Source organism: Oryzias latipes, chromosome 11, assembly GCF_053564925.1.
Source record: "Oryzias latipes strain Hd-rR chromosome 11, Olatipes_Hd-rR_3.1".
NCBI classification, from domain to species: domain Eukaryota; kingdom Metazoa; phylum Chordata; class Actinopteri; order Beloniformes; family Adrianichthyidae; genus Oryzias; species Oryzias latipes.
The window spans coordinates 28,609,708-28,893,008 of NC_136247.1; the positions used below are offsets into that span (position 1 = coordinate 28,609,708).

The 283,301-nt window shown below is 43.9% G+C and overlaps 11 protein-coding genes, 6 long non-coding RNA genes and 2 other non-coding genes across 44 annotated transcripts; 10 read left to right on the forward strand and 9 right to left on the reverse strand.

The window, feature by feature from the left end:
* Positions 1-10,473: 10,473 nt before the first annotated feature.
* On the reverse strand, positions 10,474-12,893 carry LOC110013568 (uncharacterized). Of its 2 annotated transcripts, none has more exons than XR_002874097.2 (4): positions 12,805-12,893; positions 11,667-12,099; positions 11,462-11,592; positions 10,474-11,287 (listed from the first exon to the last, which is right to left on the reverse strand). It is a non-coding gene; the product is annotated as an uncharacterized LOC110013568 (long non-coding RNA). The 2 variants fall into 2 exon arrangements; XR_013658969.1 differs by having other exon boundaries at positions 11,667-11,845; positions 12,805-12,889.
* Positions 12,894-13,163: 270 nt separating this feature from the next.
* Positions 13,164-23,148, forward strand: LOC144995435 (uncharacterized). Its single transcript, XR_013658972.1, has 2 exons — positions 13,164-13,288; positions 13,921-23,148. It is a non-coding gene; the product is annotated as an uncharacterized LOC144995435 (long non-coding RNA).
* Positions 23,149-26,111: 2,963 nt separating this feature from the next.
* LOC105354996 (CD209 antigen-like protein A) lies at positions 26,112-71,182 on the reverse strand. 7 transcript variants are annotated; one of them, XM_023959702.2, is made up of 9 exons: positions 70,938-71,181; positions 70,036-70,149; positions 69,819-69,881; positions 33,923-33,976; positions 29,066-29,128; positions 27,700-27,753; positions 27,413-27,564; positions 26,833-26,921; positions 26,112-26,664 (listed from the first exon to the last, which is right to left on the reverse strand). In XM_023959702.2, the coding sequence occupies exons 1-9, from the start codon at positions 71,098-71,100 to the stop codon at positions 26,529-26,531; spliced, it is 888 nt and encodes a 295-aa protein (XP_023815470.1). In that variant the 5' UTR covers positions 71,101-71,181; the 3' UTR covers positions 26,112-26,528. The 7 variants fall into 7 exon arrangements, with proteins under 7 accessions (XP_023815470.1, XP_023815468.1, XP_023815471.1 ...); XM_023959700.2 differs by having other exon boundaries at positions 26,833-26,945; XM_023959703.2 differs by lacking the exon at positions 33,923-33,976 and having other exon boundaries at positions 26,833-26,945.
* On the forward strand, positions 61,282-68,478 carry LOC144995437 (uncharacterized). Its single transcript, XR_013658973.1, has 3 exons — positions 61,282-67,192; positions 67,272-67,401; positions 67,577-68,478. It is a non-coding gene; the product is annotated as an uncharacterized LOC144995437 (long non-coding RNA).
* Positions 71,183-81,789: 10,607 nt separating the features above from the next.
* Positions 81,790-87,293, forward strand: scamp3 (secretory carrier membrane protein 3). Its single transcript, XM_004073705.5, has 9 exons — positions 81,790-82,139; positions 82,238-82,321; positions 82,701-82,796; positions 82,880-83,000; positions 83,574-83,702; positions 83,910-84,072; positions 84,148-84,249; positions 85,516-85,633; positions 86,652-87,293. The coding sequence occupies exons 1-9, from the start codon at positions 82,086-82,088 to the stop codon at positions 86,787-86,789; spliced, it is 1,005 nt and encodes a 334-aa protein (XP_004073753.1). The 5' UTR covers positions 81,790-82,085; the 3' UTR covers positions 86,790-87,293.
* Positions 87,294-90,434: 3,141 nt separating this feature from the next.
* On the forward strand, positions 90,435-122,764 carry ash1l (ash1 (absent, small, or homeotic)-like (Drosophila)). Of its 4 annotated transcripts, none has more exons than XM_020706877.3 (27): positions 90,435-90,777; positions 91,598-91,680; positions 96,461-97,233; positions 99,427-103,726; positions 105,677-106,328; positions 106,418-106,591; positions 106,668-106,762; positions 107,586-107,659; positions 107,794-107,839; positions 108,030-108,138; positions 108,990-109,196; positions 109,314-109,460; positions 110,339-110,447; positions 110,776-110,925; positions 111,147-111,214; positions 111,867-112,027; positions 112,102-112,254; positions 112,331-112,385; positions 112,630-112,762; positions 113,661-113,927; positions 114,101-114,187; positions 114,289-114,379; positions 115,451-115,589; positions 115,665-115,837; positions 115,910-116,076; positions 116,295-116,787; positions 120,625-122,764. In XM_020706877.3, the coding sequence occupies exons 3-27, from the start codon at positions 96,631-96,633 to the stop codon at positions 120,714-120,716; spliced, it is 8,745 nt and encodes a 2,914-aa protein (XP_020562536.1). In that variant the 5' UTR covers positions 90,435-90,777; positions 91,598-91,680; positions 96,461-96,630; the 3' UTR covers positions 120,717-122,764. The 4 variants fall into 4 exon arrangements, with proteins under 4 accessions (XP_020562536.1, XP_020562535.1, XP_011478936.1 ...); XM_020706876.3 differs by having other exon boundaries at positions 90,500-90,678; XM_011480634.4 differs by having other exon boundaries at positions 90,500-90,678; positions 116,295-116,760.
* A 1,761-nt stretch (positions 122,765-124,525) lies between these two features.
* On the forward strand, positions 124,526-126,654 carry rps27.1 (ribosomal protein S27, isoform 1). The gene is made up of 4 exons (XM_004073704.5): positions 124,526-124,929; positions 125,916-126,024; positions 126,098-126,208; positions 126,477-126,654. Exons 1-4 carry the CDS (start codon positions 124,924-124,926, stop codon positions 126,503-126,505), a joined length of 255 nt encoding a protein of 84 aa, XP_004073752.1. The 5' UTR covers positions 124,526-124,923; the 3' UTR covers positions 126,506-126,654.
* LOC101161168 (small conductance calcium-activated potassium channel protein 1) lies at positions 125,571-136,514 on the reverse strand. Of its 5 annotated transcripts, none has more exons than XM_023959688.2 (10): positions 136,246-136,514; positions 135,269-136,088; positions 135,076-135,171; positions 134,707-134,994; positions 132,777-132,898; positions 131,241-131,382; positions 131,046-131,156; positions 127,351-127,478; positions 127,145-127,214; positions 125,571-127,041 (listed from the first exon to the last, which is right to left on the reverse strand). In XM_023959688.2, the coding sequence occupies exons 2-10, from the start codon at positions 136,052-136,054 to the stop codon at positions 126,817-126,819; spliced, it is 1,968 nt and encodes a 655-aa protein (XP_023815456.1). In that variant the 5' UTR covers positions 136,055-136,088; positions 136,246-136,514; the 3' UTR covers positions 125,571-126,816. The 5 variants fall into 5 exon arrangements, with proteins under 5 accessions (XP_023815456.1, XP_078811263.1, XP_023815455.1 ...); XM_078955137.1 differs by having other exon boundaries at positions 127,136-127,214; XM_023959687.2 differs by having other exon boundaries at positions 125,571-127,214.
* Positions 126,281-126,409, forward strand: LOC111948276 (small nucleolar RNA SNORA35). The gene has a single exon (XR_002874232.1). It is a non-coding gene; the product is annotated as a small nucleolar RNA SNORA35 (small nucleolar RNA).
* Positions 136,515-136,593: 79 nt separating the features above from the next.
* On the reverse strand, positions 136,594-149,646 carry LOC144995439 (uncharacterized). The gene is made up of 3 exons (XR_013658974.1): positions 149,507-149,646; positions 147,485-147,589; positions 136,594-136,730 (listed from the first exon to the last, which is right to left on the reverse strand). It is a non-coding gene; the product is annotated as an uncharacterized LOC144995439 (long non-coding RNA).
* On the forward strand, positions 139,425-156,729 carry chrna11 (cholinergic receptor, nicotinic, alpha 11). The gene is made up of 10 exons (XM_023959690.2): positions 139,425-139,858; positions 141,061-141,200; positions 141,328-141,372; positions 141,445-141,554; positions 141,633-141,712; positions 144,731-144,898; positions 144,983-145,177; positions 147,478-147,564; positions 149,529-149,638; positions 152,356-156,729. The coding sequence occupies exons 1-10, from the start codon at positions 139,807-139,809 to the stop codon at positions 153,079-153,081; spliced, it is 1,713 nt and encodes a 570-aa protein (XP_023815458.1). The 5' UTR covers positions 139,425-139,806; the 3' UTR covers positions 153,082-156,729.
* A 4,948-nt stretch (positions 156,730-161,677) lies between these two features.
* snx27a (sorting nexin 27a) lies at positions 161,678-175,618 on the reverse strand. Of its 2 annotated transcripts, none has more exons than XM_004073703.5 (13): positions 175,132-175,618; positions 172,821-173,046; positions 172,542-172,734; positions 172,257-172,321; positions 171,277-171,381; positions 170,182-170,260; positions 168,969-169,132; positions 167,583-167,672; positions 166,686-166,835; positions 166,308-166,436; positions 165,851-165,910; positions 164,975-165,023; positions 161,678-164,305 (listed from the first exon to the last, which is right to left on the reverse strand). In XM_004073703.5, the coding sequence occupies exons 1-13, from the start codon at positions 175,443-175,445 to the stop codon at positions 164,235-164,237; spliced, it is 1,695 nt and encodes a 564-aa protein (XP_004073751.1). In that variant the 5' UTR covers positions 175,446-175,618; the 3' UTR covers positions 161,678-164,234. The 2 variants fall into 2 exon arrangements, with proteins under 2 accessions (XP_004073751.1, XP_078811264.1); XM_078955138.1 differs by having other exon boundaries at positions 161,678-161,926; positions 175,132-175,578.
* A 2,246-nt stretch (positions 175,619-177,864) lies between these two features.
* LOC101155941 (ictacalcin) lies at positions 177,865-180,167 on the reverse strand. Of its 4 annotated transcripts, none has more exons than XM_078955139.1 (4): positions 180,070-180,167; positions 178,445-178,511; positions 178,183-178,334; positions 177,865-178,107 (listed from the first exon to the last, which is right to left on the reverse strand). In XM_078955139.1, exons 2-4 carry the CDS (start codon positions 178,494-178,496, stop codon positions 177,964-177,966), a joined length of 348 nt encoding a protein of 115 aa, XP_078811265.1. In that variant the 5' UTR covers positions 178,497-178,511; positions 180,070-180,167; the 3' UTR covers positions 177,865-177,963. The 4 variants fall into 4 exon arrangements, with proteins under 4 accessions (XP_078811265.1, XP_020562589.1, XP_004073748.1 ...); XM_020706930.3 differs by lacking the exon at positions 180,070-180,167 and adding an exon at positions 179,262-179,400 and having other exon boundaries at positions 178,189-178,334; XM_004073700.5 differs by lacking the exon at positions 180,070-180,167 and adding an exon at positions 179,262-179,400.
* A 2,032-nt stretch (positions 180,168-182,199) lies between these two features.
* Positions 182,200-183,433, reverse strand: s100a10a (S100 calcium binding protein A10a). Its single transcript, XM_004073699.5, has 3 exons — positions 183,276-183,433; positions 182,515-182,663; positions 182,200-182,441 (listed from the first exon to the last, which is right to left on the reverse strand). The coding sequence occupies exons 2-3, from the start codon at positions 182,641-182,643 to the stop codon at positions 182,280-182,282; spliced, it is 291 nt and encodes a 96-aa protein (XP_004073747.1). The 5' UTR covers positions 182,644-182,663; positions 183,276-183,433; the 3' UTR covers positions 182,200-182,279.
* Positions 183,434-217,738: 34,305 nt separating this feature from the next.
* On the forward strand, positions 217,739-228,290 carry LOC111948170 (uncharacterized). The gene is made up of 5 exons (XR_013658977.1): positions 217,739-217,800; positions 226,649-226,702; positions 226,838-226,989; positions 227,458-227,570; positions 227,740-228,290. It is a non-coding gene; the product is annotated as an uncharacterized LOC111948170 (long non-coding RNA).
* An 80-nt stretch (positions 228,291-228,370) lies between these two features.
* LOC144995443 (uncharacterized) lies at positions 228,371-230,700 on the reverse strand. The gene is made up of 3 exons (XR_013658978.1): positions 230,269-230,700; positions 229,174-229,236; positions 228,371-228,773 (listed from the first exon to the last, which is right to left on the reverse strand). It is a non-coding gene; the product is annotated as an uncharacterized LOC144995443 (long non-coding RNA).
* Positions 230,701-232,519: 1,819 nt separating this feature from the next.
* LOC144995442 (uncharacterized) lies at positions 232,520-269,085 on the reverse strand. The gene is made up of 3 exons (XM_078955142.1): positions 268,950-269,085; positions 259,748-259,826; positions 232,520-241,983 (listed from the first exon to the last, which is right to left on the reverse strand). Exon 3 carries the CDS (start codon positions 234,068-234,070, stop codon positions 233,078-233,080), a length of 993 nt encoding a protein of 330 aa, XP_078811268.1. The 5' UTR covers positions 234,071-241,983; positions 259,748-259,826; positions 268,950-269,085; the 3' UTR covers positions 232,520-233,077.
* On the forward strand, positions 254,008-258,416 carry LOC105355001 (uncharacterized). 2 transcript variants are annotated; one of them, XR_013658976.1, is made up of 7 exons: positions 254,009-254,921; positions 255,207-255,317; positions 255,536-255,604; positions 256,782-256,835; positions 256,971-257,122; positions 257,590-257,702; positions 257,871-258,416. It is a non-coding gene; the product is annotated as an uncharacterized LOC105355001 (transcript). The 2 variants fall into 2 exon arrangements; XR_013658975.1 differs by having other exon boundaries at positions 254,008-254,921; positions 256,971-257,702.
* On the forward strand, positions 262,073-275,975 carry trim46b (tripartite motif containing 46b). 7 transcript variants are annotated; one of them, XM_011480628.3, is made up of 12 exons: positions 262,077-262,428; positions 263,891-264,155; positions 264,228-264,411; positions 264,971-265,169; positions 265,315-265,461; positions 266,188-266,283; positions 266,506-266,759; positions 269,024-269,145; positions 269,243-269,581; positions 272,906-273,135; positions 274,079-274,146; positions 274,804-275,975. In XM_011480628.3, the coding sequence occupies exons 1-12, from the start codon at positions 262,342-262,344 to the stop codon at positions 275,240-275,242; spliced, it is 2,430 nt and encodes an 809-aa protein (XP_011478930.1). In that variant the 5' UTR covers positions 262,077-262,341; the 3' UTR covers positions 275,243-275,975. The 7 variants fall into 7 exon arrangements, with proteins under 7 accessions (XP_078811267.1, XP_078811266.1, XP_011478930.1 ...); XM_020706885.2 differs by having other exon boundaries at positions 263,894-264,155; XM_020706886.3 differs by lacking the exon at positions 262,077-262,428 and adding an exon at positions 262,442-263,114.
* Positions 275,976-283,301: the final 7,326 nt, after the last annotated feature.

Genomic DNA, 283,301 nt, shown 5'->3' on the forward strand with positions numbered 1-283,301 from the left:
ATCACTTCCCCGTTCAGACCTCAGAGCGGATTAAATTAAAGATTCAGTCTCTATACTTTGGATATACTTTTATTATTACTTCTCCGGCGAACTGAACAACAGACCCTTAACTTGCGCTCACACACACACACACACTTTTGCGCTGGGCTCTCTGATTTACACGTAATTTAAGACGAAGTTTGACTGCAGGACCTGAAGCAAAGACTCTCTGGGATGATCTCATGAACTCATACATGGAAACATTGTTATCATGTAGAACTATTCAAAATAAATAAACTGATCTTTAACACTCCGTGTGCATTGTGCATCCATGCATTTTAAATGAGATTAACACAGCTACAGCTCCAAGTGGCTATCAGGCTAAAAACATTAGCTGCTAGCTCCTCCCACACGCGGCATGTTGTGTTTATTGAACTCCAGTTCATAGAAGTTTTGTGGAACTCCAACAGCCACCCAGCCTAACTTAGACCACTACTATATGTTCATGAGAAGATGAAAATTGCAACATGAAATAAAAACAAAGCTACTTTGGAAAATATTGATTTTGAAATCCAAAGTTTTGAAAAAAGACGTATAATTTTAATAATATTCAACATGATTAAAAATGAATATTTTAAAATGCTGTTATAAATAATGAACAGGTTTTCATTATTATTTTCATTACGGGGCAGGGGGGGTTGACGGGGCAGGGGGGGTTGACGGGTCGGGGTCTCCGCTGAGGCCATCGGCGGTTTCCCCGGCCTCGGTCCCGTCGAGGCCTGACCAGAGCTCTTCTAGGGCCGGCGTTTAGGGGTGGGGGCGTGGGCTTGCTCCGGGGGGGACGACGCTTTCTGGCTCCTCTCTCTCTGTGTGGGGTGGGTGGTGCTGGGCCGGGGGTGTCGGCGCCTCCGGGGGTGGGGCCCTGGGTTGGGTGGGCCTGGCCCCCTTGCTGGGGGGGGGGTGGCGGGGGACAGCTGTTTGACCACCGGGGGACAGTCTACCAGCTGTCCCAAACTTACCCCCTTCCTCATATACCGTAAATTCCGGACCTGCACCTGCCAAATCACGTACTGACTCCCAGCATAGGTAAGGTTCAATACCACACTGTGGGGGGAATCTAATTTGCCTCAGGCTCATGCAAGTGAATACGACCACATCTGACAAAAAGCATGGACCTCTATTCTGTTCACAAGTTTCTTGGTTATGGTTTATTTATTTATTTTTTTTTAGTTTTTTTTACTTATTGACAATCTAGGTATCACACATAAAATTACAAACAGTAACCATATAATCAACATTACATCCCTCAGTTATGATGAGGAAATTTACATCCGCGATTCCACATTTCCCATGAGTCTTAGGGGCTAAAGGCGGGGCCAACGCCCGGCTCGTCACACTGTTGTACGTGTTTAAAAATGAGCAAGTAGCAGCAGTGGATGGAGGGGTGAAAAGGAACAGCTCTCCTTCCGCTTGTGTCGCGGCAGCATTATGGTACTAACAGGGCTGGTTAAAAAAAAAAAATAAAGCAGCGGCGACTGAAAAGCGCGCGCCTCAGCGCGATACCAGCGCCTCAGCGCGGCGCGTGCATCAGAAGTTCCGCGGACGCCTCTGAGCTCCGCGCTCGCCCCGCGCGCTCCCCCCGCGCGCTCCCCTTCCTATCCTCTCCGACACCTCTGGCCAGGGCGGCTACAGGGAGGAGGAAATCGTGTCTGTGCAGAGCAATCGGACTTAATACTGTACGTTTTGTGGATGAGGGCGGATGCGTTGTTACGTGTGGGAGCCTTCAGCCTGCCATCGGCCCCGCAGCTCTATGTGAACGAGCAGCAGCCAGGAGAACATGTCTCCAGCTCACACGGAGGCTGTGAGCTTTTCAATGCAAAATTCCGGTCAGTCCTCAGAAACCGTTAAAACGACCACGTGGATTTGTGTTTCCAGTCGTGTCCCGACAAAATAAAGGCTGATGTTATTCCCACATGCACTGTTCTCTCCGTCACGCAGCTGACCGGCTTTTCCAATCCCGTTGGTGATGGTGGATTTTTTTCACGCTGCTTTTAACTTGAAAGCTTCATCATATTGTAGCGGCGATCACGTGCACGCTGGGTCTAATGGCACCAAAGGATTCTGGGATGCGGCCGGGCATGCGTGTTTCGTTTTTTGAACCATGACTGAAGTGCCTAAGACCTGAAGTGACATCCATGCTGTTTGGCTGCTTAGTTTAATGAAAAATAAATGACTTGTGCTTGGTGTTAGACAAAGAAGTCAAACCAGTCACTGAGTCCGAAAGTCCGTACATGGCGGCCACCAACTAATTCCATAAATTAGCCGCGTCACTGAATAAGCCGCAGGGCTGTGAGCGCAGGAAAAAAGTAGCGGCTTATAGTCCGGGAATTACGGTAACCTCATATTAGGGTGAGGGGGTGGGGGGCTTAGCCTGCGATGGGCCTTGGGGGGGGGTTACTAGGCAGTGGCCCCCCTTCATATGGTTGCCGTATGGAGTGGGCCCCCCCTCTTTCGGTTTTATTTGCACCTTAGACATGTAGGGCCCTTGGTAGGGGGGGGTGCTTGGACATCACTGCCAGCAAGCAGCAGATGTCCTCCTGGCACCCTACCCGCCAATTTTAACCGCACCTTAGACATTTAGGGCCCCTTGGTGGGGAGGGTGAGGGGACGTCACTGTGAGTAATCAGGAGATGTCCCCTTAGTGCCCTACCCGCCAATTTTAACTGCACCGCCCTTAGTACACACACCCCTCCCCCCTCAATATATACATCCCAAAATAAACACACACACATGCACACACACACCCTCTCAAACACACATACACGCACACACATTTTGCAAGGAAGGTGGGACCTAGGACCATCTGTCCCCTACCTCTTCCCTGGTGGGGGGTACGGGCCCCTTTGCAACGGCGGCCGTGTCCCCGGGGTGCCGGCTTCCTGGGCCCGGCGGTGCTCTCTCTGCGCGGTGGGGGGGTTCACATTACATCTGAGCCGGGGGTGTTCGTGTCCCTGGGGGGTGGGTTCTGGTCCCTGCTCCTGAGCGCTGGGCCCCGCCAAATTTCCAACTGTGGCCGAGCCTGGTCGGGCCATATTTACAACACCACTTGTGGGCCCTCTTTTTTCCCCGGGGTTCCCCCTCCTGGGCGGGGGCGGCGGGCCCCTGCCTTGCTCCTCCCTGGACCAACCGTGGGCCGGGCGGATGGCTGCCTGGAGTGCGGAGCGGGTCTCCCTTGGGGGGTCCTGGCTCGTACCTGGTTGGGGCGGGGGGATGCCCGGAACTCCTGGGTGGTGGTGGGGTGCTCGTCTGGGGCTGTGGGCGTCCTTCTCCGGTGGGGCCCTGCGTTGGGCGCTCCCGGCGCGGCGGGGGGGCTGCTCTCCTGGTTGGGCTGGGGCGGCGCTCTCTTTCCCTCCGTGCCTCCCTGCTCTCTGGCTCTGGGGGCCTTGCGGCGGTCCTGCGGGCCCTGGCCTGGGTGGCGGGCTTGGTCGCCAGGGCGGCGGTTGTTCCCTGCCGGTTCCCGTGTGGCGTAGGGGGGATTCCGGCTGCCGCTGCTGCTGCGGTGGGGGTCTTGGGGTGGGGATGGCTGGGCACTCTCCCTCCTTCTTTTCACGTTCCACCATCCATTTTAGAAGAACATAAACACTCACCTGAGCACAGGTGTTAGCTCACCCTTACACTAACAGTTTGCATGATTGAATGAATAAAAGATTTCACACTAGTTGGTTTTAAGGCATAAGTATGCGTGTAACCACTATCTGTTTTGTGTACATGTCGACAGGTGGACATTTTTGCAGCTAGCAGGTGTGTTTATAACATTTGAGTGTGTGTGTGGACAGGCCCCGCCCTTTTTGTACTACATTTGCACCTTACCATAATGATTAACAACCAGTAAACCTGTTGCTTTATGCTGCTTCATGGTCTTACCCCCCTTCCCCTCCTATTATCACCCTCCTACCCCCCCCCCTCTCTAACATCCCTCTCTTCTTCCCTCCTTTCCTTTTCCGTCCGGTCCAACACCAAAGATTTTCAAACATGATTGAAATTAATAAAGTTTGGCCTCAATTACAAAAGGGGTTTATTCAGACATACCTTTGGTTTGTCTGAAGATTCATAACTCCTGTTGTTAAAGTAAAATATGTCCAACACAAGAGGCCCTCAGCTCTCATCTGTCTGCCTAGCTGCTGGACAGGACAAGTTAAAAAAAAAAATAATGAACAGGTTTTTAAAGCAAAATGAAATACATTGAAAAATATGATGGCTAATTTAAAATCTGTGTGCAGGTTTTTCACCATTTCATGATCTTTTTATATATTTATAAGAGATTTATTGGTTGATTGTGTATTTGCATGAGGTGATATTTATTTATTTAATTAAATATTTATTTATTTAATTATGAAAAGTATAGGACTCCATAAGCTGCCACTGGTGGAGGATGAATTTCATTTCCTATTTTACTGTCCTTTGTACGGAAAACAGAGACTTTGTTTATGAGGTCATAGAAAAGAAATGTCCTGATTTATTTTGGTTATCTGAAGATGTAACTTTATGTTGGCTTTTTGAAAATGACATTTTTTGTTTGGCAAATGTTGTGTCAAAGGCATGGACAATAAGAATGGACACTGTATTCTGTTAGACTCTGACTAGGGGGGTAAGTGGATTTTTGTAAGGGGCTTGTTTCTATATGTCTTATGTATTTTGTCTTTCAGAGTCATATTAAACCCATTGTTGTCAATTAAAATATAACACTAAATTTTGAAAATGAATGAAATTCTAAAATGAGAATAAAAATCAACACATTCACGGTTCTGACGTCACTTTTTCTCACACCGGTTAAAGTCTGAACACGAGCTGAACATTGTTGCCCCCTGCTGGTGGAAAGAGCACATTACAGCCGAGGAGACTTCGGCTGTGTCCGAATTACCGCCCTAACCCCTAACTACTAAAACCCTATATAGTGCGGCACTATATAGTTCTCTATATAGTTCTCTGAATTTTCAAAGCAATTCGGACACCCGTTGTTGTGATATGTCTCACATACTATGAATATAGTTCCCTACGCGGAGTGATACAGAGTTTGCCTTTTCACCTGAGCCTTAGTTCTTCATGTATGGTTAAGAAGTTGGAAGTGAATAAAGTGCGAGGTCCCTCTATAAGTTATTGTTGGTCTTCATTGATACAATAACACTTCATGGTGGCAGCGGAAAACAGAGATTGAAAAAAAAAAAGACGAGAGAGGAGAAGAATTTCCCCGAACCGAAGCGACAACTTGTCCGTGGATAAGTGATGTGCTGCTGCTAGCTAACTGCACGTGTAGCCTGTTGGTTCGAGATGGCGTCGCATCTTCCTACTATGAACTGGTCCGACCCGGATCTGGGTGAGGCAATTTCATTGTTCAAGCAAAAAATGTGCCTGTACCTAGAGGATGAGGAGATCTCAGATGAAGTAAAACAAGCCAGGAAAATATGCCGAGGCATCGGAGATGAGGGGCTAAGGAGGCTAAATGCTAGCGGCCTAAGTCCGGCTGAAAAAAAAGTCCCGGCAAATCTGTGGAAGTTTTTTGAAGGACAATTAAAGTTGGATGTCAACTTCAGAATTCACAGACTACATCTTATGCAATATAGACAGAAAGCAGGCGAGAGTATTGATGATTTTATAAACAGAGCAAGAACTCTTGCACTAAAATGTCAATTCACAGATGAAGAACTCCATGAACGCCTGATTGAGCTGATCATAGCCAGCACGCCGCATGAAGCTTTCAGAAATGAGCTCTACAGCAAGCCTCAAGGGTGTTCTCTGGCCGAAGTTCTGACTGAAGGACGAAAACATGAAGCTCTCACAGCAGGAAATCTCCAACTTCACCAACTTGAGGTATGCAAAACAGAGCAAAAGGAAAGAGTGGATGCTATTATCAAAGGAAGGGGAAGGCTGTGCCAAAGATGTGGATCAGATCATAAGCCACGACAATGTCCTGCTTTTAATGATATATGTCACCTATGTGGATACACAGGACACTGGGCTAAATGCTGCAGAAACAGAAAGCAACAGAAAAAAACAGAATATACCAACCAACACTGGCGAGATAAATCTCAGCCACAGTCAATGGGCAGATACCACAAAAAAAATTATCAGAGCCAGTCATACAAAAATGACCGTAAAAAGCCAAACAAGGGAAAAATAGATGCCATACAAACCACAGACTCAAGTGAAGATGACCCATATCAAAGAGAGTTTCACTCTGTCACGGTCAGCGAAAAATGTATGCACAGCATTGATGCAAAAATGCCAAGAGAAGAGGCTTATACAATCCTAAATATAAAACCACCTGACGTACCTGGCCAGAAACACACACTTCGTTTAAAAATTGACACAGGTGCATCAGGGAATACCTTGCCACTACGTACATACAGACAAATGTACGGCAGAAACAGACAGGCGATGAACAGACTCCAAAAGAGCCATGCAAAACTGTCAGCCTACAGCGGACACAGGATCCGATGCTATGGGAAAATAAACATCCCATGTCAATGGAAGCACTCAGAGTGGATTAACGCCATGTTTTATGTTGTGGATGTACCAGGTCCAGCAATAGTTGGACTGCCCACATGCGAAGCACTCAACCTGGTAACTGTGAACGTGGACTCTATTGCTAATGTCAGCAAAGCAGCTAACAAAGAAAACAAGAGCCAGACCACAACAAAACCTAAAAAAGCCAATCCATTGCTCCACATAAACACCATAGAAGATTTAAAGAAGGCTTATGCAAACCAGTTTGATAAGCTTGGTAACTTCAGTGGGACTGCAAAACTCCTGCTAAAAGAGGGTGCTGAACCATTTCAAGACCCACCACGCAAATGCAGTATTCACATAAAAGACAAGCTCAAAAAAGAACTTGATAATCTTGTGGAACAGGATGTGATCTGCAAAGTGGAAGTGCACACAGATTGGTGCTCCAGTCTAGCATACAGTACCAAGAAAGATGGTAGTCTACGGATATGTCTAGACCCTAAAAAACTAAACGACAGTTTAAAAAGATGCCCGCACAGGATTCCAACAGTTGAGGAATTAAATCCAAAATTTGCAAACGCAAAAGTATTTAGCAAGCTTGACGCTAAGGCAGGATACTGGTCTATACATTTGGATGAAGATTCACAACTGTTAACAACATTTCGCACTCCATTTGGCAGGTACTGCTGGAAGCGTCTACCATTTGGACTCAGTGTGTCTCAGGATATCTTTCAGGCAAAGATGGACCAGATCCTGGAAGGATTGCAAGGTGTGGTCAGCATCGCAGATGACATTGCAGTATATGGAAAAAATGAAGAGGAACATGATAGGAACCTAATCAACCTGATGGAGCGTGCTGCAAACACAGGTTTGGTGTTCAACAGTGAAAAATGTAACATTAAACAGAACCAAATCTCATTTTTTGGTAACCAGTACACCGCCAATGGTATTCGACCTGACCCAGCCAAAGTCAGAGACATCCAAAAGATGCCAACACCACAAAACAAAGATGAGTTACACAGATTCATTGGGATGCTATCCTACCTGTCCCCCTACATACCAAGGTTCGCAGACAAAGCTCACACCCTGAGAGGACTACTGAAGAACGACACACCATGGGTATGGGACACAAACTACCAAAATTGCTTTGATGACCTTAAAACAATGATCACTGAGGACGCATGTTTGAAATACTACGATCCCAGCTTGACTATAACACTTGAAGTGGATGCATCTCAGAAAGGCTTAGGTGTTGCCCTTGTGCAAAATAACCAACCTATAGCTTTTGGATCCAAAACACTAACAGATACTCAGTCCAGATATAGCAACATTGAGCGAGAAATGCTTGCTATTGTCTATGGAATACAACGATACCACACATATCTGTACGGAAAAGGATTCATAGTGATCACAGATCACAAGCCACTTGTAACCATATGCAGAAAACCACTACACGCGGCTCCACCAAGGTTACAACGAATGCTAGTCCAAGTTCAGGGGTACAATTTCGAGGTCATGTACCGTCCTGGACCACAGATGGTCCTCGCAGACACCCTAAGTCGATTACCCAACCCAGAGAACAGCAGTGAAATAGAGCTGGATGAACGTATAGACGGACTGATTTTTGAACCGGAAGACCCTGAAATGTACACCATAGCACTAATTAACTTCTCACCTGACAAACAGAACACCCTTCGAGCAGAAACAAGCAAAGATCTCAAACTCAGTGCACTAAAGGAGGTGATTCTTCAAGGATGGCCAGAAAAAATACAGGACTTACCAAAACATCTTCGTGCCTTCTGGGCCTTCAGAGATGAACTTGGCATAGAAACAGGAGTCATATTCAAAGGCAGACAAGTGCTGATTCCCGACTCTATGACGGAGAGCATTCTAAAACAACTGCATTCCAGTCATCAAGGAATTGAGAAAACACGTCGCCTCGCAAGAGAAAGCGTATACTGGATCAAAATGAACGACGACATTGAGAAGATGTGCAGATCCTGCTCAGTGTGTATTGAATACCAGGATGCAAACCCAAAGGAACCTCTTCAACCACATAAGGTACCAACAAAGCCGTGGCAATCACTCGCATCAGATCTATTTGAGGTGAATGGTCGCCACTACTTATTAACTGTGGACAGATACTCCAAGTTCCCTATGGTGGATGAGATGCACACAACATCAAGTCATGCAGTTGCACAAAAAATACAAGCGTATGTGTCATTATTTGGACGTCCAGATGAAATGCTGACGGACAACGGGACACAATACACAGGAGAAGCTTTCAAACGGTTCACAAAGGAGTGGGGAGTCAAACACATCACCAGCTCTCCTCACTACCCGAAAAGTAACGGATTCATCGAGAGACATGTACGACACATCAAATCCATCGTCAAGAAGTCACTGAAATATGGTGGAAATCTACAAATGGCACTATTACAGATCAGAGCTACACCAATCGACAGTAAACTACCATCACCTGCAGAACTGATTTTTGGGAGACCTGTCACCACCCTGCTACCAAGTCGAACAGATCCTGGCAAAGAAGAACACAGACTGCACCTAGAACAACGAACTGCAAATATGAAAGAACACCACGACAGAAACAGTCGTAAGGAGCTACCACCTCTCCAACCAGGACAACATGTGACTGTGTTAAATAAAGAAAGGGGAACGTGGCACCCAGCAACTGTAGTGGAAAAGAGCACCGAGCCAAGAAGCTACATTGTCCAAACACCCAACGGAAATCAAATCAGACGCTGCAGGAGTCACCTAAGAGAACTCTTTAAAGCACATATACAGATCAACGAAAGGAGGAACCAAATTGCAGAGGCACCACAACAAACCCAGCATCAAGAGGATTGCAATGACTCTGCAGAGACCATCACTGAAACCCCATGCACAACAACCACAAACTATGAAAGACAGAACAGTCCACCACCAACCTGCACACGATCTGGTAGAGTTATAAACAAACCATCTCGGTACAAGGACTTTGATCTATAAACAAGAGGAAAAATCAAAACTGTTGATTCTTTACTTCGTATTGTTATTATGCTGTTTTCCAGACCCTAACGGATGTAAAAAAAAAAAAAAAAAAAAAAAAAAAAAATGAATCTCAAGACAAATGGGAATGTATGTTTCTAATTTCTATTAACATGACACAGAATGTGCTATTGTTATTGTTACAGTGATCTGAGGGTTAGCATATTCACTTTATTTTGTTTGTGATATAGATTTGAGCTAAACAGAGGGGATGTTGTGATATGTCTCACATACTATGAATATAGTTCCCTACGCGGAGTGATACAGAGTTTGCCTTTTCACCTGAGCCTTAGTTCTTCATGTATGGTTAAGAAGTTGGAAGTGAATAAAGTGCGAGGTCCCTCTATAAGTTATTGTTGGTCTTCATTGATACAATAACACTTCACCCGTGCTCACTAGTTTTCTCTTTCGGGTGTTTTCAAATGGCGCTTGGCACGGACACAAAGTGGCGCATTACCGCCACCACCTGGTCTGGAGGGGAACTACTTCTATTTAACGCGGAGAATGACACCCATTTGTCAAATTAAAAATATAATAAATATGAACATTTTATGAAGAGTATTTATGAATCTGCTGTGTTCTGATCATGGAAAATGTGGCTGATTTATAAATAATAAAATTACAAACACATTGGTGTAGATTTTATGTATTTGTTGATAAATAAACCCCCATGTTATTACTCCATGGCAATATTTATTTTTGTGCCGCTGAACGATTTACGGGCTCTTGCGAGGAGGCATTTTTTTCTGTAGTTTTCTCTTCTACCTTACTGAAAATAGCTTTATATATGTATCTGTCCGTGTTCCTGGGAATAATTCAACCGTTTTTCATGGGATCAAACCAAAAACGAGCAGATATGCAGCATCACAGGACAGCAAGGAGGAGGAACAGACGTCTCAGAAGATTTCCTCTGGATGCCCTGGCCAGACATGAACAACTTGTGAGTTAAACTTAAAGTTTTTTTTATTAGTTCAATTTAAGCATTTGTCACTAATTGTGCTCAAGGTTACACAGTCTGCGTAAGAGTTTAAAATTCTTTTTCAACACTGGACTATGAACTGTATAGTCTAACTACATGAAACACTTGTGAGATCAAAGTTTAGTATTTTTTATTCAGAGTCAAACCATATCACTTGTTTTAAACAAAAATACTTTAATTTTTAAATATTTATATAAAAATCCAAAAACCCAGCCAAAAAAAAACCATGAGATTTTCCAGCATTTATAAATATGTCATAAACTAAAATGTAAGACATCAGAATAAAATGAAACATTCAAAAAAATCAGATTTAATTTTCTCAATGAAATAATTATTTTTCTATTTTACAGGGTCTTCCACGTCTCTACTGCTTTGCCAACATAAAGGTGTCTGTCGTGGCCCTTCACGCTGACGCTCAGTCCGACACAAAACCAGACCGGCAGACCTGCAGATCGGTTGACCCGCAGGACCATTGAGCATCTGGTGGAGCAGCTTCGGGTTCCTCACACTCTGGGGGGGGGGCACAGGAGACTGAGGTCCTGGTGTTTCTTTTCTGGCTGGCATGTGGCACATCATACAGTGTGGTAGCCAGGGCCTTTGACATGCCACGGTCCACTGTGAGCGGCAGACCGCATCCTCCAGCTGATGAGCAGGGTCACCTAGCATCCAGTGGGAATGAACTGCCATTAGTCACCTCTGGATTTATAGCAGCTCGCTTGGTCTTCCACCTTCCAAAAGGTCGTGGGGAACATCGATGGCTGCCACTGAAGAATAAAGGCCCTAAAAGAAAATGCAGCTTGTTATTTTAACAGGAAGCTTTTTTATTCCATTCAACTGCAGGCTGTATGTGACTAATACCAAATTTAGAGATATTTTTGTTGGGAATCAAGTATAAGTCCACAGTTCACAGGTTATACGTAAAAGCCCAATTTATGTAAATCAAACATTACCCACCTGAAGGATCCTTTTGGGTGATGGTGGGTATCCCTGCATTGCTCATCCCATCACGCTGCTGACACCCTACAGGGAACCCATGAGGAATGCGGTTCAGGCCCGTTACAACCAGAACCACGCCAAGGCACGCTCTGTGGTGGAGAGAGAGTATTTGGCAAATGAGGAGGAGAGCAATATTTCTGGGGGCACTGGAAGTAAAACCAACCTTTGCAATGAAAGTCATTGCCTGCAGTTCAGTTCTGCACAATCTGTGCATCAGAGAAGTGGACTGCTGGGAGCAACAGATGTTGAGCCACAGCAGGAACCAGTAGGACGGGTAAAGAGGCGTCCGTCTGCGAGGACAGATCTCTGCTTTCCTTTCAGCTCCAACTGTGACACACATGACTCCAGAAGACCAGGATTATTGTTATGATGTATAAAAATAAATGTTAACATATAAAACGTATGGGAGCCAGTTTAGCTCGTGCTGGTTTGCGGCGCCTTCCGTCCGTGAAACCCGGGTTCGACTCCGGGCTGCTCCCTGTTCCCTTCTCTACCTCTGCCGGTTCCAAGCCCGGTTTGAGAAGGTTGCGTCAGGAAGGGCATCCGGCGTAAAACATTGCCAAATTTACCATGCGACTCGTTCGCTGTGGCGACCCCTGATGGGAAAAGCCGAAAGTGGAAGAACATATAAAACGTAAATGTAAATATGTACATTTGATATTTATATGAAAATCCTTTTGAGATTGTTAAAATGGCTCAAATTTAAATAATACATGTAAATTATTCATTTTTGTTCCTGCATTTATTAAACAAATGGCAAAAACAACGACGATGTTACATTTTGTGAACAATATTTTAGACTCAGGTAAGCTTAACAGACTCTCCTGTCACTCTTTGTCCCTTCGTGCTCTTTCCTCCTCTGGCTCTTTCAACAACAACCTTTACCCCAAAATGACAACGATTACAGTTTAATGATAAATAAATACAAATCTGATCAAGTGTCTCTTACTCCCATCCGGCACGAGCTTGCCTGATAACAAACAGAATATCTTTCTCCATCCACAGATGGATCAGATTTTCCTCATCCTCGTCTGTCCCTACATATATAAACACATTTTAAAAATGTGTTAATAACTTATGACTACGGTTAGAACTCACTGTTTTTTGATGTACTATCAACAGCGTTTGTTTTTAGCCTTCAATGCTAATTCGCGCTAGCGTTAGCTTTAGCATTACCAAAATTAATGAGCTTCAAAACAATGTAGATAGTCGATTGAGGAATAAAACATATTAAACACATCATCTTACGTATTTACAAATATATTTTACAACATATACAAGATACTTTTAAATATACTTACATTTTTAAGTCCTCTTTCTAGCGCAACCGTCCGCCATCTTTGAATAATTCAAACGCAGTGTATTGTGGGTCCCACGCAATGCATTCTGGTATGAACGCAGTGCATTCTGGGCAATATTCGCCGATCGAGTGAGCATCGATCCACACTGGTTTTTCGTAGAGAATTCTGGGAAATTTCTAGTGCACATGATTTTTGAACTGTAGATTCGGACAGCACTACAAAATGGCGACTGCACTATATAGTGCACTATATAGTGGTTAGGGCGGTAATTCGGACACAGCCTTCATCTTTATATTTTTCATACAGTGGGGCTTTATTTGCCGCCTCTACTGCGTCACTGCGTAAACGTCAAAGGGATAGGTCGTTATCCCGGAAGAGCGGCGGGTCACGTGCTCCACACACCTGCCGCTGAGGCTTCATTAACGCTAATGAGGTCCAGCTGTTGGAGTTCGGCTCAGTTCTCCGGGATGCAGCGGAGCTCCAGGTCAGTGGTTCTTCGTTGTGCTCGGGTTGTTGGTTCAATTCTGCTGTTGAACCTGAACTTTGGAGGCAGATGTGATGTTTTATTATGAAGCTGTTCTCCTGCTGGGAGAACTTTAGGTTCCTTCATGGAGAAAGTTTACAGCCTGAGACTTTCTGTGGAGGCAAATATTTTCCTTGTTTAAATTTACGTTATTTTGTTATTATCTATACTTAACGATTTCATGAATTAACCCTAAAACTGCATACATAGTAACTTAACTTAATAAACTCTGCTCTTCATAGATTTTTAAATATATTCCAGAATGTTCTTTTTCTGTGTATTTGAGTCCCTGCCTCCTGTTCATTCTGCTGGATTATTGATTTGTTTTGAAGTTATTCAGGTTAACCGGTTTTAATTTAAATTGATTCTGTGTAGAAATACAATTTATCTTAAATAATAAACTAGACTAGACTGTAAATCTTTATTTTTGGAATTATGATTGACAGTTACTGGTAATTTAAAGGATGAGTTTTTGCTGTTTTTAAAGGACAGGTTTGTTTGTTTTTTCTTTAAATGCTGAAGTGTGGTTTAGAAACAAACTCCTGTAGTGAAATTGAAGCCGAGTATTTATGGCTGGACTCTTTCTTTCCCAGGATTCCTTGCTGGAAAATGAGAAGTGGAGCTGAAGCCCCCAGAGAACAGAACAGAGGAAACTATTGAACCGCTGTGTTCAGTTAAGATGGCCGACCAGAGCGGCTGTAGAAAGTACAGCTCTATTAGTTTGAAGTCTTTGCTCCCAAAGGCCTCATGTGAAGCTGTTCTGCTACCAGCAGGATGGTGGCGCCATAGACGCTCTGATGTCTTTAGCCTCTAACATTAAAGACAGAAACTCTTAGAGAATCACATTTCTGTTGTCATTCAAAAAAGAGTCGACTTCTAAAGAACTTTCTTCCTTTTTCTCCTCAGGAAGATCTTCAACCTGTGAGTCCTTTTCTTCCTGGTTTGGCCGTGTTGCTGATCTTTTTCTTTTCCTTTCTCTAAGCTTGCATTGAAGGTGACTTCCTTTACGTTTATTAGCTGTTTGGTGCAGCGGTGAACGTCCTGCTTGGTTTTTATTGGTCACAGTGAGGATTGAACTTCCGGCTCTTTTCAGCTGAAATGTCTTTTGGTGAACTAACTTTTCCTCCTGCAGCTCTTCCAGACCGGTAGGAGCTGCTTGAACTTGTGGTTCTTCTTCCTCTGACCTCCTTTCATGCAGTTCCTCAATAAAAACTGTGTTTTGTGGGTCCGGTAATGTAGAATTCATCTGTCTCTTCCAGGATTCATCAGAACCGTCTGTAGTTGGTAGATTTGATGGATTTAGCATTTTCAGGTTCCAACATTTTCCTCCAGACTGGACCAACCTCAGAATTTGTTTCCTTTAGAATTTTCTAGCATGTTGTAAATTCATTTACATGACAGTTTTTAACGCACACACCCACATTTCCTTGGCGGGGCGTGGCGTTGTATTGAGCTCCTCTTTCCTGCATTTTCTCTAAAGGCCGCCGCGCCACAACTTTAGCTTTTGTTTCTGGCCGCTGTGCCCCTCTTTACCTGCTTTCATTCATCTGACTTCAGTCTTTTTGTCTTCATGCAGGGCTCGACATAGCCATTTGTCCGCTGGCCCGGTCCTGTTTTTCGAGCAGTGCGGACCACAAGACTTTACTTTTCACTTGTCCGCTCGGGCCACTAAAATATCTAACGGTTTATATATTCTTCACCTTTTTCAATTTTCAATAAAGTAAATTTTGCGAAAACGTGTAGATTTACCTCGTCTTCATAATTTAGTTTTTCTGCTAGTCCTGTGTTCAGACTTCAAGGGTTTCTATGGGAAACCTTTGATCACTTCTCCTTCTCTCCCGCCTGCGCGCTCGGCTTTCACTGCCGAGCCCCACGCGGCACGCGCTCACTACTTTTTTTTTCAAACTTTATTGAATGTAACAATTCAATACAAAACAATGTTAAACAGCAACAACGAAGGCACAAGCCAGTGGGTTATTATTACATTTGATTATAAATCCGTCACTGAAGAGAGACTGAAGCATGTCAGAGATGTGGAAGACATGGCAGGAATAGATAGGAATATGTTGGATGGAGTAGTGGGTATAATTAGTAGTATGGACAGCAAGATATTTAATGAATGCATTGAAGATGAAACTGTATGCACTAAGCTTTAAGCTGAATGTCAAAGAATCAAAGGCAACTCCAAATACCTGAATCTCAGACTCAAATGCAGTAGAATGTTAAACCACTTAATTTTGTTTTTCTTTACAACACTGTAAGCAGTAAGTATTTCTAGTTAGCTGAATGATCTCAGTTAGACCTGCACAATATGAGGAAAACTCGCGATATGCGATATCAGAGATTGAAATTGCGATAACGATATAATTTGCGGTATATAAACAAACAGCAAAATAACCAAATAACCATTCCCAGTTTAAAAATTATACTCCAAATGACCCACGTTGACATAGGTTACAAACATCTAACATAACAGGGCTCCATCTGATTGGTCAACAATGTGAAGGCGTCCATCCGATTGGTCAAATGCATTAAGGGATTTATTTGATTCGTTAAATGGTTCAAGCTGCCATTAGATTGTTTTAACACATTTAAGGTTTATGATTTATTGCGATATTTGCCGTTAGAAGCACCATGAAAACTTCTGAACTAGTGTTACCTACTACACTGCAGTGCTCTCTTCAAAACATCTGAAACAGACTAGAGCAGATTTAAATTTGATATGGTCTATTTTCAGTCATTGAAAAGTGTAGAAATAAGTGATGTCACCAGAATGCACCAAATTGCACCATATTAAAAGTTTCCGGGGGGGCATGCCCACAGACCCCCCTAAAGTTGCAAGCACCTGCGGAGCGGCGGGTCCCGCTATGCGCGGTGTCGGGCCAGTAAGTTTCAAAAACTACTGGCCCTGTGGGCCAGTGCAAATTTCTGGCCTATGTCAACCCCTGTCATGTAGGTGATGTTCTGATCCTTCAGGGGTTTTTGAAATGATCTGGTTTGTTTGGATCCTGTTCTCATAAGCTCCTCCTCCTCTGTGGTGACGTCACCTTCAAGGCGGTTTCCTCCGTCAGCTTCAAGTTGAGCTTCAGCATCAGACTTCAGTGTTTGCTCTCATAGTTCTGGGAGCTTCTGGGTGTAGAAGAGTCCAGTCTGGTCAGGATTGGATCTTCAGGAAAGTGTTGCTCCTGAATTCTCCTGAGGAATTCCTGCAGGTCTGTAGTTTGAAGGCTGTTCTCTGACCAGCAGCTGCTCTCAGGTTTCTACAGGTTGTGGTTGTTGGACTGGAGCTGAATCAGTGAAGGATTATTGGTTTGGGACTCTGTGCTTTGGAGGTTTAAACCAGGAGAAAATCTGTCCTTTTCTTCATCTTAGTCTTCCTCTTCCACTGTGATTGGATCAGTTTGTGGAGGTTTTTTTTTTCAGGTAGAGCTACGACAGGTAAGACCTCCTTTTTTTATTTCCTTATGTGCGCTCAGGCCTCCTGCTGTGGTTGTTTCTGCTTTTATCTGTTTAGTTCAAGAATTAAAATAATGAAATAATAGAAAAAAAGACAAAACTCAGATATTTCAAAGTAAAACATTAGAAAATAAGACAGATGATGCCATCTTCTTGATAATTATTGATCATAAATATTTGAAAACAGTCCACACACATGATCTATTCTTACATCACTTCAGCAAACATTTAACATGAATTACTCACCATGTCAATTAAATGAAATGAAATTAAAGATCTTCTCGTATATTTAAGGTCTGTTTTTGTTAAGCTTTAGAATGTTAGAAGTTCAAGGTTGATAACAAAGTTTATGATACAAAAATAGAAAATAAAACTAATAACTACTGTTGTGGGGAAAGTTGGTCCAGTTATGTTTTGTGGTTTTGGACAGACATTCTGCTCATTCCTGCATCTGCAGGAAATCTCAGCGTTTATTTAGACACCAAGTATTCAGTGTTCAGGTTTATTTTATTTGTTTCTTTAAATACCAGAGGTTTGACAAATATTACAAAACACAAGGCAGTCTTTTATTTTGTAAAGAACTGAAGGCAAATCTAATTTTACTGCAGGAAACCCACTCAGGTCCAGCAGATGAAGGATTCTGGAAACAACAATGGGGAGATCCGGTCCTTTCCTCACACGGCACGAGCCGCTCAGCAGGAGTCATGATTCTGTTGAACAGGGAAGTTCATGAGGCATCTTGGAGATGGAGAAGGCCTCTGGTTGTTAGCAGCTATTGAAATGAATGAGCAAGTCATTATTGCTGACTTTATATGGGGACAATAACAAATGACAAAAGAAGATGATGTTGGAAAAACTTGCTAAGATTTTGGTGGAATGGAAAATTTCTCATGCAACAAATGATTGGAGGAGACTTTAACATAGCTTCAAACTCCTGGCTTGATGCCGTTAAAGGACCAGAACCAGAACACGATGATGTCATCAGAAACAGACATTTGATTACTGCAGATTAAAGAAACTATAAACTATACATGGATTAGTGCTTCAAACAATAACCAGCGATCAAGAACAGATTATTGGATTATTTCTCAACCTTTATCTGCAGATGTAGAAAACTGTAAAATAGAACCGTCTCCACTTACTGACCATTGTTTAATCAGCCTTTCCCTAAAACTGTGCAAAAATACACACCCATCTCACAACATGTGGAAATTTAACAATAAACTTTTACTAAATGATATATTTACTAAGGAGATCAAATCTCTGTTTGAAAGTCAAGGGAATGGAAATGACACAAAGGGAAGTGGGAGTGGTTTAAATTTGAAAGCAAACGTTTAGCAGGTGAAATTGGCAAAAATGTTGTAAAAGATGGAAAAATAAAGCAAATGGAAATTGTCAGAAATATGAATATTTTATGCATCAAGGCTGATCCTTCAGAGCCAAACACGCTCCAGAAACAACTTGATGAGATTTATTCAGAAAAAGCAGACGGTGCGTTTCTACGATCCAGAGCTAAAGGGAAAAAAAACACAACATACTTTATGGATTAGAAAAATGTAGACAAACAAAAAACAATTAGGTACAATAAACAAAAATGGAAGGTTAATTGAAGTCCAAGAGCAAATAAAATCTGAAACATTTTCATTTTACTTAACTTTATATAGCTCAGATTTTTGTCAAGAAAATTGTGACACATTTTTTAACCAAATTAAAGAAAACATCCACAAGATAGAAGACGATGATAGAATTAGTTCAGAAGATGTAACTATCAGAAACTGAAATTGCATTGAAAAATATGAGTAATGGTAAATCACCAGGAATAGATGGACTGACTGCAGAATTTTTAAAGTTTTTCTGGCAGAACATTAAAGATTTAATGATGAATGTTTTCAATGATTGTATCCAGGAAGGTTTTCTAACTCAATCTATGAAAACAGAACTGATAACCGGACTCCCTAAACCAAATAAGGACTTGACAGAATGAGAGAACTGGAGGCATCACTGCTGTGTAATGATTAGAAACTATTGGCTCTGGTTTATGCAAACAGGATTAAACTGGTTCCAGACAAAGTAGTGGATAGTTTTCAATCTGCCTTTATAAAAGGAAGAAACATACATAATAATGTGAGATTAATTCTGGACATGATGGATTATCAATCTATGCTAGAAACAGAAAGTCTCATTTTATTTATTGACTATTTCAAAGCCTTTGATTCTGTAGAAAATAACTTTATTTCAAACGCTGGAACATTTTGGATTTGGAAGTAAATTTATCTTTATAATAAAAATGTTCTAGACTGAAATTTACAGTTACACCACTGTTTACTCAGCATTAACACCCAGAATAAATGTAACATGTGGAATAAGGCAAGGATGTCCAAGATCACCAAAAATGTTCATTCTATGTACTCAACTCCTAGCATATCTATTCTAAACAACTGTAGTAGGTTTAGGGGATGTCATCTGGACTTGATTTTAAAGTTAGAAGACGTTTCGCCTCTTATCCAAGAGGCTTTGTCAATTCTGAATTAGCTGGTAAAAGAGCTGGTATATATGCGCTCATGGGGGAGGAGTCAGACCTGAAACTGGAGGTATTGTCCACTTAGCCTACATGGTTTCGGGTCGTTAATAGTCCTTTGTCCTCAGCTGGGGGTTGGGGAGTCAGTGACTCACTCTCCAAATTGGTCATCTCTTTCAGCGGTTAACGACTCAGGTGGAACTGGTTTGGTTTGTTTAGGTTTCAGAACACTGCCGTAGATGGATGGAAGAATAAACCTGAGACCACCATTCTTATTAAGAGAAGGTTTCTCCTTCTTGACAAAGATGGCTTCTTTCACTCCTCGCTCAAACCATCCTTTCTCTCTGGCTAGAATTCGGACTTCACTGTCCTCGAAAGAGTGCTTTGTGGCCTTCAGGTGGAGATGTACTGCAGACTCAGGTCCACTTGGGTTGGCTCTGCGATGTTGGTAAAGCCGCTTGTGTAGAGGTTGTTTGGTTTCTCCTATATACTGTTCATTGCAGTTCTCTTTGCAGTGGATAGAGTACACAACATTACTCTGTTTGTAGCTGGGAGTTTTGTCCTTTGGATGAACCAGTTTCCGTCTGAGGGTATTGACTGGTTTGAGATGAACTGGGATGTTATGCTGTTTGAAAATCCTTTTAAGTTTTTCAGACAGGCCTGAGATATATGGAATTGAAATACTGTTCCGTTTCGGCTCTTGTTACTTCTTGTCTTGTTTTCCTGTATGTTGGGATCTGGTGAATGCCCACTTGGGATATCCACAGGTTCGGAGGGCTTGGTGGATATGTTGCTCTTCCTTCTTCTTTCCGTCAGAGCTTGTGGGGACCTCCTGGGCTCTGTGTTGTAATGTCCTGATGACGCCTAGTTTGTGCTGTAAAGGGTGGTTTGAGTCAAATAACAGGTACTGATCTGTGTGAGTAGGCTTTCTGTACACTTCAACCTGGAGCTGTCTGTCCTCTCCAATGATCACAGCACAGTCTAGAAAGGCTAGGGTGTTGTCCTTTGTGTCTTCCCTGGTGAACTTGATGTTCTTGTCGACTGCATTGATATGATCTGTGAAAGTCTCCACTTCCTGGCTTTTGATCTTGACCCAAGTGTCGTCCACATATCTGAACCAGTGGCATGGAGTAGCACCTGGGAAAGAGTCCAGGGCTCTTCTCTCGACTTCTTCCATGTGACCAAATTGTACATGGAAGAAGTCGAGAGAAGAGCCCTGATATGAGCCCTGTTCAGCTCTTAGACCAGCTAATTCAGAATTGACAAAGCATCTTGGATAAGAGGTGAAACGTCTTCTAACTTTAAAAATCAAGTCCAGATGACATCCCCTAAACCTGCTACAATGGAACTAACCTGGATGAATGAGAGTCTTCATAGACATATTCTAAACAACCCTAATTTTCGAGGCATTAAAGTTTTTGGTTTTGAGTTTCGTCTTAGCCAGTTTGTAGATGACAGTCTTTTTTCTAAAAGACAAAAACATAACGAAAGCTCTGCAAATTATTTCCATTTTCTCAAAAGCTTCTGGTCTTTGACTAAACTTATAAAAATGTGAATTACTCCCCCTGAACTCTTGTCTGGAAAAAGAAACGTTTTCAATCCCAATAAAACCCAAAGTGAAATAATTAGGAATTAAATCAATTACAGATGAAAAAGAGAGAGAAGAAAAAAACATGATGGAAAAATTAACCAAATACAGAAATCATTAAATCATTTGTTAATCAGAGATTTTACTATTTTTGGAAGAAATTGTTGTCCAAATCAGAAGGAATTTCAAAATTAATATATCCATGCTAATCTCTCTACATTAACTCAAAGAATGTCAAAAAATTAACTCAATAATTTATAATTTATTTGGAGAAATAAGAGCAATTACATCAGAAAATCTCAACTAATTAAGGAATATAATTTGGGAGGAATAAAGACGACTGATTTTGAATCAATGGTTGGAACCTTTAGAATAAAATGGTTAAAAGACTTTATAGCTAATCCTGACTCAATCTGGTTTTATGTTCCCAAAAACATCTTCAAAAAAGTCGGTGGATTAGATTTTTTGCTGAGATGTGACTTTGAAATTTCCAAACTTCCTATAAAGATTTCAGAATTTCACCAACAAGAACGTTTCCTCTGGAAAATGATATTTAGTCATAATTAAACCCCTCACTGCGCCCCCCTGTGGAACAACAGAGTAATTTGATTTGAATTTTTGATTTGAAATGGTTTATTTCAAGCAATTATTTAGAAATAATACACAAAAGCAATGCAATGATCAGTTATACATTCATACAGTAACTAATCAAACTTAGGATAATTAGACATATTAATAAATATTCCTTGAAAGGGAGTGGAAGGAAGTCAATTTATATAATCCCACCCCGTTATACTGTAACCATTTTATTACATGATTTATCAATATCCGGTTCCTAGCTTTTATCAGACAGAATTAAGAATCTTGAAATATCAATAAAAGCACATGACAAAGATGCATAATTTCATCAAGTATTAAAAGTTAAAAACGTGCAAAATTGTTACATTAGGAAAGATTTTTGAGTCAATTTATTAATTTTTGGAGCAAGTGAAGTAATATTCATTAAACGTCGATCAATTTAACCATTTTCAATGCATTCACTTGTTCCATAAAGGGATACAGCGTAGCATTGATATCAAGAATCTTTTTAAGGTCTTTGTATTCTTGGGTTTTCTTGGGGGTCATGGTCAGCTCTCTTTTTGAAATCAACGTTTTAGTCATTTGAAGATAGTTGTATAGCCGCAGAGAGACACACACGTCCGTGTTGTAACCCGGAACCGGATGACCACAAACAGGAAGACAATGTTTCAGCAGAATAGGTTTGACCACCAGATTCTTTTTGTGATATTCTTGATTCAAATGGAGAAATTCTTCAGTTAAGAGACTTCAAAAGTAAATATGATATTGAATGTTCAACCAAGGAATTTCAGAATAGCTGCAGAGCAATTCCAATTACTTTAATATATTTAATAAAAAATACAATATTGTCTTCCAATGTTCAAATTAAACTACCATATTTAGTGAAAGGAGAAATAAAACTTAGTGAAAAAAAATGTGATAATAAATTATTTAAACAAATCCTTTAAAGGTAAATTATACCATGACTTTAATAGAAAAGTGAAACATAAATTAACAGAGACACCTGTCAGTCACATCAGGTGCTCCACTGTGGAAATTCATCAAATGGTCCCCAAAATGAAAGAAATGCAGTTCAGAATTATAAACAATAACTACCCATCAGCAGAGACATTGAGGAGTAGATTTGGCTTTGAGGTTGATCCGTGTGATTTCTGTCATACAGCCCTAGAAACAACCAGACAGCTGTTTTTTTTTCATGTGATCCAAAGATTCTGGTCAGATTTTCATAACTGGCTTAGTCAAAGAATGAACCTCATACAATTCACAGAAAAATATGTTTTTTTTAGAACAGGAAGTTGCCAAAAGAGACGACAAAATTAGTGAACATCCTCCTCATTTTAGGAAAATATCATATTCATAAGAAAAAGTGGAAACAAGATCGGCTGAATATCCTGTTTTAAAATGAAGTCAGACTGTATTTATCCTCATTAAATGTATTCACAACTCAAGTCCTTTGATGACATTTGTAATTCTGCTACAGAATAGTTACTGATCTAGAGTCCAGATTGTTGATTGTCTTGTATTTTAATTTATGCTGAAGGTTTTCTATATTTTTATATATGTATACATTCTTGGTTTTGTGTTATCTTTGTTTTTGTGAAGAGCTGTGCCTTGCATCATTGTGTGGTTGTCTGTGAGTTTTGTAATGAATATATTTCAATAAAAAAATAGTTTTAGCCACATTAGCATGTTTTTTTTAATAATTTTTATATTAATTTTAATGCCAGATTTGAAATAGTTTCTATAAACACGGTCATTGAACTGACAGAGACAGAAAGGAAAGAAAAACTTCATCAAATCTGCTTCTGTGTTTCCGGCCGGACGCTCAACAAACATGTAGGACATATTCATCACCACCAGAGGGCGCCATCAACCAATTAAGACAATTCAGTGGAAATTAGACTTTCCTTCCGGTTGTAGTTCAAGGTGTTTGGATTCAGATCAGGATCAGTTTAAACTGAATTGATTCTGGACTTTTTCATTGAACATTTGCAGAATACAACACAAAAATACAATATTTATAAAAATGTAACAATAGAATAAAACAACTCTGAATACAAAACGTTGTTTTGAAAATCTATTAAGAGCAAAATTACAAGTAATATAATTTTGTAAACCAACTGGTGTTCAGTTACACCCAAATAAAGGAATCAAAGAAGGAAAAACATTTAAAGAGAAGAGAAAAAATAGAAATGTGAGAGTAACTTTAAGTCACTAATCCAAAAGATTTACAGATGTTCATCGTTTTTTGAGCCTTTGTATTTCTTCAAGCAGAAAGTATTTTAAATATTGCTGCAGTTCAATTTCAGTAAAGAATTCATGTTTTTTATTAGCAAATTTATTTTAAATATGGAATTTATCCATGAATAAGATCATATTTATAATAAAGAAAGCATCACGATCTTTCTGTTCAAAACTATGAAAACCAAATATTATGTTTTCATAATAAAGTATAAACAATCATCAAAAATAGAGTCAGTGATGAATTTCTGGATGTTTTTCCGTAATTTGTAAGTGAATTCACAGACCAGAATAAATGAGAGCATGTTTGAAAAAGTCCAACTGCTGTTGAAGTCAACTTTAAATGTAGATCAGTGATGCTTTGCTGGATCAAATCTGAGTCTTAGTTGGAATCAGATTTCTTTGACTTTGTTTAGAAGAAAGTTTGTGGTAAAGACCAGACTTTTCTCCATTCAATGTTAGATGTTAAATGAGGCCAATAAAGAGCAGCTGATGGAACAGAAAGCAGATGATCTTGGAACAAAGCTCTGATTTTTGACTTCAACTGTTTAGCAGAAGTGAAGCAGAAACTCCCCAGAGGAGATTTGAAGCCATCAGGAGGATGAAGAGTCAAAGGAGGAGCTCTGCAGAAAGCCCTGAATCACATGCAAAGACACGTTAAATGTTTGCTTCTTTTTCACTCTTTCAAAAAAAACAGCATGCCTCAATTAAAAATAAACCAGTTATCTGTTAGTAGAGGCAGTTTGATCAAATGTAAAGGACTCAAAGAACCAATCAGGCTGAAAAGTGTCTAGAATTAAACAAAAACATCATAAAGAACATTTTTAATTCAAGACTTTAGGGCTTGTAGAAATGTTTTCAATGTAAAACTAGTTTGTCATCAGTGAATAAACTCACTTATGCTAAATAAACTAAAGTAAACCTTTTTTTCTTTCTTCCAAATAGGATTTTTTCCCATAAAGCTGAACCAGAATGGAGAATCCTGGATGGGTCCGTCTGCTGGATGGTCTCCACAAACATGTAAAAACAATACAAATAGCAATAGACTAAAAAGATTAATAGATTAAAAAAAAGATAAAAAGAATCATTTAAAATCAGTGGGTAAAACAAAAATAAATTAAAAATGAAATAAATAAATAAAATAAAAAATTACATACAATTACTTTTAAGATGCCCTGCCAGAGAATTGTATTGCCTGATGGCACCAGGAACAAAATATTTCTTCAGTCTTTCTGTGGAGCAGCGCTTCATAGAAAGACTGAAGAAATCTTTTATAATTTTTTATTTTCACCCACTGATTTTAAATTATTCTCTTTTATTTTTATCTATTAATCTTTTAAGTCTATTGCTATTTTTACTATTTTTGGTGTTTTTACATGTTTGTAAGATCTATTCTATTCTCAACACAACTACAGTTGTAGACCAGACAGTGATGATGATGATCCTCCAGCATCTAGTTGTAACAGTAGAATCTGTCCAACTCCAGAGGCTTCAGCTCTCATCTGTCTGCTCAGCTGTTGGACACGTTAAAAAAAAGAACTGGAACAAATAAAAGCTGCTTGGAGTTTAGTCTGTTGGAGTTTAGCAACACACACAACCCACTACTGGTTCAGATCTGTGAAGGTGGGTTGATCTTTGAGGAGTTGGACCAAGATGACATTTATGGCAACGTGGGAAAACATTCCCTATAAGTCACCACCAGGTGGGGGTAGAGAGCTTTATTATTATTATTATTATTATTATTATTATTATTATTATTATTATTATTATTATACTAGACCACTAAAGCAACATAAGATATCAAATTTAGGCTTTTTAGCACCAGATGAGACAGCATTTCTGAAAAACCAGCAGGAGTTCCGTTGCCGTACCTCCAGGCCTGGAGTTTGACCCCCCCTGCTGTACCCCCCCCCCCCCCCCCCCCCCCCCTACACATTCATATTCCCTCCAGGCTGTTTGGGTCCACTGGACCAGAGGTTGAAACAGTCTGGACAGTGAATGTCCTGTGTGTCTTCACTCTGTCTTCCTCCTTTCTGAGGCTAAAGATTTCTGAAGATAAATGTGAATTGTGTGAGGATGCACTTGGGTGTTTTAATACGTTTAGTTTAGGACATTTTTTGTTTATTTATTTCTTGTCAGTCCAGAAAAGGCAGTGCTAGGAACAGCTAAGATGCTGTGCAGGACCCTCAAGCTCCCAGGCCTCTGGGAGAGAACCCCAGCTTGAAAATAGAAACTTTAACTTGGATTGGACATGCATGCAACCTCTGATATATGTAGTTTTACAAATATTAATAATTAAAAATAAGCAGCTGTGTCAAAGACAAATCAGTAATTAAATACATTTTTCAAAAATAATACAGAGACCCAAAACAGAACCAGGAATATATTCCGACAAAAGACACTTTTCCATCATAAATTCTTTTAATATTCCATCAAAATCATGAGAAAATACAGAAAAATGTTCCAAACATTGACTTCCCTTTCTAGATGTAACTTTTCAGTTGACTTTGTGGAAGCTGTTTGTTATTTGCTACAGACCAAACCTGAGTCTGAACTGCTGCTCTAAGTTAGCTCGTTTTCATGTCATTTATTACAGTTTCCTGTTTATCTGAGTCATTTTTAACTGATATTTAAATGTGATGAAGTTGTTGATAGATGACACCTTCATTTCTCTGAACAATTCACCAGAAACTAAAATACAACCTTCCTTTAATCACTATTTTGGAGAAGTAAACACAAAGAAATAAAAAAAAATAAAACATTTTTGTAGTTACATTACTAAACAGTTAAATCAATGCACAGATCAGAAACAGAAAGATTCAGAATTTTAGGTTTTTCTCACAGATCCAGTTTTTGTAGTTGTTCCATTGGTCCTGTCGTGTCCATTTCCCGTCAGCACTTAAGGACACTGCATTGTTGTAGTCCGGATCTTTTGAAATCCTCTCATCCCAGAACCTGTGATAAAACATTCTGTTTACCTCTGGTCTAAATTCAGTTCATAAACTGGTCTGAATTATGATGTTACAAACATTTTCTGTATTTTTAAAGGATTTCACACATTTACAATCAGGCTCAGTCAGAAAGAATGAATTTAGTAACGTTGGAAAAGAAACAAAGTCTTACGTTTCTGTCAGTGGTGATCCATCAACCCATTTCCATTCATATTTCTGGACTGACCATCCAGCAAACAGACCGATCCAGGATTCTTCTTTCTGATTCAATGTAGAAACAAACTCCTATAAACCAAAGAAAATGTTCTTTCTTAATACATTCTCTCCATCTTGGTTTCCTTTCACACTAAATGTCCAGTAAAAAAATGTCTGGTCTTTAGGATTCTTCTGTTCTGGATAATTGTCCTAAAAACTGAGAGAAAGTTCATCTGAGGAACAAAATCTGACTTTCTTTGATGCAGATTTCTGTTCATTTAGTTTTTGCTTCTTGTTTTGTCTTCAGGGCCAACAGTCCATTTCTACTGAATCCCAGTTTAGCCTATTTGGAATTGAAGACATTAGAAGTGGGAAAAAGAGTTTCTGTGTTCCATCACAACGTTTCTTTGAAATGTTGCTGAAAGACAAACATGAAATCTGAGTTGTTGAGGAGAATTTCAGCTGGAATCCATCAGCATCCAGACAACAGCAGCACACATACAGGTGGAGAATCCAAGACACAAGAAGCTGGAAGGAACTAGTGTGAACACACCCACCTGTTCCTCTTTGCTGTTCACCACCACCAGATCAGATCCTACAAACTGACAGAAATCCCTGCTGTCAAACCAATTTCTCTCCTCAGTAGATTTATAGTAGCAGCTCCTTCCAAATCTCTTCCATCCTTCAGGACACCATTGACCTTCAAAGACTGAGATACAAAAATCCTGCAGGGTTTACTTTCTGGTTTCATCTGTATTTTCTACTAAAACTTTCCAGTTCAGTTCAAAGGTAAACATGATCCAAACAAACTGATATCATCCATTAGTTTTCAGTCTTTTCTCACCTTCAATCTGATTTTTCAGCTGTTTTATTTCATCCAAAAGAGTTTTGTTGATGCCTGAAAGACAGTAGAAGTCCATTTCTTATTGATTTGTACTTAAATGAACAATCACATGGCCTTCAACAGATACCAAGCAATCTTCACTTTAGTGGGGGGGTTGGTCATGATGCAGAGGGGGAGCAGTTTAGGCAGGTTTGATTCCCAATCTGCCTGCACATGTGTTCAAGTGTCCTTTGGCAAAACACTGAGCCTCATGTTTTGCTGTCATGGATATCAACCTTAAGTAGTCTGGATAAATTCCACCACATGCTGGAAATCAGCTAACTTTAACTGTAGTCCATTCAGGAGGATCTATGCAGGGAAAAAGGTTCAAAACAAGAGTTGAAATGAAGGAAAAGGGTTCAGTATTGTGGTGTTGATGGTTCTCTAAGATTCTCATCTTAGTTTGTTCTTCAGCTCCTTTAAAAACAAAAATCTGATATTTTTCCAGTTGTGCTTTGACTACAGACAGAAAGTCTAAAGTAAATATTGGAATGATAATATTCTTTCTGATCAAATAGTAAAGTAGATAATAAATGTGAAACCAGCATTATTTTGACAGAAAGGTTAGTCAGGGCTCTAAAAAACATCTATGGTGGCATCGATGCTCCCAGACGTTCTCTGAAAAAAAGATACTACAAAAAACTCAGTTATACTGTTATTAATAAGTTTCCTTTGAGTTTCCTTTACTCTGTTCACCAGTTTGTAAGTTAATCATTTTCAGGTCATTGATGCTGATTTTTACAGCAAATAAAAGTAAATAGACCAAATCAAACTGCTGATCTAAATCCAATGTGGTCAAAAAGGTAGATGCTACAGACTTTTATCTTGGTGCATCTAAGAGGAGCATCAGTTCAACCAGTGAGAAACTGAATCTAGAGCCTGCTGGAGATAAATAAGTCCAGTTGCTACGACTCAACTTCTAGACAATGGATGAATGAGAACCTTCACCCACATATGCAGACAAAGAATCAAAAAGAATGGTTCCATTTGGTGATGACCACTTTCTAGAACTGTTACTGTTGGAGCAGATATGGAGAAACAGATTTTCAAAGCATCAATGCAATTAATGCAAGAATACAGTCAAAGACTTTGTTCAGACACAAAGACAAACAGTGACAGGAAAATGATAATTAATATTAAAAAAGTTAGTCTGCTTTTCATAGACGGATTATCCAGAGGACAGTGAGTAAATGGATCCCTTTAAGATGAACTAACTCTATATTTCCTCATAGACATGTTTAACCCAGTTTGTGTGAAATAAAAAAAGATTAATAAATGTTCTGTAGAGAAAAATAAAGATGGTTTAGGTGTTTTTAATGTTTCTCACCTTCAAAGTGATTCTTTAGCTTCTTAACTTCCATCTGCAGATTGTTAATGTAGACCACCATGTCTGGAAAATTGCATTATTTGGTGAAATAAATGTACAAAAGTGAATTAAATTCAAGTTTACATTGTGCTTTGAGGATAAACATCAAGAAATTAGAAAATAAAGGTCTGAGCTGCTAGATTGAAGTTTTTCAATAAACTATGATGTTAAGGTGTTAGATTTCATCTCACATCAGATGACTAAATAAAATGATGATTAAATCTGTTATCAGAACTGTTTATTATTAGGTTTCAAAGGCGTTCTCATCTTCTCCTGCACAGCAGTACAGAACAATTCCTGTTCAGAAGCAAAGTTCTTCATTTTCAGAACTGCATTATAATGATGACTGCAAGTAAATCTGCTGCATCAGGAGGCTGTTTATGAACAGACTTTTATTTTGGAGGAAACTTCAATGTTCTGCTGTCAGAGTAAAAAATATAGAAGTCCGTTTTTGTTTTTTATTAGATAAATTTCTTTTGATCGCATTATAAAACAGAGCAGACAAAAAACTTTTTAAAAATACAGTTTTACATTATTTGCTTGATGCAGTATCCTAAAAATACGGTGGCCAACAGGACTCACACTTCATACAAAAGAAACAACGCAATGGCATTCCCCGAAGCACAACAACATTACCGCAACAAGATGACATAACCGCAGCATTAGCATTAGCGTTAGCCGCAGCAAATGAGGACTTTTTTTTTCCTACCAGCGGAAAAAAAGAATCCAGTTTCAAACTATTCGGTACGACGGAGTTTTAGGGCCACCAAAAAAAAGAAAAATTACGAAATTTTAAACCGTAAATTTACGAGAAAAAAACGTGTCATTATACTAGATTAAAGTGGAAGTGAGCATACAGAGCAGCAGGTGAACGCCACACAGCAGCAGAGCAGACGACTAAACTGAATGGAACAGGTGAGCTGAACGTTTATTGATATGTTCCAAATGTCTGGAAGCTCATTTGTTTTATGATTTATTAATTGGTTTGCAGGATCTCTGCAGCCCGATATTGTGTGTGTGTGTGTGGGGGAGGGGGGGGGAGAAAAAAGTGCGTACTCCACTCTGCAGTGTTTTCTTCTTTTGAAGCCCGCGGTGCAGCTGTGTTTGTTCAGGAGAAGAACATAGTGATTGGCAGTTGTTGTGGCTCTTTTTTCTATGGGTTTTAGAGAAACTCCAAATTGCAAGATGATTTGCACGTACGTGTTGTAAATGTGGCGAGCTGTTTTACGTACGTGTACATATTAAACTGCAACGTTATTGACGCACAGGTAGAGAAGAAGGGGAGTGACTTTTAGCCAATCAGAATGCAGAACACAATGCAGGATGCAAATCCGTGAAGTAGCGTAACCGTGAAAAGTAAACCGCGTTATAGCGAGGGATCACTGTACAGACCAGGGGCCTCATTTATAAATGTTGCGTACGCACAAAAGAAGGCGTACGCCACTCTCTACGCAGTAGTTGAGATTTATAAAAAGCAAACTTGACGGGAAAATGTGCGGTCCTTCACGCAAGCTCTGACCCAGGCGTACGCACAAAAACGGGTGAAATGAGAAACGGCGACACCGTCGGCAGATGGAAGAAACACGTGAAAGTGAAAATGACAATACTGCCTCTCAGAAATAACATGAAGACTTCACAAAGCAAGTCTGACAATTAACAGCCTACACGAACACCCGTTTGATCGATCAGCAGTGAAACAAACAAAACAAAAAAATCTAATGAAAATGACAACAGATTTCAAATGAACACTTATTTGCAAAAAGAAAAGTGAAATATGTTCTACAATATTGGCATGTTGTGCAATTCATCCTCATAAATAATATAGTTAACAGAACGAAATAATGTACAAAACTGATTAGCCGCGTTTATAATGTGTCCGTCTGGCGGAGCAGATATATGTGCAATTAGATACATAGATGGATAGATAGAGAGAGATGCATTAATTGTCCACTGGGGAAAGTTGTTTTCATATTAAAACATGTCTTCATAAGCTACAGAATTATGGTATTCATGCATATGCCTTTAGTTTGTTTTATTCTTGATAAAACAATGTATGGCGTATGTCTCAACCATTCAGAAAGCAACAAGAAATGACATTTGCGCGGAACAATTTCCCATTTCCACGTGGATTATTACCGACATCTGTAGCTTGTCAGATGTAACTAAATGGATGGAAATAAAATGCCCCATCACAATGCGTAATGACGCACAATGGCTGATCTTGCGCTCTTAAAAGATGCGGCAAATGGAAGAATTCGGAGTGAACGTATCTTTAGACAGCAAGGAGACTTGCTGGCAAACGAGGACGAGTGGCTTATGAGCCGGTTCCGACTTCCTCGAGCCGTCCTGTTGGAGCTTTTGGGGGTGTGTCATCCGGTGCATCTGGCGCGTCTGTGTCCCCCTCCGCCTCAGTCACCACTCCACTAAGGGATTCCCCAATTCTTGCCGCTTGTCTGTCATCAAGAGGGCTCAGCTCCGGTGTCCCCCCCACCCGTGGCAGACACACTCTGGCGATGCAGCGCTAGACGTTTTTTTGCCTCGACTTTGATGTCCGACCATTTCTTTTTTATTTCGGCCACGGTCTGAGGTTGTGAGGCTACAGCATTTTCGGCGTCTGCCACCGTTTGCCGCTCACGTGCCTTTTTGGCATTAGTAATGCCCACACTGTGCCCTCCAAACAACACTTTTCTCCTCTTTTCCACCTCGCCAACGATAAATTCTACTTCACATTGAGTGAAGTTACGTTTTTTTTCATTTCCTCTCGGTGTTTGCCATGGTTTCGCAATCAATGAATATTCATTTGTGGGCGTTTCACGGACTATTTATGGGCAACTATGGGCGTGTCATGAAGCCGCAAAAGCTGCGCTGCATTTAGAATTGGTTGTGATTTATTAAGGGAAAGATGCGTATGATGTGCGTGCGCACGGTTTTATAAATCCGAATATTTCTGTGCGTACGCACGTCCTATGTTTCATCCGTACGCCACTTCTGACGCAAATCCTATGCAAAGTTTTATAAATGAGGCCCCTGGTCTCTACGTTTGCGTGACGCTTCCATCTGAGGAAGACGAACACTTTTTGGCATTTTCAACGTTCTAATGCTAATATAACAGACTATTTTCATTCCTCTTTATTGTTTTATGCTGACACGGGACGTATTATCTGGAGGAAGAGGCGTATGTAACACTGTTTACTTCCGCATTGCTGTCAGAATGACAGGTTCATGATAAAAGGTGACAAATGAACTTCAGGGTTTGTGAATGAAAAGGAGAATAACGGCTGCAGCGATCCTCTACATCCAAACGTGTCTCTGAGCTCCTTATTTTACAGATGACACTCCGCTTTACTGACACCGAACCCCGGAAAGACGGCTCCACTAAAAACAATCTGAGTCGCCAAAAGGTTCAGAATCTCTTTGTTTATTAAACCTATCTGGAAGTAAAGCTTCACAAACGGCTCCACGTATTTCATCTTCTAGCTTGGCTCCAATAAACGGAAAACTTTGGTGTGTTTTCCTCGTTAATCTATGACTTTTTTCTTGTAAATGTACGAGATTTTAAATCGTGAATTTATGACATAAAAACTTGTAAATTTACGAGTTTTTGCCACAAGTTTTGCCATATTTCATAGCTGCAACATCCTTGGAGTGCCCAAAAGCACAAGGTGTGCAATACTCAGAGACATGGCCAAAGTAAGAAAGGCTGAAAAACGACCCCCACTGAACAAGACACACAGGCAGAAACGTCAGGACTGGGCAAAGAAATATCTCAAGACTGAATTTTTTTAAGGTTTTCTGGACTGATGTAATGAGAGTGAGTCTTGATGGGGCCGATGGATGGGCCCGTGGCTGGACCGGTAAAGGGCAGAGAGCTCCAGTCCGACTCAGACGCCAGCAAGGTGGAGGTGGAATACTGGTTTGGGCTGGTATCATCAAAGATGAGCTTGTGGGGCCTTTTTGGGTTGAGGATGGAGTCAAGCTCAACTCCCAGTCCTACTGCCAGTTTCTGGAAGACACCTTCTTCAAGCAGTGGTACAGGAAGAAGTCTGCATCCTTCAAGAAAAACATGATTTTCATGCAGGACAATGCTCCATCACACGCGTCCAAGTACTCCACAGCATGGCTGCCAAGAAGGGGTCTAAAAGAAGAAAAACTAATGACTTGGCCTCCTTGTTCACCTGATCTGAACCCCATAGAGAACCTGTGGTCCATCATGAAATGTGAGATTTACAAGGAGGGAAAACAGTCCACCTCTCTGAACAGTGTCTGGGAGGCTGTGGTTGCTGCTGCACGCAATGTTGATGGTGAACAGATCTAAACACTGACAGAATCCGTGGATGGCAGGCTTTGGAGTGTCCTTGCAAAGAAAGGTGGCTATATTGGTCACTGATTTGTTTTTGTTTGAATGTCAGAAATGTATATTTTATTGTGAATGTTAAGATTTTATATTGGTTTCACTGGTGAAATAAACAATTGAAATGGGTATATATTTGTTTTTTGTTAAGTTGCCTAATAATTATGCAGTGATAGTCACCTGCACACACAGATATCCTGCTAAAATAGCTAAAACTAAAAACTACTTCCAACACTTTTCAGCTTTGATATTAATGAGTTTTTGGATTCATTGAAAACATGGTTGTTGTTCAATAATAAAATTAATCCTCAAAAATACAACTTGCCTAACAGTTCTGCACTCCCTGTACTGCAGGGTTTACTTTCTGGTTTCATCTGTATTTTCTCCTAAAACTTTCCAGTTCAGTTCAAAGGTAAACATGATCCAAATAAACTGATATCATCCATTAGTTTTCAGTCTTTTCTCACCTTCAATCTGATTTTTCAGCTGTTTTATTTCATCCAAAAGAGTTTTGTTGATGCCTGAAAGACAGTAGAAGTCCATTCATTATTGATTTGTCCTTAAATGAACAATCGCATGGCCTTCAACAGATACCAAGCAATCTTCACTTTAGTGGGGGGGTTGGTCATGATGCAGAGGTGGAGCAGTTTAGGCAGGTTTGATTCCCAATCTGCCTAAACTGAAGTTCCCAAGAGTGGAACTTCAGGGACTTTCTGTGACGTCATTTCCGGGTGAGCTATTCCCAGTTCTAGTCGTGTGTGACTGCTGTCCTCTTGTTTGGCATTAGCCTTACTACTATTGCTTACTCTAAGGGTTATCTGGGTTAATATTCACATCTAGTACCTTTTATTAGCGAATTCACCACTGTTAAACCGTTTGCTGTTCACTTTTCTCATTTTGCTAAATAAACCACTTCTCTTTACCTAAACACCGCTAGCCTTAGCTTAAAACCTAGCATGGCCACCACCACTCCTTCCGCCTCTCCTCCTCTCTCCTGCCCCATGTGCCATATGTTTAGTGATGACCCTGCCTCCTTTAGTGAAGATAGCGGTAGGTGTGTTAAGTGTAGTCTTGTGTTAGACTTGGAGGCCAGGCTGGAGCAGTTAGAAGCGCGGCTCCGCACAGTGGAAGCTAAGCCGGCTAGCCAGGTCGTTACTCGTAGCGCGGGCCGCGCTACCAGGGCTACCTTAGTTAGCACCCCAGCGCCCTCCCAACAGCCGGGAGACAGACAGGGGTTTGTACCGGTTGGGAGGAAACATAGTGCTAAACGCAAAAACTTAGAGCACCCGAGACTCCACGTTAGTAATAGGTTCTCCCCCCTCAGCGACACACCCGCTGAACACTCAACTCTGGTTATAGGCTCTTCTGAAGTTAGAAACGTGGAGCTCCCAGCGGCTACAGTCAGGTGTTATCCGGGGGCCAGAGTTGGTGACATCGAGGGGAACCTTAGGATGTTAGCTCAGAGTAAGTCCAGGTTCCGTCGAGTCGTGATTCACGCAGGCGGTAATGATGCCCGACGGAGACAGTCAGAGGTGGTTAAGTTAAACGTAACTTCGGTGTGTAAACTGGCTAAGACGATGTCCGACACTGTAATTTTCTCTGGTCCCCTGCCGAACTTAGTCAATGATGAAATGTACAGCCGCTTTTCATCATTTAACCGCTGGCTTTCTAGATGGTGCCCAGAAAACGGCGTTGGTTTTGTGGATAACTGGAGCGCGTTTTGGGGGAAGCCCGGTCTCATGCGGAGAGACGGCGTCCATCCCACTCGGGACGGTGCCGCTCTTCTTTCTAGAAACATTTCTGCTAGCCTTAGTCTGTTAACCTGACAATCCAGAGACGAGACCCGGGCGCAGAGCAGCAGTGTAAAACGCTCCTCTGAGCCTCCCTTAGGGTTAGTGCCGGTGCAAAACCCATGCAGGGAAAGTCAAGCAGGTCCGAGCTTTAGCTTATGTGCTGAAAGACAAATGAAAGGAGCGTGTCATAGAAACCTTTAAGTGACAGACAGCAGTTCTCACAAGCAGAATTATGATGTCATTAAATGCGGTTTATTAAACATTCGATCCATTTCCTCCAAGTCCCTCTTAGTCAACGAGTTAATTACTGATAACAACCTCAGTCTTTTAGCATTAACAGAAACTTATGTTAGATTGAATGAAGCAACCCCCCCCACTTATGCTAACTATCAGAAATCCAGGATTTCAGGAAAAGGAGGTGGTTTGGCAGTAATATCACAGTCTAGCTTACTTCTCAGCCCTAAAGTTAAAAATGCTTATAATTCATTTGAAAGCATCATATTGTCTTTAAGTCACCCTAACAGGAAAACTCCAAAACCTGTTTTACTCATAATTATTTATCGCCCCCCCGGCCCATATTCAGAATTTTTAACTGAGTTTTCCAACTTCCTATCGACTATTGTCTTAGATTCTGATCAAATTATAATATTAGGGGATTTTAATATTCATGTTGATGACCCTAGTGACTGTCTAGGAAAGGCTTTTGCAGCTTTATTAGATGATGTTGGTTTCACCCAAAGTGTGAATGAACCCACTCACTGTCATAAGCACACCCTGGATCTTGTTCTAACCCATGGTATAGAGATCAGCCAGCTGAGTGTCCTTCCTCTTAACCCCATCATTTCTGATCACTTTATGATTACCTTCCAGTTTACACTGGAACATCCTTCTGCCCCAGTGAATAAGAAACAGCTTAGAAGAACCTTAACTGACCGTTCTGTGTCTGAGTTTAAACACACAGTTCAGCCAGTACTTAGTGATATTCTGAGAAAATACTCTGAGTCCAGCTCCCATAGCATCAGTCCTAGTATAAATGACCACTTTGTTAATGATGCCTTACAAGCCCTCAGGAGTACACTCGATGTTGTTGCCCCCTTGAAACCTAAGTTCGTCAGACAAAACCGAGTAGCACCGTGGTTTAACGCTGAAACTCGTTCTCTTAAACGAGAAACCCGTAAGTTGGAAAGAGAATGGCGCCGCTCCGGTTCAGAGCAGTCTCTGGATATCTGGAAACATAGCCTATTAAATTATAAAAAAGCTCTGCGTAGAGCTAGAAGCCAGTACTATTCAACCTTAATATCAGAGAATGGAAACAATCCAAGATTTCTTTTTAGCACTATTGCTAGATTAACTCGCAGTCAGAGCTCAGTGGAACCACATGTTCCTGTTTCTCTCAGCTCTGATGATTTTCTTACATTTTTCGATAGTAAAATCTCAAATAATAGACATAAGTTAAATCAAGTTATTCCTACTATCAGCCCAGAACAGGCTGAAGTGGTAGAAATGGAGGCATCCATAGAAACCTCTGTAACATTAGACTGCTTCACTGCTGTGGATCAAGCGGAAATAACATCAATTATTACGTCCTCCAAATCCTCAACGTGTCTGTTAGACCCAATTCCCACTAGACTTTTTAAAGAAACTTTTCCCCTAATTAATGATTCCATATTAACAATGATAAATGCCTCTCTGGAAACGGGTTACGTGCCACAGTCTTTTAAATATGCAGTTGTTAAACCTCTTCTGAAAAAGCCCAGTTTGGATCCTAGCATCTTGGCCAACTATAGACCGATATCAAACCTGCCCTTTATTTCTAAAGTCCTAGAAAGAGTTGTAGTTAAGCAGCTTTACTGCCACCTACAGGACAACAGCCACTTTGAAGACTTTCAGTCGGGGTTTAGACCTCACCACAGTACGGAAACTGCACTAGTTAGAGTCTCTAATGACTTGTTATTGGCCTCAGAAAAGGGACTACTTTCTATTCTGGTCCTGTTGGACCTCAGTGCTGCCTTTGACACTATCGACCACGGTATTTTACTCCATAGATTAGAGCAGGACATAGGGATCAGAGGATCTGCTCTCCAGTGGTTTAAATCCTATCTGTCCGATAGGTATCAGTTCGTTAATGTAAATGGCCATTCCTCTCAGTGCACTCGAGTCAACTATGGAGTCCCACAGGGCTCAGTCTTGGGACCGATCCTGTTTACGCTTTATATGCTACCCCTAGGAAACATAATCAGGAAATACAGCATTAATTTTCATTGTTATGCCGATGATACGCAGTTGTATTTATCCATGAAGCCTGACCAGAATGACCAGATAGAGAAACTGAACGCCTGCATCAGTGACATCAAGACCTGGATGACAATTAATTACCTCCTCTTGAACCCAGAAAAAACTGAGGTCATTATACTTGGTCCTAAAAACCTCAGAGGTGCTCTGTCTGCTCAGATAGTCTCCCTGGATGGCATAAGTATAGCCCCCAATTCCACAGTTAGAAACCTTGGGGTTTTATTTGACCAGGATTTATCATTTAAGGCTGACATATCTCAGGCGTGTAGAACTGCCTTTTTTCACCTGCGGAATATTGCTAAGATCAGAAATATACTTTCTAAGAGTGATGCTGAAAAACTCATCCATGCATTTGTTACGTCGAGGCTGGATTACTGTAACTCCTTGTTAGCAGCGTGTCCTAAGAGTTCCTTAAGAAGTCTCCAGCTTGTTCAGAACGCAGCAGCTAGATTGTTAGCTGGAACCAGCAGAAGAGATCACATCACTCCTGTGTTAGTTTCGCTCCATTGGCTCCCAGTTGATTCTAGAATTAAGTTCAAGATCCTCCTGTTAACCTATAAGGCCTTACATGGAATGGCCCCGTCCTATATTAAGGACCTCATAGTCCCTTACCATCCAATCAGAACACTTCACTCACTAAATGCAGGACTGCTTGTGGTTCCTAGAATTAGTAAAAGTACGGTTGGAGGTAGAGCGTTTAGCCACCAAGCCCCTGTCTTATGGAATAAACTCCCAGCTCATGGAAGAGAGGCCGACTCAGTTTCAACATTCAAAGTTAGACTGAAAACATTCCTCTGTGGACAGGATTATTGTCAGACTAGTTAGTATTCAGAGATTATTTAAATTAATGTTAGTTTGTTTAAATTAAACTTAATAATAACTATTTCTTTTAAAAGGCTGCTAGAAGTTGAAGCTGGGGTAACTATGGTGCACTGGGGTTCTGTCCTCTTTCCTTTTTTACTTCTACCCTGCCTCTACTCTATTCTTGATCATAATTCATCATTTAGTTCTCCATGCCTCTGTTTGGTGCAGTGCGATTCATGTATTGTCCCTCTTTTCCTCTCCCCTCCTGGGGAGTGGGAGTGCTTCCAGACTCCAGTTGGCTCATCCGTGCTCCAGTTCCTGACCGAGTACCTCGTCTCTGCTCCTGCTCCTACACCTGGCTGTGGTTCCTGTCTCCGGCTCGACTCGCGCCTTTGACTGTCCCCACAACCACGGCTGGATGAAGCTCGTCTGCTGGACTTTTATATATGTAGTTGTAGATTTAGATAAGTTAATTCTTCTCTAAGAGTTCTGGTAAATCGCCTGTCCGTCCTGGGGGAGGATCCCTCCTTCATGTGGGCACCCCTGAGGTTTCTTCGTTTTTTCCGGAATCCGGTTTTTTTGGGAGTTTTTCCTTACCGCGAAGGGGGGTCTAAGGGCAGGGATGCCAGTATAGCTTAGTCAGTTTGTTAGTTCATTTTAGTATTTTTCTATTGAACTCTTTGTATTCATGATCCTTTTGATTTCATGTTTTACTTCGAAGCCCATCGAGACGACTGTTGTTGTGATTTTGGGCTATACAAATAAAATTGAATTGAAACACATGTTTTTAAGTGTCCTTTGGTAAAACACTGAGCCTCATGTTTTGCTGTCATGGTGAATATGACCTGGCTGCAGACATCAACGTCCAGAACCAGAAGTCCTGGACCAGAACTGGAATTACCCCCACATCACTCAAAACAACTTTAGTGATGCCCAGCGCAGAGCCCACACAGACCACCGCCTTGTGCGCTGCAAACTCAATCTCCACTTCAAGCCGAAACCCAAGAAAGGTGGAGCGCCAAAGAAGAAATTGAACATCAGCGGCTTACAGTCAGCTGAAACCAAGGCAAAATTCCAAGCAAGTCTACAGTCTATTCTTGAAGACACCAGCTGTCCAAGTGATCAATCCCCTGAACCACTCTGGGAGCAACTCAAATCTGTTATTCTGCAGACCTCTGAGGAAGTACTTGGATTCTCCAGCAGAAAGAACAAAGACTGGTTTGATGAAAATGATCTGGTAATCCAGGAATTGCTTGCAAACAAGAGCAACTCATCAGGCTCATATAGCCCAGCCGTCTTGTCCTGTGAAGAAGGCTGCCTTTCGTCATGCGTGCAGCAACACCCAACGCAAACTCAGAGAAATCAAGAACGAGTGGTGGACCATCCTTGCAGATAGAACTGTGCAGACACTGGCGACTTCAGGGGGTTCTACGAAGCACTTAAGGCAGTGTAAGGACCCACGCACCAAATCCAGAGTCCCTTGCGCAGCTCAGACGAACGGAAGCTTCTAGCAGACAAGACTTCCATCTTGGACCGCTGGACTGAACACTTTCAAGCTTTCTACAGTGCTGATCGCGTCGTCGGCGCATCAGCAATTCTCCGTATTCCCCAGCAACCACTTAAGGAGGAACTGGATGAGGCGCCTTCTATGGAAGAGACCTTAAAAGCCATTAAGCAACTGAAAAGTGGCAAAGCAGCAGGAGTTGACGGCATTCCACCGGAGTTATGGAAGCATGGTGGCCCAGCGCTACACTCCAAACTTCATGAACTGTTTATCTGCTGTTGGGAGCAGGGAAAATTACCACAAGATCTCCGTGATGCAGTCATCATCACCCTCTACAAGCACAAGGGAGTAAAGTCTGATTGCTCTAACTACAGAGGGATTACCCTACTCTCCATCGCAGGGAAAATTTTTGCAAGAATCCTGCTCAACAGACTTGTGCCCACCATCGCCAAAGACCATCTTCCAGAATCCCAGTGTGGCTTCAGAAGCAACAGGAGCACAACTGACGTGGTTTTTGTCCTCCGACAGCTTCAAAAAAAGTGTCGTGAGCAGAACAAGGCACTCTATGTAACCTTTGTCGACCTGACCAAGGCGTTTGACATCGTGAGCCGAAAAGGCCTGTGGCACATCATGGAACGTCTTGGCTGCCCACCCAAATTCCTCAACATGGTTGTTCAGCTGCACGAAGATCAGAACGGCCAGATCAGATCTTTTAGTCCAGTGTCCAACAAGTTCACCCTTTTTGGGTGCTTCAGAATGAGTCTTTGAAGTCAGATGAATTAGCTCCAAAGATTGGTTCTTGAGTAATGCTGGTAAAGTTATTGTTGGAAGGTTCATGTAATTGTATTGTACCGCGTTAGTAGGAACAGTTGGCTTTTGGTCCAGGTGGGCTCTGTTAGCTCGCCATCAGCAGATGGGAGGAGGATTCCTCCCGATGGAAAAACCTGGCCAGTTGCAGCGTGAGAAAACGAAAGTTGAAAGTCGAATTATAAGGCTCGTCTAACGCAGGGCGTTGTTTAGCAAGGATATTGCTGATAACTCCCGAATGTATGCCTCCTGTCAACCATCCCCGCCACTTATTTATAACTAAATGAACACGGAAGTTGCGTGTGACGTCACGTTCGGAAGTCTCGCGAGAGTTCCCGAAATCGCGTGTGCTTTAAAGGGACAGTGCCAGGAAAACATGTTGGTTACACCAGCAAGCAGGGCGTTACAATAATCAATTTTACTGATGATAAAAGCATGCATTAGCATCTCTATATTAGCAAGAGAGAGTAGTGGGCGGACCCTGGCCAGATTTTTAAGATGATAGAAAACAGTTTCAATCACCTGTTTTATATGTGGGATAAAAGTTAGCTTAGAGTCAAAAATAACGCCCAGGTTTCTGACGGTTTCTGAATTACTTAATGAAAGTTCTTTCAACTTCAGAAACTGTTTTTCTCTCTTAGCTTCAGGAGCTTTCCTGGTTGAGCTGCAGAAAATTATTTGTCATCCAAAATCATATCTAAAATACAGTTAAAAAGTGCTTTTATTGGTCTTGTGTCATCAGGTGACATAGCTATGTACAGCTGGGTATCATCAGCATAGCTATGAAAACTGATGTTGTGGCTCCTGATGACATTCCCCAGAGGAAGCATGTAAATGTTAAAAAGCAAGGGGCCAAGGATGGAACCTTGAGGCACACCACATTTAATTTCATGAACCAGAAAAGTGTGTGTCCATGCTAACCATAAAGTTTCTTTCCATGAGATACGATTCGAACCACTTGAGAACAGTCCCTGAAAGGCCAAGACTTTTAGGTTTACAAGGATCAGGTGATCAATAGTATCAAAAGCTGCGCTTAGATCTATAAGAACTAGTACTGAGATCTGACTTGAATTCAAGGCACACCTGACATCATTAACGATTGTTAACAAGGCTGTCTCAGTACTGTGGCTCGTTATAAAACCAGACTGGTTTATCTCAAAAATGTTGTCTTGTAAGAGAAACTCGTTTAGCTGAATAAAAACAATTTTTTTTTAAATCTTGCAAAAAATGGCAAGTTGGACACAGGTCTGTGGTTATTAAAAACTGAAGGGTCTGAATTGTTTTTTCTTTAGTAGCGGTTTATCCACTGCAGTTTTAAAGGCAGCAGGAAAAATACCCGTCTGTAGAGAGGAGTTCATGATATTTAAAATCTCACTCTCAAAAGACCCGTGAAAGGATTTAAAAAGTGACGTAGGGATGGGGTCTAAAAAACAGGTCGTTGGATTAACTTGGGAGAAAACTCGACCAAGTGTTGCAGCTTCAACCGGGTCAAAACTGTCCAGTTCTTCCTCAGGTAAAATCAAGCCATCATTACCAATAAAAAGGCTTTTCTGTTCATTTATGATGTTTGATCTGACAGAATCAATCTGGTTCCTGAAGTGGTCTGCAAAGTCCTCACACAATGAGACTGGCATTGTGTTTTTGTTCACATTAGAGTTGATCAAAGACTCAATTGTGGTGAAGAGGACTCTGGGGTTATTTTTATTGACATAAATGATGTAGTATGATTTTCTGGTCTTTTGTACTGTTTGATTATATAGTTTTAGTTGGTTCTGGTATAGTTGATAGTTTATTTCAAGTTTGTGTTTTCTCCAAAGTCTTTCAGCAGATCTACAACGTCTTTTCAATCGGGGGGCTTTGGTTCTTATCTTTTTAGATTTTAGTGGAGCAACTGGATCAAGACTGGATTTGAATTTACAATTAAAACTTTCAACAAGTAGATCACACGAGGCTGGTTAGACAGGTGGAGAGTTGGAGCGAACAGATGTAATAAATGTTTCCACCACTTCAGGAGTCAAGTAGCGTTTCTTCACCGTTCATACAGAGGTCTCCTGTTTTATAAAACCAGTGATGTTAAAAAGCACACAGTAATGGTCAGAGACAGCCAGGTCCACAACAGTCGACACACTGGCTGGTAAACCATGACTGATGACGAGGTCAAGAGTGCGCCCCCTGTGGTGAGTCGCTGCATGACATGTTTAAAATCAAGAGAAGCGAGCAAGTCCAAGAACTGAGAGGTGCAATAGTCTGACTTCCCGTCTATATGCAGGTTAAAATCAGCAGTTATTAGAATCATGTTAAAGGAAGTGTGGACAGATGCTAGAAACTCAGAAAAGTCCTCAATAAAAACAGAGCTTGGTTTGGGTGGTCTGTATACTGTGATGCAGAAAACTGGAGGGCTGTTAAAAACAAGGGCATGGTGTTCAAAGCTGGGGTACTCATCTAATGAGATCTAATGTGATCTGCTTTACTGCAAAGGAGTTGGACATTATAGATGCAGTACCCCCACCCTTTTTGCCCCCCCTGGTTGAAAAAACAAAACTAAAATTGGGTGGAGAGGCCTCTGTGAGAACAGTAGATGCATCCGTGCTCAGTTAAAAAGAGACCATCAATATTATAGTCTTGGATAAAATCATAATAAATGTTTTGCTGGACAAAGATCAAATGTTAAAAAGTGCCATGTTAAAGGGGGGGGGGGTTGGATGTTGAAGCTGCTTCCTCAGGTTTAGGAGCTTCCCTTAGTGGATGAAGGGAGTGGATGCTGGCTTTTCTCCCAGCACATCCCTCATAGTAGACCTGACTGTGATAATGGTCTTTATTGGATAGACTGGGGGGGCAGCAGGTCTTGGAAAGGAAGCAGTGTTGATGGTTGAAGTAGTTTGTTCTTTTGCTCCTTTGACAGGATGAATCTGATATTTTTCCAGCTGTGATTTGACTACAGACAGTTTAAAGTCTAAAATAAATATTGAAATGATAATATTGTTTCTGATCAATTAAAAAAATAGATGATAAAAGTGAAACCAGCATTATTTTGACAGAAAGGATCCAGACACCTGCTGGGAAGGTTCTAGAGGGACTTTTGGTCACATATGAGGCTGGATTATTCAACATTCAGTCTAAAAAAATGCAAAAAAGCTGTAGACTCTAGAAAGACTCAGTTAATAAAGTTTTAAATAAGTTTCCTTTGAGTTTCCTTTACTTTGTTCACCAGTTTGTAAGTTAATCATTTTCAGGTCATTGATGCTGATTTTTACAGCGACTAAAATTAAATAGACCAAATCAAACTGCTGATCTAAATCCAATGTGGTCAAAAAGGTAGATGCTACAGACTTTTATGTTGGTGCATCTAAGAGGAGCATCAGTTCAACCAGTGAGAAACTGAATCTAGAGCCTGCTGGAGATAAATAAGTCCAGTTGCTACGACTCAACTTCTAGACAATGGATGAATGAGAACCTTCACCCACATATGCAGACAAAGAATCCCAAAGAATGGTTCCATTTGGTGATGACCACTTTCTAGAACTGTTACTGTTGGAGCAGATATGGAGAAACAGATTTTCAAAGCATCAATGCAATTAATGCAAGAATACAGTCAAACACTTTGTTCAGACACAAAGACAAACAGTGACAGGAAACTGATAATTAATATTAAAAAAGTTAGTCTGCTTTTCATAAACGGATTATCCAGAGGACAGTGAGTAAATGGATCCCTTTAAGATGAACTAACTCTATATTTCCTCAGAAAAATTTTAACCCAGTTTGTGTGAAATAAAAAAAGATTAATAAATGTGTTATAATAAAAATAAAGATGTCTATGAAGACTCCCATTCATCCAGGTTGGTTCCATTGTAGTAGGTTTAGGGGATGTCATCTGGACTTGGTTTTTAAAGTTAGAAGACGTTTCGCCTCTTATCCAAGAGGCTTTGTCAATTCTGAATTAGCTGGTCTAAGAGCTGGTATATATGCGCTCATGGGGAGGAGTCAGACCTGAAACTGGAGGTGTTGTCCACTTAGCCTACGTGGTTTCGGGTCGTTAATAGTCCTTTGTCCTCGGCTGGGGGTTGGGGAGTCAGTGACTCCCTCTCCAAATTGGTCGTCTCTTTCAGCGGTTAATGACTCAGGTGGAACTGGTGTGGTTTGTTTGGGTTTCAAAACACTGCCGTAGATGTTTTGAAACCTGACTTCTAACTTTAAAAACCAAGTCCAGATGACATCCCCTAAACCTACTACAATGGAACCAACCTGGATGAATGAGAGTCTTCATAGAGATGTTTTTTCTAACTTTGGGAAGGATACCCTCCAGCTGGTACGTGAATTGGAGAAGACAGCTAGGAAATTGGCGGACTACAAGAACCACCTCAGGTTCAACATGAGATGCAGACAAAGCAACGTGATTCCCAAGAGCCTACAGATGGGCAAAGGGGTTAAAGGATACAGAGCCGAGAACATCATGCACAGAGCCAGAACCCAACTTTTAAAGGACAGAATCAGACAGACGTATTTCATCATTAACAACCTGGAAGGTAAAATGAATAATCTACAGGACAACTTGGCCACAGCTGTTACTGAAGAAGTTCTTGAGAAGATTGTCGGCTTCAGCCGGACAGCACAACTGGCACAACACCACAAAAGCAAGCAACGGCAAATCAAGAAATTTCAGATTCTCACTAACCAACAACAGATCCTTAAGGACAGGCTCAACAGGGAGAATAGAGGAAACCACACTAAGGCAGGGAATGATAGAGAGAGGTGGATTAAGAATATTTCCAACCGTGAGCTGACCCAAACCGAGAAAGAGGTATTATCCAAGGGGCTGAATTTCTCGGTTACACCAAATCATATCCCCGTGGTAGACCTCATCACAGCTACAGAAACGGCCATAAAGAGGAACAATCTGACTGGATCTCAAGCTGAAGAATTCCATCCATCCATCCATCTTCCTCCGCTTATCCGGGACCGGGTCGCGGGGGCAGCAGACTGAGCAGAGATGCCCAGACTTCCCTCACCCCAGCCACTTCCTCCAGCTCCTCTGGGGGGACCCCGAGACGTTCCCTGGCCAGCCGAGAGACGTAGTCTCTCCAGCGTGTCCTGGGTCTTCCCCGGGGCCTCCGCCCAGTGGGACATGCCCGGAACACCTCTCCAGGGAGGCGTCCAGGGGGCATCCGGACTAGATGCCCGAGCCACCTCAGCTGGCTCCTTTCGATGTGGAGGAGAAGCGGTTCTACTCCGAGCTCCCCGCGGGTGGCCGAGCTTCTCACCCTATCTCTAAGGGAGCGCCCAGCCACCCTACGGAGGAAGCTCATTTCAGCCGCTTGTATTCGGGACCTCGTTCTTTCGGTCATGACCCATAGCTCATGACCATAGGTGAGTACTGGAACGTAGATCGACCGGTAAATTGAGAGCTTTGCTTTTCGGCTCAGCTCTCTCTTCACCACGACGGACCGATAGAGCGACCGCATAACTACGGACGCTGCTCCGATCCGCCTGTCAATCTCACGCTCCGATCTTCCCTCACTCGTGAACAAGACCCCAAGGTATTTAAACTCCTCCACCTGGGGCAGGGACACTCCACCGACCGAGAGATGGCAAACTACCTTTCTCCGGTCAAGGCTGAAGAATTACGACTCAAAATTTCGGCGGCACTGTCCAGTGCCAAACCACCACCTTCCAATCTTTCCTGAGATGAAAGAAAGGCCTTGACAGCCCTGGAGAAGGACCACAGCATCAACATTTTACCAGCGGATAAGGGGAGATGTACTGTGATCCTGAATGCGGCGGACTATGAAGCCAAAGTTACCAACCGACTTAGCGACACCACCACATATGAGGCACTTAGAAGAGACCCAACCAGCGGCTACAAGAAAAAGGTTATAGACTGCCTACAAAGACTGGAGAGAGATCAAGTCATCGACAAGCCTCTTTATTACAGACTGTACCCGGGTAATACCACTCCATGCATTTATGGCCTCCCAAAAATCCACAAGGAAGGAATACCACTGAGACCCATTGTCAGCAGCATTGACTCAATAACTTACAACATGGCTAAACACCTGGCTACTATTTTGGCCCCTCTAGTTGGCAACACAGAGCATCATGTTAGGAATTCACAAGATTTTGCAAACAAAGTCAAACATCTTCAGCTGGATTCTGACGAGACGATGGTGTCTTACGACGTAACTTCCCTCTTCACCTGCATTCCCACCATGGAGGCAGTGATTTCAGTGAGGAAGAGATTACTACAGGATTCTCAGCTACAAGACAGAACAAATCTGACACCAGACCACATCTGCGAACTGCTGGAAGTGTGCCTCAACTCCACATATTTCCAATTGGCGTATACTTATATAGCGCCTTTCTTCCTACAAGGACAAAGCGCTTTACAGTCACAGACCCATTCACCCAGTCACACACACATTCACACACACAGTCACACACTGGTGGTCGCTCCGCTGCCAAACACAGGCGCCCGCCTACCACCAGAGGCAAGGTGGGGTTCAGTGTCTTGCCCAAGGACACTTCGACTCATGGGCGTGCAAGGCGGGAATCGAACCTGCAACCTTACGATCATGGGACGACCGCCCTACCGCTGCACCACGGCCGCCACCACTCCACCACACCACACAATTCAGGGGAAACTTCTACAGGCAGAGGCACGGCTGTGCTATGGGCTCTCCAATCTCACCCATTGTGGCCAATTTGTACATGGAAGAAGTTGAGAGAAGAGCCCTGGACTCCTTCCCAGGTACAACTCCAAGCCTTTGGTTCAGATATGTGGACGACACTTGGGTCAAGATCAAAAGCCAGGAAGTGGAGACTTTCACAGATCATATCAATGCAGTCGACAAGAACATCAAGTTCACCAGGGAAGACACAAAGGACAACACCCTAGCCTTTCTAGACTGTGCTGTGATCATTGGAGAGGACAGACAGCTCCAGGTTGAAGTGTACAGAAAGCCTACTCACACAGATCAGTACCTGTTATTTGACTCAAACCACCCTTTACAGCACAAACTAGGCGGCATCAGGACATTACAACACAGAGCCCAGGAGGTCCCCACAAGCTCTGACGGAAAGAAGAAGGAAGAGCAACATATCCACCAAGCCCTCCGAACCTGTGGATATCCCAAGTGGGCATTCACCAGATCCCAACATACAGGAAAACAAGACAAGAAGTAACAAGAGCCGAAACGGAACATTATTTCAATTCCATATATCTCAGGCCTGTCTGAAAAACTTAAAAGGATTTTCAAACAACATAACATCCCAGTTCATCTCAAACCAGTCAATACCCTCAGACGGAAACTGGTTCATCCAAAGGACAAAATTCCCAGCTACAAACAGAGTAATGTTGTGTACTGAACAGTATATAGGAGAAACCAAACAACCTCTACACAAGCGGCTTTACCAACATCGCAGAGCCAACCCAAGTGGACCTGAGTCTGCAGTACATCTCCACCTGAAGGCCACAAAGCACTCTTTCGAGGACAGTGAAGTCCGAATTCTAGCCAGAGAGAAAGGATGGTTTGAGTGAGGAGTAAAAGAAGCCATCTTTGTCAAGAAGGATAAACCTTCTCTTAATAAGAATGCTGGTCTCAGGTTTATTCTTCCATCCATCTACGGCAGTGTTCTGAAACCCAAACAAACCAAACCAGTTCCACCTGAGTCGTTAACCGCTGAAAGAGAGGACCAATTTGGAGAAGGAGTCACTGACTCCCCAACCCCCAGCTGAGGACAAAGGACTATTAACGACCCGAAACCACGTAGGCTAAGTGGACAACACCTCCAGTTTCAGGTCTGACTCCTCCCCCATGAGCGTATATATACCAGCTCTTAGACCAGCTATTTCAGAATTGACAAAGCCTCTTGGATAAGAGGCGAAACGTCTTCTAACTTTAAAAACCAAGTCCAGATGACATCCCCTAAACCTACTACAAAAATAAAGATGGTTTAGGTGTTTTATTGTTTATCACCTTCAGAGTGATTCTTTAGCTCCTTCACTTCTGTCTGCAGATTGTTAATGTAGAGCACCATGACTGGAAAATTGTATTATTTGGTGAAATAAATGTACAAAAGTTCATTAAAATCAGGTTTAATTTGTGCTTTGAGGATAAACATCCATAAAACAATTGAAAAAATAAGTCTGAGCTGCTAGTTTGACATTTTTACATAAACTATGATGTTGAGGTGTTAGATTTCTGACATGACAAAAACAAATATTTTAAAAAACCCAAAAGAATGACCTTAAAAACTGAATATTAGATGTTAGAAATAAAATGTTCAATTCTTACAGCGAGTCATGAGTCCAGCCAGAATCAGGAAACAGAAAACTCCCAGAGAAAACTTGAAAACTCTGAAACAGTTTCTTCTCTCAGCTTGAAGATTCTTCTGCTTCTGATTTCCTAAAAAGCAGATTTCGTTTATTTCTAGAATTCTATTCAAACCGTTGTCATGTATGCTACAATTTCTTCCTGACTGAACAGTATTGCAGCAATGTCTCTTTCTAGAAGGACAAAAAGTGAAGTTCTTTATGTGAACATGATGATTATTTAGAATCTACATTTCCAAATGTCATTGTTTCACTAAATAATCCAAATATCAGAGAAATAACAGTGATTTGGTCCAAATGATTTGAGGTTGGTATGAAATAATATTGTAGTATTTAGTCTGAAGTTTTTCTGCTCACCGGTTTGTTGTAATCCATGATCAGAGTGCTGCTCTTCATCATCTAACATCTCCACCTCACTTTGTTCTCTTCCATCTGGATGAAGATTTCTGCTAAATTTCCCTCTCCAATCTGCTGCAGCTTCAGTTTGTGTGGACATCTTTAGAGATCAAACTAACTGAGCAGACTTCACTGTTTCCTGATGAAAGCAGTCAGCTCTGAACTGCAAACATTCAGGAAGTAGTAGCAGAACAAACTCCACTCATGTCATTCACTCTTTCATGCACTGATGCTGCAGAGAGACTCCCATTCAATTCAATCCAACCACTGGAAGAACTTCAACACAAACATTCAGTTATTATCAACTTCTTTATTAAATTAATATATTTTATTTTATTTGTTTTATTTCTTCGTTTCTGACTCTACATGAGTTTCCTGTTCTCACCCAAAGACTAAAAACAGAAAAAGTGTTGCATCTGTCAGAGGTGTTAACTCTTTCAGGACCAGAGGTGTTAGATTTCTGACGTGACAAAAACAAACACATTTGAAAATTAAAAAAAGAATTAGCTAAGTTAATCATTGATAACAACCTTAGTCTTCTAGCCTTAACAGAAACTTGGCTCCAACAGGATGACTATGTTAGATTGAATGAAGCAGCCCCCCCCCCCCCCCCCCCCCCCCCCACACACACTTATGGTAACTATCAGAAATCCAGGATTTCAGGGAAAGGAGGTGGTTTGGCAGTAATATCACAGTCTAGCTTACTTCTCAGCCCTAAAGTTAAAAATGCTTATAATTCATTTGAAAGCATCATATTGTCTTTAAGTCACCCTAACAGGAAAACTCCAAAACCTGTTTTATTCATAATTATTTATCGCCCCCCCGGCCCATATTCAGAATTTTTAACTGAGTTTTCCAACTTCCTATCGACTATTGTCTTAGATTCTGATCAAATTATAATATTAGGGGATTTTAATATTCATGTTGATGACCCTAGTGACTGTCTAGGAAAGGCTTTTGCAGCTTTATTAGATGATGTTGGTTTCACCCAAAGTGTGAATGAACCCACTCACTGTCATAAGCACACCCTGGACCTTGTTCTAACCCATGGGATAGAGATCAGCCAGCTGAGTGTCCTTCCTCTTAACCCCATCATTTCTGATCACTTTATGATTACCTTCCAGTTTACACTGGAACATCCTTCTGCACCAGTGAATAAGAAACAGCTTAGAAGAACCTTAACTGACCGTTCTGTGTTCTGAGTCCAGCTCCCATAGTATCAGTCCTAGTATAAATGACCACTTTGTTGATGATGTCTTACAAGCCCTCAGGAGTACACTCGATGTTGTTGCCCCCTTGAAACCTAAGTTCGTCAGACAAAACCGAGTAGCACCGTGGTTTGACGCTGAAACTCGTTCTCTTAAACAAGAAACCCGTAAGTTGGAAAGAGAATGGCGCCGCTCCGGTTCAGAGCAGTCTCTGGATACCTGGAAACATAGCCTATTAAATTATAAAAAAGCTCTGCGTAGAGCTAGAAGCCAGTACTATTCAACCTTAATATCAGAGAATGGAAACAATCCAAGATTTCTTTTTAGCACTATTGCTAGATTAACTCGCAGTCAGAGCTCAGTAGAACCACATGTTCCTGTTTCTCTCAGCTCTGATGATTTTCTTACATTTTTCGATGGTAAAATCTCAAATATTAGACATAAGTTAAAACAAGTTATTCCTACTATCAGCCCAGATAAATGGAGGCATCCATAGAAACCTCTGTAACATTAGACTGCTTCACTATTGTGGATGAAGCGGAAATAACATCAATTATTACGTCCTCCAAATCCTCAACGTGTCTGTTAGACCCAATTCCCACTAGACTTTTTAAAGAAACTTTTCCCCTAATTAATGATCCCATATTAACAATGATAAATGCCCCTCTGGAAACGGGTTACGTGCCACAGTCTTTTAAATATGCAGTTGTTAAACCTCTTCTGAAAAAGCCCAGTTTGGATCCTAGCATCTTGGCCAACTATAGACCGATATCAAACCTGCCCTTTATTTCTAAAGTCCTAGAAAGAGTTGTAGTTAAGCAGCTTTACTGCCACCTACAGGACAACAGCCACTTTGAAGACTTTCAGTCGGGGTTTAGACCTCACCACAGTACGGAAACTGCACTAGTTAGAGTCTCTAATGACTTGTTATTGGCCTCAGAAAAGGGACTACTTTCTATTCTGGTCCTGTTGGACCTCAGTGCAGCCTTTGACACTATCGACCACGGTATTTTACTCCATAGATTAGAGCAAGACATAGGGATCAGAGGATCTGCTCTCCAGTGGTTTAAATCCTATCTGTCCGATAGGTATCAGTTCGTTAATGTAAATGGCCATTCCTCTCAGTGCACTCGAGTCAACTATGGAGTCCCAGAGACATCAAGACCTGGATGACAATTAATTATCTCCTCTTGAACCCAGAAAAAACTGAGGTCATTATACTTGGTCCTAAAAACCTCAGAGATGCTCTGTCTGCTCAGATAGTCTCCCTGGATGGCATAAGTATAGCCCCCAATTCCACAGTTAGAAACCTTGGGGTTTTATTTGACCAGGATTTATCATTTAAGGCTCACATATCTCAGGCGTGTAGAACTGCCTTTTTTCACCTGCGGAATATTGCTAAGATCAGAAATCTACTTTCTAAGAGTGATGCTGAAAAACTCATCCATGCATTTGTTACGTGGAGGCTGGATTACTGTAACTCTTTGTTAGCAGCGTGTCCTAAGAGTTCCTTAAGAAGTCTCCAGCTTGTTCAGAACGCAGCAGCTAGATTGTTAGCAGGAACTAGCAGAAGAGATCACATCACTCCTGTGTTAGTTTCACTTCACTGGATCCCAGTTGATTCTAGAATCAAGTTCAAGATCCTCCTGTTAACCTATAAGGCCTTACATGGAATGGCCCCGTCCTATATTAAGGACCTCATAGTCCCTTACCAACCAATCAGAACACTTCACTCGCAAAATGCAGGACTGCTTGTGGTTCCTAGAATTAGTAAAAGTACGGTTGGAGGTAGAGCGTTTAGCCACCAAGCCCCTGTCTTATGGAATAAACTCCCAGCTCATATAAGAGAGGCCGACTCAGTTTCTACATTCAAAGTTAGACTGAAAACATTCCTCTGTGGACAGGATTATTGTCAGACTAGTTAGTATTCAGAGATTATTTAACTTAATGTTAATGTGTTTAAATTAAAAATATAATATATTTTACATTTATTTTAATGTTTTGTAATCTATGTAGCCTTTTTTTAATCAATAGGCATTTTAAATTATTTTAATTGATCACTCAACTACAAAAACCATTAGGACACATTTCCCATAATGCAATGTTTTGTAGTCATTGGGTGGCTTGCAGTTAGTGCTGTATTACATTTCCAGCTGCGTTTGCTCAGGTTGGGGCCTTGCTCCGCCCCTTTTTCCTGATATTTTTGTGATGATTGACAGGTGATGTTGGAGCAAAAACATCCGTCCCACACCAGGTGATCTACACAGCGTTGTGTGTACCTGGTGATCTCAAACAGACTTATTGTGCATGTTGGCTGCACACATTTGGTGTCGCCAACATGAATTTCCATCCATTTATGGAGCCTTTCTCTGATCTCAGGTATCTATAAAGATTGTTCTGATCTCCAGTGAACAGCACCCGTTCTTTTATAAACCACAGTTTGAATTCAGTATAACAATTATAGAAGTGGCTGACCGGCTGCTCTAACTTGTGACCGGGATTTAAATGTGCAAAAAGCAGAAGAAAGAAAATCCAAAAATGGTTTCTGAATTTTGTTTCTCCTTTACTGATTTGTGGTTTAAAGAGTAAACTTTAAAAAAAACATTCAACACAGACTCAAAATTGGGAGCACATCCTCTCTGTCTTCTCCACCTTACATTTCAATAAGTCCAGTCCAGATTTACTGTCAATCATCTTCATCCACACTGAGGGTCTCAGTTGTTTGGGAGGAAGTGCTGCCAAGTGTCCAGCAGTAAGAAGACAAGAGAAGAACCATTGATGGATTTACAGAACTGTAGAATTGGAGTCTTCTTTAGTATTTAATGGTTATAATTCAACAATGTTAACTAAACTGAGTTAAGGATGTTTAAATCAGAAAACAGCAGATTTAGAAGACTGAATAAACAGAAATGAATGACTGATTTATTTACTTGTTGATTTTTTTTATTTAGGTATTTTATTTTATTTGAATTAGAGTTTTAGAAGTACATTTTCTACAGAAAACAGTTAATAATACAGTATAGTTAATAGTATAGTATGTGTTCCATACAAATTTACTGGCTCTCAGACACTCACAAGTTGTGTGTGCGTGTGAAGTTGCGGCCCTCCCTCAGCTAGACCCCGCCTTCAGTGGCCCCCAGGTAAATTGAGTTTGAGACCCCTGATCTAGAGTGACTTAAGGTCACACGTGAGGCTGGATTTTCAACGATGCGTCTAAAAAAAAGAAACAGTCTGGCCGTTCTCTGAAAAAAAAAAAAACTGTAGAAAAGAATCAGTTAATAATATTTTTAATAAGTTGCCTTTGAGTTTCCTTTACTCTGTTCACCAGTTTGTAAGTTAATCATTTTTAGGTTGATGCTGATTTTTACAGCAACTAAAAGTAAATAGACCAAATAAAACTGCTGATCTAAATACAATGTGGTCAAAAAGGTAGATGCTACAGACTTTTATATTGTTGCATCTAAGAGGAGCATCAGTTCAACCAGTGAGAAACTGAATCTAGAGCCTGCTGGAGATAAATAAGTCCAGTTGCTACGACTCAACGTCTAGACAATGGATGCTCACACTTTTTTGGCATGTGAGCTACTTTTGAATCGACAATGTCTTGAAGATCTACCTATAAAATATGTATGTATATGTGTGTGTGTGTGTATATATATATATATATATAAATTTCAAAAACGCCCCTCTCACCCTCCGCGGGTGGTTTTTCCCCCAAGCTGGGGTCCTCTACCAGAGGCCTGGGAGCTTTAGGGTCCTGCAGTATCTTAGCTGTTCCTGTTCTTTTCTGGACTGAGAGGTCTGAGGTCTTTCCAGGTATCTGTTGTAGCCACTCCTCCAGCTTGGGGGTTACTGCCCCGAGTGCTCCAATTACCACAGGCACCACTGTCACCTTCACTTTCCATGCTTTCTCCAGTTCTTCTCTGAGTCTCTGCTATTTCTCCAGTTTCTCATGTTCCTTCTTCCTGATGTTCCCATGGGTTGGCACTGCCACATCCACCACAACGGCTTTCCTCAGTTCTTTATCCACCACTACAATGTCTGGTTGGTTCGCCATTACCATCCTATCAGTCTGGATCTGGAAGTCCCACAGGATCTTTGCCCTCTCATTCTCTACCACCTTCGGAGGTCTTTCCCATTTTGAAAACATGTCAACACATGGATGGGGTTTCCAGTCCATATTCTGCACACATGTTCCTGTATATTATTCCAACCACTTGATTGTGGCGCTCCATGTATGCTTTACCTGCCAGCATCTTACATCCTGCAGTTATGTGCTGGATTGTTTCAGGCGCCTCTTTGCACAGCCTACACCTTGGGTCTTGTCTGGTGTGGTAGATCTACACCTTGGTTCTTGTCTGGTGTGGTAGATCTACACCTTGGGTCTTGTCTGGTGTGGTAGATCTGAGCCTCTATGGCTCTGGTGCTCAGGGCTTGTTCCTGAGCTGCCAGGATGAGTGCTTCAGTGCTGTCCTGTAGGCCAGCCCTTTGTAGCCATTGGTAGGACTTCTTGATATCAGCCACTTCAGTTGTGGTCCGGTGGTACATCCCATGCAGGGGTCTGTCCTCCCATGAGGATCTGTCCTCCAGCACTGTATCCTCTGCTCTCCATTGCCTGAGACATTCACTGAGCACACTGTCAGTTGGGGCCTTGAGCTTGATGTACTCATGCATCTTGGATGTTTCATCCTGGATAGTGGCTTCTACGCTCACAAGTCCTCGGCCTCCTTCCTTGCGGCTAGCATACAGTCTCAGGGTGCTGGATTTGGGATGGAACCCTCCATGCATGGTGTGGAGCTTTTGTGTTTTAACATCTGTGGTCTGTATCTCTTCCTTCGGCCATCTTATTTTTCCTGCAGAGTATCTGATAACTTTCAGTGCGTAGCTGTTTATTGTCCGGGTCTTATTTCTGCCATTGAGCTGGCTTCTCAGGACTTGCCTTACTCGTTGGAGGTATTTAGCTGTTACAGCTTTCCTTGTTTCCTGCTCCAGGTTGCCATTTGCCTGCGGAATTCCAAGGTACTTGTAACTGTCCTCGATGTCTGCTATTGTTCCTTCTGGGAGTAGCCCTGTGTGGACTACCTTGCCTATCTTTGTCACCATCCGGCTGCATTTCTCGAGCCCGAATGACATCCCAATGTCTGTACTGTAGATCCTGGTGGTGTGGATCAGGGAGTCAATGTCACGCTCGCTCTTAGCATATAGCTTGATGTCATCCATGTAGAGGAGGTGACTGATGTTGGCCCCATTTCTGAGTCGGTATCCATAACCAGTCTTTTGATGGACACTTGTGCAAGTGGCTTCACATTGGCTTCAAGGGTGGTTTTCCACAGCTTCATTGAGTTTCCTATGAAGGCTCTTAGAGTCCTGTTGATGTTGTACAGCTCCAAGCATTCAGTGATCCATGTGTGTGGCATTGAGTCATAGGCCTTCTTGTAATCAATCCAGGCTGTGCACAGGTTGGTGTGTCGTGACTTGCAGTCTTGAGCGACTGTTCTGTTGACCAGGAGTTGGTGTTTGGCTCCTCTGGAGTCTCTACCAATGCCCTTCTGTGTGTTACTCATGAATTGATCCATGTGCCTATTTATCTTGGTTGCAATGATGCCTACCATGAGCTTCCATGTTGTGGAGAGACAGGTTATTGGCCGGTAGTTGGATGGGACTGCACCCTTTGAGGGATCCTTCTGGATCAGGATCGTTCGCCCTTCTGTTAGCCATTCGGGGTGAGCCCATCTCTTAACAGCTGGTTCATTTGTGCTGCCAGGCGCTCGTGGAGTGCGGTAAGCTTCTTTAGCCAGTAGGCATGTATCATTTCAGGGACAGGTGTTGTCCAGTTCTTCATACCTGAGACTCTTTCTTGGATGTCTGCTACTGTGATGGTTACTGGATTCTGTTCAGGGAGGTTGCTATGTTCTTTTCTCAGAGAGACCAGCCACTGAGCATTGCTGTTTTGTGCTGTCTCTTTCTCCCATATACTTTTCAGTTTCTAGCCTTGGTGGGTCTGCTCGGCTGTTTTGACCCTGCCACTGAGCGTACACTTTTGCAGGTTGAGTTGCGAAGAGCCTGTTTATTCGTCTGGCTTCATTGTCTCTTGTGTACCTCTTTAGGCGGCTGCTCAAGGCTGGGAGCCTTTGTTTGGCAGTTTCCAGTGCTTCAGGTATGGGCATCTGGCTGTATCTCTTAGGTACTTGCTTTCTCATTGTACCTCTTTGAGCCTCTTTCAGCTTATTCACATCCTTCCGAGTTGCCTTGATTTTGGCCTCTAACCGTTGCTTCCATGGTGGGTACTGTTTTCTTCCATGGTTGCTCTTATAGCCAAGCATCTCAAGGATCACTGCTGCTGAAGTGTAAACCAGTTCATTGGTTTCTGTAATGTTTGTGGTAGGAATTGCCCTCAATGCTTCATTCACAGTTTCCAGTAGACTTTCAGGTACGTCACTTAACCGTTGTAGTTGGTGTCGGGGTAGCCTAGTGTTCATTGTAGACATGATCTTGTCTTTCAGGTCAGTTGCTGCCTCGCTCAGTGTAATTGTGGTTGTTGGGGCAGTGTACCCAATCTCAGGGTGGAAGTGTGGCATATCTCCTCTCTGACCTGTTGTTCTGGCTCTCCCGTGGCATTGTATTGTATCGCTTCAATCTCAAGTTGTGATAGGAGTTGCCGTTTCTGGATGTTAGAGCATTGGGCTACCAGTTGTTTGGCAGTTAGCCTTGATTGTGGGTTTCGAAGCATCCATTCATTCCACATTCTCTGCATGTAACCCCTCTGGGTGGGATTACTTGAGTAGTAGCATTCTAACAGAACCTTGTTCTCACATTTAGTCCATTTCCGTCTTGTTCCAGTAGCCCACTTTCCATCAGGGTGCTCTGGTTCCTCAACACCTGACGCAGACCTTGTTTGGCCGGGCGACGTCTGAGCCGGCATGACATGTGATTCATTGTCTCTCATGTTGTGAGGTAGGCATTAACGTTAAGGGTCTTACCCTACTGAAAATGCTCTCACATACACTACTGAAAATGCTCTCACATACACTATCGAAAACGCTCTCACATACACATGTGAAAATGCTCTCACATACACATGTGAAAATCCTCTCACATACACTACTGAAATTTTCGACAGAAACGGAAGGCATTTCAGTAGAAACGGAAGTTGGCTGATTATCGCGAGATAATCATTCGTCTGAATCATTCGAAAATGGCAGCCGGTTGCACAAGGAAAACCACCGAAACGTGTAAGTATATTAAAAAAATATCCAGTATCTGTTGTAAAATATTTCAATTTCAATTTCAATTTTATTTGTATAGCCCAAAATCACAACAACAGTCGTCTCGATGGGCTTCAAAGTAAAACATGAAATCAAAAGGATCACGAATACAAAGAGTTCAATAGAAAAATACTAAAATGAACTAACAAACTGACTAAGCTATACTGGCATCCCTGCCCTTAGACCCCCCTTCGCGGTAAGGAAAAACTCCCAAAAAAACCGGATTCCGGAAAAAACGAAGAAACCTCAGGGGTGCCCACATGAAGGAGGGATCCTCCCCCAGGACAGACAGGCGATTTACCAGAACTCTTAGAGAAGAATTAACTTATCTAAATCTACAACTACATATATAAAAGTCCAGCAGACGAGCTTCATCCAGCCGTGGCTGTGGGGACAGTCAAAGGCGCGAGTCGAGCCGGAGACAGGAACCACAGCCAGGTGTAGGAGCAGGAGCAGAGACGAGGTACTCGGTCAGGTACAGAGCAGAGACGAGCCAGAGATGAGCCAGAGGCAGGATCCACAGCCAGGTGTAGGAGCAGGAGCAAAGGCGAGGTAAACGGTCAGGAACTGGAGCACGGATGAGCCAACTGGAGTCTGGAAGCACTCCCACTCCCCAGGAGGGGAGAGGAAAAGAGGGACAATACATGAATCGCACTGCACCAAACAGAGGCATGGAGAACTAAATGATAAATTATGATCAAGAATAGAGGAGAGGAAGGGTAGAAGTAAAAAAGGAAAGAGGACAGAACCCCAGTGCACCATAGTTACCCCAGCTTCAACTTCTAGCAGCCTTTTAAAAGAAATAGTTATTATTAAGTTTAATTTAAACAAACTAACATTAAGTTAAATAATCTCTGAATACTAACTAGTCTGACAATAAGCCTGTCCAAAGAGGAATGTTTTCAGTCTAGCTTTGAATGTAGAAACTGAGTCGGCCTCTCTTACATGAGCTGGGAGTTTATTCCATAAGACAGGGGCTTGGTGGCTAAACGCTCTACCTCCAACCGTACTTTTACTAATTCTAGGAACCACAAGCAGTCCTGCATTTTGCGAGTGAAGTGTTCTGATTGGTTGGTAAGGGACTATGAGGTCCTTAATATAGGACGGGGCCATTCCATGTAAGGCCTTATAGGTTAAGAGGAGGATCTTGAACTTGATTCTAGAATCAACTGGGAGCCAATGGAGCGAAACTAACACAGGAGTGATGTGATCTCTTCTGCTGGTTCCAGCTAACAATCTAGCAGCTGCGTTCTGAACAAGCTGGAGACTTCTTAAGGAACTCTTAGGACACGCTGCTAACAAGGAGTTACAGTAATCCAGCCTCGACGTAACAAATGCATGGATGAGTTTTTCAGCATCACTCTTAGAAAGTATATTTCTGATCTTAACAATATTCCGCAGGTGAAAAAAGGCAGTTCTACACGCCTGAGATATGTGAGCCTTAAATGATAAATCCTGGTCAAGTAAAACCCCAAGGTTTCTAACTGTGGAATTGGGGGCTATACTTATACCATCCAGGGAGACTATCTGAGCAGACAGAGCATCTCTGAGGTTTTTAGGACCAAGTATAATGACCTCAGTTTTTTCTGGGTTCAAGAGGAGGTAATTAATTGTCATCCAGGTCTTGATGTCACTGATGCAGGCGTTCAGTTTCTCTATCTGGTCATTCTGGTCAGGCTTCATGGATAAATACAACTGCGTATCGTCGGCATAACAATGAAAATTAATGCTGTGGTTCCTGATTATGTTTCCTAGGGGTAGCATATAAAGCGTAAACAGGATCGGTCCCAAGACTGAGCCCTGTGGGACTCCATAGTTGACTCGAGTGCACTGAGAGGAATGGCCATTTACATTAACGAACTGATACCTATCAGACAGATAGGATTTAAACCACTGGAGAGCAGATCCTCTGATCCCTATGTCCTGCTCTAATCTATGGAGTAAAATACCGTGGTCGATAGTGTCAAAGGCAGCACTGAGGTCCAACAGGACCAGAATAGAAAGTAGTCCCTTTTCTGAGGCCAATAGCAGGTCATTAGAGACTCTAACTAGTGCAGTTTCCGTACTGTGGTGAGGTCTAAACCTCGACTGAAAGTCTTCAAAGTGGCTGTTGTCCTGTAGGTGGCAGTAAAGCTGCTTAACTACAACTCTTTCTAGGATTTTAGAAATAAAGGGCAGGTTTGATATCGGTCTATAGTTGGCCAAGATGCTAGGATCCAAACTGGGCTTTTTCAGAAGAGGTTTAACAACTGCATATTTAAAAGACTGTGGCACGTAACCCGTTTCCAGAGAGGCATTTATCATTGTTAATATGGGATCATTAATTAGGGGAAAAGTTTCTTTAAAAAGTCTAGTGGGAATTGGGTCTAACAGACACGTTGAGGATTTGGAGGACGTAATAATTGATGTTATTTCCGCTTGATCCACAGCAGTGAAGCAGTCTAATGTTACAGAGGTTTCTATGGATGCCTCCATTTCTACCGCTTCAGCCTGTTCTGGGCTGATAGTAGGAATAACTTGATTTAACTTATGTCTAATATTTGAGATTTTACTGTCGAAAAATGTAAGAAAATCATCAGAGCTGAGAGAAACAGGAACATGTGGTTCTACTGAGCTCTGACTGCGAGTTAATTTAGCAATAGTGCTAAAAAGAAATCTTGGATTGTTTCCATTCTCTGATATTAAGGTTGAATAGTACTGGCTTCTAGCTCTACGCAGAGCTTTTTTATCATTTAATAGGCTATGTTTCCAGATATCCAGAGACTGCTCTGAACCGGAGCGGCGCCATTCTCTTTCCAACTTACGGGTTTCTTGTTTAAGAGAACGAGTTTCAGCGTTAAACCACGGTGCTACTCGGTTTTGTCTGACGAACTTAGGTTTCAAGGGGGCAACAACATCGAGTGTACTCCTGAGGGCTTGTAAGGCATCATTAACAAAGTGGTCATTTATACTAGGACTGATGCTATGGGAGCTGGACTCAGAGTATTTTCTCAGAATATCACTAAGTACTGGCTGAACTGTGTGTTTAAACTCAGACACAGAACGGTCAGTTAAGGTTCTTCTAAGCTGTTTCTTATTCACTGGGGCAGAAGGATGTTCTAATCTAAACTGGAAGGTAATCATAAAGTGATCAGAAATGATGGGGTTAAGAGGAAGGACACTCAGCTGGTTGATCTCTATCCCATGGGTTAGAACAAGGTCCAGGGTGTGCTTATGACAGTGAGTGGGTTCATTCACACTTTGGGTGAAACCAACATCATCTAATAAAGCTGCAAAAGCCTTTCCTAGACAGTCACTGGGGTCATCAACATGAATATTAAAATCCCCTAATATTATAATTTGATCAGAATCTAAGACAATAGTCAATAGGAAGTCGGAAAACTCAGTTAAAAATTCTGAATATGGGCCGGGGGGGCGATAAATAATTATGAGTAAAACAGGTTTTCGAGTTTTCCTGTTAGGGTGACTTAAAGACAATATGATGTTTTCAAATGAATTATAAGCATTTTTAACTTTAGGGCTGAGAAGTAAGCTAGACTGTGATATTACTGCCAAACCACCTCCTTTCCCTGAAATCCTGGATTTCTGATAGTTAGCATAAGTGGGGGGGGTTGCTTCATTCAATCTAACATAGTCATCCTGATGGAGCCAAGTTTCTGTTAAGGCTAAAAGACTAAGATTGTTATCAGTAATTAACTCATTGACTAAGAGGGACTTGGAGGAAATGGATCGAATGTTTAATAAACCGCATTTAATGACATCATAATTCTGCTTGTGAGAACTGCTGTCTGTCACTTTAAGGTTTCTATGACGCGCTCCTTTCATTTGTCTTTCAGCACATAAGCTAAAGCTAGGACCTGCTTGACTTTCCCTGCATGGGTTTTGCACCGGCACTAACCCTAAGGGAGGCTCAGAGGAGCGTTTTACACTGCTGCTCTGCGCCCGGGTCTCGTCTCTGGATTGTCAGGTTAACAGACTAAGGCTAGCAGAAATGTTTCTAGAAAGAAGAGCGGCACCGTCCCGGGTGGGATGGACGCCGTCTCTCCGCATGAGACCGGGCTTCCCCCAAAACGCGCTCCAGTTATCCACAAAACCAACGCCGTTTTCTGGGCACCATCTAGAAAGCCAGCGGTTAAATGATGAAAAGCGGCTGTACATTTCATCACTGACTAAGTTCGGCAGGGGACCAGAGAAAATTACAGTGTCGGACATCGTCTTAGCCAGTTTACACACCGAAGCTACGTTTAACTTAACCACCTCTGACTGTCTCCGTCGGGCATCATTACCGCCTGCGTGAATCACGACTCGACGGAACCTGGACTTACTCTGAGCTAACATCCTAAGGTTCCCCTCGATGTCACCAACTCTGGCCCCCGGATAACACCTGACTGTAGCCGCTGGGAGCTCCAGGTTTCTAACTTCAGAAGAGCCTATAACCAGAGTTGAGTGTTCAGCGGGTGTGTCGCTGAGGGGGGAGAACCTATTACTAACGTGGAGTCTCGGGTGCTCTAAGTTTTTGCGTTTAGCACTATGTTTCCTCCCAACCGGTACAAACCCCTGACTGTCTCCCGGCTGTTGGGAGGGCGCTGGGGTGCTAACTAAGTTAGCCCTGGTAGCGCGGCCCGCGCTACGAGTAACGACCTGGCTAGCCGGCTTAGCTTCCACTGTGCGGAGCCGCGCTTCTAACTGCTCCAGCCTGGCCTCCAAGTCTAACACAAGACTACACTTAACACACCTACCCCTATCTTCACTAAAGGAGGCAGGGTCATCACTAAACATATGGCACATGGGGCAGGAGAGAGGAGGAGAGGCGGAAGGAGTGGTGGTGGCCATACTAGGTTCTAAGCTAAGGCTAGCGGTGTTTAAGTAAAGAGAAGTGGTTTATTTAGCAAAATGAGAAAAGTGAACAGCAAGCGGTTTAACAGTGGTGGATTCGCTAATAAAAGGTACTAGATGTGAATATTAACCCAGATAACCCTTAGAGTAAGCAATAGTAGTAAGGCTAATGCCAAACAAGAGGACAGCAGTCACACAACTAGCACTGGGAATAGCTCACCCGGAAATGACGTCACATATATATATAAATATATTTGTAAATACTTAAGATGATGTGTTTAATATGTTATATTCCTCAATCAACAACCTAGATTGTTTTGAAGCTCATCAATTTCAGTAATGCTAAAGCTCCTCATCCCCCCTCCTCATCCTTCACCCAAAGTCCCTCCAACACGGCCTTCATCCAAACCCCCTCCAACACGCCCCCTCCGTCGTTCACCCAAATCCCGTCCAGCTCCCACTCCTCCCGGTCCATCACCCAAACTACCCTCAACTCGACCTCTCCTGCGCGCCTCTAGACGTGCTATTCCCCGGAGCTAGGATGAAACGGGCCCCCAGTGTCCTAGGAAAGGTTATGTCAAACTGGGGCCCTGTGATGAACAGCTTCCTTCTGGTGCTATACCTGTAGTTGCACCACGTAGAATGCAAAAAAGGGCAGTTAGACTGTCCAATCAAAGAAATCTAGTTCACATCCCTTGCAAGAAGGTTTTGACCAGTCCCAAGGAAACTAATCTCAAACTTGCTGCACTCAATGTCAGATCTTTATGCAACAAATCATTTTTAATCAATAATCTTATCTCTTCTTTTAATCTTGATTTTATGTTTTTAACTGAAACATGGCTTGACAAAAACACAGGAAACATAGTTCTAGTCGAATCAACTCCCCCCAACTACAAACATGAATCGGAAATACGAGAAAATAAAAAGGGTGGAGGCGTTTCTGCACTGTTTAGAGATAATATTGCAACCCGCAGACTATCATTTGGTGTGTTTTCATCATTTGAGTATGTGTCCTTTAAGATTGAGTTAAAACAAACTCCTCCCTTACTCTGCATAGTTATGTACAAACCTCCTCAGCACAGCCAAAGTTTTATTGATGATTTCACTGAAATGCTCTCAGTTGTGTGCACAGACTTTGATGGTCTAGTCATTACAGGTGATTTTAATGTTCATGTTGACAATGTCAATGACAGAAATGCAAAAGAGCTCAATGCTGTCCTTGAAACCTTTGGTCTAATTCAGCATGTGAGTTGCCCCACCCACAGCAGAGGGCACACTCTGGACCTGCTCATCACAAGGGGGGTTACTATTTACAATGTCAGTGTGGTTGATGTCGCCCTCTCTGATCATTTCTGTGTATTCTTTGACCTGTCTGTTGCTCCCAAACCACCGCCTGGCCCTGCAGTTGTCCAAAGGAGACAAATAAATGAGAGCACTAGGGCACAGTTTGTAGAAATGATAAACCCTGAAAACGTCTCTGGTGCCAATGTTAATGAAATGCTGAATTCTGTTACTTCTAGCATCTTGAATGTTCTGGATGCCATTGCCCCTATGAAAGTTCAATTGAGAAAACATAGACAGAAAGCTCCCTGGAGGAATGATGATCTAGTCAGGGCACAGAAACAACAGTGCCGCAGAGCTGAACGACAGTGGCGCAAGTCAAAACTCGAGGTTCATTATGGAATATATAAGGCGGAGTTGTACGCTTATAACCAGATCTTATGCAGAACAAGGGAAAGGTACTTCTCTGAAATAATTGGAAGTTGCAGCAGCAACTCTCGTATCCTGTTCACAACAGTTAACAGATTAACTAACCCTCCAACCCAGCTACCAATAGAATTGGCTTGTACACCTAAATGTAATGAGTTTGCTGTATTTTTCAATGACAAGGTTCAGGGCATTAAAAAAGCCATCAACTCCACAACACATATAACTATCGAACGGCCACCTACTCACTCTAAGCTGACTCACTTTGTACCTGTCACTGACCAAACTGTCCAAGAGACCATCACCCGTCTGAGCTCGTCTACATGCTGCCTTGATGTGTTACCCACTATATTTCTAAAGTCTGTCTTGAACAGCGTGTTGCCATCAATTACTCAAATAGTTAACATGTCTCTTCAATCTGGAATATTTCCAGAGGCCTTAAAAACTGCAGTCATTAAACCCCTCCTGAAAAAGAGCGGTCTTGATCCCACTGTACTGAATAATTACAGACCTATCTCTAATCTGCCATTTTTAGGAAAAGTCCTTGAAAAAGTTGTCTACCAACAGCTCACTGACTTTCTCTTATTAAACAATTCGTTTGATGTTTTCCAGTCAGGTTTTAGACCCCATCATAGCACAGAAACTGCTCTTATCAAGGTAACCAATGACATCCGCCTGAACACTGATGATGGAAAAGTCTCTGTCTTAATCCTGCTAGACCTGAGCGCTGCCTTTGATACTGTTGATCATGGGATCCTTTTGCACAGACTCCAAGACTGGGTTGGCATCTCTGGATCTGCCCTAAGTTGGCTCAAGTCTTATCTAGAAGACAGGAAATATTTTGTTGAAATTGGGAGTTGTGTCTCAGACTACATGGGCTTGAATTGTGGTGTGCCCCAGGGATCGATCCTGGGACCCCTTCTGTTCAACCTCTACATGCTGCCACTAGGGCAGTTAATACGCAGTAATAACATATCTTATCACAACTATGCAGATGATACTCAGATCTATGTGTCACTGACAACAGGTGAATATGGGCCGGTGGATTCTCTCAACCACTGCCTCCAACAGATCAGCGCGTGGATGCAGAACAACTTTCTCCAGCTAAACTCAGACAAGACCGAAGTTATTGTTTTTGGCCCACAGAAACAAAGAGAAATTGTCAGCAGCTACCTTCATTCTCTGTCTCTTAAACCCTCAAATCAAGTCAGAAATCTAGGGGTAATCATGGACTCTGACCTGAACTTTAACAGCCATATCAAGTCAGTAACATCAGCAGCATTTTACCACCTGAAAAACATTGCCAAAATCAAAAACATAATCTCAAAGCGAGACCTGGAGATACTTATCCATGCATTTGTCTCCAGTAGGTTAGACTACTGTAACGGCCTGCTCACCGGCCTGTCCAAACGAGCTGTAAAACAGCTTCAGTACATCCAGAATGCTGCTGCTCGAGTCCTGACCAAAACCAGGAAGTATGATCACATTAGTCCTGTGCTCAGGTCTTTGCACTGGCTCCCTGTACCTCAAAGAATAGACTTCAAAGCAGCTCTGCTTGTGTACAAGTCTCTCCATGGCCACGCACCAAAGTACATCTCTGACATGTTAGTGCCATATAAACCATCTCGTACTCTGAGGACCTCAGGGACCGGCCTCCTGTTGATTCCCAGAGTCAGAACTAAACAAGGGGAATCAGCGTTTCAATATTCTGCAGCTAAAATCTGGAACAGCCTCCCTGAAGTCGTAAGACAGGCCTCTTCTGTGTTCATGTTCAAATCTAGACTTAAAACATTTCCGTTTAGCCGTGTATATGACTGAAAAGTCCTATCTGTACCTTTCTTTCCTTCCTTTCTTTTTAAATCTTTTTTTTTTTTTCCTTTTCTTTTAAAGTAAATTTTATGTTGATTATTTCTATGATGTATTGTGATTTTAATGCATTTTTCTGTTTTGTGAAGCACCTTGAATTACTTTGTGTACGAATTGTGCTATACAAATAAACTTGCCTTGCCTTGCCTTGCCTAAAGCTAACGCTAACGCGAATTAGCGCCGAAGGCTAAAAACAAACGCTAGATATTACATCAAAAAGCAGTGACTTCTAACCGTAGTCACAAGTTATTAACACATGTTTTAAATGTGTTCATATATGTAGGGACAGACAAGGATGAGGAAAATCCGATCCATTTGCGGATGGAGAAAGATAGCCTGTTTGTTTTCAAGCTAGCTCGTGCCAGATGGGTAGAGACACATGATCAGATTTGACTTCATTTTAATAAACGGTTAATCGTTGTCGTACTGGGTTAAAGGTTTATGTTAAAGACCCAGAAGAGAGGGGAGGAAAGGGCTAGAAGGGAGGAACAGCGACAGGAGAGTTTGTTAAGTTTACTTGAGTTGAAATTATTGTTTAAAATGTAATGCAGCCATTGTTTTTCCAATTTGTTTAATAAATGTATGAACAAAAATGAATAATTTACATGTATTATTTAAATCTGAGCTATTTTTAACAATCTCAAAAGGATTTTCATATAAATATCAGATGTACATATTTAGAATTTCGTTTTATATGTTAATATTTATTTTTATACATGTTAACAATAATCCTGGTCTTTTAGAGTCATGTGTGTCACAGTTGGAGCTGAAAGGAAAGCAAAGATTTGTCCTTGCAGACAGACGTGACTCTGCTCGTCCTGCATGTTCCTGGTGTTGTCCTGCTGTGGCTCAACATCTCTGGCTAAGCAGTCGCCTTTGCTGATGCACAGAATGTGCAGAATTGAACTGCAGGCAATGATTTTCATTGCAAAGGTTGGTTTTACTTCCAGTGCCCCCAGAAATATTGCTCTCCTCCTCATCTTTATCATGCCAAATGCTCTCTTCACAACAGAGCGTGTTCTGGAGTGGTTCTGGTTGTAACTGCCTCAATGGCATTCCTCATGGGTTCCCTGTAGGGTGTCAGCAGCATGATGGAATGTGCAATGCAGGGATACCCACCATCACCCAAAAGGATCCTTCAGGTGGGTTTGTTTGATTTACATAAATTGGGCTTTTACGTAGAACCCGTGAATCATGGATTGATCCTGGATTCCCAACAAAAATATCTATAAATTTGGCATTAGAGTCACATACAGCATGCATTTTAATGGAATAAAAAAGCTTCCTGTTAAAATAACAAGCTGCATTTTCTTTTAGGGCCTTTATTCTTATGTGGCAGCCATCAATGCTCCTTGTGACCCTTTGGAAGGAGAAAGACCAAGCGAGCTGCTAAAATCCAGAGGCGACTTATGGTAGTTCATTCCCACTGGGAAGCTGGGTGACCCTGCTGATCAGCTGGAGGATGCGGTCTGCCGTCCTGTGGACAACATCGCTCACGGTGGACCGTGTCATGTCAAAGACTCTGGCTACCACACTGTAAGATGTGCCACACGCCAGCCAGAAAAGAAACACCAGGACGTCAGTCTCCTGTGACCCCCCAGAGTGTGAGGAACCCGAAGCTGATGCTTCAGGACCATCGACCCAGATGCTCGATGGTCCTGCGGGTCAACCGAAAATCCAGTCTTGTGTCGGACTGACTGTCAGCGTAAAGGGCCAGGACAGACACCTTTGTGTTGGTAAAGCAGTAGAGACGTGGAAGACCCTGGAAAATGCAACATTAATTATTTCATTGAGGAAATTAAATCACATTTTTTTAATGTTTCTATTTATTTTGATGTCTTACATTTTAGATTATGAAGTATTTATTAATTCTGGAAAATCTCGTGATTTTTATTTGGCTGGGTTTTTGGATTTTCATTTAAACTTTTAAAAATGAAAGTTTTTCTTTTGTTTTTGTTTAAAACAAGTGATATGGTTTGACTCTGAATAAAAAATTCTAAACTTTGAACTCACAAGTGTTTCATGTAATTGGACTACACAACTCACTTGAAAAAGAATGTTAAACTCTTACCCAGCAGACTGTGTAACCTTGAGCATGATTAGTAACAAAGTTTAAGTTAAAGTTTAAGTTTAACTAAAAAAAAAGCTTTAAGTTTAACTCACAAGTTATTCTGTCTGGTCAGGGCATCCAGAGGAAATCTTCTGAGATGTCTGCTTGTCCTTGCTTTCCTGTGATGCTGCATATCTGCTCGTTTTCAGTTTGATCTCACGAAAAACGGTTGAATTATTGCCATGAACACGGGCAGATTCATATTCAAAGCCATTTTTAGTAAGGTGTAAGAAAACTACAGAAAAAAATGCCTCCTTGCAAGAGCCCGTTAATCGTTCAGCGGCACAAAAACAAAATAAATATTGGCATGAAAAAATAACTTGGGGGTTTATTTATGAACAAATACATTAAATCAACACCAAAGGGTTTGTAATTTAATTATTTATAAATCAGTCACGTTTTCCATGATCAGAACACAGCAGATTCATAAATAGTCTTTGTAAAATGTTCATATTTATTATGTTTTTACTCTGACAAATAAGTGTCATTCTCCGCGTTAAATAGGAGTAGTCGCCTCCAGACCAGGTGGTGGCGGTAATGCGCCACTTTGTTTCCGTGTCAAGCGCGTTATGAACAACACCCAAAAGAAAAAAGTACTGAGCACGGGTGTCTGAATTGCTTTTAAATTCAGAGAACTATATAGAACTATATAGTTCTGCACTATATAAGGTTTTAGTAGTTAGGGATCAGGGCAGGAATTCGGACACAGGTTCATTTCCACTGAAATGCCTTCAGTCGACCAACTTCGTTTCTAACAATAAAGTAAAAAAAAAAACGTTTCTACTGAAATGCCTTCCGTTTCTATTGAAATTTTCACATGTGTATGTGAGAGCATTTTCAGTAGTGTGTGTGAGAGCATTTCACTAGTGTGTGTGAGAGATTTCACATGTGTTTATGAATGCTAATTCTGAATAATGTCCTACACGGCACCTCATAGCTGATAGCAGGAAGAGACACGCGGGACGGCTTCAATAAACACTCCGGTTGTCCGGAGGGGTCCTCTGCCGTGCCGCGGGGCAGAAAGCGACTTTCTGATGACAGAGTTTGCGCTCAGTGTTTTTAAACACGCGACTGCAATGATGTATGTTTCAGAGGATGTCCGATTGGCCAATCTACATGTCAATCAAGTCCCGTACTTCTCAGTGAGGATTTTGATTGGCTGGTGGATTTTTTTTATATCTTTTCTGGCCCGCGATCTACCCTCTTGTCCTTGAAGATCGACCGGTCGATCAGGATCGACGTAATGAGCACCCCTGGTCTAGACAATGGATGAATGAGAACCTTCACCCACATATGCAGACAAAGAATGGTTAAATTTGGTGATGACCACTTTGTAGAACTATTACTGTTGCAGATATGGAGAAACAGATTTTCAAAGCATCAATGCAATTAATGCAAGAATAGAGTCAAACATAAAGATGGTTTAGGTGTTTTTAATGTTTTTCTCACCTTCAGAGTGTTTCTTTAGCTCCTTCACTTCCATCTGCAGATTGTAATTGTTGACCACCATGTCTGGAAAATTGTATTGTTTGGTTAAATAAACCGTACAAAAGTTAAATAAATTCAAGTGAGGATAACATTCAGTAAATTAGAAAATAATAGTCTGAGCTGCTAGTTTGAAGTTTTTAACTAAACTATGATGTTGAGGTGTTAGATTTCATCTTACATGAGGATAGAATGATGGATCCAGCTGACAGGACAGTACACAGCACCAACAGACGCCATTGTTCACATCTGCAGAACCTTTTCTGGACTTTAGGACACGTCTCTGTTTGTGGAGCTATGAGAGAAAAATAAAGAGGGATCTTGTCTTCCAGAGAAGAATCCATTTTTCTTTGATCAAACACTCCTGATCAAAATCTAAAGACCAGTTAAGAAAATGCAAAAAATGTGCAGCTGGACCTTAACAAGGTTCTAGATCGAGCTTCAAAATGCATAAAAGAAAGAGGAGCTACAGAACACATATTTTAAGATGCTGAATTATTAAAAATAACAATTTAAATGAAATTGACTGTTCATTAGCTGATCAAAAGTTTAAGACCACAGCCTTTAAAAGACAGAATTTACATTGAAATATGCATTCCAAGTTATTTTCCAATAAGAAATCTTCCTGTCAGGATCTCTTGAAGGAAAAAAGCTGAATTTCTTTGATCGTGGCAGGACTGTTGATCTTCATAAAACGATCATTTTGAATTCTTCAAAGGATCCTGATGGTTTCTCAGTTCAATTGTTTTTTTAAATAAAGGCTCCAGCTCAAAATGTTCAGCCTCTTGTTCCCATTGCTTCTTTTTCCATTTTTGAAGCTCTTGGGGTGTCAAACTCCAGGCCTCCTGCTGGTTTTCCAGAAATCCTGCCTTATCTGTTCCTGATGACCTGGATCAGGTGGAGGAGCTTTAATGGTAGGTTGGTTGGAAAACATGTTGGATATCACCCCTCCAGGCCTGGATTCTGACCCCCCTGACTCAGAACCTTGTTCAAATCTAGCCATGCTAAATGCTAATTCTTGCTGAACTGGTACTGAGATTTGGATCAGCATGTCTGGATGCAGAAGATTGAGTTCATTCTTACCTTGTTCTGGTGACTGAACCCCGGTGGTGTCCTCCACAGATTCATATGCATCGTTGTAGATTTCCACCTCACAGTCCTCCCAGTCTGATGTGTCTTCTTGCTGCTTTCTGTTGTATCTGACCTTCTTGGAGAAATCTGGTTTGGCATAAATATCTGAGGCCATCTTAAGGCTGATGCAGTAGAAGAGGTGCTGCAGCTGTGTTATCACTCAGAGGTGGGCTGAAGATGTTGCAGAAAGTGAAACATTTTCTCTATTTGAGCTGGAGACAGGATTTCCTGTTTAACCATAAAAATACTTTGAGGAAGTAGCAGCACTGAAGTGTAAAAACAGTGTTTCCATTTAATTGGATGAAAAATTCCTAAATAAGAATAAATGTGTTTTTACAAAAGCAAAGTATTAAAAATCTCTTCCTATGTTAACAGGAAATGTTACTTTTTCTAAAAGAAACTAAACATACTTGGTAAATGGCGTATTCTTATATAAGGCTTTTCTACCTACAAGGACAAAGTGCTTTACAGTCACACACACATTCACACACTGGTGGCCGCTCTGCTGCCAAACACAGGCGCCTGCCTACCACCAGAGGCAAGGTGGGGTTCAGTGTCTTCCCCAAGGACACTTTGACACATGGGCGTGCAAGGTGGGAATTGAACCTGCAACCTTACGATCATGGGTTGACCGCCCTACCTCTCCACCACGGCCGCCCGAACTTTAGTTCTTCATATTTCACAGTTAGCTGCACTGTGGTGTAGCGGTCAGCACTCTTGCCTCACAGCACGAACACTGTTGATACGTAGCTCACTTATCAAATCCTTTTTCCCACATTCAGACACACAAACACATGGATTGTAGTCTCTCAATGTCTGAAACAGTCAGACTCAAGTGCAGCTGTTTATTCTGTTAAAGCTTCTTTATGCTTCATTTACTTTAAGGATGCTAGCATGAACTACAAAGGAGAGCAGAGATTTTAGTTGTTGCAGATGATTTATATCATGTTGGAGCGACTTCAAGTAAACAGTACTATAAGTTCACTAAATGACTAAATCAACCTCTAAAATGGACAAATCTACACAATCAGCACAGAATCAAATACTTATTTCCTCCACTGTTGGTAAAAAAACATTTCAGCTAAACTGCATGTTGATAGATTGGAAAAATCCACCAAAATATAACCTTGAACAAAAATTATATGATTATATTTGTTACTAGAAGTAATTATGATATAGTTAACGACTGCGATCTATTACTTTAGGGAAGTTGTGTTCAGTTTTTTCCATCTCTTCAGTCTGACTCTAACAGGAAATGGTTTCTAATGAAATGTGCTGTTAACAGTTTGGTCATTTCTAGATCCATTCCTTCTGTTTCTGAGAAAGACGGCTGCAAATAGCAGCAGCAGCTCAGTTCATCTGCAGCTTTCTGCCAACAAGTTTGCTGCTTCAATTCCATTCTGTGACCTGCTTGTGGTGACACTTGCATGCCTCATAGGTCTTTGCTGGACATATGGAGCATATTTGCGTTGGGGGCCACACCAACGTGTTTAGAAAAACACACACCAATCTTTCAAGGTAATAAATGCAACAAAAAATCAGAAAAATCAAGAAGAAGCTGTTTAGTTTGACAGCATTCACAGTGACGATAGATTCAATCAATCCACTGAGCAGTCATTAATGTGTGAAGCTTTGGTTTCAGTGGTTTGAAGTGACACATGTCTCTATAGCAACATCCTTTGAACTGAATGACGTCATTTAGCTTTAGATGCTTAAGAACCTTTCAAATTTAGCAACCTGCTTGTGGTGACACTTGCATGCCTCATAGGTCTTTGCTGGACATATGGAGGGAAGATCTACATTTCTCATGGAGAACATGCAGAACAAAGACTGTTGCATGCTCTGGAACCTTCAGTGCTGCCTGGTCTTTGAGTTGGAAAACCTTCAAGTTGCAGCATTTAAAGCAAGGGGGGTCATAATCCAGGCCTGGGGGGCCGGTGTCCAACATGTTTCCAACCAACCTGCTGTTGAAGCTCCTTATTGGCTAAACACACCTGATCCAGGTCATCAGCAGCAGATGAGGCAGGATTTCTGGAAAACCAGCAGGAGGCCGGCCCCCCAGGCCTGGAGTTTGACCCCCCTGCTGTACACCCCCCCTACACATTCATATTCCATCCAGGCTGTTTGGGTCCACTGGACCAGAGGTTCAAACAGTCTGGACAGTGAATGTCCTGTGTGTCTTCACTCTGTCTTCCTCCTTTCTGAGGAGGAGGAAGACTAGACCAAACGTTTTAATACGTTTAGTTTAGGACATTTCATTTATTTATTTTAAGTCAAAGTAAACTTTATTGTCAATCTCTGCAATGTTTTAACATACATACAAATTGAAATTCCGTTTCTCTTTGAACTCCAGTCTAAACAGGGAATCAACTTCAAATTACAGAATAAAACAAACAGGGTGATTATAAAGTCACTGAAAATAAAGTGACTGTAGTTTACTTCTCTTTATTTTCTCCATGAGTTTCCTGTTCTCACTAAAAGACTAGAAACAGAAAAAGTGTTGCATCTGTCAGAGGTGCTAACTCTTTCAGGACAGAGAAAACATCAGCAAATGTTGCACCCTTGAAGACAGACAGGACTTAGTCTTCTTTTTGGCAACTTTATTCACCCGGACTTTGTATGTTTTATATTTAGTGCTTTCTTCTGAGGCAGCCAGAGCAAGAGAAGAAAAACGTGATGGCATCCACATCAAAGCGCATCTCAATTCTGCACATGCGCACATTGCAAACATGGAGACACTGCTGTCTTTTCAAAATAAAAGAGTATAGGAAATAACTAAAATAAGAAATGTTTTTCACATCTTTCATGCCTTAATTAAAGTAAATGAACATAGAATTTTCTGGCTGCAACACAAAGTTAGTGAGAACAGAGACTGAGACCTTTCTGAACCTCAGTAAACCAGTTTCCAGCTTTCCATTCTACACAACTTCTCTGATATGACTACCAGGTTCAAGAAAAAACAGTTCAGGCTTGAAATGTAAATGATGTGTCAATTTGAAATGAAGTTGAGGAGAAGAGACCTGCCGACGTATTTAAACATCCATTTACTGGATATATATGTCTATCCAGTCTCATGGAAAGATAATGTAAGACTTTATTCATTCCACGATGAGGAAGTTATTTTCTCTGCAGCAGCAAAAAAAAACATCTAAACAGCAGAAGTGACCTTCAGGTTTAACAGAACAACATTATAAAAGAACAGAAGAACATCTGCAACCTGCAGGACTAAGTAAATTAATTAACCTAAATAAATAAATACACACACTAAACAACAATTGAAAGAACAAAAACCACTGAAACAACAACTGCAACAATAAATGAAAAAACACCATGTAGGTCCATAGAGTCCCTGACCAAAGTCTTGTTGCTTATCCATTTGTAGAAACAAAAGCGTATAACCTCACTTTTATTGAATCCATTGGTTTTAGAATTGTCTCATATGAAAGCTAAAACGCTCCCAAATCATGTTCAATATACTAAAATAAAATTGCTTCACTGAAGAAATATTGATCATTTAATGAACACAAAGGTCACATCTTGGCAAGACAAAAGTTTTGTCACCTTGCATATGATGCACCCAATCCTAGATTACAGCCTCACCTGTGATCAATTACTGATCAATCAATTAGTGGGTGTGTCTAAAAAGAACCCCAGCACACTAGGCCTTCACATCAACTGCAACTTGACCTCTGACATCATGCCTAAGAGTCACCCTGAGACCAAAGCGTTGATTAGCAAGAGGCTGAAGACCAGATCCACTGCTGAGGTGGCTGACACCTTCAATGTGTCTCAGCGTCAAGTACAAAGAATAAGAAAAAGATTTGAAGAGACTGGAGATGTTTTTGACAAGCCCAGGTCCGGCAGACCCCCCAAGACAACTGCTCGAGAGGACCTTTTGGTGGTTGGAAAATCCAAGGCCAGCCCCTTTTCCACTGCAGCAGAGCTCCACCAGGCCTGGTCACCTCAAGTCCCCGTGTCAACCAGAACAGTTTTTAGAATTCTGTCTCAAAATGGCCTCCATGGTCGAATCAGTGCCCAGAAACCAGCACCAAACAAAAGGCAATTGAAAAAATGTGTGGCATTTGCCAAGGCCCACAGCCTGCTAAAAGGATGGACGCTGGAAAAGTGGCAGAAGGTGGATTTCTCAGATGAGTCTTCAGTTGAATTACATCACAGCCGCCGCAAATATTGCAGGAGACCAACTGGAGCCCGCATGGACCCAAGATTCACCCAGAAAACAGTTAAGTTTGGAAAAATCTGAAAAATCCTGGTCTGGGGTTCCATCCAGTATGGGGGTGTGCCAAACATTTGCAGGGTGGAAGGCAATATCAATAGCCTAAAATATTGAGAAGTATTAGCTACCTCTTCCATTCCCAACCATAAAAGGGGTCAAATTCTGCAGCAGGATGGTGCTCCATCACATACTTCTATCTCTACATCAAAGTTCCTCAAGGCCAAGATCAAGGTGCTCCAGGACTGGCCAGCCCAGTCAGCAGACATGAACATCATTGAGCGTGTCTGGGGTAGAATGAAAGAGGAAGCATGGAAGACCAAACCAAAGAATCTTGATGAACTCTGGGAGGCATGGAAGACTGCTTTCTTTGCTATTCCTGATGACTAAATCCATATTGTCTGAATCAATGTCAAACCGCGTGGATGCTGTCTTTCAAGCTCATGGAAGTCATACAAGATATTAAATATGGGTCTCACAGTCTGTGGTCCAGGTGAACATCCAGGTGTTGTTGGACCAGTCCAGTCTGTGGTTCAGGTGAACATCCAGGTGTTGTTGGTCCAGTCCAGTCTGTGGTTCAGGTGAAGATCCAGGTGTTTAAATGTTTCCACAGTCTCAATGTCTGACTCCTGGATGTTCACCGGTCAGGGTGGTGGTGAGGACCTCCTGAAGTCCAGGGCTTTGTCTTGCTGGTGTTAAGCAGCAGGTGATTAACTTCAAACCAGCCCACAAAGTCAGTGATGAGCCCCCCCCCCCCCCCCCCCCCCCCCCCCCCCCCAGAAACACAGCCCACAATGGCACTGTCCTCTGAGAACTTCTGCAGGTGGGAGTTGTATTTAAATGTGTACAGGGTGAACAGGAGAGGGGGGAGCACAGTCCCTTGAGGTGCCCCCGTGCTGCAGACCCCCACATCAGACGCACAGTCACGCAGCCTCACAAACTGTGGTCTGTCTGTGAGGGAGTGGGTGATCCAAGCAGCCAGATGTTGGTCCACAGCTGCAACCTCCAGCTTCCTCCTCAGCAGTGATGGTTGGATGGTGTTGAAAGAACTGGAGAATTAAAAAAAACATGACTGTTGGAGTCAGAGGAAAGACAGAGTGGACTGTTTGGTGCTGAACAGCTGCAGCTGGGAGGAGACACCTGAACTGGAAAGGTGTGAAGGGGGGGCCGTGTGGGTGGAAACTGGGGGCTGGGCAGAATCAAATCTGTTAAAGAACAAGTTCAATTCAATTCAATTTTATTTGTACAGCCCAAATTCACAACAATAGTCGTCTTGATGGGCTTTGTATCTGTACTGTAATTGAAAAAGTTAAACATAAAATCAAATGGATTATGAATACATAGAATTCAATAGGAAAATACTAAATTGAACTAATAAACTGACTAAGCTGATGTCTGCAGCAACACCTCCATCACCATCACCATGAACACAGGGGCCCCCCCAAGGATGTGTGCTGAGCCCCCTTCTCTTCACTCTGCTGACTCACAACTGCACCCCAACATCAACCTCCAACCTCTTACTCAAGTTTGAGGATGACAACAGTGGTGGGTCTCATCAACAACAACGATGAGACCCCCTCCAGGAGTGAGGTGAGGCTGCTCTGTGGTGCAAAGACAACAATCTCCACCTGAATGTGGAGAAGACAAAGGAGATGGTTGTGGACTTCCGGAGAACTCCCACCCAGCATCATCCACTGATCATCAATGGTGCTGCTGTGGAAAGGGGGAGCTGCACCAAGTTCCTGGGGGGGCACATCTCCGACGACGAGTCTTGGAACCACAATACTGCATCACTGGCCAAGAAAGCCCAACAACGCCTGTACTTCCTCCATAAACTGAAGAGGGCCAGAGCTCCTCCCCCCATCATGCAGACCTTCTACAGGGGGGGGCCATGGAGAGCATCCTGACCAGCTGCATCACCATGTGGTACGAAGCCTGGACCGCGTCCTGCCGGAAGACTCTGCAGGACATTGGAGAAACAGCTGAGAAGATCGTTGGTGTCCCTCTTACTGGCCTCTGGGACATTTATCGCTCCCGCCTCACCCGCAAAGCCATCAGGATTGCAGGGGACCCCCCCACACCCAACCAGAGACACTTCAACCTGCTGCCATCAGGGAGGAGACTGCAAAGTCTGCAGGCCAGAACCAGCAGACTCAAAGACAGTTTCTTCCATCAGGCGATGACACTCAACTCCCTTCCTGATCCCCCCCCCCCCCCCCCCCCTGGCCCCTCCACTCCATCCTACAAGCTCTCATTGAAAACTTCACACCATTTCAGAATATCATCATCACCAAAGACTGCCATCACTGACTCTTCCACTTCCTGTTCTCAGCACTGACGTCACTTTAAACTGTCACTCTAACCATGCCACTGTTCTTTAGCACTGTTTAGACTACTGTTATTCCTCCTACTATTACTGTCTTTTTATCTATTTTTAAGTCGTTTATTTATTATTTTATATGCTGCTTGCACTGTGGGGTGAGAGGAAAGCAATTTCATCTGTGCTGTATGTCTTATGGATGCAGCATACTTGACAATAAAGCTGACTTTGACTTTGAAGGAGGGATCCTCCCCCAGGACGGACAGGCGATTTACCAGAACTCTTAGAGAAGAATTAACTTATCTAAATCTACAACTACATATATAAAATCCAGCAGACGAGCTTCATCCAGATGGAGTTGGGGGACAGTCGGGGGCGCGAGACGATCCGGAGACAGGAACCACATCCAGGTGTAGGAGCAGGAGCAGAGACGAGGTACTCGGCCGAGTTCAGTTCATGTGTCCATTAGCTTGTAGAAGTTCCAGAGATTTGTATGACAGTTTACATACTGGTAGAAGTTGGACAAGGTGCCAGAGTGCCAGAGTGGTGAGGCACCAGGGCCAGACGGCCCCCCATGGATGGAACTCCATCCAGTTCCAGTGAGTGAACTGGATGTTTTGGTCACACAATTGGAAGGAATGTTCCATTGTGTTCTAGATTCTGTGTGTTAGATAAATATCCTCAACACTGTTGGAACGCAGAAACAATCATTGCTCATCGACTTTTACAAGCTAGAGGAATTATTGGACAGTTGTGGAAGAGTGTGGACACACCCTGGACGGCAATGTGGACGAAAGAATTGATGACATGTCTCACTTTGGAGAGATTGACATTTATTGTTAAAAAAAAAGAACAAACCTTCAAATTCTTGTGGAATCCTCATATATGTTTTTTCCAAAACCTCCCAATCCTCAACAATGACTTAAATGTTTGTGTAAGGACATCACACTGCTGATTTATGTGATGTTGTTTTAATTTATTTTGTTTTGAATCCTCGTGTGTATTTATGTATAGTTTTATATTACTTTTAATGCCAGATTTGAAATAGTTTCTGTAAACACGGTCATTGAGCTGACAGAGACAGAAAGGAAAGAAAAACTTCATTAAATCTGCTTCTGTGTTTCCAGCCGGATGCTCAACAAACATGTAGGACATATTTATCACCACCAGAGGGCGCCATCAATCAATCAAGACAATTCAGTGGAAGTTAGACTTTCCTTCCGGTTGTAGTTCAGTGTTTGGATTCAGATCAGGATCAGTTTAAACTGAATTGATTCTGCACTTTTTTTATTGAACATTTTCAGAATACAACACAAAAATACAATATTTATAAAAATGCAACATAAGAATAAAACAGCTCTGAATACAAAAAGTTGTTTTGACCTTTTGAAAATCAATTAAGAACAAAATTATAACTAATATAATTTTTTAAACCAACTGGTGTTCCATAATTACGACGGAGTTTTAGGGCCACCAAAAGAAAGTAAAATTAAGAGATTGTTTCTCGTATATTTATGAAAAAAAATCTCGTACATTTATGAGATTAAAGTGGAAGTGAGCAGCATTCAGGGCAGCAGGTGAACGCCGTGCAGCAGCAGAACAGACCGACTAAACTTAGTTGAACAGGTTGAGCTGAATGTTTATTGATAACGTTCCAGATGTCTGGAAGCTCATTTGTTTGATTTACAATTTATTAATGTTTCATTTATTGATGGGTGGTTTCCAGGATCTCTGCAGCCCAATGAGGCCATCAGTGTCCCTGCAGATGTTCACTTCAATCCTTTCTTCCTCCACCAAAGACAAGATTTCTGCGTTTGTGTGATGCTTCTGTCTGAGGAGGAGGATCACTTTTTGCCTTTTTCAAAGTTCTAATGCTAATATAACAGACTATTTTCATTCATCTTTATTGTTTTATGTTGAAACGGGACGTTTTATCTGGAGGAGGGGGCGTATACTGTTTACACATTGGTATTCTGCACATGACAGGTTGATGACGTAATGAGACAAATGAACCTCAGGTTATGTGAATGAAAAGGAGAATAAAGGCTGCAGCGATCCTCTGCACCCAAATGTGTCTCTGATCTCCTTATTTTACAGATGAAACTCCGCTTTACTGACACTGAACCCCAGAAAGACGCCAAAAGGTTCAGAATCTTTGTTTTTTAAACCTTTCCTATAAATCTTCACTAAAGGCTCCACATATTTCATCTTCTAACTAGGCTCCGATAAACGGAAAACTTTGGTGTTTCCTCCTTGTTAATCTATGACTTTTTTATCATAAATTTATGAGATAAAACTCGTAATTTAAAAAAAAATTTAAAGACTTGTAAACTGGCCCTAAAACTCCGTCGTATAAATTTATGTCATTAATCCAAAAGATTTACAGATGTTCATCGTTTTTTAAGCCTTTGTATTTGTAGAAGCAGAAATTATTTTATATTATTGCTGCCGTTCAATTTTCAGTAAGAAGAATTCATGTTTTTTATTAGCAAAATACTTATGTAATTTATCCATGAATAACAACATATTTATAATAAAGAAAGCATCACGATCTTTCTGTTCAAAACTATGAAAACCAAATATTATGTTTTCATAATAAAGTTTAAAACAATAATCAAAAATAGAGTCTGTGATGAATTTCTTAACGTTTTTCCATAATTTGTAAGTGAATTCACAGACCAGAATAAATGAGAGCATGTTTGAAAAAGTCCAACTGCTGTTGAAGTCAACTTTAAATGTAGATCAGTGATGCTTTGCTGGATCAAATCTGAGTCTTAGTTGGAATCAGATTTCTTTGACTTTGTTTGTTTGGAAGAAAGTTTGTGGTAAAGACCAGACTTTTCTCCATTCAATGTTAGATGTTAAATGAGGCCAATAAAGAGCAGCTGATGGAACAGAAAGCAGATGATCTTGGAACAAAGCTCTGATTTTTGACTTCAACTGTTTAGCAGAAGTGAAGCAGAAACTCCCCAGAGGAGATTTGAAGCCATCAGGAGGATGAAGAGTCAAAGGAGGAGCTCTGCAGAAAGCCCTGAATCACATGCAAAGCCCAGACGCTACGGCATCAAACCCTACTGTCATTCCACTGAGCATCTGTTCTTTGAATGCCTTCTGGGACGATGTGCATCAGTGGCTCTTCCCCAAGATTCCATGTTTAGCAGACTTTTCTATCAAGGACATCATTTTTGGGGTTTTATTTTAGAAAACAAAAACACAGAAATTATTTTAAATGTCATAATTATCCTGGGTAAATTCTATAGACACACATTCCTGAAAATCAATTATTTTTATTTTTCATCTGTAAACTTCATGGAGAATAAACTTACTGTGAAAGTCTGTAAATGACAACTTTTTGATGAGTTACTGATCATCATAATGCCCATGGATCCCCCTTCTTTTATTTTATTTTAATCTTATTTTATTTAAGTTTATGTTATTGTTTACTCTTTTACTTAATATTATTATTGTTATTTACATTTTTCTATGCCTGTTCTAATTGTAATTCGACAAACACCTTCTAGAACTGCCACAAAGATTGTAAACCTCAAGTTTATCTCTTCAGTAAAAATAAATAAACAAAATAAATTCTGCACTTTATTTTTTTATAATCTTTATTTAAAACATACAGACTCATAATAAAAAAAACAGTAAACTTTAAAATACATTGACAGAGAAATGAGCAACAAAATGTGTCAGGGGAAAAATAAAGAAAAAAAAAACACAAAAAAACTTTTTTTTTTCTTTAAACAAGAGCACTAAAAGCTGTAAGTCTATTCTATACAATTAAAAAACACCAAGGTGTCAAAAGTTCTTACAGGTTTGAGGTTAGGAGAAGATTTTATTATTTTAGTATATATTGGTTTAACTCAGTCATAAAATGTTGATATAAGGCATATTTTTGAAGAGAATTTACACTTATTAATATGAAATTTGCCTGGTTTTATTAAAAGATTAATTAAGTAGTATTCCCTGATTAGTGAATTTTTAACATTATAAAAACCAAATAATATTTCTTTCTAAATTTTAGGTGAAGGCTTTCCAAAACAGAAAGATTTTTTCATTATTTATTCATGGCATCATTTTGTATTGTTACTTTTTTTATTTTATGTCATTAATTTTTTTCCTTCACTTTTGTGTTCTGGTTACTAATTCATGGTAACTGAGGACGATCTGTTTTTCTGTTTTGTCATTCGTTTGCAAATAAAGTTTTGGGAAAAAAAGTTCCCCGTCCAATCCGCAGCCCCCATGTGACTGTCACGTGACGCCTCCAGCAGCTGAAATCACGTGACTTGCCCTTGTTTGTTGTACTTCCTGATCAACGCGAATCAAAAACAAAACGGCAAAATTTTTTGGACCAGATCGATTCTGAAGACGAGAACAGGATTTTTGGGGAGTCCAGCCCCCCCAGTCTGAGGCCTAAAGGCTTTTGTTCTATCGGAGAAGTGAGCGGGAGACTCATTTTAGCGGGAAATCAGCGTCAGTGACTCAGTCAGTCCGGTTTAGTTTGGTGTTTCCGTTAAAGTCAGCAGTAGATCTTTAGCGGACAAAAATGTCCAAATACACGAGCTTCCCGGAGCCGGCGGAAGACCAGAACCCGTTCCAGGTGGGGAGACCTGTTCTGAGTTCTGTGTTAGGGGGGTTCCGGTCCATCTACAGACCCGATGAGCTGAGTGGTGGTTTTGTCTTTTTCTGTGTGATCAGGATCCTGCAGTGACTCAGCACAGCAGCGCTGACCCGGGATATGCCACCCTGGACCTCTACAACCCCTTTGACAGCACAGCAGCGGTGAGCCGGCATCCTTTATGGACTACAAACCCCAGAGGGAGCAGCAGCAGGATGAGGCTGAGGATGCCCATCTTCATCCTGGGTCTGAGGGAAGCTGCTGCAGGGACAGTGGATCCCATTCACGCCATTTAAATGATGAAAACCAGGAATCAATCCGTAGTTTAGCCCTTCAAAAGTCACGTGATCAAACCTGCTTTGTCACGTGGACACGAGCGTTGGGCTGGAAAATGTCAATCATTGTGGGGAAACTGGTCAAATCCTGTAGAATAAATGAGGAACATGCAGGAAAAACAGAATGCTGAGATTTAAAATGACCATCATGAACCATTTGAGCCATTTATGTGACTTAAATCTGTGTTTTTTTCTTGACATCTGACAGCCCCCCCCTCCCTATGAAGCTGCCCCTCCCACTGTTCCACCTGCCCCTGTAAAGACCCCCACCGAGCCGAAAAACTACGGATCCTATAACTCTCAGGTATATAAAGCTAAAGCAAACACACCGATAGCTGAACTGTGTGGTGACGGCTTGGAGAAATGTTTTTGGCGTTTCTGCTTCAGCCTGCGGTCAACGCCGCCACCTCTGACCTCCTGAGGAAGCAGGAGGAGTTGGAGAGGAAGGCCCAGGAGCTGGAGAGGAGAGAGCGGGAGCTGCAGTCGCACAGCCTCGGACCTGGAGCCAGTAAGAGAGCGAAGCACGAGCCAAAAGAACCGTTCAGGCTGAACCTGAGGGGCGGGGCTTCATAAAAGAAAAACAGGCTTTAGCTGTGTACCTGTAGTACCTTAAACAGATGATAACTCCTTCTGGTGGTTTCCATCTATCGCCTCTTAACTCCTCAAGCATCGCTGCAAACCTACTTAGGAAATATTTCTGGTTTTAAAGTTTGTCGTCGATTTTGAACGGCGTTACCGTGGCGAGCTTGTAGAAGTGGCGTTCTCTCTTGTTGCTCGCACATTTTTAAACAGAATATTGTGAAAATGTACTACAAGAATCGTTGGTTCGAGCTGAACAAAACTATATGAACATCTGATATTAGGAATGTGGGCGTGGTTAGCGAAAAACCTTTGTTGCCAAGGAAATCAGAAAATGTACTTAAGCCGATTCTTCTAAAAATGGCATCAACCTGTCCGTCACACCCAGGCGACCAAAATATTAAATGGTTGCTACGGAGATAAAACCAACAGGAAAGACGGCATTTTGGAAAAAGGTGTTTGTCTTTTTTTTTTCTCATGAATTCTGGCGTTTTGTTTCAAGCTCGGCAGAATAACTGGCCCCCGCTGCCGTCCTTCTGCCCCGTGGGACCCTGCTTCTACCAGGACATCGACGTGGAGATCGCCCAGCGCTTCCAGCGGACCGTCAGCACCATGTACTACTTCTGGATGGGTGAGTCTCACCAAGAGATGTGTGTACGTCCGTCCTTCCAAATCAGACTTTTCTGCCTGTATTTGACACTTTTGTCAGTCTGAGCTCTGAAATCCACATTTCTGATCCTCAGTGGAAGAAAATGTTGACCTGTTCAGACTTTTCCTCTTGTCTTTGTTTTCTCCTCTCATCCTCTTCCCGTTTGGTCCTCCCTCCATCAACGTCCAGTCTGCGCCGGCGCGCTCCTCTTCAACCTGATCTCCTCCTTCGCCAACTTCTGCAGCGACCCGTCAGGAGGAGGCGTTGGCTTGGGCCTCTCCATCCTCTGGGCCCTCCTCTTCACCCCGTGCTCCTTCGTGTGTTGGTATCGGCCGGTGTACAAAGCCTTCAGGTTGGTCCTGAATCCTCATTCTTGCCTCTAAATTAGATTTGTTTCTGTTTTTTAATCCTTATTGTTCTCTTGCAGGACTGACAGTTCCTTCAACTTTTTCATCTTCTTCTTCATTTTCTTTGCTCAAGTGTGCGTCTTTGTGATCATGACCATCGGTATCCCTGGATGGGGATTCAGGTACGACTAGAAATACTAAACCCCCACTGTGGGTCTGCTGGCTCCTATTCTACAAGATCTACACGGTTTTATGTTGAAATAATAACTAAGAAAATCTAATATTTGCACAACTAGGTGGAAACTAGGGGGTTCATTTTTGCTCAAAGGCACAGGAAGAAAGAAGAAAACATCTGCAAAAATGTGAACAACCACCACCTCCATTAAAAAAAAAAAAAAAAAAGACATCACAGAGGGAGAAACCATCACAAAAACGAGCAGGGCTCGTTTTTGTGATGGTTTCTCCCGCTGTGATGTCATCTTTTTTATGGGGCTCAAAAAATATAGGTATATATTTCAAAATACACTAACAAAATTAGAACACATGTGGAAGGAAGGTTTAAAATTATTATGGGATGGCAGCAGGACCTACGGCTTGGCGGCTATTTTGTGGCAAAGTGTAAAATTCGGTGATTTTTCTAAATTTTCTACAATGGGGAGAGGAAAACTTTTGCTCAAAAAATCTTCATAAATTTCCAGGTTAAGTCTACGACCACAACCGAAGTTTGTTGACCTTTGACCTATAGGGAACAGGCTGCCATCTTTAATTAAAAACAGTTTGAAACAAATCCCTGTCGCACCTTCAACAAATGTGAACTCCTTCTGGTGGTTTCCATCTATCGCCTCTTAACTCCTCGAGCATCGCTGCAAACCTACTTAGGAAAAATTTCTGGTTTTAAAGTTTGTCGATTTTGAGCGGCGTTACCGTGGCGAGATTGTAACAGTGGCGTTCTCTCTTGTTGCTCGCTCATTTTTTAACTGAATATCGGGAAAACACATTACATGAATCGTTAGTTCAGCTGAACAAAACTATATGAACATCTGATAAGAGCGGATTAGGAATGTGGGCGTGGTTAACGAAAAACATCAGTTGCCAAAGAAATCTAAAAATATCTACTTTAGCCGATTCTTCTAAAAATGACATCGACCTGTCCGTCACACCCAGGCGACCAAAATATTAAATGGTTGCTATGGAGATAAAACCAACAGGAAAGACGCCATTTTGGAAAAAGGTGTTTGTATTTTTTTCTCAAGCATTTGTCCCGACAGAGTCGGAGAGTGGGGGGCATGTAGTCAGTGAGGGTGGGTCGAAGTGGGGCGGCGGGCGCGGGTAGCGGTTGGATCCTTAAAACGCCGCTCACAACTTAAATTCTAATTTAGATTTGAATGGAAATGTATTATTATGATTTTCCATGTTATCATCCTTTGAATGTTTGTGTTTCCCCTCAGTGGTTGGATTGTGAGTCTGGCTGCTCTAAGGACAAGCACAGGCGTGGGCGTGATCATGGTCATGAACGCCATCGTCTTCACTGGACAGGCGGCGATGGGTGTCGTCATGCTGAAGAAGGCGAGTCCATCTGTTTCTGTCACCTCAATATTTGTCAAAGATACTATTAGATTTACAAAGATACGGACATTTTTAGAAGAAAACGTTTACATAAGTGGTTGAATTCCATAAAGTATTCAACCCATTGTTTTCCTGTTTCCTTTTTCTTTATTATAGTATCTTTTGCCATTTTTGCTGCTTAACTCCTGCAATTTTTCAGCTATTTTATTAATGGGTTTCTTATGTTGGCGTTCTGTCAGCTAGAGACGCCATTAAAACGTTAAAATGCTCACGACGCTTTGGGCTAAAACAGATTTTAGTCTTGTGATTATAATTTAGAGATTTCTTTTACAAATTGACTTTGATTACTCTTCAACAATCTGCCCCAGTCTGGCGTCACGTCACACGCTGTGCCGGTCGACGGAGGAAAAAACATTCAACTTTTTCAAACAAAGCTCCCTCACGTCTAGAAAGTCAAATCAATCCCCAATAATATGTATATATAAATGTAGGCGTGTTTGTTGGCTTTTCAAAATGTATTTTGTGTTCAGATGTTAGTTTGACTTTTCTTTTAAATCCTCCCGGATGCCAGAGAGTCGCTGCAGCACTAAATGATCAGAAACAGTCATATGATGTGTTTCCTGTTCCGTGTTGGTGGCGTCATGGCATGACACACGTGATCTGTGGGGCACAACTTTGCTGCTTTCTGGCATTTTTCACAAACACATTTGTTGTTATTCTGCTGTTTTCACTTTAATTATAGGAAACTTTGATCATTTATTTATTTTCCAATTCTTACCCTGTAAGTTTCATTTTCATTCAGCAGCTCCTTCTAGTTAATCCAGACTTTTGTGGAGAGACTTCTGTCCATTGATCAGCTGGTCCACGCTGGCTTCAATCAAACATTCAGTAGACGGCACGGCGCTCTCAGGAAGAACCACCTGGTGTAGCGTTTCCCTCCGTTCGGTCTTTGTGATGCAGGGGGGGCGGCTGCATGTATCCAGTGTCGGTGACGCCGTGTGTTCTTCCCCCGCTGCAGATCCACAGCCTGTACAGGCAAACCGATGCCAGCTTCCAGAAGGCGCAGGCGGAGTTCGCCTCCGGGGTCATGTCCAATCAGGCTGTGCGGCAGGCGGCCGTCTCCGCCGCCCAGGGGGCCTTCACCGCGCCCCGGTAGACGGGAGCGCCGGGGCGGCAGAGCGAGGCTCCGGCGCCCTCTATCCGCTTTGTGAAGTCTACAAGTCGGGGCTCTGGTGTCAGATGGGGGTCTGGTCCCTGGAAGGGTTCAGGACTTGTGTCTGTCAGTGCCAAACAAGTGAAGGAAACCTTCACATAAATGTAAAAACCAAGAAGATGTTTGAATTTTGATGTTTAGAGTCTGTGAATGCATGAACCGAACTGCGTGCCAAGTGGAGAAAGTTAAGACGCTGATCACTTTTCAGCCGGACGCCGCCGGATGTTCCTCTGATCCTCTGAGGAGAGCTTTGGCTGCAGCCGACGCTCTGCCAGAGCGCTTTCGTGTCCGCTAACAACCTGTTCCTGTAGAAAACCAAGCCTGTGATGTTTCTGATATGAATCCTCTGACGTGTTTCCTTCACTGTTCTGTGGGTGCAGCTTCAGATTATTGTTGTTGATCACATCCTGATTTTAATAAATCAACATTGTCTTGCTTTCTCATTGATGAGGTTGCTTCATTTCTATTTATGGTCTTTTTCTTTTAGCTGCAAAGGCTTAAGAAGGTTTAGAAAGGCAGAACGTCATTTAAACCACATGATTCTCTGGCAGCCAAAACATTTTTTAAACATTTATAAAATAGAAAAAAACAACAACTTTGCACTGATTATTATCTTTAGTTTTTAAACTCGTTCATACACTAAATTACCTTTTATAGAGACTTGTGCATAAATGTAGTTTTTTATCCTTTTTTAGGCTGATAGAACAGACGACTGTAATGCAAACTGTAGATAATTATTTTTATTTATTTCCTTTTCTTGTTACAACCTGCAAATTATAACAATAAAGGACATGAAGTCAATTATTTCCATAAATGTTTAAACCAAAATGTTCACATATGTGAAGCTTTAAGGCACGTATCAGATAAGTGCTTCTGCTTTTAGTATGCAAACACAGATGTTGTTTTTAACATCATTTCTTCTTATCTTGGAGGGTAAAACAGCTTAAATCAAAGTGTGAATAAATGCATTTAGTCAAATCTTTAACTCAGTTTTGTTCTGTTTAATGTACAGCAAACTAAACCTGTTGACGCGTGTAAAAGGAATTCCTGAAGTTGTTCGTCTCTGAGGCTCAGACGACACATTTGCTGTCTCATTCAACCCCCCCACCTGAAAACCCCTGACCTGACAAATGACACTTCAACCCCCCCCTTTGTCTGCTGGGTTCTGTTTGACACTTCCACTCGTGGGGTTCTCCCTAAGGAGCGCTTTTCCAGGGTGTGGCATCAATCTTCATCTGAGTCACATGACAGGAAGTAAGCGGGTCACGGCCTCCCTTTCTCTGAGCAGCAGGTCGCTGTTTGGAGACGAGGGGGGGGGGGGGGGGTGATCAGGCTGGAAGGATGATGGGGACCTGAGCGAAGGTCACACCGTTGTTTCTGATGTGCAGATATTTGATCAATAGACTGAGAAATAAAAACATAGATCATGACTTTGGTATGAAAATAACCTTCGCTGCAGGAATGAAGGTGATAAACTCCCAGTGTCCTCAGAACTGGAAACATTAGCATGTTAGCCTTTTGGACAAAGAAAAACAAAACTATTTTTTATGTCAGGCTCTGCTTATGCCCTAAAATACATTTGTCTGAGACCACTTTATTTGCATTTTTGCCTCTAAATGGTTTTGTCTGTTTGTTTTAATGTTTTTTCTCACTCATCTCTAAAAATCTTCCACTGGTGGAGTAAAAAGCTCAGCAGGGATTCATTCAGGGAGATTCCATCACTACATTCTTGATTAGAAATTGGGAGAATAATAATAATAATAATAATAATACATTTTAGTTGTTACGCACCTTTCTAGGAACCCAAGGTCGCCGTACATAACAGTGAAAGTTAATTTCAATAAAATGTACAGTAGAATATGCATTTGAAAGAATGTCAAGTTATGGGGGGAAATGTGCGATTTTTTTGTTTCTTGGTGAATAGTGAGAGAGAGCCGATGTTTGGGAGGTCAGGAGCTGGTAAATTCCAGAGCCGGGGGGGCAGAGTAGCTGAATGCTCCCCATAGTGACGAGGCGATTCATGGGGACTAGGAGGAGGATCTGAGGGTACGGGTGGGTGTGGCGACACGAACAAGAACCGACAGGTAAGAGGGGGCAGTGGAGCTGCTGCAGGACAGGTGTGATGTGTGGGATGGATGCTGAGTTTTCCCATTCATCTGATCTTTGTTATGTCTAATTATCCTAAGTTTGATGCGTCATTGTGAATGTATAACTGATGATTGTAAGTTTTTTTGTGCATTATTCTCATTTGAGTGCATGAAATAAACAATTTCAAATCAAAATCAAGTGTTTGAAATTGTGCAGAATTGTGGACGATTTATATGGGGGGGGGGGGGGGGGTCAGAAGACTTTTGAAGGGTGGGAAATGAGAACAGCAGAGTGGAAAGATCAAAAATGTGTATTTCAGTCAGTTTTATTATTGCTATTAGTAATACTAAAACAGCAGTTATTTTATCTGAGGTGCTATTTCTAAGGCTTGAAGAAGCTTTTATTGTTGATTTCTTAATCTTTGTTAATAATAGTTAAAATATTAACTAAAAAAATGGGGTAGTTGTGTGTCTGATCCTAGATAAAATTAAGAGATAAAGCCCCATAACTTTGACATAGGACTGATCTAGACCAGACTTTGAAGGGTCAGGCTGACCCTAACCCTCCCACTAGCGTACGGCCCCTTAAACCCCAACCTAACATGAACGGCGCAGTAAAAATGGCTGCAATATCAGTTCTGATCCAGATTCCAGCTTAAACCAGGAAAACAAAGACGTTCATGGATCGATTTGTCTGGAGGTGGATGATCAGAATGGGGCGGAGCAGGGAGACTTTGGCTCCGCCCAGCATATTTTCTACATCACAAATACAATCCTTTTCAAATTGCATATTGTGAATTTCTGAAGTCTGTTTCAAGTTCACAATGGTTTGAATAAAGAAATACTCTGCTCAGTTTTTTAGCTTAATTTAATTAATACATGTGTCCTCCATCCACAGAAAAATGCCACAAGAACAAGTTTAGACCACCTGAAAACCCCATTTTCATCAGTGGGTCCTTAAACCAGGGTTTTGTTAATCTGATTTCTGAATTGCATGTAAACGCATCACATCGGATTATCCAGGTATTGGATTAAACCCAATAGTCCGATCTGTGGTCATATAAACAGGTCCATTGTCATCCTAAACACGTTGGTTAATGTTTGCACTGTTTTTGCATTTATGGCTGCAGAGTTAGCGGGCAGGTGATGAGTTCACGGCCCTTCTGAAAACTAGGTCGCTTCAAATGTCAAAGCCCAAAGAGAATAAAGACGGAAACATAAACAGGTATAGTTCCCCTTCGGGAAAAACTGTACCTACAAACATAATAGAGCTCTTTCTGGAATGATTTAAACCCCCAACAAAGGAGACGGTGTGGCTCCATCAGAATAAAGCGGTTCGTTTATGGTAGCTCAGCTCGGCCCAGCGTTGGGTTGTGACCGACACTGCAGCAGAGCCGCGAACACACCCGAACCGCCAAGACTTCTCCCAGCTGCCGCCGAAAATAGCCCGAATAATAAGGCGCGCGCGTTTTTTTTTCAGCGGCCAGGGACCGCAGGAGCCGCGAACAGCCGACATTTCCACTGCTCCCCTCTCCTCCTCCTCCTCCTGCTCCTCCTCCTCCCGCCCTCCGCCTCCCTCCCCTGCCTGAGAATGCTGGACTGACACAGTAGCGATACGAGCGGAGCAGAGACATGGAGGCCCGGTTACCGAGGGAGGCCCGTCCGGACACTTCCGAGCCCAGCGGACGCCGCGGCGGTTTGGATCTCTGAGCTCTTCGGGAAACAGCCCCCGGACCCTGTTTGCTGTAAGGGTTTAAGGATTTCGGAGCCCGGCAGGAGGGAGAAATGCAGGGAGATCCATTTCGGGTCTCTGTTGATTCAACGCCGCCGCCATTTTGTTGACAGTCAGTGTTTTTTTTTTTTTTTTTTAATAACCTCCACGGCGCCGCTGGTATTTTCTCCCACCGCTGGAACATATTTTATTTGTTTTATTCCCGGGCTATTGATCTGGGAGTTTGCCTTTGAACCGGAGCTGGGAGATATATGGGTATGTTTGGGGGGGTTAGCCAACTTGCATGTGCATCGTTAGCCGCCGTAGCTCCGCCTGAGATGTAGTAACATGAGTTCCTACGAGAGAATGTGACTGAGACCCCGAACATCAGTGATCCTGATTCGGGTTCTGTGGGTTCGGATCACACAACCCGTCCAAAAGCAAACGGCGGCGTTTCTCCGCCTGACGTGCGGTGTTCGTTAGGACGGAGGCGGGCGAACGAAGTGATCATATTCAAAGGGCTACTCTGAGTGATGTGATGGCTAGTTAGCTTATTACTAACCCATTAATACGCGGCGCGTGCCGCTGCGAGGGCTGGAAAAGAAAAAGCAAACTTTTGTTTTTATCTTGGAGCGGACGGGCTGCCTGAAGATGACAGGCGCCCATCGGTGCTTCTGAAATTGATCCCACTTTGTGGAGGATGCTGCGTTCGCGCTCCATCGGAACTTTGTGTTTTTATTGGAGGTCAGACCTCAGATTTGGCCGCACGCGGGATGGATTTAGGATGAAAGCTGTGGCGTGACACCCTGTAGCTAAAGCTAAGAGAACTTGTTTTTATTTTTTAATATTATTATTGTTTCTTTTTCTGCACGTGGATTTGTAAAGAAAAAAGAAGGGGAAAAAAAGCCTAATTTCCACGATTGGATGCTGACAGTTTTGTTATGGACTTCCAGCTTGTGGAGATAACATGTGGCCACCTCGCTGACACCCATGAAGGCTGGATAATGTGAGCTCCGTTTGTGGACATTTTAAAAAGGTGAGTAACCACCAGGCGTCTCTGGGCTTCTAAGTTCCTTTTGGTCTATTTGGGTTATTTTGTGTTATTTATTACAATGTTTAACTCTTGAAAATAAGGAGGATTCTGTTCAATAGGGCTGTGTGTTTGCTGTAGAGGAAGCTGGACACAGAGGTGCTCTCTTACCTGTCCAGTGTTTGGATCAGGTGTTGCTTTCCTCAGTGAACTTCCCCTCTCTGCTCTCCGGTGTGTTTGCATGCTGCGATTCTGACACCTGCTCATCACAGATGTGTGTTCCTCCAAAAGCCCTTAAAGTTTTACTTCTGTCTCAGAATCGTACCAAAGATGCTTTTTGGTTGGTTTCTGTGAGACACGACTCTCCGCCGCAAATGGGGCCAGACGCCACCCCTCATGTGAATGATGTTGGGTGGGTGGGTTCTTTCACTGTTGCTGTGGCCAAAGGGAAATCAGCAGTTATGAACAACGTGTGCAAAAGTGAGGAGGGAATGGAAGGAGGGGAGGGTGTGAGTAAGGGGAGGACAGAAATGGGAGGGGGCATGAGAAGTTGTTTACTATGTTCTTCCATGCTCCTCTGTTTCTTTTTTTTAAATTGGAATATTTCTTATGGACTCTCCGGCTCTGGGGTTATTTTTTCTCTTCTAACTGCTTACGTAAGTTTCCACGTGAATTCTTGGTTTATCCCACGAAGGTCAAAGAAATCAGCAGAGAAGCCTAAAACGTGTGTAACTGGATAGTGTATTGATTAACAATATGACTGGAAGTGAAACAGCAGTTGTGTAGTTCCTACTAAAAATAAACCAAAAGAGGGAAAGTGGACGATGTGTTACAGGGAAAACTATGGAGAAATGTTTATATATTTACAGAATTCAATAAAAAAAAACATCAAACGTAATCAACTTTGAATTAAAAAAAAGATACTAGATTGTAAGACACACACTAGGTCTGCACAATATATTGCAAATTTATCATTGTGCAATACACATATTGCAAAAATTGCGATAAATGATAATGTGATAAAACAATCTGATGGCAGTTTGAAGTATTTAATGAATCAAATAAATTCCTTTATGAATTTGACCAATCGGATGGAACCCCTTGCATCAATGACCAATCAGACGGAGCCCTTTTTTGTTAGAAGTTCTGTTAGATGCTCACTGCCCTGTAGACTAGTTTCATTTGGAGTAGAATTTAAGTTATGTTGACTCTTATTTAAAATAAACTGTTGCAGTTAGATGGAAATTATGTCTTTGGTTGTTTGGCTATTTGTTCATGTATCGCAAGTTATATTATCATCGCAATCTTGATCAGTAATATCGCAATTCGCTAGTTTTCCTCATATCCTGCAGCCCTAACATGCACTAAATGAATATTTGGGTGTATTCAGACTGGACACATTTGATTTGCTTAAAGTGAACCAGAGTTTTAAGGTGGTCCTCAAGGTGGAGCTTCGGTTTATTTCTGAGATTCTTTAGTCTGAATTCAATCCGTTCCCGGAGTGGAACAAATGGACCAAAACGGCTGCCGTAGTCGACGTAAACAGAGTAGGAATGTAGCATCAAATGAGCTGCTGACAAATGTAAAGCAAAGATTGTCGTGTTATCAAATAAACAAACAAAAAAGAGTCCTACTGTTTATTTGTTGGAACGTTTATTTCAACACCACTGAAAACGCTTCTTACATGTGTTTCTGTGTCTCATAAAGCGGCACGTGCCCGACAGGCGCCACTGTTACGTCATCCTAATGGCTACCTGTTAGTTCCTTATGAATTCTCCTAAAAAGTGTCATAACTCCCCAACGATGAGACACAGCAACTCATTGAAATGTGATGGGATGAATGCAGACTAAGCCAAAGAACTTTTAACGTGATACAAATTGCTTCTCACTGTTTTCCCGACAATCTACCTGTCATGAACACTCATCAGTACCTTCTTAGCTGTCGTCTTGCCAGTAACCGCCCTGTAGCATGCCTCCACCGGACCAAAAAGCAAGTCAAACGTCATGAGCCTGACGTTGATGCAGACGTTCAAAACATGCGACCGAAATTATAAGTTTGAATGAACTATAATTTCTGCCTCTAGTTGCTTTGTCCCGCCCTTGTAATTCCTGATCAATCAGTGAAGAGATCTCTAGTCACATGGTCTTGTCTACAAGCTTTAGTCCTGAACAGGAAAGTCCCCTTGACTTCAGTCAAATGAAGCAGACTGGGTCTGGACCAATCGGTTTTCCCAGTCTGAATACACCCTCTGAATGCTCTGAGTAGCCCTTTACTTTGAAAATGTATTTACTTCTGGTGACAGTAGAGCCTATGGTTTATTTATTTTATATACTCAAAATCCAACATTATTTTTGTGATTATAGAGTAATAATTACATAATCTGAAGTTTTTTTTTTTACTATACATATTTATAAAAATTGCAAATTGGAGATCTCTGGCGCCATAAATAATCCTCCTCTTCTTTATTTTATTTTTCTGTAGCTACACCCCTAGTAGGGGCCGCTGTTAACAGCATTAAGTCTAGAGACCGGAACTCTGCAAGGCGGGCCGGTCCCCTGAGGCAACACCAGAACAGTCACCCCCACCAAAAGCTGTACTTTGGGGCCAGTCAGACTCGGGAACGGCCCCAATGGAGTGCTGCGAGTCGGCTCCTCTGTCAAATCTAATCCACGTTGGGTCCTTTCTCTGACTTTGCATGTTCTTCTCGTTCGCGTGTGGGTTTCCTCCCACAGTCCAAAAACATGCTTCCTTGGTGAATGTAATTATTCCTGGGTGTTCATGTGTGGCCCTTCAACAAACTGGTGACCTGTTCAGTGTGAACCCCACCTTCACCAGATAGTAGCTGGGATAGGCTCCAGCAACCGCGTGGCCCGGAAATGGACTCTGAAGATGGATGCATTTGCACCACTCATATTTTGAATAGTAACGGGTGGTGTCATTATAACAAAGGGATTTTCTTTTTTTCACTACCATTCACTTTAGGCATAACAGTGTTGAGAATATGGGGTTGATTGGGTCGGAGAAATTGGTTTCTTTCTTGAAAATGTGGTTTCATTGATGTGAGTTTGGATCTACTTCATCACTGACATGGAGGTGCTTGCGGAAACGGTCAACTTTATTCTGGAGCTTTTTATATAGCGACTGAAGCACTGTGTTCTTGGTCTTTGCTTTTAGTTTTTAGTTTTCCTTTTCCTAAGTGAGATGAACTTCTTTTTTGAAAGCTCTATTTTTCTTGTAAGGCATCTGGTTCTGGATCACTTAATGAACCCTCATTGATCCAAATGTTCTGAAAAACTCATCCCTTAAGCAGCGCAGTAGCATAGCTTTATTAATTATCTCCTTCTCGATTGGAAACGTAACTGTAAAAAACGAGACTAGAGTACATATGTCATTGTGGGGGAAGCCGTAGGGGGCTAGGAGTAGACGGGGGGGGGGTGTTATGGGTGAAATGTGTTTTTGATTAAAGTAGGAACGGTGAATTTAGCTGGTGTGTGTGGTGTTATGAATGTTTGATTATCAGAAATGCAGGAGCAGAGGGCGGTGGCAACTTTTTTATTTTGGAGAATTGAAATTCTTAGTGGTATTCAAACATTTAATGCTAAAAACAGCATTTAAAGAAAAGAATGTCAGAAAAAAAATATTGCTGCTTTTCCAGAAGAAAATGCAGGGTTGAATGCTATATCGCTGAATGAAAATGAAACTAAAAGGGTAATAAATGGCACAAAAAAAGATAGAAGTGATCAAAGTTTACCTTAAATAAAGTGAAAACAGCACAATAACAAAAAAGATATGTTTGTGATAAATGCCAGAACCAGCGAGCTTCTGCACCAAGGATTCCCCATGTATTTAAATGGAGCCAAAACTCCTGGAAATCCTGAAGTATCTGGAAAAGTTGTAGGATTTGAAGGACCAAAAGTCATGGCTGGAAAAAACTGAAAGAGTAGAACATTTGAATATTTGAACGGTTAAAATAGCTGAAAAATTGTAGATGAGGTTAAGTGGTATAGAATGGTGGAAGATACTAAAATAAAGAGAGACACGGGTTGAAGCCTTTATAGCATTCCACCAATTATCTTTATTCTCACAGTTTTGGGGATGTGGAAAGTTGCATAATGATCATCCATTATGCAGCTTTAGCTCTTGTTTTCAACTCGTTAAAAAAAGTGGCTGGAAAAAGTCCCGCCCTCTCATGGCTGAAAACGACAGCTGGACAGTTTGTCTGCTCCCTGAGGACTCGCTGTGCGGAGGTCACCGCTCTGAACCGCCTTTAAACCGCTTCGCCAAGGGAAAGCACCTGCTTAGGGGCCAATCCACATTAAATCATTCCATGACAGAGTGAAACTGCTCACAACTTTATTGTTCCGAGTAGTTCTGCATAGTCCACATTCAGGAAGGTTGTGGCTCTCTGCTGCTGTTCTAAACGGGCCTTCTCGAGCGCTCATCTGGTTTCTAACCTGCAACTCTTTCTATGTGGGGGTGATTATTAGGGAAAAGTTCATTCTGAATCACAAGATATTGGTGTGTAATTAACTGGGATTGCTGCAGGCTGACGGGAGCCCAGCACGAAGAGTCACCCTGATAGAAGAAATAAATAGGATAAAGTCAGTGCAGTTGGAAATAGCTGCCCTTCAACTGTTCTGAACCCTAATTTTTTATAGGTCACTTTGAACTTGACATTTATAGGACACTGCGTCTGTTTTTCTGTTGCAGTAACTCGAGCGAGAAATGTTTTCTTCTTTTGTTTCTCGCCGCCTAACCTGTCCCGGTCTCTGTCTTTTCACGCAGCTGAAGGCCGGAGAAAGAGGGCTGGACGGCCACGACGGGAGAGTAGGACTCGACAAAGCCACGAGCTTCACCCTCACCGATCCTCCTTCCCCATTTCCTCCTTCTCCCCCTCTCCCACATCCACATAAAAACTTACTGGAATCTCCCCCGAGATAGTGTTCAAAGTTCAGATGGATCAGAAGATTCAGAGTCGAACTGCGACTCCAACCCCTCTCCTCTCCGATGCCCCCACGGTGGATCGAGAGAAGGAAGGGGGCGGGGGAAAGAAAGAAGAGGAAGATGAGAAAAACCGGGATCGAGAAAAAGAGAGGACAACTGCTGCCCCTGCCGGAGCAGGCGGTGCAGGTGAAGGTGGGTCCGAGGGGGTCAACGGCGACCAATCCCACTTCTCCATCAAAGAGAGCAGCCTGTCTGAGGGCAACGTCAAGCTGAAGATCGGCCTTCAAGCCAAACGCATGAAGAAACCCCCAAAGATCCTGGAGAATTATGTGTGCCGGCCAGCCTTTAGGGCGACCGTGAGGCACACAAACCGCGGGGGAGGTGGTGCCCGCGGTAACCGAGCGGCGGCGGCGGCCGATGGACAGCGTCGTGAGGGCCAGAGTCCTTCACAGGGGCGGGAAAAGGATAAGGAAAAAAGTCCCAGTGTGAGCAAACCACCGTCGTCTTCCTCCACCCTACCCTCTAAAACATCTGCACCTCCTTCTCCTGCTCCTCCGTCTGGCTGCACTAATCCCCCGTCATCCCAAGTGAATGGGAGTGCTCCAGTAAAAAGGGTAAGGAAGAAAAAAACTGTCTGTTTGTGTCTTTGGATTCTGCAGCTGATTTAAGTCTTGGGGAAAATGAAGGATCGTTAACCAGCATTGTGAGCATAGTTTTTACTTTTGGAGAAATCTGTGTTCATTTGCTCCTTTTTTAAAGAATTTTTTTATACATTTGCAAGAAAAAGTAAGTTAGCCCTTTGTGATTTTACGTGGCAGAGATGTTTGTCAAGGCACGGTTCACAAACTACCAGGGAAGAGCAACTCCAGGCCTCCAGGGCCGGTGTGTCTGCATGATTTCCAGATATCCAAGCTTCACTGATTACCTGGTCCAGGTGTGTCCAGCCAATTAAAACATGTATGTTGGAAAACATGCAGGAATGGGGCCTTAGAGGCCTAGAGTTGCCCATCCCTTCTAGACTGTCATATATTTTTTTTTTTTTGGGGGGTGGGCTTTAACCTGCACATCCAATCTCATCACTGCGATTAGACTCCAGGTTTGCACATTTCTGGCTCTAATTAGCTCCTGGAGCAGCCTAGATGTTGACATACTTCCTCCACCTACGCAGTGAATGTTTGGAGGTTTTTAGGTTGACAATTTGACAACTGCTGTTTGGGGATTACAAATGAAAACTAGATGAAACTGCAGGGTTGAATGCTTTATTGCTGAATGAAAATGAAACTTAAAGGGTAATAATAGGCACAAAAAAGAAAAGACATCATCAAAATGACCATAAATAAAGTGAAAACAGCAAAATAACTTAAAAGATACCTTAGTGGTGGGCCTCGAACTGGCAAAGTTGTGCAACTCGGCTCACGTTTCACGCCATTACGCCACCAACCAGGGATAGTGAATACGACATATAATCCATATAATCCTGGAATATCTTGAAAAGTTCAAGGATTTGAAGGACCAAAAGTCATAGCTGGAAAAAAGCTGAAAGAGCTGAACATTTAAATAGTTGAATGGTTAAAATAGCTGAAAAATTGTAGGAGTTAAATGGTGGAAGATACTAGAATGAAGAAAGGGAAACAGGAAAACAATGTGTTTTATAGCATTCAACCAAATAGCATACATAAATAAAAATGTTGACATGTTGTGTTAACTAAGACATGAATCATCATCTTTTGCTTTTTGCTTACAGAGAATTAGTTTTTCTATTGTCAACCAATAAATAAAAGTAATCCAGAGAGGTTCACATACTTTTTCATGCAACTGTAGGTGAGCATTCAAGAACAAAGCTTCTCAGTAATCATTGTGCCATTGCCAGGATAAATAGCAGGGCATAAATTGTTCTTTTAGTTTTCTTTGTATTCTCAGCTGACCTGCTTCCATTCACCATGCGCTGCCCCCCCCCCCCATCTGCCTCCATTTGCCTTGTCTGGAATTTCTCTGCCAGACTCTGTCTGTGGTTGGTTTGGGGGGTGGGGGAATTCCCGCTTGACCCCTCACAGTTGTACTGTGGTGCTGTCCCCAGTCTGACCCCACTAAGTAACTTCCCCTTCTTCCCAGAATGCATTCAGTTACTGCTGCATCCAACCTGCATTGTTCTTCCATCTTCTCTGTTTTTCCTTTTAGGTGTAACTTTCAATCAAGGCCTTATTTTGTCTTTGAGGTTTTTCACTTTCCGTCACTTTACACACAATTTAATTTATGCCCCCTCTTTCCAACACCCAGAACTGAAAGCTCTCTGTTTACACTCTCCCACTAGATTACAGCCCCTCACATCCCTAACCGAATAGTAGTAACCGTGCAACAAAAATGGCAGCAACATCAGAGCTATCCAGTCGTCCAGTTTAGATCCAGATTCCAGCTCAGACGTGGAAAACAAAGACGATCGTGGATCTATTTGGCTGACAGTGGATGTATCAGAATGGAGCTTGTTGCCCCGCCCAGCATTTTTCTATTTCACATAAGTGATCTTTTCAAACAGCATTTTTCTGTCCTCTCCTGATTCAAAACGATTTAAATAAAGAAATACTTTGAATTTTTTTCTATATGTCCTCCATCATCAGAAAATACCACAAGAAGAAGAAAATGTTAAAAACGCCATATTCATCAGAGTGGGTCTTTGAATATTGTCTTTTTATTAAATCCCAATTTAAACTCATAATAATTTCTTGATGCTGTATTTGAATATCAGATGCACTTTGTGTGATTTCATTTAAATTCCTTAAAGTATTGATGGTGTGTCTTTGTCTAAGCAGGTTCCTGGAATGGATGGCAAGACGGAGTCAAAGTCGGATGCAAAAGCAGCAACTGCTCCACCAGAGAGACCCCTAAACTTACATCGCCCCCAACCAGAGAACAAACCCCATTCCTCGGGGAAGAAAACACTGACTCAGCAAACACCTCCACAGACTTCTTCGCCGAGTTCATCACTACCTGCATTGAAGGAACCCACCTTTGAGGGTGTTAAGCCTCCTCAATACACCTACAGTTCAGAGGGCCAGAAAGACAAGGACAAGGGGGGCCAAAGTTGGGGATCCCCCACTGTCACAGAAAAATTAGCCCAGCTTATTGCTACTTGCCCCCCATCTAAAGCTTTAAAGCCAATCAAGCTGTCAAAGACTGATCCAGCTTCCACCACCCTCCCAAGCTCAGGCTTCATGGCTCCTACGGCCAAGCAGCGGGATAGGGCCATGGCCAACAGGAATACATACTCAAGAATGATGCATCTGTCTCCTCCTCCCCCCGTATCGAGACCCCCTGGTCGCCCCTATGGTTCAAGAAGCAAAGACGGCATCCCAGAAAACGTTTCCACAGCACAAAGGAAAGATGACTCGGATGGGTCTGGAAAATCTTGTAGCAGCAACAACAGCGGTAGCGTGCGCAGCAGCAGCCCTGCGTTCACCTATGGCAATAACTGGTTGCCCACCATGACGAAGGATAGCAGCAACGAAAATGGGAAAATTAGCATCTCTGTTCCACAGTCGTGCTTTGCTCATAGTTTTCCACAGACCACATCCTCATCATCGTGCCCTGTTTCCCCCTCTTCTTCAAACTCAGCTGATCCGAGAACATCGAGCTCAGGGAGCTCTTCTGGTCTCTCCCAAGGACAGCATGCACGAGACTTCTCAGCAACGGCGGAGGAAAACGGCGCACATGAGAGGGAGCAGGACAGCGACAACCCCAGGGACTTGACCAAATGCCCCCCTCCAGCAACAACAGGAAGGCCGGAGGTAAAAGAAAAGGGAGCAAATGGTCACGGCGAGCAGGGAAAGAGCTGTAGTCCCAGCAAGCGCAGCCCTAACCGGGATAGTATTCATTCAGGTCGGTACAGCAGTTCTCCTGAGCCTGTGAGGCAAAGAGAATTTTCTCCACCAGAGATGGACGATGAAGAAGGCTCAGAAACGCCTCCTAGAGATGATTCCCTAGATTCCTCTATGGACTCCTCTACCGAGCAGGACAGCAGACCTCTTAAAAAACGCAAAGGGAGAAAACCCCGCTGGAGTTGTGACATGAACAAGACCCACAGCAAGAGCATGAAAGGCCATGATAGTCCCTGCGGCGACAGCAAGAACACCATGCTCTTTTCCTCTGACATGGAAACCCCATCACCTCCAGTCAAAAGGCCTGTGGGGCGGCCTCCCAATCCAAACAAGCTCAGGCAGAATACTATGCCACAAAGTACAGTGTCGCAATTCTTCTCGTCCCAGCCGAAGAAAAGAGGAAGGCCAAAGTCCAAAATGCCGAGGCTTGATGCCCCTGGTCCCGGAAACTCCCCCTGTAAGCTGTCGCACTCAAAGGTTTTCTCGTCTCTGCTGAAGTCCAAAGAAGAGCAGGACCCACCTGTTCTTCACCCGGAGGTGGACTTAAATCCTCCAAAACCTTTGCCCAGAAAGCGTGGGCGTCCTAAACGCCCTCCTACATTACCTCAAGAGGGGCAGCCTCCTACCCTGGCTCCAGAAGAAGACGACGTGGGGGAACAGAGGTTCCACAGCAAAGGAAATGGGCAGCTCATCATGAAAACCATCATTGGCAAAATTAACAAGATGAAAAGTGTGAAGAGGAAACGGATTCTGAGCCAGATTCTTTTGGGTCCGAGAACAGAAGACCCTCCCAAAGGCAACACAAGTGGAATGGTTGGTTCAGTGGAAGCTGCAACCCAGTCATTGTCATCTTTAGCTGCTACTTTTGGGGGAAAGCTTGGGCCGCAAATTAACGTCAGTAAAAAGGGAACAATATACATGGGGAAGAGGAGAGGCCGTAAACCAAAGGCAGCCGGTTCCACATCATCACCAGAACCTTTTCTGTCTCCAAATACCGCTTCCCCTCTTTCTCATCAATCTCAGTCCCACTATTTGTTCTCCTCTGACGTATTTCCTTCTCCCTCCCTCTCACAGTCGAGCGGAGGCCACAGTCCCATCAGTGAAGCCAGCTTTGTGGAGCCCGGCTCGGTGCACTTTGGAGGTCACACTCACTATTCGAGCTCGCATCATAGCCACAACACGTTCTCCTTCCCGACACCAACCTTTTCTGCCCCTAACAAGATGCTGGGGTCTGTGTCATCCTCTGCAGTCACAGCAGCTTCTCAGAAAAAGTCGTCTTACAGAGGATACCCTCTCCACCACCACCATTACCGGCAGCACCACCACTATCATAGGCTTTCTCCTCCCAGGCCAATCCACCCCACCTCCCCTGCTCCCCTCAATGAGCTTAAAGAAGCAACCCCTTCCCCAGTCAGCGAGTCCCACAGTGAGGAGACGGTGCCCAGCGACAGTGGCATCGGGACAGACAACAACAGCACATCTGATCGTGGCGAGAAAGCTGGTGGAATGGGGGGGTTGGGGTTGCCGCCTGGAATGGGAGGTGGATTGTTGATGCCAGGTGTGATGAGTTCAGCTGTGGTTTCCGGGCTGAGCATCAACTCCAGAGGGAGGCGCCGGCACTCTGCCGGGCTAGTAGACCGTCCCTCACCCTCCCCATCGCCACACGGAGTGCGATCGTCCCCCGATCCCAGAAGACCTCACCCTGCGGTGCCCGCCTCCTCATTGTTGGGCCACAAGGACAAACACAAGCACAAATGTAAACGGCGTAGCCATGTGTGTCCCGGGTACGACAAGTTAAAGAGACAGAAGCGGAAACGAAAGAAGAAGTACTTGCAGCTGCGGTCTCGCCGCCTTGACCCAGACTTTCTGGCTGAACTCGACGAGATAATTGTCATGCTGAGCGAAGTACGGATAACCCACCGTACCACGGGACACCGGCTGGGCGGTGGAATAGGCATCGCCGCAGGAGCAAGCAGAATGCCCGGGTTGGGGAGCAGAGGAAGCAGTGGAATGGGAGGACCAGGAGGTCCTCCTCCTCATCCTTATGTGCACAGGGACCTCTTACCAACTATATTCCGGGTTAACTTTGGCAGGTTCTACTCCCATCCTGCCTACTCCTGTGACCCCTTTCACTACATCCGTAAACCCGACATGAAGAAGAAACGTGGGCGACCCCCCAAGTTAAGAGAATCCATGTCTGAAGTCCCGTTTGTACCTGGTCTAGGGTTCCCACTCTCAAGTGGGGGTTTCTACCACCCACCATACGGCGTCCCTTATTCATCTGGACCCCTGGGTTTGGGTTATTACAGAGGTTACCCTTCAACAAGTTCCCTGTATGCTCACCCTCATCACCAGTCTCCTCACACACCACAATCCCACCACTCCCACCATTCACCAACCTTCCCGCCTCCTCCCCCCACCACGTCTTACATGCACCACCACCACCCCTCTCATCTCCTGTTGAACCCCTCCAAATTTCATAAGAAGAAACACAAGCTGCTTCGGCAGGAGTACCTGGGAGGAGGGAGGTCCCCAGTCCTTTTCCCGTCGTTGTCTTCTGAACTTTCCTTTAACTGGCACCATAAACACAAACATAGGCACAAACATCGAGAGCGTTGTTCTGAGGAAGACCGAGAGGAAGCAGCAAGGAGTGGATCAGGTGGCCGATCCGCCGCTGGGATTCCTGACAAAGGAACATCAGGTAAAACGGATCCAGTTGGTGGTTTGGGAATGTCAGAGACTTTACAGAGATGCCGCTTTGGTAGAGACAGCTCCAGCACCCCTGCCAGCAAGCAACCTGTTGCCCGTTCTGCCAATTCCCCTCTGTCATCATCAGCAGAACGCTTCAAGCGTAAGGAGAGCTCCATGTCCTGCCTAGGACCCTCTAGGCTCACGCTGGGGAACAGCTGGTTCAGGATAGGCAGTTCTGAAGCGGACTACTCCAAAATTTCACAGAGCATAGTAGCACCCAGCCAGGGTTCATTCTCAGATGAACGGGGAGGAGATCCGTCAGGATGTTCTGACAGTGAAGACGAGGAACGTCTCACTCCCAGACAAGATGTTGACTCTCATGGTTCTCCAGATCTAACAAATTTGTTTTCCTCGGCTCTAACTCGGGCTTCGTTCAGAGGAAATCGTAGCAGGAATACTGATGTCACAGAGAGCTCAAACTTCTCCCAAGTGGATCGGCTTATGAGGAAGGATCCATCAACGTCATCGGAGAGGAGAGAGTTTGGTAAGTCCAGCTCCATGTTCTGTCCTACGAGGCTTTATAGATAAATGACTGTAATAAAACGAAGCACAAAGTGATGCTCAAGAACCGCGACAAATGTATAAATCACCAAAACTTTAAGCATTTCAGTATTTGACTTATTATTAAATCAGCTTTCTTAATTGGTCGCATAAAACCATATATAGTAAAGCTGTTATAACCACATTTAAAAAACATTTTTTTTAAACTTTATTTTTGAACATTGAGAAAGTTATAAAACAATACATTTAAATTCACTTTGGGCCAATTTTGGACCCAAGACTTTTATCTCCATCTCCATGCATCTCCTGTTCTCCAGGAACAGGAGATGCATTATTACAGAGGAAGGGAAGTAAAATAAAATAAAAGAGGGGGTGGGGGGTCAGGGGGTACCTTTATCTTGATTATAAGTACAAGTCAGACATGTTCATGACTTTTATTTGTAGCAAGTGATTAACAGAGAATATCCATTGTGACTTCAAACATTTGGGTAGCTGTATCTGAAGTGAGTAGGCTAGTCTTTTTCTGACCTAAAATCAGACCAAAAGAATTGAAGGGTGTTGGCGTATTTATTATAGATTCAATGTGTTTCATTTTTAATCTTTTTAAATGAGCTTTGGCTTTTCTTAACACAGCAAATCAATGAACGATTAGGCTGCCTCCTTTACCTGAGCGTTTCACAGGTTAAATTAAACCCAGAAAGCAGGATTTTTAACTAGGAGCTACTCATTACACGACACAATTGTCTTTTTTTATTTTTATGAATCATTTATGAGACTTCATCTTTGAAAATATTAGACCTCACATTGTTTGTTCCTGCGCTGCGCTTGTGCTTCTGCAGTCATCTTACATTTCAAATCAGCACTGATTTTAGTTCATCAGTTTTTCCTATAAAGGTATTGAGAGTTCTGTAAAGAAACATTAGGTCTTTGCTCCTGTTAGTGGGATATTTTAAATGTATTCTCCAAAATGAGTCTGGAAATATCTGCGGTTCAAGTAATCTCATTCACAATAGTTTAATGTCTGGTTTCCGAGGTACAATTAACTGGTGAATCTGGTTCTATGTGTAAAGAAACTTTTTTTTAATAGATTTAACCAATTTGCAGCTATTTGGCACCCAGGTTGCAGCTAATGTCAACATTAATGCATATTTTTTTGTCACCTGAAAGTGAAAGCACCCGTATAAAGTTTAAAACACAACATCTTGCAGGTCTGTGATTGTTCAGCTGTTTGAAACGACAGTAACTATTTATGGAGGCTCTCTGTTGTATTGACTATCCAGGCCTGTTTGCTCAGACATGTGACATTTGCTACTGATGTTGCATTTGTACCGCAGGTTTTCTTCTAATTTAAAACAACCAAACCTTTTACTTTGGTTAAAATGGATATTCATTTTTAAGATGTAGATTTGTACACAGAGGAATGAGGTTTTGAATGCTTATGGATAGAGCTGCACGATCTGAGGAAAACTCACCATTTGCAATATTTTCGCCATCTTTTGCAATATGCGTATTGTACAGCTTGATATTGCGATTACGATAGATTTGTGATTTATTGTGTAGACCTACTTATGGAAATGATAAAGTTTTATTGTCTTGGTATTTATCTTGGCTTACTAATATTATAACCTTGAAATTTTCTTTGACAAAAAGCAAAATTGAGAAAGAAAGTGACAGATGTCCAGAAATCTGACAGTGTAATTTACTTTACTTTTTTCTCTTTGTGCATTTTTTAATGTTACAATTATTATAATGACAGTTAAACAATCAACTATTTTCATTTTCGACTTCTATCTACTATCTGAAACCAGGATTAAACTTATAGAAAGTCTCAGAACGTTTACAAAAATGTCTCAAATTTTGTAAGAAAACTTCTGCGTGCTAGAATATGTGTTCTCTCTGTCACAGTAAAAGCATTCTTTTTCTTTTTTGGTAGGGACTTCAGGAAATCCAACCAGAGGTGTTCCCTTATCCCCCTCTAAAGGGCCAGAAGGAGCTCTGCACCACCGACAGCCGCTCTACCACCATCCCGCTCTGTTCCACTCCCACGGCTCGGCGGCGTCTCAGGACTGTTGCCTGGAAGCCTCCTTGCCCCACCGCTCCTACCGGGTCCAGCCGTCCAAACACAGCCTGCACCACGTCAACAAAATCCTGCGCGCCAAAAAGCTGCAGAGGCAAGCTCGCACGGGAAACAACGTGGTAAAGAAGAGGGGGCCCGGTCGGCCCAGGAAATACCCGCTGCTCTCCCCTCCACCATCCTCGCCGCCGGCGGTGGAGGCGAATGATGCTCGGCCAAGGGACAGAGGCGGGGACAGGCTACCAGAGGGAAGAGGGTGGGAGGGCGATACAGTCACTGACGCTATTGAGTCAGTGGTCCAGGGCCAGAGCAGGAAAACTCCGAAAAGGAAGCACTGGGACAAGGATGACGATGAAGAAGAGGAGGAGGAAGCAGAGAACAAAGACGTAGAAGAAATGGTGGATCTACCACCAATCAGGGAAGAGAATCAAGACGAAAACCTGGCCGCAAGGTCCAGACCCGGGACAGGAAGGAGCTGGCCCGCTCTAGAAGAACATCAGAACTTTCAAAGGTCAGCGGATATTCAGCACCGGGGCTGTTAGATGACGCTGTGGCGAGGAAGGACGTTCATTCAGTTCAAACCCCTTTTTATGCTTTCAGCTCTGCGGAAAGGAAGCCAGAAGGCCATCGGTCCCCGGAGCACGGAGGGGCTGTCCCCAGAGAACAAGCTCCGCCCATGCCTGTTACCAGCCAGCGAGAGAAGAGACCAGCAAGACCTCCAAAGAAGAAGTTCCAAAAAGCCGGCCTGTACTCAGACGTTTACAAAACGGAGGAGTGAGTTCACTTTTTACCAACGTGTATCTGCTTCAAATCACAGGAAATGGTCTGAAATCCCTTTTCCTTCTCGTAGCCCCCGCAGTCAGCTCCTGCAGCTGAAGAAGGAGAAACTTGAATACATACCTGGGGAGCACGAGTACGGACTGTTTCCTGCACCGATACATGTTGGTGAGTTCAAATCTGATGTTTTCAAAGTGTCCTGATCAAAACTGTTGAATCCAATAGGTGGGAATCCATCCATCAGTAAATGTCACTTCCTGTGATTCAGGAAAACCTCTCAAAGGTTGGTTGTTGGGAATGGGGGGTGGGGGGGCCTCCTCCAGGCCTGCTTGTTAACAGATGTGCCCCCACACTGACGGGGATCACCTGATCCAGGTGTGTCCAGCCATTTGGAACATGCCAGAGCAGAGTTTGTTGGAAAACAAGCAGGAATGCGGCCGTTGGACCCCGCCCACCCCGACCCTGAAGGGTATCCGCAGTCAGGCTGGAAACCCGAAGCTGTTGAGAATCTGAAATCCTTAGCTTTAGTGTTTTATTTATCAGAACTGGCACTTTGTAATGAAGTCATAGTGAATCAATCATTTGTCATTTCCATGTGATATTTGGCTGCAGCAGCTCCAGAGACATTTTATTCCTTCATCTGGAGACGTTGACGTCCTGTTTAAGACGTTTCTTCACTCAGATAGAAGATTAAGAACGATGGAAGAGTTCAAGGATTCATTTCTCCTCACACTAATGCTCCCTGATATACAACAACTGTTATTTTCATGTATTTATGTTCATCATTTTAAATGTGCTAAAGTAAATTGACTAAATTATTTGTTTATTTTCTGCAGAAACTAGATCAAACATTGAAATCATTTTCTAAATCACAATAAATAAAATCCCAACCTTTTAAGGAGGATTTCCTGAAACTGCCATGAAGATGAAACACGTTTCAGTGTATTTCTGGACGGATTGACTGAGCGTCTCTTGTTTTGCTGTTTTCCAGGGAAATACCTGAGACAGAAGCGCATCGACTTCCAGCTGCCGTACGATATTTTATGGCTGTGGAAACACGATCAGGTGATTGATCTGCTTTAGACTGTTTGCTTTTTGTCTTCAGGACAGACGATGTTTTAGTTTTGGAAGAAAAAGTTTATTTTGCAGGGATATTTCTTGGTTTCTTAATGTCTTTTTTTTCTGTTGTGGATTTTCAGCTGTCTAAGAGGCCTGATGTTCCTCTTTACAAAAAGATCAGATCAAGTGAGTCACTGCTTTTGCACTTCCTCTGTGTTTCTACCAACCTCTTTATTCTTTGTCCACCATGAGGCTCTTTCCACGGTTTTCTTGGTTACCTTTGACTGGTTTTTCAGTTTACTCCTTTTATTTTGGATGTCAAGTCGTCTGCAGATGCGACTGTTTGGTTGTTTTAAGCCGTGTGTTTGCGCCGCAGACGTCTACGTGGACGTGAAGCCTTTTTCCGGGTATGAAACGACGACCTGCAGCTGCAAACCGCCGGAGAACTCGGACGACAAAGGCTGTTTAGATGATTGCCTGAACAGGTAAAGAACCTTTGGAACAGTTCAAGGTTTCTCCTTCACACATGTTACTGTAATAAAAAGACATCAATTATTAGCCATAAGAGGGTTTTTCCTGGTTTAAATCAAGGTTGTGTAAATGTCACATGATCCAGCTTCCTGAAGCAAAAATGAACTGTTTTATTTTAAGTCTATCTATTTACTATAGTGCTGGGTTGTAAACTGATATTTATTTTATACGTTATGGGAGCTAAACCAGCTATTTAACTGCTCGACAAACCGTCTGTGGAGGAGCGTCTGACCATTTGAGGTTTGGTTTAGTAAAACCAGATTCAAACCTTTTGTTTTGGACCATCGGCTGCCAGTTTACGGCGACGCCGTTGAAGCCAAAACCACCAGTAAAGGTTTTACATCAAGTTGGCATTAATCTCATGGGACATACGTTGACTTTGACTGGTGTGGCAGTTTCCTCCAAACTTTATACTTTACAGATCAGTTTCTATTGTTTATTTTATTCTTATTTTAGAGGGAATCCTTAACTTTTCACATTTACATAGTAATGATCTTGGCTCCTGTGTTTCTTTTAAGTTGTCTTTGCAAAACCTGCCAAAGTACCACAAAGTATTATGTGTTTTCATAGATAATCTAAATAGAACTGCTGGTTATTGTGTTTATTGTGATCTTTAAGCTTTTTTGCCCGTCATTAGATTTCCTAAAACTGTAAAACCAATACATTTACCCGGCTGAAATAAACTAATAAAAAGATCTTTTTGACTAAACTAAAGTCATAATTTTCAATGGAGTTTGTATGAACCTCTCAGCCGTTTTTCCTTCTTGGCGTGTGTTTTTCTAACACGTATGTTGGTTTGTTGCAGGATGAGCTATGCAGAATGTTCTCCGAGCACGTGTCCATGTGGAGAGCAGTGTGACAACCAGCACATTCAGAGACACGAGTGGGTCCAGTGTCTGGAGCGGTTCCGCGCTGAGGGAAAGGGTTGGGGTATTCGCACAAAGGAGCCCCTCCGAGCGGGGCAGTTCATCATCGAATACCTGGGAGAGGTGGTTAGCGAGCAGGAGTTCAGGTGCAGCTTCCTCCTCCAGAAACCATTTCCCCTTTTTTTATTTTCCTGCTTTGTGGCAAATCTTCATGAACCTGAAACGCTCACCCCGGTCTCCAATTGCCCCCCTCTGGGTTGCAGGAGCCGCATGATGGAGCAGTACTTCTCCCACAGTGGCCACTACTGTCTCAACCTGGACAGCGGCATGGTGATTGACAGCTACCGAATGGGCAATGAGGCGCGCTTCATCAACCACAGCTGTGACCCAAACTGTGAAATGCAGAAATGGTGGGTGTCTGTGGAAAGTCTGAGTCTGCCCCTAAGCAGTAGTGATGGGCAGATGAGGCCTCACGAAGCGTTTCGGCACACTGTGTCACTCAATACTGACTCCTGGTGGACTGACAACGTCACTGCAGGCAACCAAGTAAAGAAACTCCACTGATTAAATAAACAAAAGACAATATTTGTCCTCGTAGTTCCTCGTTCCCGTGTCTGGCTCTATAATGCCCCAGCATTGAGGAGGGGCTTTAAAGTTTGACAGTTCTGATGAACAAATGCCACATTTGACCTCCAAAAACATAAAATGATTCATTTTAAAAAAGACTCCGTTTGAAATGGAATTATATTCTGCTGGACCAAACGGAAACCGAGAGGAATGAGGGGGCAAAAAACCAAAAACACTGTTAAAACTACAAAAAAAACCTCATGAAAAAACACCACATTCAACACCTTAAGTTAAGATTTAGTCAAATAAAACGTCAAACACGGGTGGGCGAGGAAGACGGGGGCTTGAGAAGCTGGAAGCTGGTCCGGGGCATCAAAAAAATGTTGTCTTCCTACTCTGCTAAACTCACCGCTGGACTCATTTATTACCAAAGTGACAGAAATGTGACCAAGAAGATCCGGAATCCCAAGATGGTTTTTACAGCCGGGATGGTTGGAAGACCAGTTCCAGAGGAGTTCAGGGTCCACAAGGGTTTACCTGAAAGATCTGATGGATGAGAATGTGCAAGACAATTAAGACATTTAAAAACTGTACCTCACAGTCAGTCCTGATATATTTTGGACTATAGTGTTTGAATAAATCCATGCAGGAAGCCAGGAGAATATTTTAATGTTTTCTAAACATTTTGCCTGTCATAAGCCTCTGTGCGTCTGTTTGTCAGGTCGGTGAACGGAGTTTACCGGATCGGTCTCTTTGCTCTGAAGGACGTCAGCAGCGGCACCGAACTCACCTACGACTACAACTTCCACTCCTTCAACACGGAGGAGCAGGTGAAGCTCCGCCCAGTTCTGTCAGGCTCCACCTTTAGAGGAGGAAGACGCTGCACGTCTGCTCCCAGACTGTTAGTCAGAACAAAGCAGAGGAATCATGAGGAAAAATAAGCTTTGCACAACAACGTGTAATAAATCCTTATTGTTCTTGCAAATCGAGTCTAATAAAATAGTTATGATTCATTTGCACACCTGCTTCAGCTAAAACGTCCTCCTGCTGAACGACATTTGAGGATCTCTTCCGTTCTTTCCTTGTTTCTTTCCTGCTCTTTCATTGGGATCCAGTCGATTCTCTTCCAACCGCCTTTTCCCTTCTGCTCTTTCGCAGCAAGCCTGCAAGTGTGGCTCAGAGAGCTGCCGCGGGATCATCGGCGGGAAGAGTCAGCGGATCAACGGCCTGCCCGGGAAAACGGGAGGCGCTCGGCGTCTGGGGCGACTCAAGGAGAAGAGGAAGTCCAAACACCAGTTCAAAAAACGGGTGAGCGGCTCATGTTCAGACGCTGTCTGGAAACATTTTCAGGTGAATGCTGCCACTGCTGAAGGAGCTTCTAGAAGTCATTCTAGACACTTTGATTTGATCATTTGTCTGAAAACTTTGGCATTTAAAGTTTGACATTTTCAACACACATTAAAAAAGTAAATCAAAAGTTAAGTAGGAAGAAATTTGAGATTTAACGTTTTGTCTTTCTGGACACTTAGGAGGAAGATTCCAGCGACAACAATAAGTTTTACCCTCATCTGATGAAGCCGATGTCCAACAGAGAGAGGTAAACACAGACAGAAAAGTCATTCTGCAGTTCCAACTGTAAAAAACAGAAATTCTCTTTAAGTGTTTAGTGAAACTGGGTGTACTTCATCACAAATACAATTATTGGTGTAAGCACCTTTTTATGAATTTGCAATTTAATTTTGTTATTTTCTTCTCATCCAAATAATCCAATTTGAATATTTATTTTGGAAAAACATTGGATGTTCAAACAGATGTTTTCACATCAAACCCAATACGTTGTCTGACCACTAGAGGGCGCAAACCCGCTGTTCCATGCTGATGCCATTCATAGATGTTTTGTTGTTTTTTTGACCTGTTGTCAATAAAGTTGAACGGAGGAGCAACAAGTTACGGTTATTTTACTTCAATGTGCGTCCATAATTTATGAAGAGGTTAAAACCCAGAAGAGCAAGAAAGAAGATGAAGAAGCAGGTTTGAAGAACAAGACCAAAGAGTGACGTCTACAGTTGACTTTTTGGTTTTGACACAGTGGTCCTCAACCCCCCAGGCTCATGGGTTCATTTCTTCTTGATGTGTTTCTCGGAGGATCAAAACTGTCTTAATAAATGATATTTCTGCTTGTTTTCTTATTGTTTCTTGTTTTGTTTCACTTGCTAAAAAAGATTGTTGTCGTCTCTTTTAATTTGTAGGAACTTTGTCCTGAAGCACCGAGTTTTTCTTCTGAGGAACTGGGAGAAGATGCGGGAAAAGCAGGAGCTGCAGAAGCGAGAAGGCGACAGAGACGCCAGCAGCCTCTCTATTTACACGCGATACGGAGGAGTCACCCGAGACGACGGCAACATCAAATCAGGTGAGCGTCCAGGAAAAATGCCACAGCTGTTCGTCCTTAGCGCGTCCTGTTAAACCCACGCCGTTTTCACGCAGACGTGTTCCAGACGCAGTTCTCGGCTCTGCAGACGCTGCGGTCGGTTCGCACGCGGCGGCTGGCTGCTGCCGAAGAAAACACGGAGGTGACGCGGACCGCACGGCTCGCGCACATCTTCAAGGAGATCTGGGAAATGATCACGGGCTACAAGGGTGAGAAAACCTGCCGTCTGACACAACCTGTAGAGTCCAAGGTCGGAGGACTCAAACGCTGCTTGTTTTTGGTCAGATTCAGCAGGCCAGGCCCTCGCCGCCCCACTGATGAACCTCCCGTCCAGAAAGAGGTGAGTGGGCGGAGCTCCTGGTTTGTTTAGCAGTGTTTTTAATCTCCTCCATCAGTGTGCAGTACCCACACGGTGTAACAGTTTTATCTGCCGCTGTGCTTCTGAGCCGTGACGCCTGCTGCTGTCAAAACAACCGCCTGTCCTTTGAGTAACCTGACTCCGCGGCGCTGGCGCCCGCGCTCAGCTCTTTTGTTTGGCCGCAGCGTGGACTTGGAGATACTGAAGGCGTCTGCTTTCCCTTCAGGAACAGCCAGTACTACGAGAAGGTGTCTGATCCGCTGGACCTGAACACCATCGAGAAGCAGATCGTAACCGGCCATTACAAGACGGTGGAGGCGTTTGACACCGACATGCTGAAGGTTTTCCGCAACGCTGAGGTGAGCAGAGATCACCTTTTTTTCTCATTGATCTGGATGTTTTTCTGCATAGAAACCCATTCCATAATCAATATCTACGTTTTTCTTTTGGGGGTTTTGTATTTTGTTATGTAGACAGTATTTATTACCAATAGTCCAAGCATAAGTCCAGCAGGTAAGGTTGTGGTGGAGTCGTTGACAGCACTTGTCGCGGCGCTGTGACGTAAGCAGCCTTCACATTTCTGAAGCAGGAAAACTGTGGATCCTAAACATGAACATGAAGATGAAACATCCATTCATTTAAGGAGTGATGTTTATGTCACCGCGTTGCACACAAAACTATCGCAAATGAGTTGCAAATGAAAATATTCAATATTTCCTTTTTTTTCTCTTTTCCTTTCAAAAAATGTATTTTGGTTTGCAACACAAATGTTTTCAAGCGTTGTGTCTCATCTCGCTTTTTTCCCATCTTTAAATTTGCTCACAGACGTTACGGTTTAGCGTGACAAAGCTGCCATCAAACAGCTGCTGATTGGTCCAGATTCTAACCTCTGGAAGCAGCTCCGTCACATTGATAGATTTCTCTCTTTCTGTTTTCAGATTCTTTACTTTCTTCTCTTCTGTTTTCCTGCTCCATCATGTCTTCCACACCTCCACCCAAACTTACATTTTTGAGCTTTGAACTCTTACTGTTCTCTTAAAAAACAGTTAGTTTACTCTAACTGTTTTTTTTTTTTAATTTTATGTTTTGTGCCCGAAGTTTGTTACACAAAACCTGTTTTTGATATTCCAAATGGAGGATTTGTGTTGCTTTGTTTCACCTGTTGTGTGACAGAAGATCATTCTTTTCCTGAAAACGCTTCTGTGTGAGAACAGACCAGCAGTTTCATGGACGACCATCTTTTTTTTGTCCCACCAGAAATACTACGGCCGGAAATCCCCGGTGGGCCGGGACGTTTACCGGCTGCGGAAAGCCTACTACAGCGCTCGCCACGAGGCCGCCGTCCAGATCGACGAGATCGTGGGGGAAACGTCGAGCGAGGCCGACAGCTCCGATTCGCTGGAGCGGGACCACGGTCACCACCAGCACGGGGAAGGCCCCCACGATAAGGACGACGACGTCATCCGCTGCATCTGCGGGATGTACAAAGACGAAGGCCTGATGATCCAGTGTGAAAAGTGCATGGTACGGAAGGGGGACATTCTTCCTAGGGGGGCCATCTGACTCGTTCTAGAGGGTTTCAAGAACCTGCAGCAGCTGAGCCGACTCAGACGTGTCCCAGAATCCTCGGCTCAGTCATCTGCTGTAACTGTGATCAACCCAACGGATAACAGAGTGTTGTGTTGGCGGGTTTTCAGGTGTGGCAGCACTTTGACTGCATGCGGTTGGAGACGGAGGTGGAGCACTACCTCTGCGAGCAGTGTGACCCCCGGCCAGTAGAACGGGTACGTCTGTTCCTCAACATACTAAAAAATCTGCTGCTGCTGCTGCTGCTGCTGCTGCTGCTGCTGCTTTTCTGATGAGGCGTTCATGTCCGTCACCTCAGGAGGTTCCCATGTTACCCCAACCCAGCTACGCTCAGGCCGGCTCCATCTACTACATCTGTCTGCTTAGAGACGACCTGCTGCTGCACCAAGGTAGGAAACCTGTTTAATAAAGAAATACACTTTATCTGTACAGCACCTTTCAAGATAAACATGCTTCACAGTAAAACACAGAATATAGAAAAGAATTAAGAAAAAGCTATTGTAAAAAGAAAACACTGAGTCTGCAGATGTGAGTCCAGAGGGATGGAGCCGCTGCTGCAAAGACTCTGTCACCTTTAGTCCTTAACCACCAGCAGACCCTGGTCACATGACCTCAGGGACCTGCGGGGGGTGGACGGCTGCAAAAGGTCTTCTATGTAGACCGGTGCCTGGTTATAAAGAGCTGTGTGTGTTAAAACCAGGATTTAAAATGCACTCTGTAGCGGATGTGGAGCCAGAGCAGCTGATTAACAACGGGGTGACGTGTGAAAACTTAGATGAATTAGGTAAAAACTTGCAGCAGCGTTCTGGACAACCTGGAGCCGTTCTAAAGATTTTTTGCTTAAACGTGAAGATGGAGTTGCAGTAATCAAGATGAGATGATATAAAAGTGTTGATGAGCTTCTCCATCTCAGAACACAATTGGAAAGATCTGCAGGAAACAACAGTTAAAACGAACCTTTTCTAGATCATTTTTCCTGATGATACTTGATTTATTTGCTGTCACTATAGAATAGAAAACAATAGATTTGTTTATTTTACAGAGCACTTTTCCCAGAATGAATCACAAAGTGCTTTACAAAAGGAGCATTAGGAGAAAAAATTAATCTCAAAATTGCTTTGCTGAGTATTTATTTAATCAAGTTGTTGTGAATTAGGAGCTGACAAAAAATGCAGTTTAAAAAAAGTTGTAATTGTGACTTAGAAAATACGCTGGGCGGGGCTAAAGCCTCCATCTGTTTATCTGTAGATAAAATTCAGTGAAGGTGGGGGAGCTTTAAAAATGAGAAAAAACATCTGTTAATATCAGAAATGCAATACGTTGTATTTAAATGATATAAGAGTGATACTGCACCAAATATGGATTATCAGCCCTTTTAAGTGTTATTAAGTATTGGTATCAACACAAACCTAAGGGTCAGTTGTGTGTTATTATAGCTGACGTTGTTGGTTTGTGTGTAGGTGACTGTGTGTATCTGATGAGGGACAGCAGGCGCTCATCTGAAGGGCAGCCGGTCCGCCAGTCCTACCGCCTGCTGTCGCACGTCAACCGGGACAAGCTGGACATCTTCCGGATCGAGAAACTCTGGAAGAATGAGAAGTGAGCGCAGCTGCAGCACGTGAGACACAAACGTTTGGGATCAATGTTGACCTCGGTGGCGTTCTCACCCCAAAGGGGGGAGCGGTTTGCGTTCGGGCATCACTACTTCCGCCCTCATGAGACGCATCACTCCCCATCGCGGCGGTTCTACCAGAACGAGCTGTTCCGGATGCCTCTGTACGAGATCATCCCTCTGGAGGCGGTGGTGGCGACCTGCTGCGTCCTGGACCTCTACACCTACTGCAAGGGTGAGCAGCCGCCGCCCCGCCGGCTCGGGCTCGGACGTGTCCAGCTTCTCTAATGTCCCATCGTCCTCATAGGGAGACCGAAGGGCGTGAAGGAACAGGACGTCTACATCTGTGACTACCGCCTGGACAAGTCGGCGCACCTGTTCTACAAGATCCATCGCAACCGCTACCCGGTGTGCACCAAGCCGTACGCCTTCGTCCACTTCACCAAGAGGCTCGCGCCAAAGAGGGACTTCTCGGTGAGACCGCCTGCCCCCCCCTTTCAAATAATTAGGAACATGACTGACGGCAGATTTAGAAAATAAGGTTTAGGTCAAAGGTCAGCTTTCCAGAAACATCTTAAAGAGGCTTCTAGCTTTTTTTACACGTGAAGCCACATAAATGTGTTTTTACGTCACAGACGGACATTTATTAACATTTACATCCTGCTTCTTTGTCCTGCCATCAATCTCTGCAGCCTCATTATGTTCCGGACAACTATAAGAGGAACGGCGGCCGATCGGCGTGGAAAAGCGAAAGGTCCAAAGAACCGGGACGCTGCGACGATGACGACGCCTCCTGCGACCGGGGGGAGGACTTCCCCGCCGAGGCAGAAGGGGGAAGAGGAGGGGGGGACGACGTGGACACGGCTGCAGAGGACCCCGACTTTGTTCCAACCAAACCCACGCCAGCCGAAACGGGAAGAGGGGAGGAGGAGGAGGACGATGAAGAAGAGGAGGAGGAGGAGGAGGACAGGCAGGAGGCTCGGGTGTGCAAGGAGCTGGAGGAAGGTTCCAACCAGAGGATGGGGGAGATGCTGGAACTCCCAACCCCGTTATCCTCCTCCCCCCCTCAGCACAGAGCTCTCAGCAGGAGGGAGGCCCAGAGGGACCGGCTGAACAAGATCCTGCTGGACCTGCTGCACAGAATCCCCAACAAGAATGGTGAGGGACCGGGAACGAAGCTGGGGGGTAGGTCGACCGATGAACTGGGGCTTTTGTGTTTGTCCCTGCAGATCATTTAACCCCATCAAAGCAGGCGGCTGCTCTCAGCCGGAAACACCACAGAAAGTCCTGACTAGGGTTGTGCCGATGGACGATATCATCGTCCATCGTGATGGGTGACTGACATCCCGATGGAGAGACCACCATCGTGATGCCACGCCCCCGCCACGTTGCGCGTCGACACCATAAACCGCGGTTACATGTACAAAATATCTTGATGGGATCAATGGTCGGATTAGAATCCAACCGTGTAAATGGGCCCAGAAAAATGTTTTCAGAATATAAAAACGTTCACTAAGGTCACACTTTCCGTCGGAATAAATCATTCGCACATGCGCAGTAGGGTTTGAAAACGGAAGGATATAAATTCCGCCAAGCGGCTTTTTTTTTCAAACTTTATTGAATGTAACAATTCAATACAAAACAATGTTAAACAGCGCCGAGCGGCTATATACATTGACATGTCAGCTCGGTAAAATACGAGATGATCTTCTAAACGTGCTTTTAATAATGTTACGGTTATTATGAAACGCCTGTTCGCTCATCATTTGAATTTTAATCCGTGTGGTCAGTGCTTTTTCTGAACGTAGCCAGGATTAGCAGTATGCTAACACGGGCTAACAACATTAGCTTTGGGTGGCGCTGCTTACTGGCTGCACGTAAACATGTAAGAATAACATCAGCCTTTATTTAGTCGGGACACGACTGGAAACACAAATCCGCGTGATTGTTTGAATGTTTTCTAAGGACTGAGCGAAATTTCTGCGTTGAAGCTCAAACCGCTGTGTGTGCTGACGATCCGAGCTGTGCTCAGACACACGTTTAGACCCGGTTCTGAGTTCGGTTGCTTGTACCCCTAGAGCTGCGGGACGGATCGCAGTCTTAAATCTCCCACACATAGCGCTCATGTAACAAAGCACCCCCCCCCCCTTCCCCTCAAACACAAAGCTGGAAGTCCACGCTCCGCCGGTCCACGGGAGCGGACTACTTCTTTTCTATTTTGTTTGTTACTTTTTTTGTTAAAGTCACTTCCCTCAGTTTATACTGGATCATCGCGGATTAGTCATTAGTTGGGAAATAAAATGAAAAAAGCAAAAAAACGAATAGCAGTTATATAAGAACGAAAAATGTAAAAATACCCCCCCCCCCCCCCCGACGATGTCATCGTCCATCCCGATGGTTGACAGCAAACATCGTCAACGGCCAATTTAAGGGACATCGGCCAACCCTAGTCCTGACAGATGATTGGAAGCATTACTGTCAGCCGCAAAAACCATAAATGTTTCAGAAACACGTCCTCCAATCGGGACGGTACCGAAACTCTGTTCCAGGTCGGTATCAACGTAGACGGCGGAACCAGAACCCAGTGTAAACACATTTCATTTCAGACATGTCAATCACTGGTTTTCTATTTAGTTTACCTGTACAGTTCTAGCCAATCGTTTCACCTGTTCAGCGATTGTGGGCCGGCTCATTAGAATGGGTGTGGCCACGAGGATGGGCGGAGCATCAGTCAAATTGCTAAAGGCAAAACCATTGAAAGTCGTGGCGTTCTTCGTTACAAACGATTCTAAATCACCAACCTGACGGCTCGTCCCGATCCGACCGCGTGATCAGAAACCGGGCCTGATGGTGTCGTTTCAGAAATCCGATGTTGAGTCCCAATCAGAGAGGATTTTATTCTGATCAGCGCTAAACATTTAAAGGTATTACAGATAAATAATCTACCAGAAGCCTCGGATCATGAACGCATCACGACGCTTTACTGCTGTAAAACGCAGCAGAACACGGCAGCAGGAGGCGACAGAAACGGGTCAGAACGGTGAAGAAGGTCCACAGATTCAGACTCCAGCATCCAGACGTCTGTGAATAAACGTTTCAAACGGACAGAAAGCATCTCTATCGGTAAATGACAAGCTGCAAAGGATTTTGAACAGGAAAAAACATCAGATTTCTGTTAATGTGTGAGAATTAAACAGAGACGCCTGCCAAGGGACCGTCTACAAAGTGCTAGCTCCAACAGTGATGAAAGTCTTCCGGGAATTCCCGGAAATCCGGGTTTTTGAGCAAACCGAACGTACTTTCCGGGAAATAAAGACCTGATCTCTACGGACAAATCGCTTTCCGGATTAGAAAATGGTCTGAAATCAGCTAATTTTAGCTTTATTTTCTATATTTCTCCGCAGATCGCTTCCTCTATGGTCGTGGCCATCTCTCGTCTTCCCGGCCTAATTGACCAATGACGGGACGTTTTAGTTGCTTTCGGATGCGTCGACGGGTCTGATTGGCTCTGTCTGCACCACGTGGTCAGCGTGACTCGCTTCCCTAGAGACCAAAACTGGCGGACCCACGCTAAACTTTCACAAACACATCTGAAGAGTTTGCGATCAAATTTGTGTTAAAATAATGGCAGGCATCGTCATTATTGAGCGTGGTCACGACCTCAGTTGCGAGAAGACGATAAAAAACAAATTGAAGTGGTCTTGGCTGGAAAAAAAAGATTTTTAAGGTAGTGTAGGTCAAATACTTTTTTGTGTAAAATAATCTCAAAACCACATTTTGAAATAATTTCAATTTTAGTTTTGAGTTTCAGTTTTTATTTTGAATACATTTCTCTATCTAATTTATTTGTATTTCCTAATTACCGTGATTTAGTTCAGTATAGTTAACATTAATTATAAGTATTTGATGGTTTGGACCCGCACTCCCTTAAAAAATAATGTTTACAATGTTTAGCTTAGTTTGTATGTTTGTTTTGATATTTCCCAGATTACTTAGTATTGGTGTTAAAGAATTGATGTATTATGTTATAGAATTATAGTTTAAAGCAGATCCCATATTTTGATGTAATTATAGTTTGAGAAAACAGTGCAAGTGGATGTTGTACATCAGTCATTTCTAAAGCAGAAATAATGTATAAATAACTGAGGTATTTTCATAGAATATCATAGTTACTGGTGTTCTTTTTGCCATTTGGGGCTTTGATGTTACTATATTTTAGCAATTGTATGTTTTGCAGCTTTAAGGAAAAGCGTAGATTGTAGGATTGTGTTACTTTGAGCAATTTTCCAAATTCTTTTTTAGGACCAGCAAGTCCTTAATGGAGAGTCAAACTAGGGGTTTGAATGACAAATCATGATGCTCCAATTAGTCTTAGTTTCTTGATAAAGAAGTGAATAACTAGCTGCCAGAATGCACCAGAATGCATCTAAGACCACGTATTTTTCCAAAATTTCGCTCTGTGCCCGCCATATCGCTCAAAGAATAGTTCAGGGATTTTTTCCTTGCCTGACTTTCATCACTGCTCCAAGAAAAAGTCCTTAAAAAAATGAAAAAGGTTTCCTTTGATCGGTCATAAATATCCAGCATCAGATTTTTGCTACAACAATCAAAAAGTCATTCATTTTTGATGGAGATATGAATCACATGATCAAAAATGTTCAACAGTCATCAAACTTTCCATCATGACTGATTAACACCTTGAAGCAGTTGAAAGATTTTATACTTTTACTTGATTGTTGAAGCGACTTTACCGAAATCCTACAAGAAGCTTCATAAACTAAAAGCCTGGTTCTGTTTATTACATTTGGTCATTTCTGAAAATAAGTTGGAAAAGTATCGGATCGGGTCTCAGTATCTGCAGATACTCAGAACCAAATGACACGGAACCAAAAAAAACCTGATCAGGACCCCTCCCTCCTCTCTGAAGCTGCTTCATGGCACTTCAGACGTCAGGAGGAGGGGAATCAAACCCCCGGACTGTGTCTTTGAGCCCGTTTTCCTCACATGTTCACTTCTTTCCAGCCATCGATGTCACTTATCTGCTGGAGGAGGGAGCGGGACGGCGGCTCCGGCGGCGGACGCTTGGATTCGGAGACTTTGTTTTCAGGAAGTGATGCCTCTCGTGTGCCTGTGGAGCCTTGACTGCAGAGAGCGGCAAACCCGGAGCGCCGGACGGACACGTGCGGACGGCGTCTCCTCGGTCCTGAAACTCAGTCGGTCAGAGCGTGGGGGGGGTTCAGCTCAGAGAGGAGAGCTAATGAAGACTTTTGCTTATTTAAGTCGTATCATGCAAAACCTGTTTGAAAATGCACATAGGAGAAGGAAGCATGCACTTATATCTGCAAACACGGCAGAAGGAATCCACTACCCAGCATCAGGAACGACTGGTACTGAACAAAGGACGGACGGACGGACGGAGGGGGGACGGCTTTTCTTTGACGGACAGCCGGAGTGACGGACGGCTTTTCTTTGACGGACAGCCGGAGGGACGGACGGCTTTTCTTTGACGGACAGCCGGAGTGACGGACGGCTTTTCTTTGACGGACAGCCGGAGGGACGGACGGCTTTTCTTTGAGCTCTGAAGGACCGTAACGGTTCCCCCTGGTGGGATTTAGCTGCAATGACATGAGGACATCTTTGTTGCTGCTCTTTTCGGTGGAGAACTGCACTTTTTGGTACCGTGGACGCGGTGACGCTCCGCGGCGTAACGCGCCGGCCGGCGGGCTCCGCGTTGGAAGACGCAGTCGGAAGGCGGCTTTTCCAGAAGACGCTCCTGGTTGATGCTGGTTTTCTAGCCATGGGGGGGGTGGAGTTTGCGCTTTTGTCAGTGAAAGTGTCTCGTTGTGGTTTTTTTTTTAACTTTTCCCTAAAGCCTTCAGCCCCTCCCCCCCCTCTCCGTTTTGTACAACTCACCAGCTGAACTGAATCAGGCAGGGAGGGGGGCGGCGGCTCTAACTGTAACGCCTTACACAGTCACGGCCTCCCGCCGCCTTGCGTGTGTGCGAGCGCGCACACGCCAGGTTTCATGAAAATATACCTTTTTAAAAAAAATGAAAGAAATAGAAAAAAAAAAAGAGGGCTCAATGGCAATTAAGTTTTGAAAAAACTATGGAAGACGGTTCTTAACATGAAATGTTTGGTTATGTCCTATTTTCTTATGTGGCGGGGGGGGGGGGGGGGTCTGTACTGTATATTTGGAGGGAAGTTCAACCTTTCTTTGGTTCCTAGCTGCCATGGAGAATGTTAAAAATGATATTTTATGCGACCTTTTTGTCCCTCATGGCTTCCGTTGACGAGAAAAACTGACAGGAGCGACTGATGAAGGGCGGGGGGCGGGGGGGCAGGAAGCTGTACAGTGCCATGTTATGTAAATACACACTTTCCATTGAGGAGCGTCTCCAAAAGCAATATCTGAAATATGAACCTTGTTTATTATTGTACTGTACAGAACTCAGCCCATATCGTATTATGATTATTATATAATATTAGAACTTCTTCCATTTGTATTAATATAATGAAACACTTAAGCGCAGAGGACTTTTGTAATGTTCAGAAACCATAACTGTCCTCATGACATAAAACTTTACTGAGTTTATAAATTAATTTACTTCATGAGATCAGAAGAATGTGAGGCAGACAAAGGTTTTTGGGCGCCACGGCGGCGGCGGCGGAGACGCCATCTTTGTCTCTGAACTTTGTTAATAATATTTCTTCTGAGGAGAGTTGAGCTCCTTTCTTTTTGCTGCAAAGTGTTGAACACTAAAAAAACAAACCAACCTAAAAAAATGTCATATTTTTAAATGGTAACAGAAAGGAAAGTAAAGCTGTCGACCCTGTTTTGCTTTTTATTTTGTTTTTTTAATAGGAAACGGTTCTGTTTTTGTGATGAGTCATTGTAAGATGCTTGTACTTGTATTTGTGTGTTTTTGTGTGATTTGTTTAGTTCTTTTTAGACAATCACAAAAAGCAGATGCAAGCATTGTAAATGGCAGACTGGCAGACATTTTGTGACGTGTACAGTTTGTCCAAAAAAAAAACTTCTTCCACTTGTTTGTAATTATGATTCTGAAGTCATAAGAAATGCTGTTGGTTTTTACTTTTTGTTTTCTATTTGTTTTTGTTTGTTTTTTTAAATAAAAAGCACTACATTATTGTGAATTTATTCATTTGTTCTTTATTTATTCATCACCAACAACAACCTGTTATTATGACCTCTTTGGTCAAACCCCCATCATGCCTCGCTGCCCACTGCTGATCTGAGAAATGGGCCTGTGGATGGGAGTCCTACCGTACCAGCAACCCCGGTGAGGAGGGGGATCGAACACCCGAGCCTCACAAGACGGAAGATCACGACCAAGGGATGGCCGTGTCAGCAAAGACGAACCGCCAGGATCGACCGATGTCGGAACGGCCTTTGGACCGGATGAGAGGTGAGACGATCGGAGCGGACTGACGTACCAGAAAGCAACGTGGCAGATGGCGAGGACATCCAGACGTGGGTTGGAATCCCGCTGACGTCCAGGAAGAGGCCACAGCAGCACCTGGACGGCGTCTCTGAGGGGCCAGCTGAAGGTGCACCAGCACATTTACTACAATAAGAATTTAAAAAAGAAAAGTAAATAATTTACTGAGAACTGGAGTAAAATAGGAAAGCAAAGACGATAAAGTGGAAATAAGTAGTTTATTAATTTTAACACATTTAGATAGAAGCTATAAAATTAGAAACCAATGAGAGTCAATGCACCTACATTAGTTTATAAATATGGAATTATTCTTTAAAAAAATGTCAGACTTGTAATTTATGAAATAAAAATAATTGAAAAAAGAGAATTGGTAGGGCTTTTATTTTGAAGGAAAACTTTTTTTTTCTTTTTTCTTCAAGGAACTTTATTTAAAACAGATTACTTAGAACAGCAACATTACATGAAATAACAATCACAAATTCCTAACATAAAATCTAAAGCATATAGAGAACATAACATGTAAAAGACTGAACATAATACAGAAACATGAAAAAAAATCAAAACAACTTAAGTTTTGTTAGGGTTTCTCAATACGTTTATATTTCAAAACCAAGACATTTCAAACCATTTTTCTTTTCAGATAATTGAGTGACTGAAAATAAAGACAGAGCTCTTTATGAAAAGTATTAGAATGTAGTTTGGTCTCCAAACATTTATTTTTGTGATTTAAAAACTGTCCTTGCCATAGCAGGACATTTAGAACTAAATAGTCTTTTAGAAATCACTACCCAGAAGAAAACATTTTTACATCCAAATGAAATGGAGCTGCAATTTTAGAAGAACACCAACAGCAAAACTTCCCAAAATGTATTTGTAATTTCAAAATTAAAGAATCAATGATCCACAGTTTCGATGTCATTTAAACAAAAACTGCAGCTGTTCTCCCCAAAACCAAATTGATGTCTGAAAAAAGTCCTTATTTTTAAAATAAATGTATTTCACCTTAGCTAAAATAGAACATTTAACGAATTTAGATCTTATTTCAATCACCTCTTCTCTAAAAAAAAATGCTTAGAAATGTTTTTCTTGTTTCTTTTCTAATGAGATGTTTGGAAAAGGGTGAGGGCGTAACAGGCTGTCCTTCCAACAGGAAAGAAGGAAGATTTCATTGATCTTGGTTTGACAACAGATTTTCGGATAATTGGACCAACGTCAGAGGAAAAGCAAACGTTTTCAAACAGGACAGACCTTATAGTCTGACCCCAGTTATAGTAAGGATTTGTCTCTTCTTAAAACATAACAGCAGTTCCAGAGAGGCGTGACTGCAGACTAAAATTGTTGCTTATAAATTAGTTTCCAGTCCAATCAAACTTATTGATCAAAGGCAAACAGTTTGATTGGCAGTTTCTTTAGGTCAATTTTCAGCAGGACGTTGATTCCGACGACATCCATGAATATCTAGAAGGAAATTGAAACCACAAACGCCTTTCGTACTTTAAGAACAGCCAGTTGATCTTAATCTAATCGTTCAACATCAATAGCTTTAAGTCACAGTTACGGACATGTAACCAAAGTCACGCAAAAGCTGCGGAAAAACAACAAAAATTGTTTTGTTGTTTCAGGTTCTCTAATCAAACAAATTAGAAAATTTAAATTTATTTGAAAATAAAATTTTAGGAAAAAAATGGAAGAAATTTTCTAAATTTGTTTTATTTCAGTTATTTAACCGTATGGGGGGCGAAGTTTGAACTTGTAAGAAAGAGTCGTCATTTCCGGTTTTTGCTCCGTCAAACCAGCGATATGAAGCCTCCGCTTCCGGTGACGCTTCCTTTTCGGCAGCGGCTATTTCCTCGCCAACATGCCAGTGAGTATCGCTTGTGGGCTTGCACGGGACTTTTGGACGGTTTAACCGGCTCGCAGGGAACCACTGCGGGCCTCTGCGCGTCCATAAGACACGTACGGTTCCTCTGCTGCCGGTTTATGACATTTTTGTCAGACCGTGGCGGAGTTTATCCAACGAAACTACGCATCTTCTTGCGAAAGCATCGTAGCACAAGATGGCCGCGCGCAGACTGCGAACATGGAGCTAGCTCCACGCGCGATGCTAGCAGAAAAGTCGCTGCACGCGGGCATCGATGCCGTTAAAATCCTGGATTTGTAGCGAACTGGTGATTGTTTTGTTAATCGATGCTAAAAACTATTTTAAACCAGATTAATGTGACGTGATTCAGGGAAGGCCAGAAACCGTGAACGTCAACGGCGAAACAAAAGCCACATTAACGGTAATGAGGGTCGTTTAGCTAACACCCCTAAGACAAAATCCAGTGAAGGAGTTTAGAGAAGATAATTGATCACAAATGTCAGGTTTATTTGAGTCTCAGCTCATTTTCAATCCCGTTTGTTAAAATATGTTTAGGCCGAAAAGGAACAAAGTCTGCCGAAAAATTATTGAATTAAAAATACAGAATTCAAATATTTTTTTCTAAAATAAACTGCAAAGATTCAGCCTTCACATATAATAGACAACTTTATTTAAATCAAATCAAAACAATCACAACAAACTTTATTTAAACACACTGGGTAACAGCTAACCAGCATTGTAGCTAACTGCTAAATGTCATCTAGACTTAATGAATAGATGTGGAAGAAGCAAATATCATTTAGTAAAACTGTTAATAACAAATCTAGATGTAATCCTGATCCCTCCCCAAATCAGAATCATTTTAAATCAGATTGTCTGTTAAACTGGACTACAGGATCTGATTGTAGTTTTATGCCGTGTTGTCCTGTTTGAGGAGATTTAATCCTGTTTGACAGACGACCAAATCTTGTGGATTTTATTCCCTTTAGCTTGCAAAAGACTTGTTGCACCCGTCCCCTGAGGAGGAGAAGAGGAGGCACAAGAAGAAGCGCCTGGTCCAGAGTCCCAACTCTTACTTCATGGATGTGAAATGTCCAGGTACGGCGTCTCTGCCGCTCACGCCGTGGCGTTAACCCGCTGTGCACTGACGGCGTTTCCATTTCCTCCATAGGATGCTACAAGATCACCACGGTGTTCAGTCACGCTCAGACGGTGGTTCTGTGTGTGGGATGTTCAACGGTCCTGTGTCAGCCCACCGGAGGCAAAGCCCGTCTCACAGAGGGTGAGTGGCTCGCCGCTGAAGTCGGCTCTGCTGTTGAGGCGTGGCGAGCAGCGTTGAAGGTCTGTCGCCACGCTGCACCGCCAAGTGACCGGGCGACCTCCGTCGTGGTCCTCCGGTCTCATTCCGGTGCCAGATCAACCTCGGTTTGCAGAAGGGTTGGGTCGAACCGTGGCCCCCTCCTTTCGAAAGTCGAGCACAGGTGTACCGGTGCCGCTTAGCTTAGGACGCCGTTCTGATACAGGAAGCTGACGCCTGGTTTTCCCCGCAGGTTGCTCGTTCAGGAGGAAGCAGCATTAGCGGCTCTGAACGGGAGAGGAGGGGCTGGACCGGTCGACGTCAGCGCGTCCCACCCCCCACCATGGAGGCGGACCGGACGGCAGAAGGGTTGCTGCTGTAGCTCCACCTTCCAACCCGCTCTCTCTTAATAAATGTTGTTTTGGCTAAAAGCGGCGTCTGACTTTTCCCTGACGCTGCAGAAACGCCTCCGGAAGAATCTTAACCTTTTGTGACATCAACATGAATATTCTGCTGCAGTCCGGCACAGAACCTCAACTAACCGCTAGTATTTCTGCTGCAGAAATGTCGTTTCTGTGACCCAGCGGTCTGCGTCACTTCTCGGCTCCGCCCCCACACTCGCCCTGCCCCTCCCTCTCCCGCAGCAGGTGGCGGATGGAGCAGTTCTGGGTGGAGAGCGTGCTGGACAGCAGCGGCATGAGGATCCGGAAGCCCTCGCGCAGCTCCTGCACGCGCTTCTCCAGGCCGTGGATGTGCGCGTGCAGCTCGCCCCTGCAGCCCTGCACCTCCGCCAGCACGTCGTACATCAGGCTGTTCATCTGAGCGGGAAGCAGAGGACACGGGGGGTGAGGGGGAGGGGGGACGCACGCACGCCGACAACTGTACCCGGTGGAACGCGGCGCCTTTACTTGCCTCTCTCACCTTGTGGAGGTCCACCAGTGTGCTGCCTTGATCGGCCAGAATCCGCTGCTCCATCTTGACCCGTCGCAGCCTGGAGAAGCAGAGAACAGCGGTTCTGTTAGCACCAAACGGTTCTGATGGGACACTCGTACAGGAAGCTGAGGTGATGGACAGGAAACGGTTGGGGATCAGAGGGGCGTCACATGAGGGTGAGGCGTGGGCCGTACTGTTGGATGGCGAGCAGCAGCTTCCTCTGGTGCGTGCGCACGCGGGTCTCGTCCCGCTCTCTGGACAGCTTGGTGTGTTTGTAGATGAGCCACGTCTCTCTCAGCACGTTGGCTGCAGCGATTTTGATCTGGTGAGAGGAGACAACGGAGAGTTTGACACCGCACGGAGCGGAGGCTTACCGCCACGCGGCGCTCTGGTTGGCGCTTTTCCCGCCTTTTGCATCAAACATTAGTGGAAGGGAAGATTCTGTGCAGCAGCAGAATCCTGGACTGAATGACCAGAATGCTTTTGTGCCTTTGAGCAAAATGTCAACCAAACTAGTGGAGAAAAAAAAAACCTTTGGCACCAAAAAAACTGACGTCACTGAGACAAACTATAAAAAAAAAGGGTTCCTCTTAGAATTCAAAACAAAGCATGTGTGGTGTGTGTTCTTGAATTATGGGATGGCCACACGACTGGCGGCCATTTTTAGCAAAGTTTGGAATTTGACATTTTTACACATGGTGAAAAAACCACAACATTTCACACACGCCACCAGGTTAAATGTATAACCGAAGTTTGGTTGACCTTTGACCTCAGCAAGAGACCAACAGCTTCAATTATTAAAAAGAAAAATCACAGAAAGTGCGCAGTACAAATTTAACCCTTGTGCTATCCTAGGCACTTTAACATTGAGAGGTGGGTCATCTAGACCCACTAGACAGAGCTCTGAACCTTTTTTCTTCAATGATTTGTGATCTTCACTGGTGTCCATGGATTACATGAAATCTTTCCACCTTTATCCACCTTTGTCATGTTAGGGAGAACACCTCAATGGAAGGGGGGGGGGTCATCTAGACCCCAAAGGATAGCACAAGGGATAAACTGCCAGGGATCCGATCTGTCGCCTCCAAACTCCTGGAGCTCCGTTTTCCTTTTCTAACACTTGGCGTGGAAAACTCAGGGACCGGCGTTCGCCTGTCGCTCGCACGTTTCCTCAGAATATTTTGTAATTTTAACACGAGATGTTGGCTCAAATGAGCCCATTAGGAATGTGGGCGTGGCTAACAAAAACCCCAGGTGCCAGGAAAATCAAGAAAGGAACTATTACCGATTCTTCTAAAAACGTGTGGAACCCCCCCCACCAACACACACACACAGAACCAAAAATGTAAATGGTTGCTATGGAGATAAAACCACCAGAAGCGTCGCCGTTTTGGAAAAAGGGTTTTTCCCCAGGAATTTGTCTCCTTTGCGTTACGCCGACACAAATTAAATGTTCAGTCCGAATGTTGACGTCATCTGCCGTCCGTCCACACCGCAACGCCAGATCGACGCGGTTCTGTTCCTCGACTGACGCAGCAAAAAGCCTCAGAACCAGAAACAGAACTTGAATTCCTTCACTTCTCGCTAACAGAGCGTTCGCCATGTAGAGCTGCCAGTATCTACAATTCTAAAATCCAGAGCCCTAAAAATTTCCCAGAAGTCTCTGCGAAAAACCATTGTGCATCAATGCTCACTAGATTGGCGAATATAGACCACAATGCGTTGCGTTAGAACAATTTTTACGAGGAAAAAAAGGTCTTTACCACTATTGTTTTAATGAACTATAAACGTTTTCATCTTCAGAACTCAGCGGACTCAAATGATCGTTACAAAACGCTCAGATCAATTCGATTTTAAATTTGTGAAGTCGGTCACGTCATATCCGCCGTTAAAGAAAAAAGTAGTGAGCGTGGCGTCCGAATTGCTTAAAATCCAGGGCACTACTTAGTTGTTTGGGAATTTGGAAACAGCTTATATTTCATATTCACAGTGACGTGTTCCCGCGATAAAGCACCTTAATGCAGCGGATAACACCGCTGTGGATGTTTAATTGTTGTGGTATAAAAACATATCTGTGACACAAACTTGTGTTTTACTGGAACTCTGACTCAGCTTTATACGACGGAGTAGGCCACCAAAAAAAAAAAAAATTTGAGCCACCAAAAAAAAAAAAAAGTAAAATTACGAGATTTTATCTCGTAAATTTAGGAGATAAAAACTCGTAAATTTAGGAGATAAAAACTCGTAAATTTAGGAGAAAAAAAGTCGTAATTTTAGGAGATTACAGTGGAAGTGAGCATGCAGAGCAGCAGGTGAACGCCGTGCAGCCGCAGAGAAGACCGACTAAACTTTGTTGAACAGGTGAGCTGAATGTTAATTGATAACGTTCCAAATGTCTGGAAGGTCATTTGTTTGATTTCCGATTCATTAAAGTTTTATTTATTGATGGTTGGTTTGCAGGATCTCTGCAGCCCGATGAAGCCGTCGTCGGTGTCCCTGCAGCTGTTCGCTTGAATCCTTTCTTCCTCCACCAAAGACAAGACTCTACGTCTGTGTGACGCTTCCGTCACACAAAAGGAGGAGCACTTTTTTTGGCATTTTCAACGTTCCAAAGCTAATATAAAACACTATTTTCATTCCTCTTTATTGTTTTATGCTGAAACGGGACATTTCATCTGCAGGAGGGGGCGTTTGTAAGACTGTTTACTTCCGCATTGGTGTTGGGATGACAGGTTCATGACGTAATGAGACAAATGAACTTCAGGATATGTGAATGAAAAGGAGAATAAAGGCTGCAGCGATTGTCTACACCCAAACGTGTCTCTGAGCTCCTTATTTTACATATTAAACTCCGCTTTACTGACACTGAACCCCGGAAAGACGGCTACACGGAAAATAATCTGATTTTGAGTCGCCAAAAGGTTCAGAATCTCTTTGTTTTACACCTATAATAATCCGGAAATGAAGCTTCACAAAAGGCTCCACATACTTCATCTTCAAGCTAGGTTCCGATAAACGGACAACTTCGGTGTTTTTTCCTTAATCTACGACTTTTTTCTCGTAAATTTATGAGATTTTAAGTCGTAAATTTATGAGATAAAAAGTCGTAAATTTACTTTTTTTTTTTTGGTGGCTCTAATTTTTTTTTTTTGGTGGCCCTAATACTCCGTCGTAGCTTTAAACTTTTAAAGGTACAGATATAAATTTTAAGAGGATTCTATGGAGTGATATTTATGCCACCAGGTTGCAAACAAAACTTTTCTATATTAAATATTTGCTTTCAAATTCTTTTTTTTTCCAAATTTATTTTGTCACGCTAAACTGAAACTTATGAGAGCAAAATCAAAGATAGGAAAAAAGTGAGATGAGACACGACGCATTTGACGTTTGTGTTGCAAACACCAAAACATTTTTTGAAAGCAAAAATTTGAAAGCAACACAACAAATCCGAAAGAAAAAATAGTGAAAAATAAAGGTTTTTGATTTAAAAATAAATTGAAGGAAAAAAACAAAATTGAAAACAATTTTTGGGGAAAATAAAAAAAAAAATTAAGCAAAAACAAATTGAAGGCAAAATATAAATAAATTTGGAAAATAAAAGTTTTTGATAAAAAAAAAAATGAAAGCAAAAAAAATTGATAAAACATTTTTTTTGAAAAAAAAAATTTTTGACCCCCCCCCCAAAAAAAAAAAAATTCAGAGCAAAAAAAATTTCAAAGCAAAAGAACAAATTTGAAATAAAAAAAAGTTTTAAAAGCAAAGAAAAGGTTTTTTAAAGCAAGTATTTCACATTTTCATTTACGACTTAGAAAGGATTTTATGCTTCATTATGGCATAAATATCACTCCATAGCCTTTGAGCAGCTTCCACGCCGCTGAAACGTCCTCACCCTCTTGGAGATGTGCGAGTCCATCATGAAGTTGTGCACGTGTTTCTCGGCTCTGGAGAGCTCCAGCTTCCTGGCGACCACGGCCACCACCAGCACGGTGCAGCCGGCGCCCTGTGGACCACAGACCGCCGTTACTCACCGCCGTTTCTGCCCGTGGCATCGGCGAATGCCGCAGAGCGGATTTGAACCCCTCACCATGATCCCCGTGAGGAGGCAGATGCTGCGGCCGCAGTAGGTGTGAGGAACCACGTCGCCGTAGCCGATGGACAGGAAGGTGACGGACACCATCCACAGGGCCTCCATGTAGTTGCTGCTCAGGTCTCTGTAGTTGTGATGTCTGCAGGAAGGAACGTTTCCCACATCATGAAACCACCTCCACCCTGTCTCACCACAAAACTCTGCAGAAAACGTCTCAGAGAAAAAGCTTTTATCCAAACACAGAAGATCCACATGTCAAAAATCATTTATAACAAAAGAAACTTTACTAAAGATAAAAATCAAAACCGACAAAATGCTGTTTCTATGAAGAAGTTCTAGATTCATGCATCATATTTCAATACAAATTTCTCATACTAAGGAAAATAATAAAGAAGCAGAGAAATATTCACGTTTTTTTTAAAGTATTTACTTTCCTGTGCTTAACTTTATTTACTTGATTTTATTCTTGAAATTGTGATAAAAAAAGTCTTGTTTTATCAAACAGCAGTTTTAGGTTCCAGTTCTGAGGTTTTATGGACATTTCTAGCAATAAAATGTTTGAAATGTTTTCTCTCTAAATTTCTCTGGTGATAAGAAGTAATTGTGTTTTTTAACTAATAAAGTTTTTAGGAAAAAAAACAATATTTTCCTGTTATTTTTAGTTTTAATTTGCTCTAAAGTTTAATTTTTTCTCTTTTTTATTGGAAAGTACGAGTAAAGCAAAATGAAAAGTGTTGAACATTTATTTTTTAAATATAATTATTATTCATTCATTGGACCTAATAATAATAAAAACATATTAAAAGATATTTTAACCTGGTAAAGTCCACTACATCAAAAATGGACAGAAATTAATTTTCTTTAAAATTATGATGTTTTATGAAATAGAAAAACGAATATTTAACCCTTGTGTTATCTTAGATGACCCCCCCCCTTCCATTGACGTGTTCTCCCTACCATGTCAAAGGTGGATAAAGGTGGAAAGATTTCATGTAATCCATGGACACCAGGGAAGATCACAAATTTGTGTAAAAATCCTGACATCCAGGAAAAAAAGCACCTGGTTTCCCCACAAACTCAAATGATAAAGAACTGTTTTACGTTCATTTTTAAAAATGAACAATAGGTGAGTTATTTTCATCATTAAGTTCAGAAAACTATCAAAACTTTTCCCGCCAAAAGTGTTCTTGAGATTTCACGGAAGCGGCCATTTTGAATTGAGCAGGAAAAGGCACTCTACTGCCCCCTAGTGGAATGACGGTGAACTACAAGAGTTTATTGGTTTGAAGATTTCTCACTCATTTTGTTTTTAACTAAAAAAAGTGTTTTCAAATAATTATACTCTTCCAGAAGAATCTTTTTGTTTCTTAAACTATTTTCTAGCAGAAATGATATAATGTTTTATGTGTCACGTTAATGAGAAGGTTTCTAGAAGACATTTCTTTGTTCAGATGTTTGTCCTCCATCACCTTCCATACTTTGGACCGGCTGCCACATGGCAGAAGGTTCTGGTCTCCATGGAGACCGGCGTACCTCTCGCAGACGTGTAACCCCCACGCAGCCACAATCCAGAGCGACACGCTGAAGATCATCAGCACCGTCCCGGGGTAGGTGGTCATCAGCGTTTTCCCCACGAAGCGGGAGTTGAAGTGGATCTGGAAGTCACAAACACGTTTCATCGGAAAAGCTTCAGGAAGGAGCGGCTCCAACTTTCAATCCAACACACGACGTGTTTCTGACACGGTTGACCTGGAGGTCTGAGGGTCGTCTCAGGTCAACGCCATCAGTTAAAGTTCCTGCACGAATGTCCTTCATCGTCCATTTACCTGCAAGCTATTCTATTCTATTCTATTCTATTCTATTCTATTCTATTCTAGTCTATTCTATTCTATTCTATTCTGTTCTATTCTGTTCTATTCTGTTCTATTCTGTTCTATTCTGTTCTGTTCTATTATATTCTATTCTATTCTATTCTATTACATTACATTTTGTTCTATTCTGTTCTATTCTGTTCTATTCTGTTCTGTTCTATTCTATTCTATTCTATTCTATTCTATTCTATTACATTACATTACATTTTGTTCTATTCTGTTCTATTCAATTTCTATTATATTCAATTTCGCTCAATTTTATTCTACTCTATTTTGTTCTGTTCTATTCTTTTTTTGTTGTAATGTACTCTATTCTATTGTATTTTTTGTTCTACTCTTTTCTATTCTGTTGTGTTTTTGTTCTGTTTTGTTCAGTTCTGTTCTATTTCTTTTTATTATATTTTATACTATTCTATTTTGTTTTACTCTATTCCATTCAGTTGTTCTGTTTTGTTCTATTCTGATCGGTTCTATTCTATTCTATTTTATTCTATTTCTTGCCTAATCGAACACCAGAACTAGAAGCTGCAGCTTCCTGCGTCTTTTCTTCTGGTTTCTTGTTGGCTGCAGTCAGAAACAGAAACTTGCAGGAATCTCTGTGGATCCGATGATTTAAAGACCTTTTTTATTTACTTCACTTGATGTTTTAGTTGTTTTTTTGTGTATTTTTCTGTCATTTGGAGCCTTTGCAGACCAGAACCAGCTTGCAGAGAAGCAGTAAATCTGCAGGTTTCTCCGTTGGGTCAGAGGGAGGCTGGATGAAATCTAACCTCCAGCTCCTGTCAGATTATCCTTACGTAAAGCAGAGATGAGGGATAAGAAACCGTGTTTGCAATCTGGCCGGATAGCCGGACGGACAGCAGGTTTGTTAATGCAGCGGCCCGGAGGTCACTTTTTAAAAAGCCTTTAGGAGGGAGCGGATTAGTTTGGGGGGTAAAAGGAGAACAGATGCTCCGAGGAGGAGAACCGGGAGGGATGGAGGTTCAGAAATGTCCAAAACTCATTTTCTTATAAATATATATATATAAACGCAGATCCAAAAATTCAGAAGCTCAAGCTTGAGGAGCAACAAGGAACGTTTGGATTTTCTCTTATTAACTAACTATATTCTATTCTTTTATATCCATTTCTATTATATTCAATTTTGTTATGTTTTATTCTTTTTTGTTCTATTCTATTAAGTTCTGTTCTACTCTACTTTATTCAGCTGTATTCCATTCTAATGTATTCAGTTCTATTCATTTATCTTCTATTCTATTGTAAGTGACCATGGCGGGTTAATGGCTGATGAAGGTCGTGGCGTGCTGACCTCTGATAAGGGACACTTCCTCGTTAACCCTGACTTAAATCAAAGTAAGGAAGTAGTTCTGGAGTTCTGGAGTCATTTCCGGACCTTCAGTTGGTCGGTACCAAAGTGGATCGGGTCTCCAACAGGAGATGTGAACAGAAACAAAAGTCGTTTCTGTTTCACGTCTCATTTGCTGGACACAGATTTCCTTTTTTCATATTTTAAACGCAGTGAAGTGAATCTGTTTTTTGGTCAGAACTTTTCGTCAGGAGAAACGGATCCTCCGGCTAAAGGCGGCGCCGACCTTGTTGAGCGCCCCGATGCTCCTGGAGGCGGTGTCGGTGAAGAGGCGGCTGTGCAGCATCATGGCCCGCGCCATCAGGTAGAGGCGCAGGAACATGGGCAGGGCCAGGACGATCTCCAGCTCCGTCTCCGACAGCGCCATGCGGGACGCGCTCTGCTGGAAGTACGCCAGCAGCCCCACCGGGTACGGGTGGATGGCCGCCACGGTCAGCTCCAGGGCGATGAAGGCCAGGCGGTCGGTTGTCATGGCGATGCGCCAGTCCTCGGCCCCGATGTCGTGGACGTAGAGCTGCCACAGAGGGAGGGGGGGTCAGAGTTGGACCTGGAAGGAGCAGGTACAGCATTCTGCGGTGGGGGAGGGGGCAGTCACCTGCACCTCGCAGCAGTGGTACGCCACGATCAGCCCCAGCAGGAGGAGGGTGGAGGCGGTGATGACCGACTTGAGTGACAGGGAGTAGACGGAGCTCTGCGGGAGACAAACATCCCATAAATGTCTCAAACATGAGGCGTAATCCCCGGGTTGGTTTGGTGTGAGTGGACGGCCTCCTGCGTGACCTCCTGACCTTGCTGTAGACGCTCCAGGACAGCTCGGTCTCCGTCACCATCATCAGGACGCCGAACAGCCCCACGGCCAGGGCGCAGTCGTTCAGCCTCTGCCGCCGCAGGAACAGCGCCCGCCGGCGGACCAGCCGCCAACCGATGTTGCGGCTCTTCCAGTACGGGTCGTTCTTGGCGTCCTCCTTGCGCTTGGGGCTGTGCTGCGGACTGTGGGCGTGGCTTAAGCCGGGGAACTTGGCCCCAGGCAGGGGGCCCTTGCCCTCCTTCTTCTTCTGGAACCGCGGCGTCTCGCCATGTTGGGGGGGGTGGTCGTCCTTGCTGGTGATGATGATCTCCGGCAGACTCTGGCGGTCCTGCATCTCCAAGGAGACGCTGCGGCGTCCTTGGTGCGCCTTCTTGGTGCCCAAAAAGGGCGAGGCGCAGGGGGACAGGGGCATGTCGGTGACGGAGGTGACCTTCTCCTGGAGTCTGTGGCAGGCGGAGGTCCTGGCCTTGGCCTCCCCGCACCGTTTCTCGGCCCTCCTCTCCTTGCCTTTGGGCTTGTCCTTCCTCCTGCCGGCGCGCGGCGTGGACGTGATGTACAGGTGGCCGTTGTACAGCGGCGTGGTGGCCAGCGCCTGGGTCCGGTCCAGCCACACGGTGTGATCCACGGACGTCTGGACTGTGCGGTGTATCCCACACTGGGGGGAGTAGGTCTGGCATTGGGGCGCCATTCTGGGGGGGAGGAGGGGTCGGTGGTCTTCTGGCTCATCGTCGACCGCCGTGGAGCTCATGGAGAGGGAGTGCTCCATGATGAGGAGGAGGAGGATCTCTGGAAGAGCGGGACTGGAGGAAGAGGAGCATGAAAGCGAACAGATGGCAAAGAAAACCTTTTCATTCAGGAGCAGCTTAGCTGAACAGACGTCCGCATGCTTTTAATCTCTCATTTTTCTCTGAAACCGTCATCAGAAGCTCATCTCTGGATGCTTAAATGAGTTCTTACCGCGTGGCAACCACGCCGCTCCTGGACGCCGCTCCTGAGGGCCTCCGGTCTTCACGCTTCCTCCCCTCCTGGACTCACCGTCCCCGTTGTTCTGGAGGAGGAACCGGCGGGTTTGAGCGCGCTCAACCGTTCGACTCTCTTCAGGAGGGGACCATCTTCTTAGCAGCTTCACGGAGCTCCGCCTACAGGCCCGAGCGTGGCTCCTAAGCCCCTCCTCCACCTGCCGCTAACGCAGGTGCACCCGCTCCCATCTCCAGCTGCTGCCGTGTGACGGCCCCCCGGCCGGGATCCTCCTTAAAGCTGGAAGGGCTTAGCGACTGCGCAGACGCAGCTGCAGATGTTGCAGAGACCGGGTCACGTGTCAGCGGGGATTGGAGGTCCTGGTCTCCGCCCATCGGTGAGTCTCTGTAGGGGGGCCGGGCCGGGCCGGGGGCCAAAGGGTTCTGCTTCTGTTAGTGTGTTTTTTTGTGCAGGTTTTTGATTTCCTAAAGAGAGAATAATAGTTGGACTTCAGCAGATTAATGCGTCAAAGATTAATCAGGTGACAGAGATCCTGGATTTATGAGATTATGGAATATGTCAGCGGGTCGAAGCGCCGGCCAAACGATGACCTTCAGCTTCATGACTTTCCAAATCTGTGTGACAGATGGTTTGGCAGATAATAGAAAACAGACTCAAGAAACACGGGGTGGGCGGAGCCTGTGCGGATGAAAAAGGTCTGATTTGATCTGAAGTGTGTTGAAGGATAGAAGCAGGCGGAGGGGGGGGGCCGCCGCTCGCCACCTGCAGACGTCAGCGTCCGGTCCATGTGGAGGCGCAGCCGTCCAGAACTCAGCACCAAACGGTTCTGCTGGGTCCTGTGACCTCTGACCCCAGAGTAAGGGACGGCTTTGCTTTAGCTGGATGAGACGCTGGAGTCACTTTCCGGTGGTCGGGGGCCACAAATGTCCCCGAATGATCCCCGTCCGCACGGCTGCAGATGACGGCCCGTCAGAACTTTCTCAGTCTCTCTGCTGCAGATTCTCCAGCAGGAAAACACCGGCTGGGAACCGGGAAGCCGCCTCCCAGTCTGAGGCGGACGGCGGGTCGCCCCGTGGTCGGGTTAAATGGGAGGGGCAACGAAAGGATGAACAGGTCAGGACAGACAGTGCTAGAATAGAATGGAACAGAACAAAAATACAATAGAATAGAATAGAACAAAACAAAGAAAAGAACAGAACAAAATGGAGCTAAATAGATTGTAACAGAAATAAAATAAAATAGAATAGAACAAAATGGAATAGAATAGAAAATAGCAGAATAGAAATATATAAATAAATAAGTACTGACTAGAATAGAAATTATTCGAATGTAACAGTATAGAATAACACAGAATAGAATAGAACAAAAATTGACTTAAATGGAATAAAAAAAAAACAACATAATTGACTATTGACAGAAAATTGACTACAAGAGAAAAGAATAGAATAGAGAATAACAAAATAGAATGAAAGACCATAGAATAGAATAGAACAAAACAGAAAAAGTATGGAGTCTTATACTGTTCATAATTAAATAAATAAATATTTAATTATATAAATACATATGACCTCATGCAAATACACAATCAATCGATAAATTTCTCATAAATATATAAAAAGATCTTGAAATTGTGAAAAACATGCAGACTGATTTTAAATTAGCCATTTTATTATTCAATATATTTCATTTTGCTTTAAAAACCTCTTCATTATTTTAAAACAGCATTTTAAAATAATTATTTTAATCATGTTGAATATATTATATTATTATAATTCTGTCTTTTTTCAGAACTACGATTTCCAAATCAATATCTTTCAAAGTAGCTTTGTTTTTATTTCATGTTGCTGTTTTTCACAATGACATATATTTCATGATGAGTTTATAATATATATAATAATACATATGTATATATAATAGAATAAAATAGAACTGTACAAGAGCAGTTATAAATAGAATAAAGTAGACTAGAACAGAAATGAATGGAATATAATACAATAAAATAGAATAGAATACAACTGAATAGAATAAAGTAGAATAGAACAGAACTGAAGGAAGAGGAAGGAGCGTGTCAGCGTAAGAAAGCAGAGTAATTAGAAACATGCAGCAGCAGCAGCTGGAGGTCATCATGGGAGTTCAGAACCGCTGTTACTGCTGCTGCTGCTGCTGCTGCTGCTGCTGCTGCTGCTGCTGCTGCTGCTGCTGCTGCTGCTGCTGCTGCTGCTGCTGCTGCTGCTGCTGCTGCTGCTGCTGCTGCTGCTGCTGCACACAGACTCACAGCACAGCAGCTCAGACACAAGCCGTTAGCCTGGATGGACGTCATTGTTCTCCTGTGACGTTCCTCCTCACTAATGTGGCTTTAATTCACTGCGCTCCTTCCTCTTCCTCCTCTCTAATGGTCCTCCTCCTCCTTCTCCCCGTGGGGGGGCTCTCAGCCTGCTGCTGTGGGCTAATCGAGGCCAGCTCCTCATCACTCCTGCTTCAGCTGAGCAGTCTGGAAGCACACCAGCAGATGTCCCCCTCCCGTCTTCTGATGGATTCCACTTTTGGCTGAGCGCCGTGGTGACGGCCGCACGGCGGCGCAAAACTAACCCCCCCCCCCCAGAGTAAAGGAGAGCCGGCTGGACGGACGCTGTGATTTAAGGCATTCTGCTGGATGCAGCTCTTCCTCCTCATCCATCCTCCTCTGGGGGGCCACTCCGCTTCCTCTGTGCGCATCCGAGCATGAGAGCCCCCCCCCCTGTGATGGGCTTCCTGAGAGGGGGGCAATTCCGAAGGACAGAGGAAGTAATGGGGTAATCTATTATACAGTCCAAGCCTTTCTTTACCCCCCCCCCCCCCCCCGTGCCCTGACATCAGCATTTCACTGGACAAATGAGACGCAGAGTTGAAGTGCGCACATTCCTGTTGTCCTCCTGCACAGACCAGCACTTTCTGTGAGGAGCTGGGATCCATCTGCTTCATGTGGGGGGGGCACACACACATGTGCACACACACACACACACACACATGTGCACACACACCCCAAAGCCAACATTTGGATGAAGACGAGGTTTTTAGAGGAAACTTTGACAGTAAAGAGCACGAGGAGTCGACACAGAACAGGAAGGAGACTTTTTTAGACGGAAAAATCCTTCTTGACTCTTTCTTTCATCTCTTTCTGCTGCCATCTTCTTTCCTCTCACTTTTGTTTTGCTTCAGTGTCGGTTTGAGTGAAAACACACAACAGCTTTGTGTGTTTTTGTCAGCTGGACCTATAAAAAGCTCTCCCTCCTGCATCCCTCCTTCTTTTATCTTAACTCTCCCCCCATTGAGATTTTTGTCTCTGATGCTCTCCATTTTAGGCCCACCTCCCAGAGAGAAAGCTCCCGGCTACGCCTCCTCCTCCTCCTCCTCCTCCCATCCAGCTCACACTCATTTTCTCAGATGCCGACTGGAAGGAGAGCGGAGGATTCCTAGCAGCAGCCGGAGTCTGCTCTCCGTCCCTCTTCCTCGCCTTCTGGAGCGTTTCCTCCTCTCGTCCTCTGGCCGCTCATCACCAGGATGTGGCGCTCGCTGGCTCTGCTGCTCTCTGGATTCTCCGCTTTGATCCACGGTGAGCCCACCTGCATCCCCGTCCTCATCCGTCTTCTGGCCACGGTAGTTTTCCTCCGACAGAAACCCGGGACCAGGATTCGGTCCTGATGCTGGGCTCGTTCGGCAGACGCGCGCTCGAAGTGAGGAAGAGGACTTCCCAAGTGCGATTCTGGCTCACCTGTTTGCTATTCGGGCTCTTCTCGTCTGTGTGGGAACACATGTCTGCGGCTCGGATGCCTCCGCATCCCCGACAGGCAGGAGGAAGTGACAGACGGAGCCGTCACTCTCTGGCTGCATCAGAGGATGTGAAGCGAAAGCAGGTCTGCTCGTCTCAGCTCTTCTGGGGTCCGGCTGCTGTGGTGGACGTGTTGCTGCAGCCGGGCTGCTGGGGCTCCACGGATCAACTTTCCCTTCCAGCACAGGAACGGAGTTCCGGCCGGGTTTGGGGGAAGTTGTAGATCAAGAGCAGAGCCGCGTGAAAGCCGAGAAGGTGGCGGCTGCTGCAGTGACTTCACTCGGGCTTTTCTTGGTTGAGACCTGCTTTGAAGGAAACCGCCGAGAGCGAATTTCTCTCCAACACGGAGCTTTCCTCTGTGTGTGTGAGGCTTCATAGTGTCAAACCCTAAATAAAGACACTTTCATTCTCATTTCTAACAACCGAGCTGGAAACCTCTGGATCCGGAAAACCTGTTTGACATTTTTACCTCTGGAGATTCTCCAAACCTCCTTGATTATAAATGATCGGAGCCACTGATGCTCCGACACGCTTTCCCACTGTTTCCATCTGATTACTCAATGTTCTTCAAGCTCTCTTGGATTTCCTTCTCATGTTTATTGATTTCCCTGCAGGCGTGATATTTCCGTCTACATAAGGAGTCGGACTTTTGCTTCCTTTGGAAAAAAGAATCCTTAAAAAAAAACGAGATAAGGAGGTTTAACCCTTGTGCTATCTTAGATGACCCCCCCTTCCATTGACGTGTTCTCCCTACCATGACAAAGGTGGATAAAGGTGGAAAGATTTCATGTAATCCATGGACACCAGTGAAGATCACAAATCATTGAAGAAAAAAGGTTCAGAACTCTGTCTAGTGGGTCTAGATGACCCCACTCCCAATGTTAACGTGTCTAGGATAGAACAAGGGTTACACGTGATTAACTGTATGCATTTGATCACCAAACCCAGACATTTGTTTTGCGGGTTGACGTTTTCTCCGTCTTCAGTGTCGCTGCAGGGTCCCCACCAGAGAAGCCTGCTGAAGAGCCTCCTGAAGGACTACAACCGCATGGAGCGGCCGGTGGCCAACGACTCCCACACTCTGACTGTCCACTTCACGCTGAGTTTGATTCAGATCATGGACGTGGTAGGTGAACGCCGGCGGGGCAGGATGGGTCTCCATGAATGTCCCCACTGGATTAAACTCCTAGAATGACGCTTAACTGGCTGGTTTCGAGGATTTCTGCTGATTGATGATCTGACTTGGGTTTCAGGATGAGAAGAACCAGGTGTTAACGTCTAACATGTGGTTACAGATGGTGAGGAGCCTTCAGACGTTTTGCTTTCTTGCCGTTTTGGTCAAAAGTGAGTTGAAAGCGGTGTGTTTGCAGACGTGGTACGATCATTACCTCCAGTGGAACCAGAGTGAATATCCTGGAGTGAAGAACCTGCGCTTCACCTCAGACCAGGTCTGGACCCCGGACATCCTCCTCTACAACAGGTAATGCAGACCCAAACGCGCTTCTCCTGCTCGCCCCGGCAGGAAGCATCACTCCTTCCTTCCTCTGCGCCTCCTCAGTGCAGATGACGACTTTGACTCCACCTTTAAGACCAACGTCCTGGTGAACTCCAGCGGCTACGCCAAGTATCTGCCCCCAGGTGAGCCTTCTGCTTTCACTGAGCATCGTTTAAACCTTTCCGTCACCTCCTCATTTGCCCCGAGGGGCAGCAGCGTCTCTCGGCCTCATCAGCTTCATATTTGATCAGAGCAGACAGATTCCTGCAGTGACAGCAGTCACAGGCCGCCGCTCCGTCTCCAGCTTCGTGCAGAATCGCTGGAAGCTCATGAAAAGCGTTTCTCCTGGGTCTGATCGGAGTCTCTGCTCTGTTCTTCCCCAAGATTCAAGGGAGCGAATCCCTGAAATAACCCCCTGCAGTGACTGTGAGACTGAAACCTCACGGACGCATCCATTCATTCACCGGACAGCCTGGTTAATAGGCTGCTGTTGAATGTAAATAGACGGAGGAGGAGCTGAAAGACAGGAGAGGAGGAGGCGCTGGCGTGAATGCATGAACAGACAGATCCTGCAGAGCAGCTCATTCAGAGTAAATAAAGGTCAGCAGGTCAGACGGGGAGCGCCGGAGCTTCAGGTGTTTGTGTAGCCGCTCCAGTCTGGATGGTCGGGGTTTAAAGGCCGCGTCACACAGCCACTACGTACAGTCATGGCCAAAGGTTTAGAGAATGACACAAAGTTTGCTGCTAAAGTGCTCTTAGATCTTTGATTCAGTTGCTTCTGTCATGAACTGAAGTATGATTCCAAGCAAACGTTTATACGTTTAAAAGCTTTTACCAACAATTCCATGACGTTTATGCAAAGAGTCAGTGTTTGCAGTGTCGGCCCTCCGTTTCCAGGACCCCTGCAATCCCACTGGGCGTGCTGTCAATCAACTTCTGACTGACAGCAACCTGTTCTTTCAGAATCACTTCTTGGAGTTTGTCAGAATTAGTGGGTTTTTGTTCGTCCTACCGCCTCTTGAGGATTGACCACAAGTTCTCAATGGGATTCAGATCTGGGGAGTTTCCAGGCCATGGACCCAAAATGTCAACGTTTTGGTCCCCGAGCCTCTTAGTTCTCACTTCAGCCTTAAGGTCCGGTGCTTTATGGTTATGGAAGATGAATTGTTGGTCTCCAAACTGTTGGATTGTTGGAGGGAGTTGCTGTTGGATGGTGTTTTGTGTGTTTTTGGGCTGAATTGTGAGTGAGCCCCCTCCCTTGGATGAGAAGCAGCCCCACCCATAAATGGTCTCAGGATGCTTTACTGTTGGCGAGACACAGGACTGATGGAGGCGCTCACCTTCTCTTCTCCAGACAAGCCTTTTTCCAGATGCCCCAAACAATCAGGAGGCATCATGGGAGATGACTTTGCCCCGGTCCTCAGCGGTCCATTCACCAGACTTTCTGCAGAAGATCCATCTGTCCCTGATGTTTTTTTGGAGAGAAGTGGCTTCTTTGCTGCCCTTCTTGCCCCCAGGCCATCTTCCAATAGCCTCACAGATGCAGATGCGTCACAGCTGCCGTTCCTGAGCAGCTCTGCTCTGGTGGACCTCCCATCCAGAATCCTCTTTAGACCATCCTGGCGTTTGCTGGACTTTCTTGGACGCCCAGAAGCATCTAAACAGGAATTGAACGTCTTTCCTTGAAGTTCTTGATGATCCTGTAAATTGTTGATTTAGGTGCAATCTTCGTTGCCACAACATCATCGCCATCTTTATGCAACGCGATGATGGCTGCACGCGTTTCTTTGCAGGTCACCATGGTTACCAATGGAAGAACAATGATTTCAAGCATCTGGTCTGCCATTGTAACCCCATCAGCCTGACAGAATGATCTCCAGCCTGGAGCTCGTCTACATTCTCACCTGAGTTAAGGAGACGATGACTGAAATGATCAGCAGCTCCTTTAATGACAGCAATGAAATGTCTTTTTTCTGGATTAAGTTCATTTTCATGGCAAAGAAGGAGAATGCAATTCATCTGATCACAGTTCAGAACATTCTGGAGTTTATGCAGATTGCTATTGTATTTCCAATTTCCAATATTTATGTCATTCCCAAAACCTTTGGTCACGACTGTACATTTTGCGGATATTCCACGGATGAAAACTGGTCATACATGTATCCATGTAGAAAAAGTTGTTGTCTTTATGTGAATTTTTCACAGATGTATCACGAATGAACCATAAACCACAGAAGAATTACGAATAGACAAAGAACACGTAAACTAACGGAAAAGCCAAATCTGGCCCAAAACCAGTCCTGTCATTGGAACGTGATCTGTGCGCCGTATACGCGATATAATGGGATACATCGGTGGTTCATGCGTGAAAAGTCTGTTTGACAAACGTGGCACAAATTTGCATCTGCATATCACAAAAATCATGCACAATAATTGCGCATAAACGACGTAAAATACGCATAAAATGTGTGATTCTTGACCGAGCGAGTTTCAAACGGCTCAAAACCGAATTCACGTCGCCCTAAACCCTCAACGGACATCTGTGCACACCGACGAACGCAAGAATCACGCATGAGTGAGGTCTATCACGCATGGATCATGAATGCACGTGGTGACTGTGACGCTGCGTTTGGAAGGTCAGGTGATGTTTCAGCTGCGGTGAGGATTCACTGACATTTCCTGCAAAGAGCCTTGAGTCTGTCTTGTTCAGATTGCATTCTGGGAACTTGAGCGCCGAGGTTCAATGGGATGAATAATCTTTCTGCATTAGGCTTGGTGCATGGAGGATGTGTGAGGATTCTCCTGGAGAACAGGCGCTTTTGTTGTGCAGTGTCCTACCCGTTCTGTTGTTGCCGAGCCGTCTGCTGCATGCGCAGACACGCCGACTGCATGCGCAGACACGCCGACTGCATGCGCAGACACGTCGACATCACTGCTGCCAGCTCACAGACCTGCCTTTAAATGGTGGCTGCTTCATATCGACTCTGAGCTATTTGAATTCCAAAACAACAGAAAGCGGTGGTGAGATCTCTTTTCCCATCACTTCTGTCTGAAATCTCCATCTTGCGGTGACGGACAGACGTGTTTGTGAAGCAGATCTTTGTTTCTCTTGCATCAACCCTGAAAAGCGTCTGTCCTCTGTCTGTCGCTGTTCTTCTCAGGAATCTTTATGAGCACGTGCAACGTGGATGTGCGCTGGTTTCCTTTTGACATCCAGAAATGCAACCTGAAGTTTGGCTCTTGGACCTACGACGGGTGGCTGCTGGACCTCCAGATGATCGAAGCCGACATCTCGTCCTACATGCCCAACGGGGAGTGGGATCTGATCGGTGCGCAGGAGGAAAACCCTTTGCAACCTTTTCCCGCTCGTTCCTGCGGCAGGTGAATCACTTTCCCGCCTGCTTCCCTCGCAGGAGTTCCCGGCAGCAGGAATGAAATCTTCTACGACTGTTGCAAGGAGCCGTACACCGACGTGACCTTCGTCATCACCATACGGAGGCGGACGCTGTACTACGCCCTGAACCTCCTCATCCCGTGCGTGCTGCTGTCCTCCATGACCTTGCTGGTGTTTGTGCTGCCGGCCGACTCCGGAGAGAAGATCTCGCTGGGTGAGAAGAATCGACACTGACAGACACGTCCAGGCAGGGAGCCGGCCGGCAGAGCCTTGGTAAAATGAGATTTGAAGGGAAAAAACGGGATATGTCTGACACGGCCAGGCAAACCTGCACAAAAACAAGCGGCTGTTTTTACTGACCGCTCCAAAATCGTTATCAAAGGTTTTCTGGCGATGCTATCAGGATTCCCAGAACAGAAAGGGATTCAGCTTCGAGCTCTGAAGAAACAGCAGCTGCTGCGTATTTTTTTTAAAATCTTATCGCTTCAACCGGCTTCACATTAAACTACTGCATTCAGAAACAAGCTGAGCCACAAGTCCTGGTCGTATTTGTGACAGGAAACACGCTGGGCGCTGAGCTGGAATGTTTGTTGCACCGCTAATGTTAGCTTGGGGCTGTGAGGGGCTGTAAGCTAGCGGGAGAGATTGTACATAGATGGATGGTGGGAAGTGGGGACGGGCTTACTCCGCGCCAACAGTCCCGCCCACAACTCAGAGGTGAATTTCTAATAGTGCTCTGCAGAAACTAGGTCCTAGAAAATGCCGTTTTTTAAAAATGTAGACTAAAAACAGCATCATCATAATTAAAAGACCTCTGGGAACACTTTGCAAACTGATTAGAAGATGATCAGAGCAGGACTGTATGAATATTTAGGATTACTTTTTTATTTCATTCCAATATGAAGCTTCAACATTTTTATTTTCCAGGTGGAAACTTGTGTTTTTTTCGTATGTCTGTGTGTCAAAGCCCAGAACTTGTGCTCAAAATAGAATAGAAGACAACACGGCATCTCCATATCACTGTATTCTCCCCTCCGTGCTTTACAGTTGGGGTAACAGTGCGGGCAGCAGAATACGTTCAAGTTTTCACAGGAAACCATTGCCAGAGGTTTGCTCTTAACCATGAAGGAAGCGATTTAAAACGCTGTGTTTCATCTGCATGAGAGCCGTTGCTATGGAAACATAGTTCCGTTACCTAGGTTCATGTGAACAAGAGTTTAGAGGGTTCATGTGAGCATGGGTTTAGTCATGATTCAGAAAAATCTTTGTTTTTTGGTCGGAAACAGATCAGACCACAGTTTAGATAACCGCAGTGCAAAAGGAGGAACCAGAAGATATTTGTATGAGCGTTTTCTGCTGACTGTTAGTCCATGAATATAAAAAAAGGTGGTGAAATATTTATGCACGTCGCGCCTTCAGTCACTGGCCCAAAAAAACAAGAAGCAGCTGACAAGAGAGGAAAACATGCAATAACGCCGGGCAGGCTTCAAACGCCACCGGGAAACGTCTCAAGACATTCAAATGTTTGCAACTTTATTGAACACGACTGAACTTTTCCATCAGACAGACACAGAAGGCTTCCATCTGCTCTTTAAAAAAAGGATTTGGACTTTCAAGATGAGGAGGGGGGGGGGGGGGGGGGCTGTTAGGAGCGACAGACTGCTGTGGGGGGGGAGGGGGGGCAGCAGCAGTTTACCACCTTTACTCGTCTGAAGCAATGAAGAAACTAAAGTAATGAGTTATTGTCCTGACATCTTCCATTTAATTTCTCTTTTCTTTTTTTTAAATAGATAGTTAAAGTAATGAACGTGTCATCTTCAAACATCAATACATTTCTGTGTCTGTTTTGGGGGGTGGGGGGGTCTGCTTGGTCAGCTACCACAGCATTATCTAAGCATTTCCTGAGACTCAATGCAGGATGGATTATGCAGCATTTTTCCAAAGATGAAACAAGAAAAACACACACACGACCAATTAAAGCATCGATGTAATTAAGAATATTGAACTGATCAAAGGTGGTGGTGGTGGTGGTGGGGGGGGGGGGTGCATGCTGCCTTCCAGGAAACACTTTTTAATACTAGCTGATGAAGTACAGGCGGGGACAAAGCGGTGGGGTCCTCAGGGCTGGAGGAGGGACACGGGAGGAGCTGCTTTAATTCATCTAAGGTCCTGGGGGGTTCATATTTTATTTCTTAGCTCTCGGGGGTTTAATTGGATGATCTGAGGAAGGAGCGTTCTGCCGGCAAAGCAGGCTCTAAATCCCCCCCTGACAGGATGAGTGGAGGCGGCTCCTCAGCAGGAGGCGGCGGGCCGCGGCTGTGCAGGTGCAGAGCGTCCGCCAGCCTCCTCGTTTGCATAAATCGAAGCAGAGCTCATTGGGAGTGTGAGCATTTGTCAGAATAACAAACACACCGACGGTGCGGCCCCCCCGGCTGCAGACTGAGTGCTCCAGCAAAGGTGTGTGAGGCATTCAGAGCTGTGTGTGTGTGTGTGTGTGTGTGTGTCTGCCTGCAGGCATCACCGTGCTGCTGTCGCTGACCGTGTTCATGCTGCTCGTCGCAGAGATCATGCCCGCCACGTCAGACTCCGTCCCCCTCATAGGTACGTCCCAAAGGAGCTGCAGCCGCTGGAGAATTGATTTGATCTAAACAATTATTTTTGATTTGGCAAAAGTTTTCAGATTATGAAATAAAATTAGAATGACAAAGACGTCCCTTAATGACTAGATAGATAGACGTTTGGGATGCAGAATTTTCTAACTTGATGGGAAAGAAATCATTTAAAACTATCCAATATTTATGTTTTTGATTTATTTGATTAATCCTATACAAACTTTGGTAATTATATTTGATCCATGCGTTTTTGTTGTTGGTTAATTGTTTTGTGTAATTTTCTTTCTATTTTTTTACATTCACATTTTTATTTTTTGGGCTGCTTTTAATCGCTGCTTCCTAAAATGAACAAACAAAAACCAGATTTATTTTATTAACTCTAAAAGCCCTGAAAGGAAACTGTTGTAGGGTTCTCCAGGGTCAAGCCAGGACCCGGCGGCACCAGTGGAACAGAACATGTCCGGAAATGTGTCCACTTGGACTGTGGTTTAGTACACATCATTTTAATTTGAAGGAAAAACGGGTCTGGGTTCTTGATCTTGGTAAAATAAAACAACATTTTTTGGAACTTGGTACATGTTTTATGCCCTGTAGTTCCTCATCTGTCCACTAGGGGCAGTAGAAGCTGCTCATTTCAAAATGGCTGCAAAAAAACCCTTTTGGCGGGAAAGGTTTTCCTAATTTTCTAAACTTTATGGTGAGAAAAACTCGTCTATTGTTATTCATTTATTTAATGGCTACCTGCTGTATTTAAATAATGTAAAAATTGTTGATTATTATTTTTTTATGATCCTGCTAAAGCATGTTCAAAATGTGTGGATGAAAATTGAGACAGTCTATATATTTTTACTTCTCTTACTAATATTGTTGTGAGTAAAAATTAAAGAAAAACAACAAATTATAGTTGATACAATCTATAAAAACATGAGCTTTTTTTCTTTAATCAAAGGGGTTTTAAAAACATCTAAGTTCTTTCTTTACTCGGTTGCTCAGCTTTTAAACAAACGTTTAAACACGTCATTAATCTCTGCTGCTTTAACGAAAACAGGAAGTTTGTTGGAGGCTAAAAAAAACAAGAATACTAAAGAATTCCAAGTATTGTAGCTACTCAAGTAAAAGTACAGTAGAGTACAGTTTTTACTGAACGGACCTCCCCAGCTCTGGCTCCCATCAGAAGAACCGAACACAGAAAAGATCCACTGAAGTCCCACTCAGACATTTTTCAAAATGACAACACTTTGGACATTTAATATGCTGGTTTCTCATTATTCTAATTGAAAACAGGCTTTAGAGGATTTACAGGCTGTTGCATTTCCTTCTGAGCTGCACAATTTCTCTGTTCCAGAGCAAAAAAGAAAGATCGAATGCAGCTTCTGGTCCACTGATTGTTCTGATAGAGAATATTAAAATAGAATAATTCATCAGCAAGAGCCACAAATATGTAAAGTTGGATTACACCGCCGTCCATGCAGCTCCCTGTGAATTCCTCCTAAATCCTTCAAATCTGGACATTCTCATGCGGTTCTGTAAAAACCCCAACATGCAACAAAGCTGCAGAGCCGCAAACATTTATTAGGCTCGATTTATGACGAGAAAAGCTGGGAAAGTATTTTTAGTGAGCGAAGAGCTGAGCTGGGACGCGACGCACAGAGATATATTTTAGCATGAAACACAAACGCTGATCATTAAAAAGCTGGAATCTAAGGATTTGTATTTATTAGAGTGCTGCTTTCAGCAGGTTTTTTTTTTTAAGTCCAGCTACCCTCATCTTAATCTGTTTGATGATGCTGCCAATATTTTATTGGACATAAAGCAGCAGAACGAAATGTTTGCAGTTTGTCATGAAAAATATGCTCAGCCTAAGTAAACAAGGAAAATAAATCTAGAATACAGGAGTGTCTTCCCTCCACCAGCTGCTTCTGTGGACTCACTGTGCTCTGAACTCCTCCTCAGGTCAGTACTTTGCCAGCATCATGATCATCGTGGGGATGTCGGTCATCGCCACCACGGTGGTCCTGCAGTATCATCACCACGACCCAAATGGAGGGAACATGCCCAAATGGGTGAGGCTGCGCCGTCGGTTCCACCTGACCTAAAAAGCTATGCCGCCGCCTGTCAGAGTAGAGCCCCGCCTTCCTGTTTCAGTTACAATAAGCAGGCCTTGTTATTCTGCATCTGCATTAGTACCAGCATCAACATTAGCGTCTGCATAGTTTTTAACATCAGCATCAACACTAGCGTCAGTTTCAGCATCAGCATTAACATTAGTATCAACCTTAGCATCAACATCAGTTTCAGCATCATTTTAGCATCAGCATCAGTTTCAGCATTATTTTTAGTATCAGCATTAGTTTCAGCATCAACATCAGCACATGTGACTCATCCTCTGCTGCTCGTCTGTTCGGCGTGTTCTTCAAACGCCACAGACGTGTTCATAAGTGTGTTTCAAAGCTCAGGTTGAGTGGGTGGAGACACTTTTACTCAGTTTCCCTCCATTTTTACTGCCTTATGTTTACACACAAAACCCACCGGAAAGTTTCCACCAACCTCTGAAGATGCTGAACTAAGATTGTAGTATTTTCTGGGAAGCAGTGACCACGCAAAGGCTGGTAATGAGCTGTAAGCGTGCTGACCTCCAGTAAGGACGCTCTGTCAGCCTGCAGGATGCCTGCTGGCCAGTTCCTGGGCTAATTGATGAGGTTCAGATGAGGGCGTTGAACCAGCACCGTTCATAATTGCAACCTGCACGAGAACGGCAGCAGTGGCCCGGCTCGTAAACAGACTCTGCAGAGACTAATTGAGCCGTCATTTAAACATCAGCTCTCATTAGGCGGGGGTGGGGGTGGGGGGGTGTTTAGAGTTCATCATGGATGAGGACAGGAAGTCAGGAGAATCGTTATCAGACTGAATCTAATCTGCTGCTAATCTCTCCAGTAATTTACACGACTGGAAGCTCATTGCATCTCCATCGTCAGTTAATCTGGTTCTCCTCTGTGCAGAAAACCCTCGTGAGGCCAAAGAGCACCTCGCCCCCAAAGGCGCTGTAACACAGCGCCTTTGGGGGCGGAGTCATCATCAGTCTGATGGTGGTGTGAAGAGGATGATGGGATGGCAACCCTCTTAGGCTGTGAAAAAACAAAAGCAGCAGTGTTTTCAGACCATCCTTATCGTCTGTCACGTTGGTGTTGGGTCAAAAAAGGACAAAAGAAAACTTTCACGATAAACCACTGACTATATCTGAGAACTGGAATGAGTGACTCCTCCCCACCGGCGTTCCGAACAGGAAGAGGCTCCAAGAAGCCAAGTTCTCAAAGACGTCTATGGAGAAATAAACAGCTGTTAGTCAGTCGTTCTATTGGTCAGAAGAACCCGTCTCACTCTGATACCTTTTTTATTTTTAATATTTGTCACTCAATTTATAAACTGTCCAATTAGATCCCTCAATAAAAGAAGGTGGAGCCGGCTGGCCCTCTCGTCCAATGTTGGAAAGGTTTGACAGACCAATCACTGCTTACTAAAGGCCCGTACACACCGGGACGAATATTCGCCAGGCGTTATTCGCCAGCGTTTTTCGCCACGTTTTTTGTGTTCACACCCAGGCGATTTTCGCTGACGGTGAGCCGAGCGAACATGCAATTTCATTCCCTGACATTAGATGGCGCTTAATGTAAACAGAAATACTCCTGTACACAAGGTGGCGCTGCGCAACTTTACCCTTCTTAAAGTCGCTTTTCACTCAGAAGAAGAGAGCAAGTATTTACGCGCTTGTCAGAATAATACAAAGAAAACATGAATATTTCAAGCATCAGTAGCTCCAACTGGTACTTGGTAAGGGGATATTTAAGAATGTCCGTCATTATTTCTTTGCGGCAGTGTTGACGCTACTTGGCGTCTATCTTCTTCGCTGGTATGTGTGCTCAGCAAGGCAGTTTTGTGTTTGAGCGCCCCCAAGTTGTGTTTTACTGTAACTTCAGAAGCTCCAGACACGTGTGCAAAAGCGCCATTCTCATTGGTCGAATAGATTTCGACGCGACGCGTCGAAAAAAAAAAACGAACCCGAGGCGTTTTTTTTTTTTTGACGCTTTGTCGCTTGGCGTTTTTTCGCGTCGGTGTGCACACTCTCATTGGTGCCCTTTGTTTAGTCACGAGGCGTTAAACGTCGGCGAAAATCGCCGGCGAAATTCGTCCCGGTGTGAACAGGCCTTTACACCTTCTGGCTCCAAGATGGCAGCATCCTGTATGAGTAAAAAAATGGCGACTGAACTGACTTCATCTGCTTGGAGCCAGAAGTGAACCATTTTCCATGGATGACGTCACTCTCGCTTGGTTCTTGGTCTCTGGTTTAAACCCGTTTTTGGATGGTTTCAAGTGTCCCTTATCTAAAGGTAGATCTGTCCAAACCTGAGAACCCCCCACCCCCACATGAGCACCAGACCTCCACCGTGCTCTCAATGCAGGACACAGTTTTTGTGTGGTCACACACGTGTTTCTAAGAGTTGAAATCTGACTTTTCCTCATTTTCGGTGCCGTTTCTAGCCGTTCTCTTCTTCCAGCAGCCGTTGGTTCTTTTGGGTCTCCTGTGTCGCCTTGTGACGCAAAATGAAAACACATTTATTATTTGCTCTAATGTGACTTTTGGATTCAATACCTTCTGCGTTTTCTCAGTTTTTCCGTCCATCTGTGGAAAACATAAAGACGTGCCTGAAGATCATATTTGTCACAGTATCTTTTGCCCCCCGACCGCATTTCTCATTGTCTGTGTCCCCCCCTCCCCCCTCAGGTGCAGCTGGTCCTGCTCCAATGGGTGGCGTGGTTCCTGCGGATGAAGCGGCCGGGCGAAAGCGACGACCCGGAGAGGCCGCCCTGCGCCCCCCACCTGCGGCGCTGCTCTTCGGGCTCTCAGAGCGGGAGCATCCCCAACCCCCCGGACCACACCCTCCACCCCCTGCACCCGCAGAGCCTGGCCCCCCTGCAGACGGGGCCCCTCCACGTGGGGCACCCCCACCTGCACACCCAGTCCACCACCAACAACAACGGGAACCTCCTCTACATGGGCTTCCAGAGCATCGAGGACTCGTCCGTGCTGTCGGAGCCGGTCCAGAGGAACGTGTCCGCGGGGCCCCCGCGCGTGGCAGGGAGCCCCCCTCCGCACCTGCCGTCACAGTTCTGCAGCTCCCCGCCGCCTCCCGCTTCCAACATGGACACCGTGGCCTGTCCCAGCACGGTGTCCAGCGGCGGGGGGTTCGGGGGCGGAGTGGGAGGCTGCTCCACAGCCGGCATCGGGGACCCCCAGCTGCAGGCCATCCTGGAGGAGGTCCGGTACATGGCGGACCGCTTCCGAGAGCAGGACGAGGCGGAGAGCGTGGCGAACCAGTGGAAGTTTGCGGGCGCCGTGATCGACCGGCTGTGCCTGGTGGCGTTCAGCGTCTTCAACATCATCTGCACCATCTCCATCCTCATGTCTGCTCCTAACTTCGTGGAGGCGGTCTCCAAGGACTTCGTTTGAAAGCACAGCGAGCAGCAGAGGAGGAGCATGATGGGAACACCACTTCCAGCAGACTTTGGGCTCGGAGAATTCCAGGATCTGTGAAAAAATTATGAGTTCCTTCGCCACACATTCTGTTTGTAGCTGAAATAAAGGGGGGGGACAGATGAGGCGGGGCGAAGAAACCGATTTAAATCAGGGCAAACAGGGTGCTTCATCAAATGCAGACAAGGGGGGTAATTGGTTTCTATGTGGCTATTTCAAAGACTCCCCCCAGAATTACAGCGAGAGATGAATCCGGGATCAGACGGCATTCCAAGCAGAGAGCGACGGCAGCTTGACAGATGAAGAAGACGTGCCCGCCCCTCATCTCACAGCAGTGGAGACAGCCTCCCACTCCCACTCGGGGAGAAAACACTGCATCGTTTAGTTTGATGCGAGGCAAAGAGGAGCGAGGAAGAGTCAACTCCTCGTTCACCGCGGTGCTGCATGGAACAGCTGAGAAATGGAGAACCTCAGAGCAGCAAGGAGCAGGAAAACCCTCCACATCCGTCCTGCTGGTCCAAAGTCTGAAGACCTGGGATTATCTCTGAGAGTAAGAAGCTTTCTAAGGAGGAGTTCTCGCCCCTTTAGGTCGGAACGCCTTATCTTTAGGAGGAGATTGGCAATCAGAGGAGATCAAAGCTCCTCCGTCTCCTCCTGAACGGGGAAGCTGAATTATCCGATCATCAGCACTGCAGCCACATCGGAGACCAATGAAAACTCACCGAGCCGGAGCTTAACTGCACCTGGCAGGTCATAACTAACCGAGGAAACTCTCTGGATTTCACATTAACGGTTTAATCGCTCAGGCGGGGGGGTCAGACGTTTCAGAGAGGAAGCCAATAAAAAAACCAGAGGAACGTGAGGAGGGGCCGGTAACGTTCCACCGGCTCCTATGAGCGGCCTGCAGCTTCACAGGTGACCTGACTCACCTGTACGTTTATGAAAGGAACCAAACACCAATAGATGACGCCGGAGGGTGAGAAGGACTCATCTCCCTCCTGACAGATGGACATGTGCATTGAGTCAGCTTGGCTTAAACCACAGACAGACACAGGCTTGTGTTGTTGTTGTTTTATAAGGAAGGCTGCTTGGAGTTAACACCAAAAAAAAAGTCCAAAACGCCTTTTTTCTCCAAAGCTGATAATTTAGCTTCCAGGAAAAGTGTGAGTGGACAACAACCGACGCATTTCCTCTGCTGGGAATGTAACAGGAACAGAAAAAACACCAAACATCGTCTATTTAGGTGACCACACAGGGCCGGAGGGAAACGGCACCGTTCAATACACATTTGATTCTTTTTCCATAAACTTGAGATATTTTGTTCTTTAATTTGTGGAAGGGAACCAGTGCTGCACAAATTTCTGGAAGAATGATCAATTATTATTTCTATTATGATCGCAGTAAACTGCAGACGTTCATTCCTACATGTACTTCCCCACACCACTGTACTCCCACCTCCCTGCTTTAGAGTCGAGTCTTGTTGTAACCCCTTCATTAGTCTTGAGCAGATCAAGAGAAACTTTTTATGTCATTTTTGTGCTGCCATAAACAGTTCTGTTTGATCTTTTGAGGGATTGGTTCAAATGAACAGAAAAATGATTTGTTTTTACACGTGGATGCTGAAGGATGCTGAGGGATGCTGATGGATGTTGATGGAAGCTGAGGGATGCTGATGGATGTTGATGGATGCTGAGGGATGCTGATGGATGTTGATGGATGTTAATGGATGCTGAGGGATGCTAATGGATGCTGAGGGATGTTAATGGATGCCGAGGGATGCTAATGGATGCTGAGGGATGCTGATGGATGTTGATGGAAGCTGAGGGATGCTGATGGATGTTGATGGATGCTGAGGGATGCTAATGGATGCTGAGGGATGCTGATGGATGTTGATGGATGCTGAGGGATGCTAATGGATGCTGAGGGATGTTAATGGATGCCGAGGGATGCTAATGGATGCTGAGGGATGTTAATGGATGCCGAGGGATGCTAATGGATGCTGAGGGATGCTGATGGATGTTGATGGAAGCTGAGGGATGCTGATGGATGTTGATGGATGCTGAGGGATGCTGAGGGATGCTGATGGATGTTGATGGATGCTGAGGGATGCTAATGGATGCTGAGGGATGCTGATGGATGTTGATGGATGCTAATGGATGCTGAGGGATGCTGATGGATGTTGATGGATGCTGAGGGATGCTAATGGATGCTGAGGGATGCTGATGGATGTTGATGGATGCTGAGGGATGTTAATGGATGCCGAGGGATGCTGATGGATGCTGATGGAAGCTGAGGGATGCTGATGGATGCTGAAGGATGCTGATGGATGCTGATGGAAGCTGAGGGATGCTGATGGATGTTGATGGATGCTGAGGGATGCTGATGGATGTTGATGGATGCTGAGGGATGCTGATGGATGTTGATGGATGCTGAGAGATGCTGAGGGATGCTAATGGATGCTGAGGGATGCTGATGGATGTTGATGGATGCTGAGGGATGCTGATGGATGTTGTGGGATGCTGATGGATGCTGAGAGATGCAGATGGAGGCTGATGGATGCTAATGGATGCTGATGGATGCTGAAGGATGCTGATGGATGCTGAGAGATGCTGATGGATGCTGATGGATGCTGATGGATGCAGATGGATGCAGATGGATGCTGAAAGATGCTGATGGATGCTGAAGGATGCTGATGGATGCTGAGAGATGCTGATGGATGCTGATGGATGCTGAAGGATGCTGAGAGATGCTGAAGGATGCTGATGGATGCTGAAGGATGCTGATGGATGCTGAGAGATGCTGATGGATGCTGATGGATGCAGATGGATGCTGATGGATGCTGAAGGATGCTGATGGATGCTGAAGGATGCTGATGGATGCTGAGAGATGCTGATGGATGCTGATGGATGCTGAAGGATGCTGATGGATGCTGATGGATGCTGAGAGATGCTGATGGATGCTGATGGATGCTGAGAGATGCTGATGGATGCTGAGGGATGCTGATGGATGCTAATGGATGCTGAGGGATGCTGATGGATGTTGATGGATGTTGTGGGATGCTGATGGATGCTGAGAGATGCAGATGGAGGCTGATGGATGCTGATGGATGCAGATGGATGCTGATGGATGCTGAAGGATGCTGATGGATGCTGAAGGATGCTGATGGATGCTGAGAGATGCTGATGGATGCTGATGGATGCTGAAGGATGCTGATGGATGCTGAAGGATGCTGATGGATGCTGAGAGATGCAGATGGATGCTGATGGATGTTGTGGGATGCTGATGGATGCTGAGAGATGCAGATGGATGCTGATGGAGGCTGATGGATGCAGATGGATGCTGAAGGATGCTGATGGATGCTGAGAGATGCTGATGGAGGCTGATGGATGCTGATGGATGCAGATGGATGCAGATGGATGCTGATGGATGCTGATGGATGCAGATGGATGCAGATGGATGCTGATGGATGCTGAAGGATGTTGTTTGCTAACCGTCATGATGTCGACTCTCATCTGTTTTCAACAAGCAGGTTCTGACCAGAAGGCTGTTCTTCTTTGAGCACACGGCACCCCAATGCCTGTACACCCCCCCTCCCTGGAAATAAAGGCCTTTTTTTTTCTACCACCGCTGCTCTGCTTCTTCTGCTGTGGCTCCAAAGACGAGGAGAAAAAAAATGACGGAAGCCAAACTGCTGACGTTGGGGGGGGGGGGGGGGGGGGTGTTTAATGGATGACTTGTTCAGGAAGAGGGTGAGAGTGGAGGGAGGGGGTGGGGGGTAAGGTTAATAGAGGAAAGAGTGGCATTCGTGGTCATTCTTTGAATTTATGAGGAACAGCGGGGAGGAGATGGGACCTCAGACGAGTATAACTCATCAAGCGAAAGGTCACGGCGCTGCTTCCCAGCACGGCGGCGGCGATGGGGGAGGGGCGTATGCGTCAGGAAGCGACAGGAAAGAGGGTTTTCGGGCTGGCGTGAGGGCGTCTGCGTGCGGCCATCAGTCTGTGCGTTGGGATGAGAAAGGGGTTTTTCCAGCGGGGAGACGCTCCCCCCTCGGCTCAGCCACACCGCCCTGCCTGATGAGCTAACTCGACAGCGGGGAAATGTGCAGCGCCAGCAATCTGGCAGCGCCGAGATTTACTGTGTTCACTCAGATGGAATAAACGCCAGCGAGCCAGCAGGCGCTGTGTGTCCGTGGGGAATATGAGCCGAGACTTTCCCTCCTCTTGGAGTCGTTTTTTAAACTCTCATTGAATCAGAAGAAGCTGACATGAAGAGTCTCTCAGGTCTCAGATTTCAGCAAATTGGTCATTGGGCTTAAAGTCTGGCAGCGCATCCGACCTTTGACCTCTTTGCCAGCTCAGATGGTGTCATCGCCACAAAAACCGGCAGCCAATGAGGCTGAACAATATGCATTTGTGCAAACGTGAACACCCGTTCACCTGTACACTTTAAGAGCCCCGGAGCGGCGTGCTGCTGCATGCTCGCAGTCCAACCCTGCGCAGCTGAGGCCGATCAATGCCTTTTAATTACCAGAGGCCCGGAGCGCCGGTCGATAGCGCTGACGAGAAGCACGGAGACGGAGATTCTCCGGACGTTGATGGATGCCCGCTCCTCCCCGTAAGCCCGCCCACAGATGAGTCCTCAGGCCTCGTTATTCCTGCCAGGGCCACTCGCTTTACAGACCGTTTAAGCAGCTCCGGCCGCCACCGCCGCGAGCTTAAGTGGGACAGAGGCGTCCACCCAGAAGGACACGAGAAGCTGCTTAATGCAGTCAGACGGGGTCAGCCGTCATCGACTGGAGGAAGATACTTAAAAAGTATTTCCCTGACAGAGATCAATCTCCAACCAATGGAAACTGAGACGTGTTCATTCATTCTTGTAAACGCCACAAATCTATGAAAATGGAGCGTCGCCATCAGGGGAAGAGTTCCCAGTCGCCTCTTCATTTTGATGAAGGGCGGCGGGACCGTTTAAAGGCTACTGCGATGGCGCTTCACCAACGGCATTGCCTGCTCCTCCTTGGGGAAGCTCACTTCATGATAGATGCATCATTCCTGTGTTTACACTGCACCCCACCAGCGTTTAGTCCCCCCATCATCACAGAAACGGCCAAAGAACATGTTAGAAACACCATTTCTGTGCGTCTTTACAGAAGAAGATGATGAGGAGGAGGAGGAGGAGGAGGAAGAGGCCTCCTGCTGTGTCACATTGTAATTTTTTTAGAGCTGACGTTTACCTTCCTTAGGTCTCAAATGGAAATCATGGGCAGCATCACAACACAGAGATTCAACAGTAAACATTTAACAAATGTAAAACAGAAATTCTCATCTTGGTTTTAGTAACTGCTCCCTCACACGCCTGTGATTTGTCTTGGCTGACATGTATGTAAATGTTCACAGACCCGCTGCTTTATGCCTTCTACTCCGCCTAATGCACCTCCGTAAAAACCCTACAGAGTGCCATAAACTGCTGTTATGGGCTGTAATGTCATGTGACGCCGTTTAAAACGCTTTATCACTCAGCTCGCCGTTTATCAAGGAAGACAAAAAGAAAAACAACGGATTCTGCTGCCAGGTGAGGCGTGTCGCCAAAGTGAAGTTATATGACTAACACGCATGAAATACCATCTAAATCTGAGGACCAGGGCCGGTTCTACACTAACTTACTCCCCGGGCAAGTGAGTAACCCCCCCCCCCCCCCCCCACGCACACAATTTGACAACATTTTTTTTTAATAAAAACTGAACTGCCGCCCCCCCTTTAAATTTGCGCCCCGGGCAATCGCCCGTACGGCCCGTGCCTAAAACGGCTACTGCGATGGCGCTTCACCAACGGCATTGCCTGCTCCTCCTTGGGGAAGCTCACTGCATGATGGATGCAGCTCCTGAAGGAGGAGCAGGATCTTTTAGACATTTGAGGGAGAGCCGGGACTCCTCGTTTGTGTCTTTTTGTGTTTTAATGTTTTGTGTTTAATTGTTCGTGCCGAACTTTCACCTCAGAAAAAAAAGGAGAAAGGAAAGGATTCGTCAAACAAACACCCGAGTTTCTGTGAGCGGAGCTGAGACTGGCAGCTTGGAGAGCTGACCCCACGCCGTTTTCTGCCGAGGCTTCGGCGTGGGGCGCTAAGTGGACCGGACAGGTTTCTCCTCAGGTGTGACGGCTGGATAAGCCGCCTCTCCGCCGCTCTGGGCTCATTATTCTAAGCTGACGGGTTAAAGTGGAGGAGCTGCTCACAGGAAAGCGTTCTCGTCTTCCCTCCATGTTCAAGGTCACTTTCTAAAGCAGGGGTGTCAAACATACGGGGGCCGCATGTTTGACACCCCTGCAGATTCCAGGTTTAGTCATTTATTGATGCAGTTATGTTTTATATTTGGTGTAAATGCTTCAAATATCCTGTTAATATCCTAACCTGTCTTTTAGAGCGAACGGGGAAACCCGTTTCCTTACTGTACACAGGACAACAAACCTCCTTTGAATCCTTTAAATATACAAACAAAACCCAGAATCTATATAAAAAAACAACTATCAACCAATTAACAACATAAATGTTACGCCGTAACATAAACTGTTAAAAAATGAAGAAAATAAGATGTTTTTCTTTGTCAAAAGTTTAAAAATCACCAAGAAAGTTGTGATGTTTGCCCAAATTTAACCCTAGAAATACTCAAAAAAGATCAAAGAATTATTTATCAGAAATAGAATTGTACGTCTTTAATGCAAGTATATTTATCAGGAAAGAAACCGAATCGTCACAAAAAAAGGCTTTTTGCTTAAAATAAGATGTTTTCCAGATGAAATGACTCAAAATATTACAGATTTATTTTCATGAAACAAGTTTTTACGTCTTAATAAAACATTGTTTGTTTAGTCTCTTAAAGAGTCTGATTTAATATTTAAATCATACTGCAAAAACTCTAAATAGCACAAAGTACTAACTTATTCGCTAACTTAACTTACTAACCAATACTAACTTTTTGGTCAGATTAACAATTTGCTTTAAAACAATAAATCTTGAAGTATTTGATCTTGAAAACATCGTATTTGGAGTCATTTCTTTAATGACATTGTTGACTCCTACATATGTAGTTGTAATCTGATTTTAATTGGTCTAGAAATACGGATAGTTGTTCTGTTGCAGTGCTAAAAACAAGAACATACAAGTATTTCAATGTACCTTCTTTTTTCACCATTGTCTTGCATAATTAAGGACATAAAAATTCTAACTATTAGAGCAATAAACTATGAGGCTTAATAGCTCATTAAAAATCTTTCTTAAAAGTTCAGGACTTCTATCAAAACAGATTCCTCTGGTCCTATTGGTGGATTTCTTTCACTTGTAACAAGGAAAAAACATCTTATATATGTTTTGAAACCTGCTTTTAGGACAGCTTGAGCTGAGAATTCTGGGAAATATTCATTTGTCTGCAAGCAAATGTGAGTTCAGTGAATGCAGCTTGAATCAGAGCCCAATGACACAGCAGGTGCTGCTCTTTCAGCTCCTCTACAGCGATGCTGCTAACCTCAACATTTGAGTGAATCCAGATTAGAGAAGAGCCAGAACCGGATTCTAGTCGTGGAGTGTGACAGCTGTGAGGAGTCGCATGTTTGTACCCCGGCAGAGGCGCACGGCGGGATGCAGGCGTGCTTCCATGGGTGCATCCAGAGGCCTGGCTTTAAATAAACCCCCCCTCACCTCAGCGGCTCCTGTTGAGCGCAGCAGACGTTATGATGCAGCATCAGGGACCTGCTGTGCTCAGAGGAACCAGGAACCATCATCCCTCCCTAGAAAGCACAGCCTGCAGCCGGCTGACAGGATTCAGGCATTTTGGAGCAGGAAAAACGGGATTTATTTCTTTTAAGGAGCTGGACAACAGAAACAGAGAAGCTGCGCCCCCCCCCCCCTCCCTGAAATCCTTTCTGCTGCACCGATTCAGCCCAAAACTTAACATGACGCACGAGCCAGAAACTTTAAGCCATTCCATCTGGGGGGGGGTGGGGGTGGGGGGGGGGGTCGTGACAGGCTTCAGAACGGTGTGGAGGTGGAGATGAAGCTGCTCTCCATCCTTTGGTTTGTTTTAAGGCTCAATGTTGTCAGTAGTGAACTTCCTGCTTTTAATGAACCACTTCTTTTTTTTTGGGAGGGGGGGGGGGGGGGGGTTCCTCTCCTGGGATGAGGAGATCCCAGCAGGAGAATCTGAGGACGTTAGAACCCACAGAGACAACAAACATGTTTTCATAATCATCCTTTGATTAAATGAAACCCACAGATTTGCATTTATTCAAATGTGGGTCAATCTCAAACTGAGTTTGTTCAGAAAATCCTGCATTTTGTTTTTTCTGCTAAAAGGATGAAGGCATCATGAAGACTCCTCCTCCTCTTCAGCAGCAGCAGCAGTTCCTGCAGCTTTTTGGATGAGAGCAGCTGCAGGATGAGAGCAGCTGCAGGATGAGAGCAGCTGCAGGCCGGACGGCAGAAGAGCCTCAATGACAAGAAAATCTCAATTTATTCAGTTCAAAAAACAAAAAACGGATTCGTTTACATTCAAAGCAGAGAAAAAGCAGAAATTCAGAGGTTTCTTCTCAATATATAACTTTATTTAAAATATTGTTACATTTTTTTTAACTCTACACAACATCTTGAAAAGTTTGTCTGTTTTTCATTTTACATGAGGTTAGTTAAGCTTGAAGGATGATCTTAGAAAATCCCGTCTTTCTGCTCGGACCTCCTGCTGTGTTCAGGCAGACCGGCGCTTCAGTCGTTTCGCTGCTCGGGATCATTTCCTCCGAATCGTTTTCGCCTCTAAATCATTAAAACTCTCGATCTGGAGAAAACCAAGGAGTGCATTTTCTGTCAGAAGTACAAATTTTAAAAAACCGACGCGGCTGAACGCTCTGCAGCGTCCGTCTTCCTGAGAACGGACCATCAGAGCGCCCGGCGGTCGGTTCCTCGCGGCATCAGGAGCTGCAGAACCCCCCAGAACCCGGAGGTCCACGCCGGAGGGCGACCAGAACCGAGTCGGGGGCCTGCAGGGCGTCCCGCAGGGCGCCGCTCGGGCAGGACGGCTTCCTGTCTGTGCCTTCCTGCCGCCAGACGAAACCTATGTCGCCATAGCAACAGCAAACTTTTACAGCTTCAGGTTTGGATCCACAAACAGAAAACCGCTTTTCGCCCTGATTTCATCGTTACAGTTCAGGGGAGGATTCTGCCGGGTCAGAACCGCCGGGTCGGTCCACTGATGCCCCACAGCTTCAGACATGTGATCAGCTGCTGACGCCGCCTCTGTGTTCATCTGAACGTCTGATGTGACATTTAGTAAAACAAAAACAAAAGCTGAGCATAAGACGCCGCCCGGCGCCGACGAGACGAACCACGAAAAAACAGACGGCGAGCAGAAAGCGGCCTATTCACAGCAGCACGAGCCACGAGAACGAACGGCGGGAAAAAAAAACACACAACTTCCAGTACAGGACTTCAGGGAGTGAGTCAGAAACGGAGCGGCTCTGAGCCGACGTGGTGCTGCCACGGCAACCGTACCCCCCCTCCCAACGACGGGAGACCGCCGTGGAGAGCGGAGGACAGGCGAGGCTGAGCGCACATTCACACGGCCGCCGCTAAATCACAGAGGGGGGGGGGGCCTCATCAAGGTCGAACGGCTCCACTTCTTTAGTCTCTAAATGGACTCTTCCTTCGGCCGTCAAATGGAGACCCAATCAGACAACGCGGTGACGGCGTGTGGCGTGGAACGGATGGAGGACACGCATCACAGCAGCAGACACTGGGGGGCATGTATCTGTCTCAATCTGTCTGCTGTCTTCATTAACAGCACACCTGCGTGCTCAGAAGAAGCCCCGCCCACCACACAACCGTAAGGGGAAACTCCCGCCTGATGGCTGCTGTGAAACCGTGAAGCACAGCAGAGATTCAGAAAATGATAAGAAAAAAGATCAAGCAGCCCCCTTTGTGGAGAAGCCCCCCCCCCCCAGTGGTGAGCGGCCTCGCCACCCGTTAAGGCGTGAAGCTGCTCCCTAACAGCTGCAGAGGAACAAACGAGGAACACAAAAGACCACGACTAACACTGTTTCCATGGATGTGCAATAGGAGGCCTGCGCAGCTGCAGTCGCAGGGCTTGGCTGCTCGTGCAGCAGACGCCCCCCCTCCCCCGGCTTAATGGATAGGCTGCACGGGGGTGATACTTTAGGGTGAATTACAGGCCCCCGATGATCACTAGAAGAAGCAGGGAGAGGATTAGCTCCTCATCTCCCCTCAGTGGGGGCTGCTCCAGCGCTCTGCTGCCCCCTGCTGTCCGCTCTGGGAACTGCAGCTGGAGGCGTGATTCACGGCCGAGCGCAGCGATCTCCATGTAGAAGGAATAATATTAACGCTCGGCCTCGTTAACCTTTTGTCAGGAGGTTATCCGTCAGGAACGGGGACTTCAAAGCTTTGCTAAACTGCCGCCATAAAACATTTGCGGCGGACATAAATATCCCGACGCTCAGATTAATGGCAGACCGCCAACTCCGGTCGGACTCTGGAACCAGGTGACCAATGAAACATTAGTTCAAGCATTTACAATGCAATCCATTTAGTGTTTTGAAGGAGTCAATCTGCTGTAAGCTCTTCTATTAATTTATATCTTTGCAGGAACACGAATGTTAAACACACAAATAATCACAAATTCTTCCTCTGGAACATGGCAGCTTCCTGTGTTTCCTCACAGAAACACCCAGAAGCTCAGAGGCAGGAGACATTTTTTCCTTCTGTCGGTGCAGAAAAGGGCGGGACCTTGCCTCCTCCCTTCATCAGAAAACGCGAGGAATCTTCTGCAGCATCGCTTTCATCTCAGCTCAGTCCCCCGAAGCCCTGCAGCTGCTCCGGGTTTGTCCGCCGCACGTCGCCCTCGCCGTGAGGACGCCTCATGACGGTCGCTCTGACCAGCTCGTCCTGAGGAGCTGCTCAGCCAATCCCAGGACGGGAGCAGGAAGGAGAAGATGTGTGGAAGAATACTGAATGGATGCCGGCGTCCGCCGTTTAGGGGACGGCCTCGGCCTCTGGCTCCTGATGGGCGCTCTCTGGGGTGGCTATGATGATGCGAGTGGGCCGGTTCTAGTTCGTGTGACGGCGAAACGGCATTAGGACGTGGCGATCTCCCCCCCTAGGTGGCGCCATCCTTTCTGCTGCGTCTCCAAAGGAGGCAGATATTCTGAAACACAGGGGCGGTTGGGGGAAACAGAGGTGATCATGCTGCTCCTGGGGCGGCTGCGCGTTCCTGACTGCACAATGGCTCGGCTGCGTCGGTGCCTTTGCTGCGTCTCTGGATGTCAAACTCTCTCTGTCCTCCAGATGCCCCTCACTGCGCCTTCTTCCCCTGCAGCTGCTGCCCCCCATCCTTGTGATGACGGTGGAGGGTTTTGTTTTCGGCGTCTGCGTGTTTTTGCATTCATTCACGCGTTCCTTCAGGCAGAGACAAACCAACGCCTCCGCAGACGGATCTAACCGCCGCCTCTGAGATTTCCCACATCTTTGATTTAACTGTCATCCTGAACGCTCGGACTCCCCAGGTTCATCTGGGACGCATTTCTCAACGTTTTCAGGCTTGAATTAAGCGACTTTGACAGTTTAGGCTGACGCTCCATGAAAGATGCAGCGAATTGTTCTGGAGGAGCTGACAAAGTGACCCAAATGTCTAGTTTCTACCTTCATGCTTTAAGTTGGATTCTCAGATGAGGAAGAGGAGGATGATGCCTCTGTGCTCACAACCATTTCTAAAGCATCTTTAAATCTCTGTCTGTGTTTCTGTAAGGCTCCATTCTGAAATTCTACCCGGGTTCTGCGCTAATGTTCTGTGTTTGGGTGAAGGAAAATGACTCACCAGTGTTGCTGCAGTTTTTGTTGTCTTTGTCAGAAGCTTCGTCTTCAACCTGAAGGAATAGAAATACACCTGAGTGAACAAACGAAGACGCTCCTCTGGCGAAACGCCGCCTGCATCGGCGAGAGTCCCCTTGTTTTCCAAATAACCTGCAATAGGTTCCATCCACCGAGAGATATCCGTCTCAAAGTTTAGAGTCCAGGATTATGGAATGAAAACAAAGATCTGATCGCAAACAGAGACGGAAGTAGATTTGGCACACTTAACACAGAAGATTGATTGACAGGATCTGCAGCCAATCAGGACACAGAACACAAAGAGGTGGTCTTTGTCACAGCGAGGACGCGTCACGTGAGCCACAATATGGCGAGCGACAGCTGAAGAGTAGAGTATGGTCAGCAGTAGAGATGCACGATTTTTGGGTCACGGTTTGATGTTTGCATTCCAAAAAGACAAAGTAAAGGCTGAACATATGTACAGCCCACACGGCGGCGTGGACTTTAAACCACGACTAGATGTTGTTGCTGGCCCGTATTGGTCCAACCTAACCCTTCTTCCAGCTCCGTTCCACCAAGAATAAAGCACAGATCATCTATGTAGTAGCTTCCTTTGTTTACCACGGAACTCGCCGTTTCTTCCTCTACGGTGGTTTCCGGTATTTTAGAGAGTTCTGCGCATGTCAACATGATTTATTCTGACCCAAAGTGTGGCGAATGGAAACGTTTCTCTGTACACAGTTCAGTTCTGATCAGAGATAGAAACTATGTTTGGTGTTTTTGTCCGTTATGATTCTGATCTCCGGTATCGGAGGAAGAATGAGCCAAGTTTAGCCTGGCAGACACGGGCTTGTTGTAAAGCAGGAAAAGGTGCGGCCCTTACCTGCTTCCTCCACTTCCGCTCACAGAAGACGCGCTCAAAGCACTCGTGCATGTAGTTGAACTAGAGGGGAGCAGAGAAAAGCATTCAGGCCTCTTTTGTTCTGGTTAATAAAGCTTTAGTGGGATCTTATGGTTCCCATGACGGCTTTGAGGACTTTCACCCCCACACTTTGAATGACTGCAGCAGCTCTGGAGGAAAAAGCTTCCTTCCTCCTAAAAGAGTGTTAAATGGAGGATAAATCCAGGCACAAAAGTTACATTTGATAAGAATTTTGATGGTTTATCCGTGGAACTATAGGTTCACACCGACACGCATTCATGCAGCTTTTTCCACGCCTGGTTTTGCCCTTTGAGCCTTTCTGGCTGCAGGAAAATGACGGATCCCACACCCACTGGTGACGGACCTTTGGGCTTTGATCACACAGAGAAGGTTTTCCGTGTTGAGGCAGAAGACTCACGTATGGAGTGAAGATCTTCACCCAGCGAGGTTTCTTCTCTCCTCTGGCGTACTCGAAGCAGAACGCCATGCCCTCCTCGTCCGTGTCCCAGCGCTGCATCTCCGCCCACTCAAAGGCGATCACCTGGTTCTGGAAAAGCAAACACAGGTTTTTACCTTTACGTACAAATGATGCTCTGAAAAACGACCAATCGCCTTTTTAAAACCAGTTAAATATCGATTCATCCGTCTGAAACCGAAAACCGAGAGCTGCTTTCTTCTGGATGTCTACGATTGACTTCAAAGGATGTTTTGGATGCCCCGCCCCCCCCCAGCATTTACTGCCTTCGGTTGGCTGGTGTGAACTATTGCAGCATCGATTGCACTGCGGCTCGCTCACCTCCAGAGCGCCGTCCTCCGTGCACGCGTGCAGCTTGAAGTGGTGGATGCCGATGGCGGTGATGACGTGGCCCTTCCTCCGGGAGTCGCAGGCGCAGTGGGGGAAGACCACCTCGTTGTAGCCCTCGCACGTCCGCAGCAGGCTCAGATACTGAGGAGCGCAGAGACGCAGGCATGAACGCCACTGCCAGCCACATGAGCAGGAAACAACCATCAACCCGTAACTGCTGCATTCCTGCACGGTGACCTGTTGAATGTTGACTTAGAGAAGACTGGAAAGGAATATTTGATGTCTGCCTAATGGAATATAGCAAAGAAAGATTATTGTATGTGACACACTGCAGACATAGCGGCCCACATTTCTGATGTCTTTCTGTTCCACTGATGAAACCTTCTGGGTGTAAATGGGTCATTCCTGTCTCTTTTTCTGCACCGGTGTGGAGTCATGATGGACCTGGAAGTGATCAGACTGAAGGAGCCGAGGTTCCTCTTGCTAAAAACTAGGAGGAAAATCCTATTGGAGCTGTCCTGCCTGTGTGCTCCACACATCTGGACGGGACGCCGTACGCCACGCTCGATAAGACGAGACCACGGAGACACACGAGACCGATCCGTGTTGCTCTCGCTGGTTTCCGTCCCGCTGACGGTGGGATGTTTAGTAGCGAGGACAGCTGGAGCCCCAGAGTGCGGCTCGTTCTCGTGGAAAGCCAGGTGCATCGTTTTAAACACCTGAGGCCGTTAAAGCTACGAGTGAATATTAGGCGGCCTCACTTCCACGCATACGAGTGAATGCTGTAAAAAGTCCTGTTTAAATTCACCCGGCGGTCCCGATTGGGATGCATGGAAGGTCTACAGACGTCTCCCGTCTCCTGAACAGAGGCGGGTCTGTTTTACCCACCGTGGCCATCTTGTGCTGCTCTGCCAGTTTCTGCAGCTGGTAGGATTTGTCCTCTGTTTTTATGAATCCCTTCTTCACATCGTCCAGCGCCTGCACAGACAGAGGGTGGGGATGGGGGGGTCGGTTTGGCAGAAAAAAAAGAGACGCACAACAACACATAAAGGCTGAACCCACAGAAGTCGACCCCCCCCCCCCGCTGACAGAAGGAAAACATTTGATATGAAATCTCCAAGCTCCCCTTTTGAACAGAATTCACTATTTTATCAACGAAGATGTTAGCTTCTATTGCTGCAACTTCTGGACAGTCGTGTTTCTCTGCTGAGCATCGATAAAGTTTGATTCCATCTGGTATTTTGGCCCAAAAAAAGATCCAAACATGACATGTTTTCCGGTTCATACCAAAGGTTTGAATAACACTGAAGAATAACTGTATGACCTCTGATTTAGGTCTCTGCTGGGGATCAATAAAGCTTTATTCCATCACCAAATATCAAAGGGTTGACTAATACTGAAGAGGAATGGAATACGTTCAGACTTGAAGCTCAGGAGCTCCTGCTCTCCACTTTCACAGGCTGCTAAACAGCCTGGATGCTCATTTGAGGGAATTTTAATCAGAGCATTTTTCCTTTGTCTCCCTAAAATCATAAATCTGGAAGCTTTCAGCCACTTTTCCTGCAGTCAGCTTTACGTTTGAGGCAGACAGTTTAGCAGATCTGAATGAGTTAGAAGGAAGTGAAGGAGAGTTTCCGTTTCTGTTCAGAGGGCGAAGGGCAGGAAATGTAGGAGTTTCTCTCTACAGGAGGGAATTATAAGAGTCACACAGGAGAAAGAAACTGTTTCATTCGGTTTTTACTTTTTAAGTTATCATCCAGTTCATATTTATTGATGGAAGTTACAAAATACCATTAAAATAATCATCATTATTTAATTTATAATGAAAAAACTGGATAATTATTTGCACGATGCTTAGTAAAATTATGCTTATACTTATACTAACTTATACTTTTTATGATATTTTAAAATATATTTATTTTATTAGACTGTTTACGAGTGTTTTCTCACCCTTGGCTGGGGTGTTTGGGTTTTATCCTGACACCCCTGCCAATAGGAGGACAGGGCAGACGGCGCCTTCTGCTTTCTCTTTATTTTATTTATTTTCCACTGGTGTTTGTCTTAGTGTATTTTATTGCATTTGTTTTTGTTTTTATGTACAGCACCTTGAGCTGTCTTTCTTGTCATGAAAGGTGCTATATAAATAAAATGAATTTGAATTTAAAATGACGTACGCCTCTTTGAATTTACCTATTTATTTAAAAAAATCATTTAAAAAAAAGGTAAATGTGACAGATTGTGTGTGTAAAGAAGCATCAAATCTAAAGTATTTACCTGATGAAAACAATAGTGAAGTGCGAGGGGATTATCTCGGAGAAACTCCTCCTCTTGGACGCTGAACAGCCATTTCCGGAGCGCCAGGCAGGTCCCCGGAACCGCCGAGGTGTAATTCTGCACGTAGAGTTTGTGAGGGAACTCGTTGGGCGCCAGCTTCCTCACTGCCACGCAAAGACAGAAGCAGAATGAGGACGTGAGCCTCCAGAAGACTGACTGTTTAGAGCACTTTAGAGGATTTGACGCTTGATAAAAGCGGGTTTCATGGGCAGATAGAGCTGCGTCTTCCAGATTTACACGCAGAGACGATGCTCTGACCAAAGAAACCAAGAAGGGACTAGAAAGAGCTGCATTTCTAGAAGAAAATGTAGGGGAGGTGCTATGTTGCTGAAAGAAGATGAAACCTAAAGGGTAACAAATGGCAAAAATAAAACATGAAAGAAAGAAATGATCATAATTGACCATAAATAAAGTAGAAACAGCAAAATAACAAAAAATAAATTTTTGTGAAAAATGCCAGCGCCGGGAATCGAACCAGCGAGCTTCTGCACCAAGGATTCCCTATGGATTTAATGGAGGCAGAAATCCTGGAATATCTGGAAAAGTTGAAGGATTTGAAGGAGCAAACGTCAAAGCTGGAAAGAGATGAAAGAGCTGAACGTTTGAATTGTTGAACGGTTAAAATAGATGAAAAATTGTAGGAGTTAAGCGCCCAAACAAATGGTGGAAGATACTAGAATAAAGAAAGAGAAACAGGAAAATGATGGTTGAAGGACTTCTAGTATAACAATGGTTATTCATAGCATTTAACCAATGAGTGTTTTGGGAAAAATTCTAATGATCACTTATTATAACAAAGGTTTCCTCTTGTTGTTTACAGACGTTCAGCTGTGTGTTTTAATGAGGGATTTATCTATTTGAACTGAAGATCGGCCAGTTAACCTGCTAACTTAATAATGATATTTCAGAACGGAGGACGCTGAGAGCAGCGATCAGAGACGTGAAGCCGTCGTCTCCAGAAGAGCTGGAGCGACGCTGGAGACCGTCGGGACAAGAGCAAGAGGAGATTCAGAAGGTCTCCGTCAGTAGAAGGATGCAGTTCCTTTTTCAGTCATGTGATGAGTTAACCTCACAGGGGACTGTAGGGGGAGGAGGCGTCACATGACTCAGGAAATTTCCCTTAGACTTAAAATAGAAAAACAAAATATCCTACCGAAGGAATGGTTGATGACTTCAAAAAGGGCAAAGTAGCTCGCCATGACGCTGTCCATCCCAACCTTCAGCGTTAACGCCTGCAGAGCGACAACAAAGAGTTAGTCACTTCCAGAAACGATAATGATGCGTTCATGGAAACGGTGGCGCCGCAGCCGTGCACGCTCAAGACGACGCCAAAGGTCTCCAAACGGCACTTTCAATGAAGCCTGAAAGACGGACAAACGTCTTTGGGATTCTGCGTTTCTGTCCTTCAGGACAAGACGAAGAACTTCAGAAGCAGCTTTTCTTTTTCCAGGATCTTTACACAAAAACACACAAACTCAGAGGTTGTTGTTCACTGCAGCTCTTCTGACTGATTACAACAAACCTCTGATTCCTAAAAAAGGATCTCAGTTGGTTGATAATCTCTGTAATTATGAAGAAGCTTTTGCTTTTCTATAAATAAATGCTGAAGCTATGAGTTCCTCCTGCTGTTCGTCATGTTTAGATCATTAGATTTAAAAAAACCAAACAAATGTAGAACACAAAAATGATTTATTCGAGAGAGTTAGACTGGAATTTAGAAACCAGATATTTCTAAATTCATTAAACAACTGTCGTAATGGTGAGTTGGAAAAAACTGTGGAAAAATAGGAAACCAATCAGATGTTTAGAGGCTTTTAAAGAAGAATAAATCACAGTTAAAAAATGCCATCAAATATACTGTTGTTCCCTGATATTTTCTAGAGATAAAGAATATTTATTACTAGTAATCGCAAGAAAAATGATTACAATAAATTGGAAGAATCTCAAATCCCTAATAATTAAAGAATAGGAAAAATAATTTATGGAATAGAAAAACTGACTTCAAATGAAGGAAGATGTTTTTACTCAGGGAAGGAAAATGAAAAATATGTTTGCGTTTGTTTAATTTTCTCTCCACATTGTCTATTAAATATAGGTTTGAATAAAAACAAAAAATGAAAATATCAAAAGTTAATAATGAAAAACATAAAAAAGTTATTTAAAAAAACATTTGGTTTTGTTTGTAGCATCAGACTGGAGTCAAATTTCAAACAAAGTTTATGGTCTTCGTCTTTCTGTTCGGTCTCACCTGGTACACCTGGTCGGTCGTGCTGTTTTTACGGACTCGCACAGAAATGGTTGTTTTGTCCGGCAGCAGAATGCGCAGCTCCACGTCCGTCACGCCGTTGTAATTCTGAGCACAGAGGCGAAGCACAATGACAGCGGTTGTTTTTGTTAGGCGTGTTGGTCGTGGCGCCGTTACAGCTGAGCATAAATTAAAAGCAGCTTCTGCAGAAAAAGGCTTTTAAACGGTTGTGAGATGATTGTCGACCACTAAACAAAAGGGATAAATCATTAACACAAACATGGAACGTTCTAAAAAAGCAGGAACAATAAAATATGTTGGTTATTTTGTCTTTATTATATAGTTATGAGTTTGAACTCGTGTTGGTGTTTGCTATCTGTCATATTTTTATTCCTTTTTTCATTGTTTTGAAAGAAAATGGGACAGAAATAAGTTCTTCTTCTTTCTGTTCCACTGTTACAGCCCAAAAAAGTGAAGTTTGCATTATTTGGTTTTGTGGGATAAAAAAAAGCCTCAGAACTTCTGGAGACGCTTTGCTGTCATTTTTAAGGCGATATATAATCAGCTAAGAATAAGGACAGAATTCTTTGGGATTTCTGTAGATGATCAAAGACTTTTATCATTTTAGTTTCTGTTCTTTAACACAAAAAACAGCCTTTAATGTCAGAATGTCAATAAAAATAAATGACTTAAGACTTGAGCATTTTATACCAGTTATCCTAAAACCGATGCTTCTTAAAAAATACTCAACCGCTGCACAACATGCTGAAGAAACAATAACAGCTACACCCATCTAGATTATTTCTGTGTCCGTCCCGTCACGTGACGTGACAGGGTGGGGCCTCCAGCTCCCTCATATCTTTAACAAAGTAAGGTTCTTTAAAAAGAGTAACAATATCAATAACAATATCAACATCTTTTCAAAGGTAAACGCACAAAAACCCCAAAGCTTTAACAGGTCAGGGTGTGAAATCCCAGCGTACCTCGTCGGATTCAGAGAGAAACTCCTGCATGACGTCACTCTCACCGATGACCCGAACAGAACACACTAGAGACAAAGTAGAAGAAACGGCAGATAAATGACAGTAAACACTACGACTGAACTGCAAATCTCACTATCAACAGCATTATTTACATTCAACAGTGAGTAAAACTGTTTACCTTCAATAGACAGATTACAAAGGACAAAAAAACAACTAAAAGCATCAACCTAACTTTGTCTTCTTCTTAGCTAAACCTCAGCAGGTGAGGGATCCACATCAGCGTACCTCGCTCCAGGTATTCTTCCAGGCCTCTGCGGCGAGCATCCAGCTGCTGTTCAGAGAGGGTGAAGGGCCATTTACCAGGAAACTTGGGGAAGTTAAAGTTGGAGAATTCCCTCTTCAGGTTCTGGTGCAGGATGGCAAATTCCCGGTAGCGTTTTGAGCACAGCTGTCTGCCCGACATGTACACGTTGTACACCTGTGAGCACAGACAGAGGGTCCCGATTGCACACAGAGGAGCGTAAGGCGGTACCTGCTTTGGCGTCGAAAGGTCCGGTCACTCACCACAAACCTCTCCGAGTGCTGCTCCACATGCTTGTACGTGGGGATGGAGATGGGCACGGCCTGCTTGTCGCTGTAATCGTAGTTGGGCTGGATGTCCTCTCCGCCTTCCAGCCCCTCCGCCTCCTGAGGCGGGACAGACAGAACGGCCAGAACCAGCTCCTTTTCTCCGGCACGGATCAGGTCCACCACCTGTTTGTGGGTCGCACCTTCCACGCTGACCCCGTTACTGAGCACAGAAACGAAAGACATTTTCAGCAAACACAGCTTTTATACTACAGTGCAGCAAGCAGCGGACATGAAGATTTCCAAAAAGCTCCCATTGCTTTGCTTTAGCTAGATCGCATTCAAAACACTCTTTATTTACAGTCCTACAAATACTGCAGACCTCACAGCTCCAGGAGAATTGGTGAAAACACAGACGCATTAATGCATTTATCATCAAACTGAGATCCATTTCTGAATGTAGGTTTCCTCAGCATCATCTTTGTGTGAAGGGGACATGTTCTTATCTTCAAACACACAGGTGGACCACGTTTGGTCCTGAACGTCACCGGCCACCTTGGCTCTGATGACAGCAGATGGCTCCAGCATCAGGTGTCTGTTAATCCCCCATGAGAAGCAGTGGGACAAACACAGCAAATTCTAACAATATGCTGCCAGAAAACAAAGACAAGGGAGGAGGACTAAAAGAAACCCATGAATGGAGGGAAAACGGTGAAAGAAATACATTTTAAGATGAGATAAGCAGATCTGCAAACCACAAACATCCAGATCTGTCAGGAACCAATCAGCCGTGGAGGGAAAACGGTCACAGAGTGACCCGAGAACCGGAGCAGAGCACGGCTCATTAGAGGCGTTCAGACAAAACCGCCACTCTGAAGGACGTTCACTGTTTGTTGCATGTAAACTATGACTCGACGCGGAACGCTCTCGCCGCGTGGACGGCCTGACGTTCAGCCGGTTTACTAATAAACTGATGCATTCCAGCACAAACGACAAATCTATTTCCATCTTCTTTTGGCTCCTGTGCTTTTCACTTGTAAACACTCAAGTTTCCACAGATTAAGATCTCAGCATTTTAATGACTGTTTACACTAATCCTTAGATGTTCCTGGAAGTACAAAGTACATCAACTAGGTTTAAGAAAAAGAAAAGCATCAACGTCATCCAACATCTCCACGCTCAACTGCAAATGCAGACTTAGCTACTTTTCATATTTTTAAATATTATCCCATGTAAAATCAAAACTAAAATCAGAGTGGATTTCCTCTTTCCTACATTTCCAGGAAACATACCAAAGGAAGGACCTGTTGGATGAAACCAGAGGCTTTAAGTTAAAAATGCTGACAATGCTCCAGCTCAACCTGCTGGTTCCTGAAACATTTAGGAAAACATTCCAACTAGTTAATGAATCACATGATGAACTGGTGCTGTCATGTGACGGAGGACGTCCAAACAGACCGTCTGATGTCTCAGCAAGAGGAAGCAGCACCGAGGTTTCTCCGATTGTCTTCTGCTGAACGCCAAGTTTAGAAAAAGATCCTTTTTCTGTGCTTAAAAAAAAAGAAATGTTCGAATGACTGGTACCTTATGGTGTCAAAATGACAGGGATTTTAAAAAAAAAGGGCTTTAACAAACATTTAGCACTTTTCAACCCTTTTAGAGAGAATTTTGCAGTAATATTGAAGTTAAAAGCTATTTTTAAATCATAAGGATTGTGAACCTAAGGGAAATGTTGTATAAGAATACAATTCTATGATCTCTTGTTGTTTAATTTAGGACAAACAGAACTGATGACTGCAGTTAGAGACCTCAGAGTTTGGATCCAGAACCACAGAACAGCTTTCAGTTCCTGTTCAAAACAAAACCCTTTGACTCCTGCAGAGACAGACCTGATCCGAGGAGCATGGACGCCCCCTGCCCGTCTTCAGAGGGTCTGACCTCCGTGAGGACCGTCGGGTCACCTGAGCTGCTCGGGTCATGGGTTTTTAAAGGCGGTCGCCTGGCAGACAGACAGCAACAACCTGGACTGCTAGCTAGCTACAGCTAATCAACATGCAGAGGCTGTTGTGGAGCTTATGTAAGCTGGTTAGCTTTCTATTTCCCTCCCTCCACGTCAGACGTGACTTGAACCCCACGAGGAAACGCGGGGGGAAGAAAGTGGGTTTTCTTCGGCGAACCGACACATTTGTAGCAGCGAACAAAGCTGACGTTCAGACTGACAGCGGAGGCTAAATAACGAAACTAGGGAGCTAGCTAGCTAGCTTAGACAGCTAACCCTTCGAGTGAAAAAAAACCCGCGGTCTCTCACACTTCAAGGATCCGGTCCCCCTTCACAATCCCGGCTCGGTCCGCGGCGCCTCCCGGTAGCACCGCGCTGACGTGCTGGAGAGGAGCGTACAGCTCCCCGTTGATGCTCCGCAGCTGGCCCCCCTCGCTGACTTGACCGCGAACGTTGAAGCCGTAGCCAGACTCCGACTTGACAATCCTAACCATCCGCGGACCCGACGTTACCGTCGTGGCGGCGATGTGGCCCGCAGCGCGCGCCGACGAGCCGCCAACCGGACCGTTGCGGGACGGCTTTAGGAAAGCCGACCGAGATTCTTCGCCTCCGACGTCCGCCATCTTCTTCTCAGCAGGCGCGAGCCCCCGTCCTCCCGTCGGTGTTTTCGAGCGAAGTCAAAACAACGCTGCAGGTCTGTCCCCCTCCGACTCCGTGGGTGAAAACCTGCCCTCGTGACGTCACAGGAGACGTAAGTCACCGGGGGGCGTCACCGAAAGTCTGCCTCACTTTCTCTTCCGTTCACGCGCCTCCTTCTCAACCAATGGCTGCGCGGGAACTAAAAACACACAAGGAAACGGATTCTTTGTAAATATGGAGAAATGTCTAAAAATTATTAATATTTGAATAATTACCGAAATAAAACTCCTACAGAACCCAGAAATGACTACAGTTTTTATTTTTAATTAACAACCGAAAAGCTTCATTTGTTATTTAAATTCAGTGCAATAGCTAAAAATATAATATTGATGGTTCGTTTATGATTGAAACACAGCGAAGAAAGTTCAACATTAGCTACCAAACATTTGCCTCCTTATTTTATTTTATTTCAATTTTTCCTAAGACGAACAAAGAGAAATAAATTAAACGTAACCTTAAAAATAAGCTGTAAACCTAAAGAATGACAAATACAAATTATTTTCATTTTGTCCACATATCTGCTCCATTTTCTTTTTTATTTAAAACGATTAAGAAAATGGATTGAATTATTGATATAAAAAATTTAAAATGTTTGGCTTCATAAGGAAAAATCAGCTGTGCTTTATAAGAATAAATAGTTGGCTAAAATTAAATATTGAAGCTATAATATTATTTATTTTTTTACCCATTTTAATAGCTTTATGATGTCGTGATAAAGGCATGTTTGGAATTCTGTCAAACATAAAAAAACATTTGAGCAAAAATCAATACAGAGAAACACATGAAAGTTAATGGAAACTAACTCATCAGTCAATAAAATACAAAATCTCAGTGAAAGTATTTTCTCTGCCTTCTCCATAAAGACTTCTATTTTTGTTGCTTATTGTTTTTGTTCTTTTTTCATAGCTACAGTGGCTCAGGTGGTTGAGCGGGTCGTCCAATGACCGAAGGGTTGGCGGTTCGATCCCCGCTCCCACCAGCCAAAATGTCGTTGTATCCTTGGGCCAGACACTCCACCCTCCTTACCTCCAGTGTGGCTCCACTGGTGTGTGAATGTGCATGAATGATCCCGGTGATGGTCAGAGGGGCCGTAGGCGCCAAATGTCAGCCACGCCTCTGTCAGTCTGCCCCAGGGCAGCTGTGGCTACAACCATAGCTACCATCACCAAGTATGAATGAGGAGTGAATGAATAATGGACACACTGTAAGCGCTTTGAGAGTCTTGAAAAGCGCAGATAAATTTAATCCATTATTATTATTATTATTACATCTCTAAATAAGACTTTGCACAACGCAAACATGTTTTTTTTTTAGCTCGTATGTTTGTGAGACGGTGTGAAGCAAGCCACATAAATACATTCAAACTAAAAATGAATGAATTATTTGATATTTCAATGGGCTGTTCAGTGGTGCAGTGGTTAGCCTTACTCGCTGTTTGATTCCCAGCTGGGACCTTTCTGTGTGGAGTGTGCAGGTTCTCCCTGTGGAGGTGTGGATGTTCTCCGGGAACTCTCCGAAAACATGCGTCGCAGGTGAATCAGGAGTGTCCAAAGGTGTGCATGTGGTTGTGTGGCCCTGTGACAGACTGATGACCCATCCAGGGTGTACCCCGCCCTCCCACAACAGCAGCTGGGACAGACCCCCGTGGCCCAGTGACCCCCCCACAGGGATATTTGGTTAAGAAGATTGATTTTCACAAAATATAAATAAACAAAGATTTTGGTGGACATTATCACATTTTCTGTAAGTTTGGACCTAAACATTTCAAAGCTTCACGGTTCATAATAACAGCTCAGCTAAAGGAGGTTGGGGGTGCAATTCTCAGGTTTCACAGTTTTTGTGTGTTAAAAATACTTAACCTCACATTGAGTTTAATTTTGGGAAACCAGTCATTTTATTAAGGATTAAAAAGCTTCTGTGTGCATAAAATTAATGGAACGATTAGTAAAAATGCTTAAAAAAAGCAAAACGTTCTTTTACATGTTTGGAATCACTTTTGATCATTTTTCTGTATGTTTGTTTTAAAAATGTATTTTTTGTGATAACTGCAACAAAAACTCAGTCAAAGTGACTGTGTGCTATTTTTAACCAATACTGCCTTCTGTCATAGAAAGTGATGATGATTCATTAAAGAAATATCAGGAGGCTGCATGAATTATCATCAGAGGAGGGTCTGTGTTGCATTTGCTGACAAAGGAAAATCTGCAGCAGTTTCATAAAATCCCATCTTGATTTAAATATCCTGTCATTTTTTTGTGTGCAGTTGAAGACAACGCTTGCAAGGTTTCGAGCTGTGAACATTAGGAACAGCAGCTGTTGCTATGACAACCACGTCATCACGCCTTTCAGGAACCAAACTTTTATTTTTTGGCTTTGATCACAATGATTTTTTACTAATCTTCCCTCCACAGAGCGGCAGGCAGGCGGCTGTCGGCGCCTCTCCTACTTCCTGCCGGTGAAGAACTCGTGGCACATCTGGGTGAGGCAGCACACCAGCTTGACGAACTCGCTGAAATCCACGCTGTTGCTCTGGTTCGTGTCCAGGTCTCTGAAGATGCGGTCGATGGCTTCCTTGTCGTCGGATTTCTGCGGGGCGAGGGGGAGGGGACGTTCAAACGTTTGACGGTCGGGAACGGGTGGACTTTGGGGGAGGTCACTCACACAAACCATGTCTCCAAACTCCGTCTGCAGAAGCTCCTTCAGCTCCTCCTTACTCAGGGTGTTCTTGTCTCCCTCCCTGCCGGCATATTTGGAGAAGGAGGTGATGAGGAGAGCCATGGCCTTCTGGATGTCAGACATGGTGGAGGACATACCTAACAGAGCAGAAAGACATCAGACAACGCCTCCCCCCCCACCCCAACCCTATGATCCACAGCTGACTATGGATGGAAGAAATGACACCCAGAAAATCGGATTTCCTGACCCCAGGTAAAGGCTGGATTTGGCTCTGCGGATGAGTAATGTGGTGTGGACATCTCTGATTTTTGTTCCTACAATTTAGAGAGAAAAATAAATTGTCATTGTTAAAGTTTTAATTCATGAGTAGCATTTCTTTCTCTTTTGTCTTTGCGCATGTTTTCCTCTCAGTTTTCCACGGAGCTGCATAAAAATAACCCACAGATTTCCACCTGGGTCCTTCGACATGTGTTATTGGTCAGCTGGAAAACACAAGAGACTGTTTTTTAAAAGGGTGACGGGTTTTGGCTGTCGGTTCACTTGGGGAGTTGCTGCTAATTGGGTTTTCTTTGCCCCCACAGACTCCCTATAATATAACAGAGAAGGTAGCTGTGACTCGGTTTGTGTGGTTCCCTCCCCAGAGGATGGTTAGCAGTGGAAACTGTGACATCACAGCGCTGTAAACAAACTGCAGGAAGCAAAAAGACAAAAGCTGAAACCTCAGCGTTCCTGATTTCGCCTTAATCAATATTAGAAAGACATTTAAAGAGAGACCAAAAATAAAAGCATGAAATGAATTTATGTGCACTGAATTGGTGCCATCGGATCAACTTTAAGTATTTCCAAAACTGGACAAAAGTTTAACACACTCAAATTCTTCAATTTTAGTCATTTTAGACATAGTGAACAACTTCTCAGATAATTCAAATTGTTTTAGGACACTTCTCTGTAAAAAAAAAAAGTTTGATCAACAATTAAATATGCAAAGTAGTCAAATTACAGCAAAGTTTCATGCTAAATATAGAAATTCAAATGCACATTAATTTGGTTTTATTTTTACTCACCGATGCTGAGATACAAAGAAGAAAGGAGAGAAAATCAGTCAATGAAGCGCTGAAGTGACGGAGAGGCGGAGGTGTGGGATGCTTTATACATCACCACTCCCCGCATCCCTCCCCCTGACATTCGCCTCTCATCTCTAACCAATCCTCTCTTTGTTTTAGAAAACTCTAAAACCACAGATGGTTGGGCAAAACTTGTTTTACGGTTTGCATGTTTTCTTGTTTTTTTTTTTGTAGTCCACCATTTCATTTTAAAGTAGCATCTTTCTATTTAGGAATCTGCTTTCTAAGTTTATTGTGTGAAATGAATCCCTGTTAGTAGAGATACACAGCTGCTCTGTTTTTCTGAGCCCACTTTTCTTAAAGCCCACAGTTCACTTTAGCAAGAATCTGTGCACAAACAGAGTCTTTTGCTCTGTTTGTGCACAGATTTCTGCTCCCCATTGAAAGAAATGGGGTTTTAAGGACAAGCAAGCCAAAGGAGACCCAGACAAGTCTCCACTGAGCATTTTTGGCTGTAGCTGTAAACACTGAAATGGATTTTTTAAGTTGTTCAGAAAGAAAAGACTGAGCACACTGACTCCCTGTCCCCTCATTGTTCTGCTCTCCAATGGTTCCACTCTTCCTCTCAGTGTGGTTGCAAAGCTGAGACTCAGTCATGACCCAAAAGCTGAAGACCCAGCTGTCAGGAGGCGGAGCTTTGTCTCACTCTCTGGTCACTGGCAGGGACCACCTCCAAAATTCTGGATGGACTACACCTCCCAGCTACCCCAGCGCGCAGTTTCTGGATACTGACTCTCAAATCACTCACAGTCCACCGAAGCACTGCATTGAACCTCACTCAGTGGGAAGTATTGTTGATGTCACTCTGCCTGCATTTCTGAGCGTTGGATAGTGTAGATCTAAATAAATCTAAATTATATCTGCGCTTTAGTCTATGATATCTGTGTTTTTTTTAAACGTTATTATTCGAAACAAATAGAACAAATATGCATGACAACAACAATAGTCATAACAATAAAAATGCCAGGGGATGGTACATGTATTGCAAAATAAATATTACAAAAACAGATTACTATGCTTTGAAAATGTTCAAAGACAGACAGTTTTCATAAATACGTATGTCTTTTTTGTTTAAGCAATTAGAAAGTGTCCAAATAAGATTCCAATTCTTTAATTATTACAGGGAAAATAGTTGTGATGAAGAAAATTTTGATTTGTGAATATGAAACTTACTAAATATTATAATTAGATTAAATGCCAATTTTATGTTTGATTTTATTTATTTTCATGTAGGCCAAATATGATATATTCAAATTTCATCTGAAGTTGTGATGCTAATTTGTGATTTATAAATGATATCTACTGTGTTTAAAATCAAAACAAATACTTCCTGGGCTTCATTTAACGACACTAATTGTGAGAAATCAAACCTGTGTGGGAAATATTTTTGTCATTCATCTCCCATAGTCCTGACTCCTGTCTGTCATCATTTCAGAGGGATTTCTAAGCAAACCTCAGTCTGTATTTCATGCAGCTGCATTTGAATAAAACAAATCTGACATCAAATTCTTCTGCACTCAGTTGCTCTCTTGTGTCATCTAGTGGTAGAAGAGGGTATTACAGAGAAGCACTGACAGATTCAACACATTTAAGGTTTACTGACAAATCCTTTAGTTAAACGTGTTCATATAAAATCAGAAATCGTGAAAAATGTTAGTAATATTGCAAGTTAAATATTGGTCTAGTTTGTTTGAGTGACACCATCATTAATGCTGTATTTGTAAATTCTTGAACGTTTTTTGTAGAATAAAAAATATGTAAATTTGTGTTTATGCTCATAACTATTTCATTGCCCCTGTATTTATTTTTGTGAATGAATTGTTTGTCTTTTTTATAGTAAGACTATAAATGTATAAATGTCTGTTTCACTTCAAAAGTCAAAATGTAAAAAGTTTTGTTGAATTTGTTTAGCAGACTTTTTTTGGGCTTCTTCATTTGGAATAATTGTCTTGATTTGTTGTTGGACTTCTTCAACCAAACATTATTTTACTGTAAAATGTTTTCATTGGTGCAACAAAGTGGGGATGCGTTAAGACCGTATAGTTTGGAGGTTTGTTAGATCAGTTTAATCCCAGGTGTGGCAGGAATGAGTGAATATTTGTGAACTCTGAGCTCACGCCCCCCCACCTCAGCAAAATATATGGTAAAACTGAGTGTAGGATGATGATTTGAGGCAAAAGTCTCAGTTTCTTCATACAATCAAGGATCTCTACGGTGGTGAGTTGTGCGGCTCACTCATCCTAAAACAAACAAACAGCAGGAAAGTTGGAAAAATGAACTCAGCTGTGTGGGATGTGGGTGTGAACCTCTGCAGTCACACACACAGTCAGAGCCCCGTAACCTAGCAACCACAGTGTTTGCCCTGTAACCACGAACAATGATCAACCGAGATCTGGCCCCCGCCCATAAATGTGTGCACAGAGCTCAGCGAGCGTGCAGACGTTAACCCCTGGGTTTAGTTTTTCCGGCATTCGGTGACCCGCCGCGGGTGGCATGAGTTGCTATGGAATAAGCTGAGCTGGTTGTTTCTTCTCCTTTTGCTTGGATTTCACCAAATCCAGCAAATAACGGATGTTGTGAGAAAATGGAAGGGCTGATCTCCATGTGACTCAGGCCCTCCACATTCTTGCAGTGGGCTGCGACACAGAAGCACATTTCACCGCGTTGCCCAATCTCAGTGTTCCTGAACGCTCCACAAAGCTGAGAGTTTCAACATCAGCTGAGTCAGTCAGCAGATTCCTCAGGGAAATGATAAACAGGACTTTATGGAAGGGAGGGGGCAAGGTTTACCTGCCCTGTCCTCTTTAAAGAGACGCAGTCTCCTGGTCTCAGCTGCAGCTTTAACCAACAGCACATACACACAGACACACACAACAGCTGACAGTCCAGTTTCTTTAATGGATAAAACAATCTTTACAACAAAAATTGAAATGCTTTTGGGTTTCTTCCCATTGTTCTTCACTTCTTCCCTCGCTTCTTCATCTCCATCTGGTAACATTGCTCACAGGCGACCGACAGTCCAACAACCAAAGACACAAACTCCTCAAAGTCCACTTGGCCGTCCCCGTTGGCGTCCAGGTCCTTCATGATCTTGTCTACGGCGGCGGGGTCCTTCTGAGCCTGCAAGAGGTAAAGGAGGGTCAGCCCACAATCCAACCCACAGATTCAGCCCTCTCCTCGCCGGTTTCTGCACCTTGAGGAAGTTGGAGAGCTCGTTCTCCATCAGCTCCCGGAGCTCCCGCCGGTTGAGCTGGTTGTCTTTGGCGTAGCGGTGGAAGACCTTGATGAGGGACTCCATGGCGTTCTCCAGTTCTGAAGGCATGATGCTGGAACGTTCTGAGACTTGAAAAGAGCAGCAGGAAGCGTTGAACATTTTCATCATTTGCTGAGCCATCAAAAAAAGGTTTAAGGAAACTTATGGGGTTTTTTAAGGGGAAAATCTGATTCAAATTTGAGAACATTAACAAAAATAGAATGGCATGGATAGCAATAGAAGGGATATAAAGAAGTAAAAAGTCTGTATGCCACTGTAATCACAGTAATCTTTCTGTAAAAGCATCCAGATGCTTGTTTGTCTTTTGAGGACTGTTTGAAGCCCAGAATGAGAGGGGACAGAAGAAAAGCCCAACACATGTGAAAACATGCCCACAGTCCAACCACACCCTTCCTCACACTCCCTATAGAGGAACCACACAGCAAAGATGCAAAATGTCACAGAAATGGGAAAAAGTGCCACATCGTCTGACGGTTTCCCAACGAACTGCTAAAGTCTGCAGAAATCTGCTGTCAAAAAAGGAAAGTTGTGAAAAAGTTGAATCGTTGACAAGGAAGTCTCAACTAGAAAAGCCCACCACAGATCTAGATCACACAGATCCCTCCTCAAGAACATTCAGGCCGATGGAGCGACAGAAAATCATGAACAACTGGAGACGGAGCAGAACCGTTAGATCTTACCTCACAGGGCAGAGCAGAAGCAGAAGTGCACTGAGGAGGAGTTGAGGAGCAGCAGGAGCAGCAGCAGCTTTATAGGGAGGCGCCGCCCTGACCGCCGCACAGTGACTCACTCAGACTCCACAGGATTGGAGGAAAGCCTCTGGTCACAGAGAGGTCTGACAGTCTTCAAAATAAAAGCAGAAAACTGACTTTTTAAGTCAGACTACAGTTTCCCATCTTTTACTAGAAACACACAGGAACTTCATCTGGACATCAATTTAATGTTAATAAACACAGAATAACTATGACTTTAAAAACACGTATGTCAGCTTCACGGCAGTGAATCATAGAATATATGGAATATCTGCTATCAAACCGCAGACCAACAACACACCCTGGACCGTAAGCAGAAGGAAAGTCCAAACTTCCATTGAATTGTCTGCCTAGATTGATGGCGCCCTCTAGTGGAAACACATCTGTCCATCATGTCTGCTGGAGCGTCCGGCAGGGAACACAGACGCAGATTTGATGAAGGTAAATGAACTTCTTCTCTCCTTTCTGCATCTGTCAGGTCAAGTACTGAGTTTATGGAAATATTTCAATGTAAAAACAGGAAATCCACATCGTTTTTCCGTCTGATTCATAAATGTCTGCAGTGTCGGACCGTCAGTCAGTACTTTAATGACTAAATGAGGCAATGACCAAAGGGTACTTTTTAAACATGGTGGCAATGACAAAGAGAGGATCTATCGATCTAAACCCTACATGTAGAAACAGTTCATCAAGGTGTTCTCTTGTGAATAAATGTGTGTTTGAAGAACGTGTATTGTGTGTGTTTGTGAGCTTCAGCAGGTCGTGTCCATGTGACTCCTGCTGCTGTGGAAACCTTTCAGCAAGCAGGACTCTGGGTTTGGTGAACGGTAAAAGGCGTAGACTGATATAGTGCTTTTTTATCTTCCTCGAAGGCCCAAAGCGCTTTACAGTCACACACAAACATTCACAAACTGGTGGCGGCTCCGCTGCCGAAAGTTGGCGCCAACCTTCCACCATGAGGCAAGGTGGGGTTCGGTTTCTTGTCCAAGGACCGCCCTACCCCTGCACCACAGCCGCCCCATTTGGTTTGGTCTGGAACCGTTAAATAAAATATAAAATAAATAAAGCTCAGACACAAAAGGGATTTGTACAAATATACAATCTGTTTGTCTGAAGATCTATAAATCCCTGCAACACGGATATCACAAACCAAAGCAGGTTTCCATGGAGACTGGAAGGACCCAACAGCTGAAGCAAAAGGCTGGAGAGCAGAGTGGATCTAGAAATCTTTATTTAGCTTGTAGGTTGTATGCTGGGATTAGATCCAAAAAATCTAGAGATGCTTTATCTTTTTAGTATTTAGTTATTTGTTAGTTAGTTGATTATTAATGTTTGACATATTTATTTATTTAGACTGTTTTATTTGAATTAGTTTTTGTAATTGTGGTAAGTCTGCGTCTTAAAAAATATATTTTTAAATTTCTGGTTTCTGGTTTCTGGTGCTGGTTCGGTGGATGTGGTCCAAGGAACGTGTCCCGGTCTCTGTTAGGCACAGGAAGTCCAAACACTCCAACGTGAGGGTGTCGTTGGAACCAAACTGAAATGATTGCGTAATTAGCGGCGCAAACCGGAGCGTGCTCAAGCCCCGTGGTTTCCGCCACAGAGGTCGTCGGTTTGGCGTGCTCACCCCTCACAGGCGGGAGTCTTCAGCTCCTCACACCGATGACGGGAGTCCGCCAGCAGATCAGGAAGGACGGAACCGCCTAAAGTCACCGAGCTTAGCCCGGAGGTTCCAGTATAACGACTCGGACGGGCCTTGGGAGCACGGAAAGAGAGAAACTTTTGGAGAAAAGGTGCGTTTCCGACCACCGAGATGTCGTCCGGCAGCCCGGAAGGACCGGTTCAGTTGGGCGGGAAGCTCTCAGTCGGTTTCCTCTGAAGTTCTTTTCAGCCTCATGAGAAGATGATCATGAAGATGAAGATTAAAAAAACACCAATTAGGTCATTCTCACGTGACCACAAGGACTGACGTCACCACACATGTTGTCAGTCACGTGAGGTGAAGGACAGACAAGCAGTGATGTCACCAGAGGGCGTGACAGTCAAATGATGTCATCTCCAGACACCTACAGTAAAATGATGTCATAATGATGTCATAATGATGTCATGATGATGTCATATCAGAGGAATTAAAATGATTAAAATGACATCATTTAGCATCATTTGAAATCATTTAACATCATTTGACATCCAGTTACTTCCTCTCCAAAGTTTCTAAATACTCCATCTTTCTGAGTCTTGCAGCATTTTAAAGATCTAAAGAGAGATTTCCAAGCATTTACAGAAACTCGTGTTTCCAAAAACGTTCAAGCCTTCAGCTCTTTCACAAATTCACTTCAATCCAGAACCAGCCATGTTCCACAACAATGTGTTTAAAGGTCTTGGAGCTACCAGCTCTTCAACTGAATCCCTCTGGGATTCGGACAGCCAGACGCTCGACCACTCCAGAGAGCAGGAGCAGGGATTCAAAGGATTCACTCAGAGAGCAAAGGTAAGTGTTTGGAAATGGTTCAAACGCGGAAATAAAACCCCCAGGGATCAGATAACCTGGGAGGACCTGTACAAGGACAAACAGCAGGAACTGGATTATTTTGTGGAGCAGAACAATTCTCTCCGGACAGCTCTCCAAAACCTGCAGATGCTCCTTAAGGAAGCTGAGAAGCTGAGAAACGATTCCATCTCAGCCGACCTCACTGACAGAGCTCTGAACTTCACGTATCTGACACGTGAGGCTGAAGGAGTTCAGGAAGATCAGCCTGGATTTCAAGCAGAAAGTCAACACCAACACGATCAAACCAGCATCTTGGACTTAGAGCTGCAAAATGAGGAAATGGTCCAGGAACTTGAAAAGCTTCAGGACAAACTTCTTGTTTTGTCGGACAGAAAAGCCAAGTATGACCCTGCAGGAGACCACCTCAAAGCTGCCCAGGACCAGAACTCAGTCCTCAAAGAAAAGCTTCTGCAACTTCAATCAAAGATCCAACAAGAGGAAGCTCTGCTGATGATGACTCCGGACATTTCTCCTGAGGATCTGCAGGAAGAATACCGAGATCAGATCCAGGCCTTAGAGCAGGAAAATGCAGTTCTCCAGAAGGACTTGGAAGATCTCAAGAAGAAACGCAGTAAAGAAGCAGCAATGAGGATTGATTTGATATGCATTGAAGCCCAAAAAAGCCACTTGGAGGACCAATGCCAGCACATCCGGGAGGTCATTCAGATCCACAGTGAACAGCAGGATGGAGAACTCGTCTATCCTGAACAGATCCAGGAGTTGAAATGTCAAATAAATTCCCTTGAAAAAGAAAAGGAAGACCTTCTGGAAGAACAAAGGAAGGTGGAAAATGCAGAATCAGACATTAAAATGCTGCTAAAAGAATTCCATCAGGTGGTAAAAAATGTAGATGAATTGAAAAAGGAAAACTGCCACCTGAAATGGGAATTCATGGAGATGAACGTGGATTTCTTTGAGAGACAACGAATACCGGCCAAGCTTGAAGCTTCTAGAAAAGAACAGGAGTCTTTGAGGAAGGAGAATGCAGTTCTGGCTGAGCAGGTTTCAGAATGCAGATCCAAGATCCACCAGCAGACATCTGTTCAGAACCAGCCTCAGAGTCCTGCTAGAAACCGGCCAAGTCTGATCCCCAGACCCGTGTCTGTGAGAAAACCAGAACCAAAGCAGGTTTCCATGGGTACTGGAAGGACCCAACAGCCTCAGAGTCCTGCTAGAAACCGGCCAAGTCTGAGACCCAGACCCGTGTCTGTGAAGACCCCGGAACCAAAGCAGGTTTCCATGGATACTGGAAGGACCCAACAGCCTCAGAGTCTTGCTAGAAACCGGCAGAGTCTGAGACCCAAACCCGTGACTGTGAGAAACCCAAAAGGAAAGCAGGTTTCCATGGGTACTGGAAGGACCCAACAGCCTCAGAGTTCTGCTAGAAACCAGCCAAGTCTGAGACCCAGACCCGTGTCTGTGAAAAGGTCTGAACTACCAAAAAAGGTTTCCAAGGGTCCTAAAAAGACCCAACCTAAGAAACAACAGAGCCTCAGAGAGCTAGAAAGAGGCTGGAGAACGTAGTGGATCTAGAAATCTTTATTTAGCTTGTAGGATGTTTGCTGGGATTAGATCCAGAAAATCTAGTGATTCTTTGTCTTTTTAGTTTTTAGTTATTTATTTTTTAGTTGATTATTAATGTATTGATAAGTTTATTTATTTAGATTGTTGTGTTTTCATTAGTGTTTGTAATTGTGGTAGGCCTGTATCTTAAAAATTATATTTTTCAATTTCAATCTTAAAGCAATAATAATAGGAAAATAAAAGTCTGGAAATCTGTTCAAATGTGTTCATGTGACTCTTCTAAATCATAACTGGGGTTTTAATGATGTTATATTTTTCATCATAGACTGTAAATGTTTTTAAAAAACTGACTTAAGGTTGTAAAGAAGTTCAGAAAAGATGGGTTTGGAGTTTAGGGTTAGTATAGTTATAGTTCAAATGTCTAGTTTTTGTGTCACATGGGTTCCCAAAATAAGCTAGAAAAATGGGGCGGCACGTTGGTTTGTTGGGTCAGTTCTGGTTCCTGACGGACCCGTGTCTGCGTGGGTTTCCTCCGAGGGCTTCGGTTCCCCCCACCTGTTTAGAAGAACCATTCTGTGGTTCCTGATAGTTTAGGATCTACTAGAAGAGTCACAGACGACGACTTCCAGCTTTTTGTTGTGCAGGACGACTCCCCAAAAATGACAACTAAAACAAAAAAAAGATGAAATTTGGCCCCAAAAAATCAGTCCCACTAAATTCTTAGTTCCAAATGAAAAGAGCGGCCTGTTGGTTTCCTCCCAGGACTCCGGTTTCCCCCCCTAATTGTAAGTGATTGGCTTGTGACTGAAAAATTCCCCCTCCCTGAATCGCCACCTTATCGTGGTGGGGGGATTTGAGTGCCTGAATTTACCCCCAGGAGCAACTTTGTCAAAGGCATCTGCCCTGCTCCTAACAGGGGCGGGGCAGATGCCCCATCAGAAGAAGGACTTCCAGTGGGTCCAAACCTTCCTCTGATGGTGCAGCTCCTGGGGGGGTCAGGCAGGACTAAGGGCGATTCAAAGAAACCTCATGATTACAGAAACAGCAAAGATCCAGTTTCTGGGTCAGAACCAAAATCTGGATGGCTAAAGAAGCTGCTGCTGCATGTTGTCGTGCGCTGCTGTCGCTGCATGGCCATGGATGCCTCTGGTGCTAGGTTATCTATGTTGCTGCTGCATGCTATCGTTGACTCTGCTGCATGCTATTGCGTGTTGCTGGTTCGGTGGATGTGGTCCAAGGAACGTGTCCCGGTCTCTGTTAGGCACAGGAAGTCCAAACACTCCAACGTGACGGTGTCGCTCAAACCAAACTGAAATGATTGCGTATTTAGTGGCGCAAACTGGAGCGTGCTCGAGCCCCGTGGTTTCCGCCACAGAGGTCGTCGGTTTGGCGTGCTCACCCCTCTCAGGCGGGAGTCTTCAGCTCCTCACACCGATGACTGGAGTCCACCAGCAGATCAGGAAGGACGGAACCGCCTAAAGTCACCGAGCTTAGCCCGGAGGTTCCAGTATAACGACCCGGACGGGCCTTGGGAGCACGGAAAGAGGGAAAGTTTTGGAGAAAAGGTGCGTTTCCGACCACCGAGATGTCGTCCGGGAGCCCGGAAGGACCGGTTCAGTTGGGCGGGAGGCTGTCAGTCGGTTTCCTCTGAAGTTCTTTTCAGCCTCATGAGAAGCTGCTCATGAAGACCAAGAAGACCAAGCACAAGTTATATAAAAAAACCCTGACTTGTCCTACTCTGTACAATCACTTAGAATTCAAAAAATATAGAAACGGGTTAAACCATATCATAAGAGGAGCAAAGGTTCACTTTTACAATACAAAATTAGCTCAGCATAAAAACAATGTTGTCTGCCTCTGGAAAACTGTAAACACAATACTGAATAAAAACACTACTAAAAAACAGCTATCCAATGAATTTCAGGTTTATGATCATTTTGTTTCAGACCCTCACCAAATTGCACCAACGTTTAACTCATTTTTTTCTGAGATTGGCCCTACTCTGTCATCAAGGATCCCACCTAGCCAACGGGGACCATTAGAGTATCTAAATTATTCCATTACTAAGAAATTTAACTTGTCACTAACAACACTGATAGATTTTTCCAATCTATCAACATTCAGTTTTGCTGAAATGGTTTTTACCAACAGTGGAGGAAATAAGTATTTGATTCTGTGCTGATTGTGTAGATTTGTCCATTTTAGAGGTTGATTTAGTCATTTAGTGAACTTATAGTACTGTTTACTTGAAGTAACTCCAACATGATATAAATCATCTGCAACAACTAAAATCTCTGCTCTCCTTTGTAGTTCATGCTAGCATCCTTAAAGTAAATGAAGCATAAAGAAGCTTTAACAGAATAAACAGCTGCACTTGAGTCTGAGTGTTTCAGACACTGAGAGACTATGACCTCATTCAGTTCAAAGGATGTTGCTATGGAGACATGTGTCACTTCAAACCACTAAAACCAAAGCTTCATACATTAATGACTGCTCAGTGGATTGATTGAATCCATAGTCACTGTGAATGCTGTCAAACTAAACAGCTTTTTCTTATTTTTTGTTTTGTTTTTATAACCCTGAAACTTTGGTGTGTTTCTGTCAAAACCTTTGTGTTAGGGGGGTGTAGCGCCCCTCCGCTCCTTTGCTTGTTTTTCCTCCCAAAAAGTCATGGCTGGCGAGGGACGTTTTACTTCTGCGAGCGTGACCCAAAGCCTCTGGCTCATCTGATGCGTGCGCAATCGCATGATCTGTGTGAGCTCGTGCACGCACTGCATTTTCTCACGTGCGCTGCCATGTTCAGTCTTTGTTTCTGATCCTAAACTCTGCTGGACGATTAAACTTGTTGGCAGAAAGCTGCAGATGAACTGAGCTGCCGCTGCTATTTGCAGCCGTCTTTCTCAGAAACAGAAGGAATGGATCTAGAAATGACCAAACTGTTAACAGCACATTTCATTAGAAACCATTTCCTGTTAGAGTCCAACTGAAGAGATGGAAAAAACTGAACACAACTTCTAACTTCTCAATTATTCAACCATGAGCTTTGCTTTAAAACATTAAATCTCACTTGTAAATTTTATAATATCCTTCCATCCATCCATCCATCCATCCATCCATCCAGTTTCCTCCGCTTATCCGGGACCGGGTCGCAGGGACAGCAGTCTAAGCAGAGACTTCCCTCACCCCAGCCACTTCCTCCAGCTCCTCTGGGGGTACCCCGAGGCGTTCCCAGGCCAGTCGATAGATGTAGTCTCTCCAACATGTCCTGGGTCTTCCCCGGGGCCTCCGCCCAGTGGGAAATGCCCGGAACACCTCTCCAGGGAGGCGTCAAGGAGGCATCCGGACTAGATGCCCGTGCCACCTCAACTGGCAACTGGCACATCAACTGACTCCGAGCTCTCCGCGGGTGACAGAGCTTCTCCCCCTATCTCTAAAGGAGCGCCCAGCCACCTTATGGTGGAAGCTCATTTTTGCCGCTTGTATTCAGAACCTCGTTCTTTCGGTCATGACCCAGAGCTCATGACCATAGGTGAGTATTTGAACGAAGATCGACTGGTAAATTGAGAGCTTTGCTTTTCGGCTCAGTTCTCTTTTTACCACAACGGACCGATACAGCGACCGCATAACTACGGACGCCGCTCCGGTCAGCCCGTCAATCTCACGCTCTAATGTTCCCTCACTCGTGAACAAGATCCCAAGATATTTAAACTCGTCCACCTGGGGCAGGGACACTCCACCCACAGAGAGATGGCAAACTACCTTTCTTTTTAGCAGTGCTGACCACCACCTCAGCCGCTTCACACTCGGCCGCACACCACCCCAATGCAAGCTGGAGGTCCTGGCTCGATGAAGCCAACACGACAACATCATCTCCAAAGAGCAGAGAGGAAATCCTGTGGTCCCCAAACCAGACCCCCTCCTGCCCCTGTCTGCACCGAAAAATTCTGTCCAATAAACAATGAAAAGAACTGGTGATACAAGGCAGCCCTGCTAGAGTCCAACATGCACCGAGAACAGGTCTGAATCCACAAAACACGTATGGACTGGATAAGCGACTCAGATGAACCCTCCAGCCCCCTAAAGAGTGTGTATAGCTGGTCTACTTTTCCATGACCAGGGCAGAAACCGCACTGTTGTTCCCTGATCTGAGGTTCGACTATCGGACAGACTCTCTTCTCCACAGTCCTTCTGCATAGCCTCACCGAACTCCTCCCAGGACCGAGTTTTTGCCTTCGCAACAGTCTGGGCCGCAGTTCGCCTAAACCAGGGGTCGGCAACCGACGGCTCCGGAGCCGCATGCGGCTCTTTCATCCGTGCGCTGCGGCTCTCTGTGGTTTTCTAAAATAACTATCATGTTCTAAGATTGTCGTGGCGCCTTTTAACACCGTCGGGTAGCGCGAGCGGGCAGGAGGAATACAGCATTGTGAGCACGCGGAGGGGGCGTGTCTACAGCTGTGAGCGCGGACCAGAGTCTGTTATGGGATGGAAAGTTCTTCTAAAAAGACAGTCAGTGGTGATCTTGTGGGGACACATGAATGCCCCAAAACAGCCAGTTTTTTTTCCCTAGACTAAAACTACCCATTTCCGCGTAAAATTAATTAAATTTGCGTTAGGGCGCCTCTGCTATCCTGTCAACTGTCTGCTATGATGACCGTATGTTGCGCTATCTATGTAAAACACGCTGGAAGGGGGGGGGGTTGCACAAGGGGGAAACAAAGTGGAGATGCAGAGATTGTGAACAGGTAGGGAGGTGGGGGCGGGGCTTAGACTGACCGCTGATGATTCCAGACCCAGCAACAAACTAACAGCTGCTTCCTAATAAAAAGTAGTTTTCATCCATAACATTAATATACTTTATTGGGTTTACTGGATTGAAAGAAAAAAAAATTAAAAAGGAGTCTGCAACAAAGTGAATATATTTCCATCATCTCAGTCATCCAAAACCTTTGGGTTTGAGAGATGGAAAAGTCTATTGAAGGTTGTGTAAAATGGACAAAAGATCAAAGGACACGTAACACTTATAAAATAATTAAAACAAATAATTAACTAAATATCCTGACAGCATTTTGAATCAATACAATTATTGCCAAAAGAACTATATATCCATATCTATATATATATAGATTTGAAAAAATCCTCCAAATATAACATATATAAAAAAAAAGCCCCTCTCACCCTCCGCGGGTGGTTTTCTCCTCCAAGCTGGGGTCCTCTACCAGAGGCCTGGGAGCTTGAGGGTCCTGCAGTATCTTAGTTGTTCCTAGCACTGCCTTTTCTGGACTGAGAGGTCTGAGGTCTTTCCAGGTATCTGTTGTAGCCACTCCTCCAGCTTGGGGGTTACTGCCCCGAGTGCTCCAATTACCACAGGCACCACTGTCACCTTCACTTTCCATGCTTTCTCCAGTTCTTCTCTGAGTCCCTGGTATTTCTCCAGTTTCTCATGTTCCTTCTTCCTGATGTTCCCATCGCTTGGCACTGCCACATCCACCACAACGGCTTTCCTCTGTTCTTTATCCACCACTACAATGTCTGGTTGGTTCTCCATTACCATCCTATCAGTCTGGATCTGGAAGTCCCACAAGATCTTTGTCCTCTCATTCTCTACCACCTTCGGAGGTGTCTCCCATTTTGACCTTGGGGTTTCCAGTTCATATTCTGCACACATGTTCCTGTATATTATTCCAGCCACTTGATTGTGGCGCTCCGTGTATGCTTTACCTGCCAGCATCTTACATCCTGCAGTTATGTGCTGGATTGTTTCAGGGGCCTCTTTGCACAGCCTACACCTTGGGTCTTGTCTGGTGTGGTAGATCTACACCTTGGGTCTTGTCTGGTGTGGTAGATCTACACCTTGGGTCTTGTCTGGTGTGGTAGATCTACACCTTGGGTCTTGTTTGGTGTGGTAGATCTACACCTTGGGTCTTGTCTGGTGTGGTAGATCTACACCTTGGGTCTTGTCTGGTGTGGTAGATCTACACCTTGGGTCTTGTTTGGTGTGGTAGATCTGAGCCTCTATTGCTCTGGTGCTCAGGGTTTGTTCCTGAGCTGCCAGGATGAGCGCTTCAGTGCTGTCCTGTAGGCCAGCCCTTTCTAGCCATTGGTAGGACTTCTTGCTATCAGCCACTTCAGTTATGGTCCGGTGGTACATCCCATGCAGGGGTTTGTCCTCCCATGAGGATCTGTCCTCCAGCACTGTATCCTCTGCTCTCCATTGCCTGAGACATTCACTGAGCACACTGTCAGTTGGGGCCTTGAGCTTGATGTACTCATGCATCTTGGATGTTTCATCCTGGAAAGTGGCTTCTACACTCACTAGTCCTCGGCCTCCTTCCTTGCGGCTAGTATACAGTCTCAGGGTGCTGGATTTGGGATGGAACCCTCCATGCATGGTGAGGAGCTTTCGTGTTTTAACATCCGTGGTCTGTATCTCTTCCTTTGGCCATCTTATTATTCCTGCAGGGTATCTGATAACTGGCAGTGCGTAGCTGTTTATTGCCCGGGTCTTATTTTTGCCATTGAGCTGGCTTCTCAGGACTTGCCTTACTCGTTGGAGGTATTTAGCTGTTGCAGCTTTCCTTGTTCCCTTCTCCAGGTTGCCATTTGCCTGTGGAATTCCAAGGTACTTGTAACTGTCCTCGATGTCTGCTATTGTTCCTTCTGGGAGTGAGACCCCTCCCGTGTGGACTACCTTGCCTGTCTTTGTCATATATATATGTTATATTTGGAGGATTTTTTCAAATCTATCAACATGCAGTTTTGCTGAAATGGTTTTTATCTACAGTGGAGGAAATAAGTATCTGATTCTGTGCTTATTGTGTAGATTTGCCCATTTTAGATGTTGATTTGTCCAAATTAATTTGTAATTTTACTAAGTTTTCACTAATCATTTAATTCATTTTTGACATTCCAAAGTAAAGAAATGAGTTCCTTTTTAGGAACAGCTTTTTGAAAACTTTATTTTGGGGGATACAAATGAAGTTCTTACATTTTCAGATAAAAAAGCAAAATTTCATGTGTTTTAGTTGAAGACTGCTCACTTCAAATGATTTTAATTAAACAGCAACACCCATGTCACTTAGTCTGTACTAAAATATAAAACTATCAAATGTGCTTAAAATATGAGCTGAAGCATGCAGACTGACAAACAGGAAAATACGAACTGGAGGTTTTTTATTTTTTATATTTTTTTAAACTGCCTCAAAAATAATTTTCAGGTGGAAAAATCAAATATTTATCTGGATCCTTTAGTTCTCCAAAAATATTTTTCATAACCAAATATTATCTATCTTGAACTTTAAAATTTGTCGTCATTTACTGCTTAGTTGCATATTGACTCCTGCAGACAGACGGTAATCAGTGGGTTGATAGCAGCAGATATGTTGTGGTTTGGACCCAGAAATGGTTGCAGCCTGATTTTATCATTTAGTCATTTAGTGAACTTATAGTACTGTTACTTATAGTACTGTTTACTTGAAGTAACTCCAACATGATATAAATCATCTGCAACAGCTAAAATCTCTGCTCTCCTTTGTAGTTCATGCTAGCATCCTTAAAGTAAATGAAGCATAAAGAAGCTTTAACAGAATAAACAGCTGCACTTGAGTCTGACTGTTTCAGACATTGAGAGACTACAATCCATGTGTTTGTGTGTCTGAATGTGGGAAAAAGGATTTGATAAGTCAGCTACATAAAGACATTCAATAATTCACCACAGATTTAACCATCAACAGTAACATGTCACGGTTCATGCAAACCTCTAATCATACAATCATATTGGAGCAACTCCATGGATTCAGGCATGCAGACATGGGGAATGTCCGACTTCCTTCACTACATAGTGATGTTGCACACTCTTGAATGATGATAATTCAGGCGTGCATGAGTTTGTAGAACTTTCTTTAATTCATCTTTCTTTTACAACCTTTGCTCGGACCTCACGACTCTCGCCATCACACATGTGGTTCTCTCGTCACTCTCTCTCTCACCGCCCAGCGCTCACACCCAAAAAGCATCTCAGGACCTCATTTCAGGACCCTTTAGCTGTCCAAAACTGCCTGAATCTTATAATCTGTGCGCTTTACATTCTTAAATGACATCAGATCACATGTGGTCATCTGTGGTCCCCCACACTCTCCCCTCCAAAAAAAATGTCGTCCCGACATCGAGGAATCTTGATGTGAAGGAATTTGTTTTATTATTATCATTGCTTAAATGTATTTGGTTAAATGTATGTTTAAATGTTAACTCAGATTGACCTTTTTACCTCTTCTGAAAACAGTTGTGTGTTTGTTCATCTGCTTCTCATCTCCCACCCAGGATGAGGGGTTTACGACACACTGTCCTGAGCTGATAAGGGATACTGTTTGAAGTTAGAATCCAACCAAATGGGTCATTATACGACACCCCCTAATGAACTTTTCCTCTTTGTCTTGAAAATGTTACCTCCCACTTGTGTTCTTAATAAAGGGTGCACAGGGAGAGGCAGACCTTTGAGAAGAGAAACGTGGTGGACCTTTTCCAACACATTTGCTCCTCTCCCTCGTGCATGAGAAACTTGATTCTTGTTGTGGTTTGTTGTTTATAATTGTGTTTTTCTTTAATGTCTAGATGCATTTATCTGACACTTGAGCAGTCCAATCTTTAGATAGTCCAAGGTATTTCCTGGGAGTCAATCTTACAAGACACGGTGCACAGTCACACTCATGAACATGGCATGCATCTCCCTCTTCACACCACGTTCCAAATAGTAGACATCACTGGCCAGGCGATATCTGAAATAATACTCTGCTTCTTTTGCAGGCGATGTGTCTCAGATTGAAAGGTGTTAACCTATTTTAACCTTTTCACTAATTACTCAGACCCACATATATCACTATAAGCGTTACATTCCAACATAGTACTATCACATGTGATTATGGTCTCAGCTCTGCAGATCCACTCTAATCGGAAATAAAAATAATAAACACTGCTTCAACTGTATTGTGTTTAACAGAACAAGACACAATGAACAATGTTTTTCCATTTAACAAACAAAATATTACTATGGTCTAGTCACAAAACTTGGTTGACCTAATCTATCATATGTGAGTGTCTTAGGTGGATGTCTGTTTCTGAAAGGATATAGTTTTGCAGGAGATGACTGCTCCTCCGGGTGCTCCTCGTCTTCTTCATCAGATGATACTACTGCTTCAGCTCCCCTCTCATCTGCTTCATCGGAGGTTGCTGCCGCCCCACCTTCATTGTCATCCGCTTCATCAGAAAATGACTCCCGCTCAGCCACTGCTTCCATCGCTGTCTCGCATAGTTCTTGCTCTTTGTCAGCTGATTCTGGTTGTATCTCCTCTTCAACAAGTCTTGGTTGATGTTCAACCTGTTCAGCTGGCTCCGTTCGGGTTGTAATGATGGCTCTCCAAGTGTTCTCATCTTCTGAATCACTGTGAGAATCTCCATTTTTTTCAGCTTTCTTTCGTCTCTTGTCTTTGTTTCGCTTTCTATTTTCTGTCTGCACTGTCTTATCAGGTTCTTTCTCAAGTGGTAGGAAGTCGCATGGCAATAACAAATTCCTATGCAAAACTCTTATCTTTCCTGAACCTTTTTCAGGATGCACAGCATAGACAGGGCTGTCTTTGTGTTTTCTTTCTGTGACCACATAGACATCTTCTTCCCAGTAAGACCTAAGCTTTCCAGGCCCACCTCTGTCTCTGAAGTTACGTACCAGCACTCTACATCCTGGCTGCAGTTCTGCCCCATGACACTTTTTGTCATACATTACTTTAGCTCTGTTTTGTTCTTTCTGCATTGTCTCTGTTGCCGACTTGTAGGCCTCCTGCATCCGCTTTCTCCATTTTTGTGCATATTCACTGTGAGAAGTGCTCTGATCCCCAGGAGTCAAACCAAACATGATGTCTATAGGTAATCTGGGACTTCTGCCAAATAAGAGGTAGTACGGCGCATATCCTGTCGCTTCACTTCGCGTACAATTATAGGCATGAACTACTTTGGCTAATGAGCTCTTCCAGTCCGACTTGGCTTGTTCTGTTAAGTTTCGCAACATAGACAGGAGCGTCCTGTTAAATCTCTCCGCTTGACCATTTCCTGCAGCATGATATGGTGTTGTGCGAGAACCTTGGATTCCACTGTACTTTTCAAGCTCAGAGAACAGTCTGTTGTCAAACTCCTTGCCTTGATCATGGTGCAATTTCGTTGGAAATCCAAACTTGAGAGCAAAATCCCCAAAGATCTTTTCAGCAGCTGTTTTTGCTGATTTATTTGTGCATGCATACGCCTGGGCGAAACGGGTAAAATGATCAATGACCACCAAGATGTACTCGTAGCCTCCTTTGCAACTCTCTAAGTGCAAATAGTCAATCGAAACCATTTAAAACAGGTATGTAGTGACTATGTTAACAAGTGGAGCTCTTGTTGGCTTGTTTGGTCGTTTCCTCTTTAGGCAGCTACAGACCTTTGTCACATAGTGATCTGTGTCTCTCTTCATAAAAGGCCAATAGAACCTGTCACGGATTAATCCAAGTGTTCTTTCCACCCCCAAGTTCCCCATTTCTTCATGTAATTCCTTAAAGACTACTTGATGGAATACCTTAGGTAGCACGAGTTGAACTTTAGTGGTTGACTTTCTGTACAGAATGCCGTCTTCATCAACAAACAACTTTTTCATTTCTCTTGTCAACACAGAGATGTCATCCCGCCAGTTTCTCTTATTAAAACGAGGCCACTGTCCTTTCACAACATAGTCTTTCACTTTGCCAATCACTGGGTCTTCCTCTTGTGCTTTTTTTATAGTTTGCAGCGGAATTTCGGCCACTGATCTCAATGTTTTCTCATACTCTCCATCACTACATGCTGTTGTGATTGTTGCTGAACACAACCATGGCTCCCACTCTTGCGATTTCAATTCCACTGCCTGTGTAATTGACGTAAATGTTTCTGGGTCCATTTCTTGTGAGCAGGTGAGCATGTACTTTTCCATGTCAAGTTGCATCCTTGAGAGGCCATCTGCATCGCCATTAACTTTTCCGGGCCGATATTTTATCGAAAAGTTGAAATCAGCTAACTCTGCGATCCATCTGTGTGTGGTAGCATTTAGTTTTGCTGTGGTTAACACATAAGTTAAGGGATTGTTATCCGTATAAACAACAAATGATGGTGCATAGTACAGATACTCCCTAAACCTGTCGCAAATTGCCCATTTCATTGCTAGAAACTCTAGCTTTCCAGAGTGCAGGTAGTAATTTTTCTCTGGAGCAGTTAGCGTTCTTGAGCCGTAACCGATGACAACCAGTTTTCCCTGCTGCCTTTGGTACAATACTGCACCAAGACCTTCCTGAGAGGCGTGGCAGTGCAATATAAACGGGCTCTCAAAATCAGGGTATCCTAGTAAAGGGGGACAAACCAGGTATTCGAGTAGTTCACACAGCACATCTTGATGTTGCTTGGACCACTTAATTGGTGTGCTCGATAGTAACTGCTCAGCTTTGTTCCGTTTCCCTTTTTTCTGGTTTGAGATCGCGCGTTTAACCTCACTGGATGTTTTCCTGTCATTGGTCATCAAACTATACAGTGGCTTTGCAATGCGTGAAAAGTTTGGAATGTAAGGACGATAATATGACAAAAAGCCCAACATTTTTCTTAGGTCACCCACTGTCTTTGGTTTGCGGTCTTTGAGAGCTAGCACAGGTGCAACTTCAGCTGGATCCATGCAGTAGCCGTCTTTGGTTACAATTTTTCCCAGAAACTTCACTCGATCTCTAAATATTTCACATTTGGTCGGCTTTAATTTAACACCGTGTGCCTGATACCGACGCAGCACCTCTTTCACCTCATTCAGATGATCTTCAAATGATTTACTATGAACTAGATTATCATCGAGGTATGGTTGGCATGATTCATCCCTAAGTCCCAAAAGACACTCTTCCATACTGCGCTGGAACTCTGCTGGTGCTGAGGATAGACCAAAGGGGATCCTAACCCACTCATATAGTCCCCAAGGTGTAATAAAGGCTGTGAGTGGTCTACTATTCTCCTCTAGGAAGCCCTGATGGTATGCCTTTCCTTGATCCAAAACTGAGAACCATGCACTTCCACTCAAGTTGTTTAGAATATCCTGCACTCGAGGAATGGGATGACGGTCTGGTATCAGCTTCTGGTTCAGCTCACGATAGTCCACACACAGACGCAAGCCTCCATCCTTTTTACGAACACAGACAATGGGTGATGAATAAGGAGATCTAGATTTCTGGATCCATCCTCTATTCAATAGGTCCTCCAAATACTCTTTCACCTCTTTCAGCAGTGGCTTCGGTATTGAAGTGTATGTAAGCGTCACTGGTGTTGTGTCCTTCAGCCTGATCTTTAGCTGCAAGGAAGGTATACATCCTCACTGTCATCTCTGGAGAATGCATTACACTCTTCTCGAAGCATTTGTTTCACTTTTTCTTGCTGGTCTGAGGTCAAGTGGTCGATAGTAACTGGAGGATCCCACAACTCACTTTTATCTAGTTCGGGCTGTCTTTGCTCACCTGTGACACTTTCCAGGATGTCAGTATCACCATCTTTCACCTTGCTAGTAGCTCCTAGGGTCTGTTCACTTGAGCTGACTGGTCGTACCGCTACTGGATAAACTGATTTCACTTGCTGCAGTCGTCCCAACACTGTGCGAGGCACGAGTGTAATATCACGACTACTGTTGTTTGCTACCGGGATTGTCACTTTCGAATGATTTCCTCTTTGCAAAACAACAACTGTCTCGTTTATGCTCAGACCCTCAGGCCAATTACAAGTGCTCTCAGGTTCAAAAAGCACATCCTGTTTTGAGGAAAGTGGACCTGTTCTGACAAAACACCTGATCTCTCTGGTCTGACCTGGAGGAACGGTAGCTTTTAAACCTCCGACCTTGACCACGCCCTCCCTGTCGATTTGATCACTATGTTTCACAATCTGAATCAGCATTCTGGCTTGTTTGCAAGTGATAGAGAATGCTTCCCTAACTGCCCTGCTTGTCACCTCCGGTTGTTGCTCCATTCCATTCTTAATCAGTAGCTCAATCACATTGTAGCCTATGATTGGGGGTTCAGCAACTCCAGGCTCGCTAGACACCAGAACTGGCACAAGTAACTCTATTTGCGGTTGGGTCTCCGCTCTAAGCCTGAACTTTAATTCCACCCAGCCTACAAATTGTATAGGTGTCTGGTTTGCTGCAGTTCCAACCAGGGTCTCACCCGGCCCTAGGAGCTCTTCAGTACCATGTAACCTGACATGTGGAAGAAAAGACTTTCTCCAGCTTTCATCGATGATGATAACTTGGGATCCCGTATCCCACAAAGCCTGTGTTAGTACCCCTTCAAAGAAACAATCCACCATGCACTTTCTTCCAATCAGAGCCTTCAGCTTCGCCTGATTTCTTAAGGACAAGTGGCTGGCATAGGTGCGTCCTCCAGTTTCTTCCTGTTTTCTGTCCTTATCCAACTGTGCTTCTAGTTGTTTAATTCGGTCAAAAAGCATCTCCTGCACCTTGCTGTCTTCTTCTGGTAGGTTTGGGAAAGCTGCTGTCTGAACATTTACTTTCATCCTATCTGGTTTCTCTGCCTCTCCTCTGCAGCCTCTAGAGAAATGCCCTGAGTGCCCGCATTTAAAACAGTGTTCACATTGATCAGCCTTGCCCTGTTCTCTGCACACTCGACATCCTCTCCTAACACCCCTTCTTACTCTTTGAACTGGCTGAGGGTTAGATAAGCTTCTCTTAATTTCTGAAATCTCTTCTCTGAGCAACCTAACCGTTTCAACAAGCTCTGACTCACCGGCACTGGTTACAGCCGCCGCCGGTCTGCGGTTTTTAGGTTTCACCACCTCAGTTGTCTGTTCCTGCACCTTCACTCGGGCCTCAGTGACACCTTGGCTCTGCTGACTGGTCAGGTTTTCAGACTGTATTTCACTTACTTTAGGGCTCCTACTGCTGATGCTCTTCCTCTGTTTCGACTGTCTTTCTGTTTCAACACTTGCTGCTTCATTCATCTTCTCAATAAGTATTTCATCTGTCACTGTGTGATCATCAAGATAAGGCTTTAGCTGGAACTTGATATGATCACTTAACAAACCAGTACTTACTGACCTCAGAAATTTCTTCTGAATGAATTGAAAACTGTACTGAGCATCAGACCCCACTTCCTTATAGACGCCATCAACAACCTCTCTTTTTGTTCCATAGCCCTAAACAGGAAGTTCTGAGGGGACTCTCGACTGTCTTGGGTTATGTTAACTAGCTTGTGGTAAAGATCTATTGAGTTATCCTCCTTAAAATGTCCCTTTAATATGACCTTTAGTTGCGACAAGCTAAGGTCATGTTTCACTTCAAGCATATCACGAAGACTCAAGCCAGGACTGATCGACTTTACAACAGCTTCAACCACTTCAGATTCACTATGCCCTCGACTGAGGCCCCTTTCAATCTGGTGCATTTGTGTATGAGAGCTTGTCTTTTTGTCCTTTCTCGCCGATCTGCCCGCAGATTTTAAAATCTTTCCGTATGGTTACTTCCGGGAGTCTACGAGTCTGTAGGGACAACTCATTTGGAAAAACTGGCGTATTTACAGGGGATGCTCGGTCAACTTGTTCTTTTAACTTGTTCAATCAATCAATCAATTTATTATTTGTATAGCACTTATAAAAGCCAAGGCAACCAAAGTGCTTAACATAAAATCCAATAAAATCCCAAACAATATGATGCAATAAAGAAACAATCACAATAAAACAATAAAATCAATTGAACAATAAAAGAAATAAAACAATAAAAACAATAAAAGAATAAAATTAATAAAATGAACAAGTCCCACTAGATATGCTCACTGGAGTTTAAAGCCTGAGTAAAATGATGTGTTTTTAAAAGAGTCTTAAAATTACTGACAGTTCTGGCAGACCTCACAGAATAGGGGAGAGCATTCCAGAGTTTAGGACCTGCAACTGAAAAGGCTCTGTCTCCCCGAGTCACAAGCCTAGTCCTGGGAACCACTAAAAGCATTTGATCTTCAGACCTTAGGACTCGACATGGACGATAAACATGCAAAAGCTCAGAAAGATACTGAGGTGCCAGACCATTCAGACATTTAAAAACCAAAAGTAGAATCTTAAAAGAAATTCTAAAAGACACAGGCAGCCAATGAAATGAGCGTAATATCGGGGTTATATGCTCACACCGTCTGGTCCCCGTTAACAGGCGGGCCGCTGAATTTTGAACCAGCTGGAGACGGCGGAGCAGAGACTGATCCATACCACTGTACAGAGAGTTACAGTAGTCCAGTCTAGCTTGTTAACTTGTTAACTAACTTGCTAACTTGTTAACTTCCTCCTGTAAAAGTTGGCTGCTCTGCTGAAGTTGGGTATACTTGTCTGTTAACGTGCTTTCTGCAGCTGCTGGCTGTGTGTCTGAGGTATTTTCCCTTACATCTTCATGACATGTGATTTCTTCATTACTAAGGATTTGGTCAACTGTTTTCATCATCCTACGGAGGTAACAGTTTGCAACATCATCCTCTTCATCATCGATTACATTGTCCACAGATTCTGTTATTTGTTTGATTAACGCGCGCTTTGTCACTGTCATGTAATGAATGATGCAGACCAGAATTGCTTGTTCACGACACTGTGCGACAGTGCGATCTAGGGGAGTCGAGTTGGATGTGCGTGCCTGGAGCGTGTTAATAAAAAGTGTCTGCTGCCAACTACCGAACTATTGCCACTCGTCATTCCACAGTCACAACATTTCCGAATAGGATTTTTGTCTGTGCACACACCTCTTTGAGCTGATCCAGCTGCAAGCTCCACAATCTTTGGGACACTGTCTCTGCTAAGGCTTCCAGATCCATGCTGCAGGCGAGTCTCTGACGCTGCGGGCCCCGCTGCCTTGTGCACGTGCCGCGTGCGTGATGAGCGCTGCCGTGTGTCGCTGCGCTGCGGCGGATCTCACTTAAAGCAGGGCGCCTACACCCAAAAAGCATCTCAGGACCTCATTTCAGGACCCTTTAGCTGTCCAAAACTGCCTGAATCTTATAATCTTTGCGCTTTACATTCTTAAATGACATCAGATCACATGTGGTCATCTGTGGTCCCCCACAGTGAACAGGATAATGTGTTTGTCATTTTGCAGTACTGTCTGAATCTACGATATAATTTACACGTAGGCATGGTCCAGACAATCTGCTGAAGTTCAAACTGAGTGTCAGAATGGAGAAGAAAGGCGATTCAAGTGGAAAAGACGGTGTTCCATTCATCCCCTGCTTGAATGGGGATTAGGTTGTAGGCAGTCCTCAAATCCAGCTTCCTGAAGAAACGAGCTGTGCGGAGCTGCCTTAGAGCTGCAGGAACCACTGGCAGGGGATAACGGTTCTTCACAATCACATCATTAAGGCTGCGGTAGTCAATACACGGCCACAGACCACCATCTTTCTTTCTGACAAAAAAGAAGAAGCCGGCTGAGGCTGGAGGTGTCGATGCTCTGATGAAGCCCCTTTCTAACTCCTCTGGGATGTCGGCCTGCATGGGTTCTGATTCAGGCTGAGAAAGCGGGAACACCTGTCCTCAGGTGGACATAGCTCCAGGCAGAAGATTGATGCTGCAATCGTGGGACCGGTGTGGAGGGAGCTGTGTGGCACTCTGCTTGTTGAAGGGCTCTGATAGGTCCTCGTGTTGAGCCGGCATCCCCCCCACATCCCCTGTCATGCTGATCTCTGTGAAGGTGGTGGCTGAGATCAGCCTAGATGGAGCACAGCTCAAAGATTTTCTTGTGGTCTGAAGGCAGTTTTAGAAAAATGTGTTTAATTACTGATTAAATACGTTTAATAAGTAGGTTTTTTTTGTGTCAAAGCTAAATATATAAGAGGTAAGAATCACAGCACTGAAAGTCATTTTCTAAAGCTTTAGTCACATGCATCCATCCAGAAGTTGGCCCATAGGTGCTCCAGGTCTTCGGGTGGTCCGTGCCCCTGAAGGGTCGTGGACCAGAGCGTCTGCATCTTACAATGATCCCAGGTGTGTCTAGCAGTTCCTCTGAGGCTTGTGTGTCCACCTCAAAGGAGGCCATGAAAATAGAACGGATGATTGTTCTGTGTGTGGTAATTGTAGTAATTGTATCATGAAGTATTTGTAAGATAGGGCTGCACGGTGGCGCAGTGGTTAGCGCTCTTGCCTCACAGCAAGAAGGCCCCCGGTTCAAGTCCCGGCTGGGGGACATGAAAAACACAACATCAATGGGGGTCCTTTCTGTGTGGAGTTTGCGTGTTCTCCCCGTGTATGCGTGGGTTTTCTCCGGGATCTCCGGCTTCCTCCCACCGTCCAAAAACATGCTACATAGGTTGATTGGCAACTCTAAATTGTCCATAGGTGTGACTGTGAGAGTGAATGGACGTGTGATTGAGGATATTCTACCCTGCGACAGACTGGCAACCAGTCCAGTGTATCCCTTGCCTACGCCCAAGTGGGCTCCGGCAACCCCGTGACCCTGAAAGGGAATAAACGGTAAAGAAGATGAATGAATATGAATGAATGGAAGTTGCATCAATCATGACGTATGCGTAATGCTGTCCTACAGTGTTCTTACAGAATGTGCAGGATTTGGTGGAGGACTTCCCTACTTTACCCTTACGGGTCACTTTTACCCGTTCATCTAATGTGCCAAAAGTTTGGCTGACAGACTCAAATTCAAGAGGTTTGGTTCAATGATGCAGTTTTTTTCCTTCCATCAGCAAGTTGTTGAAAACTGAAACTCTTTCTTGGTTTTCTCTGCTCTGTTGTGTTTCTGTTATTTGTCGTACCACAAACCACACAGGAAACCAGATTTGTTCCTTAATGCTGACACTTCCTGAGGATGTAGCTGCAACTTGTAATTGTTTTAAAGACTGTTCAGACATTTCACTGCACAAATGAAGTATCTAATCTAGACTTATAATCTTAAATTCAGTCTAATAATCTTTTAAAACTTGTTTTAGGAATAATTTACTATGCAAGAGCAGAATTCATTAGGTCATTCATTTTGTTACAAGATTGTTAGTCTTTTATTTCTTACTTAGTTTTATAAAGACTAAAATTATTAATTTTACATGCACAACAAGATAAATTACTCGCAGAGGCTTTACTTTTTATTTTCTGACCACTTTTAGCTGTAAAGACTTGTTTCAAGACCTCCTAGTAACACGTGGACTTGAACTGCAACAGCAACAAAGCTGTAGAGAAAGTAATGTTTCTAGTTCTTTATTCCAAATCAGTAACGGAGCACAAATGTCACAAAACTCTCCAATCTTTCCTGTAATGTGTTCCAAATTTCTTACTTCTGAGACAGAGCCCAACTCCTTCATGTATAAAATTATGGGATGCTCTGTGCTGATTTCCTTTTGACAGCATTCAAAAAGCTGATTATTAACAAGTGATTAACAGACATTTCTGAAGTTTAGTCTAGATGATCATTGTTTAAAAAAAACTGTGTTTTGACTCAAACGTACAACACAAATGTCTTAAGAGCCAAGATAAAGAATTTCAGCAGGGAGATGTAAAAGGCAGTGTTGCTTAGGAATGACAGTATTCTATGGAAACAATAGCTTAAACTGTTTCAGATGCTGTTCTATCAGATTTGTAATTCTTAATACACTCTGCACCCTAAAACAGGTGCAAAAACAATTTGGACGATCTCAAAGTCCAAAATAACCTCAACATACCGGTACGCATTTTTCTCCTGCGGTCAATACCAGCTAAGAAGGGAAAGGGGGGGGGGGGGGGTGTGTGTGTGTCATACATAACATTAAATGTATTTTTCCTAGTAATACTATGTAACAATAACAACGGTGTCTTTTTTGCACAATGTTTTCAGAGGCATTGGTCAGAATTGTGTTGTTACTATGCAAGCTTATATTTAATTTTATAGAAACTCAACATCAAGCTGACAATGAAGTTAATAACTGAACTATTGCTCCAGCACCAGCCGGCTTACACTGCTTACCTCCGAGTGGCAACCTGTTTAAACAGCGATGTGGACTAACTGTGTGTGGCTGGTACTCCTCTGGTTCATCCTGTGGGTTGCTCGCCACCCAGTGAACGCCCTGTTCCAGCACCCTGCCTCCGAGGCTAAGCTCCACATACCCCTACATAATGCACCTGTTTTTTTCCAATGCCTGTACCTCCCCAACATTCCCCGCCGCAGACCTATTCATCGGGGCAGTCATCTGAACTTTCAATATGACAACTTCAGCTCCATCCCTCCTTTCTGGTCCACTACTTAAAGAGAAACACGGGTTGCCGTGCTGAACGGGTCGTGATGCGAGTCCCAAGAGCGTCGATCACAACCACCGGCAGCAGCTCAAAAGTAAACTTTGGTCTACCGAACACCCGCTCTCTCACCAAAAAGGGCCATCTCATCCAGGATCTGGTGGTGGACGGTAAATTAGACTTTTTATGGCTGACTGAAACGTGGCAGCAGAAGAATGTCTTCATGGATCTGAACGATGCCACTCCACCGGGGTTTGTTTACTTCTTCCAACCACGTGTCACTGGTCGTGGTGGTGGTCTTGCATTAATTTTAATTAATTAATTAATTTTCCTTTGAGAGTTCCTATTTTCCAGTCATTGGAGGCCACTGTATGTCAGTTTTCTGGATCTACCCCGACCATCATTGCCACCATTTACAGACCACCAAAACCAAACAAGGATTTCATGTCAGACTTCTCAACTTTTCTAACATATATCTCTGCTCTTTCACCAAATGTTTTATTACTAGGAGACCTAAATATTCACCTGGATAATGTTAACAATTCACTTACTAATGATTTCCTATCCTGTTTGGACAGTTTTGGTTTACAACAATTTTCCCATTCACTCAAAAAGACACATTCTGGACTTAATCTGTTGCTCAGGTATCATACCCGTGGACTGTAAATCAAACTTCATCCCGTTTTCCGACCATATGCTTGTGACATTTAATGTCAATTTGTTTCTTTCCAAACACAAGCCTTCATGTAAAATTACCTTCCGTAATACTAAGGATATCAATCTGGAGATTTTATCTACCCTGATCAGTGAACTTCCAAATACAGACAGTTTTACAGCTTCAGATCTACTTGTTTAACACTGCAACACACACCTGCACCACATCCTCAACACACTTGCTCCACTCAAATCCAGATCTGTCTCATTCACCTATACTGCACCCTGGTACACCCCCTCTCTAAGACAGTTAAAAGCAAAAGGTCGCCAACTTGAAAGACTCAAACCGGACTAACTATCCACAAAGACATGTACTGGTACACACAGCACATTCTCCACTATGAAGACTGCATCTCCAAAACCAAATCTGCCTACTACTCCAATCTAATCAATTCAAATAAAGAAAATTCAAAGATTCTTTTCTCCCTCATCTCTATCATCACCAAACCTCCTGACTCCCTTCCAGTACATCTCGAATCAACTGATTTCTGCACCTTGGCTTCATTTTTCACCACAAAATTCCACCTTATCCATCAACAGCTTATCCCCTACTCTGCTCCATTTCTATCTTCCATTCCGTCTTTTACTTCTGATGTGTCGTTTTCTTCATTTACCCAACCCACAGTTACTCAAATCTCTACATTAATTAAAAAATCCCAACCTTCCACATGCTAGCTTGACCCAATGCCCACCATCCTTGTTAAAGCTAATGCTCCCTCTCTTTGTCCTCTCATCATCAACATAATCCATGCTTCCCTCTCCTCTGGAGTACCGTAATTTCCGGACTATAAGCCGCTACTTTTTTCCTGCGCCTACAGCCCTGCGGCTTATTCAGTGACGCGGCTAATTTATGGATTTAATTGGCGGCCGCCATGTACGTACTTTCGGACTCAGTGAATGGTTTGAATACTCTAACACCAAGTACAAGTCATTTGTTTTTCAACACACCTCTAAGCAGCCAAAAAGCATGGACTTGACTTCAGGTCTTAGACCCCTCAGTCATGGTTCAACAAAACGAAACACGCATGCCCGGCCGCATCCCAGAATCCTTTGATGCCATTAGACTCAACGTGCACGTGATCGCCGCTACAATATGATGAAGCTTTCAAGTTAAAAGCAATCGTTAAAAGCAGCGTGAAAAAATCCACCATCACCAATGGGTTTGGAAAAGCCGGTCAGCTGCGTGACGGAGAGAACAGCGCATGGAGTGAATTTACCTCTGAGTCATAGTGACTCGGCTGGCTGCACGTAAATATGTGGGAATAACATCAGCCTTTATTTTGCCGGGACACGACTGGAAACACAAATCCACGTGATCGTTTTTACGGTTTCTAAGGACTGACCGGAGCTTTGCATTGAAAAGCTCACAGCCTCCGTGTGAACTGGAGACTGCGTGTCGTGTGAGCTGCGGGGCCGATGGCAGTCTGAAGGCTCCCACACGTAACAACGCATCCGCCCTCATCCACAAAACGTACAGTATTAAGTCCGATTGCTCTGCACAGACACGATTTGCTCCTCCCTAGAGCCGCCCTGGCCAGAGGTGTCGGAGAAGATAGGGAGGGGAGCGCGCGGGGCGAGCGCGGAGCGCAGAGGCGTCCCCGGCGCAACAGTGTTTGTTGTGGAAGGAAACTTCTGACGCACGCGCCGCGCTGAGGCGCGCGCTTTTCAGTCGCCGCTGCTTTATTTTCCTGGTGTGTTTTTTTAACCAGCCCTGTTAGTACCATAACGCTGCCGCGACACAAGCGGAAGGAGAGCTTTTCCTGTTCACCCCTCCATCCACTGCTGATACTTGCTCATTCTTAAACACGTACAACAGTGTGGCGAGCCGGGCGTTGGCCCCGCCTTTAGCCCCTAAGACTCATGGGAAATGGGGGATCGCGGATGTAAATTTCCTCATCATAACTGAGGGATGTAATGTTGATTGTATGGTTACTGTTTGTAATTTTATGTATGATACCTAGATTTTCAATAAGTAAAAAAAAAAAAAAAAAAACCATAACTGAGGAACTGTCATGATTTCACAAGGATGAGGAACCCAGATGCTGCAACCCAGAAGGAAGACAGGTAAGTGGAGGATGAGAATGGATTTATTGTTTGCTCCAGATGTGAAGATGGCTGGTTTGAGGAGTGTCCAGGTTAGACGTGGCTGTGGCGTGGCTGGAGGGTCTTGAAGCGGTTAGCGGCTGCCGAGAGTTTCCGTGCTCCTGAGGCGTAGAATGGAAGGTCCGTGCTGCCGTCACTCGTGAGCGGTAGGATCCTGAGACAGGGAGCAAAGAATTAGTTAGAGCCAGAGACTTGGAACAAAGCTGTAACGAGGCTAGAACCAGAGCAGTCACCATAAGGGGTAACAAACTGGCGTCGAGTAGTGGCGTTGATCTCCTTTTGAATCCACAGAAGATGATCAGGAGAGTGATGGCAGCTGGTGGCAATCAGGAACATTAGGGCAGAGCTGGAGGGGGGAGGAGACCGCCAGGCACCGTGACAGTACCCCCCCCTCAACGACCGCCTCCAGGCGGTCCGGGACGCCGATCCGGGTGGGCACGGAAAAAGTCAGCAAGGAGGGCACGGTCCAGGATCAGGGAACGGGAGACCCAAGAGCGTTCCTCCGGACCGTAACCCTCCCAATCCACGAGGAACTGGTGGCCGCGACCCCGGCGGCGGACATCCAAAATCCGACTGACCGTATAAGCCGGGGCACCATCGATGAGCCGGGCGGGTGGAGGGGAGGCGGATGGCGGGCAAAGCGCGCTGTCAACGACAGGCTTGACCTGAGAGACATGAAAGGTGGGATGGACTTTGAGAGCCGCTGGGAGGCGGAGGCGGACACAGGTGGGATTGATGACCTTTTCCACAGTATAGGGACCGATGAAGCGGGGGGCGAGCTTGCGGGAGGTGGCCTGAAGAGGAATATTACGGGATGACAACCAGACTTTCTGACCAGGGTGATATGTAGGACCCACCACACGATGACGGTTGGCCGTACGGCGATTGGTCTCCTTAGTCTGGAGCAGAGCAGCCTTGGTCTGATGCCAGATGCTCTGGCATCGGCGGAGATGGTCCTGAACAGAGGGGACAGCGAGGTCTAACTCGTGGGAAGGAAACAGCGGAGGCGGGAACCCCAGAGCAGCCTCGAACGGGGACAGGCCTGTGGCAGAAGAGGGGTGAGTGTTGTGCGCATATTCGGCCCAAACCAGATAGCTGGACCAGTCAGAGGAGTTCCGGTCGGCGAGACAACGCAGTGATGTTTCGAGCTCCTGGTTAGCTCTTTCAGCTTGGCCGTTAGATTGGGGATGATAGCCTGAGGACAGGCTGACTGTGGCCCCCAAGGCCCCACAGAAAGCCTTCCAAACCTGGGAGACAAACTGGGGGCCCCGATCCGAGACAATGTCCACAGGAATACCATGGTGACGGAATACATGCTGGACCAGGATCTCCGTGGTTTCGGTGGCCGTGGGCAACTGTGGGAGCGGGATGAAAAGGACAAATTTAGAGAAGCGGTCTATGACGGTGAGGACGACCGTGTTTCCCTGAGAAGGAGGGAGATCGGTTACAAAGTCCAGGGCAATGTGGGACCAAGGACGCCCGGGAGTGGACAGCGGATGGAGGAGACCAGACGGTGGTGAGTTGGAGGTCTTGGAGCGGGCGCAGGTGGTACAGGCAGCCACATACTCCTTAACGTCCTTAGTCATGGAGGGCCAGAAAAAACGCCGACGGAGGAGGCAGAGAGTCCTGGTGACCCCGCCGTGACAGGCAAGACGTGAGGCGTGGGCCCACGTGATGACGTCGGACCTGAGAGATCGGGGTACATAAAGTGTTCCGTCAGGAGGTTCTGGGTGATTGGGTTCCTCACCTTGAGCTTGCATCACTTTATTCTCAATGTCCCAGGTAACGTTTCCAACGATGCAGGTGGAGGGAATGATGGGGTTCGTGGTGCCGTCCTGGTCATCAGAGGAGCAGTACTTCCGTGAGAGGGCGTCGGGCTTAATATTGCGGCTTCCTGGTCTGTAGGTTATGGTGAAATTGAAACGGTCAAAGAACAGGCACCAGCGGGCTTGACGGGAATTCAGTCTCTTGGCGGAGCGAAGATATGAAAGGTTCCTGTGATCAGTCCAGACAATAAATGGATGAACCGCACCCTCCAGCCAGTGTCGCCATTCTTCCAATGCTAATTTAAGAGCGAGAAGTTCACGGTTGCCCACATCATAGTTGCGCTCAGCAGGGGTCAGTTTCTTAGAAAAGAAAGCGCAGGGCTTCAATTTGTTGGAGGACTCTTCCCGCTGAGATAATACTGCCCCGACGCCTGAGTCGGAGGCGTCAACCTCGACCACGAATTGTCTAGCTGGGTCGGGTTGTATTAGTATGGGGGCTGTAACGAAGAGGTTCTTGAGAGTGTCAAAAGCTTCTTGGGCATCCGAGTTCCATTGGTAGGCCCGAACAGTGGAAGTGAGTCGCGTGAGGGGAGCCGCGATGGAGCTGTAATTTCTAATAAACCGCCTATAGAAATTAGCGAACCCTAAAAATTGCTGAAGTTTCTTACGCGTGGTAGGGGGTTCCCACTTGGAGACAGCCTCGATTTTAGCGGGGTCGGGTCGAATGCTACCTGCCTCGAAGATGTACCCTAAGAAGGGGACGACGGTGGAATGAAACAGACATTTTTCGGCTTTGACAAAAAGCTGTTTTTCAGACAATCGTTGGAGTACCTGACGAACGTGGTTTCTGTGCTGATCAGGATGTTTAGAGTAGATCAGTATGTCGTCAAGGTAGACAAAAACGAAGCGGTCGATAAAGTCCCGTAGAACGTCGTTTATGAGGCGCTGGAACACGGCAGGAGCGTTTGTTAACCCGAATGGCATGACGAGATACTCATAATGACCGAGAGGAGTTTTGAAAGCGGTTTTCCATTCATCACCCTCCTTGACCCGTACGAGATGATAAGCATTTCGTAGGTCAAGCTTGGAAAAGATACGGGCCTCCTGAATCGAGTCAAAGACAGAGCTGATGAGCGGAAGGGAATACTTGTCTTTTACCGTGATCTGATTTAGTTCTCGATAATCTACGCACGGTCGGAGGGTTTTGTCCTTCTTCTCGACAAAAAAAAACCCTGCACCGACAGGGGAGGAAGAAGGACGAATGTGCCCCGAGGAAAGTGCCTCTTGAATGTAAACCTCCATAGCGGCTTTCTCGGGGCCAGAGAGATTGAACAGCCTACTTTTAGGGAGAGGAGCGCCGTCCAATAAAGTGATTGAACAGTCGTAAGGCCGGTGGGGAGGTAAGGCACCAGCCTTAACTTTGCTGAAAACGGTGTGAAGATCGTGGTAGCAACTAGGCACGTTAGACAGATCGATCTCCTCAGGAGATTTAACGGAGGCAGAATTAGCGGGTGGAACAGCGGATTGCAAACAGTTAGCGAGGCAGAACTCGCTCCAACCAATAATACGACGATGGACCCAATCAAATTGCGGGTTGTGGTGACGAAGCCAAGAGTACCCCAGAATAATGGGGTTCTGGGGGGTTTGAGTTACGAAGAACCGGGCGAGTTCTCTATGATTACCAGAAGTAATTAATAACACCGGTTCCGTACGGTGAGTAATCACCGAAAGGTGTTGACCCCCCAACCCAGCGGCTCTAATAGGGGAAGGAAGGGACTCTGTAGGCAGGGACAGGCGAGTAACTAGGCTGTGATCTATAAGATTCTGTTCAGCGCCGGAGTCAATCAAAGCGTGGAGATCCAGAGTTTCAGAAACATGACTTAACTTGACAGGAATGCGGAGAAAATCTTTAGAAGATGACAAGACTTGACCCGCCCGCGGCCTGTCCTCTAGCGGGGGGTTTTGGAGTTTAAACGCAGGCTACATTGGTGTACCTGGTGTCCTGGTTTTCCGCAGTAAAAGCATGCCCCTTCGATCCGGCGTCGCTGCCTCTCCTCTGCGGAAAGCTTGGAGTGTCCAATCTGCATGGGCTCGTCGGTCTGACTGCGAGAGGTTTCAGACTGGGTTATAGGAGAAATGTGTGCCGCCGTACCTTGTGGTGGATTAGCAGGACTTCTGCGTGGAGGCTGAGGTCTTTCATGCTGTCGTTCACGTAAGCGGGTGTCCGAACGGAGAGCCGCCGTGACGAGCTCCTCAAAAGAGTGGGTTTCTGGTTGCGAACACAGGTGGTCCTTAATGACTTCATTTAAAGACTGATAGAAGACCCCTCTCAATGCTGGATCCGTCCAGCCGGCTTCCACCGCCAGGATTCTGAAGTCTATGACGTGGTCGCTCACTGAGCGACTTCGCTGCTTAAGAGCCAGAAGCTTTCGTGAGGCTTCCTCCCGCTTACGGGGTTGGTCAAAAACCAGCCTGAATTCATTAATGAAGTGCTCGTACGATAGGTGGGTGACAGGATTGGCGGCCAGGAAAGCCTGAGCCCACTGCAGCGCTTTATTGCGGAGTGAGTTTATGATCAGGGTAATCTTGCTGAGGTCGGAGTCATAATACCTCGGGGCTTGCTGGAACAGGAGACTACATTGCAGCAGGAACCCTCCACAAGCTTCGACGTCGCCGAAGAATGGTTCCGGCTGCAGTCGGTAGTTTTCAGGTGACGGACCGGAAGCGGAAACTGCGGCGATGCTGGAAGCGGGAGGTGATGGTGCGGGGGTAGCCCCCTGGACAGTTAAATTCATCAAAGTTTGCGTTAGACCATCCAGGCGCCGAAAAAGTTCCTGTTGGGCAGAGGATACTTGCGACAGAGCGTCGGCTTGGCGGCCCAGGGCGATGCCTTGCTGGCTGACGGCAAAACGAAGTCCCTCTGGATCAGCTGGGTCCGGAAGTTGGCCAGTTTGTTCTGTCATGATTTCACAAGGATGAGGAACCCAGATGCTGCAACCCAGAAGGAAGACAGGTAAGTGGAGGATGAGAATGGATTTATTGTTTGCTCCAGATGTGAAGATGGCTGGTTTGAGGAGTGTCCAGGTTAGACGTGGCTGTGGCGTGGCTGGAGGGTCTTGAAGCGGTTAGCGGCTGCCGAGAGTTTCCGTGCTCCTGAGGCGTAGAATGGAAGGTCCGTGCTGCCGTCACTCGTGAGCGGTAGGATCCTGAGACAGGGAGCAAAGAATTAGTTAGAGCCAGAGACTTGGAACAAAGCTGTAACGAGGCTAGAACCAGAGCAGTCACCATAAGGGGTAACAAACTGGCGTCGAGTAGTGGCGTTGATCTCCTTTTGAATCCACAGAAGATGATCAGGAGAGTGATGGCAGCTGGTGGCAATCAGGAACATTAGGGCAGAGCTGGAGGGGGGAGGAGACCGCCAGGCACCGTGACAGGAACTTGTGAACAGAATAGATGTGCATGCTGTTTAGCAGGTAAGGCAAGGCAAGGCAAGTTTATTTGTATAGCACAATTCGTACACAAAGTAATTCAAGGTGCTTCACAAAACAGAAAATGCATTAAAATCACAATACATCATAGAAATAATCAACGTAAAATTTACTTTAAAAGAAAAGAAAAAAATTGAAAATTGATTTAAAAAGAAAGGAAGGAAAGGAAAGAAAAGTGCAGATAGGACCTTTCAGTCATATACACGGCTAAACAGAAATGTTTTAAGTCTAGATTTGAACATGAACACAGAAGAGGCCTGTCTTACGACTTCAGGGAGGCTGTTCCAGATTTTAGCTGCAGAATATTGAAACGCTGATTCCCCTTGTTTAGTTCTGACTCTGGGTATCAACAGGAGGCCGGCCCCTGAGGTCCTCAGAGTACGAGATGGTTCATATGGCACTAACATGTCAGAGATGTACTTTGGTGCTCGGCCATGGAGAGACTTGTACACAAGCAGAGCTGCTTTGAAGTCTATTCTTTGGGGTACAGGGAGCCAGCCAGGTGTGGGTATACTCAAATGCATGAGCCTGAGGCAAGGCCGACTCCTCCCACAGTGTGCTAATGAATCACACTTACTTTGGGAGTCAAGACGTGACTTGTCAGGTTCACCATATTGCCTAATTCATGCGGCTCTTACTCCGATGCGGCTTGTGTATGTTTAAAAGTAGTTAAACACGTGAAAATGGGTGGGTGCGGCTTGTTATCGGGTGCGCTTTGTAGTCCGGAATTTACGGTAGTTCCTCCTGCACTGAAAACTGGTGCTTTTACTCCCATACATAAAAAAATTGGGTTCAAATCCCACAGACCTCAATAATTACCGTCCCATTTCCAACCTTCCATTCATTTCAAAAATTCTTCAGAAAACAGTATCTGCTCAGCTTCTGCCCACCTTCTTCCGCTTGGTCATATTTTCCAAAAACACCACATCCCTTTTCATTGCTATGCAGATGACACCCAGCTCTATCTTTCCAGCCAACCCAACTCCACATTGCCTCCATTAGCGCTGGTTGACTGCATCAATGAAGTCAAATCCTGGTTCACCTCAAACCTTTTAAAACTCAATAGCAATAACACTGAATTTCTTCTGATAGGCACCAAATCCACCCTGAACCAGACCAACCATTTCTCTCTTTACATTGACGGCTCCACCATCTCTCCCTCCCCTCAGGTAAAGAGTTTGGGCGTCATCCTCGACAGTAGTCTCTCTTTCACTTCTCACATAAACAACATCACCCGCTCAGCCTACTTCCATCTACGCAACATGCAACGTCTCATGTCCTCCCTCACTCCTCAGTCCACTGCTGTACTGGTACACAGTCTTTTTACTTCCCACCTGGACTACTGAAACTCTCTTCTATTTGGTCTCCCCCAGACAATCCTCCATAAACTTCAACTGGTTCAGAATTCAGCTGCTCGTATCACTATTTTTTTGTTTATCTCAACCTCAGATTATTTACTAGTATGGCCTGCATCAGGGTTCATTTAGATTTAGCTGTAAATCTATGTTAATTTTTATGTTGAAATGCTTCAAGCAGTTCTTTTTATTTTTAGAAGCAGCAGTGTATTCAAAGCAATTTTGAAAAAAGCTATTTCAATAAATATTAAGAGTACTAATTCTGTATGATTTTATTTTTCGTCTTGGTTTGAGCTACAAAAGCTGGTAATTACACTATAAGTCTTAATTCTAGCATAATAACTCTTGAATTAAAATAATATCTTCTTACGGTTCTTTTTAGGTTTTAGGATCTTTTTACTCAAAGTGAGTAATAAACAGCAGTTAAAGAAGAATTTATAAACTACTTTTCAGATTGTTTTACTTAAAGATAGTAATTGAAATGAGTATTTTACCACTAATTTTGAGTTGTTTTTTCTCTTTCTGAAAGCCAAGATATTTTTTCTGATTTTAATATCTTATCAAGTGAAATTATCTTACTGCACTGGCAGATAATTTCACTTGTTTTTTAGACCATATAATCTAAAAATAAATCCTTTTTCTTGTATTTAGACAGTTATTTTCTGCATGAAATTGATAATAACTGAATGTTTGTGTTGAAGTTCTTCCAGTGGTTGCATTGAATTGAATGGGAGTCTCTCTGCAGCATCAGTGCATGAAAGAGTGAATGACATGAGTGGAGTTTGTTCTGCTGCTACTTCCTGAATGTTTGCAGTTCAGAGCTGACTGCTTTCATCAGGAAACAGTGAAGTCTGCTCAGTTAGTTTGATCTCTAAAGATGTCCACACAAACTGAAGCTGCAGCAGATTGGAGAGTGAAATTTAGCAGAAATCTTCATCCAGATGGAAGAGAACAAAGTGAGGTGGAGATGTTAGATGATGAAGAGCAGCACTCTGATCATGGATTACAACAAACTGGTGAGCAGAAAAACTTCAGACTAAATACTACAATATTATTTCAAATCATTTGGACCAAATCACTGTTATTTCTCTGATATTTGGATTATTTAGTGAAACAATGACATTTGGAAATGTAGATTCTAAATAATCATCATGTTCACATAAAGAACTTCCCTTTTTGTCCTTCTAGAAAAAGACATTGCTGCAATACTGTTCAGTCAGGAAGAAATTGTAGCATGCATGACAACGGTTTGAATAGAATTCTGGAAATAAACGAAATCTGCTTTTTAGGAAATCAGAAGCAGAAGAATCTTCAAGCTGAGAGAAGAAACTGTTTCAGAGTTTTCAAGTTTTCTCTGGGAGTTTTCTGTTTCCTGATTCTGGCTGGACTCATGACTCGCTGTAAGAATTGAACATTTTATTTCTAACATCTCATATTCAGTTTTTAGGTCATTTTATATTTTTGTGGTTTTTAAATGTTTTTGTTTTTGTTAAGTCAGTTTTCTTTTAGATACAGAAGAAAAAAACACTAACAGTATTTTTATTGTTACCATGACAACAATGTCTTACAGAAATCATGAAATAACTTCTTTTGATTCATATCAAAGTGATTCTGTTACAGATCATCTGCTGTCTTTGGAAAACAATCAAACAGAAACCAGAAAGAATCACCTGCAGACTGAACTTTCAGGTAAAACTTCTTTTACACATCTTGCATATTTTCTACTGAGTTCTAATTTTCTATACTGACATCCAGACTACTCATTACTCCTCAATGACAAAGCTGCAACACGGTTTCTGGAGAACAGGCGCATTTTAATCTCTTTCTTTCCATGTAACGCCGTGAAAACTCTTCGGAGTTCTTGGTTGAATTAACCAGCTTGAACATGTTACACTGATAAGAATGATGAGCCAACTCACTCTCACTGCAACATATTTAATTTTGAAAAAGCTACAAAATTTCAGTCAAAAGAACCCACTTAGCACAGATTCTATTGACTCTTTCATGCCGTTCTGACTTTCCTTCTTCTGTTGGTCATCTTCTGATGTATTCTCATAACCTTGCACTATAAACACACACAATACACTAGTTGCAGCCAAACACAAAACATAACTCTTTATCAATATCTCTCAAAAACATTACACAGTGCCAGCACAGTTCTGCACTGTTTCACTGATTTTATGAATGAACAAAAATCACAAAATGCATTCTACTCCATTGGCCATCACTTGAAATTCCAACATAAGAACTTATAATACTTTTACAAAAAGCACAGCTTATTTCCTTCTAGCTTACACTGGACTGAAACATTTCTAATGTGAGTTAAACTGCTCACTACTGATCCACATCCGCCATCTTGTCAACAAAACGTGGCGTCCGAGTCATATCAACATATTAACTTCACTGATGTTCCTCTCTGAAACACTTAAGACACATCCTTACTGTCACAAATCATTTGTGTGTTGATTTCAGCCAGCTTACCTGCAAAATATCCAAAATTTTAGTCAAAATAGCTTAGTCACATGGTCTGCTGACTCATTCATGCCGTCCTGACTTTGCTTCTTCTGCTGGTCAGCTGCTGATGTCTAGACCAGTGTTTGTCAGCCGGTGTGGGAGATGTTCAGGTGTGCCGTGGGAAATGACCCATTAACTGATCTAAAAATATTTCCATCTCCAGGATTTCAGCTCTGTGTTCATCCAAACAGGCCCTGATAAAACACTGAATAGTTAAGAATATAAAAGATCATAAAACACTTTTTGCTTTGTGTTTATTTGATTATATTAAAGACATTTTTATAAGAATGACAGTACCGCGATTTAGCTGCAGCATGAGCTCTATTTTAGGAAAAGTCCCGCCCCTTTAACTGTCTCCACCAATCATTCTTAGAGGCTTAATCACACGTCATCAGTCTGACCAATCAGAAGTGGTTAAAGTCTTCACTTCCTTGTTCAGATTCTGCTCATAAAGTCTCTCAGTTCCAACAGAAATACCAGCTAAAGCTCGTCTTTAGCGGTGTAGCTTTCCGCAGAATCCGATGTCAGACCGTGGAACAAGTGAACAAAACAATGAAGCTCAGAGAAGAGAGTCTATCTGCCATCACTACATCTCCCATGATGCATTGGGTTAAAGTGACAGCGTCTCAGCTTACAATGAGTCTTCCTTGTTAAACGTCTTGAAACCCCAACGAACACACATCAACCAGTTTTTAAGTCTTCTTGATAAAATCAGAGGTCAGAGGTCAACAGTTTAGTTCTCCTTCAAGGTTTTTGTTTATTAACAGCCAAACATCCCAGAGTTTGGTCAAAGTCATCTTTCTAACTGAAACACTTTTCTAAGAACGTCTGGATTATTTTATATGTTAAACTTAAGAACTCAGTCCTTAGAGAGGGGTTGGACTCTCTACCACTCTGGAGTTGCCCAAGGTGAGAGGCGGCGGGCTGGCGTGGGCTTACTCGTGAGCCCCCAGCTCAGCCGCCAAGTGTTGAGTTCACCCCGGTGGATGAGAGGGTCATGTCCCTCCGCCTCCAGGTGGGGGACAGGTCTCTAACTGTGGTTTCGGCTTACGGGCCGAACAGCAGTTCGGAGTACCAGGCCTTCTTGGTGTCTCTCGAAAGGGTACTGGAAAGTGCCCCAACGGGGGACTCCATTGTCTTCCTGGGGGACTTCAAGGCCCACGTGGGCAATGACAGTGGCACCTGGAGGGGTGTGATTGGTAGGAACGCCCCCCCTGATCTGAACCCGAGTGGTGTTTTGTTATTGGACTTCTGTGCTCGTCATAGTTTGTCCATAACGAACACCATGTTCGAGCACAAGGGTGTCCATCAATACACCTGGCATCAGGACACCCTAGGGCACAAGGGTGTCCATCAATACACCTGGCATCAGGACGCCCTAGGCAGGAGGTCAATGATCGACTTTGTAGTTGTTTCAGGTGACCTTCGCCCCTGTGTTTTGGACACCCGGGTGAAGAGAGGGGCGGAGCTGTCCACCGATCACTACCTGGTGGTGAGTTGGATTCGCTGGCGGGGAAGGAGGCCGGAAAGATTTGGAAGACCCAAACGTACTGTGAGGGTCTGCTGGGAACGTCTGGCTGAGCCCTCCGTCAGGGCAGTCTTTAACTACCACACCCCTGAGAACTTCAAACAGGTACCGAGGGAGGTTGGGGACATTGAGTCCGAGTGGACCATGTTTTCCACCTCCATTGTCTCTGCTGCTGCTCGGAGCTGTGGTCGCAAGGTCTCTGGTGCCTGTCGCGGCGGTAACCCCCGAACCCGGTGGTGGACACCGGAAGTAAGGGATGCCGTCAAGCTGAAGAAGGAGTCCTACCAGGCCTGGCTGGCCTGCGGGACTCCAGAGGCAGCTGACAGATACCGGCAGTCTAAGCGAGCTGCGGCCCGGACTGTTGCGGAGGCGAAAACTCGGTCCTGGGAGGAGTTCGGTGAGGCCATGGAGAAGGACTATCGGTTGGCTTCGAAGAAATTCTGGCAAACCATCCGGCGACTCAGGAGGGGAAAGCAGTTCTCCACAGGCACCATTTTCAGTGCAGGTGGGGAGCTGTTGACTTCGACTGAGGACATTGTCGGGCGGTGGAAGGAGTACTTCGAGGATCTCCTCAATCCCACTGACACGCCTTCTTTTGAAGAAGCGGAGAGTGAGGACTTTGGGGTGGGGCTGTCTATTACCCGGGCTGAAGTCACTGAGGTAGTCAACGAGCTCCTCGGTGGCAAGGCCCCGGGGGTGTTTTTTGTTAAAACTTTCAAAGAATTCATCTTTGATTAAGACAAAAGAAAAACTGATAAAACTTCAACATGTTCACTTTTTGTGGACCTACAGAAAACATAAATAAATATAATGTTAGTCTTTTTGTGTGTAAAATTAATCAAACATATTGTGATCATATTGTTCAAAAATTACAGTTCCTTTTGCACCAACATTAAAATAAATATTTAAAAAAAGAATGAAAGAATATATTTGGTTTTTTTGTGAGGTTACATAAAATTACATGTTAATAAACTGGAGGGAAAAACAACTAGCAGGATAAAATGTCAAATAATTTAGTCGAAAATTATTACCGAAAACTAACTTAATTTTTATTAAAGATAATATAAAGATACTTTATTGATCCCATCTTAGGAAATTGGGTTGTTGCATCGTCAGCGTTAGGCTCAAGATACAAACACACAAACAGTGGGTGACAACAGAGAACAGATCAATCAATCAGAGAAAAGACACATCAGGTAACCCTTGGTCTATCCTAGGCACTTTAACATTGGGAGTTGGGTCATCTAGACCCACTAGACAGTGCTCTGAACCTTTTTTCTTCAATGATTTGTGGTCTTCACTGGTGTCCATGGATTACATGAAATCTTTCCACCTTTATCCACCTTTGTCATGGTATGGAGAACACGTCAATGGAAGGGGGGGGGGTCATCTAAGATAGCAAAGGGTTAAAAAAACTGTTGGTTTGCATGACCCCTTTTTTATTACATCTTTTAGAAAAAACAGCTGCAGCTTCCAGCTTTTTCTCCCACAATCTTCTTCTGTTTTTTTACATTTTTTATTTTATCTTTTTCGGGGTCACGGGGCTGCTGCTGGAGCCTATCCCAGCCACTTATGGGCGAAGGCAGGGGACACCCTGGACAGGTCGCCAGTCTGTCACAGAGTCACACACATCACACACCCATTCACTCTCACAGCCACACCTATGGACAATTTGGAGTAACCAATTGACCTATGAAACATGTTTTTGGACAGTGGAAGGAAGCCGGAGTCACTGGAGAGAACCCCAGCATGCACGGGAAGAACATGCAAACTCCACACAGAAAGGTCCCCCACTGATGTACTGTTTCAGGTCCCCCAGCCGGGGACTTGAACTGGGGGCCTTCTTGCTGTGAGGCAAGAGCGCTAACCACTGCACCACCGACATCTATTAGAAAAGAAAAGCTGCAACTTCCAGCTTTTTCTGCTACAATTATAACAAAAATGCATGTGAGATTGTGGAGGGACTGTACATCAATACACACTATAGAGTTACTCAAGGATAAAGTTGGCCCTCTGTGTTTCCATCTGTGCTCTGAAATGTTTCCATTACACAAGCGAGTTTCCATCTACATCTTGGTGCATTGTCTTCTTGCAGGATCACAACGTCGTTTACTTAAAGGTTACGTAAGGCTTTCTGCCATTTTTGTTGTTGTTGGAGATTTGACAGATATTCTCACTTCCATCTCTGATGGGACTCATTTCCAAGAAACTGAACTCTTTTCCATCTTTTGTTCAAGTACAAATCTTCTTTGGAGAACTGACCAGGAGGAGAAAGAATAATTGAGGACCTCATAGTTAATATGTAACTTGGCGTAAGTGGTTCTGGACCAGTGGGATCATTGAGATGTTTAACTGTTAATGGTCTGCTTTGATGATTGCCATTGTTTAATAAAGAAACGTTCTCAACCTTGTAGTATCCAGTCGGTTTGAACGTTTGTCTAGCATTGCTGTTAGGATGTTTCGCACTGTTCGAATTTGGCGTTCCTATACAACTCCCATGTGGCTGGCTGCTGGGACATTCAACACAAATTCACAACCGATAGCTTTTTGGCGTTCTTGGTCCATGCCTTTCATTAACTGCAAAACTCTCTTCTGGCGCCCATGAAGTTTGTTCCTTGGTCGCATTTGACTTGTCGGACGGGACGTCTTATTGCAATGAGAGCGTGAAGGGCGTCAATGAAGGCCTCTGCTGTTAAATCGTCTAATGTTTCAATGTGCACAGCTCGTGAACATAAGCATGTGAACAACAGTCTGTATCTTTTGATTCTTTTCTTCCTTCTTTCACTGTGAAGTAGTGGAGGGGCTGTTACTGTTCTAACTTCTGGCAAATCTACCATCCGTTGAATGTTTGTAGCCTTTCTGTATTTTATACTGTTGGAAAATATAATCTTTCGCTTTGAGATTACTTTCCTTGTTGCATGTTCAAAAAGGTCGAGAAGAAGAAAACCACGGGATTCGGCCGGATTAAGTTTAACAAATTTATTCCCTAACAATATTTCTAAAAAGTAAAAGATAATAAAACAGAATAAAACAGATCGATCTGGGTGTCCAAAACCAAGGCCTGCAATACGCAAGAGGTTACATTCCGAATTCACATGCAGCTTGTCTGGAGACACAGAAAAGTTCCTTGAGTTCAGACTTTTAAGCATGTGGTCAGAACATCCTCCCCCGGGAGCAAGATGGCCGCCGAATCTCCGCCTCTGGTCGCTAGAGATTGGCTGACAGACGAGCCCGCCTACTTCCTTCAGCCCATCCTTAGAATCACAGCATCTGGTCTCTGGGGGGAACCTCACAGATGGACACGGTACGGAATCCCCATGGGTGGCAGGAACTGTCACCGCAGGAAGTCGATCCTAGAGCTTTGTTCTTCACACGGGAGCAGATGCCTGTGGCGATTCCCAGGGATGGAAATCAGTATCAAAGATGATTGATTTATGATCCAAGTCAGACCTACAACCAAATGGCCTCAGAAGATCAAAGACTGTTTTCTCCTGAACGGGGGGTTGAGATTGTAGCTGCATTCCTGACACCTCTCACATATGCAACTATAGGAAGCAACTTCAGAGTTGAAAGGATGTTAAAGCACACACTTCAGCAAATGACTTATCTTCACTGTAATAAAAATTTAAGACTGACACGCCCTAATGAAATTACCAAAAAATATAAATTCCTTCAATACATTTCACACAGTGATAGATGTGTGACGAAACAACATTTCCACATCCTACAATCCAGATTCCATTTTCATGTAATACATTTGTGGTCATGCCTCTGCCTTGGGGCTGTAGATGACTAGGCATGATAGTATTTAGCCAGTAAAGCTGACACATCGAATCTTTGGGAAAGATTGCAGGGTGTTTGACTTCATAATGTAGAGCTGATTGTAAAAATCTTCCTCCTACTCTGAGAACATTTTGATGTCTTGAAAGGTGTTCAGCTGTCTAAGTCTGTTGTTCTTAGCTATAGTACTTTCTCTTTGGGTTCTTATTTTCTGTATTTCTCTTGTACAGGCTTCTCCTTGTGCTTGCTTAAAAATGAAGGTTTCTGTTGCATTTCTCTCTTCAAGGTCAGAAGCTTCATTTGTTCTTTGGTGAAACCTTTGAAGTCTTTGAGAAATCTTCTAAGGCTACGTTCACACTGCAGGCTGAAACGACCCAATTCCGATTTTTTTGCCCCTGTGCGACCCAATTCCGATCTTTTCATGACAGTCTGAACGACACAGATCCGATCTTTTCAAATGCGACCCAGGCCACTTGGGTATGCCGTCCTGAATCCGAAACGTATCCGATCTTTTCAATTGCGACCGCCGTCTGACCGGCCAGGCCACCTGAATCCGAATCGTACGTCATCGATACGCAACAAACGTTCTGCGTTTAAATAGGCGGGAACGTGAATGTAAACATCAACCATGGCGGACGATGCATCAGATACCAGTCAGTGGAAGGGAAGCGAGGTCACCGATTTCATTAATATTTGGGGTGACAGCTCTATTCAGGCCAAACTCCAGGGCTCTTATCGCAACCGGGCGGTTTTTGAAAAATTTCCAGCTAAATGGCAGAGCGTGGTGTTGAACATTTCCCGCGATTCTTTTTCTTTCTTTCTCCCCTTTCTGACCGTGGTCAGAAGCACGGGGGACCGAAGGCAGATCCTCCTCCTCCCCGTTTGGACCCTTAGATTCTCGGGTTAATAAAAGAGTCCATAGCATTTATTCTGGGGGAAACCTTCTTTTATTACCGTTGTCCTTCCTCCGTAACACACAACATGAATGCGCGCCCACACTGCCCCCCCCCCATTCTCTCCCGCTACACGCGCTCTTCTCCTGTCTCTTACACAAAGGCGCGCGCGCGCGCCCTCAACACACAAACATTCCCATTCCACAACAGTGGGTGCAGATGATCCTGGCTCCAATACCTTCTTAAAAATGAGAAGATTGTTATTGTGCTGGCTCCTTAGGGAAAATAAATGTAATAATGCAAAAAGAGCTCCGCTGTTGACAACACTGTTGTTGGCATCCATTGTTAACGTTAGCTACTTCCGCAAACAACAAGTGACGTCGTTCACCGTTGAGTACTCTTCTGCGCATGCGGGTCAATTTTGGGTCGTTTCACGGTCACACTGTAGATCACAAGAGTTCGGAATTAGAAATGTGAACGGGTAAATTTGCTTTCTCTTTGCATTTTTTATGAGTTGAGTAAGAAATGATTTTCCCTCTCATCACTGCTTTTGCTGTTTCCCAAACAAGACATGGTGAGATATCTGGAGTATTTGTCATGACTTGCTAGGCTAACAGACCCAGACGCTGGAACCCAGAAGGAAGACACAGGTAATTGATGAGGTAAGTAATGGATTTTAATGTCTCCGGTGTGGTTAGGTTTGTGGCAGAGCTTGAAGTGGTATTGGGCTTGCGGCAAGGCTTGAGGTTCTGTGATGGCTCGTGACGTGGCTGGAGGTTGGACGAAGCTTTGTGGCGTGGTAGGTAGCTTCCGTGAAGTAATACTGCTCGTATAGTCTGGAGACTCAGGTGTCCACTCGTGGTTTGATAATCCTGACGACAAGAAGGCAAAATGCAAATTAGGCGAGAGCACATGCATGGAACTAGAATTACTATGATGACCAGACTAAGCACCATCTGGCGCAACGAACTGGCAAAGAATACTGATCCTGGAGCTCCTTATGAAGGTCTGTAGGCATGATGAGTTGGGTGGACGCAGCTGAGACGAATCAGAGGCCAAGCGGGGGGGGGGGTTGCCAGACGCACCATGACAGTACCCCCCCTCAACGACCGCCTCCAGGCGGTCCAGGTTGGCGAATCCGGTTGGGCCCTGTAGAAGTCCTCAATAAGGGACGGGTCCAAAATGAGAGAGCGGGAGATCTCAGGACCGTAACCCTCCCAATCAACCAGGATGTGGAATCCATGACCCAGACGCCGGACATCCAAAACCCGGCTAACCGGGCTTGGGGGTGGGGGCCTGGGGTTGCTCCGGGGGGGGGGCGCTTTTTGGCTCCTCTCTCTCTCTGTGTGGGGTGGGTGGTGCTGGGCCTGGGGTGTCGGCGCTCCCGGGGATGGGGTCCCTGGGCTGGGGTGACCTGGCCCCTATGCTGGGGGGGGGGGGGGGGGGGGGGGCTGGGGGGGGGCTGTTTGACCACCGGGGATGAACCGCGCTGCTGCAGTCTCGGATGTGGGAGTGCAGCCACGTCTCAGTGGAGCTCAGTAGGCTGCATTCCTGAAACTCCTGGGTGTTCATTAGCGTCGTTAGGTCTTGTTGGCCAGTGAGCGCACATTCCCCTTAATGACTGCAGCACGACAGTGTTTTGCCAAAGGACACTTGAACACATGTGCAGGCAGATTGGGAATCAAACCTGCCTAAACTGCTCCACCTCTGCATCATGACCAACCCCCCCACTAAAGTGAAGATTGCTTGGTATCTGTTGAAGGCCATGTGATTGTTCATTTAAGTACAAATCAATAAGAAATGGACTTCTACTGTCTTTCAGGCATCAACAAAACTCTTTGGGATGAAATAAAACAGCTGAAAAATCAGACTGAAGGTGAGAAAAGACTGAAAACTAATGGATGATATCAGTTTGTTTGGATCATGTTTACCTTTGAACTGAACTGGAAAGTTTTAGTAGAAAATACAGATGAAACCAGAAAGTAAACCCTGCAGGATTTTTGTATCTCAGTCTATGAAGGTAATCGGTGTCCTGAAGGATGGAAGAGATTTGGAAGCAGCTGCTACTATAAATCTACTGAGAAGAAATATTGGATGGACAGCAGGAGTTTCTGTCAGGATGAAGGATCTGATCTGGTGGTGGTGAACAGCAAAGAGGAACAGGTGGGTGTGTTCACACTAGTTCCTTCCAGCTTCTTGTGTCTTGGATTCTCCACCTGTATGTGTGCTGCTGTTGTCTGGATGCTGATGGATTCCAGCTGAAATTCTCCTCAACAACTCAGATTTCATGTTTGTCTTTCAGCAACATTTCAAAGAAACGTTGTGATGGAACACAGAAACTCTTTTTCCCACTTCTAATGTCTTCAATTCCAAATAGGCTAAACTGGGATTCAGTAGAAATGGACTGTTGGCCCTGAAGACAAAACAAGAAGCAAAAACTAAATGAACAGAAATCTGCATCAAAGAAAGTCAGATTTTGTTCCTCAGATGAACTTTCTCTCAGTTTTTAGGACAATTATCCAGAACAGATGAATCCTAAAGACCAGGCATTATTTTACTGGACATTTAGGGTGAAAGGAAACCAAGATGGAGAGAATGTATTAAGAAAGAACATTTTCTTTTGTTTACTAGGAGTTTGTTTCTGCATTGAATCAGAAAGCAGAATCCTGGATCGGTTTGATTAATTTATGGTCATTACCGAAACCTGAATGGAAATGGGTGGATGGATCACCACTGACAGAAACGTAAGACTTTGTTTCTTTTACAACGTTACTAAATTCATTCTTTATGGCTGAGTCTGATTGTAAATGTGTGAAATCCTTTAAAAAATACAGAAAATGTTTGTAACATCATAATTCAGACCAGTTTATGAACTGAATTTAGACCAGAGGTAAACAGAATGTTTTATCACAGGTTCTGGGATGAGAGGATTTCAAAAGATCCGGACGGCTACAGCGATGCAGTGTCCTTAAGTGCTGACGGGAAATGGACACGACAGTATGTAGTAAACAACAAAAACTGGATCTGTGAGAAAAACATAAAATTCTGAATATTTCTGTTTCTGATCTGTGCATTGATTTAACTGTTTAGTAATGTAACTACAAACATGCTTTATCTTTTTTATTTCTTTTTGTGTACTTCTACCAAATAGTGCTTAAAGGAAGGTTGTATTTTAGTTTCTGGTGAATTGTTCAGAGAAATGAAGGTGTCATCTATCAACAACTTCATCACATTTAAATATCAGTTAAAATGACTCAGATAAACAGGAAACTGTAATAAATGACATGAAAACGAGCTAACTTAGAGCAGCAGTTCAGACTCAGGTTTGGTCTGTAGCAAATAACAAACAGCTTCCACAAAGTCAACTGAAAAGTTACATCTAGAAAGGGAAGTCAATGTTTGGAACATTTTTCTGTATTTTCTCATGATTTTGATGGAATATTAAAAGAATTTATGATGGAAAAGTGTCTTTTGTCTGAATATATTCCTGGTTCTGTTTTGGGTCTCTGTATTATTTTTGAGAAATGTATTTAATTACTGATTTTTCTTTGACACAGCTGCTTATTTTTAATTATTTATATTTGTAAAACTAAATATATCAGAGGTTGCATGCATGTCCAATCCAAGTTAAAGTTTCTTTTTTCAAGCTGGGGTTCTCTCCCAGAGGCCTGGGAGCTTGAGGGTCCTGCACAGCATCTTAGCTGTTCCTAGCACTGCCTTTTCTGGACTGACATGTCTGAGGTTTTTCCATCATCTGCTGTAGCCACTCCTCCAGATTAGAGGTTACCATGGGAACCACCATCACCTTCACCTTCCAGGCTTTCTCCAGCTCTTCTCTGAGTCTCTACTTGTTCTCCAGGTTCTCATGTTCCTTCTTCCTGATGTTTCCACATCCACCACATCAGCTTTCAGCTTCATTTCACAGCAGGGGGGGTCAAACTCCAGGCCTGGAGGTACAGGAATGCTGTCTCAAAGATCAACCCACCAGTACGGTGGCCCAGAAGGGTCACAACACAACACATTAACTTTATACACAACAGACTAACTTTACACACAACGATGTTGTGCAAAGAAAATTTCCTGAACTTTTATGATCCCCCCCCCCAGTGCCGGCCCTGGTCTTCTGGGGGCCCTAAGCGAGATTTAATTTGTGGGCCCTCTAACTGATCAGCAGCACCAACAAAACGCAACTGTTGTTGTAATATAAATGAGATATATCTAGTGCAGAATGTTGGAAAGAAGTGCCTTCACTGTTGTGCGTCTGTGCACAAATGTATGACTGTCCTTTAAGTAATAATGAAACAATAAGTTTGATTTGGGTTCCATATTGGGTAGATTTGAACTTACCAGCAGCAACATCAACATTTTCCCTTTCAACAGAAGATGTGGTGACAGGAGTTTCCTCTGCAGCTAAAAAACAAGAATTATTATACAATAATTATTGATGAAGTTAATAAAATAACTATAGCAGAATACTACTAATAGTTTAGTGGTTCAGTTAAAATCTGTGTGCAGGTTTTTCACAATGTCATGATCTTTTTATATATTTATGAGAAATAGATTGTTGGATTATATATTTGCACAAGATCATATTTATTTATTTAATTATGAACAGTTTGGGGCTCCATACTCTTCAGCCGCTGTTTATGGAAAAAAGGGGTTATGCAGACACTGTATACATGCCACATGAAGGGATGTGGATGCTGCACCTCCTCCAATACTTTTTGATACTTTTTGAGAGCAGAAGAAAATGTTGGCTGACACGGAACTGTGCAAAACATCCTCATTATGTAAAACCAAAACTGCAAAATACAAATAAGAAAGAACTGTACCTATTTATAAATAATAAATGTGAATAATAATTTGAGTATAAATGGAAATATAAGCATTTATGCACTTCTTATTCTATTATTTTGTATGTTCATAATTTTACAATGAGTACATTTTTTTTTTGTCATTAATAAATTAGAACCTTTATTTCCTATGTATTTGGCAGTTTTGATTCTCCATATTTCATGCCAATGCAAGATTTTAAGACACATTGTTGAAAAAGTCAGACTACCTGACTGTCTATAACAGATAAACAGGAGTTTTTTTACTGACATAAACCGGAAAATGCAGAACGCACTAAATATGTGTTAGCAAAATAATGAAACAATACAATAACGTGAGTTAAACATTTATCAGCCATCACCATTGTTGTTATTTAATCTTCTCTTCGCCGTTTTGGAAGGTCATGTCTGACCTCATCCAGGAAACTTGGGTATCAGAATTATTTTAGAGTTTTCCATTGGAAATTACGACAAACGGGGTCGTTTATGTGCAAACTTCACCTGTCTTTCTAACTTTACCGAACTTCGGATCAATTAGTATTTTAAATCGCGAATGCACAGAAATACTGGATAATGTAAAAAATATGGCCCCATCATCCTCCAAACTTACCTTGTGATTGATGCTGAAGTTGTTCATCTTTTTTCAGCTCCTGATGGATAAAGTCTCTTCGGCATCAAGTGCTCTTGTTGTCGCTTTGATCAGCGTGACAAAATGCACTCGTTTTTTTTCTTTTCTCAACTTTATTGAAACAAAATGCGCTCGTAAATGCACACTGTGCCAGGCTTAGATGCAGTGATGTTGGCCAATCGTTGCTGAGAGTGGCGTAACGTCATTATTTGGGTTGCCAGATTGGTTCAGGTGTGTTGACAAGGGGGATCATTAAAGTGCAGGAAACTTTCTTTTGCACAACATTCACAGCTATGAAATAGGTTGCCAGATTTGGGTCTTTTTTTTATTTTATTTTTTCGCCACTTCGGGGCCCTGGTGGTGACGGGGGCCCTACGCGGCTGCGTAATTCGCGTATAGGGAGGGCCGGCCATGCCCCCCCCCCCCCCCCCCCCCCTTCAACACACCTGAACCAGTCTGGCAACCCAAATAATGACGTTACGCCCCTCTTAGCAACGATTGGTCAACATCACTGCATCTGAGCCTGGCACAGTGTGCATTTATTGTTTCAATAAAGTTGGGAAAAAGAAAAAAAAGCGTATTTTGTCACGCTGATCAAAGCGACAGCAAGAGAACTTCACACCAAAGAGACTATCCATCAGGAGCTGAAAAAGATGAACTTCAACATCAATGACAAGGTAAGTTTGGAGGATGTTGGGGCCTTATTTTTACATTATCCAGTATTTCGGTGCAGCTGCGCAATTTACGTAAAATAGTAACCGATCCGAGGTGAAGATTGCACAAAACGACCCCGTTTGTCTTAATTTCCAATGGAAAACTCCAAAATAATTCTGATACCCAAGTTTCCAACATGAGGTTGCACATGACCGTGTAAAACAGCGGAGAGTAGAGAAAAGTAAATAATGATAATGGTATGATGGCTGATAAATGTTTTATTTCCTAACACATATTAGTGCACTCTGCATTTTCCTGTTTATGTCAGTATAAAAACTGCTGTTTATCTGTTAGAGACAGTCAGGTATTCTAACTTTTTCAACAATTTGTCTTAAAATCTTGCATTGGCATAAAATATGGAGAATCAAACCGCCAAAAACAAATAGGAAATAAATGTTCTCATTTAAATGACAAACAAAATAGATGTACTAATTTTAAAATTATGAACATACAAAATAATAAATAAAGAAGTGTATAAATGCTTATATTTCCATTTATGCTGAAATTATTGCTCACATTTATCATTTATAAATGGGTACGTTTATTTCTTAGTTGTATTTTACATAATGATGTTTTGCACAGTTCCGCCTCAGCCGACAGTTTCTTCTGCTCTCAAAAAGTATCAAAAAGTATTGGAGGTGGTGCAGCATCCACATCCCAAGATGTTCCTCTGAAGATGTCATCTCAGGTCATTTTAATAGCATGTAAAGTCATTTAAAAAACAGTGTCTTCATAACCCCTCTTTTTATATAAATAGCAGCTGAAGAGTATGAAGTCCTAAACTGTTCATAAATAAATACATAAATATGACCATGCAAATATACAATCAAACAATAAATCTCTTATAAATATATAAAAAGATAATGAAATTGTGAAAAACCTGCACACAGACTTTAAATGAGCCAATATATTATTAGAATTCTGCTATTGTTATTTTATTAGCTTTATCATTGATTATTGTATATTAATAATTCTTGTTTTTTAGCTGCAGAAGAAACTGTTGTCACCACATCTACTGTTGAAGGGGAAAACATTTGACTGTTTGACTTTTCACTGTTTGCTTTTGTTGAAGTTCTGTATCTCATGTTCCAGGGGCTCCAAGAAAGGCGTGAATGGAAGAGGAACCTACTGGATCCAAAATTCCACCTACCGGTACCTCAAATCTAGTTGGTCCAGCTGAACGGCCAACCACACTTTCTGATCCAGAAAGAATGGATTTGGTGCAAAGAGGTCCTTTTCAGTCTGATAAAGACTTTGACTTTCCAAAATCCCCCTCATAGAGCATTTTTTTTCTTTATGTTGGATTGTTTTATTGATATTTGATTTGATATTAAGTTGCTGTTTTAGATAAGTTGGAGTTTTGTGAATGTCATTTGTTGAGTGCCTAAAGTTACATTAAAAAATATATATATACACGTTTGTCATTCATATTTTTTTATTTGCATTTAAAATTTGTTGTGCACCACTAAATGTGCATCCAACATGCACGTAATATACTGTATTCAATTCTTCAGCAGCAACAATAATTAACAAATGTATTAAAAGAGAAATCTCATTTATGTTACAACAACAGTTGCGTTTTTTTGGTGCTGCTGATCAGTTAGAGGGCCCACAAATAAAATTTCGCTTAGGGCCCCCAGAAGACCAGGGCCGGCCCTGGTGATCGGTGAAATCCACGGAGTCTGATTACAGACGTTTAATTATGGCATCAAAACTCCTCACTGCCAACCTCTACAATTTTCTCACACAAACATGAACATTGTCTCCCTTTTCTCTCGTTTAAATTCTCAAACCTTCATAGAAATTAGGTCCAGGATCTTAGAATGAAAACAAAGATCTGATCATCGATCACAGATTTCTGATTTGAAGAGCTCTGCGTAACGCGTTCCGCTGTACAGGAGACACGGCACGGACTGAGAAGATTGATTGACAAGGTCTCCAGCCAATCAGGACACAGAACAGGGTGCGCTGTCCAAAAAAGCCAGCATGATCGCTCAGAAAGAATGAGCTAAACTGGGAAAGATGAACTGCGACATAGAAAGGGAAGACTGTCTTCTGTTCTGTTTGACAGAGATTTTTAGAGGGTTTCAGGATGGAGCACAGACTGCAGAAGGGGGGAAGAAAATGTCACATCTTGATCGTGTGGCCAGATAAAAAAAATAAAATAAACATGCGTCTCTCTGATATTGTTCAGTGGGCCGGACACAACATGGAGGCGGGCCGGATCCAGCCCGCGGGCCGTAGTTTGCCCACCCCTGCACCAGGAGGTCGAGGGGTCAAGTCCGGTGCCTGGGTGGGGCGGGCTGGGGCGCTGCGCGGTCTTCCGGGCTCGGGTGTGGGGGGGTGCGGTTGGGGAGGTTGAGTGGTGGTCTGGCTTGGTTTGGGGGGGTGGTTTCTTTGCCTGTGCTGGGGGGGGGTTGGCGGGGGGCCCCTGGGTGCTGGTTTCCTGGGCCTGGCAGTCCTCTCTCCACGCAGAGAGGGGGATACCTGAGGTTTCTTGCAAGGCCAGAAGCCGGAGTTTTACATCACACTTGAGCCGGGGGTGTCCGTGTCCCTGTGGTGGGGGTTCTGGTCCTTGCCCCTGAGCGTCTGCCCTCGCCAAATTTCCAACTGTGGGTGAGCCTGGTCGGGCCATGTTTACAACAACCCTCGTGGGCCCCCTTTTCTCCTGGGTGCCCCCCTCCTGGGCGGGGGCGGCTGCCTTGAGCAAGCAGCGGGTCTCCCTTGGGGGGTCCTGGTTCGTACCTGGGGTTGGGGCGGGGGATTGACCAGAACTCCTGGGTGGTGATGGGGTGCTTGTCTGGGGCTGTGGGCACACTTCTCGGGTGGGGCTCGTTGTTGGGCCCGCCTGGCGTGGCGGGGGGGCTGCTCTCCTGTTTGGGCTGGGGCAGCACTCTCTGTCCCTCAGTGCCTCCCTGCTCTCTGGCTCTGGAGGCCCCGCGGCGGTCCTGTTGGCCCTGGCCTGGGTGGCGGATGTGAACGCCCGGGGGGGGGTTGTTTTCTGCCTGCTGCCCTGTGGGTGTTGGGGGGTTCTGGCTGCCACTGCTGCTGCGGGGGTCTTGGTGTCCATTTTAGAAGGACATAAACACTCAATTGAGCACAGGTGTTAGCTCCCCTTTGCACTAATAGTTTGAGGGATTGAATAAAATATTTCACACTAGTTGGTTTGAATAAGTATGCATAAGTATGCGTGTGTGAACACTATCTGTATTGTGTACATGTTGATATGTGGACATTTTTGCAGCTAGCAGGTGTGTTGATAACATTTCAGTGTGTGTGTGGACAGGCCCCGCCCTTTTTGTACTACATTTTAACCTTACCGTAATGATTAACAACCAGTAAACCGGTCCACGGTAGATGTGTCTTGCGTTGCACCACAACCCCCCCACCGGTCCGCGGTAAACGTGTCTTGCGTTGCACCGGTCCGCGGTGACAAAAAGGTTGGGGACCACTGAATTAGGCTAAACTTTATGTTTATTTATTATATTTGTAACTGTTTTTGTTAGACTGGACAGAATAGAAGAAGAGGAAAGAAGGGAGGATCTGGAAGATGATTACAGAGGTGATGGTGGGGGTGGGGGGTGGGGAATCATTAACAACTAGATGCTGGAGGATTATCATCATCACTGTCTGGTGAACATGTGTGTCAAAAGGGGCGGGGCCTGTCCATGTTACGGCCCCGACAGGCAAACCTGTCACAGTATAAGGGAAATCAAAAAGGGGCCAAAACATATGTACAATGGAACAAATAAGTTTAGGAACAGTTTATTACGAGGAAGAAGTAACCTGTATCCTGTGAAACAAAAGAAAATAGATAATTACTGTGCTGGTCCCAGCAAAAGACAAAACAGAGGGATTGGAGCCTTGGCCAAACAGAAAATAATTCAGGGAGGCAACTGACCCAGCCACGTGGGCCGTCGGAGTCAGCAGCTCCCTGCTAAGGCTGCCTAACAGAATCTATCTATTGAAAATAAATAAACAAAGCCCGCAAATAAGGACTACCAAGGTCCAACCCCAAAACAAAATAACAAAACCCAGCAGTATAAGACTGTTGAGGACCAAGAGGGAATCAAAAGAGAAACAACCAACCAGCACAGCTCCAACACAAAACAACTGCTCCTCAGCCTCCTGCCTGCCCTCTCTGCATGTCTTCCCTGCCTTAAATACCTGGCAGGTGCTGATCAAGACTATTGGCTTCACCTGCCAGGTGAGCAGAGTGTTGGAAAGCAGCAGCAGCAGCAGCACATAACACCTCCATCCCTCGCTTGTGAACATGGGGTCTCTGCAGGGAAAAAAAAAGAAATAAAAAACAAACAAAACAGCACATCTTCACAAGCAACGAGACACTGCGTCAGCCATTATGTTTTCCGGGCCCCTTGTTGTGAGGGACATCCAGACTGAAACCCTGCAGGATAAGTGCCCAACACATCAACTGCTGGTTAGCATTTTTCATACATCCAAGAAAAACTAAAGGGTTATGGTCGGTGTAAACAATGGTTGGGTGGGAGGCAGATCCCACATAGACCTCAAAATGCTGAAGGGCAAGAATTAGAGCCAAGGCCTCTTTTTCAATTGTAGAATATATTCGCTGATGTCTGTTGAACTTCCGGGAAAAATAGGATACAGGGTGTTCAATCCCATCTTCTCCACTCTGGAGAAGGACAGCCCCACCTCCAGTGTCACAGGCATCCACAGCGATTTTAAAGGGTCGACTGAACACTGGTGCTGCCAAAACAGGAGCATTTGCCATCAATGCCTTGATGGAGTCAAAAGCATGTTTACGAGTGCTTGACCACACAAAAGAAATCATGGGACTAAGCAACTCTGACAAAGGAGCGGCAACAGATGAAAAGTTCTTACAAAAACTCCTATAATAACCGGCCATTCCTAAAAATCGACGCAATTCACGTCGTGTTGTGGGAGGCGAAAAATACAGAATGGCCTCAACTTTTGTGTTAACTGGTCGGACCTGGCCTTGCCCCACAATCTTTCCAAGGTACGTTATAGTCGCCCGGCCAAACTCGCACTTGGCGAGATTGAGAGTCAAACCAGCAGAGCAAAACCTGTCAAACACCACAATCAGCATTCCAACGTGCTCGTCCCAAGAATCAGAGTAGACAACAACATCATCCAGGTAGGCTTCACAACAGTGTAAACCAGACAAAACAGTGTTGACCAGGCGCTGAAAGGTAGCAGGAGCATTTCGCACCTCAAACGGCATAACTGTGTACTGCAGGAAGGTATCAGGTGTCACGAATGCTGAAATTTCCTGTGCACGATGAGTTAATGGCACCTGCCAATAGCCTTTTAATAGATCAAGTTTTGTGACATACCTTGCCCCACCAACATGAACTACACAGTCCTCTACTCTGGGTAAAGGGTAACAGTCAGATTTACTGACGTTGTTGACCTTCCTGAAGTCAGTGCAGAACCTGTCTGAGCCATCTGATTTAATTGCCAACAGACAGGGCGAACTCCAAGCACTAGAGCTTGGCACTGCAATGCCATGCTCCAGCATATACGCTACCTGTTGTTGTAGGCGAGCACGTTTCTCTGGGTTCACTCGATAAGGATGTTGTTTAATTGGGAGAGAATCCCCCACATCGATGTCACGCTCGATGATATTGGTACGGGATGGCGTATCTGCAAACAATGTAGGATGTGAGTTTATCAGCTCAATCACGTCATCCCGCTGAAATGAGGGGAGATAGGACAGGTTTGAATCTAAACCAGTTAAATACTCAGAATTTGTTAAACGACCACAGATAACTGCACTGGAGGGGGCAATGCCATCCTCATGTGATCCTACCTGATCTTCAACAATGTCCCCACCTTCAGCACTGGACTGGGTTAGAGGGAGAGCGTTGGTCAGCATAACTGTATGCTTTTCCTGTGAAGATATAGCATTCTGGCAGCGAACATAGGGCTTCAGCATATTCACATGGCATAACTGGCTTTTACGTCCCCGATCAGGAGTAGCAATTATGTAATTGTGGTCATTAATCTTTTCCTTCACAGCATAAGGCCCACTGTACCCAGCTTGCAAAGCAGACCCTGGCACCGTTAACAGGACCAAAACTTCATCTCCAGGGCTAAAGCTCCTCTCTTTGGCGTTTTTATCGTACCAGTGTTTCATCCTGAACTGCGTAGCCGTCAAGTTTTGTTTTGCATTCTCATAAGCCCGATGGAGTCTGGTGCGAAAGTTACACACATAATCCAGAACATTTACTGGTTTGTTATTGCAAAGGCACTTCTGTTTTAAAAGGTTTAGTGGCCCACGCACCGTGTGTGCAAACACCAACTCTGCTGGGCTAAACCCAACTGACTCCTGCACAACCTCACGAGCAGCAAAGAGGAGGAAGGGGACCCCTTCATCCCATTCATTATTGTACTCTAAGCATTAAGCACGAAGCATGGTTTTGAGTGTCTGATGGAACCGCTCGACAGCCCCTTGGCTTTCTGGATGGTATGCACTGGAGTAGCAGTGAGACACACCTAAGGTTTCAGCTACCTGCCCAAACACCCGTGAAAGGAAGTTGGATCCTTGGTCAGTTTGAATAACCCTGGGTAAACCAAATAGTGAGAAGAACTTTTCTCGGATGATACCGTTATTGTGGCCTGCATTAGGGAGGACAAGGAGGTGGAGTACAGACAGCTGGTGCAGGATTTTGTTTTTTGGTCCAAGAAGAACCAGCTCCAGCTGAACATCAGGAAAACCAAAGAACTCATTCTGGACTTCAGAAGACAACCCCCTCTCTCCCAGCCAATATGTATAGACGGTGACCTGGTGGAGACAGTCACGTCCTATAAATACCTGGGAGTGGTGCTGGACAAGAAACTGGACTGGAATTAGAACACCACCCTGCTCAGCAAAAAATGTCAATCCAGGATGTACTTCCTGCGAAGGCTGGCCTCTTTTAACGTCTCCACCAAGCTTCTCAGTATGTTTTATCAGACGGTGATTGAAAGTGCTCTGCTGTACGCTGTGGTGTGCTGGTGCAGCACAAGCAAGAGAAACCTGACCCGCCTAAACAAGATCATCAGGAGGGCTAGCTCTGTTGTGGGACGAAGTTAGCCACAGTGGAGGAGGTGGCTGAACAACGAACATTGTCCAGACTTCAGGCAATAATGGACAATGTTACACACCCTCTGTATGAGGCCTTCAGTGAAAGGAAGAGCAGCTTCAGCAGCAGACTTTTATCACAACGCTGCACCACAGACAGACTTAGAAAGTCCTTTGTCCCACGAGCCATCAGACTGCACAACACTCTGTGTTGAGAGCTTTTATTCTTGCTTCTGATTTTGATTAAGCTGAATTTCTGGGAAACTTGACATGTTTTTAGGAATTGTACTTGATTTTATTCTTTTTATCCTTTTATATTTTTATCTATTTATTGTGTTTTATCTGTTTTAGGAATGATTGTGTTTTTAAGTATGGGCAGCTGGCCACTTACAATTTCCTTCGGGATTATTAAAGTCTATCTATCTATCTATCTATCTATCTATCTATCTATCTATCTATCTATCTATCTATCTATCTATCTATCTATCTATCTATCTATCTATCTATCTATCTATCTATCTATCTATCTATCTATCTATCTATCTATCTATCTATCTATCTATCTATCTATCTATCTAGTGCAGTGACTAACGCACGAGAAGTGATCTTGCGCAATGGAATGGCTTCTGGGAAGCGGGTAGACTGACACATTATGGTCAGGAGGAACTTGTTCCCAGATTTTGTCCATGGCAAAGGGCCCACACAGTCTACTATGACCTGCTCAAATGGCTCTCCTATAGCTGGTATTGGATACAGGGGATAAGGTGGAACTACCTGATTGGGTTTTCCAGCTACTTGACATATATGACATGAAGCACAATGTTGCCAAACGTCACGCTTCAACCATGGCCAGAAAAAACATCGCAGAACACGATCATAAGTTTTGATGACCCCCAAGTGGCCAGCAAGGGGATTGTCATGTGCTAAGGTCAAGACATCAGATCTATAAATAGTGGGCACAATGATTTGTGTCACTGTATCCCATTTATCATTTTTCTGTGCATGTACAGGTGACCATTTACGCACAAGCACTCCACCACACCAGGAATAATCACCACCTCTCTTCCTTGAAACATCTCCAACCATATCAAATAGGGGCTTCAGTGAAGGATCACGTTGTTGTTCAAAAATCAGCTGCTCTCGGGAGATGACTGTCAGTCCTTCTGAAGCAATTCCTGAGGGAGGAGAATGTCCAAACCATAAGGAAGTTGGGGTCAAAGGCTCACAATCACCAGTGTGAGCATGGGATTCAGTTGACTGTCTGGTAGATGCCTCAATATCAGCCATGAAGCTGCCACTTAAGTCCATACTTAAGTCCATACAATCCTTTCCAGGTTTTTCTCTTGTTCCCGTCTTGGCTGTGCACGCGTTACAGTGCACACAGGAAAAACACCTGGGTGTTTTAGCATTGCATCATCGGGACCCTGAATCACAGGAACTGGAGTAACATAAGGGTTGAGCAGAACCTTGCCCCCAGCTAAATCATTTTGCAAGATAAATGAGACCCCTTCAACTGGAAGGCTCTCCTTAACACCAACCACAACGGGACCTTTGACAAGGTTGCAATCCAAAGATATTTGGTGCAAAGGCAACCCAACAAAACCCATCCCAAAACCCTGAACAAGAACATCAGAACCTGCATAGGTTTCACTAGATATGGGCAGGACTCTCTTCAGCATGATGGACTGAGAAGCTGCACTGTCCCGTAAAATCAGCACTGGGATTTTCTCACTTGCTGCAGTCAGTGAGACGCTCCCCTCCATAATGAAGGGGGAGAAGATGGTGTTAACTGGTACAGCAACGTCAGATGTCTCACAATTGAGAGGTTTACTGGCCCCTATCAAATTGACTGTTTTGGGAGATTTATTGTTAAGCAAAAAACAATTGCGCACCACGTGGCCACGTTTCTTGCAATAAAAACAAAAAACTCCCTCCTTCACACGCTCCAAGGATTTCTCTGCTCCCCGAGATACACGCTCCGGGCTACCTCTAGGGGAAGATGCAATTTTTTCAGGCACAAAGTGTCTGCGCTCAGGGGAGGCACATGTATTAATTATTTGGGGGCTCGTCCTAAAAGTTTGACCTTCTTGGCCAGTTGCATTCTTGTTTTGACGGTACTTGTTTTGAGGTCTGTCTTTGTATGACCTGTGTTGTCTTTTGCCCTGGGCTTTGGGCGCTGGGAAGCGCATTTGTGCTTTGTGTCGGCACTCTGTCTTGGGGTGCTTTTGCTTTGTGCCTCGTGCTGACACTTTGTTTGAGCCTTTTGGTTCGTTTGAGTGAGGGCGTTTGCACTTCTTTGAACGCCAGTATGGCCTTTCGTTCTTTGCTGCCCCTGCCTCGTTTTTTTTTTTGTTGTTGTTGCAGGTTTTCTTTTCATTCTCTTGTTAAATGGAATTTAGCTTGGAGGGTGTTGTTGTGCAGCCGTCTGTAAATAAACTGAAGCACTGCACTAAGGATCGACTGCTTGGTATAGCAGATTATTTTGAGATTGTTGTGTCTAAACAGTCGAAGAAGCAAGCTATATTGGATGAAATTGTGTCAGTCCTGTCTGAGAGGGGTATCCTGTTAGCAGTCCAGTAATGAGCAGGATGAGCTCACCGGAGAGAAAGGACTCTGAATCACTCCGCCTGAAAGAGCTTGAAATCGAAATGTTCCGGTAGAGTATCAAGGAGAAGGAGGTTAGTCGTGAATTTCAACTCCGAAAGATCGAGGAGGAAACAAAAAGGCAAGTTCGTCTGAAGGAGCTTGATTTACAACATATGACACCTTCTGCATCATTTTCTTCCTTGGCTGCTCCGCCTTTTTCTTTTTTTTTTTTTCTTCTCTTTTTAACTTGTCCTGTCCAACAGCTAGGCAAACAGATGAGAGCTGAGGGCCTCTTGTGTTGGACATATTTTATTTTAACAAGAGGGGCTCCGCCTTTTGACATAAACAAATGTGTTAATTTCATCCCTCCGTTTAGGGAAAAGGACATTGATAAATATTTTGTTTTATTTGAGCGTGCAGCAGAGGTGCTTCAGTGGCCCAAAACTGTTTGGCCGCTATTGTTGGAAACCGTCCTAACTGGTAAGGCCCAGGATGTCCAGGCGTCCATGTCTGCTGCAGATTCTACGGATTACGAGAAGGTGAAGGCTGCAGTGCTGCGTGCCTATGAGCTGGTACCTGAGGCCTACAGACAAAAATTCCGAAATCTTAGAAAAGCAGGGTTTCATACTTATGTGGAGTTTAATCATGAGAAGGAAATTCTTTTTGGTCAATGGTGTCTATCAGTTGGTGCCACCAGTTATGAAAAACTTCGTGACCTCATACTCTTAGAGGAGTTTAAGAGTTGTTTGCCGAATAGGAAGTCAACCTACATGAATGAATTGAAGCTTGTGAAAGCCTGTGATGCTGCTATCCGAGCTGATGAGTATGTTCTAACTCACAAAGATACATTTAAAGCACATAACAGTCCACACACATACTCAGGTGTTACAAATATACCTGGTGGCTCCAAAAATCTTCACATACAACCATGTCAACATGTACTCAACACAACTACACTACACACACACAAATGCACACAAACCAACACATCTTTGTCTGCATTTCATTCTGTCACACAAACCATTTGTTCAGAGGTGAGCTCACACCTCTGCTCAGGTGGGGGGGTGCAGACCCCAGCCCAGACAGCAGGATAGCCCTCCAATGCACCAGGGGGACCATCACGGGTCCCCACCCCCAGAGAGCCCCCCCAGTCCCAGACGAGCAGCCGACCACCACCCTGAGAGAGGTCGGGGATAGAGAAGGCAGTGGTCACCCCCCTCCAGCCATGAGAGGTGGGGGTCCCTGAAGAGCGTAATAAACATTGGGGGAGCGGACGGACCAGCAGACGGACCCATCCAGGATTCTCCATTCTGGTTCAGGTTTGGGAAAAAATCCTATTTGGAAGAAAGAAAAAAAAGGTTTACTTTAATTTATTTTGCGCAAGTGAGTTTATTTACTGATGACAAAATAGTTTTACATTTAAAACATTTCTACAAGCCCTAAAGTCCTGAATCAAAAATGATCTTTATGATATTTTTGTTTCATTCTAGACACTTTTCAGCCTGATTGGTTCTCTGAGTCCTTTACATTTTCTGAATCTGCCTCTCTACTAATAACTGTTTATTTTTTTAAATTTAGGCATGCTTTAAAAGTTAAAAAGAAGCAAACATTCCATTTGTCTTTAAAGTTCTAAAGCTGTAAAGTTCAATCCAGATTTCTGCAATAATCCGGATCTGAAATCAGTTCCATCCATCAGCATCCAGACTGACAGCAGGTGGAAAACATGAGTCACAGAAAGACAAGTCCCAGACATGAAGCTCCTCATGTCTGATGTCAGGAACTGCCTGGTGACTGGGGCTCTTCCAACGGGCCCCGGTCGGGCCCAGCTAGAAGGAACGTGGAACCACTCTCCCATGGGGGAGACCTCCAAAGGGGCGGAGCCATGTGGTTCTGTTGGCAGCTGAGTCCACCTGGAACAGATGCTCAGTGGAACATCAGTAGAGTTTGATGCCGTAGCGTCTGGGCTTTGCATGTGATTGAGGTCTTTCTGCAGCTCCTCCTTTGACTCTTCATCCTCCTGATGGCTTCAAATCTCCTCTGGGGAGTTTCTGCTTCACTTCTGCTAAACAGTTGAAGTCAAAAATCAGAGCTTTGTTCCAAGATCATCTGCTTTCTGTTCCATCAGCTGCTCTTTATTGGCCTCATTTAACATCTAACATTGAATGGAGAAAAGTCTGGTCTTTACCACAAACTTTCTTCTAAACAAAGTCAAAGAAATCTGATTCCAACTAAGACTCAGATTTGATCCAGCAAAGCATCACTGATCTACATTTAAAGTTGACTTCAACAGCAGTTGGACTTTTTCAAACATGCTCTCATTTATTCTGCTCTGTGAATTCACTTACAAATTATGGAAAAACATCCAGAAATTCATCACCGACTCTATTTTTGATGATTTTTTAAACTATTATGAAAAGATATTAGGTTTTCATAGTTTTGAACAGAAAGATCGTGATGCTTTCTTTTTTTATAAATATGTTGTTTTTCATGGATAAATTCCATATTTACAAAAGTAAATTTGCTAATAAAAACATGAATTCTTCCTATTGAAATTTGAACTGCAGCAATATTTAAAATAATTTCTGCTTCAAGAAATACAAAGGCTCAAAAAACGATGAACATCTGTAAATATTTTGGATTAGTGACAAAGTTACTCTCACATTTCTATTTTTTTCTCTTTTTAATTTGAAGTTATTTTTTTCTTCTGTGTTTGCTTTATTTGGTTACTATTGAACACCAGTTGGTTTTAAAAGAAAATATTTTACTTATAATTTTGTTCTTAATAGATTTTCCAAAGGTCAAAACAATGTTTTGTTTTCAGAGCTGTTTTATTCTTATGTTGCATTTTTATAAATATTGTATTTTTGTGTTGTATTCTGAAAATGATCAATCAAAAAATCAATTCAGTTTAAACTGATCCTGATCTGATTCCAAACACCTTGAACTACAACCGGAAGGAAAGTCTAACTTCCACTGAATTGTCTTGATTGATTGATGGCGCCCTCTGGTGGTGATAAATATGTTCTACATGTTTGTTGAGCGTCCGGTCGGAAACACAGAAGCAGATTTGATGAAGTTTTTCTTTCCTTTCTGTCTCTGTCAGTTCAATGACCGTGTTTACAGAAACTATTTCAAATCTGGCATTAAAAGTAATATAGAAATATACATAAATACACACAAGGATTCCAAATAAATTAAATCAAAACAACAACCCATAAATCAGCAGTGTGATGTCCTTACACAAACATTTAAGTCATTGTTGAGGATTGGGGGGGGGGGGGGGGGTAGGGGGAGGGTTGGAAAAAAACTTAAAAACTTATGTGAGGATTCCACAAGAGTTTGAAGGTTTTTTCTTTTTTTTTAACAATAAATGTCGATCACTCCAAAGTGAGACATGTCATCAATTCTTTCGTCCACATTGCCGTCCAGGTGTGTCCACACTCTTCCACAACTTTCCAATAATTCCTCTAGCTTGTAAAAGTCGATGAGCAATGATTGTTTCTGCGTTCCAACAGTGTTGAGGATATTTATCTAACACACACAATCTAGAACACAATGGAACATTCCTTCCAATTGTGTGACCAAAACATCCAGTTCACTCACTGGAACTGGATGGAGTTCCATCCATGGGGGGCCGTCTGGCCCTGGTGCCTCACCACTCTGCATGTTTTAGATCCCCTCTGACATTTCTTTGTAGTTAAATTACATTCCTGTTGTTTTTTTTTTTGGTAACGTTTGGAGTTTCAAAAATTTAGAGAGGAGTTTTGATTTAGCCAATGATTTGAACATTCAGATGCATTTAGTAGCTCCTAAAGCGCCTAAATGTGATTAATCTCTGCTGAATTTGTACTTATGTCACCTCCAGATGTTTTGATGCTGTTGATGAATCTGTCCCATTGTTGTTTCCTGATTCATCAAGACAATAGTTCTCCACATTTTCCCCTTGATCATAGTAAGATTGTTTTAGCCATATTACATTTTTGTGGACAAAAACAAGCTCTCCTGAGCTTTCTCAGTGGCTGCATTGAGTCTTCATTACCTTGCAGCTCTCAGTCAGTTTCCTCTGAAGTTCTTTTCAGCCTCATGAGAAGCTGCTCATGAAGATGAAGATTAAAAAAATCACCAATTAGGTCATTCTCACGTGACCACAAGGACTGACGTCACCACATGTGTTGGCATCTCTGGATCTGCCCTAAGTTGGCTCAAGTCTTATCTAGAAGACAGGAAATATTTTGTTGAAATTGGGAGTTGTGTCTCAGACTACATGGCCTTGACTTGTGGTGTGCCCCAGGGATCGATCCAGGGACCCCTTCTGTTCAACCTCTACATGCTGCCACTAGGGCAGTTAATACGCAGTAATAACATATCTTATCACAACTATGCAGATGATACTCAGATCTATGTGTCACTGACAGCAGGTGAATATGGGCCGGTGGATTCACTCAGCCACTGCCTCCAACAGATCAGTGCGTGGATGCAGAACAACTTTCTCCAGCTAAACTCAGACAAGACCGAAGTTATTATTTTTGGCCCACAGAAACAAAGAGAAAGTGTCAGCAGCTACCTTCATTCTCTGTCTCTTAAACCCTCAAATCAAGTCAGAAATCTAGGGGTAATCATGGACTCTGACCTGAACTTTAACAGCCATATCAAGTCAGTAACATCAGCGGCATTTTACCATCTGAAAAACATTGCCAAAATCAAAAACATAGTGTCAAAGCCAGACCTGGAGATACTTATTCATGCATTTGTCTCCAGTAGGTTAGACTACTGTAACGGCCTGCTCACCGGCCTCTCCAAACCAGCTGTAAAACAGCTTCAGTACATCCAGAATGCTGCTGCTCGAGTCCTGACCAAAACCAGGAAGTATGATCACATTAGTCCTGTGCTCAGGTCTTTGCACTGGCTCCCTGTACCTCAAAGAATAGACTTCAAAGCAGCTCTGCTTGTGTACAAGTCTCTCCATGGCCACGCACCAAAGTACATCTCTGACATGTTAGTGCCATATGAACCATCTCGTACTCTGAGGACCTCAGGGGCCGGCCTCCTGTTGATGCCCAGAGTCAGAACTAAACAAGGGGAATCAGCGTTTCAATATTCTGCAGCTAAAATCTGGAACAGCCTCCCTGAAGTCGTAAGACAGGCCTCTTCTGTGTTCATGTTCAAATCTAGACTTAAAACATTTCTGTTTAGCCGTGTATATGACTGAAAGGTCCTATCTGCACTTTTCTTTCATTTCCTTCTTTCTTTCCTTTTTTTTTAAATCAATTTTCAATTTTTTTTCTTTTCTTTTAAAGTAAATTTTACGTTGATTATTTCTATGATGTATTGTGATTTTAATGCATTTATCTGTTTTGTGAAGCACCTTGAATTACTTTGTGTACGAATTGTGCTATACAAATAAACTTGCCTTGCCACACGTGTTGTCAGTCACATGAGGTGAAAGACAGACAAACAGTGATGTCACTAGAGGGCGTGGCAGTCAAATGATGTCATCTCCAGACACCTACAGAAAAATGATGTAAAATGATGTCATTTCAGAGGAATTAAATGATTAAAGTGACATCATTTGAAATCATTTGATATAATTTAACATCCAGTTACTTCCTCTCCAAAGTTTCTAAATACTCCATCTTTCTGAGTCTTGCAGCATTTTAAAGATCTAAAGAGAGATTTCCAAGCATTTACAGAAACTCGTGTTTCCAAAAACGTTCAAGCCTTCAGCTCTTTCACAAATTCCCTTCAATCCAGAACCAGCCATGTTCCACAACAATGTGTTTAAAGGTCTTGGAGCTACCAGCTCTTCAACTGAATCCCTCTGGGATTCGGACAGCCAGACGCTCGACCACTCCAGAGAGCAGGAGCAGGGATTCAAAGGATTCACTCAGAGAGCAAAGCAAAGTGTTTGGAAATGGTTCAAACGCGGAAATAAAACCCCCAGGGATCAGATAACCTGGGAGGACCTGTACAAGGACAAACAGCAGGAACTGGATTATTTGGTGGAGCAGAACAATTCTCTCCGGACAGCTCTCCAAAACCTGCAGATGCTCCTTAAGGAAGCTGAGAAGCTGAGAAACGATTCCATCTCAGCCGACCTCACTGACAGAGCTCTGAACTTCACGTATCTGACACGTGAGGCTGAAGGAGTTCAGGAAGATCAGCCTGGATTTCAAGCAGAAAGTCAACACCAACACGATCAAACCAGCATCTTGGACTTAGAGCTGCAAAATGAGGAAATGGTCCAGGAACTTGAAAAGCTTCAGGACAAACTTCTTGTTTTGTCAGACAGAAAAGCCAAGTATGAGCCTGCAGGAGACCACCTCAAAGCTGCCCAGGACCAGAACTCAGTCCTCAAAGAAAAGCTTCTGCAACTTCAATCAAAGATCCAACAAGAGGAAGCTCTGCTGATGATGACTCCGGACATTTCTCCTGAGGATCTGCAGGAAGAATACCGAGATCAGATCCAGGCCTTAGAGCAGGAAAATGCAGTTCTCCAGAAGGACTTGGAAGATCTCAAGAAGAAACGCAGTAAAGAAGCAGCAATGAGGATCGATTTGATATGCATTGAAGCCCAAAAAAGCCACTTGGAGGACCAATGCCAGCACATCCGGGAGGTCATTCAGATCCACAGTGAACAGCAGGATGGAGAACTCGTCTATCCTGAACAGATCCAGGAGTTAAAATGTCAAATAAATTCCCTTGAAAAAGAAAAGGAAGACCTTCTGGAAGAACAAAGGAAGGTGGAAAATGCAGAATCAGACATTAAAATGCTGCTAAAAGAATTCCATCAGGTGGTAAAAAATGTAGATGAATTGAAAAAGGAAAACTGCCACTTGAAATGGGAATTCATGGAGCTGAACGTGGATTTCTTTGAGAGACAACAAATACCGGCCAAGCTTGAAGCTTCTACAAAAGAACAGGAGTCTTTGAGGAAGGAGAATGCAGTTCTGGCTGAGCAGGTTTCAGAATGTAGATCCAAGATCCACCAGCAGACATCTGTCCAGAACCAGCCTCAGAGTCCTGCTAGAAACCGGCCAAGTCTGATCCCCAGACCCGTGTCTGTGAGAAAACCAGAACCAAAGCAGGTTTCCATGGGTACTGGAAGGACCCAACAGCCTCAGAGTCCTGCTAGAAACCGGCCAAGTCTGATACCCAGACCCATGTCTGTGAGAAACCCAGAACCAAAGCAGGTTTCCATGGATACTGGAAGGACCCAACAGCCTCAGAGTCCTGCTAGAAACCGGCCAAGTCTGAGACCCAAACCCGTGTCTGTGAGAAACCCAGAACCAAAGCAGGTTTCCATGGATACTGGAAGGACCCAACAGCCTCAGAGTTCTGCTAGAAACCGGCCAGGTCTGAGACCCAGACCCGTGTCTGTGAGAAACCCAGAACCAAAGCAGGTTTCCATGGATACTGGAAGGAACCAACAGCCTCAGAGTCCTGCTAGAAACCAGCCAAGTCTGAGACCCAGACCCGTGTTTGTGAAAAGGTCTGAACTACCAAAGAAGGTTTCCAAGACCCTACCTAAGAAACAACAGAGCCTCAGAGAGCTAGAAAGAGGCTGGAGAACGTAGTGGATCTAGAAATCTTTATTTAGCTTGTAGGATGTTTGCTGGGATTAGATCCAGAAAATCTAGTGATGCTTTATCTTTTTAGTATTTAGTTATTTGTTAGTTGATTATTAATGTATTGATATATTCATTTATTTAGATTGTTGTTTTTTAGTTATTAGTTATTAGTATTTGTGGTAGGCATGTATTTAAAAAAACTTATATTTTTCAATTTCAATCTTAAAGCAATAATAATAGTAAAATAAAAGTCTGGAAATCTGTTCAAATGTGTTCATGTGAGTTTGCTAAATCATAACTGGGGTTTTAATGATGTTATATTTTTCATTATAGACTGTAAATGTTTTTAAAAAACTGACTTAAGGTTGTAAAGAAGTTCAGAAAAGATGGGTTTGGAGTTTAGGGTTAGTATAGTTATAGTTCAAATGTCTAGTTTTTGTGTCACATGGGTTCCCAAAATAAGCTAGAAAAATGGGGCGGCACGTTGGTTTGTTGGGTCAGTTCTGGTTCCTGACGGACCCGTGTCTGCGTGGGTTTCCTCCGAGTGCTTCGGTTCCCCCCACCTGTTTAGAAGAACCATTCTGTGGTTCCTGATAGTTTAGGATCTACTAGAAGAGTCACAGACGACGACTTCCAGCTTTTTGTTGTGCAGGACGACTCCCCAAAAATGACAACTGATGACCTTTGGCCCCAAAAAAAATCAGTCCCACTAAATTCTTAGTTCCACATGAAAAGAGCGGCCTGTGGGTTTCCTCCCAGGACTCCGGTTTCCCCCCCCCTAATTGTTAGTGATTGGCTTGTGACTGAAAAATTCCCCCTCCCTGAATCGCCACCTTATCGTGGTGGAGGGGTTTGAGTGCCTGAATTTACCCCCAGGAGCAACTTTGTCAAAGGCATCTGCCCTGCTCCTAACAGGGGCGGGGCAGATGCCCCATCAGAAGAAGGACTTCCAGTGGGTCCAAACCTTCATCTGATGGTGCAGCTCCTGGGGGGGTCAGGCAGGACTAAGGGTGATTCAAAGAAACCTCATGAATACAGAAACAGCAAAGATCCAGTTTCTGGGTCTTAAACTAAAGTCACACATGACGTAAATTCATGTTTTGAAGTCGTTTATTGTTCCAAAAGTACAAGTTCAAACAAAACTCAACTCTGAGAGTAAAAATATGCATCAAAACAGAGAAATAAACCTTTACTTTGAAAATCTAACAAATGTAAAAATCCACAGGTGCTTAACCGTTTAGCTCAGGGGTGGGCAATTCCAGGCCTCGGGGGCCGGTGTGTCTGCATGATTTCCAGATAGTCTTGCCCTTCTCATGGCTGATTACCTGGTTCAGGTGTGTCCAGCCAATTAGAACATGCCAGAGCAGGGTATGCTGGAAAACATGCAGGAATGCGGCCCTCAGTGCCCACCTCTGGTTTAGCTGAAGTAGAGCGGTCCACCTCTGATCAAAGTTCACAGGTTTGGTTCCAGACCCACTTCAATGAAGTAGAGGCCAGGTAGTCATCCAGACCAGATGTCTGAGCCGCCTCAACTGTGTCCTCTCAATGTGGAAGAGCCTTTTCTCCCAGTTACCATGGCAACGCGTCTGTGACAGCATATCTGGGCAGCTCTATCCTTTTGTGTTCCTTACTTTGCGTATTTTAATCTTTTCTTTCACCTTATTTTTGTTTTTTTGTCTTTTACAACAATTAATTTGTAGTTCTGCCACAAAGGACAGAAACTTCATTACTTTTGCTTTTTGTTTTATTCTTTTTCTCAACTTTTTGAACTGACCTCGGGGGATCCGTTAGGATGCAGCTCCGTTGTTGACACTCCAGGTCAGCTGTTAGCTCTAGGCCAAGCAGAGTCCCCCCCCTCCAGTGGAAAGCCGGATATTCCAGCTGAAATACGGAGAAAATGTCGAGGCTGCAGAGCTGGAGTTAAACGCCGGGAGATAAGATGGAGGTACAAACCATATTTCCCATCTGTTACTATGGAAACGTCCGCTCTCTATCTAACAAGCTGGACGAGCTAACGGCGCTCATGCGTCTGCAGCGCGTGTACCGGGGGAATGACAGATGGTGTAACTGAGACCACATCACTGTTAAAGAACAGCACTGCAGCAGGAAGATTGAACTGGTGTCAGTCAGCGTTCAGACGTACTACCTCCCACTGGAGTTCTCCATGTGTTGGTGGTCACTGTTTACATCCCTACGTCAGCAGACGCCGCTGTGGCTTGTCAGCGCGTGCACAACACCGTGTCCCACCTGCAGATACAACACCTACAAGCTCTGATTCTGATCTCTGGGGACTTTAACCTTGCCTGCCCCAAACAGGGTCCAATCCAGAGCTTTCATGCAGATGGATGTTTCTTTTGGTCCTGCTGGTTTTCCAGAAATCCTGCCTCATCTGCTGCTGATGACCTGGATCAGGTGTGTTTAGCCAATAAGGAGCTTCAACGGCAGTCTGGTTGAAAACATGTTGGACACCGCCCCCCCCAGGCCTGGATTATGACCCCCCTGCTTTAAATGCTGCAACTTGAAGGTTTTCCAACTCAAAGACCAGGCAGCACTGAAAGTTCCAGAGCATGCAACAGTCTTTGTTCTGCATGTTCTCCATCAGAAATGTAGATCTCACCTCCATATGTCCAGCAAAGACCTATGAGGCATGCAAGTGTCACCACAAGCAGGTCACAGAATGGAATTGAAGCAGAAAGCTGCAGATGAACTGAGCTGCTGCTGCTATTTGCAGCCGTCTTTCTCAGAAACAGAAGGAATGGATCTAGACATGACCAAACTGTTAACAGCACATTTCATTAGAAACCATTTCCTGTTAGAGTCCAACTGAAGAGATGGAAAACACTGAACAGAACTTTTAACTTCTCAATTATTCAACCACAAGGCTTTCCCTAAAATCATAGATCTCACTTGTACATTTTATAAAAATGATTTCTAAAAAAAAAAAAAGGTTATATTTAGTGAATTTTTCCAATCTATGCAGTTTTGCTGAAATGGTTTTTTACCAACAGTGGAGGAAATAAGTATTTGATTCTGTGCTGATTGTGTAGATTTGTCCATTTTAGAGGTTGATTTAGTCATTTAGTGAACTTATAGTACTGTTTACTTGAAGTAACTCCAACATGATATAAATCATCTGCAACAACTAAAATCTCTGCTGTCCTTTGTAGTTCATGCTAGCATCCTTAAAGTAAATGAAGCATAAAGAAGCTTTAACAGAATAAACAGCTGCACTTGAGTCTGACTGTTTCAGACACTGAGAGACTACAATCCATGTGTTTGTGTGTCTGAATGTGGGAAAAAGGATTTGATAAGTGAGCTACGTATCAACAGTGTTTGTGCTGTGAGGCAAGAGTGCTGACCGCTACACCACAGTGCAGCTACATGTGAAATATGAAGAACTAAAGTACGTTTAGTTTATTTTAGAAAATTAGAAAACAAGAAAAAGTATCCTTCACTCCTGCGTCTGGACGTGACGGTTTTTACCGTTACTTCTGTCAGTCCAGGGCTCAGTTCAAAGATTTTCAATCGCACATGGACCCCAGAGGAGAAAAGAAACAAAACTGGAGGATCTTTTTATTCTTGTCTCAATAGAAATGAGAGAAACATCTTAAACCCATGGAGCTGGAACGACTGCACCCGCTCCAGCGGCTCTCCAGTGGCCCGCGGGCCAGCGAAGCTCACAAGCTCGCTATGCTGTCCATGTGTGGCTGGCTAGCGTAGCGGCGCCATCGCTCCATGGGCTCTGCGACAGGCTAGTACCCGTCCAGGGTGGACCCCGCCTTTGCTCAACAGCCCCAGCGAGTTTAAAAAAAAAGGATGAACGTTCAGGACAATAATCCTCGCATTGAGCGGCCATATTGGAATTGTTTTTCTACCCTATTGTCAAGTCACCTATATATCTATCACGTGCCCAAAGTCGAGTCACTGATCCGCCGCGCTGTGCCTGACACGCAATTCCCACCGCAGGACCTCAGATCGTGTCTGTACATTGACTTAACAGTGAAACTCTTCGCCCTGATGTGTGAATGACAGCATAGAGCTTCAGTTCATGCACCCATACAGAGGTCGACCCCTACAGGTGCTGCAGGATTTTGCGTTGTCCGCGCGCTCCTCTCCTTTTTTCCGCTCCGTCCTGTGTGTGCGTGTGTTGGGGACTGCACGTGCCTGTGTGAGAGGACAGAGCGGAAAAAAGGAGAGGAGAGGAGCGCGCGTGCAGCGACAGAGGGGGGTGTCAGAGCGGAGGGAGGAGTGTGCCTTCATATTGTGTGTGTTTAGAGGAAGGAGAACCCTAGTAAAGACAAAGTTTCTGGCAACACTGCTGCTAGCTTCTCTTGTAGCAATAACATGCTCCCTCCACAGCTCACTGTGACATTACTTTCTGTTAGGCAGTTAGCTGCTCAGCCCAGTAGAAATTTCAGAATAAAAGCACTTCAATTGCTGCTTTACTTCCGTTGTGAGTTAATGTGTTGTGAGGTAAGTTAATGTGTTGTGAGTTATTGTGTTGTGTTGTGAGTTAATGTGTTGTGAGTTATTGTGTTGTGTTGTGAGTTAATGTGTTGTGTGTAAAGTTAATGTGTTGTGTGTAAAGTTAGTGTGTTGTGTGTAAAGTTAATGTGTTGTGTATAAAGTTAATGTGTTGTGTGTAAAGTTAGTGTGTTGTGTGTAAAGTTAATGTGTTGTGTATAAAGTTAGTGTGTTGTGTGTAAAGTTAATGTGTTGTGTGTAAAGTTAGTGTGTTGTGTGTAAAGTTAATGTGTTGTGTATAAAGTTAATGTGTTGTGTTGTGACCCTTCTGGGCCACCGTACATCCCTGAGCTCGTTGGTTCGGACTTTGAATGCATCATGTTCATCTGTCTGTCCCCTTCGTGTTTGTACGAAGTAAAACCTCCACAAAAGATAAGTAACTGTCTCTGAGTCTTATTCATTATTTCTGTGTGCAAGAAACTGACGGGGTTACGAACTAATACAATACAGTCCTTTCTAGACAATCCAGTTTCTTCACACAAAGTAAACCTAGAATCATAAGGATCATGAATACATAGAATTCAATAGGAAAATACTAAAATGAACAAACAAACAGACTAAACTAAACATCCCTGCCCTTAGACCCTCCTTCTCTGTAAGGAAAAACTCCTAAAAAAACGGATTCTGGAAAAAAGCAGAAACCTCAGGGGTGTCCACTTGAAGGAGGGATCCTCCCCCAGGACAGACAGGTGACTACCTGAACTCATAGAGAAGAATTAACTTTTTTAACTGTACAACTACATGTTTAAAGACCTGCAGACGAGCTTCATCCAGATGGAGTTGGTGGCTAAACGCTCTACCTCCAACCGTACTTTTACTAATTCTAGGAACCACAAGCAGTCCTGCATTTAGTGAGTGAAGTGTTCTGATTGGATGGTAAGGGACTATGAGGTCCTTAATATAGGACGGGACCATTCCATGTAAGGCCTTATAGGTTAACAGGAGGATCTTGAACTGGATTCTAGAATCAACTGGGATCCAGTGAAGTGAAACTAACACAGGAGTGATGTGATCTCTTCTGCTGGTTCCTGCTAACAATCTAGCTGCTGCGTTCTGAACAAGCTGGAGACTTCTTAAGGAACTCTTAGGACACGCTGCTAACAAGGAGTTACAGTAATCCTATTTGTAAGGATAATAGTTGTAGTAGGATAAAAGTTGAATGCACTTGTGACAAATGAGTAATGCTTTCGTAAGGTCTTCTTGTGCAATGTGCAGTGTTGTGCAGGAGTGGGGGGGGGGGGTGTTATTGACCTCTAACTAGAAATTTGCTGCTGTTTCAAAAATGGCATATTTCCTTCTGCTCCAGATTAGAAACAATTTAAACAAAGAATTACTCAGAAATGCAATTTTAAGCCTAATGTCCTTAACATGTGTCCTCCATTGTGAGAAAAATACCACAACAAACACCAAAAACACCATTTTTGTCAGAGTGGGTCTTCAAAAAAGGTCTCAGTCCCTGATACCACAAACTTTGCTTCATATCCTCCGGTCCTGAAAGTGTCTGAACCTTAAACAGATATTATGCTTTTTTCTGTTAGAACAGGAAACTTGTAGAGTCAGAAACATCTGAAATGAGCAGCACAGCTCAGAGTCTCCGGATATTCTTATTTGAGAAACAGATGCTGGAGCACAGATAAAATCAACCGGAGGAAAAAGTTTAGTTTTTCACCGAAACACTCAGAGATCTCAGCTTTCAACAACTAATATGAAGCATGTCACAACACCAAGCTGAGTCACAAATGTGACTTATTCTGTCTGTAAATCAAGAAAGCAGCATTGAAAGAAAAATGGATACAGTTCTGTTCATTTCTATCTAATTATGTACATTACATATAGTTGATAGTAACTGAATGTTTGTGTTGAAGTTCTTCCAGTGGTTGTATTGAATTGAATGGGAGTCTCTCTGCAGCATCAGTGCATGAAAGAGTGAATGACATGAGTGGAGTTTGTTCTGCTGCTACTTCCTGAATGTTTGCAGTTCAGAGCTGACTGCTTTCATCAGGAAACAGTGAAGTCTGCTCAGTTAGTTTGATCTCTAAAGATGTCCACACAAACTGAAGCTGCAGCAGATTGGAGAGGGAAATTTAGCAGAAATCTTCATCCAGATGGAAGAGAACAAAGTGAGGTGGAGATGTTAGATGATGAAGAGCAGCACTCTGATCATGGATTACAACAAACTGGTGAGCAGAAAAACTTCAGACTAAATACTACAATATTATGTCATACCAACCTCAAATCATTTGGACCAAATCACTGTTATTTCTCTGATATTTGGATTATTTAGTAAAACAATGACATTTGGAAATGTAGATTCTAAATAATCATCATGTTCAAATAAAGAACTTCCCTTTTTGTCCTTCTAGAAAGAGACATTGCTGCAATACTGTTCAGTCAGGAAGAAATTGTAGCATGCATGACAACGGTTTGAATAGAATTCTGGAAATAAACTAAATCTGCTTTTTTAGAAAATCAGAAGCAGAAGAATCTTCAAGCTGAGAGAAGAAACTGTTTCAGAGTTTTCAAGTTTTCTCTGGGAGTTTTCTGTTTCCTGATTCTGGCTGGACTCATGACTCGCTGTAAGAATTCAACATTTTATTTCTAACATCTAACATTCAGTTTTTAAGTCATTCAATCTTTTTGTGTTTTTTAAATGTTTTTGTTTTTGTTAAGTCAGTTTTCTTTAGATACAGAAGAAAAAACACTAACAGTAATTGTATTGTTACCATGACAACAATGTCTTCCAGAAATCATGAAAAAACTTCTTTTGATTCATATCAAAGTGATTCTGTTTCAGATCATCTGGTGTCTTTGGAAAAAAACAGACTGAAAACCAGAAACAATCACCTGCAGACTGAACTTTCAGGTAAAATAGATTCTAAATGTTTACTCAAAATGTTGAACAAACTATTTCTAAAAATGTCTTTGGGTTTTTTTTGTTCCTCTTTTATTTAAACCTGCTTGAGTTCAGCCTCACATGGACTGTGATCACAGTGATCACGGTTTCACACATCTATCATCAGTTCTGAACTAAACTGATCCAGGAGGAGAAGAAACATTTATTCCCTACTTGGGTTTGTTTGTAGATGTTTAGTTTTCAGATTTTGACACGACTTTCTCAGCCAACAACAGTCGTTTTCAGGATGAAATGAAGCAGCTGAAAGATGAAAATGAAGGTCAGACAATCTAACAATGAAGGGAGTCCATTTTCACGTTTTTCCATTTTAAAAAGAGTTTTAGGTCTTTGTTTATATGATAATAAAAGAGAAAACAGGTGTTAAAATATAAAATCAGTGGAACAGCTGGACTTGTAGGCAGAACAGCTGTTTGCTAAAAGGTTTATCAGAGGTTCATATTGATGTTCAAACTTCTCCTTTTCCAAATGTTGCATATTTGTTCTGTGTTCATGTTTTCTAATGAGTTCAAAGATTCTCTGCTGACATCCAGACTATGACTGAGACGCCTTTATCACTCATGAAGACACAAAAACTTTGATCCAACAGAAACACAATTGTGTCTCCACCTCTGTCTATGTGATGAGAAAAGCAACAATTTGATCAGAAACAATATTATCATTCCAATATTGAACAACACAGACTTTCAGACTGTCTGTAGTCAAAGCACAACTGCAAATGATCAGATTCATTCTGTTAAGGAGCTGAAGAACAAACTAAGATGAGAATCTTAGAGAACCATCAACACCACAATACTGAACCCTTTTCCTTCATTTCAACTCTTGTTCCTCCTGAATCCTCCTGAATGGACTACAGTTAAAGTTAGCTGATTTCCAGCATGTGGTGGAATTTATCCAGACTACTTAAGGTTGATATCCATGACAGCAAAACATGAGGCTCAGTGTTTTACCAAAGGACACTTGAACACATGTGCAGGCAGGTTGGGAATCAAACCTGCCTAAACTGCTCCCCCTCTGCATCATGACCAACCCCCCCACTAAAGTGAAGATTGCTTGGTATCTGTTGAAGGCCATGTGATTGTTCATTTAAGTACAAATCATTAATAAATGGACTTCTACTGTCTTTCAGGCATCAACAAAACTCTTTTGGATGAAATAAAACAGCTGAAAAATCAGATTGAAGGTGAGAAAAGACTGAAAACTAATGGATGATATCAGTTTGTTTGGATCATGTTTACCTTTGAACTGAACTGGAAAGTTTTAGTAGAAAATACAGATGAAACCAGAAAGTAAACCCTGCAGGATTTTTGTATCTCAGTCTATGAAGGTAAACTGTGTCCTGAAGGATGGAAGAGATTTGGAAGGAGCTGCTACTATAAATCTACTGAGGAGAGAAATTGGTTTGACAGCAGGGATTTCTGTCAGTTTGTAGGATCTGATCTGGTGGTGATAAACAGCAAAGAGGAACAGGTGGGTGTGTTCACACTAGTTCCTTCCAGCTTCTTGTGTCTTGGATTCTCCACCTGTATGTGTGCTGCTGTTGTCTGGATGCTGATGGATTCCAGCTGAAATTCTCCTCAACAACTCAGATTTCATGTTTGTCTTTCAGCAACATTTCAAAGAAACGTTGTGATGGAACACAGAAACTCTTTTTCCCACTTCTAATGTCTTCAATTCCAAATAGGCTAAACTGGGATTCAGTAGAAATGGACTGTTGGCCCTGAAGACAAAACAAGAAGCAAAAACTAAATGAACAGAAATCTGCATCAAAGAAAGTCAGATTTTGTTCCTCAGATGAACTTTCTCTCAGTTTTTAGGACAATTATCCAGAACAGATGAATCCTAAAGACCAGGCATTATTTTACTGGACATTTAGTGTGAAAGGAAACCAAGATGGAGAGAATGTATTAAGAAAGAATATTTTCTTTGGTTTATAGGAGTTTGTTTCTACATTGAATCAGAAAGAAGAATCCTGGATCGGTCTGTTTGCTGAATGGTCATTACCGAAACCTGAATGGAAATGGGTGGATGGATCACCACTGACAGAAACGTAAGACTTTGTTTCTTTTACAACGTTACTAAATTCATTCTTTATGACTGAGCCTGATTGTAAATGTGTGAAATCCTTTAAAAACTACAGAAAATGTTTGTAACATCATAATTCAGACCAGTTTATGAACTGAATTTAGACCAGAGGTAAACAGAATGTTTATCACAGGTTCTGGGATGAGAAGTCTTCAAAAGATGCAAAATACAACGATGCAGTGTCCTTAAGTGCTGAAGGGAAATGGACACAACTCTACAAAGGAAACAACAAAAACTGGATCTGTGAGAAAAACATTTCTAAATCTTTCTGTTTCTGATCTGTGCATTGATTTAACTGTTTAGTAATGTAACTACAAAAATGTTTTATTTTTTTTTTATTTCTTTGTGTTTACTTCTCCAAAATAGTGCTTAAAGGAAGGTTGTATTTTAGTTTCTGGTGAATTGTTCAGAGAAATGAAGGTGTCATCTATCAACAACTTCATCACATTTAAATATCAGTTAAAATGACTCAGATAAACAGGAAACTGTAATAAATGACATGAAAACGAGCTAACTTAGAGCAGCAGTTCAGACTCAGGTTTGGTCTGTAGCAAATAACAAACAGCTTCCACAAAGTCAACTGAAAAGTTACATCTAGAAAGGGAAGTCAATGTTTGGAACATTTTTTTGTATTTTCTCATGATTTTGATGGAATATTAAAAGAATATATGATGGAAAAGTGTCTTTTGTCTGAATATATTCCTGGTTCTGTTTTGGGTCTCTGTATTATTTTTGAAAAATGTATTTAATCACTGATTTTTCTTTGACACAGCTGCTAATTTTTAATTATATTTGTAAAACTAAATATATCATAGATAACATGCATAAACAATTAACTTAAACTTTGATGCTTATTTTCATTGTTTTTTGGAGAACTAAATACATCAGAGTTAGCATGCATATACAATCAAAGTTAAAGTTTATTTTTTGCATGAAATTCTGCAGGTTTTAAGCCAAAAGAACATTTTTAACACTAAGATTGATGTAAAGCATTGAAGATTCATTGTCACACTCAAAACATTTTATGTTTGTTTAAACAAACAAACATAAAATGTATTTTTTTTTCATATTTTCTTATGTATTTGTACCATGGTGGGTTTCAGGCTGTTAGCAGAGATGCATCATTTATCTGAATGTTTCCAAGCGATGAGGTCAGCTTTTTACTAACATTCGCGGGGAGGGGGCGTATGTGTAAATAGCATATACATATGAGTATAATGACAGTTCTTACACTTTGCTTTTACCCGAATGAAGGCCTTCTTGCTGTTACCGCAATGTATGTAAAAAAGCGGCACACCGTTTTTGAGAGAGGGCTGACTTGACACCAGTATGACAACCGCAGTCACAAAAGTCCGAAGGAGGTCCGCGGAAGGCGGAAATGCTGCCACGTCGTCCTCAGAACGTCTACGTTTGATAGTTTCAGCAGTGTAGTGTAGATACGGGTCACTTTTAAAAGATGATGGAAGCGGGTCGTCAAAAAAATGGGATATAGTCAGAAAATCGGATTTGGGCATCAAGACCTGCAGTGGAAATGCGGCCTTGGATAAACCCCTTTTGTAAATTAGGCTAAACTTTATTCATATTTATTATATTTACGATTCAACTCCCTGCATGGAGAGAGAGCCGCCTGGCCCAGGAAAACTGCACCCGAGGGACACTGTCCCCTGGCCGAGGGCCTGGTTCCCCCACCAGGGATGTGGTAGAGCAGACAATCAGGGGTCCCACCTTCCTTGTGTAAGGCATGTGTTGTTTATGTGTGTGTGTTGTGTGAGTGTATATTGTTGAGGAATAAAGGGTGCAGTTCAAATCAGCAGGTAGGTGATCATCACCTGCTTGGTGAAAGTGATGTCAATTATTGGACCCAATTTCTCTCAAGAATCTGAATTTCTGGTTTAGTCTGTGTTGCTTCTACCTTTAAACACAGTTCAGTAAATAAATAAATACAAATTCTGTAAGATTGTCAAAGAAAATCAAACTTCCATGTCAGTCAGTGGTGATCCATCCACTCACATTTGTCTGTTTGTGGAGACCATCCAGCAGACGGACCCATCCAGGATTCTCCATTCTGGTTCAGGTTTGGGGAAAAATCCTATTTGGAAGAAAGAAAAAAAAGGTTTTCTTTAGTTTATTTAGCATAAGTGAGTTTATTCACTGATGACAGACTAGTTTTACATTTAAAACATTTCTACAAGCCCAAAAGTCCTGAATTAAAAATGATCTTTATGATGTTTTTGTTTCATTCTAGACACTTTTCAGCCTCTTTGGTTCTCTGAGTCCTTTACATTTTCTGATGCTGCCTCTATACTAACAAATAACTGGTTTATTTTTAATTGAGGCATGCTGTTTTTTTTGAAAGAGTGAAAAAGGAGCAATCATTTAACGTGTCTTTGCATGTGATTGAGGTCTTTCTGCAGAGCTCCTCCTTTGACTCTTCATCCTCCTGATGGCTTCAAATCTCCTCTGGGGAGTTTCTGCTTCACTTCTGCTAAACAGTTGAAGTCAAAAATCAGAGCTTTGTTCCAAGATCATCTGCTTTCTGTTCCATCAGCTGCTCTTTATTGGCCTCATTTAACATCTAACATTGAATGGAGAAAAGTCTGGTCTTTACCACAAACTTTCTTCTAAACAAACAAAGTCAAAGAAATCTGATTCCAACTAAGACTCAGATTTGATCCAGCAAAGCATCACTGATCTACATTTAAAGTTGACTTCAACATAACATTTGGATTTCATAGTTTTCTTTTTTATAAATATGTTGTTATGCATGCATAAATTCCATATTCACAAAAGTAAATTTGCTAATAAAAAAACATGAATTCTTTCTACTGAAATTTGAACTGTAGCAATAACTAAAATAATTTTTGCTTCAAGTAATACAAAGGTGTAAAAAACTATTAACAAAAATTATATTATAAATATGTTCTTAATAGATTTTCTAAGGTCAAAACAAAGTTTTCTATTCAGAGCTGTTTTATTATTATGTTGCATTTTTATAAATGTTGTATTTTTGTGTTGTTTTCTGCAAATGTTCAATAAAAAAAAGTGCAGAATCAATTCAGTTTAAACTGATCCTGATCTGAATCCAAACACCTTGAACTACAACCGGAAGGAAAGTCTAACTTCCACTGAATTGTCTTGATTGTTTGATGGCGCCCTCTGGTGGTGATAAATATGTCCTACATGTTTGTTGAGCGTCCGGCCGGAAACACAGAAGCAGATTTGATGAAGTTTTTCTTTCCTTTCTGTCTCTGTCAGTTCAATGACCGTGTTTACAGAAACTATTTCAAATCTGGCATTAAAAGTAATATAAAAATATACATAAATACACACGAGGATGAAACATTCATTTAAAAAGATTTGTACTTATGTCACCTCCAGATGTTTTGATGCTGTTGATGAATCTGTCCCATTGTTGTTTCCTGATTCATCAAGACAAAAGTTCTCCACATTTTCCCCTTGATCATAGTAAGATTGTTTTAAAAACATTACATTTTTCACATCTTTGTCAACGGACAATTTATTGTATTTGACTCTTAGAATTTGTAGTTCTTTGTTCTTATCCTGACTATAATTACAGTATAATTCTTGTTCCAGCTGAATAAATGGGCTGGCTTTTTAACCGGTTTCAAAATGGAAACCTTCAAAGCTGTGATGGAAGACTTTGAATAAGGTGATATCCATCCTGGATACTCCTGAGTCTCTATCCTCTACTTGACGGTCAGCGGAACACCTTCTCCAAGAGGCTAAGGTAGCTTCGCTGTCACACCAACCGCTACAGGAGATCCTACCTCACTCCACTGGACTTTAGGACTCATCAGCTTTTTGCCAAAGATAAACTCATTTGACATTTGCTTTCTAAAAGCTGTTTTCTGACTGATTGCTTCCTTGATGGTCATTCTTGTTGGTTATTGAGCCAATAAACAGTCGCTGCAAAAACCGAATTTTCCAAGGTGGGATAAATAAAGTATTTTTATCTTCTGTTCTATTTTTAACATTCCACTCTCTCCCTTTTCTCTTTTCCGTCCGGTCCAACAAAAAATGTATACTAAGATAATAAATAATGTTTAGCCCCAAATAAAAAGGGGTTTATCTAAATATGCACCTCGTGTGTCAGAAGATCTACAACCCTTAAAATCTGTCCAACACAAGAGGCCTCCAGCTTCAATCTGTTTACTCAGCTGTAGAATAATCAGGACAATTGAGAAAATATATTTTTTCTTATTTCTGTTGAGATAAACTTTATTTTTGTGCAATTCAGTGGCTTCGTGTTTGACATTTCAGTCTTTTCACATAAAACCTAAAACATTTATTTTCACCACAGTTCTTTAGCTGCAGCTTCACCCCTTTAGGACTGGCTGGTGGAGATGGAGGGGTGGGGGCGGGACGTCTGCGTGAGGGGAGCAGCCACAGGCTTCTCCTCCTCCTCCTCCGCGTGGATTTGTTGATCTCAGCATCAGATCGGGGGGTTCATCCTCATCCTGTCCTCTCCAGCCTGATGGTTTTTGGTAAACAGTCGCTTTGGTCATAAAAATGCGTCCGGAGAGGTTTGCTGATTTCTTCTCCACCTCTCGGCTTCTGGAGGCTCCTGCAGACGTTTCTAGAGGATGAAGACCAGAGACAGCTGTTTTCTTCACGCAGGGATGGATTTGAAAGCGGGCTCCTCGGCGATGGACGCGCTGGCGCGCATCAGTGTGAGTATTCCACGCCTGTTCCCGGCTGCTGCGCCGCAGAACGCGCGGAGCGCTTTGGACCCAAACCGAGGATCAGATGCAGCGCTGGTCGGGATAAAATGGCCTTCCCCGCCTCTCCTCCTTCAGTCAGCCTCGATGGAGGAGTCAGTCTCCTCATTGCGTTCGACCTTCATGCAGCTGCAGAAACAGAAGAGAAGCCGCCTCCCCGTTTCATTCAACGCGCTGATGCCGTTAATAGATTCATGTATGACGAGAATAGTATGTTTATTTCGTCTTAATGGACGGTGGTTTCCATGGAGACGGGACGCAGGACTGTTAGGATGCTGATGGAAACAGCGTCTGTCTGCTGGGGCTTCCGGAGCGGGGAGCTTTGATCCAAACGTAGGCTGTCGGGTTCACGCTTCTTAAGCCCCTCCCTTCGTTCTCAGAGAAATCGCGGCATTAGGTGGGATGCATAGCAGTCTTCTGTCATGGCGCCGAGATTCCAGGTGAAGGTAAGGCTGCGCATGCCTTCCAGGAGCAGCAGCAGCAGCAGTGCGCACTGAGCTGCTGAAAATGGAGCAGAGGGCCGCTGAGCTCCGCGTCTGGAAGGCTGCAGAGACTGCAGCAGCTCCACTGCGTTAGGCTGCAGGACAGGCCGGGGTTGAATTTGGAGAATGGCCCAGAGGGACGGATTCAGGAGAAAAGTAGGTTATCCTTTTCTTTCTTTATCAGAAACATGTCCTGCAGCCCTGTAGAGGCTGCACACCTCCAGAGATGCACTGGAGCTGCTGGTCTGTGCATGGCGTGCATGTGTCATGCCGTCGTTATGAGCAGTCCTGCTGCTGCTGCATCACATCTCGTCACAGGGAGGATGCTGTCCCCCACGCATGCAGCCTCCTTTGTCCTGCCGTTGAAGTTCATTCACGGTGGCTGCAGCAGTTCGGGTTGCAGGTCGACCATCAAGGGCATCCGTGTGACGTTCCATCTGCAGACACTCGGGTTTGAGTCGTAACCACAGTGTTGGCTTCCCTTCTGTTTTCCCTGAGAGCTGTGCTGTTCTCATAACCGTAGGCGTGAAGTCACCATTTACTGCAACAGCCAGTGTCCTGCCCCGTCAAATCCATGTCCTTCATTAGGGAGGGCAGAGACAAACTAACTGCCCCAGAGAGGCACATTCAGGTTTTTATGTGCGAGTACAGAGAGGGAAGCGGACAAAATAAATTGTATCTCTGATTGGCATTCGGGCTTTCAGTCAGCTTCCTGTCTGGGATGTGAAATGCTGACGGCGTCATGTGACTGCTGGTCATGGAGTTCATGTCCACATGGGTGTTGCAGCGGTTGAATAATTCATGTCTGGTCTTTATCCATAATTAACCGGAAGGGTGGGCTGTCCCCTGTCTGAACCGCCCTGTCCAAACCTCCTCCCTGTGACGGTTTCAGTTTGACGTCAAATGTTTGTTTGTTTCCTTTCTGCCCCCAGCAGTCCAACATGAGGAGCCTGGAGCAGGAGCTGAACTGTCCCGTGTGTAAGGAGATCGTCAAGCAGCCCGTGGTCCTGCCATGCCAGCACAGCATCTGCCTCATGTGTGCCTCAGAGGTCCTGGTGGCGAATGGATACCCACCCCCGGAGCTCCCCCCGGAGCCCAACTCCCCAGCCTCCACCCCCAACATGCGCTCTCCTCGCCAAATGCGCAGGCCCGCCCCCAAAACGGAGCAGCGCCCCATTGACCGCGTGCTGCGATCAGGTAGGGGAAGACTTCCAACAGCATTCAGAGTTTCTTTATGTGATCATAACTGGGTGTCTGCCATCAATCAAGGTCCCCACCCACCTTCACCCTCCATGCCTCGCTCTCCGGGGGGGTATCCAGGGCGACGGCGCAAGGAAGGCCCGCCCCTGGTGATGATGTTCCCCTGCATCCCCTGTGGCCGGGAGGTGGAGCTGGGGGAGAAAGGTCTGACTGACTGTCTCCGGAACCTCACCTTGGAGCGCATTGTGGAGAGGTAGCGCACGTGCACGCATCACACAAAAAGACCCGTGCACACGAGGGTCAAACAGGAGCCTCCATAGGTGTCTTTATGATCAACCAGCAGCCAAAAGTCTGGACAGACCCGGCCGCTGCGTCGGTTTTGTGGTCAGCCTTTTTACTGCCTGGTTCATTTTTCAGAGGCTGCCAGGCTGCAAAGCGGAGGTCAGAGCGGCTGTCAGGCTGGACACTGACTGCTACTGTAGTCTGCCTGAAGAGAAGCCGTGGCTACATGTCTCTGTTTGATTGGAACGACTCAGCAGTCGCTGAACTGTGAAAAATCCTGCCCACGGTGCACTAACATGCTGCACAGCAGCCACTCTTAATGACTGTGTCTCACAGCTTTCTGTTCCCTTTTCCACCTTCTTCATGCTGTTTCTCTCAGCTGATGATGGTGGTCAGCACTTCTCTGGGTTTAGAGGTCATAACCTCTTGAACTAAACTTGGTTTACTAGAAGAAAAAACAACATTTTGACCCGAGTAAATGAATGAAACTCCCCCGTCTCTTGATCATCTTGATGCTTTCTTTCTTCCAGGTACAGACACTCGGTGAGTCTGGGCAGCGTCGCCGTCATGTGCCAGTTCTGTAAACCTCCTCAAGCGCTTGAAGCCACGAAGGGCTGCGCTGACTGCAGGGCCAACTTCTGTAATGAGTGCTTCAAGCTCTACCACCCGTGGGGGACCCCGAGGGCTCAGCACGAGCACATCCTGCCCACACTCAACTTCAGACCAAAGGTGCGGCTTCGCCGTATCCACATGCCGAACACCAGAGGACCAGAAATGTCAGCAATGTTAACCGACAATTTCACGATCAATGAGGCAAAAGAAAGGAACTTCTGTCCCAGACGGCAGGTATTTAGATTTGGACTTTCTTCTTCAGGTTCTGACCTGTCCAGAGCACGACCAGGAGAAACTGCAGTTCTACTGCCGGTCCTGCCAGCGACTGCTGTGCCCCCTCTGCAAACTGCGCCGGATTCACTCTGGACACAAAATCCTCCCGGTGGTGCAGGCGTACCAGGCTCTGAAAGTACGACTGTTTGCTACCCAATTCCCAGACGATATGTTGATTTGATCAAGTTATTTATGCAAATAGAACACATGCAGCAAAAAAAAAAAAAAAAAAAATCAATGAACAGTGAACAACACAGAAGCAGCCAATATAATGTATGCAGCAAAACAAAGCCGTATGCAGTGAATAAAATAATTTCTGCAAATATCATACATGCAGTGAATAAAATGCATGCAGCAGAAAAAATAAGTGCTACAAATAGAATGCATGCAGCGAGTAAAACCCATGCAGAGGAAAAAATGAATGCAGCCAATAACGCAGAATATAAAAAAATAGAATGCAACCGGCTGAAAAATGAACACAGCAGGGTGCAAATTTCTTAAATACACCAAATAAATTGTATGCAGTGAAAAAGAAATGCAGCATAAAACAATGAAAGCAGTGCACAAAACATACAGCAAATAAAACAACAGCAGGAAACCAATAAAATGCACACATCCAACAGAACGCATACATAAAAAAATAAAATAAACGCAGTGAATAAAATGCAAACAGAGAAATAATCATGCAGGGAATAAAAAACACACTGCATACAAGATAAGTTTAGTCACGTTTAACGCTGCAGTTTCAATGCATAAAACCCCTTTTCATGTGATTTTCTTCATGATGATGAAATGAAAAGCAAACCAAAGGCCTCGTGAATGGCTGATCTAAGCTGTGACCTTTTTTCTGTTTATTCAACAGGAGAAAATTACCAAGGAGATGAACTACATTCTGTCCAACCAGGACACCGTTCTGGCACAGATTACCCAGCTGGAAAGCGGCATCACCCAGACAGAGGTGATTAGTACTTTTGATGGAGAACATGCTGCTGATCATGGTTTTACCAGCACTAAGCGGAAAATCCTCCCCAAATCCCAGTAATTCCTCCTCCTTTATGTCTAAAAAAGGAAGACTAAAGTCAGAAAAACTGTCATTTGTTTAGTGTTTTAGCTCCTCCTCTCTTTGTGCAGTTGTTTGTTTGAAATGTTTGACGGCGTCCGTCTGGGTTTTCATCACCAGGTGAACAGCGTGTCCGCCAGAGAGCAGCTGGCCCAGAGCATCAGGGATCTGACGGCGGCTCTGGCCGAGCGCCACGCCTCACTTACCCAGGCCCTGGAGGCTGCGCGGCAGAAAAGAGGCGAGGCCTTGTCTGCTCAGGTGGCGGAGAGGCGGAGCTTGATGGAACACGCGGGGCTGATGGCGTTCACTCAGGAGCTGCTGAAGGAAACGGACCAGCCGTGCTTTGTGCAGGCTGCCCGCCAAACCCACAACAGGTGATTCTCTCTCCCACCTTCGGCTTTGCTGGAGACTTTGGATTCGGCGGCAATATTTGTTTGTTCTGTAGTTTTCCTCACATAAATGAACATGTTTTTAAGGTAATATAACATTTAAAAAAACACTTAAAAAGGATAATAGTGAATGAAAGTGAAAAACATGAAACTGAATTTCTAAGTTGTGTTCAGTTTTGAGGTAATTTGATCAAGCCAGTGTTTTTATTTATTTTTGACCTTTAGCTCTGTTTAAACAGGGATGAGTTACATTAATAGAGCAAACTCATCATTAGTGTCACAGAACAGGCAGACAGGTTTATGAGCTGAGTGAAGAGTCCACAAAGCTGAACGAGGGTCAGGCAGGGAGGGGGTCCATAACAGGCACGAGAGCATCAGTAGTGATGGATCCGGAAACAGCGACGCGTCGGCTCACCTGTCCAGGTCGTAAGGTGAAAGCGCGTGTCGGTGCGTGTATCACTCCAGGAAAAGTCACCGAGTGACCGACAGCCACTGAGCCAAACAAGGAAACGCATCTACCAGCTGTGCTGCCAGATTCTGCGGTTTTCCACCCAGTTGGGTGGTTTTGATTTTGATATTGCGGGGACATTTTGCTTTGGGCGGGTTTAGCGTCAATTTGGCTGGTTTTAGTGAGCTTAAGCTATCTTTTATTTTGAAAAATATTTTATTTTGAAAAATTACCAGATCTTCTCTCTTACATTTCTGTCTCTTGGGTACTAAATTTGTCCAGCAGTGATTTTTAACAGAGTAGGAAAAAATCTTTTTTTAGGCCTCGGAACACCTTCCAGCGATTGTGAGGTTCTCACGCACATGCGCCCCCGTTTCCCCCCACCCACCTGGGTCTGACGTGATGAATGTGGTGTTTTAATGGAATTATTTGATAGTTTTAACAGTGTTTTTGGCTTTTTGTCCCCCTGTTCCTCTCCGTGTCCGCTTGATCCAGCAGAATACAATCCCATTTCAAACGGAGACTTATTTGAAATGAATCATTTTATGTTTTTGAAGTCAAATGTGGCATTTGTTCAGCTGAACTGTCAAACTTTAAAGCGCCTCCTCAATGCTGGGGCTTTATAGAGCCAGACACAGGAATGAGGAACCAGAAGGACAAATATTGTCTTTGCATAAAATTTAAACTACGTTTCTTTACTTGGTTGCCGGCAATTAGGTTTCTGGTCCAGCAGGGGTCAGTATCGAGTGACACAGTATCAATACAGTTTGGGCAATGTGCTGAAACGCTTCACGAAGCCTCATCTACCCATCACTAACCATCAGAGAAGAGACGTGGTAGTCAGGATCCAAGCGAGAGTCGGGGCAGGCGGGCAGAATGAGTCAGAAACAGGAGACAGACTCTCAGGTCCAAATCCAGCGCTCAATAAGGAATGGGACAAACAATACTTCACACCAAGGTTCAGTTACTGCAGAGCTTAAGTCTGCTGTGGCTGATGAATCAATGAGAGTCAGGTGTGCAGCATCCAGAAAGTGTGCGCTGGGGATGCTGGGAGCTGTATTCAGGTTAAAACTCTGGTGACAGTTCCCCCCGGTGACCAGAGGGGGCGACAGAGTTCAGACTTTAAGGAAGCAAATAATGTGTTTAAGTAAAAAAAAAAAGGAAATTCTCCACAAAAATAGGAATTAAAATACACGTTTCTGCTGTTAAAGAGATAAAAATATGAAAATTCTGATTTATTATTTAAACATACATTTAAACAACTTTTAATCCTTTTTAAAACTCTTTTCTGTTCATTTTGATGCATTTTCTCCCCTTTTTCTCTTTTTTACGCAGTTTAGATTTTCTGTCCTAAATGATAAGTTATACTTTGGTAAATAATAGAATGTTTGTTAACATTTCAGAACATACTCCAGCTGCTGATGGTATTTTATTCACTTCATGCATTCATTACTACTAGGAACTGTTTTTTCATTGTTGCCTCATAAAATGTTTTCCGTTTTTGTTCATTTCTCGTTTTTGTTTCGGCGTCCTCCTCTCCGCATCACAGCTCCTTTTAAGAAACATGAGGGTATTTTTATTTCTCTAAGAAACACAAACCTGCTGTTTTATCGTCACTTAGAAATTGTTTCTGTGTCGTCTGCATCCTACTGAAGGATATTTTCTTTCAGTTCTGACCCGGAAACAACCAGCAGACAAAAGAAAACAGGAAATGACATAAACTTCACCTGTTGTCGTCCCATCTCTCTTCCTCTCATCCTTGTGTTTTCTTCCTCTTCCTTTCCTGCTTTTGCTGCACCAGACTGAGCAAAGCCATCGAGAATCTCCAACATTTCAGTCTAGCCGCCGATCCGTCCTTCAGACACTTCCAGCTGGATGTTTCCAAGGAGCTGAAGTTCCTGACAGAGCTGAACTTCATTCAAGGTGAGTCAGACCCTAGAGAGCATTGTTTCTATTTTGCTAAACCATGAAAAGGATTTGTTAAAGTATTTCACACAAACATGCTTTAATGTTGCCACAGCTCCTCTGGCGCCGGTGATCGATACCCAGCGATCTTTGGCCTACGACCAGCTCTTCTTATGCTGGCGACTTCCTCCAGACTCCGCCCCCGCCTGGTATTACTCGGTGGAGTACCGCCGGCGTGGCGTCGTACCGGGAGGAACGTCCAGAGGAGGCATCAGGGGGGGACTGGCCGCCGCTCGCTGGGGCTGGCAACGCCTGGATGACGTGAACGGAGCAAGTGCCGTGATTGACAGGCTGGAGATGGACAGCGTGTACGTGCTGCGGGTGAGAGGCTGCAACAAGGCGGGCTACGGAGAGTACAGCGAGGAGGTGTACCTGCACACACCTCCTGCCCCAGGTGAGCAAACCAAACCCTCAGGGATGCAGGAAGAGGCTGGGGTTCGTCTTAGGAGTGACACTATGACCTCTTGGGTTCATTGAAAGGCTCAATAAGCTTGTTTTTTTGTGTGTAAACATGATGTGGCAGCAGAATGTGGGCTACTTGAACACCAATGCCCCTCTGGTGGGGGCAGTTCTTGTTCAGGACATGGTGAACCACTTCACCAAATCCAAATCCTCAGCTTTAGGGCTGGGAGAAGCTTCACCGCATGCAATCAATGAGTAGACTGACCATGTCAGGGGGCGGCAACTTTCTAAAAGCAAACAGACTCTGAGCTTTGGTGATCTGGCAACAGTAAGGCTGTGTCTGAAGTCCTTCCCTACTCACGAGATTGCACGTTCACCATTTCTAGTGCTGTCTGAATCTACAATTCCAAGATCCAGTGTCCTGGAAATTTCCCAGAAGTCTCTACGAAAAACCAGTGCTTTTTCTTTCACAGCTCTATGTCATAGAATTAAATTTCATTTCTCCTTTATGATCAATTTTTCAAAAAGTTTTCAAAACACGGTGGTCTTTTTTGAAATAGGGACGCTGTTCATACGTCACTACCGAGTCCCTGATTGGTCAAGGGGGGAACCGGTTAAACTTTCAACGCGTTCAATGTTTTGTACGTAGAGCCCAAAAACTGACTTACATGGTACGGCAAGCGAAAGGCATCATATTTCACCAGGAAACGTAGTAAAGAACACCTTTATGCCCATCAAAAACGCTGATTTGGGACAACACACGTGGATGTAAAACGGCCAAAACGCAGTTCTTTTATGGCGTTTCCCCGGTGACTTATGATACCTTTTGCTTGCTATATTCAAACACAAGGCTAATAGAGTCTTGGTGCAAAACATCGAAACTGCAAAAATCTTGTTCCAGGCTTTTTCTCTCACAGCTCCATTCCGATATATAATGACTTGTTGACATAGAATTCCAGCAGCAATTATTCATTTCTGGTCCATGTTGATGCGTACGACCAGCTGGTTCCTCCGTGATTTAGAAATGTCGCCACCCACACATTACTGCCACATGCATGTCCCTTGTCGGTTTTTAACTAGCTGAACTTCCAGCACGCGATCAGTGAACGCCTGTTTTGTTCGTAGAGCCAGAGACCGGACTTAGAACCTTGCTTAACGACGCGCGAGTTCTGAACGCGTTTGCATAGACTTGAGTGAAAGTGACCGCTGAAACACGAGTCGACCGGGCCGGAGTGAACGTAGCTTCAGAGTTTTGACTGCAGAAGCCCAAAGCGACCATATTATAATAATAATAATAATAATAATATATTTTATTTAAAAGCACCTTTCAAAACACACAAAGACACTGTACAGATTCAAAAGTAAAACACAATAAAATCACAACATAAACATATACGCGTGTTTACATGGACTTCTTAACGGAAATGGTCTCCTGAACTGTTCTCATCCCTGTAATAACTGTAACGAGAGAGTAGCAGTCAATGCAAAACCCAAACCATTAGGAACAACAAAACCGAGGACAACACGGCGACTCACACAGGGAGAAACTCAACAAAAAGGCAGCAACACGACAATACCCAGACAAAGTGCAGAAAAGGCTCTAGACCCTCATGAACACGGGGAATGGACCACCTGTCAACGTGGAACTGATGATGAAAATCATCAAATCTGAACTTGAAACTGTTTATCGTAAAGACCCACTCCAAGGAAAATTGTGTTTTTGTTTTTTACAAGATGTATTTGTGGCTTTTTTGATGATGGAGGACATTTGTAAAGAACATAAAGCTTAAAATAGCATTTTTGAAGTATTTCTGTGTTTAAATTAACCAGGAACTGGTTGGAAAAAAAGACTAGTTGTTACGTAAACCACAATGGGCGGAGCCACAGGCTACCGGCTCCGCCCCTTTCTGATCATGCACCTGCAGACCAATAGATCCATGAACGTCTTTGTTTTCCTGGTCTGAGCTGGAATCTGGATCAGAACTGGACGGACGGATGGATCTGATGTTGCTGCTATTTTTGTTGCACCACTAATGTTAGGAAGAATCCAAATGTTTCCCCTACTCCTACATTTAGCCCCCCCAAACGGATTTGGACGTTACTCTCACTCAATGACGTCATCAATTGTCACTGATCAGCTACATTAGCGCAGAGCTGTTAGCGCTTGGAGAAAACGGTTTTAGAACTCTATAACGTCATTAGTTACATATAAATGTAAACGTCTTTGCATCAGCGCGTGAAGAAAAGCGCTTCTCCTCTGCGGCACACCAAACCCCCCCGCGGCTGAGGGCTCGGCAAAAACAAACGGCTTTGGCCAGCCCTACCCCTCCAAATGCCCCTATAATCACATTCGGCCTGAGGTTGGGAGTGTGAGTGGGTGTAAGCTAGGGGGAGAGCATGGAAACAAAGGGCTCTCAGTTGTGGGTGATGGGAAAGGGGGGCGGCACGCTAAAATCAGCAGAATCCTCATTAAAAGTCCTCTGGGAACAGTTTGGAAACAGATCAGACTTTGTTGAACAAAACTTCATGAACTGAGGGAGCGACAGTGGAGCTGTAGCTCAGCGTCTCACCTGTGACTCATTGGGATTGATGCTCTTTTCATTCTTTCTTTCCGTTCTCGTCTTGATTCCAGTTATTTCTGCTTCCTCACTGCCCCCCCCCCCCATTTCCTGGCCTTTATCTCACGTTTTATTTCCGTTTCACAGCTTTGTACTTGTCATCTTCAACTCTGCTACTTCCACGCTGCCAACCTACATGCCTCCCACAGAACGTAAGAAGCGCCATGATTCTCATCCGTCCTGCCAGTCCCCCCTCACCCCCCCCCGCCGTGCAGCCGTCTGTCCATGACCGCTCGGGTTCGGGAGGACCCGGGACGCGTCGGCATGGCTCAGACTCGGCTTCTGTCCTCTTCTAAACCGTTGGTTTGGGTGGGGGAGTCCCTTGTGCCCCGCCCACCGGTTTACGTTCCTGCTTCCTGCCCTCTGTATTTCCTCCACAATAAAAACTCAACTTCCCATGCAGCCCTGCAGCTTTTGTTGCAGTACCTGCAGTGTTTTACTCCCTGAGTCATCAGTGTTCAGATCAATATGTCCTTTTCTCTTCCAGTGCTGCTGGGGGGGGGGAGGTGCATGCCGGCTCTTCCTTCTGCTCTTCTTGCTGCTTCTGACTCTAAAACTGTGAACTTTCCTTCTGTGGCCCCCCCAAAACCCCCCGTCCTTCTAAGAGTCTATTTTCTGAAGGCCTTTCTGTCTTTTTTATCCTCTTGACATCTTTTTTTCCTTCTCTTTTCCGCCTCATCTCTGCACTCTCATCTAAGTTCTGAACTTTTACTTGGATTCTCGCTGGGGTCTCCACGCCGACCGGCTGGTGGTCAGCAAGGAGCAGCGCGGCGCCCGCAGCGTCCCCGGCCTTTCTCTGCTGCAGGCCGCCGACCACGCCCTCACCTCCTGTCATCTGACCTCTGACCTCCTGGTGGGAGATGTCGCCATCACCCAAGGAAGGCACTACTGGGCATGCTCAGTTGAACCCGGATCCTACCTTGTGAAGGTAAATCACAGGAACTTTATTTAAATCTGGAGGACGTCCACATTAAAATATTAACCCAAACATAAACTGTTCAATGATCATAAACCTGGAGGGAAGACGCCCTCTATTGGCACAGGCAGTAATGACACTTTTTTCTACTTTTTCTACTGATTTTAGGACATTTCTTTGCTGAACAATTTGGCTGTAAACTTTAAAAAGCTCCAGCAATCATTTTAATGTCCTTCCTCCACATAAAACAAGATGTGGAATGATAACAATATTAGAAACCTGTGTTATGAGGACATGCACAAAAGACTATTACACAGAAACAATAGAAAAAATAAATCAAATAAAGACATTTGCAAAGTATTGAACGGTGTCATTAGGAAACACACAGAGAAAACAAATTACCCAGACTCTTTAGATGAGATATGCAACAAGATCCAGGATATGACAAAGGAGTTTAATGAATATTTAGTAAAAATAGGGCCAAAGTTAGCCGACGAAGTAAACTGTGCTAATAAATCAGAAAAACTGTTGAACACCACATAAAGAGAAATCCAAACTTTATCTGTTTGAAACCAGTAGAAGAAGAAAAAATTCTAAAACTCAAAAAACATCTACAGACGTACCAGAATTAATATGATGGTGATAGAAATAGATTCCATATTTGACCCGCTAACCTACATTTGTAATTTATCCTTTCAAACATTTCCAAAAAAAATCAAAATAGCCAAAGTAATTCCATGACATAAATCAGGGAACAAACATCAACTAACAGACTCCAGAGTCTTTACTCTGACAACGCTGGACAGAATCAGGTCATTTTTGATGACTAGGGTTAAAAATCTATGGAATTAACCTTAAGAAATGTTATCAGAATTTGTGTAAATTATTTCAAATACATTTGATAGTAAAAAAAAAAGGCTTCAGATAAACTTTGGTATTTTTTCCTGTTGATCAGGTGGGGGTCGGTCTGGAGTCCAAGCTGCAGGAATGGTTTCACCTTCCACAGGACATGGCGAGTCCACGGTGGGTGGAGAGGATTTAATCTTATTCTGTATATTTATTCTATATTTATTCAATACCCATGATGCTCCACCAATCCACCACGCGGTGCGTCTTTGTATTTGACCAAAGGTGGACATTTTCACAGATTTTTAATAGCCGTACATCACAGAAAATTAAAGCATATCAGTAAACAAAACCATTCTTAAGGTGGAACGTCTATTATTACGCAAAATGTAAGAATTTGAACCGTACATTGAAATTCTTAAATGACTTGACTTAGTTAGCTCTAATCAATTTTTGATCGTTGGATTCTAGATGGACCAAAAAGCCTAACAGTTTAGTAAATAACATAATTTAGTTTAATTTTTGTAAATCACAGCTGATGTCACACTGCCTCTATTTGCTTCATTGAGGTCATCCTGTGTGGCAGGGTGTCTTTTATTTTGAAAGGAAATCATGGCAATATTTTCAATTAACAAAAATCTATTTCAATATTTATTTATGCTGAAAACAATTTATTTGTATTTATCCTAAGTGTTTTTTTCAGTCAGATTTTGCGACTCTTTTAGGGTTTTAGTCGGTGAGAAATTGGTCTTCAGTTGTTAAAGGTCGCTGACCTGTGACCTCTGACCTGCAGGGCTGGGATCATCTGTGCATTGAGATGTTTTTTTGCTGCAGGTATGACCCCGACAGCGGCCATGACAGCGGGGCGGAGGATGCGCTGGACTCTGCGCCTCCGTTCTGCTTCCTCACCATGGGGATGGGCAAAATTTACTTGCCTCAGCACAGCAACCACCCCCACAGTAACCATGGAAACGCCAACCGAGATCCCAACAGCAACGGCCCCTCCCCGCCCAAAGGCGTCACGTACCCTCTGCCGCCGCGGCTCGGCGTCTGCCTCGACTTCGAAAAGGGCCGCGTGACCTTCCACGACGCCCACTCGCTGCGGCCCCTGTGGGAGGGCCACGTGGATTGCTCCGGCCCCGTGTGCCCGGCGTTCTGCTTCATCGGCGGGGGCGCCCTGCAGCTGCAGGAGCTGGTGGCCAACCGCAACGCGGACCAGACTCCGGTCAGACGGGTGACCATCCAGCCCCGCGTGTCCAACCACAGCGCCTAAAGGGGGCGGGGCTGGAACGCCACTGCAGAGAGAGAGAGTCTGCATCTCAGCCATTTTCTGTTTTGTAATTGATTTTCATGGATAAGACGTTTCTATAGCAACAAATATGCAATGTAATTATGTTTCTTACTTCTTTTTTGTTACACGCAGATTTGCAGGATCGATTATTGCTTAAGGAGTGTGTGGTCGTTTCATCGTTGATGCTTGCACCTATAGTCAGGCTTATGCTGCATATATTTATAAAGCTGATGTTCATGTCTGAGTTTTATCCGTCCTGTGATCATGATTGCCATTTCTCATAGAGATACAGAGAGTAAAAACACAAACTGTTTGATTGCATTTAAAGGCTGAAGTTATTGAAGCTATTATGATCTAAAAATAGATGTTTCTGGGCCGTGAATCTAGAGATTTTTTAACTGGACCTTTATTTAAGGTATCAAGAACATTTTCTTATTAGGACCAGAGACAGAGTGGAACATTGATTGAATGATGTGATTATGATGTGTTGTCTCCACTGTCCTGTTCGGTATTTCTAATGTTTGTGCGTCCTCACGTGTGCGTTTCATTCCCAGAGTAAGCGCCGACTAAAGAACTTCTGTCTCCTTTTTCATTTCAAGCTTTGCTTAAATGTACGTTGACGAGCAGTTCTTCAGATAGAAAGAGTAGCAAGTAAAGTGACACAATGTCTGCAGAGTAAGAAACTGAATAAATTCTAACGGTTTCAGTGACAAAAGCGGCTTCTGCGTCTGTTCTGTTGCTCATCTGCGGTCTCTGGTGTTTGTCAGAGTCACCACCAGGGGGCAGCACAAGACAAACCTCGTCGGTGTTCCTCACAGTTTAAAACTCCAAAATATATTCACTTTTCAGAAGATGGATGTTTTTTGAAGACCACTATCATACAGTTAGTATATTCAGTATTTGTGTTCATTCACAACCTGAAACAAAGATGTTCCAGATGAATTAAGAACTTAAAATTTGTTCTCCTAAAAATCTGCATTCAGCTTAACTACGGCTTTGATTTCCGACTCCATGTTCAGACGTTTCCATGCAGTAAATCAGGCTGCAGGGCAGGAATGACTACATTTTATAGACAAATTATTAGAGAAAGATTTAATGACTAAACTATATGTGTTAAATGTATTTGATAGGGAAAGAAAATGCCTTTAAAATGTTTTAAAGTCGAGTCCCCCTCCCTATTTTTCTTCTTGTAGAATACCTGACGGGCTGACGCCTGGAATGAGGTGAACTGATGGATGCGATGCTGCAGCTGAGAGTTTGGGTCCACTTGTCCTCCCATCAAAGGGGGGGTCCCAGCAAATCAATAGGAAGGGGGTGCTGGGGGGCCGTTCTGACCTCCTGATGGCACAGAGACGGGTCACGAGCGACACGGGTCATCAAGGTGGAGTCAGACAACAGTTGGGCGGAGCTCGGTATCAAACCCAAATGAGGGCAATAAAAGTCACTGGGAGGATCCAGTAGATCTGTAGGATCAATGCTTTGATGCATGAACCCCCATGCCTGGATTTACTTCCATTTCTGTAAAAAAGTGTTTTTTCCGTTCCTGCATTAAATGGTAGGTTGGGAGTTAGACGCCTACGCCTACATGGGGGGTTAAAAGTATTCAGGTAGTATGTGGTTCCAATTCTATACCACAGACCCCCAGAGGACTTTCACTCCATTTATTTTATCCATCCGTTTCTGGGTCATTTTACAGTCAATTTTTGGTATGTGTGGTATATTTTCTGTACATCATAGCAGAGGACGCAGATCAACAGCAAAATAATCGAATTATTTAGTTTTTAATTTACTTTAATTTTAATTTTTCAACATTCTTTTTTTAAAGAGGAGGTTCCTTGTTTTACTTTGAATTTCAAAACGATTAAACTGAAACCAACAATAAATAAATCCTACATGACCGTAACTTTAGTAAAACTATGGAATAAATCCTCAACATTTGTCAGTTTGAACATAAATGATTTTCTGTCTTTTCTTCAAATGACTGAACGGATGACAGTCGTGTGGTTTTGCTGCTGATGTCTGAGGCCTTTGATCATCAGTAACATCTGGGTGTTTACTCTGTATTTTTCACAATGATGTGATAAAGACAGTGACAATATAGTGTCTGTGGTTGTTTTGTCTTTTTGTTGTCAAAGTTAAAAAACAGCCTCTGTCTCTATTTCCGCCGAGTTTATTGTTCTAAAGTTCTGACTATAGTCATCAGCCAGTGAAAACATTCATCTATTGTTGTTTGAAATGAATAAAATGAACTAAAAACAGGTCAAATAATGATCGACAGACGGATTTCCCTTGTGCCTAACATGGGTTTGAACCATAGACTGTATCTGAGACCTGGACTGAGTGTGACGTCATCCACAGAAAATGGTTTATTCCAGCTCCAACCAAATGAAGTGACCTCAGTCGACTTTTATTTTGTCAAATGGATGCCTCCATGTTGGAGCCAGACGTCGTCATTAAGCAGTGATTGGTCCAAAGCCAATCAGAGTCATCGTTTCTATGGAAACCAGTCAGCAATCATGAGTGAGCTTGTTGGAAGGCCACACCCCTACCGCTTGAAGGTTGGCTACGCTAAAATCTGCCAAACGTTTTTGAACGTTGGACGTGGGGGGGCCAGCAGGCTCCACCTACTTTTATTGAAGCATCTGATTGGTCAGTTTACAACTTGAATGACTTGAACTACAGAAAAAATATCATCAAAAAAAGAGGATTATCAAGAAGATTTAAAAAAAGACGCATCAGATCCAGAATGCCTATTCTGACCAATAGAATCGCTCTGTGGGCGTGTCCAGATTCCAGATCAACTAAAAAACCATTTAGTGTCCTGGATTTTAACACAATTTGGACGCCGTGCTCACTACTTTTTTTTGTTATAGCTAATATTGTAAGGATTCTGTGGTTTTGTTCTTGGTCATGTTTTTGGTTTTCATTTAGTCAGTATCTCCAGTTTTCAGGTTCATGATCCACAGCTGTCTTCAGTTCAGTTAATTACCCTCAGCCTATTTAAGTGTCTTGGTTTCTGGTCATCCTTGTCAGGTCATCTGCTCTGTTGTGTCACCTTTTTGTTTTGCCCCATAGTTTTGTCATGTTTCAGTTTGTTTATTAAATGTTTTATTTCCTGTCACCAAGCTTGGTCTCCTGCATTTTGGGTCCTCCACCACCAGTTCCTGACAAATATGACGACTTAGAAAACCTAGCCAGATGAAAAATCCTTCTAACGCAATGCATTGTGGTCTACATTCGCCAATCTAGTGAGCACTAACGCACAGCAGTGCATTGAGACTTCTGGGAAATTTCCAAGGCACTGGATTTGGACACGCCGACAAAATGGTGAACGCTCTTAAACCCAGAATTTCTATGCAATAACTAGTGAAGGAATTCGGATACAACTTTTGGCTTCTTTTAACCCCCCCCCCCCCGGCCTTACGCCAGGGCAGAGGGGCCACTCAGTCCAGCTCTCATGTACAGTCGATGGTTTAACCCAACATACCAAACAAGTTAAGAGCCGAGTCTCATAGAAATGCGCCGTGTAATGTTGAGCAGGTCACGGACACGGTTCAGGTGCTGAACAGCTTCCCGTGTGAAAGTGTCGGCGCTCTTTAACCGCCGTCCTGATGTCCATCTGCTTCTGATGGAGGCACCGCGCCTCCCGTGTGACGGCGGTTTGACGTCCTCATGAGTTCCCCTTTAGCGGGCCTCGGCCTGAAAGTCCACGCATGCATCACGCCACTGACTGGATCCACGTCTGAGAGGAGATCTGGGTTTGCTTCAACCCAAACAGTGAGGAAAAGGAGAGCAAAGAGCCCCCCCACCCCCACCCCCCCGCCTCGGCGCAGGACGCAGCCTCCCTTCCCAAAATGAGAAAAGGATTAAAAAAATACTGGAGGTTTAGCTGTGGAGGAGTGGAATGCACTGTAAAGCATGAATCCTGTACCACAGAACCCCCCCCCCCCCCCCTCCACCCCACCCCCCACCCCCACATGCTGCTGCAGCCCAAATCTGTAACAGATTGGGTTTAGTCTGACTGGAGGTATGCAGCCACAACATGCACGGGTCCCCGTAATCCCTCTGCTGAGCATTAGGCTCTCAGCATGGGCTTCCTCATGCAGAATCACCATCATCATCATCATTTATGCCGTTCCACATGAAGGGAGGGGGGATCTGATGGGGGTGGGGGGGCACAGACGGACCACTCTGATGGAATCTGTCTTCAGCAACCACGCGTTTGGATCATCGATCATGGCCGGATGTGATGGAGGCCGGCGGTTCGATCCCGCTGGTCTGCCGGACCCGCACAGCCACCAAACGTCCCGGTTTGGAAATGAAATTTCCAGCTTCAATGAGGATAAATCTTCACGTCCAGATCTCCACAGGTGCCGATGGACTGACGTACGGCGTCTCGTCTCCATCTGGGACGCCCCGTTTGCTGCCATCAACGAGTCCCCGTCGCATCCTTCAGTCCGCAGACCGAGTCTGCGATGCTTTAAACTCAATCATCTTCTCTTGACGTTCCTCATCACCGCTGAAACATTTATGCGCCGTCCAGCCGCCCATAAGCCGAACGCCATCAATAACAGACATTTTCCTGCTTTTACTACACTGATAATCTGGATCCAGGTGGAAATGGAAAAAAATCAATCAGCTAAATGTTGGCTAAGAGGATTTGTGGGGCTCAGTGGGGCCGTCTACCCCCCCTGGAACAAATGAGGGGTGACAGTAATGCTGCACGGCCATATGGCTGCAGGCCGGAGCCTGAGCTGTGCAGCCGCTCTGGGCTAATTCAATGTAAAGTTCAGACGAGCTCAGCGCTCATCTGCTGCTCTGGAAATGTGTGTCTGCAGCATAAACGTGTCTGATTGGCTGCAGATGGTAGGATTGGACGGACGGACGGAGGCTTTCTGGTGAACCTGAACACAGAAACGACCCCTGATGACCAGCAGTGGAGCATTTTCTATGTGACTAAGAAATGCATCACTTTATCAACAACATAAAGAAGGTTGTTGTTCAGTTACCATTTTCATTCTTTGTCATGCTTCAGGATGTTGGGTATGGAGCTCAGCAGGGTTGAGGGCAGTTTATTGACAGTATTGCCCCCATACTCGCCCCCCCACCCCACCATGATGATGACGAGGATCCTGATGCATAGAAGATGTCTGAAGATGACTCATTCAAACCCAAAAACCAAAGTTAGAGTTTGATTTTGGAATCCATAGGCCATCAATTTGACTTGACATTTATAATGGCCTTTAACTTTGTGGAAATATCTGTATTTATTTTTTTAGTCATATAAATAAAATCAAACATTTTATGACTTTTAAATTTGCAGAAATGTTGATCTCCGTCTAGATTCATTGTTGCATCTTTCTACCTGATTTTTTAAAATGTTTTTGTTGTTCTTCTAATCAACTTTGTACCAAAGTTTCTTCTCCGCTGGATTATTTTAGCTTTTGATGATTTAATGATATTTTTCAGTTCTGGGACCAGAAACTTTTCTTTTCCACCAATTTCCTGTTTCTTTTTTAAACGCACCGTCCTGCATGACTGAAGCACAAACCGCCTTTTCTGGTGGTGGATGGTTGTCTTTAACCTTTAAAGAGGTTTTGTACGTCGTTGTCGTTCTTTGGGTGACCGTCCGTCATCCATCCTTCCTCATCCAAACCTTTCTGAAACATTTCTGGAATGTTGCTCAACGTAAAGAGTTTTTTAAAATCAGATTTAGACGGGGGGAGCGACAGGCGTGTAGAGGCCAGTCAGCTGGTCATGGGGGGGTAAAAAGGTGGCAATGAGGTCTATGGGGTGGGGGCAGGTAGATCACGGCTTTAATTTCATTTTTCTGTGAAGAACTCTGTGTTGTATGACGTCTTTTATGAATAAAGTTGGATTTCATGTGGATTTTCCAGCGTTTTCTTTCAAACTGTATAAACTCGGGTTCCGACACAGACCCGGTCCAAACCTGGCATGGTTTCTGACTGACCCATCTGTGCTCAGATGAAATTCACTGTGACCCCCCCCCCCCCCCGTCAGCGCCCGTCTCCCCGTCACATCCCCGTTTGCTTCAGAGATCAAAAAAATGTCTGCTTCTAACATGACGATCGATTCCGGGCTGGACGTTACCCAACCAAGATCTCTAAACTTGAGACCCCTTCAGAATCCAAACAGGGTTAAACCCCTGAAACGTCAGATTGTCCCGTTTAACGGTTGAAAGGACAGCTGGTTGGAGTAAAATCAGCCGTTGAGTGACGGATCTCCAAATATTCCAGCTGCCTTTTTCTGTCTCGTCCTAAAAACGTTACAATCAACTTCAGAGACGGTGAAAAGTGTTTTCCACCCAGGACTGTAGAGAGCAGTAATCAGAGGTTATCCTCCTGCTGCATCGCTGCAGCTGAAACGCCTGAAGTCTTCATCACTCTTCATCACTCTGAGCTGTTAAAGTGTTTTTTCTGATTCATAACTGCACTTTGGTTCAGGTTCTGCCATCCCAGAATCCACCTGCGTGCGTTCAAACTGATCCTTTTATGAGCTCCCGAAGGCCCAACGCACAACCAGCTGACTGCAGATATTTATGGCGTCGCTGTTATGTTTAGTTCATGGTTTTTTTTGTCTCCATCTGGAAGGTTGTGCTTTATGGCGGCTGAGGTGATTTACAATCACGGCCTTTGGAGGGAAGCACTTTTCTGGAGACCAGCTGGATTTCTCTCTGTAACAAGACTTTAGCTTCGCCGGGAAACAAGGCAGAGCTGAGTGTCTTCAGGGGTTTGGAAACGTCCTCATGCATGACAGCCTGGGGTGATTCCGTTTGGAAGACAACCCTAAAACCTGCAGACGCACCTACAGCTTCAGACCCACGTCTATGGAGGAGCTGATCGGTCTGGAGGTTACCGTTTCCACTAAAGCATTTTGGCGAGGCTAACGGCGCTGTTTCCTGTCAGAGATCATGTGAGCAGGTGTTGCATGAACGCCGTGACGCTGGAAGGGTCTTCATGCACGCGGTGCCACATCCACTCAGCGTGATCCGTCAGTGGAGACGCGGCACACGGGGAGCGGTCTTCCACCGTGGTCATTTGTGCTGACTCGGACCGCCGGATCCCTCATAGAGTTACCATTCCACGTCTCCTGAAAGGCGAAAGGCGAGTCAGACCGGCATGTCGGCGAGGGATCTGTTAACCACACGTTTCCTGGACAGGTCTGACAAGACCAGCTGTGCACACATGCCGGCCTGCAACAGACGTGTGCTCTGGTGAAGACGGGATGACGAAGGGCAGCAGAGGAAAGAAAGAGGGGACGACCGACTCACACATGAACCGGAGGACGGGGACTCATGGGGGACTTTCTAGATCTACATGCCCACCCAGGACCCTCTCAATCTGTCTTCACTGTCCAGATGCTCCCCCAGAGAGCAGCCAGCCGGGGTGAAAGGTGAGCAGGTGCCTGAAGGGCAGCAAAGGGGGGGCTGGTGGTCAGATTTCCATGAGGTCAAGCCGTCCAAACAGACAGCAGCAAGGACCGTGAATCTGACCTAACCGGCATTATTTATGAGTCCTGACAGACAGCCGCGGCTGCCTGCAGGGTATCCACAATCAGCTTTCACCGCATTACCCACCACCCATTGCAAAATCCATAATCCTGCAATCCTTGACTTTAAGCATCAACATAAATGCACTGGCAGTCGCACATAATGGCTTCTCCAAAACAGACATGTAATTTAAAAAAATGAGGCTGCGCCTCTTAAACGTCCATAATACAGAGCAGATCAGCCACGGCATTAGGGCTGCCAGAGGGCCCCCCCCGATGGTTCATGCCAGGACACAGAACGGCGGGGGGGGGTCTGCCAGGCCGTTGGTGTTCCACCGGGGGTTCTGGATTTTTAGAGTGACGGTTTTTCACAGATCCGATCGCAGGTTTGTGTCCGATGAGACTGAAAGCTTCGGGTTTGACTTTGTTCTTCGGCCCAGCTGAGCGGTTTCTGACGGGCCCGCTGGAGTCCAACTGTGGGGGGGGGTCTGCTACCACATGTGACTTGCCTGCAGAAACCGTTAGGTTGGTG

Bases quoted from the DNA above. Each gene is read 5' to 3' on its own strand.
- LOC105354996 (XM_023959700.2), bottom strand. From the start codon at position 71,100: ATGGCCTCAGATATTTATGCCAAACCAGATTTCTCCAAGAAGGTCAGA. The intron at 33,977-69,818 runs GTGAGAAAAACA...ACTGTCTTTCAG, and splicing joins GCTAAAGAAACACTCTGAAG to GCATCAACAAAACTCTTTTG. The intron at 27,754-29,065 runs GTGAGAAACATT...ACTGTCTTTCAG, and splicing joins GCTAAAGAATCACTTTGAAG to GCATCAACAAAACTCTTTTG.
- scamp3 (XM_004073705.5), top strand. From the start codon at position 82,086: ATGTCCAAATACACGAGCTTCCCGGAGCCGGCGGAAGACCAGAACCCG. The intron at 84,250-85,515 runs GTACGACTAGAA...GTTTCCCCTCAG, and splicing joins ATCCCTGGATGGGGATTCAG to TGGTTGGATTGTGAGTCTGG. The intron at 85,634-86,651 runs GCGAGTCCATCT...CCCCCGCTGCAG, and splicing joins GTGTCGTCATGCTGAAGAAG to ATCCACAGCCTGTACAGGCA.
- ash1l (XM_020706877.3), top strand. From the start codon at position 96,631: ATGGATCAGAAGATTCAGAGTCGAACTGCGACTCCAACCCCTCTCCTC. The intron at 109,461-110,338 runs GTGGGTGTCTGT...TCTGTTTGTCAG, and splicing joins AACTGTGAAATGCAGAAATG to GTCGGTGAACGGAGTTTACC. The intron at 115,838-115,909 runs GTGAGCAGCCGC...TCGTCCTCATAG, and splicing joins CCTCTACACCTACTGCAAGG to GGAGACCGAAGGGCGTGAAG.
- rps27.1 (XM_004073704.5), top strand. The intron at 126,025-126,097 runs GTACGGCGTCTC...TTTCCTCCATAG, and splicing joins CATGGATGTGAAATGTCCAG to GATGCTACAAGATCACCACG. The intron at 126,209-126,476 runs GTGAGTGGCTCG...TTTTCCCCGCAG, and splicing joins CAAAGCCCGTCTCACAGAGG to GTTGCTCGTTCAGGAGGAAG.
- LOC101161168 (XM_078955135.1), bottom strand. From the start codon at position 136,054: ATGGAGCACTCCCTCTCCATGAGCTCCACGGCGGTCGACGATGAGCCA. The intron at 134,995-135,075 runs GTGACTGCCCCC...CCTCTGTGGCAG, and splicing joins ACCACTGCTGCGAGGTGCAG to CTCTACGTCCACGACATCGG. The intron at 127,215-127,350 runs GTACGGCCCACG...CTGCTTCTCCAG, and splicing joins CTGCTGCTCGCCATCCAACA to GCTGCGACGGGTCAAGATGG.
- chrna11 (XM_023959690.2), top strand. From the start codon at position 139,807: ATGTGGCGCTCGCTGGCTCTGCTGCTCTCTGGATTCTCCGCTTTGATC. The intron at 144,899-144,982 runs GTGCGCAGGAGG...CTTCCCTCGCAG, and splicing joins CGGGGAGTGGGATCTGATCG to GAGTTCCCGGCAGCAGGAAT. The intron at 147,565-149,528 runs GTACGTCCCAAA...ACTCCTCCTCAG, and splicing joins AGACTCCGTCCCCCTCATAG to GTCAGTACTTTGCCAGCATC.
- snx27a (XM_004073703.5), bottom strand. From the start codon at position 175,445: ATGGCGGACGTCGGAGGCGAAGAATCTCGGTCGGCTTTCCTAAAGCCG. The intron at 166,437-166,685 runs GTGAGCGAGCCG...TTGCTTTTCCAG, and splicing joins CGGAGGACGGCGCTCTGGAG to AACCAGGTGATCGCCTTTGA. The intron at 165,024-165,850 runs GTAAGGGCCGCA...CTATTCCTTCAG, and splicing joins AGCGGAAGTGGAGGAAGCAG to GTTGAAGACGAAGCTTCTGA.
- LOC101155941 (XM_078955139.1), bottom strand. From the start codon at position 178,496: ATGTCCACACCACATTACTCATCCGCAGAGCCAAATCCAGCCTTTACC. The intron at 178,335-178,444 runs GTCAGGAAATCC...CTGCTCTGTTAG, and splicing joins AAATCCAGCCTTTACCTGGG to GTATGTCCTCCACCATGTCT. The intron at 178,108-178,182 runs GTGAGTGACCTC...CTCGCCCCGCAG, and splicing joins AGTTTGGAGACATGGTTTGT to AAATCCGACGACAAGGAAGC.
- s100a10a (XM_004073699.5), bottom strand. From the start codon at position 182,643: ATGCCTTCAGAACTGGAGAACGCCATGGAGTCCCTCATCAAGGTCTTC. The intron at 182,442-182,514 runs GTGCAGAAACCG...TACCTCTTGCAG, and splicing joins AGCTCTCCAACTTCCTCAAG to GCTCAGAAGGACCCCGCCGC.
- LOC144995442 (XM_078955142.1), bottom strand. From the start codon at position 234,070: ATGGACACCAAGACCCCCGCAGCAGCAGTGGCAGCCAGAACCCCCCAA.
- trim46b (XM_011480628.3), top strand. From the start codon at position 262,342: ATGAAGACCAGAGACAGCTGTTTTCTTCACGCAGGGATGGATTTGAAA. The intron at 264,156-264,227 runs GTAGGGGAAGAC...CCATCAATCAAG, and splicing joins TGACCGCGTGCTGCGATCAG to GTCCCCACCCACCTTCACCC. The intron at 269,146-269,242 runs GTGAGTCAGACC...ATGTTGCCACAG, and splicing joins AGAGCTGAACTTCATTCAAG to CTCCTCTGGCGCCGGTGATC.